Source organism: Rissa tridactyla, chromosome 4 (genome assembly GCF_028500815.1).
Source record: "Rissa tridactyla isolate bRisTri1 chromosome 4, bRisTri1.patW.cur.20221130, whole genome shotgun sequence".
Lineage (NCBI taxonomy): Eukaryota > Metazoa > Chordata > Aves > Charadriiformes > Laridae > Rissa > Rissa tridactyla.
The window spans coordinates 79,581,248-79,869,605 of NC_071469.1; the positions used below are offsets into that span (position 1 = coordinate 79,581,248).

At 37.2% G+C, this 288,358-nt stretch overlaps 3 protein-coding genes across 8 annotated transcripts; 2 read left to right on the forward strand and 1 right to left on the reverse strand.

The window, feature by feature from the left end:
• Nucleotides 1-82,394: 82,394 nt before the first annotated feature.
• N4BP1 (NEDD4 binding protein 1) lies at nucleotides 82,395-104,543 on the forward strand. The gene is made up of 7 exons (XM_054199851.1): nucleotides 82,395-82,765; nucleotides 85,547-87,300; nucleotides 94,625-94,755; nucleotides 95,166-95,262; nucleotides 97,703-97,810; nucleotides 101,036-101,143; nucleotides 103,220-104,543. The coding sequence occupies exons 1-7, from the start codon at nucleotides 82,520-82,522 to the stop codon at nucleotides 103,554-103,556; spliced, it is 2,781 nt and encodes a 926-aa protein (XP_054055826.1). The 5' UTR covers nucleotides 82,395-82,519; the 3' UTR covers nucleotides 103,557-104,543.
• A 2,713-nt stretch (nucleotides 104,544-107,256) lies between these two features.
• SIAH1 (siah E3 ubiquitin protein ligase 1) lies at nucleotides 107,257-181,646 on the forward strand. 5 transcript variants are annotated; one of them, XM_054199857.1, is made up of 2 exons: nucleotides 107,257-108,518; nucleotides 180,253-181,646. In XM_054199857.1, exon 2 carries the CDS (start codon nucleotides 180,255-180,257, stop codon nucleotides 181,101-181,103), a length of 849 nt encoding a protein of 282 aa, XP_054055832.1. In that variant the 5' UTR covers nucleotides 107,257-108,518; nucleotides 180,253-180,254; the 3' UTR covers nucleotides 181,104-181,646. The 5 variants fall into 5 exon arrangements, with proteins under 5 accessions (XP_054055832.1, XP_054055831.1, XP_054055833.1 ...); XM_054199856.1 differs by lacking the exon at nucleotides 107,257-108,518 and adding an exon at nucleotides 162,124-162,306; XM_054199858.1 differs by lacking the exon at nucleotides 107,257-108,518 and adding an exon at nucleotides 162,512-162,746.
• A 3,360-nt stretch (nucleotides 181,647-185,006) lies between these two features.
• Nucleotides 185,007-232,544, reverse strand: LONP2 (lon peptidase 2, peroxisomal). Of its 2 annotated transcripts, XM_054199852.1 has the most exons (15): nucleotides 232,245-232,543; nucleotides 231,055-231,289; nucleotides 229,763-229,894; nucleotides 228,365-228,487; nucleotides 227,324-227,487; nucleotides 226,523-226,617; nucleotides 224,222-224,480; nucleotides 215,589-215,730; nucleotides 209,395-209,545; nucleotides 207,652-207,778; nucleotides 206,423-206,556; nucleotides 197,177-197,319; nucleotides 189,855-190,062; nucleotides 188,382-188,572; nucleotides 185,007-186,619 (listed from the first exon to the last, which is right to left on the reverse strand). In XM_054199852.1, the coding sequence occupies exons 1-15, from the start codon at nucleotides 232,475-232,477 to the stop codon at nucleotides 186,398-186,400; spliced, it is 2,559 nt and encodes an 852-aa protein (XP_054055827.1). In that variant the 5' UTR covers nucleotides 232,478-232,543; the 3' UTR covers nucleotides 185,007-186,397. The 2 variants fall into 2 exon arrangements, with proteins under 2 accessions (XP_054055827.1, XP_054055828.1); XM_054199853.1 differs by lacking the exon at nucleotides 228,365-228,487 and having other exon boundaries at nucleotides 232,245-232,544.
• Between the last annotated feature and the right edge of the window lie 55,814 nt (nucleotides 232,545-288,358).

Sequence of the window (288,358 nt, forward strand, 5' to 3'; positions counted from 1 at the left end):
CAAAAATTGACTTAAGAATTTGAACTGTACGTTGCAGATATTGGACTAGTCTATTCACTCCATTCTTTTTGGTAATTTGATCAATAGGTCACCAGCTCCTGGACTTTTTGACTAACTGGCAACAATTATGATAAGCAAACTACAAAACAGCATAGGATCCAAACAGCTTAGGAATATATGTGTTAATTTCCTTCTTCGTTTCTTTCTTGCATACAATTATGGACAGAGAATACATACTATATTTATATGAATAAGAATCCAGAGGGTTCTTATTTAGTATATACAAGAACAACAAGTACAAAATAATATACACAGATATAAAATTACTGGTAAACATCCAGTAAGAGAAGAGATAACTGGACTGCTCATCTTCTGCCAACGGACAGTGGCTAACTTAACTGATTACAGTTTTCTCTAAGCCACATTTTTACTGCTTAATATTTGTGTCACAAATTGAGTAACAAAGGCAAGTTAGTTTGTGGCAACATACATGGAAATTAGCTTTGGCACTGATATATGAAAAACACTGGAGGAAAAAAATATAATATGAAAAATCAAATATTTACAGAAATACTCAGAAGGATTAATGATATTATTGCTTTTTCTATGGACTCCAGAACACCAAAGAGAAACACTACGGCTTTCTTCAGTTTTCACCTCATACCTCAGTCTCTTTAACAACTACTTTTTCCAGCTTATGTCCATTCCAAATTGTTACATCCTTCCTGTTTACTCCTTGAGCATTTTTCCCTGTACAAAACAGGGTGCAGGCAAAAGGCAAAATACTATGTCCTTATACTGAATATGACTAAAGTGACGGTTGTTGTACGTTACACTGACAATCACCCTCAGTGAACACGTTGCTACCACTGCATGAGACACAATCACACACTTATCTGCTTTTGATAATATGCATATAATGCTAGATTATATAACAAGGTAGTTCCAGCTGATTTAAGTTCTCACAATATCCCATTTTCTCAGGTAGGAAAAAAGTTAGCACATAAGAAAGCAAAGCAGCAAGCAGGAACTACTTCTTAAATGGCTGTTTTAAAACTGCAGCCCTCTTTGCCAAATTTCAGTGGCCACATTCAGAAAGCTATTGTGGAGAAAAATATCCCTATCAAAGCAAAGTCTAAACTTAGCAAGCAATAATAAACCACAAGGGAAGGTACACTAGTGGAGAAGCTGCTTATGTTTACATTAGAGGACTGGTCAGTCAGCTGTGTAAGAACAAACTATTTTTCTTTCCAAGATTTCCAAGAGAAGGGTGCGCTTTGTCACTCCGGTACACTCAATCTCAGTGGTTCAGGGTATGCAGAATTCATTGGCCACGCAGAGCGGTAAGGTGTCTGCATGCCTGGGGCAGGATTGTCATGCACATGTGCAGTACAATTTATCCAAAAATTTAACTAAACTGCCAAACAAATAGCCAAAGTCCTGAAACCCTGTTCTGGCAACATTTCTAGTCAGAAAAAGAAGAGGTCCAAATATAAGAAAACCTGTATCACGTGCTAAGGTGGAATGTCATTTACTTAAGTTTTTTCTGATGTGTTCAGATCGCCTTGATGTTTTCCAGAAAACATACATGTATGAGACAAGTTTTAAGTAATGTTAATCTTTCACTATTCTTCCATTTCTATGCAATAGACATGATGAAATAAATTGTTTTTAAAATACATCTTTTGACATGGTTAAATCAAGCCATAAGAGCTTATAACCTTGATACCAACTTAAAATATCTCTAATTATTAATATATTACATATAAGATAATTATATGAACATTATCAAACGCAGATTTCAGGATTCTGAAACTGGAATAGAGCTTTATAATACATACTGACATGCTTCTATACAGATGTACCTGCAAACATATATACATAATGAAAGGACTAATACAACTTGCTCATTTGAATTAGACTGTAAGCACTGGAAAGTTCTTTGAAGAAATATACTTAGCAAATTAGAAAATTAAAAAAAAATTCTCAGGCAATAAGAGGATTACTTGCCATTCTATCTAAAGGTCAATTCAAACAGGAATTAATGAATACTTGCTCCTTCAGATATCTGAAGTATATCAGTTACAACCCTTCCTCTTTCTGCATTGTACTTTTCTTACATTAGTCACCAAATCAGTCAGTAGTAAAGCTGTCAGAGAAGTCCAGAAACTGAATACAACTGAAAATAAAAGCTTGATTAATTTTATTTGTTTGAGCATTTTTGAATAAAGGTAAACTTGTTCAAAAAACTTGGAAAAAAGTCTTTTATGAAAGTCTGCCCCTAAGGCAAGATACAATAGTCTAGTACTATATTTGTAAATGCTCCCAAACAGCTTGAACAGCCCAGAGACCCTTTCAAATCCTGCAATTTATGGCTCTTCAATGTCATGAAGACTAACCAGTTTCAACTGTGTTTTTTGTAGTCCTTATATTGACTGAAATTCATGGCAGCTGAACCTGTTTCTTATTTTTCTTTATTCTGACCAGCAATGTTGCTCAACAAATCTTTGGATGAATCACAAGACAAGGTAGAAAAATCAATTCTAAAAACTCAGTTAGTTTTCAGGTCTATCTAGCTATTATACTCTGTAAGTATAGGCAGGATCCTACAAGTAATATTTAACACTGTATGATCTCAGAGAGGTCCTTTATTCTGCAAACATAAAAAAAAGTTTGAATCTGATAATGGTTGCCTTAATCTAAAACATGCGTGCGAATTAAACGGCCACAAGACAAACAAGAAATAAACCTTTTTATGATCCAGTGGACGCACATAGATGTTACAGTCACTTCAATACTCAGGTTTCCAGGTTCCTAAAACTAAAAAATTTTTCTTATTGTCAAACAGCTCAAACTGTCTTCTCTGGGGCAAATGGAAGATCTGGTAAAACCTCCATATCGCTCCAATATTCCTAGGATATGGCTTATAACTATGGGTGGTGGCAAGCACAGCAATACCAGAATAAGAAGATAACACTTATCAATACATTCTGAAATATTTAAAGAATAGTCTGTTGTGGCTGCAGACACACTGGTATAGAGCTGTATAACTTGGAGTAACTAGTTCTGGTGAATGTCATTCAGTTTTGCTGAAACTGGAAGAATTAATGAATGCTTATATAAAGATATGTGACAATGTATTATGGCTATTAAATCTGATTATTGTTGTTAAGAAGCTAGTTTTGAATTATGTCAACTCTTTATTTCTTAATGTCTTAGCAAAAAAAAAATATAAATAAATCAACAGAGTTTGTAAGTTACTAAGTGCAACACAGTAGCTTTATGAGATTTCCCTTCTTTAAAATTACGGAGGCAGATTCTACAATACTTCGCACTATGCAAAATGCTCCGCTGCAAAATGACTGCAATGACCACTTATGACTGGCATCAATTCAAGCCCTTTAAACTCTGGAGTAAGTAAATAAAAAGAGTAACAGAAAATTGAGCACAGTGTGGGTTACTGACAAGCCACAATAATTTCCTAGCAAAGCTCAAGCTTCTTAAACAAAAGAAAGAATCTGGTATCTCCTGAGGCCAGTGCAATCTCTCAATTTACACTGTGTTGTACTGGAACAGACTCAAAGTAAGCCGCAGAGATAAGCACTAAATCTACTGCTTTAAAACACTGCATTCTCTCATTCAAAGAGGTTCATTAAGTAAATCTGACATATAGCACTGAAAACATTTTACATGCTGCAAACACTTCCTTACAAATCGACAATAATAAAGAAACCCAAGACTGATCTTAAAGCTTTTATTTTGAAACTTCAGTGAGGAATTGAGATTTAATCTCATCCAAATCGAATTAAGTGCCTTAAATTAGCAATACAAATTCAGTATTCCTGAGCTCTCATGAATCTAAGTGACAGGTGAAGAAAGACCTCCAGCTCAGACACATAGAGTACTTGATCAAGACAGAATTGAACACAGCTCACTCATATTTAAAACATTCTTTCATATATTTTTAATAAAACAACTGATACAAATTCAAAACCAACTTCATAAATCAAACATTATTCAATGTATGAGGCTTCAAGGTTTCCCCTGTTATAGCTGTGAGCATGCCTGTCTCCGAGACAAGGGTTTGCACTTGAATGCTTGAGGTTTTATGAAAGGTTTATTGGATTTCATAGTCCCTTAAGGGGAAACCCTTTAAATGTCTTTGCAATTATAAGTCTAATAACAATTTCAGCTCTTGGACAGAGCCTTGACTTGACAAAGATAAGGAACTGGAAGTTGCTCAGTCAATACAAAGCTATTAATCTCTGTCACCCCGCTGTCATTGTGGCTCAGGGAAACAATGTAGTTTCTTGACCTACGTGAAGTCATGTAGTGATTTTATTCAGGATGTCAGCATTCATCAGTACAGATTTTGTCACACCCCGACTCACTTGAAGAGCTCCCAGTTCTTTATCTTGACTGCGTTGACACCCTTCAGATACCAGTAGTTTGTTTCAGTCTCTGCTTATTATTATTATTTAGCACTTACTCATGTGTAAAAGCCTCTAAGAATGAAGTTTTCAGGTGGAATATAGGCAGTTTCATGACTGCCTCCTGTGTCCTCGGAGAAGGACAGTTTTCAGTTGCCAAACGCTATGCATGCTTGCATATTCAAATGAAGGTTAATTTTGTTCATCTTCAGAAAATTAGATTATTATTTTTCCTTAGTGGTGTGCTTTTAAAGTCATCCTTCTCTGATCTTGAAACAGTGTGAGAAAGTTGATCAAACTCTTAGCAAATTATCCACCCAATGTTATTGTTCACGAGCTAGAAATATACAACTAGCGTGGATTTGTCTTAAATAAGCCAAATTTGTATTTCTTTATTTGTAAGTGTACCGATGCTATACAAGACACTACAATACAAATTAGTTAATGAACCTATTCTGAAGTTTTTGTGAGCAATGGAAAGACGTCTTATTTTCTTCCAAGAGACTTTGGAGTAGGCTACAGTTTCATAGCTTAATGGATGTATGCCAGTAATGTGCTTACAGATATTAACACCTCGTTAAATATCACATACAGACAGCAAACTGATGTAAAGCAAGTAATATAACCAGTTAATACAGAATGATAACTGCACTCAAACCTTTAATAAATATTTGCTAAAGGAATTATTACTGAGTAATGAAAATGTGTACCACAGCAAAAGCTAATTAAATTATGAGTAAAATAATGTATGAATGATGATTAGATGGGTTATATTAACTGCCCAACACTAATTTACAATATTATATTAAACAATGTATATAAATAATAGCAAACCCTAGCAAATATTAGTAATTTCCTTAACAGAATAGTATCCTTGTACTATAGTAAAGGTAGAATAACTTCACTGACTTCAGCAAAACTATTCTAGAATTTCTCTGAATAAGTAAGATTTTCAAAGTGAAATGCCATTCTAACAAATTTGCAGTGTTGATCATTTTATAATGAACATGGACAATACTGTAAAATTGCAAGGGTTTGTGGTTTTGTTTTTCTGGGGGGCTTGGGGGGTTTTCTTGGGGTTCTTTGGTGGTTGGGTCTTTTTTAGGTTCGTTTTCTTTTCTCTCCAGTGAGCAATTTGAATGCAAGGAACTAACAGAGAAAACAAACTTGATCTTGAAATAAGCCACTATGTAAGCTAACACTTAAGACAGGTAAGATGTATTGGCAGCAATAAACCCCAACTATTAAAGGCCTATTTACAAATGTTAGGACAAATGTTTCCAAAAATAATGAGTATACATCTATGCATTCACACCTGAATCTTTGTGTTGTTTAGGAAAATATGAAGTTCCCATTAAAGTCTAAAAAAAAATAAAAATAAATAATTACAGTAATCAATTACATTTCTTTCAGATAGTCTAGGAGTTTTCTATCAGTTTTCCCCGCTGCCCCCCCCTTCTTTTTTAAGTCTCCTCTTCCTCACTCTTCCATTTATGATGTTCCCCTCTTTGTCCTACTACTCCTGCATTCTTACTCCTTTTTGCCCTTGCATCTGTCTCTGCTCTCCATCTGTTTTGCTGAACAGGTTGCAGAGCAAGTTATCATATAACTTTCAAATCCTCCTGCTGAAATAGGCTGCAACCAGCCTGCTAGTCTTATACTTGCTGAGTCAACCTGCTCTTCTAGAGGTAGTCCTTCCAGTGTATGTGACCAACAGAGGCAGTGCTGGTTCAGCAAAGTCAACGTGACTAAAAGGTGATAGTAGGCAGCTACAAAAATAAGCTAAGAATTAGCTTCAAAGGAAACTTTTGGCCGTTTGTTCTCTATAGGTCTCAAAGTATGAAGGTTTTAAAGTTGTTTTTATAATGTAGGGTCAGCTGGTGGAGGGTAGTTCAATTACTTCCTCTTTTTGTACTGGACAACCCTAAAAATCAACTCAGAAAACATTCATTAAAGTGTCTTCTGGTAACTACAGAAATTGAAGTGAATGAGGAAACTGAATTGATGTTTTATTTGTCGTCTTCTAGATTTAGTCCTGTCAAGGCAAAAAATCTATGTGTGTTGAAGTCGATAGAGCTGTTTCTAGTAACAGGGTTAACACCTACAGGTATAGTTAGAATTGCTATTTTTCTCCTACTTTGTTTTACACCAATATATTCTATATCAAACAAATTGCCAGTATCTTTCAGTGTATTTTCTTCCTCAACTGTCACTCCCCTCTCCTTTTTTCAATCTTTCTGTTGTCTTTATCTTTTCCTCTTCAGTTCTACTAATCACTTTTTCTGGTATCACAGCCATTACTAAGAAGAAATACCACTCCTTACCTTGTGACACATCTTATAAATTGCATATTTGCTTCAAATTTTCATAACTCCTTAAGCCAAAGACCTTCTCACACGTGTCTGCATGTATATATGTGCATATAAGTATGTATGCATGCACATGTGCAGCATCTGTCATAGCAAGCCCGCAGGTACTCAGGGATCTTAATACACAATGGCAACAAAAGGAATACCACCACAGAGTCTGTTAGCAATTATAGAACCGATGATTTTATCATTCATTCTGTTCTCTCACACTATTTAATTAATATTTCTTATCAAAACAAGCCAGTACTTTTCATCCTCCTGGACCAGTGCCAGCGCTACATTGCATTTTGACCAAGTGTACTGAAAAGGTACACTCTCTCATGCCCTGATACGCTGTGCACAGCTGCCATCTTCTTTTAACCTCTCTCAATGCAAATTAGATGGGATTGGCAGGAGAGCACAAACTGATTTTAGGCAGTAATATATTAGTATAATAGGTGATCTCATTATGAATTTAGCATTTTCTCTTCCCGCCCCCCACCCCGTTTCAGTTTCCCCATTCTTGAGTTCCACTTGGTAGTTTCTTTCCAATACTTCACAAAATTAATTCTTGGATATGTTCAAACCTTGTTTCTCATTTTAACAACAAAACACCTAAGGTTTTGGGTTTGGCTTTTATTTCTGTCTTTGTTAATTCTGTTAATTTGTACTTATCTACATTCCATCTCACATGGTCAAAGCAGATTTGCCCACAGTCCTCTAGATTTCCTGAGAAAGTCATGGATGATATCACATGCAGTCCGTCAGGAACAACATACACATTTATGGCTACTTATCCTGCTAGAAGAGACTCAAGTTCATGGTAAGGACAGAATTCAGTATGTAATATAGACGTGCCTGTTACCAACTTCACGGCCAATTTCCTAGGCAGCCACAAATACTTCCTCCTGACTTGCTCCTTCTCTTTCCCATCACTATTATAAGAATGAAAGAGTTCATCCCATACCATAAATACATATGCTTTTTACCTCATTTGAGCCAGTCTAAACTTATAGGATCCAAAGATTCTAAAGCAGTTTATTCTTCCCAAGGTTTCACACCTCTTTCCAGTCCCAATTGTTCTTAAAACATCACTCGCGCATTTTTCCCTCATTATATAAGAAATTTGAAATAACAATACCTCAAATGTCATACATGGCAATTCTTGAATTCTGATACTTCTTCTTTCAGTGCCTTTATCTTAAAACCAAGGCCTTAATCCTTCTGCTTCAATTTTACCTTACTAGATGATAACGTGCATAGCGTCCAAGTAATTAGTGATTGTGAAACAGTTTTAGTACCTAGAATCAGTGTTCTGAATATCTAAAATACTACATAAAAGCTATATATTATCAGTACTCTTGTTTAGGTGTGGCAGTTTAAAAAACTCAACAGTATGTGACAATTTAAGTAAAAATAGGCCTATATGACAAGTGACCCAGCTCAGGAGCCATTCAAATATTCATACAATTAAAGATAAAGTTGGGGTTTTTTTTACATTTGGCACAAGGAAATTCTCCTTGTTTAAATGGATGTTTAATCTCTCATTCTCTCTGACTACATCATATTTAATAATTAAGTAAAAAATGCTTTAAGAGCATAGCGTCTGTAAAACTGCAATATCTGATCATTTAAATTTGAGTGTACGTTAGTGACTCTGGCACTATCATGTTTTACTGTGTAATTTTTTCATTTATAAGTTATGTCATAAACGTGAGATTGCGCTGAAAACCCTTCTCCCTTGCATTGAATAGAACAGAGGCATATCCAGAGATGCTTCCCAAGCTGCAGAAGCTGTAAATCAGTGGAGACGCAGCATGTGGAACAATGTATTTCTTTCAAACTGTTTTCAGAAAAAAAAAAAAAAATTGCTCCATCTGCTCACTACCTGGTAATAAATAAATAGGATCAGAATAAAATGGATTTTAAAATAATTGAGAATGTATTACCCAGAAAGATTTTGTAAGTCAAAGTATTTCCGCATTGTTTTGGCATGATTGTTACAAATCAGCATTTCCAGTAATGTTATCTTTTGTACACACATTCTGATGCAACATTGCTTGCCATTACAATTTAAATTTGCTTTAAGAGAGTTCAATAAGTTATTAGTGATTTATAGTGAAGTAAAGAAGAATCAAGCCAAACATTTCTCATTAAATCTACAGTTTACTTTGGCTGTGCCTCCCTTTGTCATTTTGAATAAGACTTCTCATAAGAACTTCCAAATCAGTACTTGTGCTAATTCTTTTCAAGGTTTGTAGAAAAATGTCTGTCAATGCAACTGAGTAATGAAAGAGGAACTGAAAGATGCAGTGCTTCATCTACAAGATAGCCTAGTAGGACAGTATCACAGCAAACCTTTGGCTGACACAGGGGCTAGAGGAGTTCCAGTGCTCAGAAGCATGGAGAGGACGAAAGTTTTGCTTCATGAAATCAGAATTAAAACCGAAAATTACTGAGTTCCCCATCTCAATTTATATCTAGAAAAAGAAAAAAAAAAAAAAAAAAAAACCACACTGCAAAAACCAAAAGCTTTTTCATTGTAATATAATACAAACCGGTAAAAACATTTTGAAAAGTAAATTTAAAACAAAATTGGAAAGTCCTGTGTCAACAATTTCAAAACGTAATTTACTTTTTCTTTGAAATGAAATTCTGGAACAAAAAAGACCTTAGTTTTATGAAGCGTTTCAAATGCAAAGAACCATGTAGCCTACAAAAGTATAATTTCGTGTTTTGGTTGTGTTTTTATTTTAAAACTCAGATAGTAGTTATAGCAGGCACTGCACATATGTATTTACAATATATGTACAAGTCAGCCCACACAGAGGCAGGAAAAAGTGTTTTAAGACTGACTTTTACAGATCAGGCAATAACTTCGTCATGTAAATAGATCAGAGCATACCAGAAACTGATCTCAGATGAGCAGATTCCCACTCCAGTGCTTTAAAGAAGCCTCTTGTTCTCTAGCACAATAATATCACAAATGCAAAATGGAATTGTATTTCTTAATATCTATCAGGATTTGGGGAAATAATATTAATGTTATAAATTCTGAAAAGCATTCTGTCTCACTGAAAGCAAATTTAAACATGTAGATTGGTAGGATTTTCCATTTATTGTGTAGCAGAAGCAAAACAGAAAAGTCAACCTAGGGATATTAATTTTTTCCCAGTATTTCTGGTAGGTTAGAATCTAAAAACTTCAGTTTAAAGGTAATTATGACTATTGTGCTAGGCAGTCTACTAACAAACATACACCACTTTGTTCCTTTCACCAGTGACACTGTAATTATTGCTCCTTACAAAATGCAGTAGCTAAGGGGAGAGTAATGAAGTAATGTGTGTTTTTGCACAAATCAGGGGCAGAGCTAGAGATTTTTTCCTACAAGAACAGACTGAAGATCAGTTTCTTGTTTCCATCAGGTCAAGATGGAATAATCTTGGTGGGATAAAAGTTTCAACATAAAATCCCCCCTCTCATTTCTGAATATAGCCACTAGTGAGTTCTTTAGAGGAAACTGTCAGCCTCGGTAAAAGACCTAAGTTTACAGTATCAGAATGTTCTTGGCTTTCCACAGCAAGCTGTTTACACTTCTTGTAGTTTACTTCATCCAAGTCTTATAGCCAGTAGAAAATTAATTGTATTTGGATTGGGCCAATAGTAATTTCTAATCAGTATTTAATATTTTGCTGATGAAATTGTATGAGATATTGCTATTACAAAGAGGGATTTACACAGTAGAAAAGAGGCCTTAAGTGAAGCAGTAACTTGGCAAGGTATAGTTGCAGCAAGAGTAAGTAGAATTCAACTATGTTTAAGCTTTGAGCTTCTAGTTTCACGGCTCTCATAAACGGGAGTGTATTTGGGTTTTTTTATTCACAAATCATGGTACGTTACAACATAGATTTGATCTCCTTCAGGGATAAACCATTCCAGAGTGAAAAATTATTATGCACTAACCACCTTTACATAGCTGCTGAAAGCATTTGCTTTTCATCTCATGTCTCATTATTCACCTTACTGCAGACCTGTGGATGTAAAAACGATAAAGTGATCCTAATGTCCTATTGTATACTATTACTGAAATGTAACATGACTGCTTATATTCAGTTTACTACTTGACCACTGTGGATCTGGAAGCTGTTGCCATGAACAGCAACGTGTTTTTGCATGAGAAATTCCAATACTCCTGAGTCCTTTATCATAGGAATTAAAAACAAGGTCTGAAAAATTAGTAAGGGTGGCCAGGCATGAAAATAGAATTCCTTCTTTCAAACAGAAGTTATCTACCCAATACCCCTACATCAGGAACACAAAATGTGTAATTAAAGTTCTGAACAGAAAAATAGCATGCCCTGATTATACATGGTCAATGAAAAATGAGAGCAGCTTTTGAAGTCTTTCAAGGAGACAAGGCAGTGATACTCCATAAAAAAGACAGGGGGGAAGGTCGCATTATGTTAACTCAAAAAAATGAGACAGGAGTTCAAAAACTACATTCTAACTTCAGCAGCGGACTACAGAGCTTGGAATTATTTTGCCTATTTTGATAGGGCTAACTCATATTGTTCTCTCAAAGTCTTTTTGATTGTTTTTAGAAGTACGATGGATTAATCTCTTTTCTCCTCTATCCGATTTCTTCACAATTGCCTTTGACCTCTGGGTAAATTGGATTTGATTTTAAGTTGCACATCTACTGCATCTTTTTATGGACTCCTACAGTGCACCTATTTTGAAATCGGATGTTTATACAAAGAAGTTTTACTCTTCAAAGAGACAAAGAAAATCTCTCACATTAGATACAAACCCATGACATAAGTCTACATTTTGAAGAATAGTAAAAGGGAGAAGAGAAAGCTGGCAACATTTTAAACACTAAAACCAGTCATTGGTGTCACCCAAAATGTCTTTCTGCCATTAACACAGAATTCATCAAAAAGATTTGTTTGAATGAAGACTGCAGGTTTCACCACTAAACCCAATGGGAAGCCTATCAGTATGATGTTAGTCTGCATACATTTTACTGTTATTCATAAGTGACAAAGGATATTTGAAATTAGTCTAGAGGCAATTGACTAGAACCATGCAACTACACTTACAGCAGCTCTACATCAGGTCCTGTTTCTATACAGGCACACACACAAAAAAATCATAATGAAGCACTTACTTAGGTTTGCTTTACAAACACTACGCACACAAAAAGCGAGGAAATGACAGCATGAGCCACTACATACTTTATTGCAAGAAGCACACACTTAAACCACACACATTACTACAAATTCTGCTAAAGACTAACTACAACTCTCAACATCACCTGTTCCCCTTAAAGAAACAGGTCTGTTCTACAAGATAACTTAATTATTGCTTTAATGAATTTGTAGCGTGTGTACAGTTTTTCTTTCCTCCTCCAGTGTATTTTTTTCCTAGGGTTAATTTACAATTATTAACAGGGGTAAAGTATAGATAAGAATAGGAAGAAGAGGTAAAAGTTTACAGGAGAACACCAGTGTAAGTGCTGAACGTAAACGAGAACAAAAGTATCCTAGCTAAGGCAGTCAGGAAAAAAAGTAATCTAAGACAGCAGAAAAGAGTTGCTATCAGTGGAAAAGACTTCAACTGAAAACAGTTCTCCCTGGTGGATATAGACAGTTTTATCTATCAATTATTTTATTATTTGTCAATTGTTTGCAGACATGTTTTTAGCTATTAGAGTAATTATGTTACCCAAGTCTACTTGATTTTCAAGAACACTCCCACACGTTGTGCCTAATCTAAAATACCCTCATTTAAGAGATGTAGCATATATATACACAACGCCTTTCAAAAATATTTGTCAATAAAGAAAAGCCAAAGTGCCAATGACAAATTTCAGCCAGAGGCAAAGTTACAGTAACTCCTATGAAGAATACCTAAACAAACAAAACCTCCACAGCCCTATGTAAAGAAATCAAAGAACTAGCACTGTAAACATTTCCTTCTGACAAGCTGAATCTGCTTAGAAAAAAACAAGGCTTTCCCACATGTACTATTGAATCTATTATGAAAGCTCCAACAATTCCAGTCTCTGGAACCATTACAAACATTAAGAATTATACTGAATTTCTGTAAGGAAAAAAAAAAAAATATTCCACACATCTTTCCTCTATGTTAAGTAAATAACTGAATTTAGTCAGTTCACAAAAGATCTTTTGTTATGGTAATTCCCAGGTTTGCTGTTCTGCCAACACAAAGGAGTCTTTCACTGAAGGTTCAAAGATAGTAATGGGAGTAATATAAATAACACGTATGAAAATGACAATCAGGAGGAATGGTACAAGCACTAAAGGGACTGTCAAACTCAAGTCAGGAAAGTAAAAACAGGTTCTAAAAGGAGTAATGTCTGTAACATTAGTGAACATGTTCTAACTAGTTCTAATTCAGACAGCTTAGCTGGGGCCACAGCTGTAAGAGAGGAAGGCAGAGAGCTGGGAGCAGCCCAGACAGAATCTCACATTTGATAGATTCTTTCATTTCAGTGTCATAATTAGCTAGCTTTTGGGTTAGCTTAGTTATGTTTACAGTCACACACCTCAACTGCCTGAAAGGATGCCTGTAAGTTTTAGTGTAACTATTGCTGACCACAGTGTCATAAGTGAAGGTAGCTGCCACAGGGTGGTAATGACCTCAGAGCACGAACACTGGCTAAGATCTAGATAGGGACCAAGGACCACTTCCTGACTAATAGATAAAAAACCCAAAAAATAACCCTATACTATGGCAATTACATCCTCTAAGATATGAGGATTTCAAACTCAGACTCTGAGATGAACATTCCTTTGCATTTACAAGTAGCTGTAGTCACATCACGCCCGTGTTTGGAGTCAGTACTATTTCAGATATACAGATAGATGTTTTCTAAGTACATGTAGCTACATATATGCATATATTATGTATAAATGTAAACAAGGTGCAACGACTTAGCTTGATAAACAATTGTCTTGAACTTCTGAACTCAACCTTAGATCTAAAAGAAAATTTTCTTCCAGCAAGGAGAATATGTTAGTGTTGATGACCTAAATTCACAAACAGCATAGGCAGGATCAACTTTACTGTTGTCAATATACCCAACTACTCAATATTGCTCATCTTTTTCTTAATTAAAAAAAAAAAGGGGGGGGGGAGTGGTTCTCAAAGATGTGTTAAAAGTTAAGGAGAAAAAACAGTGTTTCTCACTGGAAAAACGCATTAAAGTCACTCAGTTTACCCCCTGCAAAGTCAGTGGAACAAAGTTCTAACTCCATGCCTAGTAAATGCTTCTAAGAAAGTGAGCGATAATTAATAATATTATGGCACCTCCTTGCTTTAATATTTGTTCAAATTACTCACTTTGACTAATCTCTTCAGGGTTTATCTTACAATCACAGAAGTTAAACAGAAAACACTCAGAGAAATATTGAAATATCTCTTCCTTGTTCCTGCAGCTTGCTAAAGATGCGCAGCCCTGAATCTTGCAGAACAGCGTAAAAGACTTTCTCTGACCTCGAACATGGACTATTCAGTTAGGCTGTTATCTACTTAATTTTGGGAGCAATGTGACCTTCCATGGGAATTTTCATGTGAACAGTATACAAGCAGATGCCAGGGGGTAGCCAGAAAACCACCAGTGCTAAAAAGCTCCACTCTTTGTAGCGGTGAACTATAATTTAAACGGTCAAAAGCCTTCTGTTATTTTCTTATGGGGCTTTTCTCTTTTGATGACTATGCTAACAGACCCTGTTCTATTTATTCATTGAAATTTATGTTTATATTCCAGGGGAGATGCTCGTCTATCTGCCAACCTGTGTCAGCAGAAATATAAACCTGTCAGTGACACAGTATTTTAGTAGTAACCTATGCTGGCTGTAAAAAACAAATGCAAATGTTCAGACAATTACTTATATGCAATGAAAATGGCACTTTCTAACAAATAATACTGTCAAATAAAATAGTGACACTACTTATCTTTAAAACAATGAATTTATATCATCTACTGTGAATCATGTTAAGTTTTTTGAAAGGCTTTCTTTCATCTACTACCTTAAGAAAATTGCAGGCAATTTCAGATATGTCCAGAATGTGGTTAAACATGCAAGTGCCGAACAACCTTCCTGAGGCATTTTGCAAGGCTCTACTGAAATTAAACACAGTTGACTGAATTCAACCATAGAAAATTTTTCTCCCCTGGCCCATAGGTGTCAACACACTGGAAACTGCCATGTCAATATGTAGTTAGGTGTTTGCATATTCAACTATACAACTTATATTCAAGCAGCGTATTTGCTGTAAAGCATTAGTTCCGTTGCTTTTCATCTTCATGGGTGAGGTTATTTACGTCATAGAATTAATTCAGCTCAGTAACAATGTAATACTAGGCAGGGTGGGGGTGAACCACAGGTTCCTTACACAGCCACAGTGAATAAAGTTATCCGAGGACCTAACGTCTTTGCTTTAACCTTGTATGTACAGCTGGAGATGTACTAAAACTTATGACCTAATGCAACCAAAAGGTATGCAGCAGACTTATTTGGACAGTATATTTACCAATGCGTTTTACTGTTTGTTAAACCTTTACGATGCCTGTTGCTCATATTATCCCTAAATAACGAGTAAAAGAGACTGCAAGAGGTTATCTGGTGTATTTTCTTGCCCTAAGGTTTTCTGGAAGTGTGTTTTTTGCCAGTCCATTGTCTGTGTGCATGCACAATAACCAATTGGTGTCCAAGTCTTTAAATTAGTTATAAAATTAATCACAGCATATTAAAACTACAAAACAGCACTTGTAATATGTGCTCATTTTATAGATAAGCTAAATTACTGTAGCCATTGCAAATTAGCTCTATTTCAGGAGTTACAACAACAAACAGATCCCATCCTTCAATCTCTGTATGTACGAGGATTATGAAGGATTTGATTCATAATAGCCGGACTAATTATATTTACACACTGAGGGCATTCTTTCATACAAGTTCTAGTTTCCATTCAAGAGCCATATAAAATGTTTAAATGCAGAGAGTCATACCTCTTTTGTCTCTAAATATAATAAAGGAAATATAAAAATCATATTGGGTTTTAAAAAAAAAATTAAGATGATGTTAAATCCATGTACTTATTTTTTAATTAGTACGCCATTGAAAATGAAGATTTAACATCTTTTCTTACACTTAAGATACACCTTAACTAGGAGAATGTGAAGTATTTTATAATTTAAAAAAATACAGAAAGTTTTTCCCATTGAAAGTTTCTTCTCAACTCCACCCCTTCCCCCCCACCCCCCCGCCCATGCTGAAAAGTAAATAATTTTTGAGTCCTTTTATTTGATATTTCCTATGGGTAAGGAGGACATTATTAATAAGCCGGCTACTTCTGAGTTTCAAAGTTTTATTTAAAAACTTAAAGCTGTGGCTTCTATTGCAGTGAAACTTTAGAAGAAAAAATAAAAACACCACCACAAAACCACCAAACAAAACACACACACACAACCCCCCTAACAACTTTCCAATAAATGGCATTTGCATTGTCAACTAGCAGCTTCAGAAATGCACATTTTTAAATTTAACCATTAATAAATTAATATGTTTTTCCAGTAGAACTTCTACTGATGGTATCCTGGTCTCACTAATGACAAAGGAAGAGTATCTGAAAGTAATAGAAGCAACACAAAAACCTGAGTAGAAACTAGAGAAGGAGGTCCATAGTCTCCCTACTTTACCTGAAAATAGATAAATGCATAGTAATTCTTACCTAATCTCCTTGAATCTTATTTATCCCAGTACTCATGGAAGTTTCTCTGTAGTTTCAGGCATCCCCATGTGAGGGAGAGAATACCAGAAGAATGGGAGAATGAATTTCTCTCACTCAAAAAAATCTGAGGAAAGTACTTTAGGAGATTTCCCTCAGTCTTGGGTTTAGATATTTATACTTCAGAAAAAGAAGTTCTGCTACATCTACACAGCTGCAGACAAATTTTCCAAAGAACCAAGCATACTGAGGGGCAAAGTCTTTTAAAACTCCGGTCTTAGGTGTCACAATTGGGAACTGTGCTGATGAGTGTATTTGACTATCTGGTCCTGATATATGTGCCTTAATTGGAGAAAGAATTTTAAGAGATCTTAACTCCAGCTACAAATGTTTGAAAATTAGACTTTGGTCTCTTCAAGGTTTATTTTTATTTAATAGATCCTTTTCAGAGGTTCTGAGCATCTACAGTTCATGTTCAAGGTCACATGATCACTAAATACTCTGTATGTATGAATTACAGTCCCATACTCATTTCTAGATGTTCTAGCTATTCATTGCTGGAAAATTATGAAGTCCGCTTTTTCTATACCTTTCCCAGTCACATTCTTCGACAACATAGCTTCAAACTAATTTCTGTTCCTTGTGGTCCCTTTAGCTGTTAAACGTTGGTCAAATTAATTCAGCATACTCATTATAAAAGTGTTCTAAATGACATAATATGCTCCAGAAAAGCTTTTGACAAGGCAGACAGCCAAGGGACTGAAAGGTGGTAGTCTTTTGCCATTTCTGAGTGATGTGGCTGCCAGAACTCATGGACTTGAGGAGGTTTGACCTTGCACAGACAGTGATCTGTCTTCATGACTGTCACATGCACATGCCTTAATTTCACAGAGGAAGAACTGGAACAGTAAAACAAGAGAACCTTGGGCATCCCTAAAGAGAAAAAATGTGTAAAGCTTTCAGGGCCTCACCAACAGCTAAAATTAACTCCGAATCACTCATGTGGATATATTCTGATGCAAAAAAATTTGCCACAAGCCATAGTCATTACTATCTTCCATGGCCACCACAACTGCAAATGAAAGTTTCTTTCTCTTACTAGAGATAAAAAGCTACTAAGTCTTCATTAGCACAGAACCGTTTTTTGTCTACAAGGACAAAAAAAAAAGTTGCCACGCCAAACGTGGTTTGGAAGGATAAGCAAGCATTCAGCATAACAAAACACGCACTTTTAAAGAAGGTCAGTATCATTTAATGCCACTGTTCTGCGTTGGGCAAATCTGTTCATTTTCCCATCACCCTCAGAGAAAATGTAAACAGCCATTAGGAGCCAGAAGGGCTAAGGGAAATGCAATGTTTTAATTGCTTTGCCTTGGGAATGTTGCAGAAGCTGGTCTTGCACAATGCATATGCTGACAGCTCAAACAGAGATTTATCTATGGAATTTGAAACTGCTTTAAAAAGAACACACATGAACCTGACAGAAAGTACTGACTTTAAGACGCAGTATTAGCTTATTAAACAATATAAATGAAGGAAGGATGCATTCATAGCCTATTTGCTATGTCCATCTGGGATCCTTTTAGGTTGACAGGAGTAGCATATTATTAAGCAACAGAATTCAGGAGGAATTTGAAGGAATGCAAGGAGAATCATTATTGCTCTGTACAGAAAATAAATGTATTTATTGCCAGACTCTTTCATTTTCTAATGTTTTGAGAGCAAACAACAGCCACCATGCTGGAAACTTAGGTATTTTTATTTTGAGAAAATGCAAGTCTGATAATTTATTGTCCTGCTACAAGCAGTAATCTTAATATTGGAGTCAGAGCAGGATGGCAAGGCTTTTAATACTGTATGCACAGTGCCTAACACAATAGAGGATCACTGCTTGGACCTTAAGCAATTAATGCAAATCAATGCTAACTACCTGGTTTCTATTTTACGGGTTTTGAAATATAGGGGTGATTGCTATTCATACCACAGTGTATAAAACACTAAGTTATACACAGCTATATAAAAATACACATAAGCAAAGAAAAAAAAAATCTTTTCCCACTCTCTAAATAGCTCTGTAATCCTCATAAACATGTAAACAGATAAAATTAAAATAATTATATACAATGAAAACAGCAGGCTTCACAGTCCAAGTTAAAACAACAACTATTTTAATCACACCTCAGTTTTGCTAAGCTTCAGTATTTTATGGCAACTCACGAGTTATATTAAAAGACCTTCCTATTGAAATAAACTATTTGCATGAAATATTCTGATTTTAGTTTGAATTCAATAAAAGAATAGAAGTGATACAATCCTCAAGACCTCTCAGTGAGAAAGGTAGAAGAATTTTTTTTATAGGTTGTTGGTTTGGGTTTTTTTTAATAGGTTCATTATTTCAAACCAAGCTCATGATATTTACACATCAGAACTGTGCAATACTGCTTTTTAAGGGCTTCTTTTAGATCATAGCTTAGTAATGGGAGGATATGACCAAGCTACCAATAAAATCAAGGAAAAAGCTTGCATCCTAAATGAAATTTAAAATCTATTGATTTGGGGGGGTGGGGTGGCATGACACAACCAAAAGTTATCTTTCACTGTCTTTCGTCACACATTTGCTACCACTTATCATTCCTTTGATTTTAGTACAATTACGCATCAATACTGTAAACATACAGATTTCTTATATCATTGCAGCTAGGCACATCAGAAAAGTAACAGATTTTAAAATTAGAGAAACCTTCTAAAGTAAGAAGGAACTACTTTTATTTTGTAAAAGGAGAACTAAATAATAGAACCAAAGCTGTAGTGAGAACATGGCTAAAGGAACACTCACTTTTGTGAGGTGGTAGGAGCAGGCACAGGAACCCTGAGTATCACAAGCATTCAGCTCCAAAATATTGCACATGCAAACTGAATTATTTACTTGACATTAGAAACCAAATTGGGCATAGTGCTTGGATTATTCAAGTCCCTGACCATGTCTTAATCACAGATGATTCTCCCTTTTATAAATGCTGATGTCTGTTTAACGGAGGTGGTTACAGGAGATAAGTCATTATCATAAAAACTAGAAATGTATGAGTATCCAAAGCCCACCTCTACAAATATTTGTGTATACACTACCCACTCTTCACTAAGTACAACTATTACCTTGCTATGTAACAGCACTAGGTATTCAGTTATAGTCCACTCAAAAATACTCCAGTGCTCTGCTGCACTAAATATCTACCTGCCTACTTATTCCACCTCTGCAAATTAGGAAGGGAAATACATGCTGCTACAACCAGTTCCTCAGAGAAAGCAGCCACGTTCCCACCACATTTCCAAAACAAGCAAGTGAAATGTTATTATGATGATTACATAAAATTAACTTTATCAAGCCACAGCAGCAAATTCCATGCTTGCCTTTCAGAGATGCCCGCTATCTTTATTAACCTTTAATTATTTTTATTAGGACTAGAGGGAATGGATTAAAACTGGAGATGGGTCGATTCAGACTAGACGTTAGGAAGAAGTTCTTCACCATGAGGGTGGTGAGACACTGGAACAGGTTGCCCAGAGAGGTGGTGGAAGCCCCATCCCTGGAAGTTTTTAAAGCCAGGCTGGATGGGACTCTGAGCAACCTGATCTAGTGGGAGATGTCCCTGCCCATGGCAGGGGGTTGTAACTAGATGATCTTTAAGGTCCCTTCCAACCCTAACAATTCTATGATCCTATAATTTTCTATTTATGGCCACAGACTCTTTTAGAGGATGTCATATGATCTAAGTGAAAGGAAGCAAAAGTGTTTTTGACTGCCTATATTATGTTGACTCTAAAATAACCTTTGTTTTCCACTTGGTTTAAAGAGTTGGAGCTACAATAGATAGAACACAGATAGAATACATTATATTCATAGATACTCCTAGCTCACCACTATTAGGCTAAGGGAACAATGCAACAAATGCAAGAATTACTCATGCGTGCAAGTAGTCCCTATGGTTAAACTTGAAAATAAGGACAGTACCAAATTCTTACCATATCTGTTAAGCCTTTCATATAGGAAAGAAGCAACTTCACACCTAGTGGAATGAAATATATTTCAGAGATCATTGGTTTAGTCCTTTGGAGTACCTCATTTGCCTTTATCTCTCATTTTGAAATATTTTTTCAAGAGAGACTCAGGATTTATTCTGGCAACTTTGAATATCGGCAATGAAACCATCACCACATCTGTTACTCTTACACCCACCAAAAAAAGCAGAATCACAGAATAATTTAAATCAATCATTTTCTTAAAAGCAAGAAAATAACAGAAAAAGTTATCTTCAAGACAACTGCAATAAAAATGCCTCGATTTTAGTGGGAAAAATCCAGTCCAATAAAAAGTAAGTTCTTATTTGACCAAAGGTCTGAGGCTACGCTGCTTCTTATGTTTGAGAACAGAAAGACAAACAGAATACACACAAATTTTCTATTCTCATTATTTAGTTCTCTTAATCGATGTTATTTTGCCCAAGTTTTGAACTTCTGTGTCCCCACAAAAGGAAGACGCGGTCCTATTGTCTTTAATACCAGGATAGTGCACTAACTGATTGGGCCTGATGACACGATAGTCTTTCTGTCACTCTTCGGAGTACACATTATAGAGAGTTCTATGCCTGCTATACAGGGATCAAAGGAACTAACAGAGGGAAGTTATGCTGGATCAGGGCCTCATGTCGCTGCAGCACTTTCAGTCACACAGAAGAGTCCATGCAGAACCAGGGTCCGAATTTGCAGAACTGGAAACGTTTCCAGACCAAGTTTTAAATCTTCATTCCAAAAGAATTCAGCAATAGTGTTTACAGCCCATGAACACTTAGATCTGGTATAAGCTGTTGATGTTGCTAAAAGAATTAGTCTAGTCAGCTTACTCGTGATCATTTCTGTTTTGGTACCACTCTCTCTTATGCCACTTTCTTGGTTATTGTGCCACGAACCAGATCAGGAAAAGTATCCAGGGTAACCACCTTTTTGGTTGATTATTTCTTTGCCAGCTTAGTCACAATCCAGATCAGTTTCCCAATCCACATAGGTATGTTCATGCCACCATGAACTATCAGAGGGCAATAGGTACGTGGGACTGATCAGTAAAGACCAAGGGCACTGTTATTCTTAAGCAACAGTAACAGCTTATGCAGGACTACATGATTTGTAGAATCATCATATTAATCATGCCATTGTTTGAAATCAACTTTTGCCAAAAATTCAACTCAAAAGGGGTGCAGCCACTGCTCAGATATAGAAGAACAAAACTACAATTTTATCCAAATCTAATAATTCCTTGCACAGGAATCTTGGCAAAAAAGCTGCCCAGGTTCTTGCAAATTATTTCATGGGACCTTTTAGTGGACTCAAATTTCAAAAATTTTATTCAGTCTCATCTAAAAAACAGAACAAAAAAAACCACTGTCATAATGGAGAACCTCCTTGTAACTGGGTTATTAGCTCAGTGACTCAGGAGGAATAGTGCCATCTACTGAATTAACTATACTTTTTAAAACACAACCTAACAAAATAATTTCTCATCAGCTGGTTATTATACACGGACGAGTTGTTGTCCAGTTAATTTAATAAAAAAATAATTGTAGTACAGACACTTCAAATCACTTGGAGCCTGCTGTTTTTCCTTTGCCACTAGTGCATTTCAAAAGCTTATTCACAAAACAAAAGAAATAAGGTTATTTGCAATGATACTTTCAAGAACCTTACATGCGCACAGAGTACTTGGAACAGTCCAGAGGGCAACTAACTCTTGGCTGCTAAATGTTACAAGAAAATAGAAGCCTGGAACATGCACGCAATGAGATAAGTCAGGAAAAAATAAATCTATGTTTACTGTTTCTGCAAATACCCAAGGAAATCCAAAATCCAGCAGTGCAAGCATATGGCATTAAAAGAAACATGATGAAAGAGATTACCACGGGTTCACACTACCAACAAAACATATAGCATGCAAAAGGAATATATCTCAAACAATTGAAAAAACGAGTGAGATGGAACGAAGTTTTGGTGATATTAAAAGAACAGATTGAGGTAAACAAGATGACGTTTAGCCATCTGAATCTTTTACGTAATAACTGAAAAAGCTAAGTCCTTCTAGGCCTTCCACTGAAAATGCAGCCAATTATCTCCAGAGAAGTGAGCAGGGGTTAAAAATTCACCATCAAAATAGATGCTGTGCTTTGAGATGATGGGTGGATATGGAGAAAGTGCTGATAAGTTATTATGGACTTTGTAAACCAAAATAATATTGATAGATCAAATGATACTTATGCATATAAATGAAGTATATACAAATGCTTTATCATCAGTCATGTCAGGAGGGAATTCAAAGAATTGACTGCCATAAAAATTGCCAAGTGACTAACGAGATGTGCACATCACTGAATCTTTCACTTGGTTAAGCAACTAATATGATCAGAGGCTATTGTATGGCTAGTCACTGAATATAAAACAATGAAGCAAATTTTTTTCTAAGTTTATAAACAACTAAGTAAGGCCTAGTAATCATAAAATCAGATTCAGAAATACCCTTTAGGTATTTCTTAGATTTGACAGTACAGAAGCCAAATAAACACATGGTTCTTATAAATCATGAACAAAAAAAAATAAAACACCAACCATTAAGTATCTCAAGAGATTTTGCTGTAGATACAGTTTTCTGTATATTTTCATCTTCTAGGAAAAAATCAGATATTAAAGGAAATAATGCAGAAGTGTATTAACATTTTTGTTCTGTGAATCATACAATGCAAGTTTGCTCTCCTGTAGTTCTTATTCAGCCGCATTTCCCAATAGGACTTCTGACTATAAGAAATGAAATCCGGACTTTCTGAACTGCTAGCAATAAAACAGATATTTTCCTAAATATTTGAAACAATGCTACTGTGATAACTGTTTTGAAAGACTTTATTGCTATATATTGCAATTAGTAAACCTATTTCCAGATTAGATTTTTCCTTTTATATGATGCATAAACTCCTTTAAGTATGCTTTAAGCTGACTTTAAATTGGTAAATACTAAAAATATATTTAATGAATTGCAAGAAAGATAAGATATCATGAAGAAATGCATGTCTTTTGAGAGAACAGTCTCATGGTAATCTTTAGGAACTCTCTACGGATTTTCAAGTCACCTTGTCAAGCAGCAGCAATCCTACTGTATGAACTATCAGCCTAGTCACAGAGCTTGAGTAGCCAGCTGAGAACACAGCTTCATCCCATACTCACTGGAGTCAATGGAAAAAATATCTGTAGGATTTTGTAACTGAAATGTTCCAAATACTTCAACGAGCATTGAATCGGTCCCACCACCATCAGCAGAAGCTATAGTCACTGTGAGTAATATATGAGCTATCCTTAGGCTGCAGTGTATTTGCATAAACCTTTTGTTGAATAACTTGAAGAACAAAATAAATCAAAATTGAAATCTATTCGAAGTTAAATGGCAAGCCAGAAAAGAGATTTAGTGAGTTAAATTATTCACCATGCTCCAGTGAAAGCATATTTCACAGATTCACATTCCCAAGTGAACTCATGCTCTGCCACAGCCTAGCTAAATTTAGCATGAATAAGCATCTCTGGACAAATAACAGGCAAATAAAACAGGTGCCTTAATACATGCATGCAGCGCCTGTTATTTTGCAGAAAAACACAACCACACATACATGGTTCTCATTTGATTTACCAATATTTCCAGTGTGTACAAAGCTCTTCTGTACTGGCCACCCAAACAGGGCCTTGGGCTGATATGCATTTGTGATACTGTGCTAAGCACAAAATTAATGTCTGACTGATTTATAGTATCAAAAATATCAGTTGGTTATGTCTACTATAATTTCTGTGAACTACTTTTCTTTCCTTTATACTCTTTGTGAGATGGGGTGACCAGAACTGAAAATACAAATTCATATGATAGCATTTTATTATTCTTATATACATACAGCACTATGAGGGCTGCTATGGGGAAGTTAACTCCATCCCAGCCAGACCCAATACACATATATATCCTTGTGGTTCTATAAACGTGGAAATTGTATTTCACTAGATTATATGGACTCCTCCAGCATAGCGCTAATTTCTCCACTGAATTGTCCTTCCCAAATAATTTATATCTGGATTTTTCTCTAACACATTATTTTGTCATCCTCTTGCCTTTCATTAATGTTTTCTCTGTTAGAAGCACTCAAATTCAAAGGAGATGTTAAACACAACTCTCTCAAAGTTGCTGGTTTCTCTGTGTATGGAATGTAAACACTCCCACGGCACTTTTCAAAAATAGAGAGGAATAACCAGTCTCCTGGAATGACCTGGTCCTGCACAAATGTTCACAGGACTGCACCACAGCAGTCATACCTGTTTGCACAATCACTTTGCTATCAGAGGACACCGTAAACTTATCCGGAGAAACAACATCATACGAAATACAACAGAGAAGCATCATTACACTACCTACAGCTGTTTGGAGACTGTCGGAGAACACAGGTTTCAGGGGACCTCCGACACAGGAATCATGTGGCGAAAGACAAGGTGGGCCAGAGCAAGGCCCTGGGTACTGAAGTGTTCTGAAGCATACAGAAACAAAGTATACTGGCAAGTGAACAGAAAATGATACTGCTTGAAGAACAATAAAAATCAGTAACAAACATTGACACTAATAAGCTGAATGACTGGCAGTTTGATCAAAAACTGTTAGAAGAGCAATGAGCAATTCAGTCACATTTGCCAGGATTAATATTAATTTTATGTTGAAGTATCTCCTATGTTATTGTAGCTTCAGTATAAGACAAATGACTAAAATATAGGCATGTAAATGTGGAAATAAATGTAGATTCTCAAGAATTAAAGCTGCTAATAACAGTGTCAGAAGTCAATTGGGTGTCCATGCTGAACTCCGATGCTTAAGAAAATTTATAGGTTTCCACGACAGAAAAATGAATAAAGAGTCTGGAAACATACCCATTCCAAACTGAATAAACAGAGATGATCTAAGATAGGACACTTCTACCCAATAGAAAAAGCCATAAAGATAACAAAAATAATTGAAAACCAGAAAGATAGCATGCAGGAGGTAACAAGTAAGAAGATTATTTGAGTAGGCAGCTCAGAGCAAAGACAACTACAGAGAGAGAAAGCGGCAGATAATCAGAGTTGAAAACTCCGAACTTGGTTTATTTAAATTAGCCATACTGAAAGAGAAATAGAAAGATCGTTGAAGTGAAACTAACAATGGATGTGGGCCATAAAACGGAGGAGAGAAGGATCAATCTGCTAATGGTTCTGACCTCCCTACTCACGCTAACATGGTCAGGGCAAAATAAAACATTTATACTCAGACATGGTAAACAGCAAGGGAGCAGATAATTGCACAGGCACACTTTCTCAAGTCAGTGATATGTTTTCCTCATGGTTTATCTATGGTTATATAAAAGCAGAGGTAATGATCTACTTAGCTTATGTATTAATTTACAACCAAGGAAACAAAGCACAGTAAATAATAATTACCATCACTGTTTTGTTTTAAATCTTGCTACAAAATTCTCAGTGGCCAATAAGCACTCATTCATCTAGGACTTTCTTTTTTTTTCTCTCCCCTTTATAAACATTTCTGCATTTAATCCACTTTGCTTTCAGAAGACAATTTCACCACAGAACAGCTAAACAATAAATAATGTCAAAGGCTTCAACAGCATAAAGATAAAAGCAGTTTAACTCTATATACATAAATTCACTGACTTCAGTGAGACAGATAGAGACAAACAAGTGTCTACGTCTTTGCAAAATACAGGATTTAATTATTAAAATACATTTTTCAAAACAAGACTGTCAAACTCTACTTGTAGGAATGACTTTTAAAATTCTGTAACTGCTGTACTATATCAAACTTGCTTTTGATCTCCTTAAAGAAACACAAGTTCAACTGTCAAAAATAAGCCATTGCTCAAATCTTTTACAGTTCTGATCCAAGCAAGAATCTGCTGACTTCTAGCGTTTCTTTTTCTCCAGAAACGTACTTCTGAGTATAGCCATTCACAATATAAACTACAATCATCTGGTTAGATACTTTAAGTGAATTCATATCTTTTGCAAAGGCAACTGCTATCTTTTTGCATTTGTTAACACATTTTTCAGTCTAGCTGACAAGTGCGACTAAAATTATTTATTCCAAGCTCCTCCAAAATTCTTATTAATTGCATTTATTGTGAGCTTGCATTAATGCTAAATGTGCTATCCATTTTTGCTATTCATAATCTGTGCTTATATATATTCCTTTATACTACTTAATTCATTCAACTCACCTACAGAAACACCATATATGAAAGGCAACACATGGAGCTAAGCACCATGCCACTCACTACAGACCACTACCAAAGAAAATGGCACAACCTGCTCTTCCCCAACAGCTCCACTCTATTAAAGATGAGGTTTGTTATCACAGGTGATCTGTTGATGACACCTGCAGGAATATCACAAATGATATCAGGTGGCCTAGTCCCAAGGCATCCAGGACTTTACGGGTTAAAACCAACAACCTGGACTTAGCCTGCAGGTTGATTGGAAACTACTGGTAACTGCAGAGCCTCAACAAACTATGCTTATGTGAGGCAATATTTAAAAAGCAGGCAGTCATATTTTGTATTAAGTTAGGTAGCCTTATTTTCCATCTCCTGAAGACATACTGAGGTAAATTTTAATCAGAAATTTAGCTCCTAGACCAAAGCCATATGCATTCAACATGGAACATCTCCTGCTGAAACTGTCAACAAAGAAAGCCTGTATATATAGATCTAGAAATCACTCTAAGAGACTGCACAAAACATACACCAAGATAATTCCATTCCCTCCACATTCTAGTAATTACAAAATGTTAAACATAACATATTGCCAATTATATTGCTAATTCTCTTGAATTGATAGGCTCTGCCCTCAGCAGGTCCCCCACTTAGCTTGAGGATTACACCCCAGCAGCACAGCTGTTTGCTTCTGGTTCTGGAAATAGGGCAGCCCTGTTCTCTGCTATACTGCGTGAGGTCAGCATGCCTTTAAACGCTTAAATTTGAAACCACAAATCAATATATGTAGGAAGCTATAGTATCAATGTTGAGGAAATTCTCCCCCTTAAAATGTATCATCCTATTCCAGAAACTGTCCTTGACACCAGTAGTCTGAATATTTTTCCCAATTAGCATGATGAAGAAAGTGGAAGAATAAAGGTAAAAGCCTATGACAGGCAAGGGATCCTAGCAAGAATAAATTATTTTCCCCTATACCCCCTCATTTCGAGCTGCAGTATCATAAAAACAGGTTGGCAATTTTAAAAAAAATCCTATAAGGCAAATAAAACACAATAGGTACCAGTGCCAACCTGGCACCCACTGGGTCTTCTGCCTTGCCAAAATCTTTCATAGAGCTGCTAGTTGAAAGTGTGAGGAGCATGCTGATGCTGCAGCTGCTGCTGTGTTTGTTGTGTCCTATACTGGTGGAGCTTCTCCAAGGATTTCCTTCAGAACAGCTCATTTTCAGTTCAAATATAATAAACCTCCACTTCAAGTAAGTTCAAAAAAATCCTTCTCAGTAAGAGAGATCCTGATAGCACTAAGATGCAAGTCTAAGACAGGCTTAAGCGGAACATTAAACTACATGCTTGTTTCAAACAAATTAAGAATATGCTATGTGTTATTCGGTCACTTTCCACAACCTGCAGTCATTAACAGCCAAATTGCTGAATGCAAGACGAAAAGCATATTTTTTTTTAAATCTTTGTCAACTGCAGACTTTCTGTCATTAGCTGATATATGCTAAGTGAATGGATGTTACATGATTTTACACATCTGCACTACATCATCACAGGGGCACGCAGCAGTTCAGATTGCCAGGTAAATTCCCAAACTGCTTTTTACAATCTGAGCAAAACAAATACTGTTACAATACCAAACCTGAGAGAAAGAAGAGTGACAGAAGAACTGTGTCTTGGTGGAGGTAGAGAGGAGGAAAGGAATTGGATTTCCTTCCTATTTTTGGCATGCAGAACTGACAAAAAAGGAACTCTGTCCACAGGGATTACTAAGGAAATGCTGCTATGATGGAGTACTGAGGAAGAAGCACGATACCTCATGCATGTGTTGGGCAGGGTGTGAAAGGGTGTTGCCAGGTATTGGAAGAAACCTCGAATAAAGAACAGTGTAATTTCACTGTCCCCAAAGTAAACTGAAAGTCAAGCTGTGACTCTGGGTCACCAGCTTCATAGCAAGTCCAGATTGTTTCCCCCCTGCATTACAATATGTATATTCCATTCAAAAAACTTGTTTTGAGAGAGATGGACTGAAAACCTTGCAAGGCTTGACAAATGTTCGCAAAGTGTAAGCTGTCAAAAGTCAGCTGTTTAACACAGATCGTCCAATTGTACAATCAATGTCTGAAAATGTTTTGGTAGTCTTTTTTAATCTTGATTAACAAAGGAAAGGGAACTTATGTAATGGCTTTACTGTTCAGAGCATTACCAAATATTGTCATTGGAGAATAGCTTCCAGGGAAGCTTTTAAATGGCATAAATGATGATACTGGTAATATTTAAGTAACAGTAAGTAAATTGAAAGTCAAATATATGCTATGCCCACATAGGTTCATACGCTTTCTCAGACTCCTAAGCTGTAGCCTACTCTTTTCAGTCTGCTAACACAATTTTGGTATAAGGACCCATCCAGGGCTACAAAGCTGTGGACTGGAAGGGGACTCCAAGCTTGGTGGTGTGAGGCTGAGCTGTGAGGGCACACGTGATATAACACATGCTCCACATGTGTCACTGATACAACAGTGACCAGGATCAGGGAACAATTGAGAGCAAGGAGAATATGTACTTAAATACTGCCTAACAACGTAAAACAGAGGAATGACACCTCCAACTTGTAAAAAAAGCACAAATGTCTACAAAAAAAGATGCAGGAACAATGGGAATCTGCCCTATTGCTTATAGGGTTTGCTCTGAAAGTACCCTCTTTCATAATGCAGCTCAGATTATTGTGTGAAACCAGTCTCCAGAGATTCATATTTTAAAGTAGATGTCAGACAATCCTTACTGTACTTGTAACTTTTCAATTTACTATGATAGATCTATTTTAATGCAATATCCTCTAGTTTTGGAGAGGTTGAGCACCTTTACCTCCTACTGACTTCACTTGGAGTTATAAGTGCTCAGCAGCCATGACTAATGGGCCCAATATCTTTCCACAATGGGACCTAATGAAGATTTGCATTGTTTAATAATAGTAACTTGCCAAATGATCTTCATTTCCTCTGTGTAGGTTCCCATAAGAATCTGACAGGATTCAAAAAATAAACTGAAAAGATGGAATAACAGTCAAATTTGAAAAAAATATATTCAAAGACTTTTTCAGTTATAGAAATGATTTTCAGATAATAAGAAGAGAAAAAGAACTTGCAGAAAATGCTAACTAGAATGGAAAAAAGTTGTGCTTGTCTTCTATAGTGACATCTACGGAAAATCTTAAGAACTAGTGTCGTTCAGTTATCTAAACAAATAGATCAAAATTAATGGATTCTTAAATGGTGCGTGGAATTCATATGTTATTCATATGTTATACAAAATAGCTATCATTACTATCCTTTTGAACTAATCTTGTGGTCCTTCTTTGTCAAAGAAACAGACTGAAAGCCTGTAGTACAGTATTGTCTGATAGTACAATAATTTAGGTAAAAAACACCTAATCTAATTAGGATTAGGATCCTTTAAAGGATCCTTGTCAAACTGGAGTTCCATGAAAGGACATTAATTTTTATTAACTACAGATAGTTTTCTGGAGGATATTTCTCTGGCATCCATCTGTTTTACACATATTATATACGTATACATTAGTCAGTGTAAATGAGTTACAGCCCTTTTACCACATGAAACTCCTAACTATGCTGCAGATCAGAGATCAGCTGCATGAATGGATTCAGAAAGAGATGCCCATTTGGCTGATTTGAATTCAAAAGAAAACATTTTTTTGATCTGGGTTTGTTGTAGTATGAAACTGCTGCTTCCATAAAATTCAAAGCAAGTAACCACAGATAAGAATCTTTGTTTATTAAGAATAGTTAAAAAAATAAAAAATGCCATTTTAGGCCACAGTGAAATCAGCAGTTTCAGATAGCAGTACTTATATTTTACAGTGATTTTTTTTTAGAATAATACTCTTCGTAGCTTCTTACAGGCATGAAAATATGTTCCAGTTCATGAACTAACAGAATATCCTGAACAGTAAGTTTTATGTTGTTTCTACTGTTTTGTGAACAAGACAGGAGAAAAGAAAGACCACTTTATACTAGTATGATTCCCTACTGAGTATCAATATATTGTCCTGATATCTAGGGCTCAGAGTCTGTTAAATTTGCTGGTGCTAAATTTGCAGAGGTGAGTACAGTGAAGAGAGAGCATATGCTCCAGCCTTTCAACTCATACTGCAGCTGCTGGTGCAGTGTATCCTGCTGTGTAGCCCTTTAGGAGAAACCAGAAATGTTTCATCTGTGCCCTAATGTTAGAGCTGATGCAGGGATAAACAGTAGACAGTTTGCTTCCCCTCTGTACCTGCTTTGTACATGCTTTAAGAGCAACCCTTATGGGACGTCCATCTCCAAGGTGGCAGAAGTGAATATTGCAGTAATCATACGTTCTTGTGATTTTGCACTTCTGCAATTGAGATATTTCTGTTACAGATCACATCAGAGTTTTAAATTACAACATAAGTCAGAGGCTGTACAACCCAGCTACAAATACTGTACAGGAACAGAGAAAAGAACAGAGACAAGGGAGCAGCAGCAGCACATTGAGGCAGACGGGTCAAAGACCATGTCAAGAACCTGAAAAATCATAGAAAGACTCTAAAAAGACTGTCAGACATATTCTGCAACAGCGGTAAAACCACTGAGACTGTATAAGCAGAGGCTGGTTTGAAGAGCAGCACATTTGAAAGAATGTGAGGCATTGCAGGCCAAAATGACTTGGCATTAAAGGCATGTCTCTGTGTTGGGCGACATCGTTCTAATGCTACAGAAATAGGACAACAGATTCTCTATGGAAAAAGCTCAAATATCCAGGGATGGGCATCTCTCACCTTCCTACTCTGCTCCATGGAAGAAATCAGCCTCTCAACTAATTTTACAGGTGCTCAAATTATATATCTCTGAAATACTGGCTCTGAGGTGGATAATGCAAGCTCTTTATTACTTGTCTTAGCAATAACATCAAAAACCTTCCTTCTCCTTAGGCAACTACTGCTTTAGTCTCAGTCTTCATCTTGTAGAATAGGAATTGGAAAGGTTGGAGGCAGACTTTATGAAGTGAAGTAAATCAATGAATAATTACTATACTACATAGCAGAAGCAGCCAGCAGCACTTCTAAAAGAGTGAGACAGACAGACACTGCTAATTTGCTGTTGTAATCCTGTCACAGCAATCCAATTCCTCAACCTGTTTCTTTAAGCTGAGAATAAGATGCCACATCACTGATTTTGCAGATCAAAAGAAAAAAGCAGAAATATACTAGACAAATAAAAAGTCAAATGCAATCATTCAACGAAAAACACTCACAAGCCAACATTTGACAAAAGTGAATGAAGTTTGACAGTATCATATCTAAAATGGGAAAGTCTGAAGCAAATTAAATAATTAAAGCTTATTCCTTTTTATTCCAAACCATCTTTGTCAATTACTTAATTATCATAACAAAACGTTTTCATTTTCCCTAAGTGGAAAATGTGTTCAAAGTGCTTCACTGTCTAAAAACTGTGGATTCTCTAGTGCTTCTTCATCCACCAATCACTTCTGAAGTTATGAAAGAACTCAGAAGTCCTTTCCTCTATTGTAGATCACAGAGCCCTCACCTGTCTATCAAATACATAATATGGATATACCTTTGCCAAAAAGTTCATGCAGCTCATGTGACATGAGCCACATGAATTTTAGCCTAATACATATAGCAGGACAGGTGTATTTGTAGACCTGTTACTAAATTTTATATTATTTCAGAATTTGGGGAATGAAAAACTCTCATTTTACAATTATAAATTTCTGTGACTACCCCTAAACTGAAAGTCAGTGGAACAAAATACATCATCCAGAGGTATTAGGACATTCTGTTCTTATTGATCTGTGAACTGCTGGTCTCTTCTAATCAGAACATCTATCTTACCTTGTTACTTCCAAACCATCAGTGCAGCCTAAAAGAAATATGTAAGTACAGGCTTTTTTTAATTGCTTCGTATAAATTTAGAATTAGAAGTTCACAGATGTTTCAATCTGATTTGTACTTTGACCATGCTGCTTTTTTCATTATTGTGCAGCTAGCAACCCAGGAAAGACTAGAACTATTAATAATCATTCGATCCTGTGCATGCACAGCATATTCAGCCCAGTAACAACAGCCCAACTCAGACATGTAATTTACAATGTAGGCCTCTAAAGGGCCAAGGCATGTTAAATGATTTGCTATTAAGAAGAAGAGTTGCAAACAAGAACTGTTCAAAAATAGGTACATTTTAACATTAAGCAATACCTTCTCATGTGTCAAAATTGTCACTATGTACATATAATAGCCATTCAGAACTTCATGGTCACTGCTAATGTTTGGATTTCTCCGTTCCTGTATCTGCTAGTCATTACGCTAAACATCAGTCTCTAACACTTTGAGAATCCAGATGCTATACAGATACACAAATTACATTCCATTTTAATGTAATCATATAGGCTGTAGAAGCTTAGCGTTCAAAGTAGCAGATGAAGACCTCAAACTGACAACAATGATGATAAACTTACTATTTAATTATGCATTATCATGTAAACATTTGTACATCATAAAACTCCTTTAAGTATGTATTTCCTGGTTTTCAGAATTTTAGGCCTAAAATAGTCTGAATATTCTGCAACCTTGTACTCTTTAAAATATTCAAGCAATATAAACAACAATGAGCAATGCAGTAGTTTAAATTTTGTAATTTTGTGTACTAGGCAAATATGTGGATTAGCACTACAGAATTTGTGAAAATATATAAGAAGCATAGGAGCTATAGTATCTAAAAAACTAGCATAACAGTAAATTACCTTGCTTGTGAAGGGTTGCTTCAGCAAGTGGTTGTCTTAAGAAACAGTAATTAATTTTTAGTTATCCTTTTCTTGTGAGTCTGTTATACATTATATACCATAAATCACATTATTTCGTAAATGAGACATACAAGATGGAATAATGTAAAGTATCAAATCTACTTAAGAATGATGTCAAAATACTATGCTTTATCTGCTTTATTAGTTACTATTCCATCTTCTTTTTTGTTTATTCTTAGTATCACCTGCAGAAACTAGAAATTGAAGCCAATTGCATTGAAAGCAGGAGACAAAACTGTAAGTGATTTACCAGGTACAAGACTATGTTCTAAAGCCCATGGGAGGCAAAAATGAGCATGTCAGCTGAAGGCAATCTAGCAGAATTCAGATATACTAGAAACCTAATCTAGAATGTTGATGATATGGAGTCCATTGCTCCCTTCTGTCTTCCCAACAACAATTTTACACCTTTATTCCTTGTAAATATGGTGCAGCATGCAAGAACTTGCATACTCACAAGTTCTTCCCCTTCTTAGCAAAGTCTCTACTATACTTTTTGCCATGTCAAGGGTTTCATTAACAAACAAAATTAATTTCCTGGAAGTAATGATCAATTTAGACATTAAGCAATTCTAGGCTTGTGCTTTTCCTTAGCAAAAAGCTCACATCTCACCAAACAAAAACATGTGGTGTGTTTAAGAAAAATATTGTATTCACAGTAGAAATTCTGAACAGCCAATAATAATATTAAAAATTGAACTCCAATCTTGAGCTAAAATGTTCTTTAAGCTGTTTATCATCTTGATCAATGTTTAGAAATAAATTTAGGAAAAACATTCTCTAGATTAAAAACAATCAATGATAATTTCATTTACATGATTAATTTTCGCAGAAATAGTGGTATTTCTGAGAAGTAAGGCCAAAAATAAATAAAGTAATATAATTAAAATATCACTGTTATGAATCTGGAATCTATACAAATTTGTTTACCAATATTTATAACTTTAACATATTTACTATTATAATAATTCCCCAAGTTGCTATCATTCATTACAAAAACAAGCAAAATCAGAGATGTTTGTCTTTGAGACATTCTCTTTATTTGGGACCATTTCCCTGCATTAAACTTTGAAGGTAGCTAGAGATGCAGAATATGAGTGAAGCGCAACTTCCCCTGCATCCAGCATGTCAGAGATGAGTAATCAGAAGCTCTCATTTGAGACTCAAGTTACATGGAGTTACAAAATATAAAAACCTGAAGTTTGTGTCTAGCTTGTTGTTTGGGTTTTTTTCTCCTCCAGAGTGTAAACCTTTCTGGGAAAGTGAAATCAAGGAACAGACTCCACAGGGAACAGATCATTTTGAGCAAGTCAGGCATGATTCTGTGCAAACGAATGACAAAAAATAACCTATGCATATGGACTCCTTAACCTTCTGGCCCATAAAGAGTTGGTCTAACTGCAGGTTTCCTTCCTCGTGAAAGCTGGGAGCTGGCCAAGGACATCTATGGAGGACATGGTGGAGTCTATCCACCATGCAGTTTCTGCTGGTCCAGGCATTACTGTTTCTAGTTAACCATAGGCAATGTTACCAGGGCTGGAAACTTTACAAAATAGTTGCCCACCAAAAAATACAAGTGTGACAAACACTAGAAGTTTGCTCACAATATGCTTAGTCCAATAAAAATGTCAAAGAAAGTTGTCTATTTCCCTAATTTTTTCCTATCAAGACTTTAAGATGAGCTGCCCATGTTTCCTTAGGTCCCAGACTTTCAGTCCCCAGATCCTTTGAGTTACACGGCCAACTGATCATCTAGGCAGCTCCTAAAGAAATTCTATGTGAAGAATAGGTTGTTTTGGCAGTTTCTTTTCAGCAGAAAACTCTGTAGACTCCCTATCAATTGCTTTGGACCACTCAGTTTCTTAGTCTGCTTATCTCTCCGTGAAATCAGCTGTCTGGGTTGACCTATGCTCAGAAGACCAAGGAAGTAACCTATCTCAGAGAACAAGAATACAACAAGATTTTTTCAAAAACAGAATTTTACCTTTAAGAAAAATTGTGCATGGTTGGCATATCATCTTGATTCAAGACAAAAGTCTTACAGGACATGGGTACTTGGATGGGGCTTTGAGCAACCTGGTCTAGTGGAAGGTGTCCCTGCCCATGGCAGGGGGGTTGGAACAATATGATCTTTAAGGTCCCTTCCAACTCCAACTATTCTATGATTCTATGATAAAAGATCAACATTTTTTTTCTGAGGAAAAGACTAGCTCTAGCACTGCAACTGTAGCATAGCTTGTTGAAGTTAATGCTTCTGCCTCTCAGATGCTGGTCTCCTCCAGAGAAGCCAGATTGTTCAAAAAAGTATTTCAAGAACTTGTCCCAAATATATAACACATTTTTATCAGACAGACAATATTAAAAAAATAGAGACTTAATATAGTACTTTATGGAAAACGATGTAACCTGATGCAGTGCATCACATAACTGGATGAGAAGCAATTGATATGACATAATAACAAGAGAAGTTATAGTCAACTGTGTCAGATCAATAAGCAATAACAACTGAGGCAGAAAGTATTTCCATTAAGATTAATGGCCATTTATAGGAGTGTCCTAGTGCTACATCCAGATCCATTAAATCTGCCATGTCATTAGCATTTAAGCAAACCCCTCTGGTTTAGTCATTAATACAAGCATATGCTTGTTTTCAAAGAGAATATCACTAGGATATTTTGTTTTCACTTCCATTCTTAGTCATGCAAAACGTGGCTTCATGCTGCACTAAAACAACATGTTATAATTTATATCCAATTATTTTCTTATCAAGATATTTCAATAATAGCGTCAAACTGTGCATAACTCTTTAGAAAGTAATTTTGGTATGACTGAGTGCCAACCAAATCCAATTTTGACATTTTAAAGTGAATTTAGTGCTAAGGGTAAATTTATGGAAGTAGTTGATCAAGTTCTCCATTTATTCTCCAGACAGATACTGTACTGATAAGGGCTTGTAAGCTGTTTAAATCAGGACAGCCTCTAGACTTCTTATTTCCCAATATGAGTCCTAAGATGGACTAAAATGGCATCAACTTCCTTGACAAGTGTACACGCAGCCTAAGAAAGCAATTTTTTCCATTTCTTAATTTGGCCACATTGGAATTAGGACAAATTGGGATCAACAGTGAAGCACTATTTGAATGGAAGTAAACCTTTTTTTTTTTCCATCACAGGTATTATATGTCCTTTTACTCTCCTGTAATAAACTCCGAAATATCTTTATTTTAGATGGAGGGAACAACAAATCAACATCCTATTTCATTCTACAGACAGCACTCCTGCTCTTCCCTTGTGGCTCCTTTAATTAAAATTAAAACTAAAAACTAACTTAGGAACTCATGAAAATAATGGAAAGTCTTAGTGGATGCTGGATCAGCCTCTTAATTTATATATTCTTCTGTTACAGGGTAGTGGTCTCTTCTATATTACAGCCACTGAGTTTTCTTGTTGAGATTCGTAAGATGAGTAGAGAAGAGGTAAAGCTCTGGGACAGGCAGACCTAAGCAGAGGAAGAGCAGTAGTAACAGATATGAAATAGCAGGAAGGAGAACAGAGCATTATGGAAAACAAGGTAGGGTAAGCTGTCAAAAAAAGAGCAGGATAGGAAGGCTGACAGGAAGGGGATCATAGGTAGAGAAAGGTGTTAGGTAGTATGACAGAACAGCTTGCTCAGCAACGCTGGAGACAGAGACACAAGTCAACCAGGAACAGACACACACAAAGAGAGAAATGGTTAAAGGAGTTCCACTGCCTGTGGGACAGAATGAGTTCTACCAATGAGGCTGGAGGGTTGCTGAACAAGAGTGCTACATCTCTCATATTGATCCTCACCTGCTATTAGCTTGCAATATTCAAAGGATTATGGGGCTCCACTAACTTTCTTCGAACTACCTATTTATTACCAAAAAAAATGATGTTTCATTACCTATTCAGCAGACAGTGGTACTGATGTATATCAAACTAGAAGGTAAAATTTTAAGGTAGTTACTGTGGGCGTTCACTTTTGAATTTTCTATTGACTATTCATAAAAATATGACAGGATATTCAACTCCCCTAAGCACACACAACTTTCCTAGTGATTACACAAGCAGAATCTCACAGAGGGCAGGACTGGATATAAATAGAGGCAAACACACAGGTCCTCTGAAAATAGATAATCCTCAAAATTAACTGAAGAGGCAATATTACACCTAGTTTTGTTATGACACTACGAACAGACTTCACATAGATCACTACACAGCTATAAAATGGAAATAGCACAACTGATTTAGGCCATATTTGAACCAGAACACAAGCAGCACAAGCTCTTAATGCTGTCCAGTACACTGTTGGCCTTGTTTCTTATGGTACCAGCAGGCCATTGTAAAAACTAAAATTTCTCTATAATAATCAGAATCAGCTGTGTATTGGCAAGTTGAAAATACCCTCAGGCATGTAACATTTTCTTTAATAAGCTTAAATTAATCAACAAATACACTGTGCATACGTAAACAAGACAGCTAAAGGAAAGTATCATTGTAACAGTAGTATCATCACTATAATCTCTACAGTACTAAAAATGATGTAGAAGTGCTTTGTATATTTCAAACCCATAGTGCCCGGTGGCAAAATCATTCTGATTTTTAAAACAGAAATGTATTAAAATTGATACACTGTCTTTGAAACAATTAAACTCAATCCTCTGAAGCATTAAGGCCTACTATCATTCACTTTTTTCTCAAGCTAGATTGATAACATTTGCCAGCTGCTCAAATTCTAAACAATACTGCCATTGCAGGTACACTGTGAAGTTATCATATCTTTATCCAATTGGTGTATTCCTTTTTTACTACTAATGTAGAAACTAATGAAGGACAAAAAGAAAGAATTATAACAGACAAAACGAGAAAAAGTACATTCAAATGGCTTTTTTTTGATTTTTTAGTATACTCATTAGACTTAGGATGCATGGTCAGACTAGCGATACCAGCAAACCTTTTTTAATTGCACATTCTATTTGCCCCTATTCCATGCATTCAACCTGCAGAGAAGAAAGACATTTAAAGATTACCAAGGCGAGTTTGTAATGAAGCGGATACCTCTTTGTCTGTCCTTGCGCCAACAGCAGCAGAAGGGATACTAATTAGAGGGTGAATTATTAGCTTCCCATGGTGCACTGCAGGGGCATTAAAAATGAGTGTAGTTTGTTGCTTTCCTTTTAGATGGTTAGTACTGGCTTAATATATTCTTGTTTCTAGGTGAGCAGCAGGGGACAGTTTTTATGATTATAATTGTTGCATAATTACTGGCCTAAGGTTGCCTATTGTTAAATAAAAATGCTGAGATACTAATGTTTTATTGAACAGTACAAGTAGATAAAATTGTAATATATTTTCCTGAACAATATAAGCTTGTTATCTGGCAGTTTGGTGACAACTCTAAGCAGTCTTGTGGATAAGGACTCTGATTTTTTGCAAAGACTAAAAATAAAATGTGATTTTTTAAAAACTTGAAATACGTTCAACCTAAAAAAAAAGAAGTTTTATTTTAATTTATTCCAAAGAGAGGACCAACATCTGCATACATGACCTAACCTCCTGTCAGATTTTGCTTCATGAGGAATGTGAACTGCCCTCAAAATTGACTTGTAGATCTCCCTTTTCTGCAATCAGAAATACACAAATACATTCGAAATTGTCTGCCCATATTTTGCCTTTGCAATAATCCAAAACTGATTAACAATGTAAGAAATAAAAGACAAGAATAACTAAAATAAAAATAAAGAAAATTAAGAAACATTCACTATAAAGAAATTTACAATATCTTCTTTGGCTCCACCTTAGGTAGCAAAAGGCCTGCCTGAATTTGTAGCAAAAAGGTTTTCTTACTTCATCTCAATTTCCTGTCATGATTCCTGTATGTCAGTAGGTAACAGGCTACTTTGATGTCCTATGGTTTATCCAGGTGGAGCTCTATCTGCCAAGCCACCTGCTCTGCATCAAATCTCCCTTTACGGAAGCATTCTGAACATGAAGGATCAGCTTCTGTTACTTGTGCCTATGTCACATTTACAGAGTTCTTTACGAATTGTGCAAATTCTAAATGTACATCTTCAAACAACTATCCTAAGTAAACAAAATGCTATTTTAACCTCATCTGGTTCTTTCTACAAAGGAGGAGCAAGAGTACATAGGATAAAAGCAATTGTTTGAAATATTTTTTGAGAAAGAAACTATTTTCATCAAATTCTGACAAAAGCCAGTTAGAAATTTTCTCAGCGTTGCACTAAAGCATTACATTGCACTAAAGATTATTCTTATTAATTGTTTAATGGCAGGATCTCTTCATTTTTCTTACTTTCAGAAAAGTAAAACAACTAAGAAATAGTTAAAACTGAAGTGTAATTAGAGGACAGAAACTAATTAGACGTCTTTAAAAAGTGCTTAAATGGTCTTTCAATGTTCTTTTTCTTGTTGAGCCTGTTCTTCCTAATGACTTTTTCTTCAGACAACATAGGCCTTACTCATAAACTTCTAAACTGAAGAATACAGTCAGAGCTTTAAAGATCTGGACAGACCATCCTGTTGCCTTAGAAGTCATTCTTCCTCTTGATGCCTTCAGTGTCTTAAGTAGCATCCCTGAAAACCTCCTGTTCCACCAGCTCATTTGAGATATGCTATGGTTATGAGCAACATTCTGTAAAACAAGCAAATGCTTTAAAGCTTTTACTATACTACGTTTTTTCTCTAAATCATGACAGACATCTGAAATTCTTTAAAAGAAGTGACTACTTGTAGTTGGGCTCCTCTTGTGTATCCAGACACACAATATGTTTCAGGGGAAGAAAAGAAATGAAAAAAGAAAATCTCCAAGTAACGTCACCACTGTCTGGAGGTTTTCCTTCAAGCTGATTCCACCAGAGAGGAAGATGATGTCAACTCTGTCCACACTGATGCCTACTATTTCAGTATTATTGTATCTAAGAGACAAATAAGTGGAGAAAAGCATAGTACTACTTGCAATTTGCTAAAATCAGGGTTAGCATTATAGTGCTTGGGTCTTTAAATATTGTTATAGAGTGAAAGAAAAGAAGACTACACTGTCCATTTGCAGCTGGTGGAATACTACACCCAATAACCACCTTTCCCTACTCAATTCATCAGTGTCCTTATTTGACTTCTTCCACCTTGACCTAGAAATACATCAGTCATTTTCTATTTTTGTAATGAAATGCTGATCTATGCAAGCTTGTGCTGGCAGCTCTATATAGTACTTTCACTGCAACATTCTGCTGGCTGCCAATCTCAGAAAACCCCTTGGTCTTGTTGAACAATAAGAGATCACTGACCTTTTCTTCCTCTCCAATGAATGAACTATTTAAAAGCTAAGGCCACTGTAGAGATAACACAAACTAAGGAACTGATGGCAGGTGTCATCAGTGGAATGTTATGCTATTGTGATTAGAAGTATATGCCCATTTATATCACGCAAGCATTTCAAAGCAAAGACAAAGAAATAGCTGTGCAGTTTTGTAAACTTCATCTAAGACAGAAACTTGGTATTTCTATCAAATCTAGCTTTGCATTTCTGATGTGGAAACTTCGCTATCAGAAAATCTCAGTTTCCCACAAAAACCTTTGTGCAACTTATTGTTGCTTCATTATATTTTTTTAAAGATTTTTCAGTAAGTGCGGGAGGAAATCTACACAGTTTCTTCCATTGTAGGAATTCAGCATTCGTGTTAACAGATTATTTACTTTTTTCTTCCTACTTGTACGGATCTCATGTATTTCTTCAGGCTTCAAATTTCTTTTTTTCTTCTTTTTTTGGTGTCAATAACCCCATGGCAAAACCTAAAAATCTTCAGTGATTATGTTTATGTAGCCCTATGGAACCTTCCCTAAACAAAACCAACAGAAAAAAATCCATTGACTTAGGTCCATAAGCTCTGGTATCAAAGCATAAAAATTCACTAATCACTTAAAAGAATGTGCTAATTTCAATCACCTCTTCAGACTCCATTCCAATAAACAGATTTTAAGCACATAACTAAACCGAGTCAGACAGAGATACATTTCTGAAATACGATTATTTCTTTTAATTTCAAGCTTTCTGCTTTAGAAGTGCAAAAAGAATATTAAAGCTCTATGACCATTTTAAGTTCAGAAACTGATTACACAAGAGCTAGATTATGAGTAGGATCATATAGTTGCACAAAGAGACAAAGGAGTCAAGCATCCTCTCTCAAATACCTCTGGAAAGAACTTAGCATCTTTGATTTACTTGCACAAATGGGCAACACTCACCCTCTCCCTGCAACCGAGGTATAGCTCCTCATGAGCGTCTCTGCTGGCCAGGTGGGCACATCACAGGAGTGCTTTGATGTGAAGCAGTTGAAGATTTTGCAACCCCCATCCCAAAACCAAAGAAGATGCCAGAAGGAACTGTGGCTCTTTGTCCCAACTTGTGTCAAAAGTCAATCTGTTCCTGTTCATTACTTATAAAGGCATATAACAGAATATCAAAACAATTCACAATCTGTAATGCACATTTCAGAGGTATTTAGGTTTTTTAATCAAAGGCCCCAGAGAGGCACGCAACCACTATTGGCTTTTCTTGTGAGCTAGGTGTCAAAACGGTGGGTTTTTTCCCCCTGTTTCCACCACTAGTTAGTTATAAATCTAGCCTGAAGACCCCAGTACTGTAACAGGGTTCATACACATTGATTCACCTGAGGTACATGAACCAACCTGCCAAAGTGAATACTGAAAATCACGGGGTTTACCAATTTAAGTAAAATCCACTTAAAATTTTAATTCTTTTTTGCTTGTGTCTTAATTTCTGTTAAAATTGATCAAAAGAATTTTTAAGAGCCAATACAGTGTCTTGTCCAGAAAGGCTGCAATAATCCTCCCAGTTGAAATACTTTTATTCCCTGGAACTGACAAACATTTCTCCTAATAGTAAATCAATCAGCATCAGAAAGAATGATTCCAGTGCCTTGCACTGATACAGTGAATAATTATTTTCATGCATAGGCTGCTTTTTAGAAGAATAATAACAACTGTATTTGTGATCATGAATTCTATGAAAGGAAAGACCAATCTTTGTCTCAGCAAGACCAAACAGGATTGAACGGCACCTTAAAGGTCTCATTGTGTAAACCTGACTGGATTTGCTTTCATCATATTATTTAAAAGAGAAGGGATTGCCCAAAGCAAGGGTAATCAAGACCTAAAGAGTGACTGCTTAAGCAAAATGACAGATGAATACAGTCACTGTAAAAAAGAGAACGCAGCACTAAGGAAAAGCCCATTTAAAACAGGAAAGCAGAGCAAATACCCTCAAATGCTTTCTTTTTACAATGCTATGATTACTAGAGAGATTTCTTGGCTGAAATATGAGTGTCCCTTCACCTGAAGTTTGAGATACTGAGGAAGTAGAATCAAATCTTAGTATTAGGAGAATAGACTCCATTCCCTGAGCTGGATTTATCTTGTTCTCACCCTCTCCGCAAAAAGCTACGTAATGATTAGATGCACAGCATATTAGATAAATAGCTTGAACCTCTTTCCCAAATGTGCATATGGTGGAAATTTTTCCAACAAAAATATAGAAACTACATAATGATTTATAGGTGCTTTGAGTGATAGCAATGATATTTTTCAAAAAGTAGAATGTAAGATAAGTTGGGACAAGTTCCAAGCAGATAAATAGGTTTACCATAATGTAGGTGGTTGTTTTGCACCAGGTGAGAGAGAGAAAGATAGTGCAGGGTTCTTTATCTCAATAAGAAAGAACCAATAAAAAAATGGCTTAATAAAATCGTTGGTTTAATATGATAGAATAAAAAGAGGAATATAGATAGCAAGTCTTACAAGATGGCACCCCCATGTTTGTACAGTGTCAGGCAGAGCCCAGATGGATTTTCCCACAGCACGCTGCACAGAACTCATCCACAAAGAGAAGCTCCTCCCTTTGGGTCATCCAAGATATTGTTTACAAGAAAACAATTCTATTCATCATTTCTACTGCCAAATAAAAGAGAAGTTCACCTAAGAACTTCTTGCTGCACTTCTAGATAAAGATGAGGCACGCAGGTAGCGTAATTTCCAGTACAAAGTGGAGTTGCCTGCAGGCTCCTGTTACAATGAGGTGATCCTGGGACCAAGGACATTGTGCAGCCCAACGCAGGCCTGAAGGCGAAGCTGTTTCCACAGCGCAGCGCAGCACAGGTTTGGGCCTGCTCAGGTTAACTGTTTTGTGAATCACTAACTTATGTACAATGGTCTCCCAGTCAGGGTCACTACAGTGTTGTAGGAAAAATTAAGAGTATTGCTCTGCTGAAATGATATTTTTCATAGAAAATGCTAATGGAAAGAATCAATCAAATTTAATGGTGAATTTTGAGAAGGTTATTAGAAGGAAAGGACCAGCCCTCATTCTGTTATAAGAAATGTTCGGTAAAGGATAAACAAAAAAAGTGTTTATCTAACCACAGGTTTTCTGAATCACTGTTGTGGCAGACTACTAAACAACTAAGTATTTTCAGTGAAGAAACAACAGTAATTTCTGAAATATTCTTGCTTTTACAAAAAAAATAATCAAATTATACTTATTTCAGGTGAGAGAACAAAACCATAATCTTTAAAAAATGCTTTGATTATTTATTCTACATAAAAGAAAATAAGGTTATTTAGTATCTCTAAATTTATTTCCCAAGTATATCCTTCTGATAAGGAAAAGTGCTGAAAAAAAAATCTGCTGATATTCTTTCACATTTTACTTCTTCGTGATCAGTTTTAAGAACACCTGAAGCAAACAATTCCTAAATGCAAAATATTAATATATCGATTCTGCTGTGCTCTATGGCAGCAAACTCAAATCTCAACAGGACTAGTCAGGATATTGTGTAAAATAAAGGCAACGTCTCATCAGCTCCAATGGCGTATCTAAGATCCTCTATTGAAATGACAATGCAGGTCAGTTTCAACAAAGCTACTCTCATCCTAAACTGTTTTGAAGGATATGAGTCTGTACCAGAAAAATACCACATAGGAAAAATAATGCATTTAGGTCAAAACACATGTTATTACTATGACCCCAGTACTGGGCTACCATCATGTTAGTGGTGCCAAATCTGCCTGTTACAATGCAGAGAACCTAGTGATAAATCATCACAGATGAAGATGTAATAGACTTCACCACAGATCAATGGAATTTTAAAGGGAAAAAAGGAATTCACCCTTCCAAAACAAATAATGCAACAGGTGGTTTGTTGGGTTTTTTAAGCTTTACTTGTAATTTACACTTACTAGAATCTCTAAAACAGTGAATAGAAACATTCTCCAATGTAGCCACCTGCCCTCATTTTCATATAGAATAATTCATGTCAGAATAAACCCCATGTCATTTCACAACTCCGTGAAACACAGCTATAGGCCTTGCTGCCATTTAAACTATAAGAGTGGATGTTGCTGCAGTAGTATTGAGGGCTTGTAAAGTGGATGAAGAGTAACTCTGAAAGTGCTCTTTGGAAGTTTTAGTCCGTCTCTTGTATAGGAGTTGGAACTCAACACCATCTAGCAGCTACCATATACCTAAATGAGACCAATCGTACAAGCTGGGTACATCATATGTAGTAGAATACAGGGGTATAAAGACAGCCTAAATCCCTCAGCATGGGAACAACGTATCCTCCTGTCTGCAGTCTCTGTAGCACTTCACTGACTACTATGGTCTATGTAGCATGAAAGCTAGTTTTTTTATGACTCCATTCTGATCCTAATTTTAAGTCCCATTAGACTGCCAGAACTGTAAAGTGGTCTTAGTATAATTAACAAGAGAGTTTTAAAGTTAATTTTGTGCTAGATTAGAAAAAAATGGTTATTACACCATCACACACCTAGCTACTGGCTGAACATTGCAACATGTCAAAAAAGGTGCCAAAAGGTGAACTTCATTTACACTCAGAACTAAAGCATACATATCAAAGAGATAAGCAAGAAGGAAGCCGTGGCAGGCTGGCCCCTGCTAGCAGCCAAGCACCCCCACAGCTGACAGCTCCCTCCCCTCCCAGCAGTGGGATGGGGAGAAAACAGGAAAAACAGGGGAGCAAGAAAACTCGTGGGTCAAAATAAAGACAGGGAAATCACTCACCAGTAAGCGTTGCAGGCAAAACAGACTCATCTTGGGGAATTTAACTTAATTTACTGACATTTAACATAAATATTTAATTATTGATTTGGGTGTTGGAAATACAAAGATGCTAAACATTTACTTAGGTAAAGTACCAGGCTCAACTTGGATACTTCACTCCAGATATCTCTCCTCCCTCCCTTGTTATTGCAGCAGGTTACACTCAGACCCTACAGTGAGGCAACGAGTAGTGCAGGTGGTTGAGGCCAGTGTACAGTGGTTTCGCTCTGCCATTCCTTCTTTCTCACTCATCCATGAGCCACAGTCCCTTTAGGGGCATGCATGATCCACCATTGAGCAACTACTCCTCTGATCGTCTTGTTCACTCTCTTCCTTCCTTCCATGCATTCTTCTGTCCTTTCTTAAATATGTTTCCACAGGGGCACCACAAACTCCTTTGAATGGCTTGGCTTTGGCAAGTGGTGGGTCTATTACCAAGCTGGCTGGAAACAGCTGTGGCTGGCACAGGGCAGTCCCTGAACTGTTTCCACAGAGGCCACCCCTGCAGCCACCTCTGCTACTAGAACTTTGTCATTTACAGCCAATACAGAAGTTAGTAATTACTGGCCTGCTACTGATCTGTAAAGATCTAGAGAAAATGAAGACTTATCAGGAGGATTTTCTCTTAACAGAAAGAAAGAACATGTTTGAAAAATCAAAAGGGGATTTCTTAGCCCATTGGTTATGAATAGCAAATCAAAAATAAAAGGAAAGACAACAAAACTTTTAAGTCTCTTTGTCCACTTCATGCCACTAATATCCATCCAGGTGGGGTTTTTTTCAGAACTTAGAATAGTACAAAAAGGGGGGAGAAGAAAAAGAACAGCAGGTACTCCTGAGGTTAATTTCATTAATATGAAAAGGCTAACACTATCTCATTCACAATCTCCTTTTGTTCTTTCCTGTTTATTAAATCAGTGCAGTTGTAATTCCATTTGAAGACAATACATAAATGTATTTAACTATCAAGGAAAGAAAGGTGGCTTTGGAGGGTTCCCTTCAAAACCCCTTTGATAAAAACGGACTTCTTAAAATCATTTGGGGTGTTTATAAGACTGCAACTCATGGATCACTAATGATGGCATTTTCACCAAGCAGCAATGACATGCTAAATTAGTCTATATCCTTTTGGCAATTTAACAATGAGCATTAACTATTAAACTTTAAAACCAAACAATATCATTGATACAAAACTAGGAGTTTTTCAAAGGAAGATAATTAGAAAAAGAACAAAGAAGCTTTCATGCTGAATTTTTTAATAAAATGGATGCAAAACTAAACATGTAAAACATGACAGATGAAGAAGCCAAAAAGACATACAATTTAGTAAAGTATAAAATGCAAACTGTTCATTCCTATTTATCACTACAACAGGGAAATGTCAAGGAGTTTTAATGCTTAATGAGCCTATCAAGCTTAGAATGCACCAATTGTAACATTTTAGCTAATTGGCGACAACATTTTTGTCTTCAAAGTCCATCCTCTGTGGCCCCTTCCTCCTCTCCTCCCCCTCTAAAATGGCAGTGCAAAAACTTTGAGCATCTTGCCTGGACTAAATTACACCTTTTACACTGCATGGAGTAGTTTGTGAGTTATTTCTGAAGAAGGCAGTTCAGACAATATTTCAGAAAGGATTTTTTGCTTTTGGCATGGTTGACATTTGTTTTGATAAATAACAACATAGTTAATATAACCAATGGTGGAACAACAATCAGTTCAGCTTCGTGAGGATGTTGCTTCACCTTTTATACAACCTCACATTAAACAAAAAAAGCCTTGCTAAGCTACCTATATCAGACATATAGTATTGATATCAGATTTATAGTACAGACAAATAAATTATTGCCATTATATTAACCAATATTCTTAGAGATCTTTAATCTCAAAGCAATGTCTACTCTTGGGAGCATGGTGGCAAATTAAGCGTTCCTGACTTGCTTAAGCCAGAAGTTATTTTAGTCACCTATGTCTGTAGCTTTGGTACACATACCTCACATGACCTTGTGCTAGAAACAAGAACATAGGGGTACAGTGACACAAACTTTTTTTCACTGTGGCTCCAGAATGAGTGTTTGCCATAGAATACGTATTCTAGAATATATGCTAACTGATGAAGAACATGAATTACCACACAGACTTTCTGCTTTCCTTTTTATGTAGTTGTAATTTAAATGCAATGTAAATGTACCATCATCTTTCCAAGTTTTACATCATTCATTTAAGCAGATTTTATGTAACATTTTAAAAACATATCAACAGGTGGCTGTGATTCTTCTTTGGAGGTATCTGAAATCAGTATGTTTCTTTTGGAAGCTACCGAAGTAGCTCATGTAGAAGACCATCTAGCCTGGGCAATAGCTAATACAGGCTGATAAATTGTGATATCCAGAAAAGTCAAATAAGTCAGACATAGGTAAATGTCAAAGCTGTACAGAATGATTTTGAAGATATTTGATCCACAGGAGACTTCATCCAGAAAAACAATTGCTAGTAAAAGAAACCATAGGCACATCTTTCTAGATCCTTAGGTTTTTAAGATCAGGAAATCAGACAGCAATCTGCGCTCAAATCTTGAATCTGCAAGATTTAGATGAAACCACTGCTAGTTACTGCTTTTCTGGCTCTATTTTTTTCTCACAGATATTAAATAACTACTCTAGAACTTCACATTAAGATTATCTAGTTAATTTAACATCTCTCTTCTAAACAAAATCTTCCCTAAACAAAACAGAGGTAGTCTTCACCTAATGGGTGTCAGAACATTCCATTTGTGTTTGGTTGTGTTTTTTCTATTCAGTTATGGAATAATTACTGTTAGAAAACAAATGGTTTGCATACAGTAGTCAGATGAATAAACAGTTCTTTTAGAAATGCACATAAGCATGTGCATAAACCCCATGAAAGTCAATGGATTCGTACTACGCTTGAACACTTTCTTGTATATTCATATATTTAAGCATATATGCATGGGATTCTCTGGATCAAGAAATGTAAATTGGATTTGTAGCTTGAGTTTCTCTAGAACAAATGTAATGAATTAAATAGTTATTATTCAAAAACAAGATCAGAGAAAAATCTGATTAACTGATAATTCTGAGACAATGTTTTGGGCTTTTTTTAAATCAATTTTCTTACCTAAAGTTACATTGCTTAAATAAAATAAAAACAAAAAATTAAGAAAGCTCTTGTCCTTGTATAAACCATGCATTGGGTTCTCTGCAGAGATAAAGTTCTTGCACCAAACAAGAATCTCTTTTTCGTTCCATCAGTTTTCTTTGCATTATCTTCCTGACAGTAGTTGTATCAGATGGCAATGCTTATTTTGACTTTAGACTATCCATTCAGCACAAGCTTAATTTCAGACAGTAGGGAACATTTCGTCTCCTCCCTCTAAATAATGCTGCCCCTTTAAATCCCAGTAAACACGTTTTATTGGTATTAGACCTCAAAGATTAAAAAATCTCCCAAAAAAAACCACCATGCTGAGTGATTGATATATATTACCATTGTTAAGAGGCAGCTGACACCAGCTGGCCTCATGCTTCATCCAACTTGCCCATTAAACCTGCCTCACTGCTCTGAATGAGTTCGTATAGCAGTCTCTGGCAAAACCTTGGAATGCTGTCAAGCCACACAATCCTAACTATTCAATACAGTGTGCATAATTGTACCAGCAGGGAGACAAAAGATTATTATTATCACTGAACAACTAAAAGGTGCAGAGCTTTACTGAGTAACATTAGCATTTGAGCGTTATATAGTAACAGTGTCTTGCAGATCATCCTCATTGGGAAATGTTGATCCTTTCATCTCCACAGCTGTTAAGCTTTACTAGGTTGCAGAATGACAAGTGTTAAAAAGAAAAAAAATTAAAAATAAATAAATAGAAGTTGGAGGGGAAAAAGAGGCAGGAGGGGAACAAAACTGCAAAACATGTGCAGTTGATTAAGTGGCTGAAATCACCACTTTTGTGTTATGTATTGATTCTCACACTTTTTTTTATTTATTTGATTGATGACAATGGTGTTTCATGTCAGCTCAAGCCACAATAATATTTTACAACCATGTTTGTGAGAGCTGAACTAAATGAGAACAATTGGATCAGAAGGCCCTCAGTCACATTTCTTTGATTTAGTGAAGCAGGAGCCTATCTTTATTGTGCTGTTGCTAAAACCATCAGTAATTAAAGCTGAGTGCTTAAATCTTTGAAGTTCATCAAACAACATGCCCAACATGCTTGTTTATTGCTAGGGATGTGCTAAACCTTGAAGTCAACCTACCCAGCAAAAGCAGTCCTCCAAAGATTTGAAGAACCACAGGAAGTATTTGTTAGCTAGAATAATTTTAGAGGCAAAATATGCCCATTTTCTTTAAAATACTATTCAGCAAATAGTTCACAAATTGTTTAAGAAGTGCAGAAACGATATGGATTTTGGTGATGCCTCCCATGCTAATCTTCTGCAAAAATGGAAAAGTATTACATTCAGAAAGTAACACCAATTAAAAGAACAATGAGGTTCTGATTAGAAAAAAAAAAACAAAAACAAAAACAAAAACACAAAAATATTAGCCTACTTGTAGGTTCATTCCCATTCAGCAACACTTTTGAGAAATTTACTTAAGTTTGAAAAGGACCTTAAGAATATACTTAAAATAAAGCATGTGCTCAAAAGATTCATTGAACTAGAGTTCAAAATACTGCTTTTAAAAGAGAGTCCAGCACATTTCAAACTTTCTAATAATATCGTTTTCCCTTAGAAAGCCATGGCTGATGTTCCTTTCAAACTGTATAAAAAAATACTAACTCCTTGAGTTCTCTCCCTCTGCCTGAAACAATCTTCAGGAAGTAGCATCTCTTTAATATTGACTTGAATTATAAAAAATTTCACCTATGTCTGAAAAATATGCTACTTTTGAAGGTGTCTGTAACTCACCAGTACCTGTCACTATAAGGGACTTTGTGTTTTAATATTTTTATATATGTAAATTAGATGATTTTTTAAATAACAAACTGTGACACACAATCACACATCTTTTAGCAGGGAAGAGAAGTCCATGCTTGGAGAAAAAAATATACCTATGAACTCATAAGAAACTTGTCTTACGGAGAAGTTCCTATTAACAACTTACTTCCAAGAGGTAAGACTAAATTTCAACTGGGTTTTTTTTTCCTTGCTCCAACAAGAACAGCTTGTAGCTCAAAACCTAAAGCTCAGGAAAAAAGCAAGGTTTCTTGTGGCTTTTGCACCTTTCCTGTGCTACAAAGAACTTCTAGTTGACTGTGTTTTGGTCAGCATTACAGGTTTTCAAAAGACACCAACCAGAGAAACTAGTCTGTTCAGCTGTAAGCTTGTCATTTACATCATATGTCTCAGTGGTGTAGGACACCCCCTTCTCTTGGTGGTCATGATCTACATGAGAATCAAGTCTTAAGATCTACTGTAGGAATAGCTCAGATCACATTAACAAGGATATGAACAGCAATTACCTCCAACTGTTTGGTCATACTTTTTCAAATACATCTATGATCCAGTTGAATCTCAGAATTCTGATTTCTTACCAAATTTTAACATTTCACCTTTTTCCCTACCAATTTTTTCTTGCTTCTGGTGAAGTTACATTTTTAATGTTTTGAAAAAGTGTCAGTTTCGCAACTTTGCATATATTTACATATTACCTTTTTTCAAAAAATGTCAGTAATATAATGTCTGAATAATGAGTAATATAAACATTTTATTTTCTTGTGTTTACAAGTATTAAAATTATTTCAGTTATTTTATTTTTAATCAGCTATTATATTGTCTTCTTATGATGTGGCAGTAAGGACATACATTATCTATTATAAATCACACATAAAATTATGAAAGTATAAAGCAGAAAAAAGAAAATACTAATAGAAGAATAAATTTTCTTAAATATTGAATTTTCTGAAACTACTAAAATATTTTCTTTTCTTCAGGAATTCCAAAGAATCAGTACACTTTCACAAAAATAGTTTGTCAAAATAGCTTTTTTCCACCAAAAAAAAAGCAATGAGAATTTTCTGACCAACTCCAAGTTTTGCAGTTGATGATTTTAATGGCAGAATATCATTAGGATCAACAAATATGATGTCTCTGTAAGGAGGCAGTTTTAGCAGAGAAACAGTTCAAGGAGGGCCCAAACCCTCTTCTACTTAGAAGAAGCATCTGTTGCTTTCAGCAGCTGTATTTCAGTGGGACTCTGGGGTCTAAAGGTTTGACGTTTCCTTAGAGCTTGTTGAGGGACTCCAGTTCAATTTTTTAAACAAAAAACACCACCAAAACACAACAATAGCAGAAAGGTATCCTGTTTATGCTAACTAATCATTTAAAAGCAGACTATGGGATGCATTAAAAAATACACAACACAGTGTTGTCACAGTGTGCCTGTGAGCACACGACAATAGTCACAGGTCTTTTTTTCCACCGAGTACAATGACTACATAACAGTCCAAGAATTACTGTTCTTTCAAACAAACGGAATTCTTCTTTTATATTTATGGCAATGTACTATACACTACAAAAAAAGTCAGCACTGCAGGCTCACTTGTAATATTTCCTTCCACCTTTCATGACGGGACAACACTCAGACCAAAGAGAAGTCAGAAAGGCAGCCCTAGTGCACTGTTGTAGCAGTGGAGCTGCACTCTATACAAGCAAAATACTTCGTGCAGCAAAATTATTTTGTCAAACTCAGGGGCAGTTGTGCTTGAAGAAAAATTTTATTTTAATAAACTCACTGCTTAAAATATTTAATTGGATTAACATGAATTCAACTGTCCTAAATAGCTAAGATATAAGTAACTATATATCTAACAGCTTGAAACAATAAAAACAACCTTTATTGACCACGTTCGTTAACCACTGTTTTTTCACCATACCCAAGTCACTAAAAAGGCAATTTAATAGCAGCTGGTATCCACAAGAGATAGAATGAGGTAGTCAGATAATGAGAACACTGAGTTGTAGTTAACATTCATTAATTCATATGAAGAAACAAAAAGGAGTGCTTTTTTTGCCAGCAGTAGATTCTTTTGATGAGTAACAGACTGTGGAATTTTAATTTTCAGGACACCGCACACATATCTTTCAGTACAAGGACTCTCCAGCAGAGCATCCTGATCTGTTAGAAGTGATTTTTTTTAATCCTGATGACCAAAAGCCTTCTCCCTACATATGTTCATTCTACAATATATCATGGTCAGTTCTGTAATGGGAAGCATCTTTCTTAGTACAAACTGAAAACATTCAAGGTTTCTCTATCCCTTTCAGGGTAGTTGTGATGCTAATTCCCATTCCGTTCTCTTTACACAATAACTGTAAGAAATATATATTTCTATACATGTGTTGTCAGGCTTATTACTGTAAAACAACAGAAGGTAGAATTCGACCACCTGTCAGAGACTAAATCCCTAAGTTTTCCAAATATTAGCTGGGGATGAGCACGGAAGATGTAATGGAAAGCTGATCTTCTCACATCAAGTATTTAGTTGGTGGATCTGCAGGGCTGAGTGTTGGTTATGCAGAATATCTAGACACCACAATAAATATGCTATAGACTTTCAGATATTTCTAAAAAGAGAAATGACTGATACAGGCACCAATTTAGATGATGCAGATGCAAATTTTGTTTTGAGTTACAGAGGACTATGTACAAGTTAGAAGCCACTGCGGACATGTAGTAATTATGAAATGAAGTGCAGTCCCTGTGCTGCTGCCCTACACAAGAAGAAAGAGAGGCTTAAACAGTGGTCACTAATGCCAGTAAACCCTGCCTTTTAGCTCTCGTGTTTATACTGCCCTGGGTTCTGGCACAAGCTTAGCTGGTGTAAAGTCAGGACTCTACTCTGTGATGCATTTCTCTGCAGAGAGATGCCCTTAGTGTGCTTCCATTTCTCCTCTCTATCTGTAAAATAGTTTTCATTGTGATACAGCAAAGACTCATTCATATTATAAGGATGACTGTTGTCTTGATAGATAAATAACAATGTAGGTATCCCAGAGATCTATAAAAATCATTCTTCATAATTTCAGTGCAATAGCTCATACTGACATAATGTAGCAACTACATGGTCTTTTAGATGTGCGCTACAATAAAAAAAATAATTAGAAAACCCATTGTTAAAAGAAAGATGGAGCTTAGTAGGAGAGACTTAGAAATCTGGTAGAAATGTGATGGGGAATTCAATTATGGGTTTAATCCAATCAAGTATTAATAAGCTATGACTCACTGAATTGCTGTGGAACACCATGAGATCATACTGTTATGATTGTTATATTTCTTTTTTAACAATTAGGTGTAATCTTAATGTTTACCTTGCAGGTTCCCCAAATAAGACAGAAGTCATACCAAACACGTATTTAGGGGTTTCTGTATAGTAGATAATCTTTTAAAAGATACCATTCAATTTTACTTGTTAGACAGAAGTTATTAGTTTAAAAACATATTTTTGGTGTTTAAAATTAAAGTTCAGTAGTTGCAATAGCTAGCAAGACATACCACTTTGGTTGTTTTATCATACTAATGCCCTATGTGCTGAGTTACATAAATTTAATATCCTGGGAAAAATTAGTATATTATAAAATACTCTGCTTTATCTGGCAAAAAGGAGGAAAATGGATTGGAGAAAGAGGCTTAGCATGACCAAGAACCACTTGCAGTTCCCAGTCAATGTTAGGCTTTGCTGTTATCTCTACGAAGTGTCGACCAGTTGCTTAAAGAACCTCATTTTTTCACAGGCAGCATGGTAGCCTTGCTCAGCAGCAAGAGCAACAATTTTTCTTTCAGACATTGTCGGCGCGCCGCATCAGCATGATGTGGGTACGGAACCTGCCCTTCTGCACGATACAAACATTTCTTGCTCCTATTTTGCTGTGTGGGTGGAATTCTTCAGTTAACCTGATTTTAGATAAAGACCTGTATACCCTATGATCATCCCGATGTACTTGGGTCCTTATTCAAAACTGAATTCAAATCTACAGAATTGTTCTCATTGGCTCTGGCAGACTTCGGCTTAGGCCTTTGCTAAGCATTTATAGGAGCTATCCCCTTCCCTCACTTGGGTTACAAAACAGATCACATTTTATTATGATGCTAGATAGTCCGCAAATAAGATACAGAGCAAATACTTAGTATTTTAAGCTAACCATAGGGCTTGATAATCCTGTTCATGCTTCTCAGGTATTTTACCAGCTATGCTGATATAGCATAATTAAAATTCAGGATCACAAAATCCTAATTCAGTCACTAAAATTTCAACATCCTATTTTTAAGTTGGATAGTTGCTTTGAATTCCAAAAGTATCTAACTTAAATCTATTCTGGCAAATGGTAGTGTTACAAACCTGAAATGCAAACGTGATTAACAGACAAATCACCAGCTAGTGATCCGAGCACCTTTATCTACTTCATCTACACACCTGATGCGTACTTGCCTACTTTTAATTGTGGGGGTTTTCCTCTCTTTTTAAGAGGGTTTATAATGAAACTGTGATATCAGTATACGGGTTATATGAAATCTACTTATCACACACTACAGTAAGTAATCTGCCATAGTGCAGGATGGAAAAAACCTGGCTGAATTCTGATCCGTTCTTTTCCAGTTTTACATAAAAAGAATGGATATTTTGGCAACCGATGATGATTCATTTCAGAACTAAGCAATTGGTGGAATAATTTTTGTAAGTCAAGTTTGAGGTTCAGTTGTGCTTTTATTAACTGTGATTCAGAGCCAAATAAGTGCATAAGACCATACATGTTTAATTTAGCAGTAGGTGATGATAAGAACAATAGAGAAGCCAGCGTAGAACAGTACATGGCATAATCATTACTTCGGTTATATCAGGAATGGAATCACCCACCACTTCAAAATAACAAAAATATTTCCACACACTTTTGAACAAACAACATTAAGCATATTTTAACTAATATCTACTTCTGGGAAAATTCATAAGCTTCAGTTGTTAATACACTGCTAAGAGATGAAAACACTGTATTATACCAAATCATATACAATTATTCTAAAGGATATTTTATCATGGCACTTCATTTTAAAAAAATAGATACAAAAAAAAATATTCTATAGGATATTTTCACACAATATTCCATTTTTTTACATTGAAAAAGCACAATTTAAAAAATAAAAGCAACTTAAATATTCTATAGGCCTATTTTAAGAATTCAAAAACTTTGAACACATTTAACTTTATTCTATTTAATTAAATTTGAGTTCATCAATGTAATCCAAGCTATTAAGGAATCAAAGCTGCTTAGAGTTAAAAAGAGGAAAGTAGGAGAGTTTATTAAATCCTATATGGCATAAAAAGGTAAGACATTTCCAAGCAAGTGTAAATTTGTACTCAGCAAGATTTTTTTTCTTGAAATTGCACAAAGTTTAATTTCAGGTGCTGTGTGTTCCATATTCATCTGTTTATTTTGTGGTTATCTATGGGACTGAGACTCATTCACCTTCCAAAAATGTAAATGAAAACTCCAATGGAATAAATGTTAAATGAAAATTCATACATAAAATAGGTTTTTTCTGAAGTGTTAATAAAATAAAACTATTCCACTGGAATTTTCCTATCAACATTTTAAAATAAACATTACTCTACAGAAGGGAAAATAAATGATGTATTGATATCAAAGCAAACAGATTTTCCACCTGAAACATAAGCATACAGTATACACTGAGATTACTGAATTAATTTTACCATTGCATCCCAAAACAGCAAAAAATACAACCTCTTTCTACAAAATGTGGAAAACACTGTAAGCATGCAACAAAATCTACAAACATTATTCTCTTCAAGTTAGGAATGTGGATGGCTTGGCTGAAGACACTGACAATACTGATATATGTAAATGTTTGTAACACTGGAGACAAAATGACTCGACTGCTAGCTAGCACACGTCTTGCAAGTTCTTGTTAGATTTCGGTGGTTGGTAGATTTCTACTAATTTTTAGCAGTGTCGCTAAATTACATCATCAAGCTCAAATCTTTGTTTTGCTAGGTACAATAAAAATACATCGTAAAACATGCCCCTGCTCCAACAACTTTACATTAGTAATACATTATAGAGCTATGGGATTGATTTCCTGAAATACACAGGAAACCTTTTAAATGAAACAATCTTTTTAGAGACACTCATCTGGATCTTAATCCCATATAGCTGTCAAAAGCTGCTGAATAGAAACCCTGAAGTAGTGTTCTTGGAAGGCTGGTAAAAGAAGGGTTGTGAATGTCATGTGAAAGTGACCCTAGATTTAGTCAACGTAACTATCAGAGAGCTCTAACAATTGAGCAGCAGTAATGTTTGTCTGAAACGCTCCTGGCTGAGCCTCTTGACTACCTTATTTTTGCCCAACTTGATATAAGCAAAAATAGCTTTAAGGGAGAAAGGACACAGAGCCAAATATTTTTGAGCTAGAATCCTCATAAACAGCCATCCCTGTGAGGAACTAAGATGAACTCTGTCTACTTTATTGTTACAAATAAAACGAAACACCAAACAGGAGAGAGACTTTACATAGCATGTGGACTGGATTGGTGGAGCAGGTTGGGAAGGGTTTTGCTTATCATATCTCATAAAATAATGCAGGGGGAGATGGAAACTTTACCTATTTGATTCTTTAACGTAAATTAATTCTTTTACTTGTCAAAATGATATCAAAACCCCAGTGGAAAGAACAGGCTATTCTTTAAAAAAGTAAACAAACAAACAAGACAGCTTTGATTTGAAATGAAAACAAACCGCTACGAAAGGATAGGCTTTCATTATTTTGGAGACCTTGGCATTCTTGCAGATATATTCATGAATTAATCATTGAAAAACTTAAACTCAAATAAATCATACATTTTACAATGCCAATATTCTCTAAAGACTCCTGCAAATGGTTATTAAAGCATAGTCCTTTAAAATCCCTGCATCAGGAATCTCTTTCACACACAGCTAACTGAAAGAAATGTGTGACATTGAAGTCCCTGTAATCTTGCAAAACCAGAGAAAATTGTGAGTAGGCACTAGCAGTATGTCACCATGTATTAACAGTACTAAAATCTGTTAACAAAACTACTGTACATATAGTAAACAGCAGGAGTTTTGGAATGCCATGCAGCTTTTAAATTATTAGCACTAATTAGCCAAATCAAGAAAAGATCAGGAAACACATTAGAAGTGAAGACAAGTCTACCTGTATTGCTGTGTCAAAATTACATTTCCAAACAACCAATTAGTAAAGATGACCTTTCAGCCCAATAAGCCATATGTAAAGTGGGACGGCTTCATTACAGTGGCTCCCTAATTAAAACGTAAAGGCTGCTGATCATTGCATAATTAAACAACATGTCATGTGGTTTCATCTGGCAATTGCAAGCAGCTAGGCCTAAAATCATTAACGACTAAGACGTCGTCTATATGAGTCCAGAGACTGTAGAACTACATTCTGTCAGAGCGGAGAGCATCCTATGGTCATTATGGAGATAATATCCTCCAAAGGGACTGTTATGTACAAAATGTTGAAGTTCTTTCTCTCAAAATGACTTTGACTTTTTTATATCCAGTTTTCTTACTAATTAGCCTAAAAGAAAAAGGCTAGCAGGGCTAATTAACTTCCAGCTACTGTAATCTAAATATGAAGCTGCAGAACCAAAGATTTTCCCTGTGGATATTCTTAAAGTTTTTCATAAGTTAAATCTCTGCTATTGAGAAATTATTTGTTAGGTAACCTTATGTCTTGATTGAGAATCCCTTACGTGGCTTCTCACTTTACAGAATGCCTGAGGAGCAAAACCATTTGCAGCAATAGTTCTCTGTGTTCCCTGTACCACAGGCAGTCCATTCAGCCTTCACTGATGATGCACAGAAACACTAAGAACCAAACAGTGAATTTTTAGTACTGTGAATTTACTGCTGAATTTCGGGAGTGGTAATTGTTTTGCAAAATAATAATGTCACTCACAAGAAGAGCACATATTGTGAAAATATACACAGGTCTCCATTTATACTTTCAGAGTTTAAAAGTGTAATGGACAAAAGTAACATTAGTTCAAGTTCCTTTGAAAAGCAGAGTAGACAGGATCTTTTATAAGCAGCCAGAAACAGCATCTGTTCCACATCCCAATCAGTACTTTACAGTTCATCTTCTGCTCTCCTTGCATCTCCCATGTGTATCCTTCACACACACCTTTACTGCAATAGGGAATTCAGATGCCTTCTTTTGATCACTTTGATGCTAAAACATATTCAAGGGTTTTGCCATTTGGAAGTAAGTAACACTGGATCTAATTGAACTTGAAAGAAAACAACTCGGCAGAAAAATTAAGAAGTTTTTTATATTTGCCAGATTTGCAGATAATAACCAACTAAATGAATTTAGGGGAGAAAGAATAAAAAAAAAAATAGCAACAATAAATAGCTGAAAATAGTAAGTGGATAATGATCTGAACTAAGGGTGAACGTGATAAATGCAGTGCATTTTATTTTTCAGCACGCAATACCTATTTCAAGTCGTCAGCCTCTCACCAAGGCTCTGTGAATGGAAAAAGAATTCAGTTCAAGACTTCCACTTGAATTTCACTTTTGTTTCTTTCTGTTATATATACTATATGTATGTTTTTCTTGTTCCAAAACACCACAGAGACTAGTCACAAAGTAAACCACCAAGATGAACACTACAAGTGAGAGGACAACTCTGAAAAAAAACATATCTTCACAAACTTTGTAGTGGAAAACCACTTTAAGTGTTATTTCCAGCATTTTTCCTGCTCGCTCTCTCTCTCTAGCAATTCTGCAGACTTACACAGATGTGAAACTGATTCAGCTAAAATAATTCAACCAGTGTAAAGTATGTGAGAAAGACAAGAAATTGGCCAAATGTTTCTTACTGACTACCAGGCTTGTAATTCATACAAGCAATTTGACTCAAAAATGCAAACAAGAGTTATTTTCATTGTGATTAGAATCACAGATCCATAGAATCATAGAATTGGTTGGAACAGTTTGTGTTGGAAGGGACTTTTAAAGGTCATCTAATCCAACACCCCTGCAATGGGCAGGAACATCTTCAACTAGATCAGGTTGCTCAGAGCCCTGTCCACCCTGACCTTGAATGTTTTGAGGGACACAGCATATACCACCTCTCTGGGCAACCTGGGACAGTGACTCACCACACTCTTTGTAAAATATTTCTTCCTTATATCTAGTCTGAATCTACCCTCTTTTAGTTTAAAACCACTACTCCTTGTCCTTTCACAACAAGCCCTGCTAAAAAGTTTGTCCCCATCTTTCCTTTAGGCTCCCTTTAAGTACTGGAAGGCTGCAATAAGGTCTCCCTGGAGCCTTCTCTTCTCCAGGCTGAACAACCCCAACTCTCTCAGCCTGTCCTCACAGGAGAGGTGTTCCATCCCTCTGATCATTTTTGTGGCCCCCTTCTGGACTCCCTCCAACAGGTCCACATCCTTCCCGGTCTGAGGGCCCCAGAGCTGGATGTAGTGCTCCAGGTGGGGTCTCGCAAGAGCAAAGTAGAGGGGGAGAATCACCTCTTGATCTGCTGGCCACTGTTCTTTTGATGCAGCCCAGGATACAGTTAGCTTTCTGGGCTGCAAGTGCACATTGTCAGCTCATGTCCAGCTTTTCATCCATCAGTACCCCCAAGTCCCTTTCCGCGGGGCTTCTCTCAATCCCTTCATCCCCCAGCCTGTATTGATACCAGGGGTTGCCCCAACCCCAGTGCAGGACCCTGCACTTGGCCTTGTTGAACCTCATGAGGTTCACACAGGCCCACTTCTCAAGCCTGTCCAGGTCCCTCTGGACGGCATCCCATCCCTCAGGCATGCCCCCCAAACTGCAAACCTCAGCTTGGTGTTGTCCACCAACTTGCTACTTAAGTGATGCATTTCCTCTCTGAGGTTTCTGTATGTCTTGCAGTTTCAATTTTGTTTTGCTTCTATGGCACACTGTTATGATTGTTTTGATTATTCCTCTTCATTTCCAATCTAATAATTGCAATAAACACAATGCCAAGAAATCACCCTCAGTATTTCTTCTGTTGTGTCTAACATAAGCTAAGTTTTGCTCTAGATAGATACAGAACTCTCCTCTTTGAGCTTGCTAGTGAATAGTTATCAGCTGTGTGTTATTACTCTGCAGATCTTCTCTCTCGTAGAAACACAATTCAGAAAATTATTATAGTAGAAAATCCTACTGTTTCCTCATTCAACCTCTTGTTAACATTAACTTTTGGCCTTTTGTGTCTAACGGCTTTACTCCTTACAAAGACTAGCGGACACTTTACAATAACCCAGTTAAACAATGCTGCCAACTGAAAAATTTGCCACAAGACTTTTAAATATTCTGCTATTCCCAATGAAGTTTACATACAGTCAAATTTGCCTCTTCTGAAAGAGGAAGTTCATGAAGAAAGGTCTTACTGGATTTCTCTCCACTGAGAAACAATTACCTTCCCATGGATAAAATATAAAAGGATGACACATCTTTTTTATTTACATAAAATACAGCACTCAATAAAAGCATATATTCATACTTGATTCAAAGAGAATATGCTTACAGTGAAATTGCCTAATTATTAATGTACTTCTACAAAATAGCTAGTGAATGCTCATAAATTCTCGTTTGCATTCATGATCCATCATCAGGTCTGGACTTTCATTTTCTATTTTAAAATAAAGTAAAAAATAATGCCCTTTTCTGAGGAGTTAAGAGTATATAGTTCAAGTAGACTATGCACCTGAGAACTCTAAACAGCAAAGTTTTTTAAAGAGCAGACCACTGCTGACTTGTTTACTAAAAAAGACAACGGTTGCTGAATAGGGTTAACCTCACCATGGGGTTTACAAAGTATTCAGAATGACAGTTACTCTTTTTCCTCTAAAAAGACATTTTATGTTTTATATTCAAATTACTGTTTTACACACACTATAAATGTGAAGTGTCAAATGAGATTTTTATAGCTGTATTGAGATCTTAATTTTAGAAATATGAAATCATAAAATAAGGTTGATGTTCTCTATAGAACACAAACACACATCTTTCACACATCCATCTTTGCACAATGAGGAATAAGCAGAAAGTTATTCTCAGCCAAATTATTTTCCCTTGTTTTGACAAGGGTGATGACTTTGCCCCTTTCTGTGCCCTATCATAAAATAGACCATAAAGATGGTCCACAAACGTGAGTAATCTGACAGCCATCCTCCTCGCTGCTCCCCAGTTTCTCTGCTGAAATTTTTTTTCCTATGTTTTCTAATTAACAAGTAATGAAGACAATAGAGTTTCAGCAACTCCTGGAATTCCAACAGAGAGTATCAGATCTGTGTACACATTCTTTGTACAAACACTCTTCTATACCATACAGATTTTCAGAGAAGGCTCCGAAGTAGAGAAGGGGCAGGGCATGTCACATAGCCAATCAAATGTTTTATCTCCCCTCTGTATTGTATAAAAGAACAGAAATCTGCATGCACATGATCAAGGGATGGAAAATACACATCTTTTAAGTCTTACAGTTGAATGAAGAAAGTGTGAGGTAGGAGCATAAACTTCCTCAGTCTGAGGATGGAAAGCGATGTCAGAAAATCTCCAAATCTTTAAAATAGAAGGGAAGAAGTTCAGTAAAGGCCAGGAGCGTTCATGGTTCTGAGAGAGATTTTTAAATAAGTAGTCAATGGACAGCAGTTACAGAAAATAGCAGAGCTGCCAAATAATACCAGTATATTTATTTATTACCATATCACTGTTACCATCCCAATATTATGTCCATTACTAACCATAATACTTTTCAGATACATCTGTTACTATTTTCACTTCATGATGCTGATACATTCATGTTGTTCCTCTTATGAAAGATTCAAATGTTATTATCCATCATTCTTCATAAACAAATAAAATAATTCAAAGCTTTTCAAAGCAAAAGTTAAAAGGGGAAGAAAACAATAGCACTAAAGAAGAAAGAGAAGATATATCTATTGCAACAAGTACTGGGTACCATTTCTGATGAATAAATTTTCACAGGATAGCAACAGAATAGGAGTGAAGGAAGGAAGAGAAAGGGGGAGAGAGAGAGAGAGAAGAATGACAGAATATATGGGGAGGAAGAGAGGAAGACAAACTGTGAGAAGTTACACGGCAATTGCCGTGGTTCCAGATAACAAATAACTGGTCTGTGAGTTCAACAAACCATCAGATGTGCTTAGTTTGTAACAGACATATCCTATTATCACTCTCAGTCTCAGAGCACAGCTAAAGTCTGACTCTTAAAAAGTCTGACTCAGTTTTGGAATTCTTTAGGTCATTCCTAGAATCAACCAAGATAGCAGCTGTTATTTAACATGGAGTTAAATTCCAGACCAATAAAATAAATTTGCATTTAATTTTAAACATTAGAGGATGATCAGACATGCTTTTCTTCTTTATATTCACTTTTTTCCACCACGATTTACACTGAATTCTTCCTCTGCTAGGAACAATCTGAATGCTGGCAACATTTCAATGAAACCCTGGCAGACAAGCCTGTCCTTTCCTTGTTCCATGCAACTACTCTCAGTTTTGAATCCACCAATCATGCCACAGCTAATTAATGTTATCCTACAAATAGATTAAAATTTTTTAATATAGACCTATTGTGAACAGAGATATCTTTTCTATATAATGTATTATTTGCTATAAACCATATGATTTCTCATGCTTATTAAATGTACTTGAATAAAGTTTTCCTTCATTGATCTGCAGCAACTAGATATGCTTGTATGTACTGTGCATACCTGACTTTGAAAGCAAATGTGTGCGATGTGTCACTGAGTATATTTCATTAAACAAATACATGCCTTTTCTCATTCTCATTAAAACTATAGCAGTTCCATTAATGAACTTTTATAAGGAAAGGTAGCAGCCCTTCTTTTCCTAACTATGATGACAGTAGTGAACCACACCACTAACAGGGCGGCGAGACTTCACCTGATACGTGAAATCACTAAGCTGACTCGGAAGGGATTGTTTCAGATGGATTTCACTCAAAGCAGGAACCAACTACTTTGTGTTCCAAAAAAAGCTCAGATCGGCAGATGTGTTTCCGTATTTTTCTTCTGAATGTCAAATGTTTGTTTTCTTGCTGTTTGTTCTTTTTCCCATAGTACACTTGGTTCCCATGGTACACTAGAAAACCTGAAATTCTGGTATCCAAATAAGAATCTAAATTTTGTCTCTAATACATAGCTTTCTGGAGAGCTAAGGAAGTTAGCAGTAAAAGCTGCAAATAGTCTGTTATGTCCATTTCTTCCTCACTATCACTCTTGTACAAGCTAAGTCCACAGAACTGCTAAAACCCTAAACCAGGAAAGAACCAATGCAAAATACATACATATAATTAAAAGCAACTGCAATAGAATTTCACGTGCCCCTCAAGGGTGGAGCAACCATAAAGGTTCTGCATTTATATCTCCCCTATTTATATCTTTTCAGTCGGATTCCTAATAGCAGTCTGCATTTGTTGACTTTTCAGAAGGATTAGTAAACAAAGTGTACCAACCAACCAACCAACATGATGGCTCCAGGCAGTACCACTTTATGGGACTTTACATTAGCAGGGCAGAGTCATGAGGGATAAGAAGAAAAACTCTGAACTTTCAAAGAATGGCCAAATCATTATCTCTTATGGTGAAGGTTCAGACTCCCATAAGAAACTACCTGTTTCAGAATCTAAACCTTCACAAAGGCAGAGAAATCTACATGAAATCTTTCCATTACCGGGAAACTGTTAGCACTGGCAACGTTGCAAAATGTAAACAATAAATTACAGTACATAATTCCTCTATAAAACTAAGAATTCTTAAAGCATATTGAATATAAAAAACAGAGCCAGAAGGTAAACTTTCAAGAAATTTAGCAATAGCAATTCAAGCTTGTTCTGAAAAAGCTATATGTGCTGCAGGGCTGATAGCATATTTTCTTCTATCTACAGTCATTCTTTCTAAAAGGTCAGAGTTATTGGTCCAGAATCTGTTCTCAGTTAGACAAACTCATTGCTGTCCAAGCACAAGATACAGCAACCAAAGAAGATTTCCTTTATACCTAGATTCCAGACAACGTATTTAGGGTAAATATCCTAAGTACTCTGCATCTTTCCATCAACCTTTCTCAAACATTATCACAAAAAACAAATCTTATTATATGCAGTACATAAGAAAATAATTGACTGTTAGATGGTTAAGTAAATGGGCACTTCACAACATTGCAATATATTCATAAGAATTATTTTTCTGAAATCAGTCAAAAAGAATGCACAGCTACCAACTCTTGTGACATCACAGATGATATAGAGATGCTGATTCTGTGGATTTTGGTTAAGGAATAACAAGAATGAAAAATTAAAATTCTTTCTGCAGCATACCTAGCAGCCAATATCACAAAGTTGAAAGTTTTTAAGTAGATGGCAGCAGAAGATTTTGGCATGAAATATCTGCAACAAAAGGAATGTGAGTGGGGATAGTTGTTCATCCTGACATGTAATTCTTTGCCACCTCAATCATATATTGAATACTGGCTGAAAATATAAAAGATATGCACTTAATTGCAACCCATTAAAATATGAAACATTATGTTCACACAAAACTTCCAGCATTTCAACACATTAAAATATCAAGATAATTCTAATGAACATGCAGATTTTATACTACTGTAATCCCATTGGTTTTATGGGTTTGTAATTTTTTGCACAGCAAAAGTTGTAGTAAAAACATTTACTGACAACACTAGGGAGAGAGGACAAAGAAAATCCTGAAATTTACTATGTACAATGAATACCCTTTGCCCCTGAAAAGTACTCTTCATCATAGCATTTTCTGACCACTCCTACTAATGTAATGTCCTGTTATTTCCTTTTGGTATTCAGATTAGCTATTCAGAAGAGTGTTGTACTGACACTGTCAGATGCCTAAATGATGATTTCAGATCACTTTGGCAACAGTATTTACTAAAAAAAATAATCGCACCATTTCAGGGAATCAAATAAAACAGAATTTGGTTCTGTGTCATACCCCTTTATGGACAGAGTGTCCCAAAGCACTTTGTAACACGGTATCTTACTGACATCACAGCAAGTACAGGGAAATGTGGCAGCCAGAATGCTCTCAGCAAAACTCAGACGTATTCACAGGCAATAGAAATTCTTCTATTGAAAAGACTTGTTGGCCAGGAACCCGGGGTTTATTTCTGTTCTTTTTCACAAGAAAGACCCGAGACAAATTTTGCTTCAACAAGATAAGGATCCTCTTAAATTCTTCACATCAGATGCGTTAACTGGTTTCAGTTAGAAGACACATTATTTCACACCACCAAACAGAACATTGCAAATGGAAGGCTGAACAAAATTGTAATGAAAATAGTACTAAAATACAGGGATTCTGAAGAAAAAGTGTAACCTACACTGTTTTGCTGATACCATTATGTCTTCTGGAGTCTGAAAAAAACCACATAACCCTGCTGATGTTATTATAGGTGATAAAATTCCCAGTGCAGACTCAATTTAATTTACATCAGTCAGTAAAATGAGAAATGTGTGCTGACCAATATATTTATGTATATATACATATAGATACATTGCTAACATATGATACATCACAGTTATTATACGGGAAACACTGGAATGTACCTGGCAGAAGTGAAATAACAGAATTGCCCCTTACTGTCACACTGGAATCATTCATTCAAACTGTTGCACAGTTCTTGGGGAGACAAATATAGCCATAGATTTTTGGAAGGGGGAATGTTTTAGCTATGGTCACATATTTATCTTCCCTGTAAATATCAAGATCCACAAAGTTTTAGCCTCAGAGATGTGTACATAGCTGCCACTTCCTGTGGAATTAGGATCACGTGCCTGTTTTACCTAGCCCACAGAAGCAATTATTTCCAAGGCCAGTTTCACTCCTCCAGCTCACATTCCCCCTGTCTTCCACTCCCACTCCATTCACAGATCACTCAAATCGCTGTTTTTATTTCATCTGAAGTACTGCTCTTTATTGTCTGATCTTGCAGCAAGTTGGTTTTATTTGCGATTGGAGATGTTTTCATTGCCAGCTCCAGCCAGGTGCTTGAACATAGAGACATTACTTTTGTAGCACAGGATGGACAACTTAGAGAATGACCATGGTTTAACATTGTAATCTCTATGTAAAACATCCAACTCTAGCATATAATGAAACTAACATCACTTACTGCAGTGCATTCACTAAGGGTCACAAACAGTACTCTGAGATCTAACGGGAGCCTTCTGTTATGCCAGTACTGTCCAAATCATTATTTGGTTTTTTTGCTAGTACCATGTATCTTCACTTCAGTCCTGCATCTAACTTAATTACTTGGCTTCCCCCAGGGCTGCAAACTGAGGCAGCTTCAAAATGAGGGTGGTTTATATTAAATATATTTTAATTACTGTCTTTTGCATCCACGAGAGTAAAGGTGGTTCTGTTAATCAAGGGGAATGAATTTTCCTTCATTCAGATCAGTAATACCTGTTCATATATTTTTAAACAAAATATATAACTGCTTTCTTTAAAATGGTGAACATCCATGGAAACTAGGAATCACAGTTCTGTAAACACAAGTTGCACCCAGGTTTTCAACTCCCTCCTGGCTGGCTGCATTATTATTACAAAATAAGAGCTATTAATTCAATCTGATCTGCAGAAATTCAAGCTTCTGTGCATAAAAATATAGTTAAAAGCTGACAAAGGGCACTGTACATATTCTGTCAAGTTTTACTTTCAAACTTATTTTCACATTTATTTAAATTCTTCAGTGTACCTAAAGACATACCTATGACTTATTTGATTCCGAATGAAGAACGAGAACAATATCCCATCCTTTAGCTGAAGGAAACCTGTCAAGCTTGAGTTCAAATTCATCCCAGCTATCTCAACAAGTAAAATAATTCCTAAATAGCAAGTTTTTGCAGCTAAAAACCAAATCAAATGGACCTTCATAATGTCATGAAGGTACAGAAGAATGAGTACAAGAATCTGTGAAGTCCAGAACCCTTTAAATAGTGCTGTTTGCTATAAGGCATGACAACACCAGAGATTATTGAGAGTGTGATTCAACTGGTCACTCTTCAAACATGCCGGACTAGAGAAGACCAAAGCAGATTTTGCTGTGCTCAATTTAGTATTCAGTGTAAAGCAATTAGTAGTTTAACTGAACTTTCAAACTTCCTTTTTTTAGAAATGGAAAAATATTGTTTCAAAGGAAGACAATTGCTTAATTATTTGTGGGATTTTTTTAAACAAATACCTGCACTCATTGCACCTCTCAATACTGCTATGCAGCATTAGCACTATGTTTCTACCCCTATGTTTATGTTGGACTTAGGCCTGACCTTGAGGGAATTACAGGTCACACAGCACTGTCACTCAGAAATTGCTACCCCTAAGTAATACATTTTTTAAAAAAATAAAAGAGAGAAAACTGACTAATCCAAGGTTAAAAGTGTCAACCAAAAGGGAAAGAAGGTAGAGGAAGGACCAGTGGAGATGATTACTTAAAAATTAAAAGTAGTGTCTCCCCAGAGATGTTGAAAGTAGGAAGGACAGCATCATTTCACTTCTGTACATTTTAAAATAAAACAATCATCCTGTAGGCATATTTTGGGAACACTCCAACCCTCCATTGGCTAAAAAAGCTACTGTGCAGCTAATGGGTAAAATACTTAGGAAGTCTAAAACAATTCTGAAAATGATCACATACAGAGCTTAAATCACCTGGACTTTTTTTTATATACTTTAGCCAAATCTAAACTTCATTTTCTCCAACCCTGTATGACAACTACCTGGGGCATTTGAGGCTTGTATATTAACTATCTAAATAGTTTTGTTATTTCGGGATTAGATTAACTCATTTTTCCACAGTCAGTTGGGTGATTTTGATTTTCTTTTTTTTAAATAAGGCCTCAGCATTAAAATAAATACATTAAAAGCAGTAGGGAAAGACAGAAAATTCTTCTCAAACTATTCAGGTCATGGTCACTTTATGGAGCTTTCTGATTATATAACTCCATCTCTTTTGGTATACTAGAATCACTGTGGAAAAAAAGTATCAGGCCCAAAATATCCTACACCTTCTGACAATCAGCATTAGGACACTTACAATATGATTCAAAGCCCGCTGAAATCAATGGCAGTCTTCAAGTTGTAACGGTTGTCTTGATGCTTGCTACTCAGTTACTCATCCAATACAAACAAATTGAAGCGCAAAAGACAAACTTTGCAATCTTTATTTAGGAAGGTGCTGCCTGTACACTTATGCTATTTTCCAAGCCACCTTCCACCATGTTCACCAAACATTTAATTTGAAGGATCATATATACAGCTGATTCTTTCAGTTTTGAGCAAGCTGACTGTGACAAAAAGTCTTGCAGAAGTGTACGTATGCAGACTGGAAACTCTTCAGACAGCACTGAGACAAGATTAAACTTTGACATTTCAAATATTGGTACTAAAAATGTGTACTGAATTCAGTGGCTAAGTGGATTACATGTTTACTGACCACATTTAAACTACAATCCTAACTATGCAGTTACCCTAGATATCAGAAAGTTACCTAAAGTAAATACACAAACTACAGTGCTCCTGTTCTAATAATATGGTTAGAGGTCTCTGCACAGCACTTAGTAATAAAGAACTTTCTCTTACAGAAAATAGCTGCTGAACAATGACATCTGCTGATACTGCAGCCTGTTATACATCTTATTAAAACCCCACTATTTCTCCCACTTTCATATACCCATAGTATCCTGCAAAGTAACTTCAGTGCATCTAAGAAAGGGTAAAACCTTCGGGTTAATAATTCATTCTGAATAGTCTACATTTTCATGCAGTGTGTATCTGGGCAATACTATGCTTAGTATAAATTCAAAATGTCAGCTTAAAAAAAAAAAAAAAAGGAAGCATTTCTGCCTTTGTTTTAAGTATGAACCCTGGAATAATTTATTCATGGTACCACAATAAACTGTCAGCTATCTTGACAACTAAAAATGAAGTGTACTGCACTCCTTGGAAATTCCCAGAAATATTTTTTTGTGTTATAAAAAGAACAGAGACAAAAGACAATGCATTGAAACCCACAGCCAGACTCCACATGCACAGAAACTTCATTCAGATGCCACTGCATTAGGATCTGTAGAGCCCTTAAGTCATAACAACCTATCAGAAAAAATCACCTGAAGTGATCTTAGCATATCTAAAAATGTTCAACTGTCCTTTTGAAGCAGTAATTCAAGTATTTAAACTCAGAAAAAAATCTTGATGGAAAATACAATGAAAAAAGCATGTTAGTGGAAGAGAAACTGCCTTAATTGGGTAGTTAAGAGTATTTGATAGGATTATAAAAAGGCAAAACTGTCAGAATGCAATTCTTCTGCTGGCCACTGGCCAAAGCAGTGCAGATTTTATAGGAGAGAATAAACCAGCACGATTAGCACAGTGTCTCCCACACAAGATAATTTCAAAACAGTTTTCAGCATTTCACTTCTATTCGCATGAGAGGCAACTTTCACTCACTTTATAGTTTCCCACTGAATTTCTTCATCATTTCAGTCTTTCCCTATATAAGGGAATAGGCCCCAATGAAAAGCCACTGATAGCCAGCAGCACCAACACATTTTTCTAGTGTGGACAAGCAAATATAATTGCACCAGAAGAATTTATTCTTGTTTGAACCATTCCAGTCATGCAAAGTATCTGTACCAGAACTTGCATCAGTTCAGGTGCACCAATGACTCGGCTGCAGTTGGAGCAAACGTCCACCACAGAAAAGCTTTGGAATGATCAGAGGTAATGGGTCAGCAGCAGCTCCCTGCTGTAAGACTTTTATTCATCTTCAGCTACCAAAGCACTTCTCTTCTCCACATGAGCCACAACTTTCTTTTTCTCCAAACTTTAACCAGCAATTTTTAAAGGCTAACCATTCTTCTGACCTAAAAAAGCCTGCTGTAAGTAAGGAGAAACTCATCGGGAAGGGAAGATAGAATGAAAATCCCAATACCTGCCCAGCACTGCCAAGACTGGTTTTATTTTCAGAAAGAAAAAACTTACATTACTTGATATAAACCATTCAAAGCTGTCAGAATTACTATTCACCCAGTGGAAAAAGGATGTTTCCACTTAGTAAAATGAAGAGTCTCATTAAATACCTTTATGTCTGCTGCCTCTGACAAGTAAGGAAGCTTCTCCCCCCACCCCTGGCCCCCAGAGGTGACAAACTTATTTCTAAGTATTCTGTGATTACAACTTCTATATCAAAAGGGCACAAAGGAACACATGAGAAAAATTAGGTTGTATATTCACATATCAGGGCTCACAGCTATATTTCACTTGACCTTAGCCCTTAAATGGCTATGAATAGTTTGTTAATTTGTTGGTTTATATTTATATACTTAAATTTTATTTATATTATGTATGCATGTATTGTACATGTATATGTCTTATCCACAGCAGACATCACATATCATGCAGACAGTTTGCTCATTGTTCTCTCAACTTTTTTCATTTGATTAAAGAAAAAAATATTTTAATTAAGAAAGAGACTTCAGAGCTATATTTTTAATAGTACCTGCCATTTGTTACAATCCAACACATTCTGAGAAAGGACGTGAGGGACGAAAGCCCAGGAAACCAGCAATGGGTATGTATGATTAACATCTTCAGATCAGTATTCCTCTTCCCATTCCCTTCCCTCTTACTACCAATTTCTCAATCAACATGGGAAAGACACATTGACAGCAAAAGAAGCAGCAACTATGTTATAGCAGTATTTCTGTTGGGTCCACAGGGACAACTTCTTTCAAGCAGATGAAATACATGGCATTCCCGTATTTCTCTTGATCCTTGTAGTCAAGGCAGCACTTCTTTAGTAGAAGGAGGTATCCAAGACAGATGTTTCAGAAGAAATATTATCTGTCTTGTGAAGAGTCCCAGGACTTTGTCATGTATTTTTTTATCATAACCACACATTAAATATTAATACCTGCAAATACGACAGACAAAAAAAGCCTCTTCACTTATCCTGAGGATGGTTGCAAAGTAGGAACCATGGCATTTTGCAGTATATACCTCTCATCTGAACGACTTCCCATGGTAGACTAATGCTTTTAAGCAACATACAGTATCCTTGGATTTTGTGTACCTTATTGGAGAATTTCAGTTTCCAGATTGCGATTTCCAAACACAACAGTTCTGATAACATTATCAGATATCCAGAATTCTGTGGAAAATAGCTGCTGCACAAAACCGGATCATCTCTTTATTGTATGTTCATGAGTCAAATACACATGCTCATGGCACACAGAAACATTTCTATCTTTTCAAATTTCAGATTTTCATAGCTATTCTAACAACTGATCAATATGCAAAGTAACAGTTTATTATCATTAGCCGAAGAATTTGCCTTTGGTCCAAGTGGAAGTTACCATACTTTGACGCTCCAACACTGTGAGGACGATTACCATTCTTAGGATTTGGTATCTATTACAAACATTTAATTTGATATGGCGTATTACAGTATGAATAATAGCTTAGTACAATATATTTTCTTCGTTCACCAACAACCAGCACACCCTTCAATCTTCACACAGCTCTTCTGTTCTGAAATACAGCAACCCAGCCTATTAAAAAATAAATTAATCTTTTTAAATGTCACATGTGTGACATTAAAAAAAAAGAGTACTTCCTTTCTTTCCTTTTTCCGTAAGTATGAGTAGAATAATTTCTTCCTCCTTAACTCACATTTAAGCACATTCTACTCAGCATAGCTGTAGTGTATGAAACTAGCATAAATGATGGTATCTTCAATTCTTATATCTTCATTATCTAAAATAATTCAAACAAAGGAAATTACAAAGTATATCTATGCAGCACAGGCTGCAGAAAGATTTTCAAAATTATCCTTCTAAGACTGTAAGGAATTTAATTATTCTGATAGTCCTTCATTGTCTATTGTGAGTCATGACAGACAGCTAGTACTGTTGGATTCATAATATTCTACCCATCTCTTGCTATAACTAGCCAGCAAGGGCTACACTAATCCACTAACTGCTTTTTTGTTGTGAACAATCTCAGCCAAAAGACAACTTCTAGTAAAAGAACTAGTGGAGATTCAAATACCAGCACAAATTACAGATACTGGCAACCTCTTTAGTTGTTAAACAATTACTCTAAAATTAGAAGCAGGACTGAAACTACCATCAAGTAGCCCTTAGTGTTATGAAGACCAAATATAGTGATCATGGGCGGCCATGCAAATTATGTAATTACACATATATTTTCTACATAAGCTTTCTCGTGAAGGGCCTATAAATGGTTTGAGTTCCTACAGCTGCGTGACTTCACTTTTTTTTTTTCCTCCCAAAACATTACATCTAGACTGAAAAATGCATTTTAGAATCTTACCAAATGTTAGTACTCTTCCAAAATAGCATTACATAATTTTTACTTCTATTCAAGTTTTTCTGACTTTTAACTTGCTCATACTTCATAAATATTGACAAAAAATTTTATGTGATTATTGCTATAATAAAAATAGGTCCCAATATCAAAACATAATAATGCCTGAGATGGGGGAGAGAGAGATTCAATGTTCTAGTCTTACTGAGGGTCATGAGCCTGAATCATTCTACCTGAATAATCCTACCCTGAAACCAAAATGTACTTTCTGAAATCAGCATATACCTCAGAGCCCACGCCCCACCCAAACATATTTGATTAATCAGCACTTCCTCACCACAGAGAAAAAGACGAAGTACTCATAGTATACACAATTACAGTATATTCTTTTTCTTGCTCAGAGAGCATGGAGAGTAATAAAATTGCTATAAAATTGTTCTTCAATTACAAACCAAAAAGCAACATAAACATTTAATGCAAACTAAAAAACAGTGCTGTAAAGTAACAAACTTAAAATAAAACTGTTTCACTTACTAAAAATAATGAGGTTTTTATAAATAATATACATATATGTTCTAAGTTTATATAGTTATAAGTAAACATATAAGTATATATAAGCTATAAGTGAATGTCAGTGGCTACAAAACCAATTTATTTACATGCTGCTAGTTGTTTAATCACCTTTAAATTGTCTTTAAAATTTAATTTTAAAATGCTTTCCCAATCACAGTTACTTAGCAAATAAATACTATGAATATGAATACCTTGCTTACTTTGTTTCCAGGTTTTATAAAGTTTCTATGTATTTAGACATTCCAGGATTTATATTTACTGGTTTGAATTCTATGTGAAAGACCGAGCATTCTACGAATTGTAAAAATTGACTAAAATATCAAACAAACAAAAAATGTTTGTACTGTTTAAAAGACATAATCAGAGGGTAAAGTACTACGCGCACACAATAAGTAAATTACATTTATGTTTTGCATGTAAAGATCACTGATATCAAGTGCTCACTTGTCTCAATTTATCTTAAGCAGAAGTGAGGGTAATGGCACTTACAGGAGTCTAGAAATGATAAATTAGATCTTATTGTATGAAGTCAAAGGTTAAACTTATTATTGCTCACCATAGGCCAACCTCAACCCCAGGATTAATGCCATAAACAAAAAAGAAAATTCAGTTTGCACACATAATGCACTGGGATAACGTCTCTGAAGAATTACAAAAGTGAAACGATGCCCCCTACTGCTTCCAGAAAATGTTTCTATATAAATAGGGTCTTTTGGTTCAAAGGGAAATTATCATGTAAAACCAATGAACATGTATTTTCAAACTAACCGGTGCTCATTAGCACGACATATGCCAAGGACAATTTATTTCTTCTCTGGCTTTTAATTAAAATATATGAGGGGCATTGCCTTGTAGAGGAAACTCTCAAGAACATAAACAGCTAGAGTGAAAATATAATCTAAGTTTCTCAGAAGTTATGTATTTGGGTAAAGAAAGTACAAAGATTTAATTCAATATTTTTCTTGATGTATTTATGAATACATCAAATTTCAAATAATAACTGTTATATAGTAATGATATTTTTCAAATAGCAAAGTTGATAGGATTGATTTTGCTGTCAGCTAGCAGGTTGACACAATTCATTAACAGCTAACAGAGATCATACAATGCCTTTGAGTTGTTGGAGACCACAGTTCAATTCCCAACTCAGTTGTTTAGGTTTTGGTATCACAGCTACTGTTGTAATGAATTTCTTGCTGGGCAGGTAAAGCAACAGGGTTATAGTTTGAAATAGTTTTCAGGGAAAGAGAGCGCTCAAATACAGAAGAGCCATTACCAAAGTCTCTTTTATTTGTTCTGCTTTTAAGCCACATAGACTAAAGGATACCAGTACTGTTAACTCCTGATTTCCACCAGTGTAAGTGAAAAATAACCCCCAAATCCTTAAAGGTATTTGGACAGATTGAACTTCTCTAGTTCAAAGTAAAGTAGTTACATAAATATATATTTGGTACATTATTCCCTTTGATAATCGTCAGCACCCTTGAGACAATTGTTAAAAATATCAATCTTAAAATTGTTATCACCTAACTTTGTTCAAGGTTTGCAGAGTGAAATGGATACAGTTTACAAGTGTTTATGGCACAAAAATAAACAAAATTAAATCAGTAAGCAAAGTTAATGAGCTGACATCAATAGGCATAATTTTTTGTTACAAGGTCTTATTTTATCACAAATCCTACCACTGATTTGTGTTCTGATGTTATTTAGACAATACTACTATGACCTTACACTGGTCATTTTCAACTCAAAGCACAATGAAGCACTGATACAAGAGGACCAGATTTTATCTGATTCTTACGCAGATGTTCCTGCAGTGAGAAACCAAAAAACTTTTTCATTCATTGTCAAAGCAAAAGGAATTGAAATTGCAGCACCTGTATTTTGGAAAACACTTGGATAGAACAATTTCTTGTAATTTACAGGAAATTTACAAGTCATCAGAAAAAAAAATCATGATGGTTTACCCTTTGAAAATTAATCAGACTGAAGACTGGCTAGACTGAAGGTTTGGCAAAATACAAATTCTATTCAAACTTGAAAGATTGTATGTTTTACACATACATGTTTCTTCAAGTGCATATTTTCTTATCAAGATCAGAAATCAGAATTTGTCCCAGCTTAATTATTTTTTCTGTTGATGGTTTCCAGCAAACAGTTTCTGGCAAACAGTTTGGCCCTCATAGTGCTAGCCGAATAACACTAGTTTAAGAGATTGCAATGTAACTATCCTCTTCCATCCTCACCTAATATATATCGCTATGGGTTAAGTGGACTTAGAAGTATATACAGATTTAAATAAATATAAAATGGTTTAAGTCATAGGAGACTATTTTAAACCACTCAAGAGTAGATATTGACCAGGCAGGGAATTCTAATAATTATATTTTATTTCCTTGGCAAAATTGCATTTAACTGTGCTCAATTACAGCTCAAATGCAACTGAAGATAGCCCTGACTTGTATGTATTTCTACATGTATGATAAAAGTGTGTTGCTTTAGGATTTAATAGTCTGGAGATAACTGGAGACTGACAGGACATCAGTATGAAAAAGTGGATAACATGACTGACAGAAGTTTCAAAAATTTCATCTGTCATATAAAGCAAATTACCTGCAAGTTATTTTTCCTAGATTTTGATGTAGGTGTCTTCATCATAAAACAGAACTTAGAACTGATTTCTATTACTTCTAGTGGAATAGGTTGAAATGGGATGGTATCGTCCTGAAAATCTTTTATTGTTTTTCTACCACTGTGAAAGCAAGCACGTAAAAGAAGGCATCCCATTTGTCTAAATATGCTTTCTAAATGTTAAAGGGTTAAAGCAATTTCCCGAGGTCTCTGTCTAGAAAAAGCCCTCCATTGATATTTAACTGAACTGCCTTTGCTCTGAGGCATGCAGTAAAATACACGGGAATCAAATGTAAATGCATCATTGTCCTTTATGTAAAGAAAGTCAGCTTAATTTGGTTTTTTTCACCACGATTACAAAAGCCTAGCATGCCTAGTTGCTGTAAGTAAAATTTAATGGAAATTGGTGGAAATATTCTGATTTGTAACACCTGATGATTAACCCCACTGACTTTAGTACGATTATGTTAGACCCTATTCTCACAGAAAGTCTGTGAGCCTGATTTTTGACTGCAGTGTTTTCATATAGATCACTCAAGAGAGGATCAGTTACAATGTAAATATATCAGAAACATTTTCACACACTTCAACCCAGCAGAAGTCATTGCATGGAGTGAAATGTACTGAAAATCTGGCCCAGCCTACTGTCCATACATAGAAGTTTAAAAAGCATGGTATATTCAGAGGGAAAAAAATACTCTTATTTAACTGGAGAAAAAAAATTGTTCCATACAAGAAAATGTAAGCCAAACATCACAATTCTTTTTTAGATATTAAAATAAAATTAACATTTAGGACCAGATTCTAGAAAACCTTACTAAAGTAAATCAGCACCCGTGCAAAAGCCCAGCCAGTAGGAATAACTTTATTCACTTGAAGACTATATTGTATAGCCAGACAGGTACTTCTTTTTACACCTGTAATGTTAACTTAAGATCTAATATTCTTCTATGACAATTCATTCAATTAATTTTCCTCTCTTGTTCGTTGTTACAACTTGGCTTTTGGTATTCAATTTAACTAGGACTATTACAATTTTATCTGTTCCTGTACATCTGATTGTCCATATCGATTACTTATGTACCCAAAACACTATCCCATTTCACTGCTCTTCACTCATTCAGATGAAAAGCATTTAGTCAGTTTAGCGGTCTCACTGAAGTCAAGGGCATCATACATGAAGATGAATAATGCTAATTTCTATTGGTCTTAACCTTATAACAGTTGGATTTTGTGTAAGCTATCTGCAAACTGGTATCATTCAGACATGAAAGATTTTACACCTATTCTCATCCTGCTTTGCACAAATATAAATAGGAAAACAAAAAGCAAATCACCTACGGTTAGGCTTACTACATGCTGTATCTCTTAAAAGGATTAAAAAGCCGTTTTAAACACATCTTTCAAGCTTATCGCACCCCTTGTACCTTTCAACTATTGCTGCCACTTTCCACCAACGCTTTTACACTGTACTAAACCTCCCAGAACAAACAGAAATTAGTTGTAAGGTTCTATTCTATCAGCAGTCAGCAACCAAACAGGTACAGTACATACAAGAACATTGTAACTAGAGCTAGTGCTTTACAAAAAGGATTTAAATTCCCGTAGTCAGACTAGGAGCAAAATATTTGTTTATGAAAATTCAAAAAAAAAAAAAAGGACGGTCGACTGCAAAAGTCATAAAACCTTAATGGCGCTCAAGAATCTAAGTTTACCTTTTGATAAACTATAAAAAAATTACTTGAAAGAGCTTTATAAAATCCCTAGTTACAAGATTAGCAAGACTACTACTTTAATTTTTGCAGTTGCAGAAAATTTGATGAAGTACACCAACTTTAAACTAACTTACAGAGTGGTAATTGAGCATGGTACACTTTTTCCAGCGTTTCAGCTGAAGCTGGGCTATGTATTCCTCAGAGACAGCTGCCTGATGGTGACACCCCCTCAAATACCACTTGTCATTTCTGCAAGTAATTCAGTAATGTTCAATCCCCTCTCACAATAAAGATTACACTCTTATGTTATCATTTGTTTTGTCAGTCATTCAAGTGAAGCTACAATGTTTAAATACACAGCAGGCACACAGTGTGGAACCTTTGAAGTGACTGGTAATAATACAGCTAAATATTTACATTTTAAAAAACCACAAAACTGTCTTCTGGAATGTTTCCCAGGCTAAATAACAGTCTTTGCCAATACACCTGCAGCTTTTTGTAACTAATTAAGAAATTTGAGCAAACACACTCAAAAAGCCTCAAAAACCAAATGCAGACTCCATTACATAAAGAGAAAAATATTACCCACTCTCAACAACTGATGCATGTATAATTGCGATGCTTTTGTCTTTTCTTCCTTTTATAATGATTCAATTATTTACAACAGGTTCTTTTGAAAGGAATTTGGAATAAAGAAAAGTAATTAATTCTAAAATTAAGGGACAGAATAAGTTTCACTAATAGCAACTACTAGTTATAGAATCCATACCTTGGATTATTTTCAAAAAGTTTGCCTCTTGATACTAAAGAAATAAAACCAAAGCTTTGATCTATAAATTCATTAAGATGTCACCATTGCAATAAGGTCTCCAAATGGGAAACCTTCTTAATCACAAGTGTTACCAGGGCTTCAAGCATATATAAATGTCTGTCACTGCATACCTGGAGACTTGAATAAGATCTAGAAGTTTTCTTTATAAAGCATCGTGAAGTCATTTTATTTCAAACCATTTGGGGCTTTTTTGCTCTGTAGTTCTGTAAACAAAAGAATTTTAATTAAAACGTATACCAAAATCTCCTAATGAGAGCTTGACACAATCAGAGCCAGTCTTAAGTTTTAGGATTATATTACACACAAAAATTTGAGAGCTGTAGCCAAGGCTTCTTTTCCCTTCTGAAATATACAGAAATTGAGGTATCACTTTCAGAAAAAATATGCTACTAGTTGTGTTATGACTACAAATTAAAGTTTCTTCTATTCAAATTCATGCAGGATACTTCCTATACTCTAGCATTTTAGGTCCCCATCCTGCAAACAATCGAACATATATTTAAATTTATGCATGTGAATAACCCCACTGAAGACCATAATACTAATAATGAGGATCAGAGCACTATCTGTAAAGTGCATCATCATAGACTGCATAGCTCATTTAACCAATGCAGATCTGAAAGACAATTTTAAAATTCAGTTTCCATGTTGTTTCAACTAGCACAGCTCCCATTTCAAGTATGCAACTCAAGTCCAAACATTTCAGGAAGGTCCAGTTTCATAAAATCATTTATGCAACCGATTTCCAATTGCAGAAATTTTAATAAAAAGAAGTTGCACACGTCAGCTGAAGCAAGCTATTTTAAAACATCAAAGAAAAGGAAAAAAAACTATTTACACATTCCAGTATTTCTCCAACAATAAAACAAATAATGAACTTGGCAACAACTCACTTACATTCATATCCCACTGTAAAATATCCCACCAATGTTCCAAGTAGAAATGCATGACCAGGCATTGGGTGTAATCAATTTCTTTGACTGTTACCAGCTAAACTTTGCACTTTCCCTTCCCTAAAATAAGCCTACAAAATGCAACCAAAGATTCGGGAAACTGAAATTTCCCTCCAACTAACCAGGGCCTATCACTATGGATATTTTACTGTGAAAAGCCTGTCTTTCTTCCTTGACAAATCCTCTTTGTAAGCAGCCTATTATAAAAAGTAAGAGAATTTCTAGTGTCCTCAATCTAGCTTACACTTGGTTTTCATACACCTGAACGTGTACTTGTGACAAGAGGCTTGCAATTTCTCCCAAGTATGGGGAAGATTAAGTTTGGGCTGCAGTTTCAAATCACCACTAAAAAAAAAAAATTATTAAAAAAATTACTATAATCTAAATACATTTTCTAGTCTGAGTCACATCAATGCAGAGAGAAAGTTCCAACTTGTTTTAATAATTAACCCATGTTGCTAAACTTAAGTAAACCTTTTCAATAGCATTCGTCCTTACCACTTCAAAATGGGTTTAAGTTCGTCTTGAATGTTACAATGTCATGTACTACCTAACCTGAGCAGACTGGGCCGCAGCCTTACAGAACCACTCACACTCACAGGACCTCCCTGAGACCATTATAATGCTGGAAATGACCTCTGAATGCAGACTTATAGAGAATGCATACAGAATTACACAGATTACAATAAATTCAGCACTGAGACCAAGTTTTATAACATACAGTATGTCAAAACAGACCAGAAGAAAATATACACAGTACCAAGCATTATCCACTTTATTTAGAAACCAGTAAGCTTTCAGTTATCCTGAGATATTCCAAAAGGCTGTGTTGACATGGTAGATAGAAATAAAAGCATTTTCTTTCAGCTTTCTTATGATACTTTGTACCCCATAATGCCAGTAATTTCATTTTTAATATAAAGTTTCTTGCTTACAATTTCAGTTGTAATTAATAATTACCATAATGCAACAATGACTGCAGTGACTACATTTTAACAGTTGATGGCACCAATCACCTCAAGAAATTGCCTAGCTAAATGTTAGATTACAATCTAATATGTGAATGTTATAGAAGAATTTGATGGGAAAGCAAAACACAAATGTCTAAACCACAAAACCAGAAAAATTTTTTCTTCAGGGAAGTACAGCATCTTTCTCAAATATAACACATCATCAAAACCCTATCCTGTTTAGAATGTGTGTATGTGTGTAAACGCAGTGTGTGTGTGTACACAGATGTAAATTTTTCCATTTTACCATGCCACAGACAAAAATTATATTGGAATCAAAGACATAACACTTCAAATTCAGACAGGAAAACATATATAGCTATACCTGGCATTTAGGGTGATTTTCCAATGTGCTAAGAACTGCAACCTCGTTTGGTTAAAAAGTTTCTATCAGGGATACAAGTGCCTTTATCAAAATGATAGTTTATCTTTTTATACTAATCCTTTCCTGGTGTAACATATAAGTAGATTAAAACAAAATATGTACACTTAGATAACACAACCATAAAATGTTCATCCTCTCTTAGGAGGCTATATTTAATGAACAGCTACTAAAAACTACCTTCACAGTGATGCTAAAGAGATGGACAAAACAAGTGGGAATCAAATAGTCTAGGGGGAACTTGGCAGATACTGACTTGGGTCTGGGATGGGAGGAGATGAAAGAAACTAAGATATTTACTCCTTTGTGCAACAATTGGCAAGTACTGTCAAATCCAGGCATTCAAAAGTCTAGTGAAGCCCCAGAGCTACTTTTTAAGATCTAATCTTATGCTTCACATCTCATCTTAAGACTTGTAAAAGTGCGTCCTGTGTCTTCTGAGCTATCAGAGCTAAGGATTTGGGGATGGGGGCTACACTTCTGTCCCCTGCGACCACAAGGGATAAAACTTACATTTCTTTTCAAATGAAATCCAAGACGACGATACCAGGACATGGCTGTGCCAACAGTGTCTTAAAACCAAACTTCTGGGCTGTGAAATCGTTAAAGAGGAAGGTTTCTTTCCTAGGCAGCTGGGCGTGAGCCTCTTTCCCAACCCGTCAGGCGGGGAGAGGCCGCTGTGTGCGGACCGCGCCTGGCGCCACCGGCTGTAGGGAACCGCCCGCCTCTTCTCCGGGCACGCCTGCAGGCACCCGAGCAAAAGAAGGAGGCGGACGGCTCAGCCTCTGGCACAGTTCCAAGCTTCGCCACACACCGCCCGGCCGCCGGGGAGGCGGGACGGGGCCCGCCCGAGGGAGGAGCGCTTCCCCCGCCCTCGCCAAAGATGGCGCCGTGGCTGAGGCGAGGCGCTCTCCACCTCCCAGCGCGGGGCGGCACCGTCGCGAGCCGATGACGCGCGCGGGCGGTGCGGAGGGTGCCCGGGGATTCCCCGTGTTGTTGTCCTGGGGCCCGGCGGGATGGGCGGCTGCAGCGCGGGGCGGCGCGGCCGGCCCTGATGGCGGCTCACTGGGCGGCCCACGGCTCCGAGCCGGGGCTGGATGAGTTCACCGTCCCGGCGGAGAAGAGCCGCCTTCTGGAGGGGAGCCTGGGCCGCATCGAGGGCTTGTTCGAGGTGCGGCTGGCCGTGTTGGGGGCGCAGGGGGACTGGCGGCCCGCCATCCTGCCGCCGGGCCCGCCGTCCGCCGCCGCCCGCATCTGGGTGCAGCTGACGGGCGGTGGGAAGGCCGTACGCAGCGCCAAGGTACGGGGCGAGGGGAACTGGGGGCAGGGCGGGAAGTGGCGCCCAGGGGTGTCGTGGGGGCTGGGCCGGCCGGAGGGAGGCCGGGGGCCGCGTCTGCCGGCGGGACGGGCCCCTCCGTCCCGGGGCAGGGCTGGAGGCTGCTTGGCGCGGGTGGGAGGCAGAAAGGGTGGGGGAAGGAGTCAGTGGTGCACGGGGAAACAGGAACGGTCCTGCCTTGGCAAATAGGTGTGTTCCTGGTGCCAGGGTGTCTCCGGTGGTGTTGACATGAGTGCAGGGAACAAAGAGAAACCATTCAGCTGAGAAGTGCAAAGTTCGTCGGCGTGGCGGAGCGCCCGGCCGCCGCCGCCTGGTGGGACGCAGCTGCCGGCTGCCCCGGGGGCTCCGGCACCCTCCGAGCCGGCCAAGTCGTGCGCTCAGACGCGGTTACAGTGTGTCGCTCGCCTTTTGCTTCCCCCGGTCAAGAAACTCTTCAGGGTTGGCTGGGTGTCACCGTGTTTCACAGTCGCTTCACAGACTTCACTTGTTCTGTGGCATTTAGTAGCTTATTAGCAGAGCTGACAGCTTAACAGAGCTAACGTTTCCTTCGTGTAAAAGTTGGCAGTCCAGACTGCTTCACCAGCAGATAACTTTTTTAGCTTTCTTTTTAGCCAAACACCAAACGAGAGAGCCATCTGTGTGTGGCTCTGACTGTGACGCTAGTTGCTATGAAGTGTCTTTACAGAATTATTTTGTTAAATCTCTTGTACAGCTAACCTTTTGGGGGGGTTCAGCAGTAGTGACAAAATTAATATTATTCATAGTGGGCTTGGCACCTAAAGCTGTTTGAATCATGTGGTGAGAACGATAGTGTGAGCACTACCCAGGCTGGAGGTACCTTTCAAAAGCAAAATCTCAATATGCGAGCATTTGTGTCTGTCTATTTGTTTAAATACACATATATATCCTCTAAACCAATCTGCTAGTATATTTGGGCTCAGAAACTCCAGAAGCCATTACAGGTAGCATAAACAGCTATTCTTCGCTGGGCAGCTGCAGTACAACTTTCTCTTTTCCAGAAAATTAAAGTCTGAAACAAACAGCACAACATTTCCATTTTCTAATTGCTGCTTTTCCTAATAATATACAAGATGTTTTCTACTCCAAATATTTAAAGGGTATGAGAGACATGACTTCCCTTATCTGTAGAGTACTTTTCAGACCCTATGTGGAGGGATTATTGACTAGAAAGTATGAACAATTGCATGGCTTTATTGCCTCCCTTTAAAAGGTTTTTTGATAGTAATTTGTATTTTAATTCATCAGTCACATGCAATATATTTTTCAGTGCTGTTTAGTAAATATCAAAAAATAAAAGTTCACAGATTTTTAATATCCTTTTTTCTAATTATGTTATTGTCCTGTTGCTCTGAAAAAGCAGTCATATCACGACTAAGGCATGAAAAGTAATCCTGTGGATTTTATTGCAGAAGCAGTTTGTGCTAATATGGTCTTGGAGCAGCCTGTGGCGATGTAACTCGAGAGACGATAGGAAGTGGTGTTATGTTGTCCATTACCTTGTATTGGTTTTCAGTTCCACTTAAAAGAGAAGTTTAATTTCTGAAAGTAAAGATAATAAAATGTGGTATACTTGAGAGTCTGTGACTGCAGCTTAGAAACTGGTTTCACTACATTACATAATTTTAAGCACAGAAAGAGACAGTTTGGGGAAAAATAATGCTACCTGAAAGAAGAAATAATGTACTGTGTTGACAGAGTTCTGAACTCTGACACATTTAAAACAAGGTAGTATAGTGAATTTGCCTATAGCAACTTCTAGGTGGCAGAAATAGCAATGGGAGGTGTTTTTTTTTTTAAAAAAAAAAAAAAAAAAACAAAAAACCAAAAAAACAAAAAACACACACAAAAGGCAACCACCACAGCATATTTAAAACCTGAACTTCTAGAACACAGAACTAGCTGGAGCCTGGAGTTTTCTCAGTTACTTGTCAGTATCATCTGCTTTTTCAAAATACTGAGTTTCAAAGCCTCATGTGGAAAGCTGGCTTGCTGTTGAGCTTTTTGGGTGTGATTTTCTTTGGTGTTACATATCTGTTGTAAGTAGGTGCTCTGGCAGTTGTAGTTTTAAAATACAAATGTTTTATTTGGTTACTAAGGGAATCTGTGAGAGTCCTGATAGTGGTTTTGTCATTTGTTTGGTTTTAGCTCTTTTAATGGATACTACTCTGGCTACTAGTTATGTTATGCCATGCTACATGATCAGTGTCCTTGATTCACTAGTAGTAAGTATAGAATAAGTAACATGTAATAACTACTTAAAAATACAGGAGAGAGCTACTGCTGTGATGAGCCTTTGGAAATTTTCTTTAGAAACTGTTTTTAGAAGTTCAGTTTTATGGACTAGGTAGAATTCTCTAGTGCAAGGCATTTGTTCGTGAAGTGTATGTTCTCTTTGACCAAAGAATGAGAATGGGAGAATAAATTTCTTTAAACTTGTCTTTTAAACTGTTTGGGCTACAACTTAAATACTCTGTTACTATCCTTTTTATTTAAACAGCAGGTTATAAAAGAGAGTTAGCCTTCTGAGATCTATTTAAAAATCATTTCAGATATCTGTATTTTATCTCTATTATCTGGTTTACTGGCAGTATTTACTTTGTCGCATTTGTTATGCTAAGTTGGCTTTATTTTCTAGTGTACTTGTCCATTACAGACCTAATCAAAACTAATTTTATATATTAGCTGTTTACGAATATTCATTCTCCTGTCTCTTTCTCCTTCTAGGAGTATATTAAGGGACTTTGTGAACCTGAACTAGAAGAAAAGGAGTACTACCCAAAGGACATGCACTGCATCTTTGTTGGTGCACAGAGTCTGTTCCTCAACAGTCTTATTCAGGATACCTGTGCTGATATAACAGTGCTGGAAATAGGATTGCTCAGTATTAAAGGGGGTGCAGAAGCTGTTGTTATGGCTCAAAGTCACATTCAGCAGTTTGTGAAGCTTTTTAAGAGTAATGAAAGCTTATTAAGCGACAATGAGTCAGGGATTAAAAAGCAATTCAGACAATTTGTGGAAGCACATGCAGATAAATATACAATGGATTTACTGATTTTGCCTAGCTCACTAAAAAGAGAACTCCTAGCTCTCACACGAACTGAATGTTGTGAAGTGGAGAGCGATATCATAGATCTTACGGGTTCTGAAAGCCCAACAGAGTTTTTACAGAACAAAGCCTTCAAAGTAATTGCTACAAACAGAGATGGAAGAGCAGATGGTGAGGAAGCAAGAAACAATGCTGGGACACCTGTAACTGAGCTTACAAAGCAAATGGACACTGTGTTTTCTGATGCTCCTGAAACAAGTTTTGTTCCCATAAATGTTGTGCCTCTGTTAGAAGTAGAGGTGTCTAAAGAAAGACAGTCATGTAAACGAAGATCCTCTGATGATGAGGAAAGGCTCCCTAAAAAGCATTTCTCTTTGGAAAATGATCAGGAAGTAAAATCCGCTTCAGACAGCAACACAGTTATTGATCTGCTTTCGGATGGCTGCAGTGAATCAGATGATCCCAGTTACTGCCTTAAAGAAGGTGATGATATCAGTGAGGAAATGGAATATAAGATTCTTGTGAACTTTTTCAGAACAATGGGATATTCCCAAAATATTGTAGAAAAAGTTATTGGTATCCTAGGACAATCTGTGGAACCGTTAACATTGCTAGAAGAAATTGAAAAGGAAAACTTAAAATTTCAAAAAGAAAGTGAACAGTCATCTCAAAAGCCCAGAACTATCAATCCTCCTTTAGGAAGTAATGCAGAAAATTCACAAAAGCTAGAAGACAAAGGCATTTCTAGGAATAAAAGTCCACTTAAATCCAATCATACTACAAAGGAGACAAAAAAGGAGTATCACAAAGTAAGAGATTCACCAGGCATGCAAGTTGATGCAGAAGACAAAATGCATATGTTGGTATGCAAACCTCCTTCTCCTTCCAGAAAAAATTCAGCTATATGCTGTAAACAGAGAGACATTTATTGCCCTGGTAAGAATCACAGTTCAAGGTCAAGTGATATAGAAACCGATGGTGGTGTAACTTTCAGCACTATACAAGCTGGAGCTCTAAAAGAAGTTGATTTTGTAGCCAGAGGGAGCTCAGATGTGCAGCGTATTTCAAGTAAGACTAAAACTGCAGTTCAGCAAAAATCTGCAAGGCCCTCAACTGTACAGAATAGTCATCATGGTTTTGAGGACCAATTAGGACACTGCAGCTCTTCTTCTCAAGTGAGATCTCTCAACCAATGCCAAACCTCAAATTCTGAAAATCCTATCCCAGACCAGGTGTTGTCTTCACAAATACATCTTTCAAATACTGATAGAGAGACAGTGGGACCACACAGACGTCATCCTGATCCTTCAGTTACTGGAGTTCAAAGATTTTTGGAATCTCTGAAAAAGCCATACAAACTGGAGTTGAAAAATGAACCTGGGAAACCCTATTTAAAACATATCATTATAGATGGAAGCAATGTTGCAATTTCGTAAGTATTGTTCTTTTCAGATATCTCTTCAGTAAAAGTTCAATGAGCTTTCAAATGAGATAGGGACTAAGAGGTTGCTGTGGCATGTGTAAAGTTTTTGCTAGCTAGCTTTTTGGTGCCCAACAGTCCATGTACACACAAGGTTTTTCAGCTACTGGTAATGGCTGCATTGGTAACTTATGGTGAGGCTTGATAATGAAAAATTACATGAGATTGACAGTAGCCATTTTAATTTCCAACGCATAGCAATTTTGATAGTTTTTATTCTCTGTTTAGTGACAGCATTCATTTTATAACTGACTTCTTTTGGAGTAGTTGTTATTCTCACAGCATGAGATACCGTGCATGGAAGGAAATTCAGAAGTTTTTAGCAGGTGCACTATATGACACTGCAGTACACAAATCCAGCTAGAACAGTGTAGTTGTGGGATATTCTATCATGAAACAACTCTTGTAGTATTTACTTTTGGTTTAAAAAAATTACTTAGCCTGAAGTTGAACAGGTGCAATAACTGGTTAAAATAGAATAAGGAAAATCCTTGATTTTGACTTAAATTGTTTGGTAATTGCAATATACTGGAAAATATTTTCTGTAAAGCCTTTTAAGACTTAGCTTTCTTGTTCTGGTAGAAACTTGCAAATTTGTAAAAACAGGTAGCTCAGATTTATGAAGCCCAAATACAAAAACAATCCGAAATGAACTTAAACTGAATAGGCAATGGAAACTAAAACTAGGTATACGTTAGAGGCAGATAACATCATTTTCGATAACAAGATGTTTCAAAATGAAAAGTGAACTAATTCTACGGCATTTCTTACTAGGCAGTGGTCAAATTTGAAGCCTGATTTGTGCCATTTCAGAGCAACCTACTTTGAACTATCAGTGCTCCAGCTCAATGTACCACTTCAGTCAGAAGTAATTTCAGTGAGCTCAGCTCTGTTGCAAGCAATTTTATGCATGAAACTTAATTTGCACTGCACACTCCTAACACAGGAGTTGAGTTACCATCAACTTAAGTATTTTGGTTTTATTACTTTTGGTCTTAGTGTCTTGTGGTTTTTAAAGTGGTGGTTCTTATACGGTAATAAGGTATTTGTCCTTTAACAACATTACACATTAGTGCTTGAGTCCTGCTAATTTTTGCAGGTGTAGGCATGCAACAAAAATATTCCATCCCCCTCCATAAAATGTGCAGAATAGAACAGGGAACTGTGTCTATGTGTGCCCACACTTCTTTTATTCCTCCTGATACCTGAAAGAATGTACGCAGACAATAGTAAACCATTACAGGGCTGTTGGATAACTGTAGGTTGTTGGCTGATAAGGCACTATGCAAACAAACCCTATGAAATGGGCACAGTTAATACTGAAAAGATCAAGAAATCCCTTTCACTGACTATAATGCAGGGATTTTGCATTATTGTAAATATCTTCTCATTCCTCTCTTTTTTTTTTTTCCTTCTTCCCCCCAACTGTTTCTATTGTAGACAACTTTGGAAGGCATTGCCAATTACAATTTTCTTTTTTTATTTTCTCTTTTTTAAAGTTTGTTATAAATAACTGGAATAGCAAAAATCACTTAGAACCTATATCTCTCTAAAATTTTGTGCTTTGCTTTATTAATTTTAACATTTGTCTCATCAAAAACTATCCTTGAATTGGTTGCTGTGCTCTATTCAGGAGGAGACTTGGATTTGTTCTTTTTATATTAAGTCACTTTGGCCAGCACGCATGTCAAAAGGTTTTGTCAGCATTTGTGTTGTGGTTTCAGTTGGGATAGAGTTAACTTTATTAGCAACTGGTATAGTGCTGTGTTTTGGATTTGGAATGAGAAATACTTTTGATAGCACACTGGTGTTTTCGGTTGTTGATAAGCGCTCAAGGCCTTTTCTGCTCCTTACGCCGCCCCACCAGTGAGCGGGCTGGGGGGCACAAGAAGTTGGGAGGGGACACAGCTGGGACAGCTGACCCCAGCTGACCAAAGGGATATTCCATACCATGTGATGTCATGCTCGGTATGTAAAGGTGGGGGAAGAAGAAGGAAGGGGGGGACATTTGGAGTTATGGTATTTATCTTCCTGAATAACTGTTATGTGTGATGGAGCCTGGCTTTCCTGGAGATGGCTGAACACCTGTCTGCCCATGGGAAGTAGTGAATGAATTCCTTGCTTTGCTTGCGTGCGTGGCTTTTGCTTTACTTATTAAAATGCCTTTATCTCAACCCACAGGTATTTTTTGTCACTTTTGCTCTTCCGATTCTCTCCCCCATCCACACTGTGGGTAGTGAGTGAGCGACTGCATGGTTCTATCAGCCAGCTGGGGTTAAACCACAACAGTTTGCTGTGGGGCTTCTTGTTTTTTTGTTTTTTTTTTAGTTTTGGAATACAAAAGTGAGCAATGACAAATGCAATATTTCTTCTTAATGAGGAAGTGGTAGTTTTTAAGAATAAACTGACTCGCTGTTCTCCTGCTCCACTCACCAATGTAACAATAAGTAAGAGTAAACTTACTATGAGAATTAGCGATTTAAGATTTTTTTGGTGCATTCAAAGTTCCTCTGCTGAACTTGCCTAAGCCCTTCCAAGTGCAGAAATTAGTTTTCGTTCTGGAACTATGCTGCCAGAACTAAAATGGAGTACTTTAAGCAAAATAGTAGTAATTCTGAGAAAGATCATCTGTATCCCCAGACAAGTGGGAAAAGTTCAGGCTATTTCTTAAAATAGGCTATATTTTAAAATATGGATTTCAAACTTGGAAGCTGGAAATCCTGAAGAGCCTCATATTAGCTCTATTATCTTGTATTTAGTTGTAACTAATTCTTGAATAGGATATTTTCAAAGAATAGGCCAGAGTACTACCAGTAATCCCATGAATTCTGGAGGATGCTCTTAGACTGAGAAAAACACATCTGACTGGCTAAGATACATGTATCATAGGTCATCTACTTCCAGCTATTAGATGAAAGAGGCTTCCCAAAAGAATAGGCTTAAGTGCTCTGGGGAAGAAAATAAGCTTTTTTTTTGGGGGGGGGGGTGGGGGTGGGGTGGGGTATGTTCTTTACTTACGTAGAGTACCAGATGATACCTGGAAATTCCTAGACATATAGTTCATTCAGAAAAAAATTCTGCTGATGTTTTAAACTTAATTCATGTAAAAATGTATCTCACTTAGCCTGTTTTTTTGACAGGCCTCTTATGTGTTTGCACATGTTTCTGCTAGATCACTATTTTTCCCCATTCAAAACAAAACATACATTTTTCAAGATGATTAGCTTCAAATGCAGTTTAAGGACCAAGGACCTACTAATATAGAAATGCTTGCAGTTAGTCCAGAAAGTCTCCATAGCACAGATGAGGTGTCAAAAGTAAATCTAAGTAACTTCCTCTGTTTATGAGAAAGAATGTCTGAAGATTTAACATGTAACCTTTCCTACCAAGTGATCATTAATTGAAGATGATGATGATCATCCTTATAAATTGATTTCCCCAGGTTAAAGAGCCCAGAGCTAGACCTTCATGACTGGCAACTGTTAAACCTTTCGGGTCAATCACTGCAGAATTAATTGAATTAATACATTAAGATTTTCTGTCATTTTATAGTCTTGCTAACTTCAAAGGGGAGGTCTGACATGGTCCAGAACTCTTGACACTGCTTTAATTAAAGTACAATGTTTTGTTACAGTAAATTGTTTTGAAAGTAACCTTATTTCCTCATGTTCCAACTCTGGTATTTAGAACACGGTGATGTAAAAAAGCAAGTCACAACTGAGTCAGGCTACCTTGAACTTTTTAAAATGATTTCCCAAACATGTATTAGTGGAAGAGAAATGCAAATTGTTGGGATCATGTAGAAAATAACAAACACACCACATCCTGTTTGTCTAGGTATTTATTTATTTAATATGGAGAGATTTTTTCATCTGTGGGGTTTTCTGTTGGGTTTTGGTGGTGATGTTTTTCTTAAGAACAGCCAAATACATCTGAAACCAATGAATTAAAAGATGGTGAATAAACATCTGCCGATCTCCCTGATGGCTGTGAGATTACTGTAGGCAGTGCTCTCCTAACTTTGATTTAGCAGCCCTATCAGTAAAAAAATCTTCGAGCATGCACCCCCAATATATGTGTATTTATCAACTATATATGTGCATTACTGAAGTTCCAATACCTCCTTCATGCACCCCAATGGATTGTCTTACACAGCAAGGGTGCCCCCACATTAGAACGGGGCATAGTAGCTGAGTACCATTGACATGCAGTCCCCACATACTGTTATAGAACATCTGCTGCCTGCCGCTCAACCAAATAAAAACTCTGCTTATGAAAAGCAAAGGACAGAGAACTGCCTCAAAATAGCAGAACCACCAAGATATTTAAATGTCCTACTAAATAATCAATGCATGGGACCTGGGTTTTTTTTAATGTAGGTATTCTGCAGCTTCCTTCTGGCTAAACAAAGCCTCATTATTTTCTTACATCTTAGAAACTGAAGAATTGATTTCAATTTTGATTTGAATTGTTTTCAGTTTTACTTCTCAGTACCTTGAGGTTATGGACATCTGCTTCCATGCCTGTGTTGGTTTGGGGGTTTTTGACGCCCGAGTGTCATGTGTTTGGGGGATGGGGTGGAATGAATGCATTGTCTGCCTGCTTGGACTAAAGCTGAATGGGCTTCCACATCACTACTTGTGTCTTAACTCTTGAAGACTTCAGGAAGCTGAAGAATTTTCCCTCTTGACATGTGCAGCCTAGTAAAAATTGCACATTGATCTCTAAATGCTAGCTGTTCTTTCAGTGTGCTTGTTGAATAAGAGAAAGTCCAGGTATTACTCTAACCACTAACAAGTATTTTAAAAAATTGCCTTTGTTTATGTGCTGAAAACAGGCCTTTCAGGACAGACCAAAACATCCAGATAGTTGTCAGGAAATTTTAAATTAAATTTTATTAAAATGTGGAAGAAACTCAGAATGAAAGAATAATTGAATGGAATTATTTCTTGCTCAAATTGTTTGTAAATAATATGTGCTTTCCTTAATTAGTTACAAAACCAAAAGGAAGATGTTACATGTCCCAGAAAGCAACCTGCTGTTTGGTGCTTTGTGCTGCTTATGATCATCTCTCGTTTAACTTCAGAAATACCTTTGTAGGGTCTTTATGGGTTTTTTTTAAAGAACTTGGACAGCCAAACCTGGTATTTACAATGGCAGTAGGGGAACAGATGTAGTCTTTGAGATGGGTGTCTTGAAAAGACCACCTTGCTGTGGTAATTTGCTGTCCTTCAGATGTTTACCTAGCTCAAATAAAGCATTTCATATCTCTGTTCATCTAGCAGTGACATATTTATAGCTCACCTTAATTCTACATGTTATTTGATAAATATATCACTGATATTTACAACCTCTTTTCTTTTTTCTTGAAGTTGCTACAGAGCAGGAGTGTTTGATCATACAGGACGAATCAAGAGCTGCTGTTCTAGGCTTTAAAATGTTTAAAAACTAGAGAGTACTCTGTGTAGTTTAGCAGGTGTAAAGCTCTAAAACAGGAGAATGGACAAGTAGAGAAGATGTAATTTTCAACATGAACGTGGAGACCTCTGCATCTCTTGAAGTCCAGTTGAGAGCCATTAATACAGTGAAAGTGTTTAACGGAAGTTTTCCAGTTTATTGAATAGGACATCTAACTTAAAGTGGGGTGTGATGACTGTGTTTTAAGTTTATAACCTCGAAGGCTTACAAGGGATAACTCTTCTGTGACAATTGCATTCCTTTATTTGACTGCTCTTGAAATCAAGAACACCTGATTTTATTAGGGCAAGTGTGGTGAAGGATCTATTTTTTTTCTCCAGAAACTCTGTTAATAACTCAGATTCTTGCCTCTTGTAGTTCAGATGTAGCTTACTCATTTTTCTGCTCTTCTACATAAAAACATTCCTCTCCAAATTCAGAGAGCCTTAATAGATTTATATTTTGATAAATTTATTTTAAAATGAGTCTACAAAATTGGAAAAGGATACATGAATGCTAATAAAGGCTGAGTTTCACAGTAAAATATTTCCATGGTGGTGTTTTAAAGAACTCTGTTTAGAAGACTTCCTGCTACGTTTAAGTAGGGGTTTAAAGGTAAAATTCTATTCAAAACTAGTAAGGCTTACTATTAGGCTTATAATGTACGATTGCGTGTTAATTAGGAAACCAGTTTAAAATACAAATACCTCTTGATCACTTATTGTTATGAGAAGCACTTCGTAGTGTTTTAACATCTAACTTGAAACATAGAGTATGTACTACTTTGTAAGAAGTCTTTTGCTGGTTCATGCCATCAGTTCTGAATCAGTGTAAGTGTCTTTTCTAACTAAATATGTCTTTGTTTTGTCTAAGTGTGGCCTCTAATCTATGAAAGTATGAGGGGAAAAGTTCCTGAATGAAAACTGGATTTAGCCCGTGTAAGGTGCTAGTAGGTGTTCTGTAGGAATTTATTCTAGAGGTATTTTTGATTCTGTCTTCTGTACTTTGAGATTCTTCTTCCATTGTTCTCCTGAAGTTCAGTTTCCAGAATCTGGTTAGACAGTTAATTGCTAAAGGAGGACTTCCTGCCACGTGTTAAATGGGCACATAGGATCATTGGGATAATTCAGATTGAGAGGGACCTCACAAGGTCCTCAACTCCAATCTCTGTATTACTCATATTGGGCAGTTGCCATTTTTTCTGGCAAGTCACTTAACTGCGTTGCAAAAACAGGTAATGAACATCTTACATTTTTAAATGGGGGAGAGGGGAAGATTGGCACTAAAATACAGTGTTTTGAAGATCTTTCTTCCAAGATATTTCATTATTTTGCATGAAAATGGTAGCTCAGATTGTTGAAATGACGGTAGAGGAGGCCCAAATATCTTAGATTATCAGAAAACTTCAGATGTAATCCTTGGGAACTAGCTGAACCGAAAGTGTTATATTTTGCAGTGGGACTGTATTTAGAACTACTACGTTATTGGATTATGATAATTTTAATCTATAATCAATAGATTTTGGAAACCATCACTATTGGCCTCTCTTTAAAGCTAATTACCCAAATATTGTTGTGCCCACAAAACTGAAAGGAGACCGAGCTTTAAAGTTGCAAAGTGATGTTTCCATTCTCTTCTTTTGATGAAGATCTCTTTCCATTTATGAGATTCCTCATCTATAACATCCATGTACCTCTTATTTTGGTGACGCAATATGTGTAAGTTAAAGCTTCATTTCGCAAGGTATTGTTCTCTTTTCTTTGTATTCATGGTAGTAAAACTCTAGTGAATTTAATCTTTTTCTTTCTTTCACTCCTAGTCATGGTCTAAGGAAATTCTTCTCCTGTCGAGGAATTGCAATATCTGTTGATTACTTTTGGAAACGTGGCCACAGAAATATTACCGTATTCGTTCCACAGTGGAGAACAAGACGTGATCCTTACATTACAGGTGAGGGAAATAGTTTCCTAATGTTTTCTTTAACTGAATTGTAACTATTTTTTTGGATACTTCTGTGAAGGATGAAGGGGGGAGGAATACTTCATAAAACATTAAACATGAGTAACTGGGTTTCCGTGTACAACCTGAGACACTCTAAAGTGCTGTTTAGGCTAACTGATGTGCCATAAGTGGAGGCCTTCTTGTTTTGTTTGGGTTTTCTTTGCTCCTTAACTTCTAGTTTCAGCCTCTTCCTCCCCATTTATTAGCAATTCTTCAGCTATCAATATGTCATTTCTGAAGATTAATATGTACAAAAATACCGAGCTTCTCTGCTAATTATATCTCAGACTAATTGTCAAATCTAAATAGCTTAGAAGAAAGCTTTTGTTTTTAAGAACAGTTGTTTCATGTTTTAACAGAGCAGGATTTCTTAACACAGCTCCAGGATGTTGGAATATTGTCTTTAACCCCTGCAAGGATGGTTTTAGGAGCAAGAATTGCTGCTCATGATGACAGGTATGGAATGTATGTAGTTTTAAAGTCTCTTTGAACATCTGACTAATGGTTGTAAAAGCTTAATACTTCATAAATGGTAGTATTAGCTAGTTCTTCAACCTGTCCAGACAGAGCGCTGTGCATCTAATTTAAGACTGAGCTCTAAATCTGTTACGTTATTTTACTGTCCTAAGAAACATTTTTATACATAATTCTCTAATAATATTGTACATACTATTTCCAGAAATTCATGGAAAATATCAAATTTTCATGGCAATTTAAAAAAAAAAAAGTTAATCCATTTCAAATGTTATCACTTGCATTGAGGAAGAAATTAGTCTTTTAGTAATGTCTTTATGCTTTCCTGATCATCATTCTACCCCTGAGTTGTCTTTTATGTTTGGGGAGCACTATCATAAATCTGATCAGGTGCTATTTTGGTTTGGGTTTGTTTTTTGGGTTGTTTTTTTTTCTGTATGCCATTGTGGCATACTGACATAGATGTGTATTTGGAGCAGTGTATTTGTAACAGCATGTAGGCTAGTAAATTTCCAAATTAATTTAACCACCAAGTTCAACTTCAAAATGTGGAGGATCATCTTTCAGTGAACAACACTAAGCTTTAGGGTTTTTTGTTGAGTGTTGGGGGGTTTCCTTACATTTTTATTGCCAGATTTTCTCAGTCTTAACATGCTTAAAAGCAGTTTGCAGCTTCGAAATTGTGTTCTGCAGCTAGCTACAGTTCGCTGGACTTTGGTTTCTTCCTTCCTACTAATAATCATCCAGACTATATTTTTCTGACCGCAAAATTGTCAGGTTTTTGCATCGTGGGCATGCCTGTTTTTTGTTAGGTTGCGCAGTCACGTACCTGATTGCAGAACTTGATACGCAAAAGATATGTAGAGTGCATTTAATTTATCTTCCTTGTTAAGATGTAGCAACTCTGATCTCTTAAATCATAATGTTGTAGCAAAAAAAAAAATGTAGAAGGCAGCGAAGTTGGAGTTGCTCACACACTAATATCTTATATACACCCAGCATTTCATATAAAATGCTATGTAGGTGCGGTATTTACAGTTGATATTACTGTGGAAATGAGTGTTGTGATAATATATTGGCACTTTCATCAAAAGCGTACTGTAAAAGAACACAATCTGTTACCTCTTTGCTAAAATAGTTTCAAATGGCAAAAAGTTTTTTTTCTGACAGGTTAAAAAAAAAAAAAAAGAAATTCATGATATTTTCTTAATAGATGAAGTAGATACTTTTTGTCCTGGTTTGAGATAGAACAGAAACAATTTTCTTTTCCGTAATTTTGCTTTTCAGTTAAGTCTCTTCTAATTGACTGCACCGTCTGAAATTAATAACTTATTTTTCAGACAGTGTCTGCTTCTAGCAGTGATAAGGTCTGATGTTTACAGTTAACACTAAGGAATGGTATGCAGAGAGCCTCTTGCTTGTACTTGTTGCTGTAACAAGCAAGGTCAGCTAACTTTATGTGCCAAGTTGGAGGGTCGGAAGTGGAAGTGTAAAGGGTTTGCACGTGTGGGTAGGAGTGGACAGGACAGGTGACCCCCAAAAGTGGCCAACCGGATATTTCATCCCATCTGCATCATGCTCAGTATAAAAGCTGAGGGATCAAAGGGTCAGTGGTTGGCATCCAAGGAGGACTCTCTCTGTTCTTTTGCTTTTGATCCCAATCCGTATGTTCCTGAATCCAATTCTTAAATCCAGCTCCCGTCTGCTGTTGAGTCTAGTGCCAGGGCTTGCCAGTGACGTGATTGTCATCCTGGGAGCTCGATATTGGTTTTGTATATATTTGTAGATATTTCATTATTTTCTGAATAATATTTTTATCTTTTCTTTTTATTGTTAATATTTCATTAAAGCTATTTTAAGGTTTTTCTCAATCTATAAGTGTCTCTCCCTTATCCTCTCTCCCTTCCCCTTCTGGGAAGGCATCTGTCATTCATTTAGTGGCCAGCCCAGCCTAAACCATGACACCTTTTGTCATAATTTATTTAGCAACAAAATGGTTACAGCACTCTTTGTCAACAAGTGTTGACGGGCTAACATGCATAACAATATCTTGCAGAAGACAGATGTTAATGCTAAGCAAAAAAGTATATGTGTTGGAATGTGTAATAAATACTATACTCTTTTGTAAAGGAAACCATTTACCTCTACAAATATTTCAGAATCTGATAATCCCGTGGGTTTGGGGGGCTTTTATGGAAAAAAAGCCTCCCGAGAAGACTCTTCTGCGCTAAATAAATGCATGCTACCTAAAACGTTGTTTAAAGTTACATGGTGGGTCAAAACAGTAATTTCCTGGTAATCGAAGTGCTTGTTTTCATGCAAATAGATTACTCTTGTGTTGTTTAACATTTAGTTTTCTAGATCTTTAGACAATTTTCAGTAAAGCAGACTATCTTAATGGTCTTTGAAATGAATTTTACAGGTTTTTATTACACCTTGCTGATAAAACTGGAGGTGTTATTGTGACTAATGATAACTTCAGAGAATTTGTGACAGAATCACGTGCCTGGAGAGAAATTATTCAAAAAAGGTAATTACTCAATTTCTGTGAAAGCTTAAAAGGATGTCTGTCCTTACAGTTGTTCATGTGGGACTTTTTATTTTTAGTTAATCTATCATACAGTTCTGGTAGAGCCCAACAAAGTACTGTGTTTGTTTCACCACTTTGATTCAAGGCCTTAGAATCATGTGTTGAGTAGTCTAATGTCCCTATTATTTATATATTCTCTGATGTAAACCTGTTAATCGTTCACATAAGTAGGATCTTGGTGTAACAGCAAAGCTATATCACTTCTGAAGCTCAGTGTTAGACCCTGTTAGAGTATACACTTTGTTGTCCATTCTCATAGGCTTTCTTGTTGTACATTTCACTTCTTCAAGGAGGCGTGATAGCTGATGCAGACATACAGTATCACTTTCAAGGTTTCAGAATTGTCGCAGATGGAAATGTTTGACACTGTTATGATTTAGCAGTGATTCAAAACTTACTGACGATGTGAGGTAGATTAAGAGGTTGAATTTTAGTAGCACTTAATCATTAACCGATTTAAAGATTTACAAAGTGATTTAACAAAATAATTAAACACAACTTATGTACAGATTTGAAGATGACAAGATTCACACTAACTTACCATAAGGTATCCCAAATCAATACATACACATATGAGCAAGAGCATATATCCCAAATTATATGCTTTTGCTTAGATGTATATATATTAAGCACACACACGGGTCTCTAACTGTTGGCATCAAAGATCCCTTAGTAGTGGGCGACTCTAACGAGCTGACAGGTACCCCTTTTGACTCCTATGTGTGCACAGACAAACAGAAGAACAACCACATCTGTAAAAGCTAATGGGTATATCAGAAACACATAGACTGAGAGGTGGATGAAAGGGAGCCTAGCCTACAGATAAAAATTTCCCTTTTCCCAAGTTTAGAGTAAATACTCACAATACTGCTGATACTTATATCGGCATTCCTCAATGGGTGGAAATTGAGACTCGGGAGGTATTGACTTGCCCTGGCCTTCTAATCCTCAGGGTGTCAGCCTGAGTGACATCCCAACTCAGGGGAGGTGCTGGCCACAGCCCACTGCGATCCATAAGAGTTCAAAGGGTCTTACTAGAATCACTACTTGTAGGATCCAAGATAACTGTCTTCTGTCAGGTACTTTTCCACTCTGGCCCAGGTAGGACAATGGGATGTTTTGGTACTTTCCACCAGTTATACCAGCCCAGAACCTGCTAGATCTTGGGGTCCCGGTATCCTCCCCTCTGTGGACATGATCCATATATTGTCAGGAGTGATCGATTATAGTTATTATTTTCAAACAGTAGGAGTTACGGGAGTCAGGCGCGCTAAGGGGTTGCGATAGTGTTCTGGTCCATTGCTCTCCACCGTTTCTTTCTTTCATGTTAGACTATTATGTATCTTTCTGGTTTGTTGTATTATTCTGTGGCTCAGGTGGGGAGGAAATTGCACCAAGTACCAAGAGGCCTAAAGGAGGGGGAGTTGCACCACCGCAATCCGCCCTGTGACTAAAGTCAATATAACTTATCGATAGACTGGCAGTGTGGTTGCTTCTTGCCTCTATGCCTATAAACAGGGAATGCTGCAATCCAATTATAATTTGAGGGAAACTTTGTGTTTGGCTAATCTCTGAGTTTCATTAAATGTGGTTAAGTGACATTATATATGCAGGGAAATTTTTGCAAAAATGTAACTTGTTTAGCCATCCTCCAAACTCTAATGTATAAAGCAATTTTTAACAACAAGCATAATATAACAGCAATCAGTAAGATCACAATAGGGTGCAACACCAGGTTTAGTATTCCAGTTGCTGTAGGAGACCATCCAAACAGGACTTCCCACCATCGATATTCTCCATCTCCTTTGACTCTTTTTGACACTTGATGTATTTCTTCAGCATTTCAGTTGACTGTGATAAGGGTCTTTTTGTCTGGTTTCTCGTGCTTGTTGTAGGAGGCTGATTAAATCAGGGTGGTGAAGGAGTTGTTTGATTATAGTGGTATTCATTCTGATAGGTGTGAGTTGTAGCTGGTAATATAACATGTCATGTAACCAATCATTCTTTACTGTGGTACAACAAATTGGCATAGTTAAACAAAATAATAAACACTTGCAATATATCCCTGTAGCCATTTCCCTGTGATTGTTGAGTGCCCTTTGGGTTTAGAGGAGTTCACTTAGCTATAAAGTATCCGTGCTTCAGCTTGTGGACTCTTTGTGAAGTAGGGTTTCTCCTGTGCAACTGGTTTCTTTTTTTAGTTCACTTAGGTTTTTGTTTTGGTTTGGCTTTTCCCTCTCCAGTTGAATCCAGCAGTGTCATTTTACTATTAAAGTATGATCTTCTGTTGCCCAAATTTCCCACTAATCCCTCAGAGTCTCCCTGACATCTTCCGAGGCTACATCTCCTGCAGTGACTGGGGTCTGTATAAGTCTAAACAAGTAAACGAAAACTGTCTTGGATTCTGACAATGTAGCTGGGAGGACATGGAACTGATGTTGGCTAATCATGTAGGTATTTATGCTATTTCTTGAGTGAGTTCTACCCAAGTCAGGTTATGTTTTCCTACAGAACTTCGTCAAGAATACTTAGCATGTCATTCAGAGTCTGTGGTTTTTTAAGAGCTTGTGTTAACATCTGCTATTAGTTTTACTTCTGGGGAAATTCCACTGTACCAAATTCTCTTCTCACAAACAAATTTTAGTTGAACTGATTTCCTTTAATGCAGATTTCCATCTGTCCCAGAATGATTCCAGAAAAAAAGCTTATCATCTTAACTGTAAACAGCTAATGCTATGTTTGCTAGTTATGTGGCTTTCTGATAAGATACACATTTTAGCTGTGTGGTTGAAGATTCTTACAAGGAAGGGGAGTTTGAACAATCAGAAAATCTTCTCTAATCACCAAGAGAATTCCACCCTGGACTCGTTGCAAAAGATTTGCAGTCATCCAACACTTGCTGTCAAAAAAAAAAAAAATTAAAAAAAAAAAAATCTGTGTTCTGCAGTGCAGTGGGAACAGTTCACGTAAGCTCCCATTAAATTATTTTGGCAGTGAATGCTTGTTGTATCTAAAATGGGTTGCTAGTGAAGTTTCAGTGACCCCTCATGTGGGGTGAAGTGTCTGCTCAGCAACTTGTCCTATGCTACAGAGGTGAAGGGCAGCAAGGGCGTAAATTGTAGTAAATAATTGTTAGTAAATAATATTGAAATAACTGTCTTGCAGGTTGCTCCAGTACACTTTTGCTGGTGACATATTTATGGTTCCTGATGACCCTTTGGGAAGAAATGGACCCAGGCTAGATGACTTCCTTCGAAGTGAAGGCTGTTCTAGGTACAAGCACTGTTTTCACTTCTGTTTGAGACAGTTACAATTTCAAATGCAAGATAAACCATTTTCCATGTTCGCTTGAACAATTCTTTAGATCTATACAGTAAAGGTACAGTGAAATTAAGCAAGAACACTGTAGGATGTAGTAGCTTAACAAAAACATGTTTTTCCTATTACTTCAGTCTGTTCAGAGACTGCTGATGACATTTGCACCTAATCAGGATCTCTCTCAGAACTCAGATAAGACAATAACTTCCTCTGAAATTGGTTGTGGTGGCTTTCGTACAAGGGTGGTCCAAACTGTGTTAACATGGCACAAATCTGCCAGTGGTTTGGGTATCTATTAATCTGGTATCCTGTTAATTACAGTGATGTTATTTAAAACATCACTTAGTCATAGTGGGTCAACAGGTGCTACAAAAGGAATACATGTTCTTTGTCATGGGAGAGGCATTTCACTTCACACTTGAGGGTATTGTACTGTTAAAAAGATTTTTTTTTTTGAGGCATTGTTATTGAATGCATTTGTATTTGAGTCATAATTTTAAATATTAATAAACATCTATTGTTCTGTTAAGATCATTGTACTTTTTAAATATGCATATATTCAAAGTATGAACTTGGCTTTGCATTAACTGCCAAGACTTGAGAATGGGTTTGCTCTTCAGCACAAGAAAATAAGCTGCTCTTCTTTCACCAGCTTAGGAATTATAAATGCTAATTTATACTCCTAATGAGAAGTATTGAGAGAGCTTTTAGTCTTACAAGCAAGATGAATAAAATTAGCAATACAAATGACAAGCTATACTTAAGGATTAATACTAAGAATAAGGAAGAATCTCAGCTATTTGAAACAATTGAGGAAAGTGAGACGTATATACCAGCAGGTCACAAGTTGTTTTAAAAGTAGGCATGTAATATCAGTTCTAGAACTCCAATAAGAAATGCTAAGAAAGTGTCCAAGCTCTAATATAAAACCCTTACAAGATGTCAGTTGGAACACTGTGTTTCAGCCTCCTGTGTCTGAGAAAAATAAAGTGAAAACAGTGTGTTCTGAGAGATGGTTGTAGAAATGGAAAGAGGCTCTTATGAGAAGATTCTAGAAGAGCTTGATTTCCTGTCTGTAAACTTGGAACTGGAACTAGGCTTTGGTTTTTGGGGTGTGCGTTGGGGTTTTTTAAGATTGAGGAAAGGTAAAGACTTAATTTTGTTAGAGACTTTTCTACTGAATTAAATGATTCAGAAAGCATAAATGGCACTAGGCATAAGATCAGAAACTAGAAGGTTCTCGAGCAGTTAGAGAGCCTTTTCATGTTGAGTAGTAGGAGATGTTGTAACCTAAATGCTTTTAAAATGGAGCTCTGTAATTTAGCTACTCTTTCCCTTGGTGGTAGGAGAATGTAACGTGAGTTCCAGTTCACACTTCTGTGTTATCTGGTGGCATCTGAAGTAGACTTGACCCTAAATTTCGTAGTGCTAGCAGCTTAGAGTAGCAACAGCTTTGCAAAGTCTGAAATGAAATCTCGGCAATTGAGGAAGAACATTCAGATCCTGAAATTACTGAAAAACTTCATTGCCCCATTAAGGATATCATATGAGGGAAGCAAGACCTTGATCTAAATGTGAGCATAGCTGACAGTCATGAGTAAGTGTATGTGAGGAATAGCCTTGTGGAGCATTTGGAAGCCTCTTTAGCCTGTCAGTATTTTCACATGTTCTGAGTCAGTGTACATCTGTTACATGTGTCTTTTTATCCCTTTATCTCAATAATACTGATGTTGATACTTCCATGAAATAAGCTTTGACTGTTGCTGTATTCTGCCAAGTAAAGTACTCACAGCATATTGGAACTAGTCGTAGATAATGTTAGTTAATGCTGCTACTCATGCCAGATTCAAATTGAAAACTGTTACACCTACGGTTTCGTTTCACTTTGAAAAAATGCTTATCATTTGGTTCCAATCAGTAACTAGCCAAGCAGCAGTGAAGTATAGGAGTTATACACATTTTTCTTTTCTGCCTTTGTACAGACACTAGCATGTCCTTTACCTTAATCAAAATTTTTATTTTGTTCCATAGAGATTTTCGGTCAGCACAAAAGGCTTTACAGAGCAGTGGACAATATTCTTCTGAGACGCCTTTCTTCATGCCAGTCTCCAGACCAACCAGTAGCAGTCAACAGCCTAAAAACAGAGTACATGGTGATCGTTCATCAACGTGGCTTCCTCTGGAAACAGACATACAGGCTTGTCTAGCAACTCCACCACAGAGATCTGCCTCAGAAACAGTACAGCTAAGAGAAGCCCTGATAAAAATTTTTCCTGATTATGAGCAAAGACAGAAGATTGATCAAATACTAGCTGATCATCCATTCATGAGAGATCTTAATGCACTGTCTGCCATGTTGCTTGACTGAATATTTTACAGTGTTTTTATATCACAACTGATAGTGACTAACTTTGAATATGAACGTGAAGAAAAATGTTGCTCTATTATGTTACTCTGTGAATATTCAGAACCTAATTTTACTTGTATAAACAAAGATATTTTTTGTGTATGTTCTGTTGCTAATAGATGCCAGTTTTTGGTAAATTAAAAACTGCTGCTACTACTGATTTGTAATAATACTTTCTATGAAAAAAAAAACAACAAATCTTCTGCTTCACTTGAATTGCTTATTAGAGCAGTAGCAGTTCTAAAGAACTGTTACCACTTTAAACAGCATGTTAGCACTTTTTAAAAACCCCTTTCCTCAAAAGGTAAAAATCACGTCAGAGGCTTAAAATTTACTCTTACAGCTTCAGATATATTTTCCAGATGCATGCATAACATACTATAACATAAGCCATGCACCTGTCAGATATCATTGTTGGTGTTTGTATCTAGAGTATAGATGTTCTTAGAAAACCTATACTCTACTAGTACCACCTTCACTTACGAACTTTGAAATATTTCTCCATGGAAATAAAACAGACCCGTTTAATATTTTCAGATATGAAGATTTCTACATAGTGTATATATGAACCTGCTTTCCTTAAGCCTGCATTGTGGATTTTGGAAATAGGCTATAGTTTTCCAACTGGACATCAGTTTCAAGATCGGTGTATAGGAGCAGTGGATGTTCGGTGTATCATTGAAGTACAGTCACAAGGTGGCGTTATGCATCTGTTGGTTGGTAGTGATCAGCAGGAAGGCTTCTGACATTCTGAAGTGCTTGTTCTTATATAAAGAAAGATTAAATGCAAGATGGATAAAAGTAATTGTAAGAGTGTTGTGGATAAAATTGTGTATTATATGAATAACTTACGGATACTAAGCAGCCTTCTGATATTACAGGCAGCTGAGAAGCTTTGTATATATGGGTGAAAGTGCCCATGGAATGAAAATAAACCAAGAAAATCCATTTGCCTGTTCATTCAGGTTGAGAGATACTATGCTAGAGTAGTTGAGAGGGAAGGTTTCAGTTAGAAAGTGTAAATTCACAACTTTCCTTAATAGAAGATATTTATAATGCTTTAAAAGATCCGTGATACCTACCTTGCTTTTTAAATTGGAAATTCTTCTGACCATCTAGAATAATTTTAGTATTTTTAACAACCTGTGCTGTTACCTGTTTGTCTTTGCCCTACCTGTTCTAAATCTCAGTGCTGTGATAAGCTATGAACAGAATGTGATGCTGTTTATATAGAAATGGCATACTGTCTCGTGCAGAGCTAATACGCTGCAGTTAACTGCCAGCTCCACCCCTTTAAATCTGTTCTGGGATCTATCCCAAAAGTAAGGTGCAAAAAAAACCATAATTTATGAAAGCTGACCAATAGGAACACTTTCAAGAGCAGGAGCAAAGTGAAGATTACTGTGGGTGTATGTCTCTGTACACGCTTAAGTCTGTTATACCTTCCTTTTAACAGGTTTTTGGTGCCAAGTGTTCACATCAGTAAAATCAAATCAGACTGTAAAGAAAAAATGTGGGCTACAGAGCCCATGTTAAACTTCTGACGTATTGAGCCTTGCCCTGAAGCGTAAGTATAGTGGCTTTCTCTCCAGTTCCCTGCATTCTGAAATCAGTCTTTGCTTAAATGCAAAAGAGCTGAAATATGCTGAGGAAATAAGAGTGTTGAAAGTCTGTCATCTTGCGTGACCCTTTCACATGTATTGTGAAGTCAGAAACAGAAGGCAAAGTCTTGATCTTCCCTCAACAGGAGAAAACTGAAAGATGATTACAGCAAGAGCAAAAGAAAAGCATTAGGAACAGTTATTACAGCATTTCAAAAACATGAGGATAAAGAAAGGTTTTAAATATGTTTCTACATCCAAATAGACAAATCTTAATTATTTTTTTCTATAAAAATGAGTGGGAAATTAGATAGGCAGAGTCATTCTGACCACCGTGTGTTTGCCAAGAAGCAGTGCTTGCCTACTAAGTGCTACGTGAGCACCAGGTTCTGTCCTCATAAAAACTTTGTTACGTTCCTAAAGCCTGTTGTCACTGACTGGAGTTGGTATCACTTTAATAAGTAGTAAGAGAATAAATTACCGCCAGTGAAGGGCTTTTCCTTAACAGGGATAGGATCCCACGGAGGACAGTGGTGGTGAATTGGATAATTGTGCTTAGTTGTACATTGGAGTGAGACATAGGAACTTTGGGTCTGTTTTTTAATTCCTAATAAGCTCCTCTAGAGGCAATCAGGAGAATCAAGGAAATGGAAAATGTCTCCTTTGCACATTAGTATACTCAAACTGAAACCAGCTGTGCAGTACAGAAGTGCAGATAAATAAATGTGGTTTTGTTCTCGTTTGTCACAAGGAAGGAAGATGATAAAAATTGGAGTATGACACTGCAGGAGCTGCAAAAGATAAGTACCACGTTGATTACTATCTAGTGTGGGAGACATGGTGAAGTATGTAAACATTACTAGCTAGCAGTGGATGGGGGAACTGTATTAATGCTAGTAGATTTCACTTCTGTGCTAAACATCCGATTTGGAAGGAATTAAAGAGGAATGTAGCATCAAATGTTCAGCAGAGTAGTAGCTGATCATGTTTTCATGACACAAGAAGCCTAGCTGGGAATAGTAGCTATCTAAAACCTGTAAATTTACCAAGTTTTCCCAGATAGAGGACAGACTTGACAAATCAACTGATTTTGGTGGCAGAAGCTTATTGCGGGATGTTAAAGCAAGCTGTCAACAGCTGAAGTTCCTGTAAAATGATACCAATTGAGGCCAAAGGTTCTTTGTTTTCTGTTTCTCTTTTTTTAGGTTCTATTGTCCCTTCAGCTTTGAGTTTTAAACACTGCATCTCTGTTAACGAGGAAGATGAAAAACATAACCAGTATGGTCTGAATTTTCCTTGAGGGAAGTGGGTGGAGCTGTTGGCAATGCTATGCTATGGTAGAGGAACACCCAGGGTGGCATCTCAACTGCACTTAGAACAAAACCATCAGTGTCTTTCAGTTTTGTTTTCACTTGTTCTTAGTTCCCTGTTAGCCTACTTACTGCAAGTATGGCTGTTCATAAAATCTGTAAACAGCCTCTCTCAGTGCACAAGAGAACTAGCACTACATGAAACACAGCAACCAAGAAAGCTTTCATGGGCCCAACAGAACAAGTTTTTTGTTTTGATTTTTTTTTTTTAATCACAAAATATGCTTTTTTATGCAAGAAAGTTGGTCTGTGATTCTCCTTTATCAACTGTACAAAGTGCTGAGTGGAATGAGTAGAGGGAAATGTCAAGTTGAAGTCCAAATGTAGCTAGAATGTTCCTGATCCCTAGAAAAAACTAATTTTCTGTGATATGGTATGTATCACTAAAACAGCTTTCAATTTCTTGGTATTTCCACTGAAATGGGACGATAAAGGAATATATTTTTGATCTTGCTCAGAACTTCCCTGTTGTCTAGGGAAGATGTTCATAATTCCAAGTAGATACAACTACTTTTACCTGAACAGCCCTGAGTTTACTCATGATAGTGAAAAAGTGCCAAGACCCGGTAATAAGCAACAAAAAACCCCAATTCCTGGATATATGTATAATCTCCTAGCTCCATACAAAAGCAATAAAGTGTCATTATCACCTGAGTGCATTCAAGTAGTTGTCTGTGTGATAACAAATGCGTAACTGTGGTTTAGTTCTGCTGTGATCCTTGTGTAGCAAACGGTGTAGTTAAGTACCCAAGGCACTCTGCATTTGTCAGTTTGGGACCAGCATGATTGAGCTCTAAGTGGTGATCTTAGAGCTCTCTACGCTGCTTCCTGCATTGCTGCCAATCCCAGACAGCTCATGCTTCAGATATATTGTTGGGTTCTGTGCTGGCAAAAGAAGCATACAGTGAGTGACGTGGTTTTGCAAGCAAGTCCTGCACTGATGATGAGCCTGAACTTGTCATTCCTGCTGGACATGAGCTAACACCATAAAGCGTCTTCATGCTGTGTTTCCCAGTGTCCCATGATGTGGTATTTGGGCTTTTTTTTTCCTACCAGCGTTAATGTCTTGTGTGTTCCAGGCACCTTCATCTGGGAAGACAGAGTTGACTGAACCTAAGAGAAAAAGCATATCGGTTTAAAAGTATGAAATGTATTGTTGAATTTCTTGCAAAATGGTATTTCCTAATGCTAACTTGTGTGAAGAAAGAAAAATATGAGAAACTGTCAAAATACTGTGATATGTGGGAAAGCTGTTCCTCACCGAAAAAAGTTAAGATGAAAACCTTAACATGAATAGGTAAAAATCTCTAGGAAGAGACTGTTACAAAACTGAAAAAGTTTTTTTCCACGCACACAGGAGCATTATGTAGGTCCATTCACAAGTTTGCTAAGGACAATAGAGTGCCTGTGGGCAACAGGTAACCCACTGGGTATACGGCCAGTGCGCACATGTTCTTTTTGCCTACAAAAAAACCTAGTCTATTAATGATAAGCTATCAACATAATTGTAAATTGCCTTTTGTTTAACACAGAGAATGAGCACGCAGAGGGTCAATTTGTAGTGCAAATACTACTACATAATTCCCATTCTTTTTATAGACAGATCTGAGACAGCGCTTAGATATTAACGGCTGGAAAACATGAAAGAAAAGGGCTTTGACATGAGGAACTACAGAATTGCCGAAGAGAGGATTTGACAATTATCTTTTTTCTTATCAAACAAAATATTCCACACAGATGGCCAGCATAATCATTCCCATTTTTCGAACAGAGACACTGAGGCACAAGAAAGAACCAACTTGCCTAAAACTGCTCAGGATGGCGGATGGAAGTGGTGACCAAACTCCCAAGCCTCCCCACAGCAATGAGGTCCTTGGTAAATGCTTCCTCATCCCAGCCCTGCTACTGTGGAAAATGAGGCCTCTGAGGGCGTCCATCTTGTTTCACCTCAGGTGAGCTCTGGCAGGGAGGGAAATGGGGCATGAGGAAGCAGGAAGGCCGTGACAGTGGCTGGTGACTGACACAGTGCTTAAGTGAAGGCTTTGCGAGCTTGTATGGCAGCCTGGGTAGCAGCTGGGCCAGTTTTCTGTGCCTTGGCCCAATTTTGTAGTTGAAGCAGGCAGGTTGAGAGTGAACGCTATGCGAGATGCTGAGGGGAGAGAGGCTGGTGGGAAAGCGACGGTGGATGAGGGAGCACAAGCCAAGCCCAGTGGTGGAACGTGTGGTAACAGCAAAGGCCTCAGCTGCGTACAGGGCAGCTCCCCAGTAGGTATGTGTTTTAGGTGAGCTTAAATCTCACTGCTCTATCTGCACTGGTGGGGTTGACAAAATGTAGTAATGTCAGTATTAAAATGAGGTGGCAAACTGCAGGTAGCTCACTGTGCTGAACATATGAAGTGAGGGGTGTTAGAGAGGTCAAGACTGTACTTCTGTTTTTAAATAACTGCTAAAAGATACAATCAAATGTGTTCCCTGTTGGGGCTATGATTTAATGGTGTAAATGCTGTGTAAACTCTGTAGCTATCAGTAGTAAAGAAGATGGGCTTCAGTCTTTTTACCTCAGTATATAGCAGGGCTTCTGTTCACATGAATTGGTTTGCTGCAACTGAGGCAGAGATTTTGGGGGTTTGTTTTTCTTGTCCTGAGTGATTGAGCTATGCCTGAAAAATGTTAAGTATCGTGGTCTTATGCCAAAATAAATATTCATGCTTGGACTTAATCAGGAATAGATGAATCACTTTGAAGTCACACAATTACTTAATCAAGCGAAGACAGAACCCCAGTGTGATTTTTTGGGCCTTGTTTGTTAATTTTAATGGGAAATGGCCTTCTCTCTTTGCACTTGGTCTGATATTAGCTATAGGCTCCCTTAAACTGCCTGGAGCCCGCCTGCATGTGCAAACATGCCTCTTGAAGAACTTGTCTTCTTTCACTTATGTGTATCCTGGTTGTGTACGTGTTAATTTTTTAAGGTGTTGATGTGAGAATATACGTATGTTGTAATCTTTATTTCTTTCTCTAAAGTCTGTTCCTAAAGTATGTTTTGTGCTATTCAACCTTTCGTTGCTGGGAAAAAAAGCACAACTAGAAGCAGTATTTTGAGTGGAAAATAACAGGGATCAACCCTTATGAGCTGTGTTTGATATGAATGCCTTTCTTGCTGGAATTTTTTGTAGCTACATCCAACGCTATTTTTAGATCTGGGCCTGATTTTTGTTCTGGATGGCTCTGTTTTATTGGTAAGCTTGTAGCTCTGCTATAATTCATGTATAGGACCTGTTATTCTCATAAATATGGTTTAAAATAATAATTACTCTGCAGATGCAAAGACTACCAAATCTGCTGCGTGAAGCAGTATAAACTATGTTAGTGTATTCTGGTATTTGGAGGTTACAAAATTAGGTGTCTCTGATACATTCAGTTCCTCTCCTCTATCACAGAATGTAAACCCAAGGGCCTTACAGCAGCACAACTAATCACAAAGTATTTTTAGTGCCCCTGACTGCTACTGTGTGTGGTCAATTTTATACCTATATGTTGGTATGTAATTCCATATATACAGTGGAAATACTGCAATGCTCAAGTAAAAGGGATGAAAAAAATTGATGAATTTTAAAAAACAGATGGATTGTAGGTATATACACTTTTCACCTGTGTGTATATGCATTCCATTGTACCGTTTAAACTATGCAGCTGTGTATGAAAAAGCAAGTTTTGCTGTCTGCCTTATGTCTAGCTAAATTCTGTAAGATTGCATTATATCCTTTTAAACGGCAGATTCAAAGGAAGCATTTTTTAAGAGGAAACTGGTTTTGAATAAGTTGGTTCCCCTTTTGAGTCTCCACTTCAGTACGTTTTTAACTGTTTCAGGAATTATACTTTCAATGTACATAAAAGAACTAAAATATTACGTATTTTTAATAAAAAAATAGAAACTATGCTCCAAAGATGTCATAGTTCTGTTGAAATACGCCAATTAAGTTTTATTTTCTTATCATTTGTTGCTAAGTATAGGAATCATTGTGATTCAAATCCAAAGTAATGTATAAATTTTCCACTTGGCTTTTGAATGAGCATACAACATTCAAAGTATTGAGTCTTAGTATTATTAATTTTAAGAAAAAATTTTTGAGCAAAATATTGTTCAGAGGCTATTAGTATAAAATACAAGGAAAAAATAAAAGGCTGGCTTGCATGTATGTTGGTATAGACACACACACACCCTTTTAAAAACAAATGTTAAAGATTAATCCAGACTGTGAGCCTTTCGGTTCTTTAATTTTATATAATGGTTTTGATGGTCACGAAACAATTTAAAAGTTTCTCGGAGGAAATACCAGTACTGACATTCTTGTTACAGTAGAGGGAGCCACTTGTTAACTCTTCAGTATAAAGGTAAACCGTTTCAAGCTTGGCCTCCGAAGGAAAGGTAGAATGTAATGGGATGATGTATGAACATAACAAATATTGGCACAGTTACTCAGACTTAGGGCAGAAGTTCACTGGTATGGGTTATTGTACCGTTTTAGACCTTTACTGGTATCCTTACTGCTATATGCTAGGTTTCATTTGCTTCTTGGCTCAGGGACTGTACTTTTCTTCTGTTTGCTATTAGTTTAGGTTTGAGATGTGAATAAAATTGGTAGCAATATATTTACCTTTGATACAAGTTCTTTGAACTCAAAATTGCCACCAGGAATCTGCTTGTTGGACACTTCTTGATTGCAAAAAGTTGATATCAGTGCATGAGAAATTATATTTTAAAATAAAAAATAAATAAAAAAAATAAATTCAGAGGGATTACATTAAAAATCAGAGAAGATATCACAGCCAGTGATGATGCTGAAGCCAGTCTGAGTCTGACTTCTTTGTGCGAGAAGCATTACTGCACCTTGAATCCAACTGAACCCGGGTAAATTGTGTGTCTTGCAAAGACAGAAGAAATTTGGAAATATCTAAAAGGCAGAGCATGAAGGTCTGGCAATATTTTCCAAGAGGAGGAGGAGATACATTGTGGTTTATAAATACTTTTCTGTGGGAGATCTTTGCAGCAGAGGGCCTTGAATTAAAAAGAGCACATCAGAGTCCTTTGCCAGATCTCCTACTGGCAGAACACCAAGAATATGGACAAGGACATTCTTGACATTCTGAAGTGAAGGGGCATTAAAATAGTAATATTTGATGTCCACTGGAAACAAATTAATGTTTTCTGTTGCATTTGTAGCTACCCAAGGATTCTTTATGCTAGGGAAACAGAATTTGCTATATTTTAGCTTTTAACGAAATTTTTATTCTCTTGGCATGCATGTCTATCAGCTGCTAGTACCTAATCTAAAGAGAAATTTCCAAGGGTGATTGTAACTTAATGTGAAACACATAACATCAACACTCAGCTTCCCAACGTTCAAACTTGTTTCCTTTACAGAGCTGAGCCAGAACTGACTTTTGAGTAAATGAGTAAGGAAATAGCACTAAAAATTCAAGACGATGTTAGTGTGATCATGAAATTAATTTGCAGAGTCTCTACTGATTCAGTGTGTGCATACAATTATTTTTATTTTAAACAATTCATTATATTAATTTTGACTAAAAATTATTTTGGGCTCTGATTCATAAGCAGTATATGTTGTAGCGGCCTAAAATGTTACTGATGTTACTTGTGGGACATTCACTTCAGCTGCCCTTGCTACTGCAAGGGCTGCTGTGTGTTGGTTTCTCAGTTGTCACAGCTGGCATATTGGTTTAAACTGCTGTAGGTCGTGAGTCAGGGCACTCAGTTCTCTGCTGTCAACAAAAATGCAGAGAAGATAAAGATATAGTAGCTAGATGGTTATCCTTTGTTTTACAGCATCCATCAAAGCCCTACTTTATAAATGGAAATCAAATTAAGCTTTCCAGTATTACAGCAGTTATGAGTCTTCCAAATTATGATGGATTGAAATAATTCATGCAAAAGCCCAGAACATCTCATCTATCCCATCTGGTGGGTTTAGTCTCAGAGCCTTTCAGGGACATTATTCAAATGTTTCTGGTAGGAGGTGAATGTAATTGCTGCTTGAGGAGCTATTTGGGAGGGGAGGTTATGATTTCTTTTAATATGATATTTAATTATATACAAATAATAAAGCAGCTTAAATGAGTTTGTAATGTTCCTGTAAAAATGTTATGGCTTTTTATTTCTTTCCTCACTGATAGGCTCTTGCTTGTCTTTTGTTTGTATCATAATGCACTAATGGTGAGAGATACATAGTAAGAAGGGTGTAATGGGAGTCTGTCTTAAATTGTGTGTATCTGTTCATAAGCCGTTATCTGTGAGGAGAAGAAGTGGTGGGGAGTTAGCAGAGTTACCAATGATTAGCCAGTGCTGTAGTGGCAGAGACAGAAGTAGAATCTAGATCTTTTTTTTCCCACTAAAAGTATATGTGACACCTTCTCATTACTAGGACTGCTATTTAGTTGTGGTGGTTATGGATTAAATACTAGGGCTGCGTGCACCTATTCTCTCCCTCCTATAAAATACAGGGGAGGTGTACTTTGAAAAAGTTTCATTACAATAATATCTCCTGATGCTGTAAACATACAGAAACACGCATACATAAGATGAATTCAGCTAAATTAAAGGCAAGCTGTTGGGCAATGAGGTACTTTGTTTGGTATCCAAACAAACAGTAAAGGTTGTATGCTGTTCTATCTAGAAAGGTCTTTCCAGTCCAAAGGATGACATCCTTACACAATAAAGTGAATAGTTCTACACTCTGCTACAAAACTATTTAAAAAAAAAAAAGCATAAAAATTTCAAGTAATGAAGGTTTCTTTCCAGTTTCTTGCTGGGTGAAACAAGAACAAAGTGTGTCCGTTAGAATCTTGTTTAAGGCTATCTTGTGGTAAGTGAATGCAGCCATGGAGCAGAAGGTCTGATCAGATATCACTGTGTAGAAGGGTGGGAAATACCATAAGCAGTGTTCAGCAAAAGTCTCTGAAACACACTGAGTGGGTATATGGAGCAAGTTCTATTCCAGAAGTGAAAATATGACAGTATATTTCAAACCGTGTTTCTATTTCAGAATAGATTATGTTTGTGTGTTTTAACAACTTAATAAACTGCCACAGTCAATGCTATTATCTCACTCTGTCTCTGTACAGACTGTAATTGTGGAAGGAGCTGGATGTTAAATCATATCCTACTGTACAAATTTAACAGGCTTAAAATTTTACACTTCCTAATATTTGATCTGCCTTTCTGAGAATTGTCTGTTCTACTAATTGATTTGACGCTCTATGCTACTGAACAATGTAGGAAATAGGTGCATATTTTCTGTTGTGCACAGGTTGCCCAGAAAGGTGGTGGAGGCCCCATCCCTGGAGACATTCAAGGCTAGGCTTGATGAGGCTCTGAGCAACCTGATCTAGTTGCAGGGGGGTTGGACTAGATGACCTTTAAAGGTCCCTTCCAACCCAACACATTCTATGATTCTATGATACATTCTGTGTGTTTCTTATGTTATGCAGGTATTGGCTTTAGAGGGTGTGCAGGTTTGTATCAGGACGTATCATCATGCAGCTCATCAGGGCAACACTTGCAATCCCTGCACTTGCAAAAAGGCAAAGCTGCTTCCAAGACTTGCCTGCTAAGGCAGAAAAAAGAACAGGAAGGATTTCACCATCTCTTAACAGAGTTGAGGGGGAGAAAACATAGCACCTGTTGTGATAGGCTGCAACCTTAGCTGTGTTCTCTCTTCAACCACGTTGTTCCCTGAAGATTTCTACAAGCATTATATTGAAGACACCTGTGATACTCCACTCCCCTATGACTCTTAAAGCAAGGCTACGCACTGACAAGGTAATTTAGCTCACAGGTGAACAGAATATATACTGGAATGATTGGTAACTGGTGTTGTGGAAGTACCTGAGAGACCCAGCTGAATTAAGGTTCTGCTGGGCCATGTGACCTGCAAATTCAGAGTAAAAGATAGGCCGTATCATAAAGACTGCATTCTGAATCGAAAACTTTGAGAAGGTGATGCAGGTGTATGAAGAGTTTGATAGCTGTTTTCTCATGTAAGGTTTGGGGTTTTTTCCTCTGAATTTTCTAGTTATTTTATAATTTTTATTGTTGTTTTAGCAGTCTGCATAAGTTATTGCTTTGGTATAAACCTATGATGTTTTATATTTGATTCTAATGCGTTGATGGGTGACTGAGGTGGAAGAAACTGAACCAGCAATAGAGAGCCAGAATTTTGAATTTGAAAAAACATATGACCAACTTTTAATTTATAAGGACAATTTTTAATGTGATGTTTTTGTATGTCTGTGCAAGTCCATTTGTATGTTGGCTTTAGTCATCTTGCCGCATCTTAAATAGTAGGGTATATCATAAAGTTTTAGTGGAAAAAAAAATGTAGATATTTATGGTTTATTTGTAAATAAGCTAGCAGGTGGTTGGGTAGACCTGTTTTTATATTGTGTTGGTTTGATTCCCCATGAGAACTCTGTTTCAGAGTAGAATTTGAAAGTAAAAATAAGTACTGAAAATCTTGCTATGATTCTCGTTGATGTTTTCAGGTGCCTAAATACCATATGAGCTAGTTACATGTAATATTTCTCTCCGAGCTAGTTAAACCTATCAGCCCTGATATAATTTAGCACGCTTACTTGAATGAACTTTCGTCTGTGTATGTTTTTCCCAAAGAAATCCATTTAAAGGTGCTGCAGAACAAAGTATTTACAGACTAATGATAATTCTTGGGATATACAGAGGACCTTCCACCTGTAATTTCTGTAGAATTATTACTAAGAAGTACATATTGTTACTTCTGTTGATGGAGAGAGAAATTAAAGTGAAAAAAAGTTAAGGTTTTTGCAAAAAGAGGCAATTTGGAAAACCTGTAGTTTGAATCGATAACAAAATAATAGGAAAAAAAATCTAGTAGAGAAAATACAGTTTATACTGTTTGGGCTGTTGTCTTCATAATATTTCCAAAGTTTTGCAAAAAGGAAAAAAAAAGTAAATGTAATATTTGCATCACTAAATGTAGCATATATATTTCTATATACAGTTTTTGCTTCTTAATATGTATATAGGCACTTTTAAAGTGATAGTAATACACTATAAATTTTCTTTCCCTGTTGTGATTTGGTGTTTAATGTAATAAACCTGTTTAATAATTTTAAGAAAGAACACTATGTGCATTTGAGGAAATCAAACCAGCTGACCTCATTTTTCTTATCCTTCTATTTTCTACTTTTCAGTAGGGATGATACTTATCTAGCTATCAGTCAGGGGTTTTGTGGTTTTTCCAGTTGCTTTTTTTTTTTAATTCTAGAATAATTCTGTGGACAACGTGAATGTATACACAAATATTTCCTTATCTCCAACTCATCCATTTGTAATGGATAGTGCTCCAGGAGTTTCAGCTTCTCTCTCTCTCTCTTGTTGTGGTGTTTTTTTGGTTTGTTTTTGTTTTTGTTTTGTTTTTTTTTTTTAACTGGGCAGGTTTTGTTCCAGAAGGTACTCGAGAGCTTTACAGGGCACTTAAGGATCTAAAGATACAGATAGGAGCTCTACAGAATTTTCAGAAGTTTATAGGTACATAAATACCTCTGAAAGATCACAGTGATTCCGGTACTTGAGGAAGTGTGGCTTTAGCACCTAAGCACTTACAATTTTGAAAAGCCCATCTTTTGCATACATATAGTATCACCAAAATGTGACTACCTTAGGAAAGGAAGATCAGATGTGGATTTACAGTGGGAGGTAAATGTACTTTAGGTCCCACGCCATTGGTACCATCTGGAGCAGCATGTCATATGCCACAGGAATGCACAACTGCAGCCATGTGGCTGTGCGGCGTTTCCATGTAAACTGCCCCAAATGTGGCTACAGGTTGTTGCAAGATCAACTGTACCCTTGGGAGTCTTGAGACTGATTTCACACTAATGAAACTGTGGACTCGTTAAACTTACTGGATGTAGCTCCAGTTCTGATCATTATTAAACTTGCTGTCATAAAAATAGAAGGGATCTAAGAAAACAGACTCAAAGCAGGAGGCATAAATGTGAAGCAGGTTGTACTATAGTGGCTGCACAGGAACAAGCAGTCTGAACTTTGAGGTATGTTGGGAATGCTGCGCTGGTTTCATTGCAATTGTTGGTGGAGGCCAAGATTGTTTTTAGAGGGTTCATCATTTGTTTGGTGCTTAAATAAATGAGCCCGTAAGAAAGTTATGAGCGCTAAGATACTGAGCGTCAGGCTCAGTTGTTGCTTGCTGGCATTAAAGGTAGCGAGTTCAGTATCTTGTTGCAGAGGCCAAAGTTGAAATGCTTTCACAGAAGCTTCAGTGTACTTCAGAGTGTCTGGTTTTGTCTAAACCTGGCACAGGATAATACTTTTCCAAAGCAGAATGAGCATTTCCAATGTGTGAAGTATACCATAGAGCCATTCTGAATGCATTTGGCACATTAAATGTACCAATTCTTTGACCTTAGGTTGATATGAAATCAGAGCCCTCTTGGCCTGAAAGAGCTTCTTGACAAACTCCCCATCTCCTTCATGAGCTTTTGTTCTGCTAGTGGTTTCCAGGCCCTTAGTTTGTCCTCTACCATAACTCCTTTTGTGACTGCTGTTGAATACAAAAGTAAGCATAAAAGTTTACTTGAAACTTTGATACACACTTTTTTTTGTTTTAAAATACAAAACTAGCAAGTAACAGAATGCTGGCATAAAAGTGAAGTAACAGTCATGGTGATTTGGTGTGACTGACAATGCTGTTAATCTGCCTAGCCTGGCAGTTGGGAGGTAAGCTTCTTACAAGTGTTTGTCTCCTTAGGAATTCCCCACTGCTTAACCAGTGATAAAGCGATGATGTCCTGTTTAACCATAAAGGCTTCTCTGCCAGCTGCCTCTCTATTTATTAGCACAGTTTCTATTACACAAAAATAATACATAGTACAATGGCATATCTGATTACTGAAGTGTTTTGTGGTAATTTCTGTTTCTTGTGAATTGTTCAATATGAAGCAACCATGCAGAAATGCTTGGATGTGTGAAGTTAGTGAGGCATTTAATTAAGCTGCAAGAGCCAATGCACTTGCAAATGGAATTTTGAATGTACCAATTATTTCATTTGTGAAACAAAACTGGTTGTGTGTTTAAAGAAGAGACTTGCAGACAAGCATGTTCTTCTAAATTCTAGAGATGTCATAACTGGTCTGCAGTTTAGGTTTAATTTGGAAGAGCCCTAATTTGGGGGTTTATGTTTTAACTAGTTTAATAAAGCAAATCCTTTTAGTATTACCACCCTTGGTTCTGCTTCACCTGGACCAGGAAAAAAAAAAAAAAACAAACCCCAACCAAAAACCTTTTCCTTTCTCTATGTAATGAAAGTCTATAATGCTTTAAAGAAAAAAAAAATGTTTTCTATGATTGTTTGTTTTTAGGAGGGGTGTCTTGTTTTGTGGGGGGGGTGCATTTCAGGGGGTGAGTAGGTTTGGGTTTTTTGGAGGGGTTGTTTTTTGGTTAGGGGCTTTTGAGAGAGAAAGGGGCTCTGAGTTATTCCTGTGGCCTATAAAAGTGCCATGTGCGGGTTTTGAGTTCACACAAACTGGGTTAATCTGGGACTGTCACAAAGGGCATATGGTCTTGGAAGGAGCATATGGTCTGGAAGAGGTCATTCATTGTAGTGCTGCAGAACCTTCCCCTGGTTTATCTATAGGGTAAAGTTAAGAGTTTGCTGGGGAAGACTCCATGTGTACCTGGGCACTCGGTATAGGGTTTCATTATTTGAGCCAGGATGCTTAGATCCCATTGTAATCTATTTACTGGAACTGTTTTCTCTCAAAAAAAATAGTTTAGAGATTAAAGAAAAACCTTGCCCACAAAGGCAACCTTTGGAAATAATCCACATGATGGTGAAATTGCTATTTGTTAATGAAACTCACAAGGCTATGTGCTTCCCAATATCTATTAAATACTCTAAAATTTGACTTTAATATCATAGATCAGCTGCCCAGTCCTACGTGCTTGTTTGGCTGTTTTCAATTTTGGAAAAAATTGTCTCAATGACTGAATTTTTTCCAATAACTGTGTTATTGGAGAGGCTGATGATGGTTTGTGATGATTCTGTACATTAGTTCTATTTGGCCCACTGATTGTGTATTCAATGGCAAACGTAAGATCTTGAATTAGAAAATAAAAAAGAATAGAATGTCACTTATAGAATCAAGGCATCCATCTAAAGATGTATGGTTGTTCACTGCTTATAAAGTACTAAGCATAAAAAAAGTCCCATTACTCTTAGACAATATTTTTTTTCAGCCTCTAGAAACTTCTGCTTAACTTCAAATACTTATGTAGAGTCCTTGAATATTCGTATATCTAAGTAAATAAAACACAGTGGAGCTTTAGGGATCCTTCTGCATTGGTAGATTTTATAGCTGTATATATGCAAATTGGCATTCAAGATTTCCCATAAACACAGTAACTGCAAAATCTTACTGTTATTGAAGGAAAAATAAAGAGAATTCCTCATTTTCAGAATAGCAAAGCCAGCATCTAGTACGCTTATTCCTCCATTTAAAACAAAAAAAAAAAAAAAAAAAAGAAAAAATAATGCCTTTTTTCATTTTTTGGCTTTATCAGAACTTATGTTCCTTATGTTCTCTGTAGTGAATGCTTTTGTGAAGTCTAAGCATCTTTGGTGAAAGATCTTAACTGTCTTTTATTCTCCCTGCTGTTGACTTTGGTTAACAATTAGTGCAAGATAGGGCCCAATTTTGCTTACTATAAGTCTTGTATATTGCTTACTAATTGTATATTAATTCAGGTTGGAAAGGACCTCAGGACACCACCTAGTCCAAACTTTTACTGAAAGCAGGGTCAGCTACAAGATCAGGCTGCTCAGTGCCTTATGCTGTTGGGTCTTGAAAACCTCTAAGAACTGAGAGTAGGCAACTTGTTCCACTGCTTGGCTGTCCTCGTGCTCAAAAGATATTTTTGTTTGTTTGTTTTTCCTTGTATCCATCTGACCCTCTCGATTAAATTTTTCTTTTATCTTGCATCCTTCCACTATATATTACTGTGAGGAGCCTGCTTCTGTCTCCTTGATAACCTCCTTGTAGGTACTGGGGGACTGCTATCAGGTCCCCCCAAAGCCTTCCCTTCTCCAGGCTGTATCAGCACCCTCTCCTCTGCCTCTCCTCACAGGATGAGTGCACCAGGCCCTGGTTGTCTTGGTGGTCCTCTGCTGAACTCTCTCTCTCTCCAGTTTGTCAATGTCTTGCTTGATTGGAGAACCCAAAATGCATCACAGTATTTTGGATGCAGCCTAACAAGTGCCAAATACAGGGGGGACAGTCACTTCCTTCAATCTATGGGCCTGTTCCTGTTAATACAGCCAAGGATGCTATTGGCCATCTTGGCTGCTAGTGCACCCTGTAGGGTTATGTTCAGCCATTAACCAGGATCTCCAGCTCCTTTTCAGCACAACTGCTCACAGACAGTCCTCAGCTTGCAGTCTTGCACAGGGTTATCCCATCCCAAATGTAGGGTGCTGCACTTGTTGAATTTTATAAGGTTCCTGCTGACCCAAGCCCCCAGCCTGAATCCCTCTGGATGGGAGTATTACACTTAAGCCTGTTGACTGGTTTCCCACAACTTAAAGACACCAACCAAGCTGCAGGTTTGCTAGGGGTTCAAGTTGAAATTTTTTAAGCTAAGCTTACAGTAAAGTTAAAAATATTGAAGAGCTTTCTCATTATTATTTTAGTCTATGCAGCTGCATGTTTGGATGTGATTGTGGAAATATTCTCTGAAACTCTTCGAGGAAGTTTCTTGTGGAGTAAAATTTAGGTTGAGAAGCATGACATTGATCTGTCCAGAAACAACTAAAACATAGCTTTTTTTTATTAGTAGAATCTTGTTGGCATGTTGGTTTTATGTATGTACGCTAGTCAGTAGACACTGTTGCGACACAACAAAACTATCATATATTTTACGGAAAGGAAATAATTTTCATCTGCAGCATTTCCATTTGATTTGGCATTTTCAGAATGGCCAGGGCATGTAAACAGGGAGATCACACACGCAGAAAACCTGCATGTCAATGTAAAAGCTTCAACATTCCAGTCCTTTGGCAACAGAAAATCCTGCCAATGAAAACTAGCTAGATACCTAAGTAGAAAAAATCAACAGGAAATAACCCATGAAAAAGTTTCCAACAGAAAGCCACTGGGGCTTTTTTAGCACAGTGAGTATAAATTTCACAGATTATATGCCTGTTTAGTCACCAAGGTAAATTTGGGGAAGACAAGATCTGCTTAATGGTGACAGAATTAGCAAATGGTATGGAATTGATCAATGTTCCATGTATTACTGTTTTGCTTTTAACTCTGATTTTTTGAGACATTCTTTGCCTGCTTGGTGTGCTACATTTGTTAATTAACTCCATCTGTTGAAAGTCTGGTCTGGCAGTTTAATAATATAACAAGTTCCTTTATTAAAAAATTGTGCCTGAAAGTGCTACTGTTGATCATAACAAAGGGAACTTAAGGCAAATACATCTTGGAAATATCCTTATTTTGCTGGGGATGTCGCTAAATCTTAACCTATTGTGGGTATAGTTCTCCACATTTGAGGTTTATAGGAAATGGTATACCATGCATTTCACTATGCAAAATAATACATTTTAACAGAATAATCTTAATCACACTAGCATTGTTCTGTAGATCATGTTACAAAATGTAAAGAAATACACCGAAAGCATGAAAGGGCTTGAATTTTGCAGCTTTGAAACTACAAGTGGAAGAGAAAAGTACTAATAATGAACTTCACAACTTCTTGGTGAATTCTGTTTGAATATGATAATAGAGACATTGGTGTTCTATTTATTAGGCCTTATTCAATATGCATATTCTTTATCACTAAATGTAGAAGATTTGCCTGGTGGAGTCATGGCCATACTGTTACACTCTTAATGAATATGGGGAAGAAAAGGATGTAACGTTCCTGTTCATTGGATCCATATGTTGTAAGTTGATTTAGGGTATATATTTCTATTGTATGTATGAATACATACTATTACTTGGCATGCATCCTGAGGCAAAATGATACCTTGATGTAACAGCTTAATTATTGAATATCAAGCAAACTTCTGACTTGCTTTTTAACTCTGGCTTCTTTGTTATGTGCAGTTAATTGTAATCAAGTAATATATTTTTAAATACTTAATGTTTACTATTCAAGGAATCACTGTGTCTGGTTCTCCAGAAGCCACTAGCATTTTGCTGTGTTTATAATTAGTCTGAATGCTGTTATGTAGTTTGTAAAGGTAGTTATATTGTACTTTCATAGAGTTTATAGGCAAACATACAGTAGATTATATAGCCTGACATGTAGATGACAGACAATTGTAGTTCACTTAATAATTTTTGTGGTTGTCCTTGGGTCCAACTTCTTGCATTCTGGGAGATTAAATGCTGCAAGCAGAGAATTAGGAGAGACCATGCCTTTCAGACCCATCTATTAATAAGTAAATGGCTAGGTGAGAGATCCTTCTTTACCTATGTTCATAAAAATGTTTATCAAAAATAGTGGAACCTCATTGGTAGGAAAGAGTAACGTAGACTTTGTCTTGCATCCATTTCTTTTTATCTGCAAAACTGAAAAGTTTTTTTAATGCGTAAATACCCATGCTTAGTGACTGTCACCTATCAATATTTTCCTTGACAAACTTGAGCTTTGTTAACCTCCTGTCTCCTGTGTTACTGTTAAGGCTTTAAGCATTCCAAAATATTTTCATTCTTTAAGTATGGATATCATGATTAAAGAGAAGCTGTCTTTCCAAAAATGTGCAGAGTATTATGTTTCTACTTGATACTTTTGTTTACAAATATGCAAAAAATCCATTGTAAAGAACTACTGCAGTAATAAAATAATTAATGTAGGTATTGCTGACCCTTTTTATCACAAGGTTGCACAAAGAGCTGAATCATGTTAGTTACGATGATCCTCAGGTCTTCTGTGAATAGTTGCTTTTCAGGATGGCTTCTATATCAAACATACATTTGTGTGTCCTGCCTTCTTCCTTCCTAGATATATTGTAGTACACTCAATTATATTAATATTCAATATGACCGTAGAACCATGTGTTTAACATTATTAACGTAACTTGCCATCCTATAAAGATTTTGCCAGTAAAGACTTTGTGCAACTGTCTAGATCACATATAAAAGTATAAATGGCACCATCCAAGAATGGATCATATGGTAATCTGCAAGTGTTGATAATCATGTTTAAAGATCTATTGTCAGCCTGCTTTTAGTCCTTTTAGTATTCTCCCTGTTCCAAATCGAATTATTATATATATATAAAAATAATATACACATATATTTATATATGATAATAAATGAAATGCTCTGGTACATGCAGGGTAAAATACAGTTGCCTTAGCTGCTGATCTTTTACCCCATAAATTACACAGAATTATTTGTCAAGGTCTACTCTGTAGGTGACTGGATGGATAACTGACACTTTGTCAGGGTTTTGTGAAGACTAGCAACCCTTGCAACAAAGTAGTAGTTGATGAGATGCATCCTGGATGCCCTCCCCCACAGATTCTTGCTCTTACTTACTCTTAGGTTATAGATTACTCATAGTTATAAGCTCCTAATTCAAACTGCTCCTTAATTGCTGCCAGAAAACACTTTGTTACCAACATACTTAAGCTTAAAAAATATATTTGCACTCATTTAATAATATATATTTAATAATAAAATAACTACATCTTAGGAAGTTGACCTGGAGTAGAATCATTAAGCAAATCCTGCCTGTAAGTAGATGCAGCTGTAACTTCTTTTGTTTCACTGAAAGTGCTTTAGGTGGAAACTAAACTTGGCCTATGTAATTGAGTTTGTGGAGACAATTAGGTTGAGAATTATATTGCAGATTAAAAATAAAAGTTCACAGGTTGCTTATTTATGACATAGCCCAAATGTATTGTATCTTTGGATACCTGCCCTAATGTCTTTTTTCCTGGTAATATAATATTTTGTCTCAAAATCATAATTTATATGTTACAGTATGATATAATCTCTATTGACTTCTTTAAAATTATACCAAGGATACATTTGGATATCCTTTGCTCCAGAATATACATGTCTCAAAATATAATGCATGTCGTTAGCAACAATGGATTGTAAATAAGCAATTTATCCAGAGCACTATAGTTCATTGAAAATTCTGGCTTTAATGATATTTTTTTAAACTGAATATTCAGATATACAACTAATGGAATTTTCAGAACTGCCTATTTGACTCCATTCCATATATTTCAAGGGAAAATAAGTGCTTTTGAAACACTACCCTTCTGCCAAAGGTTGTTTTTTTTTTTTTTTTTAATTGAAAACAGTTCAGGTTTATATATTATGAACACGTTTTACTTTGGTTACTCAAAGTGTCTCAATAATGTCAAGGTGATATTTATTTGAAAGAGTTAAAAGGGATTGCACAACTTGACTAATTTACTGACTAAAGTTTTAACAGATGCTTAGCTAAGGGTGTGTTGTTTGGCATAGATTCAAACACAGTAACTAATTAGAAAACAATGTGAAGGCTCAGGTGATAGCTGAAAAAGCCTTCATTTGCTAAACTCTGTTCAATCGATCGTGCATTACTTAATTTCACCAGTGTTTAAAGTGACTTTTAGGATGCTACAGGAACATGTATGGCCAAAATGATCTTTCAGGGAGATTTTAACATCTCAAAGCAAAGCAGCTGGATATTTAAGCAATCGGGAAGAAATGAAAGTGAAGTAGTCATCTTAATAAAGCAGCAAAGGGAATCCTCTGTATGCTCACAGTAGGAGCATCAGGCTCTGATTAATGATTATTAATATAATAGGAAAATTAATTGTGAGGGGGGTAAAGTTACCTACTCAGCTGGTTTGCGTGTAGATGCTCGGTAATGATATTTGGTAGTTCTTGTAGCTAGCTCGTGCATTGTGTATCATGGAATAATGCTCCTGTTAATGTATCTCATGTTATAATTTTTATCTTTTCATTTGGTTATCTATTTATTATAAAGTTCACATTAAGCCATGGCCAGGATAATTGACTGTATCTTAAAGGTAGCTAGGATATGTTGCTCAATCACTTGTGTTGTGCAACCCGATTCAAGGGAAAGGGGGGGATTTGTGCTCTCTGTGAACTTCATCAGTTTAATCTTTTGAATCATATCTAAGGAATCCTAGAAACTGAAATCTCAAAAGGCCATTCTTCGAGTGTTTCCTGTTAGTGCGCAGGTCTTTAATTGCTGGGTTCTATATTACAAACCGTAACATTACTTTGCTTTTTACAGTTAATTGCTTATAGATCCTTAGAAATATTGGGCTAGATTTTTAGCATGGTGGCTAATTTTTTCAAGTCAAATGTGACACATAATGTTGTAAGAATTGTGGGTAAATTTTTCTTTTAGGTGACTCTGCAGCTGCTTTCTTCAAACATGGGCATTATTTCAGTCTTTTTTCAGGTCTTTCAGTTCTGCTGAATGCTTTACAAGAAAATGATTGACTGACAAAACAATATATTTTATGAAGAACAAAATTTTATTTTTCCAAGAGTTATTGTTTGAAAAGCTGCCGCTGTAGGGAAATTGATGTAAATTTACATGCTGTTCTACAAAAATTCTTTACCCTAAACAGTAATTAACAAAAGTGGTATTTATAAAAATGTAACACCAGCCATAAGAATTCTGTTTTTAAAATCAAGGGTGAAACAAGATTACATGCAAAACTAAATCTAAACAAACTTTACCTGTCTGTTCCAACATTCAGCCTGGTGTCTGAGTGAAACCTCTAGTTATCCTTTCCAAGCTGAATGAGATTGGAAGGACAAGGGAAGACGAAATAAGGAGGAGGGGGGAAGTGCTTATAAACTACCATATTCATATGAGTCCTGCATGTGGTTTGGTTATGGAAAATGTTATCTGTTGACCAGACTTGCCCAACGGGCTATCAAGACTCAGATAGACTTTGTATCTTTCTTTTCTCCTTTTGCCTGTTACTGTAATGGAAAAGTAACAATGCAGCATCCTGCATGTTAAATCATTTCATAGACCAGTAAAGATGAGGAAAATATGCATGCAAAGGCTTTAGTAATGCAGTACTAACAATAGAGGAAGAATAATATTAATATGGATCAAGACTCAGTGCAGATGTACATGGGAAACAAAAGTTGTGCTGTTATTTTCACCTATATTTTTACCTGTACAAACCTGGCAAAACAGTTTGTCATGCCCTGTAACAGGACTGAGCACTACAGTCTAAAAAGAATAGTATAGCAAAAACATAGTAACTGAACAGTTAAGGTGTCTCTTGTCCATAGTGAAGCATGCCATTTTTTTAAATGTCTATGTAAAGCAGCCTTATGGTTTTTGTAGTGTTTTCAGTTGTTAAGGATGAGATCAGTAGGTCTTGTTGTCCCACACTTGAGGAATTTAAATATTGGTTGAACTATTTGGTTTTCTTTAGTGCATTCCATTGCAGAGCATCTTGTTTTGCTTTTGCCTCTTCCACTTCCTTTCAGAATTGTACCAGCAGCCTACAGGCTTGTTCAGCGTTTCAAAGGGGCAATATGATTCCCAGATCAGAATAGTGTCAACAGGAGACAGTCTGCCTAGTGTTATTTTTTTGAAAGTTGTTTCTTTGTTTACACTGTGAAATGAGAAGCGGGGGGGGGGGGGGATCAAATTGTGCACAATTGGCTCCAGTAAATGCCAAGTGACAGTAAATGCCTTGTTTATTGCTGGGGGAAGGCTGGTAACTTGCTGAATTTCCATCAAGGCTCCTTCGTTAAGGAGCCGGGCTCAGATCTCCCTTGGAGCTAGTTATGCAATTGATGGGGCAGGGTTTTGGCTTCTGGAGCAGCAGGCTTGCATAACATGGTTTATAATCCAGCACTCCCTTTCCAGCCTGAAAGGACTTTTTTCATAAGACATTTTCTATAACAAAAACTGCTTCCAAATTTCTACACAATTACTGAAATAATGGTACCCTAACTCTTAAAAAAAAAAAAATCTTGTACAAGAGATTCTTGACCTTATCTTTCTGTATGTGGGGCATGTCTTTTTTTTATCAAATAATGAATCATTTATAAGCTTAATTTTTTTTTCATACCACAAAGGCAATTTTGTCTTTTATTAGCAGAATTCTTGTTGATACAATGCTGAAGAAATTTAATTACACCAACTAAGCATTTATTGGAAGCCTTAACACAGATAAGCTCATTTCTGAGAGTTTGATTTTTCTTATATGGCCTATATATATGAAAGCATAGGTGACCAAACCTGCAACTAGAAGGTTTAGTCTGTGTACTTGGGAGAGGAAGGCCTGAATAATAGCATGATATTAATGCCACAAAGATGTTGTCTGTGGAGATGGCTGCAGTGGTTACTTAAGGACAATGGAAATTGGGATGTCTTGTTCTTTATTGCAGCCTAGAGGCACGCATTCTTCTTGCTTTAACAAGAAACTTCCATCTATTATTCTTCAACTCCCTTCATAACATATGCTACCCATCTCCAGATGCTTGATTACTCTCTGCATGTTTCTGTCCTTACAGAAATGTACGCTTCTCCCTGTTAGCTTGGTTGAAAATTCTAGAGCAGCTGATGGGGGTGGTATTTTTGTGTTGCAATCCAGGTCCTACATTGCTTTGTGGCCTGTTTGTGCAAGTTTATATTTAGGGTCCTTAGGGTCAATATGAGGACTCATGTAGCATAAGGTGGCATAAATGTTTATATTATTATTTTATGTTTCAGTTGATAGAACAAAAGACAGGACTGTAGCAAAGAGTGTAGATTAAGTCTCCTTGGGAGTTGGAAGTAGGCAATCTAACATTCTTTCCCCTCTGGTCCCTGAACTGCCCCACTGATTCTTCACACCCAGCAAGAAAAGTGTTCCCAGCTTGTTACAAATGTGGGGTCTCTCTGGGTACTCATCAGTTAGGAGCTGGTGATTTGGAAAGAGCTGAAGTTGCATGTGCATCTCCCATCATTGTCAGCTGTAACCACAGAGAGTAACTTTGGTGGTGAAGAGGTGACGCTCTACTATTTCAGAAGGCAGCAATCAGAATGGCTTAGGTGAGATCACTTAAGCCTGCTATTATGATGTCTGTAGCAGTCATTAGTTGCTTTCCTTTCATGAAAGCAGATATGAAAGGTGAAACAAAGAAATGTATGTATTTAAATATTACTTCCTTGAATTGTTGGAGAAAATGATTAATTCTAAATGTGATTGTGAAAGTCCTCTTCTCATTCACAAAAGAAGCAGTATGGACAGCAGGTCCGAAAGCTTCATAACTGTTGCACAAATATGAGTTGTCATATGTTTATGCATTGTTAGCCCACTAGCTTCAGGAATGGGACCCTGTGCCAGCAATATTAACAAGAAAAGGATTCTACTGGAAAGTGCTCATTACAGGAAAATTCTCAAGTTTTACTCTTTCCATTGTTTCTCTGCTGACACTAGCATTTTCACCATCATCTCTGCTGTTTCCTTACACAAAGTATAGATTGCTTTTTGACTCCTTTCCCAATATCTAGATTGTGGCCAAATCTTGAGGTGGTAATCAGAAGGACTGTTGTTGTTTTTATCTAGTGGATTCTCTGACACCCAAGGAGATGATTATCAGATTAAGCACAGTATCGTAATAATTTAATTTATGTCTCTCAGATTCACTAAGTGATGATGTTCGGTTTGGATTTGAATGACCAGAAAATGACTGTCTTTCTGAAGCAACTTCCTTCAATTCCCAAAGGGGTTGACAAAAATAGCATTAAACCTCTGGCAGGAATTGTTCAGATTCATATCTTGAAAAGTCAATAGTTTTGTTGTAGCAAACAAAATCTGAGATGTGGGATCAGTAATTGCAGTGAATGCTCAGATTCTTCTTGATTTTATTATTGAAATGCAAATGCATTCTTAATATCAGCTGAATATCATCTGAAATTGGGAGGTATGTTTAGAGGTTATTAACAACAGTTAAATCTTTTATGAGAAACTGCACATCTTTGATTTGTGGCTACCTAAAAGGCAAAATATGTATCATTGCACACATTCTGGCTAATCTCCACTAAGCAGCCCTAGTGTTTCATCTATGAGAAACTGGAACCCAACCAAACATTCTGTTTATGCAGTCTATGTTATTTAATGAGCTACTAACTCTAGGGTTATTTGATCTTTGACGGCTTGGGGGCAGGGATGGGAGGTAAAATTGCACCCTTACTAGCAAAATCCCCATTAATTGCAGAGCTTTTAATTGAAAGAAGTGTAGGGTCAAGTCTGTTATATAGCAGTGCCTTCACTAAATTGTGGATGATTGCTAGTCCAGCTCTTACAGTAAAAACCACTGTAAGTAAAGGTATGTGAATTCAATTTTAAATTCAGTCTTTCTTGTTTTTAAAGAGTTTGCCATTATTAATAATGAAACCAAAACCTAAATCTGAAATTTTGAATTGCCAAATAAGTTTCCATGTACTCGCTGGACAAGAGAATTCTCCTTTTTTTTACCCCTATAAAAGCCCTCAGCTCTGTTTGACTGTCTCTTTAAGCATAAAATGAAAAAAGTTTCCCCCTATCTCTCCTTGAAACTGTTCCATGGAGCTCAGAAGCAAGTCCAGGATGGGACAGAATGTGTACAGCTCTAGTGTTATCTTAAAGTTGTGACTTAAGCTAGAAGCACATTATTGATATAAGAATATTTACATGCTGTGCTAGCATGCAATGTTTTTATGGACATTATAATATTGATGACTGCGAAGTCTGTATTTTTTTCTTCCTTAGATGTGGGGGAAAAGTCTTCATGTAGACCAAGTAAATATATCTAAAGAGTGATGTTAATATAGAACAACTACACCCGCCCAAGCTTGCATCAGTGTCCCTGAGCGTTCAGCTGCCCAGCTACCAATGTGCCATTTCTGTGCTATAGATTTGTGTTAGTTCAGCCCCCTGAGCATACACACCTCCTCTTTTGATACCTAAAATACATTACTGTCATATAAATCAGTAAAAAATATAAGGTATGTTTATTAAAAAATCATTATGTCCTCACTTTTCATTCATCATTGTATGTAGTGGATGCTTTGAATGAAGGTTATTTGAAACAAACAAAATTTGTCTTATCAGATTATCTAGTTATGTAGCAATCTGGGATAATTCATTGCAAGCAGAAAAGCCACATAATGGTATATATAATGGGGAAAGTTTTCTGTTTATTGGAAAAAAATCAAATTAGCAGCTTCAGAAATAGCCCTGAGTCAGACAGCTAGCTCTATTATTATGTTACTTAGAAGCTAATGTATTATGAACAAGTGCCAAATATTTCTGTGTAATGCAGAGGAGATTAAATGGAAGCTTCTATTTTTGAGATCTGCTTTGTAGCGTGCATGTAATCAACAGAAAGTCCTAGATAACAACTAGAACACAGATAGCTCTGCTAATTATGAATAATTATGTAAATGGCTATAATCTGAGCATTGTACTTATTTGAGGGATTAAGAACACATACAAATCAACAGAAAAGTTTTGAAAATAAATTTACAAAAAGTCAATTGTAAGTTTATTTTTAAATGATGATGTGGGAACATAGCTCAGCTATGTAGTTTTGTTTAAAGTCACATTCCTAGCATGAGGAAAGGGAAAATTCACTGACAGGGCGAGACTGCCCTATAAGGATATCAGGCTTTGAATCTGGTCAAGTAACTTGCACAGCATTTGCTTGTCAGAGATGACAAAAAATGTGAGTTTCTGAATACGTTTCTGTGCAATTCTTGGGTAGTTCAGTATGGTTTTATACTTTCTGTATTATTTCTTTACTGGAAAGGTCAGTGTGTAGGGTTGCAGAGCTGGACATGATCAGAGTAGTTTTTCCAGTCAATACATTGCAGTGGCAGCTCCAAAACTATTGTTCATGTAAATATTCTCATTTCTGAGACAAATGACAAAATTGATGTCAAAGATCTGTGTTCTATGAAAGTTCAGATCTAGTTAGCATTATCCATAGCATTGTTGCTGCAGGTATTTAAACTCATTTGCTTTATTTTGAAATAGGATTTAGCATGTGCTTCTTACTGTTCAGAAATGTTTAGGGCTTAACAGAAGTATCTAGGATAAATATCACAGGAATGGGTTTATTTAAAATATTCTCATCCAGAGCAAGTAGATGGCCTAGTTTTGACTGAGAGAAAGATGCAGCAAGAGTTGATTCACCCAAAATTGACCTACTGTCTTTCTAATTCTGTGCTTGTAGACCAGGGCATAGTGAATTTACATTTCTGGCATGGACTTACAGGCTCTGAATATATTTATATTTTCTGAATAGTTATTAATTTTTTAGTTTGGGGTATGTGAAAATATTGCTAAATTTACAGGTGATTGTTTAAGCTTTTGTGGGTAGCAGTAGTTATTATCTTGCACGTTTTAAAGTGCCCATTGAAGGCTCCAAAGAACTCACTTAACTTAGAGTTAACATTTTAGTTCCATATGGCACTGTCTGTAGAAGAGGCTCCCACTCCACAACAATGTCTAGTGAAAATTAGAATGGATCGTTGTGTCCACTGGAGGAAGTAATAATTAAGACCCTGGGAGGGAAGGAAGGGTGCACTTCACAGCTACGTGGCAGAGCAGCAAGTGGGTTAAGGACATTGCTGATTGGAAGAGAACCCTAAAGGCTATTACTGCTACCTCATTAAAGGGATTAAAAACATTGTCTCTAATACTTAGAACTTTTCTGTGTTGGCTCTGCAGACTTTCTGAAAGTGGCTGAACAAGAAACCAAGTTTTGTTTTGGTTTTTCTTTTATAACAGTACCATTTAAAAGAACCCTTACTTCTAAATCAGAAACAAACTGCCTTTTCAACAGGTATTTGTTGCTTATTCTTAGTAAGTAAAACTTATAGACACCTCGTTCCTCTTGCTCTCAAATATTTACATGCTATTTAAAAAAATACTTGTAAGCCTAAGCAAGCTCAGTGAGGGAGCCTTTGAAAGATGTATTTAATTATTGGGAAATTCTTTTCCCTTATGCTACCAAATAAGTTGCTCTTTACAGAGCATTTTTCATACATAAAGACAGTTCTTTATGGATTAAATCTTAAAACTTTCACTTGGGCAAATTCAGTTTTGATTTTAATGATGAAGTAGCTCCAGTTTAGCTTTTTAAGTTTTGAAATTCAAAACACAACATATTAAATGATGAGGTGGTAGCACATACAAGATGATAATTCTGCTATTTCTAAAAATTTTGATTTTTTGAAAGATGAAAGTTCTGGAGTTTTTCTTCTACCACATAATCTCAATATTAGATATTTGTTCTCACTCAATATGCATTTACACTGTTTTCTTCAAGCAGTACTCACTTGAGTAGTCACTAGCTCATTGGAATGATACATAAGAATTGCATAATCTGTCCCTATGAAATTTTGTAAAGGCCAATATTCATTTGAATTTTACTCTAAAATTCTTACCAGATAGCTGGATAAAGTTGATATTTATTTCCAGTCTGTTCACAACTAGGGAATACTCATGTGATCACTATTTGGTGAGTTTCTAGCGTGTTTCTAGAGTAAATTTATCCCAGGCATCCTACTGGGAGCTAAATAGTGTGTGATAGGAACAGAACATGCCTTAGAGGAGCTTATGAGTTAACACAAAATTAATGCAATGAGAAGTGGTAATAGGCAGAAGAGGAGAATCTGAGGAAAGTCAGAGGTCACAGAAATTGAAATTTAATACTAAGGAATTTTTTTTATACCCATTTCAAGTGCTTTGTTTAGGCAAATAGAGTGTTATTTATTGGTCAAAGTTTAGGAGGATTTTTGTTTCTTGTCTGAATCTAGTAGTTCTAGAGTGTGTTTCTTAAGCTATTCTCATACTGAATGAGTCTTTGTTTCTGGTTATGAGGCTTTATTTATAAATGACCACTAATAAAGATGCATATTCTGAAAATAAAGCTTTTTCTGTAACCTCCTCTTACTCATTTGTTTGGGGTTCTGGGATGAGTTCCATTTCCTATGTCTCCCAGGAAATCCCTACGCTCATCCCAGTGCATCTGCAAGAGGGTGTGCTGGTCTCTTTTAAACACTGATAATATCTGACATTTAACTGGCTCATTGAAATTCTCCAGGGAATTTCCAAATGGCGATATACTCCCTTAGCTGCCTAGTTATCTTAACACAATGACTGAGTTTTATCACTCCTGTCATTGAGGCAGCTACTGTGGTGTCAAGCCAAGACAGACCATCTGGGATAACTTTGCAGATAAGTTCCAGTGATTTGCTCAGAGTCTTGTATCGACCTTAAAGCAACATTCTTTGTTTAGGCTGTGAAGCACTGTGTTGGAGGTATTTGCATCTGAACTTGTTTCCTCTTCTGTTTAACATAATTTATTATTTTAAGTTCAAACTGCTTGTGACATTGATTCCTCCCTTGTGACAGCTATACTATTACAAAGAGAAAGTTTGCCTCTTCTGTGGTTCCTATTTACCAGCATAATTTCCTTCTCAAGAGGACTGTACATACTAAACATGTTCTCTAGGTGTGGCTCCTGTCATCAGTCCTGTGCTTGAATTTTTCATTATCATGTCTCTAACTCTTGTCTTATATAACTGTTGGGGCTGTTCAGGTTGTTTCTAAACAAAGTTCAGAACGTTGTATATTGTGGCAGTCACACTTAGTGAAATTAGATTTATCCAGTGGTAATGTTTGGCAGAATGATGCTGCTGTTACACAGATTAAATTTACATAACATGTTGTCTTCCAAGGTTTTTTCATTAATTTCATGACGAGACACAGTGGTTAATAGATCAAACCACAGCTACACTGAAGATGGAATTTCAGTCTCTCAAATGCTAAGACAACAGCTGTGATTCCATAGGACAATGTAGATCATAAAGTCCTGGATAAAATTTTTTTCATTTAAGTGGTTCTGGCTTAGAAACATGCTTCTAGGGCAGATTAAACCCAGACACTGAACATCTTTGGGAACTTCAGCAAAATTTTCATGGAAAAAATGTCCTTACTGTTGGAATTACATATATAATCTGGATACAAGCTTCATCCCAAGAAAACCCAGACAGCACAAAGTAATTATTTTGACAAAAATTAATTTTAAGTTTTTTAAGTAAAGGTCTCAAATATTTGACTTCACAAGAAAGAAACATGAAAAAGATTTTATGAAATACACTTTGGACTTTACTAATTTGTATATAGAAAGTTTTCAGACACTATAATGGTAGGTGAAAGCATAAGCATATATGCTGATAGGTCCTAAGCAGATCATAGCCGTTCGGTTGTTTCAGGATGTGGCGCAGCAAAGACTGCAAACTATTGTGGAAATCAGAATTTCAAGTTTTACAATACAGCCAAATCAACCTAATATTCTTAATTTTTATCTAAGGCTAAGGGTCCTTCTGAGTGAGCTGATTTTCTGGTGGTATCAGCATTTTTTATGTAATTTGTAATGTATGCTCGAATCTGTCATCTCTTTTTTTGATAACTTCTTTGCTTTGCTTTTCTGGTTTCTGTGTATTAAGAAAAACAGTGCTGATGGCCTAACTTACCGATATTTTTCCTTAGTGACAGCTGGATGCTCACCAAGAAGTACTAGGCAAAACAATAACCCCAGAAGAGCTCCAGCTAAAAGGAATGTAGAAACATACAGCTACAAGCATGTTTTCAAATACAGTCTAAGTAGGAAGCTACCAACTGTTGCTTTCTGAGTGGTGCTATGACTTTTCCCAGACATTTCACAGAAGTAAAATTCCATCGCAGGAGGGGAATGTCTGGTCTGACTGCAAATTTCCTAACATATGGAAAGGAAAAGATGGGCTACAGGGGGGAAAGAAAAAGAGGGGTTTTTTTCTACTTTGTACCAGCAAACTAAGCTGGACTGGGGCACAGATTCGCGTGCTGACCCTTAGTCATCCATGCTGTTCAATAGTTAGCATGCTCCCTGAGGTAGAGCGTTTCCCCAGGCAGTGTAAAGGTGTGGCTGGGGGGGTAGCGCAGGGCTGGGCTTGGGGGAAGGAGGGACCCCTGTGTGTGTTAGTGTGTGTGTGTGCAAAAGATGGGAGTTCAGCCCCCCTAGATGTAGGCTGCGCTGTGTACCACTTGTCCTCATGGTCATAGACTAGGTTCTGGCTAATCTTATTTATTTGTATGTACATAGCCACGGAGCCCAAGAAGGGAAGAAAGGATTGTGAAGATCCTAAAAGAGAAATAAAATTAAGCTAGAGGGAGAAGAAAGGTATGAACAAATAAAACTTTTAAATTTTTTTTTATTTAGAGGGACCAAGAACCTCTGAAGTGGTTAGGTATTTGGTTTACTGCCTGATCCTCATTAAAATGACTTGACCGTTTGTTTTGCTTGTTTTGTTCAATGACTTGCCTATACCGAAAAGCTAAACCATGAGGTCTTTTTTTCTTGGCTCCCTCAAGATAAAAGGTACCGTGAATTAATGGTCAGGATAAGATATTTTGGCCTAAAAACATTAAGCTCTCTTTCCTACTAAAGCACCTGCATAAATATAGACAAATCCAGAATCAACAGAAGATACAGATGTTATATAATGTAACTCAGAAAAAGCACAGATTTCAGATCATCAGTGAATATTTTAACTTCAACTACTTTTTGTCTTTCATATGGAGATGAGTGTCATTACTAGCGAAGTCAAAAATTGCCCACTTTCCCCTTCTTATTATTTATTTTCAGTTCAGTTTTGGGTAGCTGTAGAAATTTTTCATATGTGAAAGTGCAGGTCTGTTTATGTTACAACCCTGTTACTTTTATTCTTTAGCACTTGCACACCATAAATATAGTCAGTATCCTACTCCTTTGCAACTCTCAGCCCATTATCTAAGTTCTAAAGTGAAACATTTCAAAGATGCTATAAATAAATTTCTGGAACTAAATATGAATGAAGATTAATTAAACACCAAGCCTTGGCATGGACACCTCGTTCTCTAAGGTTTAAGCACACCCTTCCTTTGATTGCATTACAATGTGAAATGATCAAGGGAAAATGATAGGCCAGATCCTGATACTTTATTTAAAAGATATGGCATTTGAAACAAAGAGTTGATAATTGGGAAAGGGGGAATAGCTGCAATTTAAAAGGAGTGGTACTATCTGTTTCTGACTACAGTTTTGCAACAAGTCTAAAAGAACTAGAAGCTCCCAGGGAAATATATTGGGAACCTGAGTGCATAACCCCCTTAAACTAATAGGCTAGGATCCTCAAGGGGAGGAGAAGGGCCTGAAGGAGTGAACTGTAATCCAGTTTTTATAGATTTGTGCACTACTGCGCTACAGTTATCTCTGTAGCGTCTGAGTACATTCCTGGAAGCTACTGCTTCTCTGTCAGCTAGTAAGTATCAAGAGTCTGTCTTCAAAAGAAAATGTAGGCCCAAATCTTGTTATCCAAATGATATAAATACAGAATATTTTCAGCAACACCACCCAGTCTATGTAAAGGATCCACTCTGTGACATCTCTTCCATATGTCAGTGTAACATGGGACTTTTTTTTTATTGACATGCTTAGTATCTCATTTCAGTAACTGATACGAAATTCAAGTAAAGTAGAAGAGAAGGTAGTAGCCATGTGTATATCTATGGGTAAGCAGGCTTGTGAGTCTGTTATCCTGATACAAGTTCTGAAAGAGGTCCTCGGTAGCAAACTGAAAAGCAAGACCAGAAAGTCTACTTCTTGCATCGCTGGCTGGTTTAGTGTACTCAACTGTTGTTGCAAAGCAGATCGAGGAATTTGGATTCCTCACGTACTTTTAGGTTGCAAAATTCATTTGATACCTTCTCCTGCCTTTGACACCAGATAGGGTCTGAAAAGGGATTCACCATCTGTGTTTGCGTTGGCTTGGTCTTTGCATGTCTAGTGGGTAAGTGCCACAAGTATTTCTCTGTGCATAGTACTTGAGTCTTAGCTGATGCATTTTTGCATGTTCCATTGTCTCTTCGCATGACAAATGCACTGAAAGCTTTTAACATGTTCCACATATTTCCATCTCTTGTTTTAGGGAAGTATGAAATAGAATGGTTAAACTCTCCAGTGTACCTGATGTTTTTGAGCATTCTTTGAACTTAGTAGTAATTCCTCTGAGCATTTATGTATCAAGATGCTCTAGAAATGTCTATGCCTTATGTAGAATTTCAGCTTTTCTATCCATATATTGCATTTTAACAGACATGTAATGTAAACCATTTTCCTGGTGACAAAAATACTTGCTCTTGAAGTCTCTGGGACATGTTTTTCTACTCATGAGACAGCCATGTTTTACCACTCTGATGGTGTAAATATGTCTGGTAAATCAGGAGGCTAAAATTTATTGCATGCAAAATGGTTGCAACAGGTGGGACAGGGAAGGGGGACAAGCTTTGCCAGAGAGCAGTTTTGAGGAAGAAAGAAATTTGTGCCTGGAGAATCTTAGTAATGAAGGAATTTTCCTGACTAAACTAGTGGCACTTCAGGATAAGACTTCTGCATATGAGAGGAATGGGCATCCTTAATCTCCAAGGACAGAAAGCTGTCTTGTATTTGGACTGGGGGGATATAAGTTAGTAAGCGCATATAAGAGTGTAAGAAAAATAAATTTTAAAAACATAAGAAAATTTAGTATACACTTTTAATTATCAAAATACTTTTTTGAACTAACATGGACTGTAACTTTGCCTCTTGCATATTGCAAGTTTGTAATAAAGCAAATTAGGCCCGACTACTCAAGAAGGAAGTTGAAATGTAAATGAAAAATCTCACACTACCTTGCTGTATGCTTGAACATACTGAAAATACATATTAGTTTCTTGACATGGTATCAAGTCCTCGCAGGTCAGCTTCACACTGACTTCTATGAAATCTAGAATTTAGATTTGTATGTGTACAAGCTGCAGACACAAATAAACTATATGTTTGTTTAGACAGTATCAAGTATTTTTCCCAAGAAATGTAAAGATGAAATGTCTTTCCATGAAATTGCTGTTAAGTAGTAGCGTCTCTATGAATTTAATCTTCAAGAGCTGGAATGCTATTAAATAGTACTATATTGTTATAGGGACAAAATGGTGGGCTATTGAAGCAGTTATAAAATGTAAATACAGCTTTTCTTTTATGTCTAAATCTCTTTCTCAAAGATACCTGATTTGTGTTTCAAAAATAAAACTACAAGTAACTTATGTATATAGGAAAAAAAAAACCAAAACAAAACCCAAAATTGGAACCATCTGTTTAGAAATAAGTTATTACTGCTTTCACAAATGGTTTGTTGTACAGCTTTTTCAGAATTATCCCAGATAAGTATTTTGTTGATGACAAGCTGGAATTAAATTAGGATAATACACCCTGCATTATTAAAAATATAAAGTAAAACAAGGAAAAGTATCTTTCTGGCTAAAGGCTAGTTGTCACCTTAAAGAATTTTTGGTTTAGGTTATTAAAGCACTCAATAATGATTGGCTGCCCTTGGGAGACATTTGTTAATATTTTATTCCGTGTAAACATCTGGATTCAATTTAGTCAAAGAACATTGTGAGTGAAAACTGGCCTCTCTCCAACGCACTGCAATAGGTGTCTGGAGGTTTGAACACTTCGTTCGCATTACTCTTCTGAGATAAAATTTACCATCAATCCAAGTAACTGAGACCCAGTAAGTACCCTTTAATACTAAGTATCTTTAGAGAAAAATAGAAAATTAAATTCAAGTTCAGGTGCAGAATGCTGTTGCAGTGTAATAATCATAGGATTTATAATAGAGGTGTACAAAAATATTCCAGGAATCACTTCGCAAAGGTGTAACAGTAAAATAATTTCTAATCCTCAGTAATGGAAATTTTCCCTCTGAATTGATTTTTGTTGTTTGCCATTTGATGTCGTAACAGAAATAAGGTAAGCTGCTTTGCTAGCCTTTGGCAAACTTCAAATTTATTTCCTCCAAGAGTAAATTAATTTGGACCTTTATGACCAAATCAGAGAAGTACCAAGCACCTCCCTTCAAGGTGCTGAATACTACATGAAACAGCAACACTGTCATGAATCCATGAAGAAAATAACCCTTGATGATCATAATACTTATGATTTTGTCTATGAGTATTAGAAACCACGAAGGACATTGGTATAGTTGATTAGTTAGTGAACAAATTTCATTCCTTAACACTATAATGTAGCTGTAACTTCAAAGTGATTGATTCTTGATTGAATTTAAGTTGCATGGTCAAGTCGTGTTAATTTTGCAATTTATAAACATGAGAAACTGTTCCCATACATAATAAAAGCCTTTTGGGGAGTAAGGAGATGGGGAGACGTCTAGCTGAACATATGCATTCCAGCCTATATTAAGCTTCTCTGGCTTTGAGCATAAACCACTGTAGTGAATTTTTTGTCCTGATTCCTTGCAATTTTGTAGTACTTTCTATCCAGGAAATCAAATAGCTGCATTTCAATTTGTAAAATTATGATGTGCCAATATCTTACAGGTTATAAAGATTAACTTTGCAAAGTTTTCTGATTGCAGAAAGTTTAATTTTTTAAAATTTATATTTTTATTTAATAAAGCACTGTAACATTCTCATAAGGTATGCATTAGTGTTATGCAGCTACTTAGACACAGCAGATTGGGCACAAATCCTGCATGCTCTATCTAGATAGAACATGGACCTAATGCAATGTAGATGGAGCACGAGGGACTTACAGAAGTCCCCAGGTTTTGGGACTTCGTTATTGGGGCATGCATCAGTTGCAAAAACATAAGTGTCTGTTGCCATTGTGATGATCCTAAGATATTCCACTTCTACTCTGGCTGCCCATTCATAAGGGAACAGATATCCTTTATGTATGACCCTGTACCCTATCCCTGAAGGCCAGAGGGATTTTTCAGAGCCAGCTGGTGAATTGGGCCAACCTCTAATATATTTGCTCAGATGTGCTGTCTCACTTTCACTTAAAGAAGTTCCAGTGCTAGGGGAAACTGTTAGAAATATTTAGTAACTGTAATATTTACTAAGGAAAAAGTAAATTAAAAATGATAATGCTCAGAAATCAAAGAGTTGATATTAATGCAAAGGACTCCATATTAGGTTTTCTACAATATCTTTAACGATTGTATGGTATAGCGATATGGGCATGCAGATACTCACTATGTGAGTATTGCTTGTCAGGGATCTTATGATGGTTTTTCTTTGAGATTTTCTTTACAAAAAATAATCAGTCCAGATTTTTGAAGCATAGAAATGCATTCACTTTTTGAGTATCCTGCAATTTTCCTTGGCTTGATAGAAAACATAGCCATCAAAGGCCAGCGGAAAGGTTGTTCTTGGCCGCCTTCCCAGTTTGTAGTAGGTGAAGGTCCATGTGACATTGGTATCCAGATCCCTGTAGGGGGATGTGGGTGCGTACACGGACTATATAAACCATAATAAATCACTTGTTTCAAACATAGTTGATCCTTTTTCTTGGCATCTCAGTGATTGAGATTGTGCTGTATTTACTTTGCCTCTTCCTAAATGTTGTATTGAAAAGGAACAGATTCTTCCCTGCCCATTTCCTCCTATAATTCGTTTGAATTCATCTTAGTATTTTTATTTCTAAGCCTTTCTCAGGTTATTCAGTGGTATAATGGACTAAGGTTCCAAAGTGGTGTGGTGAGCCAGGCAAGACTAGAGATCCATTTTAACAGTATTGTATCAAGATGGCTGATACTTGTGTGCCCCTCAGATATTTAATTAAAAAATAAGAACAGGACAGTTCAAAACAGTGCATTCTTTCTCTATTAGTAGCTCTTTAAAAAAAAAAAAAAAAAGGCAAAATCCACAAACAAAAAAAAACACACACAAAAAAACCCGCAACAAAAATCCCCAACAATAAAACCAAACTAAACCAACCTCAACCCCCCCTTTCTGTGCTCTCATTTTGGTTGCTTTTACTAGTTGGCTGCTTATGGAGTTTCAGGTTTTACATTGTCCATCAGAAAACTATTAATAATATTGGCACTGACAATATTTCAGAGATAAAAGTAGTTTCTTATGAAGTTTATGCATAGGTTGTAATTTCCTTCACTTACTGAATTGCAGAGGTGTGGTTTTTTTCCCCCATGGTATCTTAAAGTCTTTCAGATGAAAGCCCTTTTTCAATAGTTTTCCCATAATTATATAATGTAAAAGCTCCACCAATTTTATCTATCAGCATCCAAAAGCATAGCATTGGCATAGCAAAAGTCTAAAATACTAGATGTGCCACTAACACCTTATTTCCCAAAAGATAACGGTAGAAAATGACACTGCAAACAAGCAACAAATGTGAGCTGAAGAAAACAACACCAACTGTCACACTAAGTGAGATTTGAATGTCAGAGGCTAAGACTGGCAATACCACAGTAAAAAAGAAAAAAACCAACAACAACAAAAAAAACCAACCCCAAAACACCTCTTTTGGTGAGAAAGAAAATCAGGAGGGATGGTTGATGTTCTTGAACCATTACACATAACAGTGGAAGTGACAACCTTTCTGATTATTTCCTTGAGTATAAATGAAAGCAGAATAGACAGACAGAGATTCTTTGTGAGTCAGGTCATTTCCAGCTATAGTCTTGCTTCCCTGTATTTTGTAAAGGTACTTGAATTCGTCTGTTCAGGGGATTACCCTAGTTATGCAAGTACTTGTTATGGAAAGACAACACTTCTGTTTACACTGGTATGACTTTCAACAAAGGTCAGATGCTTCCATGCAAGCTGTAGCGTTTTATGCAAGGAGTTTGCAGGAGGTCTCTAACTCTTGTCCCTGTTAACTATCAGCCTTATGTATCTGCCAGGGGCTCATAGCTAACACATTTGGGGTTAAACTCTTTGGAGAATCATACAAAACAAACATAAAGAATTTCGTTGCCTATAGACAGACTGAGGAGCTAGCTGGATTAGTTCTCACTTCCTTCTCACTACACGAGCCACTGTCATTTTCAGTTTTTATGGAACTTCCCAATTCCAGCACTCCCTCCCTGACAGTGAATAAAACAGCATTTAGCACATGCTGTCTGAATATCTCAGTGTCTAATTTTAAATATGTTTTTCTCTGCCATCTTTGTGTCTCTGTTTTTGCAGTAGCTTAAATGAGGTCAAAGATTTTATGCATACGATCTAGGCTAATATATCTGAGTAATCTAGTCATCAATTTAATATGGGATTTAGGGGTCTTGAATCCCCATTTTGCCTCCAGGTGTCCATTGGTGGTTTTTTTTTTTTTTAAAAAAAAAAAAAAGGCAAAACTGAAAGCTATATTATTGGCTGACTGCACATTTTAGTAGGTTCCTGATTTATTTATTGTATGTGACCTGGCTGACTGTTGGAGCTATGGAGATCCTCTGAGTGCTTCAGAAAACCAACTGGAGAAAATGTGAGGCATTCTGCTAGTATTAGCAGTGCAGATGCAGTATTATGCAGGGATCTACACAGTGTTTTCTTAGAAAGAAGCAATATTTGCTCCAGCACAGCAGCTCACATGAGGTCGTTGCTTTGCCTGGGCTCCCTCCATTTGCACAGACTCCGTTGAACCATGCTTTGCAACATATAGTGTGACCAAGAGAAAGTTTGTTTCCTTTGGCTTTTGTCAATATTAACAAAGGGAAGGCTGGTGTTTGCACCACCTTTCTTTTTGAAGCACAGAATCCATGATTATCCTTCCATGTATTATTGAGGTGACGTAATCCCTGTACTTTTATTTTTCTATATAGAAATAGCACATTAAGAGAAATTATTGTTTCTAAAAGTGGGATAAGGTTTCGCTTTAAGGTCTTTGCAAGATCTCTCTATTTGGAGGTTTAAATTTAGAAAGTTGCTTTTCATCTGCTTTCCCGCTGGCTCCCAGGAGTCAGTCTCAGTGTAGCAGACACTGCATTGCTATTTCCTTTTTAAATCTAGGACAGCAAAGCTATGACACTTTTCAAAGTCCTGATGTCCTTGTTAATATGTCTCTATGTCTCTTTTACTGTGAGTGAAGGAAGGGCTTACGCAGACTGTGTCCTAGTTTCCAGTTAATAATTCCAGCAGAAAAACTTTAGAAAACAGAAATTTGACAGCTTCTTGTATTTATATATATACTAAATCATGTATATTGTAGCGTGTAAAAGCTTTGTGCAAGATGGAGGAGATAAAATGCAGAAGTATGACAGTTTATGATCCACTTGTAAAATATTCCACTGCTACTTTTGAAAGAATTTCAAACCTTTTACAGTCAGTTAACTGAGATGCATCTGTCTGCTACATGAGTGCTTAGAAACCTTTTAATGGCTCTCCAGTAGCAGAGAGACATTGATATACTGGAGTTAATTCAGCAAAAGGCCACTAAGATAACCAGGGGGTTGAAGTACGTGATATACAAGGAGAGGCTGAGAGAACTGGGTTATTTGGACCTGAAGAAGGGGAAACCTTACTGCTCTCTATATCTCTTTAATGGGAAGGTATAGAAAAGATAGAGAGTGACTCTTCCCAGGGGGTATACAGCTACAGGATGAGAGACAATGGATGCAAACTAGAACACAGGAAACTACAATTACATATGAAGAGAATGTAATCACTGTTTGAGGGTGATCAAACACTGGAACAGATGCCCAGAGAAGTCATGGGATCTTCATCCTCGGAGAACTGGACAGGACAAAGCCCTGTTCCACCAGATCTACTTGCACTTGCTTTGAGCAAGGGGGTTGGACCTAAGTTGTTTTGTGTTTCTGTGACTGAGCAAAGCTACTACATTTGATGCTGGGTGAGTCACAAGAATAGGGCAGTATGTCTTTCATATAAAAAGCTTAATTATTTTTATAGTTTCTCTGAAAATAGAGGAATCCAGATGTACCAGCTACGGATCACACTTCCTTTTCCTCTACCTTCTCTGTACTCCTGCAGCATTAATAGAATTGGACAAATAACATGGGAACAAATGACAGGCTAATACCATAATGCTTTTGCAAAGGGATTGACCTGGCCAGCAGAGCATGTTAAAACCCTATTTGTGTGTGACTTTTGGTCCATGGTGAGGAACAGTGGGGTCATCAATGGCAGTGCTTTGAATTCAGCAAAGGAAAGCCCCAATGAGATTTGATTTTTTGGCCACTGATGACAGGAATGTGTGCCTCTCACAGAAATTCCTACTTTCAGCTGTTTTGTATCACCCGATGAAAATGTCTCACAAATATAAATATACACATACACACTTTTTTCCTAAATTTAATCTCAACAATGTTTTTAATTGCTGTTGCTGCAGCAGAGACTTAATTCAAAAAATGAAAGTGAATACAAAGGAAACTAAATTCTACACTCTGATCCCTGTGCTCCTAGTTTTATTCACTGTCCAGTAAAACCCAGTTACCCCCACTATGGCTGTGAGAAGCAAAGCTAGGATAGTGGTAGTCCTTCCCCACTGACTGCAGTTCTTAGTATATTTTACAACTCATGCTAGAGGGGAAAAAGTTTTGCAAGAGTCTATAGCATTTATAGCAATTGCATTCTGAAATGAAAGATTAATGGCTCCTTCCCATAAATAACTCTTCTCTAGTATCATAGAATATGATATAATAGTTTTCTTCACCTTTTCTACCACTGAGCAGTAGGAAAAATTTTGGACAGTATCTGCAAGCCCTCTGGACAATGAGCAAATCCTACAAATAGTGTTTTTACTGGAAACTGAAAGTATAAAATGAACTTCTAAAGGTCATCCACAAAAACATACACATAACTGCCATGTATCTAAAAATGCCCCCCAAAAAAAAGAGCTAGTGTTGTAATAAGTATCAGTGCTACATTTGAAGAGGGTAATTTTCAACTCAATTTTTTTTTTTATTAGATTGGGATAGCATTTTCAAAACTGTTTTAGTAACACAGGATATTAAATCTGGAAATAGGAACTAAGTAATTGGGAGACTCAATTTCACTGTTTTTAAAAAAAAAAAAAAAAAAAAAGAAAGTTTATTTGAAGAAAATGGAGTGGGTCTTGAAAGAAAGTTTGTTTATGTGTAGTGGGGACATTTTTATTATGGGACAAATGCTGTTTTCCTACGTGTTCACTGACCTTGTGCGACTGCAAGAGTGCTACTGAGTTCCTCAGGAGATTTTTTTATTGTTATATTGATATTATCCATAAGTGCTGTATATATAAAAGGTTAGATTCTAACGTCTGTAGTGTGATTATACTTTGTCCTTATCTATGTATGTTAGGAAGTCAATATGGGGGTAGAAACAGAAAGAGGATGAAAGGGTTGTCATTTCAGACTATAGCAGGTATTTAGAAGATGGCAATAGTATTAAAAACAAGAGTGCAGGAAGCAGAGCAGAATGCCTACTTTCGAACGAATACTATCCACATGGCATGCTGCAGTTTTTCATTTTTTAAAGCTAACATCTGTCATAGTACTAGCAGTGGGAGCTAATTGGGCAGTCTGCAGGGGAGTTGTCTTTCTCCGGTACACTTCCAAAATAGAGATGAAAACATTGCTGAGTTCCACAAACCGAATGCACCTCTATGCAATCCTACTAAATCAGCAGAATTGCATCACGATCTAGTCATCCCTGCAATTTGGACTACATAACATTGAGTTCAAGGTGCTCATATATCAGGGGAGTAGATATGTCACCCTTGGAAGATACTGGCATGTCAGCTAGTTTGCTTCAGAGTCACAAGTTGACATGGAACACTATTTGGAAGGCCTTCCTTTGGGAAACTCCTCCCCGATTATGGGAGTTCAAGAGGAAATATAAATAAATGCATATACTAGAAAGGGCAAGGCATACTCTGCTGTTCCACAAAATGAGAAATAAGGGAGATCTATCCGTCGCTGAGAAAGCATGTTTTGTGAGACTTCGATTTTGATGGTTTTATTTCTGCACGTACAAGGATACGAAGATTAATTCTAGATATCTTGCCAACATTGCATATATGTGCTTTAGAAAGCACTTAATATCTATGGATATTATATACCACTTATTAGACGTCATATAAATAACCCTTCTTTGCTTAAAAAACTTCACTGATATTTCTTGGAACATATGCCAAGGAGAAAGGATGTGGCTGAAATAAAAATGTTAAGGTTCTGAAGGTAAAATGTATAGAGTAGGGTCTATTCAGACAAGATGGTAAGTGGGATGGACTGAATGTTTGCTGTGACTTGGGGTAGAATTTAGCTTAAAGCAGGATGCAGCTTGGAGTATGTGGCCATGCTCACGTAAGAGTGATCCCAATACCCAGATTATGTGTTGCTATGCTATGTTGCTTTTGAAAGCAAAGTGGAGGAAGAAAGTAGAATATGGTTCCACCATCTTTTAATCAGTTTATTTCTTAGGATCAACCAAACCAATGGCAGGGACCTCTGCTGTGTGACCTTTCTCTGATACAGATGCTGCAATTGCAACTTCCTGTGCAAACTTTCATCCTGGTGCGTCTACATAACATTGCCATCTGTGTCAATGGGCTTTGACTCACCCACACTCTGCATACTGACCTTTTTCACAAGCTCACTATAAGGAAATTAAAATAGCCTGTCTATTCAGTTCTTCTGGCCCCTTGCATGGGTCAAGATAAGTTTAATGGCTGCAGCATGCTAAACTCAGGTTCTGTGAAGGGAGTGTTGTGCCAGTAGGGGAAGAATGGTGGAAAACATTTAGCAGCAACTGAGGCGCAGTTGGCCTATGCATTTCAAGATAAAGGTGTTCTGACAGCATCTGGAGGTCCTCTTAGGAGCTCCTAGAATCTCTGAAAAATAAATCTAAGTAAACTTTATGCCTTAAGCTTTCTCTGCAGTGGACTGGAAAAGCATAGCATGTTAAAGATAGCAGGCATTTTCATAGTTCTCTCTTATTCTGTGCGTATCACATATACAGCTGTCTCCAGTTGGTGATATAAACAGAATATATTGAGTATGTTTTCTTAAAAAGCATTTTATGTTAATGTCTTTATCTTATCACTAACTTTTAAGTTATCTTGTTTTCATACTTGCTAGAAAGCATTTAATACTAATTTAATATGCAGATTTCTAAATATCATCACTCTCTCAAATCCCGATTCACACTACAATATCGTGATGGTGTAATAATCTAAATTAGGACCTGATATTTACTCTGCTTGGCTTTCCAGTTAAATGACTTCTATGAGATTCTACCCTCTTTCAGCTGCTTTTCAAGTTGTCAGTTTTCACACCACTGTCCAGTTTCTACCAAAGTGATGAAGATGGGGGTGGGGTGGGGTGTGTGTTCTTACTGTATTTGTGACAGTAAGTGATCAAATGCCACAAGTGCTTGAATTCCAGAGCAGTCCAAAGGCTAGACTTGACTAGTTTAACTGCTTACAGAGTGAATGTTTGTTAGTAATTATGTTTTCCTCTCATGCCAACAAAATAGCTAATATAAACACAGTTGTACTAAGTGTGGAAGTATAGCTAATATAACTTGCAAAACTACTATATGGTTTAACAGCTTGGCCTTTCTTTCTAACAGACCAAGCCTTGCCAGGACTAAGCCTTCACTAATGACGTAACCTTTGCTAATGAGCTTTCAAAAATATCTAGCCAAATAGTACAAGATCATACATTAATAACAGTGAATAATCTGAGGTAGCTAACAGTTCATTATGCTGTGGCAGAAGCTTGATGGAGTGCTGACAAATGGGTAGCAAAAAAGGCAGACAATGTTTCCACAAAATGTGAAGTGGTGACATTGTTTTCTATTGTGGATTTGACTCAGAAGATTGGAACTTGACTTCTGGCCTTCATATCCAACACTTGTTGGCAGCATATCACTGTGTAAATAAATCTATTTAGTTCTTTTATTCTGGGTAGTTTCCCAGATCTTGTCAAAGTACATAAAATACATGTTAAAAGGAAAATACCTTTTATCTTAATAGTAACAATAAAAAATGCTTTAAATATTCTTCTGTCTGACATATATAAAGTGAAGAAATATGCATTTGATAGAGTTATATTTAGTTTAAACAAACACTCCTACTTTCTGTGGGAAATAATGGGAAAGGTTATCTGTATCATAATACAGCTGAATATTTCTGCTTTGTATGATGCTGTGAGATTAGGTGTTCTTGAATTTATCCTGGCTTACGTTTTGAACCCTTGACACCCCCTCTTCCTGGTAAAAAGAATGCTGGAAAAAGACAGAATAAATACAAGTCGTATTTTTGGGGAAAATCAGAATGATGAGATGTGATTCAGAGATTTCGATGGCAGATGGGCAGATAAAGTTCACTTGTAGGCATTTTCTAGCACTGTAAATTGTAATACAAACATTGGCAATCTCATAAATTTCCACTAGAGAGAGATATTAATTACAGGATATGAGCATGTTCACTTGTAACTTCACCGATGACACAGAGAGAGAGAGAAGGGTGATGATCATAACAAATCAATACAGAGAGTTAAAATAAGATGATAGCAAGGAATATAATGCTCACAAAGTCTTTGTCTTGATGGAACATGGGGGCAGCCTCTGCATTCCCTTGAAAGCTTAAGAGAGTATGCCTTTTGCTCCTGTACATTCAAACTCTGACTTACGTTTGAAGATTTACATTATGGCCATCGTGTGGGGGAGGAACTTGTTAGTATGACAAACATGTTCTTTAAACATCACTGCGTTGTTTCCCAAAAAGTTACTATTTTGTATTGTGAGCTGTTCCTTTTGGTAGGGGCTGTAAGTGCAATGTTGCCAGAAAACTCTGTATCTGTTAAACTGGAAAACACTATTCAATAGAGTGGGAAGTGATTACATTTATCATAATCTCATCTTCCTGTGTGAGCTATATGAAAACATTCCATCCATCCCTCATGATTAACTTACAGATGTGCAGTATATTTTACCTCTCTAGTAATGAAATTATTTCAGATCTTACTGTGGATGAAATTAGATTGCTGTCACTGGAAAGGAGACCACATTCCGGTTATATGAAGTTCAAACCCTTATTATTTAATCACTTATAAGTTCTCCAATTGTGTTTTTAAAAAGATTATTACTTTCCTATTTAAATTATGCGCTAGACAAGAGGTGCAGATGCTACCACTGTTCTCTGTTTCTCGAGTGATGAACCTAATGCAGATTTGCACCACCTTGAACTGAAGTCTTAGAATATAGAGAGATCATATGTGGTCTATCCTGTACAATGTCTTGCTCTAGCTTAGAAAGTCTCTTCTCGCTGTGTAGACTCTTCTATGCTATTCTCCAAATTGGAACCTGCCTGCAAAATCCCCATATAAAGGTTAATAGGGTAAAGTGAAAACCTAGATGTTGACGATGTTTTTAATTTCCTGCTGTGCGTATCCAGATATAGGTGTCAGTGGTTCTCTTTATTTCTTCACAAGTCCTTTGTGTTTCCCTTTTATCTATTCAGGCTTTTCAGTAATATGTAGAGGAAAAGAGAAGCAAAGTATGATGGATTATGCAGTAACTGAGGGAGTTAATTCATAGCCACTTAAATGTATGGCTTTAAGATATATTATTTCCCTTCTTATCCTTTACCTCATTCCTGTAGAGAATTAAGGGTATGTGCACAGTTAATAAATTAAATTACAGGTAGCAATTTCTTTCCAGTTCAGAGATTCAGACTTGAGCAATTAGTCTGCCTGTTAGGCTTAAATTACTAAAGCCATGGAGATTCTAACACAGGCTTTGTTAGAAATTCTCCTGAAAATGGAAAAGCAGTTCTCTTGCCCATGTTTCAGTAAAGGAGTATAATAAAATAGAACTTTTCCTGAGAACTATCAACAAGAACCAGGGGAGCTCCCTGAAGGTCTGATGCCTGACAAATTGCATCTGTGTTGATGGAGATCAAACAGGGTTAATGCCCAAAACTACTGATGAAAATTGTAAAATAGCTTAACACTTCCAGCCTTTCTCTACCACCTATTGAAACCTGTGGGAGACTTTCCATGAATTATAGCTCAGAATGTTGGCAGTTATGTACAGGAGAATTATGGCAGCAGTTTCCATTCTTTCCGTGAAACTGGAATTAGGATGCAGAGTATCCACATGGCTTTTTCTTCACTACTGCACCATCATCTGAGGGACAGAAATATTAATTTTAATGCAATGTATGAATTGGCCTGGGAGATGCATTTAGCTATAGCTCAGCTGTTCATGCTTGGCGCCCAAATCTTTCTGCATGTCTGCTGCATAGACAGTGAATTGTTGTGCTCCCACAGCTCGAATGGGGTACGAAGCATAAGAATATGAAGATCTGCTTCTTTGGAAGATGAAACTCAGGCTAGACTTTCAGCAAACAGGGAAGGCCTAACAAAGTTTCTTTATGAGGCCAGAGATACAACAGAAGAAATAACCCAGTCTTTTCCCAAACCAGAGAAAGGTCTTCTGCCTAAAATGGGTCTCTCATAATGAAGGTCTTACACACACGAAGCATGAAAATTACTCCTCACAGCCAGCAGAGGAATACAATGAAAGGCAGCAGCTGCTCTTCTGTGCCTCAGGATATAAAGTAACGAAGAGGAAATGGTAGGACCCAGAGGAAACAGGAACCTTGTCTTACTGAAAAACAGTGGAGGAAAATCAGTAAGGCTTCTCTGTAAGTAATGGTCTATGGCTGATGGGGGCACCTCATGAAAAATGGAGTGTGTATAAGTGAATCTGTGTGTAAGCCAGTGGTGGCGCAAGGGGATTCTTCTGTTTAAACGTGTAACTGGTGACTGTGAAATGCTTTGCAAAACCACATTGTGAGGATTGATTCACAGTACCATAATTCACTAGTTCTCAACAAATACAGTTATGTCAGCCAGAAAAAAAAAAAAAGCTGTATTTCTAAGATTCTGTATCTGTGTTTCATAGTAAACGAACGTATTCTGGCACTTCTCTCTGCTGAGGTCTATCTTGCTAAATTTCTTTTTTTTTCTAGACCACGACTTTGAGAATATGATCCCTTTCTGGGGTCATATGCTTCTGGTTTGCGTATTGCATCAAGCAAACAAACCATCCTCCTCTCCAGATCCATTCACAGCCTCTCCGTTACTGTCTGTCACCTCTGAATGGTATTGAATGGTTAAATCCTTCCTCCAATAGCCTCAAAACAGTAGGATCCATGCCTTTGTATTTAATTACTCAATTCAAATATTCACATTTTTCTATGCCAATCCTCATGCTTCAGAAGAGGGTTTTGCGCACCTGCAAAACACTGTTATTTTCCTTCAAATCGCGGTAAACCCTCTCCCCCCCACTCCCCTTTTTTTTTTTTGGTCATGCCTACAAAACAGAGGATAAATATCAGGATGTCAACGTACTGTAACTACTTCCTATATTGCTAGCTTTTATTGTCTTACCACTTTCTTTTGTCTGCATTCTCTTTTCCCTCTCCCATCCTATACGAAAGTCTGTGGGGCAGGAAGTGTCCTTCTAACTTTATGTTCATTGAACAACTGGCATACTGAAGCCCTGGCATACGATTAGGATTTATAGGCATGGGTGCATTTATTAAAAGAAGCATTACCTATGTAACTTTGCCTAGTGAAAAACTAGACTTGATACTATTAAGGCTATGTAAAGGGATCTACGATCAAACAAAGATCTCTGAGAATCCAGTTGGTATGTTTTTACCTAATACACTTTAGTGTCTTGTAATTTGAAGAGATAGTCAGTTGCAGTTTCTATAGAAGAAAGAACTAAATTCAGTCCTCCATACAGAAACTGAGCCAACTGTGTGTGGGCTGTGTAGGTATGCCTTAGCCAGGAGGCTTGCTTGTAGGTAACTTCTGTCACATCAAAAGGATAAGAAGTTGTCCATCAGCATTCTAATGTCCTGGTTGCTCGGGAGGGTTACTCCATGAATTGCAATTGTGAAGAGCTGGATTTTTCCTAGTCCTCTTGTAGGTACTGTGAGGATAGTGACTCAAATATATCAGTCTTGGTTTTTATGCCCACATGAACACAAGGAAAAATTTGCAATTGGGAAAGTGCAGTGACTATTCAGTCTTCCCCAGGACAGGGGGGAATAGAGACAGAGGATTTCAGGTCCTGTTTTACTTTTCTTGTAAATTGTCGGGGTATCCTAGAATATGGAAGATTGGTACAGTTTGTATTAAATACGTACAAAAGGAGACATATTAGAAAGGCTTTTCCCAGATTATGCTTGTCTAGGTGAATCTTGGTGGATTATTAACACAGTATAATGTATACATGACTCATAGTTTGTGTTGTAGATAATATAATCCTTTTGATGTAGGAAATAACATCTGTCAGATCTCCAAAACAGTAAATGATATTTTGCCATTAGCCTTGTAACTTAACTATAGTGGGTATTAGTACGTAATTATAGAACTTAGTCTAAACTAATATCTGCTGGTGCACCAAAAAAAATAAATGCATGCAGCAACTGATCTGAAAGGCAAAGAAACTAGCATTTCTTAGCCTACTGGCTGAAATTACTTAGTTGTATAGTGTTTTAACATGCTTAAAACAGATCACGATATTTACATCCTGCTGTCTTGTAACTGCAGTTCAAAACTCAAGGTAAAAACATAATAAACTGGGAATCGCTTAAGAAGTGCCTCACTTAGACCAAGAATTTTAGGGGCAAGATTCACTTTTTGCTTGCTTTTTTCCTTCATCAGCACAAGGGATTGCAATTTATAACCTCCCTGCTTAATTTGTACTGATAATCTGTAGAGATTTATCTCCTTTCTAGGATATGGTCTCTTCGCTATCCTTTGGGGTAAGTCGGTTTTGGGGGTAGTATTTTAAATATGTTTACAGGTTTGACACATGCAAATTTAGACTGCTGAGGCCATGTATTTAGCAGTACTGACATAAACAGATATCCCCCTGTTTTATCTATCCCCTATCTTATTTATATTGCTTGTCAGCTTGCACAAAATGTATAAAATCATGTTTTAAAAAGTTTTGTATAGTAAAATGATTTTGTTATGGTTTTGTTAAGCACCATTTATAAAAAAGTTACAAAACTAGAAAGCTATAAAGATAAATGAAATTTAAAATAGTTTGTGAGGATTTACGATAAGCATGTATATGCTTCAGAAGGCCGCTGGCACTAATAAGCCCCAATGTCTATCCTCTAACTAGATTAGATTAATTTCCACTAGAATTCAGCAGATGCAGCAGCCCTGCATTGTTTTTCATTCCCAGGGGGTACTTTCTCCCTGATAGAAACTCCAGATACCTTTTTTCAATGTCTAAATGTTGGACAGCAATCAGGAAGGTGACAATAAAATTGGTAGCTTATGGCAAGCACCAGTTAAAAAAAGAAGGAAAAAGTTAAAGTGGCCATGGCTTGAAGTAGTTTCTTAGTGGTCTTCCTAACTAAGGAGAAAAAGGAAGATATGCAACCCTGGAAAACGCAATGCACAATTTGAAAAGCTGAACCTGAATAGTGGAATAAAACTTTTCAAGAGAGAGCAGTCACTGTAAAAGGAAGCTAAATTGTCAAAATGGAATTGGAGAGGCGGCAGATGTAGTAGTTTGAATCAAGAGGTTCTTTTCTGTTTTCCAAGAATAGGTTAAAATTTATCTCTGCCTCAAAAAAAACCCTCCACAACAAAAACCCAAAACTTGGGATTCAACACTACAGGAATTCTACAGTCAACAATGAGGAGAATTTTGATAGGGTAAATTAGTTGGATTTTTTTGTATGAACTCTAATTCCTGGCTAAAAGCAGTTTTACAGCTGCTTTGATGTGCAGCTGGGGAAGATTCTGCTTTGGTTAGTTACCAGGATAGGTCGCATTCCAGGGCTCCCCATTGTAATACGCTTCTAAGGACTGTTTATTGGAAGCTTATGGAAGAAACGTATCGATTGTGAAAACTATTGTCTGTAATGTGATGACTAAAGGGACAGACATGTTTGTTGAAACTATTGGAGTCAATTTATTTGAAATTGGTCCCCGAATACTGTAGTTTAGGATACATACAGAGATGATTGATTTTATTGCTATGGCAGTAGCTTTCCCTACCACCCGTCCAAACTTTCTAAATGTGTAGGATGCCCATCAGCAAGAATAGTTCTGCAGCAAGAAATTCCCATGTTCTAGAGATTATGTTCTTCTGAACAAAGTTCAGATTTTTTTTCATTACGACTTTTTTCATAAATTTTAAAGGAAGCATGTGTTACAATAATACATTAAGAAATAGCAAGACTGAGACTGTGGCAGGCAGCTGCTTAGTGTGATATACCTTCAGTTGTATATTATTTAAAATAAGAAGATGCTGATATCGTAGGTTTCCCTACTACCATATATGAGGCCATGCAGGCAGACAGGGCTATAATATTTTATCATGTCTTGAAGTGCCTCCCTGGGGTGTGCCTGTTGGAATCCAATCCTAGCCTACAGGATCCCTGTGGTAATGGATGCACTATGCAATGCTTCTCCTTAACCCCGCTGGGCCAGCCAGGGCAGGGTTTGCTCCTTAATTATGAAAAAGGCTGTATATTTCACTGTGCAGATGTTCAAAAGATATGTTTGCTTTCTTTCCTTTAGAGAGAAATAAACTTTTTAGCAGTATCACAGTGAACATAGACACAGCTTGCAAAGGATTTCTGTTTAACATATTATTGAATGCTGTTACCATGTCACCCAAAAATACTTTGGAAGATGATATCTTTATCCAGCTGACAAGCTATAAATTTTCTCTCAGGCAGCTCTGTAAATGTGTGATCTTCCCAAGAGCTTTTCATTTTAAGCAAATGGACAAAATAATCAAAACAAGTATGGATTTATTTATAAGTACCCGAGAGATTTTATATTTAATTTTGGGCTTGTTTTGGTGTATGTGCTTATTTTTTTAATGAATCAAGCCTACTAATTTAAAAAAAAAAAAAAAATCTTTCACCTTAGCCAGGGAGCAGTCCTCTCCACACAACTGAAAGAAATGAAGAAAAAAAAAAAACACAAAACAACCCCCAAAACCAAACCAGCAAACAATAACAGGAATTAAAACCCCAACATCTTTAGTAGGCAAAATTATGGTGATATTACTGATGGTCAGTGTCACTATGCCAATTGGGATGGCCAACCTATTCTTGTCATATCGCATTCTTTGAATTATCCTACTGCAAACCAGACTGTGTTTTAAAATTTTTTCCCTCTTGAGACCAGGGATAATACTGTGGTAATTACCTCACTGAATAAAAGGAAGCCTGTGACTCAAAAGCTTTCCTGTGCAGCCCTGGCAATCTAGGGGAAGGGCTGGAAACAAAAGGTGCTACAATGGTAAATGATATTACAGTAAGAAGGAAAAAAGATGTGCAGTATGAAATAGGTATTCCTATCAAAGAACATCATAATGCCTCAAGCTTTCTCTGTACTCAGGTGTGAAAAACAGAATGTTGCCTTTTGTGATTTTCCCTCCTCTCTGGTAAATCAGAAGTGTCAGGGATAATGCATGTAATCAGATTTCTTTGTGGCTGACAGCTTCTTCAGTGAGGCGCCCCCTCCAATTTTATAATCCTCGTTACACTCTGTGGTGTCTTCTCACTCTAACTCCCAGCAAAATTAACAGGAATGTGGCATGACAAAGGATACCTGATAATAAATATCCTTACTTTGTGCTGCTAACAGAACGCCTGATATAAGGTGTTATATTTAGCCAGTATGTGATTTGCTGATTTATTTCTGGTGACAAGATTTTGTTGACAATAATAATGATTTTTAAATGCATTTTAAACATAAACAGGAATGTGAATAAAGTGGACCCTTACTATATTGTATGATCTTGCTGAATTTATTCTTGGTGACCACCAGAACTCTTCCGAAAAGTTACTAACAAGAGGAAAAAATCACAACTCCCCAGTCGTCTTTCATTTAAAGCTGAATGCAAGCCTTGCTCCTTTGTCCAAACTTCCCCGGAGTAGTGCTCTCATTCTTACTGATTCATGCAGAAAATGAAAAGCAGGAGACTTTTTGTCTCTGTTTGTATGGATAGAGGAAGAAGAGAGGAAAGAAAAGGGTGGAAGCATGACCCTCTTCTTTGGAGGTGTTCTCAAAATGCTCTTTTTCTGGCAAATGTTTGTGACTGTGCTCAGTCACGGGCCTGAGTACAGTCAATAAGTAAAGGCTGAACAGGGGAACAATGAAACATTCATGTGTACTGAGAGAGCTAGAACAGTAGGAACTGGTAGACGTGGCAGGATCTGAGCAAGGTGTTAATCATGTGCCTCAAGACTGGTTGCAAGTACAGAAATGGGGATTAGTCTGTGTTTTCTCATCAGAGAACCTGAGGAGCAGCCATGAGCCTCTGTTAGAGGTACATCACAAAAGCAAAAAAAGGAATTTGTAAGCAAGGAAAGTGATGCCAGTCTCCTCTTCCCTCCAATATATTCAAGACAACTATTTCATAAATAAACAGGCTTATACCAAAGACATACCTAAATCCTATACAGGTCTCCTCCTGATTCAAACGTTTTAGGAAGGCTTAAAATGTTGGCTATTTTGCCTGAAACGTGAGTAACAATATAACAAAACAAACTTGTCTAAGAATTTAGATAGGAGCTACTTATAATGTGCTTGGTATGGGACTATGTATACATCTTGGAAAACTAACTTATTTGTGCCAGTTACAGGTGTTTGCATATACTGTTTGCTCGGGTCTTTTTCTGCATTAAACTAAAGATGTGTTGAGTTTGGTTCAGAACTTTTTATATAACACTTAGGCTTTAGCTGGCACCTGACTATTTGTGCATACAGGTTCTGTCAAACTAATTCAGATCTGGTAATAGTTTCTGACTTTAAAAAAAAAAAAAAAAAGAAAGAAAAAACCTGTTTAATGAATGACTTATTACTTGATATTGCTTCTAATTACATATCACTGTCCAGTTACATTGTTCTTAATTTCTTCCACCTAGACATAACCTCCCAAGAACCTTGCCAAAAGAAAACCCTCAACACCACCCTCTTATCTTATTGAACCTTAGACATGCACATTTCAAAACTGGAAGTTACTATGTATGTTTCACACTATTTTTAAATCAGTTTTTCATCTCGTAATTGACCTACTGAATTGCCAAATAGTTATGAATTTATTTCTGTATAGTATCATGTGCTACGTGTCTACAGGATTTCTCTAGTGTTATACATTTAAAATGTTATATAATTACACATTTCATTTTTGACTCACAAGGAGTTAAATGAAGACCGCATATTTACATAGTAAGAAGACTTTAATTGGTTTTAAAGGTTTTTAAATTTAGTTAGTTGGAATCTAAAACAGGTTAGGGCTGACTGGAATTGTATTTTTGTCTAATGACTAGTTATGAATTCTTGCAAGTTAACTTGATGGTCTTAAGCCTCTCCTTGGATTCATACTGATCCTCAGGAGGACAGTGCTTGTGCTGGCTCTTTCTGTTGCTAATAGCGTACCACTTCTGTCTTGAAAATCAGAACTTGTTGTTCTGAAACAGAATTTGGATTAATTACTGCACCCACATTGGCAGACAGCCACTTGCTTCCCTCCTAAAATGGCGAGGTAATAATTGTCTAGAAATAGGCTAATCATAAATATTTCTGTGGAGGCCCATGACCTCCATGACCAGATTTGCTGGATAGCCTACAATTGGTTGATAGATTATTAAAATGTATTTTCTAAATAGCTGCTACATAAAGAAAAAATATGTGCAACCTAATCCTATGATTCCTATATGCTAGGATATCTACAAAATGTCAAGATGCTGGCCGTTATCAGGAGGGATGAAGCTGGGGAAGAAGGCAAGTCTTATATTAATTTATAGAGAGTTTCTGACCAGTTAGTTAGATTTGGTATTGCCTAAAATCTGTAGTTGCTTCTGTAATATACTTTATTAAATTTATATGATTTAAGGGGTAACAAGGCACCTTTTCCCACCCAGAATAACTTTTTAAAGTAACTTAGTATCTTTTTCACTTTAAAAAGATTCTTTTTGTCTCCCTAACGCTTTGTCCATTGCTAAACTAAAAATCCTTCTGTCTTCCTAATCTTTCTATAAAACCTGTTTTCTGCCTCTTCTTTCAGTTTCAACTTCTTATAAATCTTGAAAAAGGACATAAATGGTAAATAAATCAAATACATGAAGTTCAAACAAAAACGGAAAATGTTTCTTTATAAAATAACTGAGATCACTTAAATTAATCAATTATGATAATTATTAAATACAGAATATCAGCCTGATATTTTTTGAGGCTATCTGTCTCTTAAGTGCTTGAAGACTTTGTACATAGCTGCACTATAATTAATAGTAGAGTATAATATATGGTTTCTATGAGTATATCCAGTGAAGTCAACTGGTACATCAGGACTATCAAATCCAACCAGTCTAACATAACATTAGCTTCAAAATGAAATATGTATTATCTTAAATATTAAGTTTTGGATTCTATTTATTTGCCTTCTGAAACTTTAGTTTTTACTTTTGAAGGTTTTGTTTGTTCACTTTTTTTTTTTTTACTGGACACCAAATTTGAGGGAATCACTTGAATACTGCAGATGTTAGAGGTAGCATTGCAGGAAAAAACCCCCAAGCCTTTTGTCATGTGAAGCATTTATCAATAAAATTACTGGACTCAGCAATCCTATATATGTATGTGGCTTTGCAGGTTGGGAGTGGGATATCACACATGTTTCGGAGAATGTCATTGCTTAGAAATTATGTTTAGTTCAACAGTTTGTATAAGGTCTTCAGTGTATCACAAAATTGCTTTCTTGTTGAGTTCTTATTAGCTCAGAATTTTTGTTACTATATAAATTGTGTGGTCCAAACATATGAAATAGCTATCAATGTTTACCTGAAAAAATAAGATTATTTTTTTAATGAACTGCTTTAAGTAGTTGTTCTATTCTTTCACTTTCTTGTTGTTAGAAAGTCCTTAAATAAACTGTTTGGGAATAGAGATGTTTAGCAGCCTAGGCAGTGAAGAATATAAATTAAAAAAAGGATGAAGAGATCAGTAGAGATCAGCAACCGATATTCCATCTTTTTAAGAGTTTTCCTGGTTGTTTGAGACAAACTTTGAAAGTTTGTCATCCTCCTTCCTGTGATACTGGGAAATTGTGGACAGCAAAAATCATTAGCAATGCATCCAAGGTGCTAATATGTATGGGAAAGATATTAACTGGCTAGAAAAAATAAGGTTAAAAATATTTTATTTGTATTCTTATAAATAGAATTTATAATTTTGCGTATGAAGAATAGCCTTTTTCTTGTAAAGCCATACTGTATTTAGTACTTTGAGGAACAATTATCTTAGATGTCCTTTTGCAATTTGTGGAATCACTAATTTTTAATTAGCGTACTATGTTACCTTCGGATACTTTGTTTACACAAGTCTCAAAATAAGTGAGTTTTATTAGACACTAGGTACTCATTTTTTCTTAAGGGCTTAAGGTTCTCATTTCAATACGAAAAATTAGTTAGGATACAATACTTAAAACTGGGTAAAAATTAATTCTTCATTAGTTTTAGAGACCTTAAAATGCTGTAAGTAGAAAATTCACTTAAGCATGTGTATTTTTGCTAGCTTCAGTGTTGTTAGAGACAAGCTAAGAAGTGAGTTTTTGTTTGGGTGATGTGCTTAGGAGGTAGGCACTTAGCTACCAGGATCAAGTGTTACTATGAATGATCAGAAGCAGTGTTTCTGCCCAAGAAACCAGATCAAGCCACCAAATTTTGAGTATCCAGTTTATCTATTGGTAATGATATTTCTACACCTGAAAAGAATGCTGCCATGTGTTGCTAATGCTCTCTTAATTCTTGAAACAAAGAATGTGTTTTACAGAAACATAAAATATCACTAATGACTTTTCACTTAAAATCTCATGTATACCATAATAATATATATGAACTTTTAAAAATATTATAGCAACTCACATAAATAGTGTGAACTAGTTTATCCCTTTTACTAAATGAATATAAAATAATAGTACTTTTAAGAATGAGAATACTGTTGAAAGTTTAGAGGAGAAAAAAGTATTTTATTACATCTTAATATGAAACTGAAGACTTACAGACATTATTGTCTAGTAAGGAAACACAGTAATCCCATTAAAGTACTCAGGACTACATACATATATAACTTTAGCAATCACAGTGGTATTATATGCGTCCATAGTGACAGTAGGTACTTTTCCTTCTAAACAATGCGTACAAAAGTAATGTCAATAAATTAATAATTACTAAAACTTGTTGTTAAAACAACTAGCTTCAGTTTGCAATTATTATATTGACTGATACTGCTAATTTAGTGTCATCCCCATAGAGTCAGCCTTTATTACTCAGCATTTAAAAGGGCCTCAGTTGGAGTGCTGTGGCCGGTTCCCAGAATTATAGTCAAAATAGAATAAAAGGAGCAGTTGCAGAGTGTGCAGAGAGAAAAGACAAGAATGATCAGAGGCCCTGCAGTGGTGACCCATAGATGGAAGGGAACTGATGTAATTTACTGAAGATTAAAGCCTTCAAAAACAGAAGGAAAAAAATGTTTCTGTGTTCATTGAAATGTTTCAAGAATGGGCTAATAATGGGAGACTTAGGTTATGTATCATGGGGAGAAACAATGTAATGGTATGGACAGCCAAACACTAGACTAGGTTTCAGAGGATGGTTTAAAACTTTCTACTGCAGGAGGATTTTTATGAGCTGTTCAGGCAAACACCCGTCCGACATGACGAAGGCATAGCTGATTCTACCTTGGAGCAGGAAGAGGGATTAGATGACCTCTTAATGTGTCTTTGAGAGTGTTTTACCCTCATTTCCTAGAGTAACGAAGCTTGTGCAATCTAGCTATGGGGTCTATTCCACTCAGCCTTCTCTACTAACTTTTGAACCTATGGGCTAATTTCACTCTGGTTTGAGGGAGGAAGGAGTCTCAGAGACACTGAAGTTCTTGTAACTTTCTCAGGAAGTGTAATGATGGACAGTGGAGGAAAACTGATAAGTGGTTCTATTGAGGGAAGGAGGGAAGTGTGAAGTCTTTGGTCTGCCAGCTGGAGAGCTGGAAGAGGTGAGGTGGGTGACGGAGCCACAGGTGCATGCACACAGCTGGGAAGCAGCTGTGTTGGGTGCTCCCTCCAGGCAGCGGTCAGAGGCGTGAGCATGCTGGGCTGCCACAAAGGGTTAGGTAAGGCCTGTGGACAAGCTGGAGGCATTTCAGAGGTGAAGTTAGCAGGAATGGGGGAATGAAGTGCAAGGTTCCTGTGGTGAGGAGAGAGATAGGAGAAAAATCCATTAGAAACTAGGCTTAATTACTTTCGCTGCTCAAGGAACTAGTTTCTATTCAGTGAAAGGCAAATGCTTAGTAATACTGACCAACTAGCAATGTATTGATCTATACAGGACTGTGAGACTCCATCAATTTGCCTTTTTCAGCAAAAAGTTTGTGTGTGTTTGCAGGATCAAAGCCTTAACCACAGAGATACTTCGTAAGAAACCACACAGACTACTGGAACTGATAAGCATTCTGATTCTCGTATCTAAAAATACTAACTGCTACTATTAGAGAAGCTTTTTCTCTTGTTCTCTATAGGCGACTACCTTTTTTGAAGTTTCTACTACTGAATAGACTTCCATATGTTTAAAAATACATCAAATAATTGGCTCTACTCGTACTAAAATCAAAGGTGGAAAAAACCCCTCTAATATTGATAACATGTTAGTTCAGGAATGTGTCCTTCCTATCCAGGACAAAAGTAATACTTTATTTAATCATAATGTATTTCCTTCAGTATTCAATAGGTAACCCAACTATGGGTTGGCAATCACTGCTATGTGTATCGCTCCTCATGAATAGTTAAAGGAAAAGGCTCAATAACCACTGCATAGATACAAGATGTGCAGGGAAAAATCATGTGCAAAGAAGCTTTACTCCTGTAGTTGTCACCCTTTGATGATAAATAATTGATATTATCTGTACTTGCGAGGATTCTAGTTGGTTTGGTACATGTTGTACTGCATCACTACAGTGATGTATTTTTGAGAGGCTGCTTTAAAACTAATCCCAAAAATTTCTGAATAAGAGCAGACTTGGCAGATTCAACATAAAAACATTATACAAAAAGAAGTGCTTTCTGGTCATCAAAAGAAATGAGGAGGATATTGAAAACCATCTGGATAACCAATTAAACTAGCCAAGAAAATGCTTCAGTCATTCAAAAATTGAAATAAGATAGCAAATACATATTTTTTAAATATTTTACTGAAAATAAAATAAACAGTGGCTCTCCTCTGGCAAAACTCTGAATAACTTCAGTAGATGAACGGGGTCCTAATCCAACAAAGCATATGTACGCACACTAGGAATTACATTAATTTCATCCAGTTTATGTGCTGAAAGTTACGTATGTATTTAGGGCACTGCTGGACTGGGGCTTAACCTGAACTATGCAAAGCCTTTGAAGAGGGCGAGAGGGGAGGAGGCGTTTGTTGTTAGCAGTCCCTTAAAATCGCCATAATGCTGCTGTGCTGGTCGCTGCCGGCCTCGCTAAGAACGGCCACTTTCTGTTTTTACAGTAGAATTAACAGCCCTCGTGACAGACCCCGGCTGGGCCTCTGACCCCGCAAATGCTGGTGTGCGACAAAACTTGCTTCCAGGGCCGGGAAGGCGGCCTACCGGGCGCAGGAGGGCGACGGCCGTGCCCGCGGCCTCTTCCCTGCCCCAGAACGCGGCGCCGCCCCGGCCTCGCCGGCTCTCGGGGCCGCGGGGGAGCCAAGTAACCCTGGGGGGGCTCGGAGGGGGCGCAGGTAAGAGACAGCCTCTCTCCGGGCGCGGGCAACGGGGGTGAAAAGCACGGGGGGGCCGCCGTCAGCCGGGCTGCGGCCGCGCAGCTTCCCCGCGGAGCCCAGCGGCCTTTGTTCCCCGGCGCCGCGCCGGGAGCGGGGCGGCCCGGCCCGCGCGCCGCTGCCGGGTGCGCGTGCGCGCCGCCGGCCGCGCGCTGCCGCCCGCCCGCCCGCCCGCCTCGGGAGCGCGCCTGGCAGGCAGGAGAACTCCGCCGCCGCAGCTGGCGCGCCCCCGTGGCGGTGTCTCCTCGGCCGGCAGCGAGAGGGAGGAGGAGGAGGGAGCGCGCGGTCGGGCCGGGCACCGAGCGTCTCGGCGAGAGCGGCGCAGCCAGTCGCCCCGCAGCCCGCACCACCGGGGGAGCCAGGCCGCCTCAGCGGGGTCCCGCCCTGCCCAGCGCCCACAGGTGAGCGCGTCGCGGGGGGAGGCCGAGCGGCCTCGGAGGGGCGAGAAGCGGCTCGCCCGGCGGGACGCTCTCCCCGCCCGGCCCCTGCGCCTGGACGGCGCCCGCGGAAGGCCCCGGCGCGGCCGTGGGGCCGGCGCGGCGGCCACGGAGGAGAGTCGGGACAAGGCCCCGCCGCGGCCTAAGCGCAGCCCGGGCGTCCGGTTTCCTGCTGGCGTCCGGGCCCCGCGCCGCCGCCCGCAACAGGGGCTCGGGCAGCCTCGGCCCCGTGGGAGCGAGGCGCGGCGGGCCCGTCTCCTCCTCCCTGGCCGGGCCTGCGGATCCTGAGGGGAGGAGGGAAGCGGCCTCGCGGTGGCGGGCGGCTCCGAGCCCTTCTGCTGGGCTATTGTGCGGAGGGCTGAGGCGGCGGCCCGGCCCGGCTTCTGCGGAGGGCCCGCCGCGCTTGGGCCTGCGCCGCCTGGGCCGCGGGGCTGCCCCTTTGTGGGCTCGGGCCCGGCCTCGCCGCGCGGAGCGCTTTGTGCTGGTGGGAGCCGAGCGGGGCCCGGCGAAGGTCAGCTGGGCCGCGGGGAGGCGGGGACGGCCCGCCGCTGCGGGGCCCCGGCGGCGGCCCTCGCTGCCTGCGTCCCGGCGGGCCCAGCCGCCGCGGGAAACAGGTTGCCGGAGTAAAAGGGCCGCTGGGTGCCCCTCTGTGACATTTCCCGGGAAGGCTGCTGTCTCCCTCTTCTCTCATCCGGTGAGAGCAAAGAGTAGGGGAGATTCGCACATCCCATGGGTTCCCCTGCAAAATTATAAGGCTGGAGACCATCGTTCTTTTCCCTTCTCCGCGGTTTTAAAAGGACAGGAAACAATAGCGTTTGTAGTGAAAGGCAAAGCATCCTAAGTATTTATTCAGAAGAACCAGGTTTCTTTTCTAGTGGTGATAGTTTTATTATAAGCTCGTGTTTCTTTTGTAACTGTAAATGTACAATATTTCTCAAATATTCTCTCTTCAGTCTCTATTTTGAGCAGTCTGGGTGCATACTACATTTCCTCTGTAACAAGCAGTTTACTTGCATGCTAAATAAATAGATAAAATGACTTAATTTGTTTAACGTGGCAGATGAGTGGATGTTAGGAAGCTCATGGCTAATTGAACTAGGTCGTGAAGAACATGAGATATTCCACACGTGGGACATAGTTTCAGTTGTCTGTTTATCTCCCTTCTAAAATCTGAGGCTAGCACAGTGCATTCCAGAGGGGGAGAAAAAAATGGAAGGGACCCTTCTCAACCCTGAGTTATTCAAGCTGGTCTTCAAGAAGATTTGAGGTATTGGAATACCAGTAGACTAAGACAGAGGCTCTTAGGATAAAAGTTGTATCTCTGGCCTAGTCATCTGTTGCAGAAAATAACTCTGGGGACTATACCTAAAGAATAAATCGATTAGTTGTTCTTCTATCATTTGTTCTGTGCTGTAATATTGATGTAAAAATTGAGTGCTAGAAATGATTGCATTAACTTCAGTGGAAACTAATATTCTTAAATACCTTCAGCACTTTTCACAGCAGTGAAAAATTATACAGGAAAGCACAAGGATAAGAGTCATCCATCAGTGGTATAGTTTTAGCAATCTGTTGTGACCCAAGAATTCTGAAACTGATGAAATGATGATCATTTTGTCCCTGAAAGTGCATGTCATGACAGAGTGTCTTGTCCATTAATCTGTCATTTCTGTTGGTAAGGTTTTAACGCTATAGTCTGATTAGAATGTACTAGAGGAGTTAGCTCAGAAATTCAGTGGCTCCAGCTAAGTAGGTGTGAACTAAGGAGAGTAAATATTTCAAATAACACAAGTACTTTCCATGCTTACGTTTGGGTATAGTTGCTGCTGTCTGCTTAGTGTGAATTGAGAAAGAGGTACTGCTCCGATGTCAAAGACACCTGCCTCTAATGCGGAAGAGGTGGCAACATAAGCATGTTCACCTAAAAAGTAACTCTTTTTGTACTGAAAATGCAAATTCAAGTAGGATAGTTTTATGAACTCTGGTCTTCACATGAAACGTTCGGGAAAACTATGCATGCACTCCTATGAGAAACATGGTGTTCTTAATCTTAAATTAGAATTGCTTTTCTTTATTTTTCTTCTTGTAATACTGTTGGTAGTCTTGTAACTGTCAGCTTTAAAAACTGGACTGAGTTTTGCCAAATAGATGTTCTGCTTGTGACGGTTGTTTTGTACCATGCTGTAGTTAGTTCAGCTTGTTAACTAGACTAGGTAAAGAAAGACGACAAAACCTAGCATTAATGCCCCATTAATACTCTTAGGTTTTATGCCACACTTCATACATGTATATATTTTCTAGATCTAATCCAGATTACATACTATGTTTCTGTAATGGCCAGGACAATTGTTTTAAATATATGCCTGTTGAGTTAATCTGTAAAATGGTGATTCTTTGTGTTATCACAGGAATAATGAGAGATTTGGTTACTAATTCCACAGTACTTTAATCAGATAAAGTGCTAGATAATTACAGTTAACCAAATGGTGCACTTCTGATTTTGACTTGTTTCCCTTTGTAGAAGCTGAATATGGAACTGAGGTTGCCTGTGTTGTCAGTGGGGAAGTAAAATACTATTTGAACGGTGAAGACTATTTGTCCCTTTGCATCTGGAAATGCATTTTTTTAAAATTGCTGTGGATGTATTCCTACAGGGAAATTGATTTTAAAAGTGCAACAAATTCATCTACAGACAGTTTTTGTTGACCATTTCCTTTTTGTTTTGCTTATCTAGAAACAGGTTTGTATCTTTTCTTGTAACAATTGATGACCTTGCTGAGACACGAAGAAAAGAAGGAGAGTGTAGTGATAACTTCTGCTGCTTAAAGAATTAGTCATCGGTTGCTTTAAAGTGAAACAGCAGTTCTTTGAACTTTGGTTTGTGTGGCATGAAGTCTTTAAGTTTATTCTTTCCTATAGTTCCTGCATATAGTACTAAACGGAGCAAAAATTCATTTAGTCTTTGATAAAAGACCCCAGTGACTTTTCAGTGTTTGTGTTTGGTTTTTTGAATGCTGTCAAGGAGGAGCATTTGGAATGCCACACTTTTTAAGAGTTATTTTCAAGTAAGTGTTCAGATGAAATATGTCAAAAGAAAACTATATACAAAGGAAAACTGTATATTAAATTTTGCTAATGTACAGATTGTCAAAAGGTTGAAAAGGTTTTAACTGGAGCAGGAGTATTTTAAAACAATTTAGTATTAAATTAGAGGAAGAAAAGCTTGAAAATAAATTCCTTTACGTAAAAATTGCTAGAGCTGGTGTCTAGCTTAGAAGGGTGGGCATATTAAAAGGCTTATCTTTGTTGTTTCTGTTTACTCTATTAGAGGTCTTTCATGGGGGAAGGTTCTATGTCTTCTATATTTTGTGAGGGGATGACAACTGAAATATTTGGTTGCTAAGTTCTGTTTTGTAAATCTTGGTACATGTTGCTTTATGCTGAAATCTGATGTAGGTACTAGTTTGAAGTGGGTTTTAAAAGTTAATCTTTCCTATGATTTTTCTGAAAGTCACTTAGAATTATTTCTGAAATATGTGGTCAGTTGCGCTTAGCACATCAGTGTTAGGAAAGAAGAAATAATAGAAGACGCAGCACTGAACAAGCTGTGGCACATCCAGGGCACAGTTCTGCAGCAGCTGAAGGCAGTTTCTGTTCAGGCTGCCAGTGGTAACTTGCAATGTTGCTGTCACCAATGTGAATGTGAAATGGGCCAGGTTTAGTCACAAGTTAAGTTGAAAACTAGTTGCCTATGGGGAATGGGTACCTATCAACTGGTTCGCTTCTCAGAGTGGCTTGCTGCATGGTAACGTAAGAGCCAGTGCTGCTGCAATAGATGTCATCCTCTGTCATTGTGGGTGTGCTCCGCATCAGTTGAAGTGCAGGCTTACAGCTAAGAAAGAATGGTCTCGCCCTCCATTGCCAACTTGTTTTTGGTGTCTTCCTGGTGTGCCAGTGTAAGCACTCACCTAGTTGTGCAAGACTGACCTTGCCAAATATGTTACCTTAAAGAGAAAGAAAACTAATAGGTGAAAAGCAGGAGCACAGCCATTCCTTTTGGTGGCAGCTTGCTTTAGTTTGTTGTAGAAATGGTGGAATTACACTCCAACATACTGTGCGTGTGTGCGTGCCTGGAGTTGTGGAGCATGTATCTGGTGGATCATTCTTTGTGTTATAGATGAACCGTTTTCTTCAGTTAATTGTAATAGTATCTGAAAGTTCTTAAGAAATACTGTAACTGAGCAGTTCTTAAAAATGCTATTAAAACATTTAAGAACCTTTAAAACATGTAATGTTGCTGCTTTTCTCTTTGAAAGATAACGACTATAACTCCGTGTATCAGCTTAGAACCAAGACCTTAATCCTCCCCTCAGATCTGTGAAAATGGACTCTATGATTTTTTTATTTTTTTATTTTTTTTTAATTTCTGAAACCTCACTAGCTCCTGTCATTTTTTTGACTGGACATAGGTCTCAGATTTTTGCTATCATTGCTATCTTTGATCAGATATTTTAATCTTCTTTAATCTTCAGTATTCATTTGTGCATTGACACATATATAACAACACTTTAAGGTGTACAAAATAAAATTTGCATGTTTAACTAAAGCTAGCTTTTAAATTTATGTAAAATTGTTCACTTTTGCTTATGTGTGAGCTTTAAGTCATGTTCCTTTCCTGCTTCTTATGTGCATGTGCAGTTGTCTTGGAAAAGCTGTGAAAATGCTGTGTTTAACTAATCTTTTGATTTCTGAATGACTGTTTATTTTGAAATATATATGCTTACTATAGATATTTTGTGATTAATGATTTTTATATATGACTTTCATTTTGTGAATTCAAAGGGGAATTTTTTGCCCTTTTTTGAGCGTGAAGGTGTCACCCCAGTTGAGAGTTAATTTGTATAGGGTTCATCTCTACATAGCTGATATCTGTGTGATTACGCAAGTACATTAAGGATGTAATTTGAAGACTGGTTGCACAGGTGTGACTAGGGAATAATTTGGCTGGCAGATGTTGATGGCGTACTATAAAATTTTAGTCTGGCTTTGTGCTAGGTCAAGTATAATCATTAGAAAGGAAATTTTACAAATAAAAAGTATGCATTCCATAATAGAAGTCGAGACAGACATTCTTCTAAAACAGCACCTGTAAAGCAGTAATTTTAAGAGGACTTTTATGCATATTAGAACCAGCTGCTGCCCGAAACAGCTTTATTTTAAAATCAGGTGTTCCATTTAAGGAAAAGTTGTTGTTCCTTGTGCAATCATAATGTTTCCATGGATGTACAGGTGCTCATCTACTAAAGGAGTTGAGTGTGGGGAAAAAATTATTTCATGAAGGCTGTTCCTTAATACGCATATAAGGAAGTAGACTTAGGGTTGCCTGTGAAACTGTAAATCTATCATTTCCTAGTTTTTGGATGCTTGATCTTCCAAACTAACGTGTTTTTGTAACACTCCTGTAAAAGAAAAAGGGTAAAAAGTACTGAAGTTCACAGTTATACTGTAGATAGTGAGTTATTGTTAGGATTTGATGTTTGAGATTCAGCACTGCAACATAGACTCAAGTTTTGATTTAACTACATAACAGCAGAGAGGACAATATTTTGCGGAGAAGGATTTTGTGATAGGTGTTGAATTTCCAAAGTGCTGATAAAGAGAGCATGAAGTAGCAGGAAGATACACCTACTCCTGTCGTTTCTGAACCATTTATAATACCTTGTGTTTTATTTTCTGATGCAGACTCAGGCCTGACTTCAGAGTGATTATGTTTGAATTTTAATTTTGTATGCCACGAAGCATTTCCCAAGCAATACAAATAAGTGAAATAGTGAGTGCGTTTTACTTAGCATTTGAAATATACCCAATCAGAATTCAATAGCAATAAAAGAACATGTAATTCCCTTGCCTGAGAGCTCTTTTTCTGCTGGATTTGAATCACTTCCTTCAAAGCTTGGTAGCTGGATTTTCGCAAAGAAAGTTGAGGGAATTTTTTTTTTTTTTGTAATACAAGTATCCCTCTAAAGAGAGGTTACTTTATTTGTTTTACATAAAATGTCAGTATGGACTTGATGGCTCAGAAGGAGGCCTTCAGATTAGATACAACAGAATCAGTGAGAAGGGTGTTGCCAATGTCTTCCTAATTTGTCTCTTTGATGTACAAAATACTGGAACGAATAGAGGGATAGAGGGCAGTTACCCATATGTGAGCAGGAGTTGGAAAGTAAACAGTGATTGAAGTTTGACTACTACTGACTGTAGAAACTGAAATGTTAAATAATTTAACATAGGGTCCTTTAGTGAATAATGATATTTAGTTATTACTAACCTGAAGTGAAATTGAATAGGGTCTACAGAGTTAATTTAGTAGCCTTATCAAGTTAATTCATTCCCTTTTGCATTTATGTCTGAGACTTGCAGCTCCTTTTCGTATTTTAAAACCTGTAAAAGGCAGGGAAGTACTTGCTTGTGGTGACTCAGAAACTTGTGACAGAGCAGCAACTAAACCTAGGTCTCCCATGCCACAGACTACAGCTCTAGTACCACTAATATATTTATTTATTTATTAAGGTTTCAAGGAATGTTCAATCTTTTCATGTAATGTGGTGGTCTGTGGAGTCAGCAGTTCGACCTGTTTCTATTTGCTGTGCCTCAGGTTAATAATACTTGCTGGAAGAGTGCTCTTATTTGTGAGATAAAGCCACATTCTAAAACTGATGTTTTCCATGAAAAGCAGTAGAGCTGTTGCTCTGCGCAGGAGTGTGACCATGGTAGACTTGTCAATAGCCAAGTTTGAGAATTTGAGTAACGTTGTAATAACGATTAAAAAAAATATTTTTAACAGTGGCGGTTGAATCCTTGTGTAATAATGCTACAGAAACAATTGATTCAGAACTGATGAGCAGGAAAAACTTAAGTCTCTTACGTAAACTGTATTGGTTTTAATGGAGGCACATATACTTCAAAGAATGGATGCTAGAAACACAAGGCATGTAGAAGATGGGAGTTTAAAGAAATGAAGTACTGAAAGTTTGGAACCATCAGAAATGTGAAAATGCCACTGTGTTTTTTGCATTTCTTTTACTAAGGTCTTATGTTTGTTACAATGTAGATAATTTTAGTGCTCTTTATTTTCTAGCTGCCGTAGATGGACGAGATGCAAAAGCCTGTGTCCCATCTTAGATTTCCATAGCTTTCCTTTTGAATTAGGTATCCATAGTAGGAAGATCTTACTTCCAAAATGTAGAAATGTCCGTTTTAAAAATATGGACTTGACCCTTTACGTTTACAATGTTGTGCATTTTATTCTTTGTGTTGTGTGCGTGATAAAATAAAGACATTACCTTTATCTGACATTGATCTAAATGTTCTTCCTTCTGAAGAAAAAATATCTGGGTTAAAAAAAGATAAAACCAGCTTGTAAAAACCCTTCCTCAAAGCAACTAGAGATTGTCTAGGTTAGTACTAGAAGTTCTGAAAAATTAGTAATTTTTGATGAGTTAAAAATTAGGCTTCCAGTGTCACTACTGTGTGCTCTGTGGTGCTGGATGTACTTGTGTGTAGATTTTATGTTTGGCATACCTGGGGGCACTGTACTCTGGAATCAGTAGCTCAGTTCTCCGAGCCTTCCCCTATGTGTTCACCCTCCATGGGTCAGATTGCCATTCTTCCTGGGGCTCCATTCTCATCAGGACTGCACACAGGAATACAGGGCAAATGAGGATCGCAAGAATAAAATATTATTTAAGGTGGAAATATGTATGAACATAAGTAATGCACAAGATGGAGAAGTCTTTATAAAAATAGTCAACATACGTAATCCTGTCCTGACTCCTCCTACAGAGCGGCTTTCTGTGTCATGATCAATCTGTTTTATAGGCCAGCTCCTCCTTCGTCAGGTCTGGTTATTTTGATGGTCTGCTCCCTAGTACTATTTAGTTATTCAGGAAAAATATAGAGCATAAAATAGGTCTTTAATTTGAATTGGAATAGTTATCGCAGGAAGACTTTGTATATGAAGGTGCATCCAAGTACAGGTACTTTGTTTAGTTTAGCCTTATTGAATTAAGGTAGGTATTTCCATGCCACACCCTCCTCCCTGTGTCTGCCACAGACACAGGAATGGTGATGCAATATTGCGTGGCAGTTACAGTATGCAGTGAAGAATATAGTTTTTGCAAAATCAGACTGAGGAAAGAAACACAGCCCCCAAATTGTCACACTCGGTAGGATTTACTGTTACCATTTACAGAGGGTTGTGTTGTTTGTTTTTCTTTTTTTACTAATAGAGTGTAATTGTATACAGAGCCCATCTATGGTATCTTGTAGAACAGAATTAAGTGCTTCCTGCTTTAGATACTTCTGAATGGTAGTATATGTTACAGCATGAAAAAGAACTTTTTTTTTTTTCCTGATGCTGTTATTAATTCACTTTGTGGCTGATCCTCCTGTATGCCTGCCTTACTTTTTATTGCAACATGCTATGTCTGGAACTTTTTAAGAGGTAACTGTCTACCCGTGTTTGATAGAAATTACTGGGCTGAGTTATTGTTGGAAGATGATCCTGATGCAGCCCCATTCATTGTGCTCTATGGACAGTGAAAGGAAATTAGATATTACTAAAAAATAAAATAAAAATTGTTTTCCCTGTTATTTATTGTTTGCATAGAGTTGTCTGTATTTTCATATGAAGTTTTTTTTTTTTTATTTTGTTAGATTCTGTGGGTTCTGCCATCTTTATTTTGAAACCTGTACTTCTGCTTTATCTCATTTAGCTTTCCTGTCCTCAAACTATAGCAGGCTGCAGGAAGGCATGTTCAGTTTGGTATCTGAGAAGGCTGGTGTGGGACAGCTGCTGGTCTGAGCTCACACTGCATGCTAGAGGTGCAGGTGTCCCGTGTCAAAGAAGGCTCTGGCCATTGACTGCTGATATTGGCACTGAGGATACCCAGCTAGTGCATGGAGAAAAGAGAAGGCTTTTGTTGCAGAGCACCACTTCAGGTAGAGTGCAAGAGTGTGCAGTATTCAGCTTTGAACAGTATTTCTGTATCACCATCTTCACGCCTCTGTAGTAGGTGGCATTCGGAAGTGTCAGTGAGATAAGTCATTTGCTTGTTTTTAAAAAGGAAGAATATGGTCAAGTCCAATTTGGAAGTGTCCATGATCCTTTTAATGCAAGTGTTTGGTTTGATTTTTATTTAAAGAATGATTCTTTTTGGCTGTATTTTTGTTTAACTGTATATAATGGAAAAGGTTGTTTCACTAGCTATTTTAAGGCTTAATTTTCTTTTATTACAACAGATCACTAAATATCATTAATTTTTGCTGTTGTTGCTCATACTGATTTATTCAATGTATTGCTGCATTTTCTTTTTCTAGTGGTGGCATTTAATAAATTGTTTATAGTATAGCTTGAATTTTTGGGAATCTTCTTCATAGTTCCCCTAACTTTTGCTTTCTGTCTTGCTTACTCTCCTTCCAAGCTCAAAACATGGGGATATAAACATTCTATTTTGCTTTATGGTTGGTTGATGGTCTGAATTTACAAAGAAACCTGTTTTCTTATTTAATGCTACATGTAATTCTAAGACATGTGAAATCTGGGATGTTCTCTGATTATATAGTACAGAGTGGTCTAAACTCAGGTTTTTGCTATTGATCAGACAGTTTTAGTTTGCATTCTAGGATGAAATTTGGGGTTTTGTCAGTTAGTAATTTTTTTCTCTGAATTTTGTTCCTCAGCTTGTCTTTTCTTTGCAAGACTGCAGTATCATAGCAGTGTAGTCTCTGATATTCCATGCAAACTTGGATCTTGATTCTCTAGAATATGGAAAATTCTGGTTGCCTAGAGTATGGGTTATTCACTTTTTAAATTGATGAAATTCTTTGTTGCATTAAAAAATGAATGCTATAGTCACGGTACTAGTTGCTTGCTACTATGATTTCTATGTGGTTGTTGTATATCTTCTATAGGACACTGTTCCTTCTTAATTTTGCATTATAAAGTTGTTGGTAAGAAAATCTTTGTCAGTTAGAAGAAAACACCCCCTGGGTTGATGTTTAATATTCTGACATAGATAGGCAGGAGAAATAGTTAATATGACAGCGATGAAGCAGAAGTCAAACAGTGACGTCCAGGGCACAGGTTTTTGTAGTGGATTAGAAACAAGTCACTGCAATTTGGTGGGCGTAATAATACTGTTTGTGTTTATGTAGTGCTGTTGTATCTGCGTTTGCCACACAGTATGTGTTGAATCTGGAGATCTAGATTGCCCACTAGCAATGACTCAATTGGTGATCGTATTGTGTACAAGAGAACATATGTGATAGCATCGGAAACATGGAGCGTTAAGGTCTGGTGGTTTAGTGCAGAGGTAGCCACGAAGAGGATGACTGATTCCATGATTATATAAATCCATTGGGATTTCCTTTCCTGATGATTGGAAAGAGGGGTTGGTAGGGAGTGTCTTGAGGTGCAAGAAAAAAAACTACCTGCAATTTCAGACAGGCTGGGTCACTCTAAGGTAGTGGAAATTGTTGTAATTTTGTATGAAAAGGGGATGAACTGGACAGGTGACATTTTGGAAAAGGAAATAATCATGAGACTTGCCTCAATTTTGTACATTTTTTTTGTCTTGTTTTATAATATTCTGTTACAGTGGATTGCTCTGGCTTTTGGTTATTATGCAGGAAAAGAGAAGCCCTGAGGTGTCTGAAATAACAAATAGCATATAGTTAAGGGCACTAAAGAAAACTGTGTCTGGAAGGGTTGAAAAAAATTCATAATTCGTGAATCAAGAACAGAGTGTATAGAGACTAAATTGTGTTATGTAGTTGATTAATAATTTTTGTCATGAACTGTGTTCTAAAAGTTTTGAAGTAGGCCAGTATGTACAGAGGCTGTGTATAAGCAGGCATACACATTTGTGTATCCCATGTTGTCAGATTTGCAGGAGGCAGCATGCGTTTGATATTAACTGTGCCAGGCCTTTGTGGGCTAACATCTCCCACAAGCAGGGAGAGGTAAACTGATAGGCTTCAAAATGGAAAGACCCTGGGCCCTAAAATGTCCTTTAAAATTTAAATAGAAATGAAAAATATTTATTTTAAAAAAAATATTCACAAGCTTTTCTGAGACAGTTGTGCATAATACACTTGATGTTATATACGTTTGATCGATGAACTGTGGTTTTGATGGTGGTGAGGGCAATATATAATATTTTCACCAGAGCCTCCTAAAACCTTTTTCCCTTCTGTTGTGCTGTACAGTGACAATTATGAGTGCAAGAGGGGACAGAAGAAAGGTAGATTCCTTGGAAAATTATTTTCAGAAATAGTAGGTACATGTAGTCCAAAAGCTGGCTTTTCCGTAGTGCTATAGATGATGTCCTTGGCAGTTTAAGACTTCATAACTGAGCAGCTTTGGTACCCTAAACATTTTTCATATAAAATTAACCTAATGCTACTTTAAAAATGTTGAGAAAGTTCCCTACTTAAAATACACTGGTGCCCTTTTTTAATTGGAATGAGGTGTGCTTTTTAATTACCTTCATTCTTAAGATAGTACTCACATGGGACTTCTGTATCAGTAACACTGGCAGTTTCTTGGGCATGATATTATGTACTTTGTGTGTACACACACCTCCCCCTTCTTGTTTCTAAATATATGCACACTTTTCTGTTGCATTCATGAAACCTTCCTTCTGCTGCCAAAGAAATATTGGTGACTCTTTAATCTCTTCAATTTATTCTATATAATATTTTACAAATACTTATTGTTTATAATAAAGAATGTTATAATAATATTCTTTATAATAAAGAATAATAAAAAGAAGCTACCAATAATGAATTGTACAAATATCTGATGATACTACCTAATCTCTATCTTACTTTCAGTTCTTATTTATACCTGTTTAATGAGTATTTTCAACAGTTCATTTAGCTTTTGGGTTGTGACATTCTTTGGCTTATATCACATATTGAAAAAGGTAACCTGCCAGTGTTTTTCACAACTTCAAACACTGTCATGAAATGTTCTCATTTCCAGTGCTCTGTAACAGAGCATTGTTTTTAAAACAGTCTCATTTTCAAATATGATCGTACAGTTGAAAAAGTTGAAAGATTTTGTATTACTTTGGTGGCTGTGATGCATTAAGAATGCGTTTTGACTGGACGTCTCTGAATCCAATTAGTTCTGAAATGTGATCGCAAAAAGATCTTATTGCATCACATATAGACATTTGTGATAAGGCTTTTTTTTCTGTCCTTGCGTCACTCCTCAGCATTATATAATGAGATTTTTTTTCCCCTTTCAGCCATTAAGATGACTATACAGAAGTTTTGTGTTGGTTTTTTTTTTTCCCCAAACTATTATTCAGTTACCCTCTCAAAGGCAAATGAAAATATTAAACCCAAGTCTTTATCTCTTTGATAGGAGTGAAGATTTTGGAGAAGTGGATAATGTTAACTTAAATTTGTGCCCCATATTTCAGTGAAATGCAGGAGATGTGATTTCTGGAGTGGTGTCTGAAGCGAACACCTCTGCAAGAAGCTGAAAAGCTTTCAGTCTGTTCCTGTGTACTGTTGTTAATTCCATGGCATGTGAAGTACATCATCTTTCTGAACTTCTCTTGAAACGGCTTTCCTTCAGTCTGCACCTCAGCGGAGCTTTTAAAATGGTGAAGTGGTTGCGTCTTCCCGTTCTCACTGTGGTTATTTTTACCTATCTGGGGTTCCAAAGGCCCTCTCTCTTGGGGCGATGGGCATTGTATCACAGCGTAGTGAAGGACACACAGCGTTAGCTGACCTGTTGGGGGGCTCCCGGGTTTGCTCTGGGGACAGCTGCTTTGTTGCAGGAGAGAAAGCCCAGGGCAAGTTTCAGACACTTCAGAACATGCCCTGCATTTCTCGAAAGCCATTTCTGTGCTCATTTTCTTCAGCGTTTCAGTTTTGCTTGCAAACTTCCTTGACTCTTAAACGGTGGGGATGTTGTATATTGGGAGCAAAGCTGAAGCATACCTTGTATCAAGTTGGTAGTTTTTGTTAATAGTAACTGGGTGTTACTTGCACATGTTGTAGTCCTGGCACAAGCTGCCGCAGTCTTCCTTGAGCAGGACTTCAATTTCAAGTAGTCGGAAAGCATTTTTAAAGAGAATTTTCTTTACTCAGATACTGTAGCCTTACTTCTTCTGTGACCAAAATAATTTATTGCAGTGGGTTCTTCTGTTGCCTCCACTGAAACTTGTGCTTCCATGATCTTATCATCATTACATCTGTATCCCATAATGCCTAAGCTATTCTGAGCCCAGCATGTGCATCACACAAGCACGTTGACTTGGTTTCCAGCTCCTTTATCCTTAAGCTGTTTTAATTTTTTTTTTATAGTCTATGTGGATATTCGAATATGCCACATTGTTCCAAATCTGCTGGTCTTTTCTTTTCCTTGAGATTATTATGTTTTTGCTTGGGTGAATAATCTTTATACAAATGGAGAGCCCTGTTGAATGGGTACTTTATAGATCCACAGTGGAAAACGCTAGTTTGAGCAGTCGTCTGGAAATAGCAGGAACAGGAAGTGAAATTTATGCGTTAGAAGTGTTTTGAATGGAATCTGTAGCTTTTAAAAACAATTATTTAGGGGAGGTGATCAGATCGGTCGGTCTGTAAGTGTCTGTAAAAGCCGTGACACGTGTGAGGCGGACACTTGCTGTTCCGCGGGACGGCAGCTGTACGCGCGGAGCGGAGAGGAGGCGTCGGAGGCCGGAACGGGCTCTGCGGGGGGGCTGTGCCGGGGGAGAGGCGGCGGGGGTGGGCTGCCCCGGTTCCGGGGCCGGGCCGCTCCGTCCCCTCGGGTGCGGATGTGCCGCGGGGCCGCCCTCCCCTGCGCGCCCGCGGGCGGAACCTGCGCCGGGGCGCGGCGGCCGGTGGCGCGGCCGCTGCCCGGCAGCGGGGCGAGGGGCGGCGCCGGCGGGGAGGAGCCGGCCAGGCCCGGCGCGGCGCGGCGGGGGAAGTTTGGGGAACCATTTTGGGGCGCAGGGCCGGAGCCCGGTGGATGTAGCCGGTGGATGCGGGGTGTGGGCGGCCGTAAATGGCGGGGGCCGGGGCCGGGCCCGCAGCGGTGAGAAGGTGGCGCGGGGTCCCGCGGGTCGTTGGCCGGGAGCATCGGCCGCCCCGCGCCCAGTCCGGGGTCGCTGCCCCCGGCCCTTCTCCTCCGGGCCGAAACGCCATGAACGCCCTGGCCCCCCATGAGCGGGAGATCGGCCTGCGGCTTTCTGCACTGGTGGAAGGGAGCCCTGTGCGCCTGCTTGCCGGGGAGTAAAGCCTGCCAGGGGCAAGGTACCGACGGGTAAACGGCGTTACGTGCGGTTTGTTAAGCTGGTTTTGTAGGGGCCGTGAAGTCGCGTCCCTCGGGAGATCTCGGTAGTGTGTGTATTTCACCCTGCCCCAGAACCGTGTTGAGAATAGTTTCATCAACAGGTCGGTGCGTTCTGACGTCATCGAGGACAGTTTTTCTTGCTCTAGAACTAGGAAATCTTAAAATGAATTTTTCCCTTTTAACTCTTGCTGTTGGTTAAACTTTTTCAAATTTGCACAATCTTTTGAACAATTTGCGTTGTAGGAGCTAATACTTTTGAGGATGATACCTAGTGTACCTTAGAGACTTATTCCCCACTGTGTGTAAACAAAGATAAGGTAACAAATATTGCATATAGGGGGTTTTGTAGTAAAGTTTTTGTAACTAAAAAGATCTTTAAACTTTATTTCCAGCTCTGTAGTTGTTTTTACTTGGTTTGTAATTGTATGTTTTTGATAGTTTGGTTTACTAAATGTATTACACTGTTAAAACTTTTACTTGTGATTAACTTGTAGTTTTTAAGATGGCTATAAAAAATTAACTTCTCTGATTTTTCTGTCGTGATGTATATTTATTAATCTTTGGGTTAACAAGAGTGATGAAGATGTAAGCTTTGGGCAGGTTTAGGCTTGGTAAATTACAGTTTATAGCTTTATCCAGTTTTTTCCTTGCATGCTAATCTCAGTGGTCTGGTTCACAGATTCCTGCTTATTTTCATTCTCTGCTCATTTGGGTGGTCCACGGTTGCGGAAGGTGTGTGTGAAGGCTGGTCACATACAGAAACGGTGATAACGCAGGGCTGTACGGTTCTTTTCCCTAGTGCTTCCATAGCTTAGAAAGCCTCAGTGGGAAGTGCATCTGTGCGTAAGGTCTTTTGCAAAGTCTGTAGGTTGCTTAATTTAACTGTTGAATGGGCTCCGAGAGGTGTAATTAAAGAAACCAGAGCTCACCCAGCTTGTCAGACTGCCTAGAGAACTGGTCTAACGCAGTGGTTTTCACCAGTGTTATCTGTGGGTTACTGGGGATCCCTGGATCAGGATGTATATATAGGTTCAGGTAAGATGAAATGTGCACAAACTTTTCTGAAATGTGTGTGTTTACAATATTTGAAGGGAAACACTTTTCAAATTTTACATATGAATATACATGTGATTTCTAAGCTCTTTGCAGGCAAACAGCGTGATCAGAATTCATTTGCCCGTGTACAATTATTCTCTGTGTATAATTTGTTCTAGAGCGTAGAACTGCAGTGTGCCATCATGAGCCTCTCGCCTACGGGTGTTGGGGAAAAATAGCAGCAGTGCTCGGTTGTCACATCTCCTCACAACAAGCTGGTGTGGCATCACTTCCCCAGAACACGTATTTGATTAGTCACAGATACCTTTACCTTTTCACGTAAGCTGGAATGCCTTACAGTAGGAAATTAAGGCCAAAAGATAGAAAACATTCCTGTTACACCTCTACAGTATCAGTTAAGGCCCAGCATTGGAAACCACTGTCTGTTGTTTTTTGTCCCAAAGATGGGAACTGGGTATTTCTAGTCCAACGAGCCTGAGACGAAGGAAGAGACTGTGGAGGGGTGAGATGATGCTGTTACTGGGCATGTGAGACTCATAAAATCAGAGACTGAATACCGAATCTTTGACACCCATGTTTTTCTAGCTCTGGACTGGGGAGAGGTGCTTTTGCAGAGGAATTTGAATCTGCCTGTCTACGGTTACTTTTTGAATGTCAGGGGATGAGTTGTGTGTTGGAATCTCTCAGTTCCTTTGCTTTGTGCCCTGAACAGTGCATGTCTTGCAAAAGCATGCACACTATGCTGCTTCGAGGTATCTAGTCCAAGGATGAGTAAGTTTGTGGGTGAAATGATGCTAAATATGGGAAGCTTGCCTATTGCCTAATTTTCCCATGTCAAATAGCAAGATTAAAGATGAGGTTTATTTTGAGAGCTTTCTACATACATGTGACATACAGAGAAGCAGTTAAGGTGGTTGAGAATCTTTGTGTGTAACAGAAGCCAATTTTGGATAGCATTTTACTTAACTTTCCTTAACCTACGAAGGTAAGGTTTGTTTTTTCAAAATGGAGTGTTTATTTTTTTCTGGTAGTACTAGTAATTCCTTTTGCACAAGAAGGAGGAGAGTTAGGGGGTGCAGGGCAAAGTGTAACGTCTGTAACATGTTAAGAAATACGGTACTTCTGCTGCATCTTTTGAATCGTTCGGTCACACAGCTGTTAGCCTTTGTCTGGGGACATTTAAAAGCTCAAAACTTCAGTGTAAACGCCACTGAACGTAAACCTTCATCAACAGTGCCGTTTTGAGTCACTGCAAGTGCTTGAGTACCTGTATGTTAAAATTAATTCTCAAATTTAATCTTTTCAATTTCTTATTTGGGACATTCATTAAAATAATTGCTTTGTTTTTCTTTTCTGGTATCCTCACAAATGGCTTAGTTCAGGAAGCTGAAGCAATGGACGCGCTTTACAAGCTCATGGGCCTTAGTAACAGGGTAATGAAAATGGAGAGCCCTGGGAAAAAAACAGTGTAGTAATCGTCTTAGCTATGTTTTTCCTTGGTATACTGTTTTTCAATTTTTAAAAAAACCTATACTGTAAACACGATTACTGAGAAGGTCAGATCCGGAAATTCATTTCTCCATTAAAAATGGCTAGTTTCTTATCTCACTGAATACACAGCTACATAAAATTCAGCCTTAGAATTGTACTGTAGTGCTCCTAGTTGTTACACGCAAGTGAGCTGCGTGGGGTATATCGTAAAATGCAATATTAAAAAAACCCCAAACCACCACCAAACTTCTTTGAGGATTTCAGTTGCATTTTTAGCACATCTTTACTCATCTCTTTTGCAGCTTCCAATAGGTAAATTCCACTTCAGAACACTTAGCAGAACTTCTCCCCTTGTTTAACTTGCACGTCATGTAAGCGTCTGTATTGTGTGTAGCGCAATTGATATTCTACAGTTTGCATTACGTGGGTTTTATGCTTTCATTGATATCTATTTTCTTTTGAAGCTTCTCTGTAAATCAAGAAATACTGTGTGCAGAGGAAAATAAAATGTGTTCAGATACTCATTCCTTTTTCTCTTTTGTGTTGCAGACATGAGCCGTCAGACTGCTACAGCACTACCTACAGGCACTTCCAAGTGTACGCCGTCGCAGAGGGTGCCTGCGCTGACGGGCACTACAGCTTCCAATAATGACTTGGCCAGTCTCTTTGAGTGTCCTGTCTGTTTTGACTATGTGCTGCCACCAATTCTTCAGTGTCAGAGCGGCCATCTTGTTTGTAGCAACTGTCGCCCCAAACTTACGTGCTGTCCAACTTGCCGAGGCCCGCTGGGCTCCATCCGTAACCTGGCTATGGAGAAAGTTGCCAATTCTGTACTATTCCCATGTAAATATGCCTCTTCCGGATGCGAGATAACTCTGCCACACACCGAAAAAGCAGACCACGAGGAGCTGTGTGAGTTTAGGCCTTACTCCTGTCCCTGTCCCGGTGCGTCATGTAAATGGCAAGGTTCTCTGGATGCCGTCATGCCACATCTGATGCATCAACATAAGTCAATTACAACACTTCAGGGAGAAGATATAGTGTTCCTTGCTACAGACATTAATCTTCCTGGTGCTGTTGACTGGGTCATGATGCAGTCTTGTTTTGGCTTTCATTTCATGTTAGTATTGGAGAAACAGGAAAAATATGATGGTCACCAGCAGTTCTTTGCAATTGTACAGCTGATAGGAACACGCAAGCAAGCAGAAAACTTTGCTTATCGACTGGAGTTAAATGGTCATAGGCGGCGATTGACTTGGGAAGCAACTCCTCGATCCATTCATGAGGGAATTGCAACAGCCATTATGAATAGTGACTGTCTAGTCTTTGACACCAGCATTGCACAGCTCTTTGCAGAAAATGGCAATTTAGGCATCAACGTAACTATATCCATGTGTTGAAATGGCAATCAAACCTCTTCAGGCCAGTGTTTAAAACCGTTGCATTTAATTTAGCAGAAACTAGGGTAACCATCTTTGACTGTCAGACAAATTATTTGGTAGACAGAGGGTAGACATATATGAAGGTAAATAAAAGGAAAGGCCGTTAAATTACAGGAAGCAGTTGCATGTAGTAACACTAATATATTTAAATAAGTCAACAGTAAACCACTGAAAATATATATACACCCAAAATGGGCATCTTTTGTATTAAGAATTGATTCTACAGGAAATGTTGTAAAATAATTCTAAAAACTTGTTTGTAGATTGATTGTACTGTTGAAAAGGATACTGTTTCGTGTTTTCGTTTGTGTTTTTTTCCTCCCCCTTTGACTGACAAGCCATGTTGAGCGGCCCGGTCTCTGGCCGCTGCTTCCCCTCCTGCCCCCCCCTTTGTAAGTCACTACATAGTATTGCTGCTGTTTGTGTATATTTTTTGTGTATTTGCTAATTTTTATTAACTTCTAGTTTTTCATTAAATAAATATGACTTTCTTTTCTGTAATTCAGGTTTTTCTCTTTTTTGTATCTTTTTAAAATTAATTACAGGTGTCATCTTTTGATATGCATAATTGCTATGGTAAAACTTATATTTCTGTATGTTTGGTAAATTTTGTCTCTTTCCAGTAGTCAATTCATTGGTGATGCTGTTCTTAATTGAGCTATTTTGTGAATGTACTGAACTCAAAAGGAGTAATTATGTTCAAAGATGTATCAGGAAAGAAAGCTCCTTTAAAAACAGGTCTAGATGTTGTTGTACTTTGAGTTACCTTCTAACAAAAATGAACAATTATTAAGAATTTTCCGAATTAAAAAAAAACCTCACGTTTCAAATTTAGAGATGCTTAGAAACTTGATTGCATCCTTGTATTTGTTGGTTTTGCAGTACAAAGAAGGTATTGTCTTACACAGTATTTGTAATTATAAAAACAGACCATTTGTTTAAAAAAAAAAAAAAGGCAGTCAGAATGAGATGTTTTCAGTCTTTTTATATTTGTCATTAAAAGAATACCTGGCAAATTGAAAAAAACCCAACTTTTGCTTTTTGCTTTAGCTCAAAGTTTGACACATTGATATTCTTGCTGTTTCTTGCCTTCATGTCTTTTGGTTGTTCCTAAAGTCACTGTCTGGAACTGATGTTTGTATCTCATTTTAGTGACGTCGTTCACATCGCGGTGCAGCCGGTCTCTTGCAGGTGGGACTCAGCAGCCATAGAGGCTTCCGAGGGCTGTGGGGCTGGCGGCAGACCCTGCCCCGCTGGGGAGAACTTAACTGTGAACGTCCATGGTATTTGTGTTACAAAACATGGAGACACAAAAAAAGAGTAAGGTGAAAAGCTGTTTCCTCTCAAGCTATTTGAAAGAAACCTTTGTCAAACCCAGTCGCAGTGGGCGTCTGCTTGGGGAGGTAGCCTGGCTATTAACTACTTTTGTAACACATTAAAATACAGTTTATTTACTGTGCACTGTCTTAACTTTCTTACTGGAAGTTGATCTATTAAGACAACTCCTGTTCATGTTTTTTTGATGCGTGATGAGGTAAGTAGTTCTACAGGTAAGGAACATAAATTCCATCAGGTTGGATTAATAAAATGCTACAGAAACGTTTGGCTTCATGTAGTGAAAGTAAAAAGTTTCACTTCTTAAAAGTTGCTATTTAGGCTGTTCAAACTGTGCACAGATTTCATTTAAAAGATGTACCGTGGTACCTTGTGACAGCAGGTAAATGCTTCAAAAACTCCTGCAGTCTAGCATTTTTTCCTTATGAATATACAACTAATTGCAGTCTTTTAAATTCAATAATTATTCTCACCTGATGAAGCTTGTCTACATTCACCTCAGGTTTGTCTTCTGCTCTATTGACAGAAACATGGCTAATACCTGAAATATTTTTAGAGGAACCCACTGACTCACCGTCTCCCTGGCGAGTGGCTTGGACTGACGTTGGCCTGCCCAGGTTATCCGATTGTCGGCTCCAGGTGTGTTCCAGCAATAGATTGCAGAGAGTTGGTAAAACCCCTCTGCAGGCTGATACTTGCCATTAGAGAGCAGCAGGGGCTGCGTAAGCACGAGTTGCGTAAGAGACTTCTCTGCTGCTGCTTGTACTTGTGTCCCCAAGAGAACCTTAAAACCTCGTTGGGCTGATCTGCAGCCATTTTATTTAGGCTAGAACCAGCTGAAGCTCAAGACTATACTTTGAAGGGGACTTTAAAAATTGCATTTGCAGTGAGCTGTGGAAGCCAGCTGCTGTGGGCGGACAGTTTTTTTATGTTTTACAGATGACAAATGCTATAGCATAACTACCGTATGCTCACTTGCTGTAATGGCAACTAGTATTACTCCATTTGGTGTTTAAAACAGTATCTGTATAAAAAATTTGACATCCATCATCAGATGGAATGAGCAAACAAATTATGCTTAGGCCGAGATCCTCAAAAGTATTAGAAGCCTAATTCAGTGGATCTCCTCTAAAGAGTTTGAGGATCTGGTAAGTCAGCTACAATCTGTTATATCTAGAAAAGAAAACATACTAGAAATCTGTACAGTTTACTACTTTAGCTAAAATAAACGGTGTATTAAAGCCTGGCATTGTCTTAACACTAGCTGTTTATTTTAGAAAGTACTATTTTACTCTCCTGTACTGGGAAAGAGTATTCAAATGGGTCTTTAGTAGATGAAATGCAGTAGAGCTTACATTTGTCCACTAGCATTACCTCCACTGTTTTTCACTGCCCTTAAAAAAAAAAAAAAAAAAAAACCAAACAAAGCTTTAAAAGGAAAGTGTTTGACAAATGTCATGTTAATATTTGGGTTCTGGTTTGACATTTCTTGCTAGTTCTTGTTTGCAGTAGTGCTTTAAAATTAAAGCAGGTGAACTGTTTTGTATTGCTGCCTATACTGTTGTATTATCCCGGATCTTTTCAAAGCTACTATGATTAAAGCATGAATTGCACTAGTGGGATAGTTGTTATCTGTAGCGATTTATAGTGTGGATAGAGGAAAGGAGCCACCACTGCTGTTTACCTTTGGTAAGCTTACTTCTGGTATATTCTGAGGGACACCTTTAATATCAGGTACCATTTAACTGGCAGTTGCAGAGCAGAATAATCCGTACTGTATTGGAATTATTTTAAAAGTTCTTCACTGTTCTGGCTTGCTGCTGCACAGTGTTTTTCTTACAGCGTTCAGTGAAAGCAAAAGAAAAGGCACTATAATGTGTCTGTCTATATCTATCTGATATAATGGGTAACACATAAGTTTTATTTTAAAATCCTCAACAACGTAACATAACCAGTCAGCTCTGCAAGCAGGAACATGAAAAGCTGTAAGTAAATGCCTATTAATACCTTCAGAGTAGCATTAAACCCTCACCTTTCAGATAAAGCCCATGGGGACAAGGCTTGTGAGTTGGAGTGATGTGGCAGACAGAAAGTCACTGCTTAACTTTTCTTGGGAGCGACTCCCTGTTCTGCAGTGAAATCCCTGTGGAAACTTTTTTTTTTACAGTAGTTACTATCTCAAAAAAATGCCTTTTTTTTTTTTATGTGTATAAGCCGACTGCACTGGAATGCCATGCACGTCTTGTTTTCTCACTAGTGCAAAGTAGTGCAGAACTGTTATTTGATCTGCATTAAGTTTGGTAAAGAATTTTTTTCCCCCTACTGGTTTTGATTAAAGGCAAAGCAGCACGTTAGTTACCCTACCTTTCTGGTCTTTTACTGATTGTCTAGTTTCTTTGCACTTTTTGTGTTCAAGTATTTTGTAAGGCAGAAAGTATTCCCAGTCTCCCTGTTGCCTCTTATCCTCGGAACTCGGCTAGTGAATGGCTAAGAGTAGAATTCTTAAAATACTGAAACAAAAGGGGGTTTTATTTGTATCACTTTATTAGATGAAGAAATCATTAGTAACACAGGTGCAGAAATACCCACTGAATTTATCGCTATCATCAGTGCTATTCTGTTGCTGGTAAATCAGCTCTCCGTCTATGGAGATGAAGGCAAAACACACCATTACTATTGATGTATAGTCTGCTCCTATAACAGGCTTTTGCCACTGGTACAGTTTGCATTTCATAAGCACACTTGGCTTTGTTTCAGAATTAATGAGCAAGAGGAGAATGTAACATTCTGGGTTTTCGCTTGTGGTTCACCTTAGTATAAAACAATGAAAGCCTCAAGGATCTTACATAAGTTTACATTTCTATCTTCACTAACATTCAAGGGAAGGTGAGAGACAAAGCTATCAACTGCGATGGGATACTGACAGACTTTTTTAAAGTATTCACAGTATGCAGTACTAATGCAATGTAGTGATCCAATATTTTCTTGGCATTGTTTAAATGGATTTAATTTTTATAGGCTAAATGCTGAATGTAGGCATCCCAGAGTCACATTGATTTGTGTCAGGTAAGAACGAAGGACACGTACTTTGTACCTCCAAAACGTTACCAGGCTTTTTCATAAAGTCTCCAAGTGTGCTCCGCCTGCTTCTGGTGCTGCGAGTACCACTCTGCATACGTGAGCGTCGGTGCCTTATCTCCCTTCCGACACAAGAATCCGTACCTGTCAGTTCTTGAGTTGCCTCCTGTATTCAGGTTTGGAAAATGACGTCTGCATTGACCTTGCTACAAACTAGAGGTGCGTGTCGAAAGGACCTACTAACTTAATTTAGCCAATGTTGCTTCTGTTCAAATCCCTTAAGCATATTTTTTAGATTTCAAAACCCTCACTTTTCCTGGGGTGCTACTTACTGCTCCTTAGTACATTATCTCCTAAACAAGTAAACTCTTGCGCTAAATGAGTTTGCTTTTCGGTAACAAGCCCGTCTATTAGACTCTTGCTGTGCTGCATTTGCTGCAATTTGCGTTCTTTGAATATCGCTCACAGAATTGCGTTATTATTCCGTTTGTGGGTGTGTCCTCTTTAAAGATGTAATCAGCCCCTGACATTTACATACATACATACATGCCAGATAAGCTAAGCAATTGGTTCTCAACAGTTTCAGCTTTCTCAGGCTTCAATCTACCAGGAAAGGGGTAGTTTTTTCAAGATTCTTTGCTGATAATAGTAAAAAGCAGCAAATGCCCATAAGGTGTGGTTTCAGGGTGTTAACTGCTGAAGTAATGTTTTTATTTTGATTGCATTTACACCCACATTTAAACAATCAAGTTCAGCTCATAGTTGTACTTGATTCATACATAATAGAGATCAATTAATATCAGCTAAGTTTGATACAGTCCTAATCTTGGCCTGTCTGCTTAAAGTTTACTATTCAAGCGCTCAACTCTGGGCTTAACGGCAAATCCTCCATCGAAAGCTGCATTAAGAACTTCATCGAGACAGCTTGCCAGAACAAACGTCAAGTCTTGCCGCACGTTCACTGCAATTTCCTCAAGATCTTTTTCATTTCTTTGAGGAATGATAATTCTCTTCAGTCCAGCTCGGTGTGCTGCCAGGACTTTGTCTTTAATTCCCCCAACCTAATCAGGAGAAAAAAATATATGTAAAAAAAACCCACGACACTAATCTAATAGAGTAATTAGTGTAACAAATCACATCAGGAGTTAAATTTTAATGAAAGGTTCTCCTTTCCCCAGTCATTTAGGAAAGCAATTAAAAATGCAGCAGTAGTTTTATCTTATTACATGCTTAATGAGGGAAATATGTTAATATACTACACTACCCTTTCTGTAACAGTTAATAACGAGGAAAAAAATAACAAATATAGGAATGCAAATACAAGAGTATCAATATCGGAAAAGTAATTAATTTTCAGGAATTTTTTTCTTAAGAAAGATCGCCTTAACTCAGATTTTTCATATGGCATGCTGAAATCCTGCACCTACCTTAGAGCAGAGGATTTTCAAGATAAAGGCAGTATTAGGTTTAGGGGGAAAACAGTCTTAAGGATGCAATGCCACACGATAAATAGAATTGCGCAACAGAAAGCGCACAGAAAAGCAGACCTGTGCTCCAGAACTGCCCCGTGGCTTTGTGCTAGACAAACAGGCATCGTTTCAAGTTTGTAATGAGATGTAAAGAGGGGGTTTAAATTATTCGTTTTTCTTTGTCACAGCTGTAGCTTCTTCCCCTTGAACTCTTTTCTAATCCTATTTAAAGACCGTCTCACAGAAGAAACCTGTAATTTGGGATGCTTTAGAGGAAAGGAAAGCCTTGTATTACAGCACAGAGGGCACCATTGAAGCTGCTCTAAAGGGAGGCAGTAGCGAACCCTGAGTCCTCACGGTGATCGCTCCAGTCTGGACAACGCTACGGACCCATTGCTTGCTTTCAGGCAGCAGAGGCAGTTGATGGCACACTCCTATGAAGTTACTAATAGTAAGATTCTAGACACCATTCAGAAAGAAGGTCAACCTGGTTTAGCATTTACAGATACCTAATCTTTGCACTCACCTTAAACAATAAGCAAAATTTGGTCACTGGTGCAATAAAGGCAATTTATTTGGCAGGCTAAGCAAACGCGCACTAGATCAGGGTTAATGCAGTGTTTATTTTTTCACTAGAGCCTTGAACAAGAGGCAATCTTCTCAGTCCAACTGCGGCCAGAGCACCAGTTCAGAGAGCCTTCTGGTCTGCTACCTGAGCGTCTCGTCTCTGCTTTACTCTCTATGGCACGAAACAAAATACTCTTTTCCAGCTTCATCCTTACTTTGTCCATCATTTGTCATGAGACGATAAAACCGTATCTGCTTAATCACTGTTTGAAAACTTCCCTTTGCCCTCATGCTTTGAAAAGGCTTTATGGGACACCATTCAGCTGAACTGTATACACAGAACAAAATTTAAGAATCTAAAATTACATGTATAGAGATGGCTTCAGGAGTCACCTATACGCAATTACTGTCAGAGCTTTATGAAACAACTTTTCAAAGAAACTGGAGATACTTCTGTAGGAATAGTTTGAGGAAGGACATTTAGAAATTGCAATACGTATTTTGGAATCATCTTGAATTTTAAGATTTCTAGGTTTCCTTTCTAACTACGTATCTTAATGTGCTTTCCCTGAAGCCAGTATCAAGGCCAGCTTTATTATTAAATGCAAAGCAGACAGAGGAGCGGTGCAGCGCTACAGCAGCCTCTTACACCTGCCACAGAAGAGCCTGGACTGCTGCTCAGGAATGATCCTGCAAGGCTTTGCTTTTGTAAATGCCTATAAACAGATTTCATATCCAGAATATAGAGAATTAATACAACTTAGCTCTTTTCTCAAATGATACTTACTGGAAGAACAAGGCCTCTTAGTGTAATTTCTCCTGTCATGGCTACATCTGAACACACCAGCCGCCCACTGAAGAGTGAAGCAAGACAGGTTACTATGGTAACGCCAGCAGATGGTCCATCTTTTGTGACAGCTCCAGCTGGGAAGTGCAGATGGATGTCAGTGTTGTCAAGGAGATCAAAACTTCCAGAAGCTTAAGGAAAAAAAGAATGGTTTGAATGTGAAAAACCTAAACCCATTTTGTTCCTGGTCTTTATGCTAAAAACCCACCAGAGAACTAAATCTTAGCGAATTTTTTAACAGTAGGCTGAAAAAACACCACTATGTTGCAGAGGCCCTAAAAAAACCCAAAGAAAAATAAAACCCAACAGGCTTTCCTACAACCAGTTTCCAGGCAAAACCATAACAAGTTAACCGATAAGCTCCACATTTGCACATGCTGGGAAATCCAGAGTTGGGATAATGTAGAAAGCAAGGGATTCCTACATAGAATTTTTAGGGTTTTTTATGTCCCAAACCATAATGTCAATTTTCAATGAACATACACAAAATCAGCACTGCACAGAAACACAGGATTAGCCTGTATTATAAAGTAAATCCATCATTTATATCTTTTCACCGTACTTAACCTGTAGGATGTAACAGTGTAAGCCAGAGAGGGAAATGTATATACAGTTAATGCCAGTTGCATTTCATACATTGATCCAATTTAGGGTTTTTAACCTATCTAAGCTTCCATAAATAAGGATATGGACAATTATTTGACTGTTCAGTGAATGATCAACCTAGAAAGCACATTTCCAGAACTCTTGGGAGGTTCAAACAAAAAAGAACAGTTAAAAATTTCTTGGCTGAATCCTGTTGCGCTGCAGTTCACCAGCTGCCATACAAACCCAACTAATTCTCAAAATACTAAGACTATGGAAACCTACATTTAACAGAAACTGTGTCAGTTTTAGAAGAAAACTACAGACTTGTGTATCTATATCCACATCACAAAGGGACGGCTGGAAAGCTTGAAGGTAAAAATGAGTGAGAGGCAGCGTCTGCCCCAACTAAGGAGAAGCACCTTGGCGCAGGGGCTGCCCGCAGCCTTCCAGGCTTTGCAGGGAGGGCCAATGTGCAGTGACAACTCAGGTTCTGCCTGGACTCCCCTGTTTGCCAGGCCACTAACACCTCAGCTGGGCAGGAATCGGGAAAAGAACTACAAAAAGGAACTCCAGAGCTGATTTCATCCTCAGTGTAGCACTGATTGCTGGAAAAGCCTTTCTCTGTTAACACAATACATTTCCATAATGAGCATGAGTAACTTCCACTGTTACTCAGCAATGTTAAAATGTCAAGGTTTAGGACATTTAATTTCCATGCAATATTAATGCTTCTTGCATAATGCATCCCAGCAGGAAGAGGCGAATGGATGCATACAATCTCTGTGATACAATACAGCTACGCGTTGTCACTTTTTCCCAACCTACCGTTGGTTAACTGGTATCTCTTCGCATTGCTGCGCAACCAGCTGATTGCAAGATGCGCCGACTCCTTCATAACGTCTCCCAGTTGACCAGTCAAAGTAAGCTGACCTTCTCCATCCATGCGACTGGCTTCCACAAACATGATCTCTCCCCCTAAGGGAGTCCAGGCCAAGCCTATGGCTACTCCTGGCTGGCTTAAGCGTTCAGACACCTGAAGGAAAATAACACAAGAAACAGTTTAGGGAACAGTCATAACAACGCTATCACAAAAAAAATTTGATAGTTGCCTTCAAAACAACCATACCCATTAAAACACCACAGTTAAGCTCAAGTGTCTCATCTCCTTTTTTTTTTTTTTTCTTTTTTCTCTTAATGCAGCAGTAATTCTACATTATGTGTAAACATTAATTACAGACTAGGATGTGGCTGCTCAGCTTAAAGCAATGGCAAACATCTGGGGTATCATTCTTGAAACCTTCCCCATCCCCAAAAGCTCAATGAGAATCTTTCTCCTCACTTCAAAGGACTTCAAGTATTTAGTCAATCCTGACTGAATGCTTGTATGACTTAGTCCATCTGCTAGAGGTATATTTGCCCTGACTCTCTTACTTGTATAAAAAAAGCCAATATTGCTCCCAAATATTACCTAAAAGCCTCTTAAAGGTGGTTTCATTGCCTGAACTACTGTCAGACAACACACGGATCTTCTTCATTGCAAACATTTATAAATAATTTTGAATAATGAAAACAGGAGTCTACCGACAGGGCTGCTGGCAGGCTAGATATGAAAGACATGGGAAGTCGGACTGACTCTATTAGTAACTACACGCAGTTAAGCAACCTCTACCCCACACAAGACTCTGACCTGCCAACCTACAAGTCTGCCTGTGCCCCGGCACTGATGAGAACAATGGGGGTCTGAACCCCAGCCTCCTGTGTTAAGAGAAGGAAAGAGACGCAGCGTGTATTCCATGAAAGTTCCAGTTTGTTGGTTTTTTTTTTTCCTTCGTCTGAGAGATTCTTTTAGAATATACAGAAAGTCCTTTTGTTTTCCTGAGCTTCAAGGAGTTGAAGAAACCCTGACGAGAGATCATCCACCTAATCAGCACCTTCTGAACTACCAAGTTATGTATTTATTACAAGGCAGAAAAGAAACTGGATGAATTTTTACTGTGTCAGGCAGTGCCTAGAGCAAAAGACAAATATTCCTTTGTAAAATAAAGGAATAGGCCCCTTTTAAAATAATTTTGTCTTTTACTGAAATGCAGAATTGAGTCTGAAAGGGATGAATTCTTCATTAAATTGTTTAGAGAATTTAAAGAAATGTTTCATTTCTTGGGTAGAAAACAAGCCAAAGGAACCTCAAAACAGAACTATAGTAAAAGAATTCCAATTCTGATATCTGCAGTTCTAGTTAGGTTAAAATTTCTCAAACTATTTTTGTCACTTCTAAGCACATTTAACAGTCCATTTTATACTAATTGCAAATCCAGAGCAATAAACTGTTTTTTTTTCCCCGCTAGCATCAACTCATTCTGCACTACACAACTCGCCATAATCTGAATGCTTTCGTTTTGCTGCCTTCCAAGAGCCAGCAGCGAAGTGAACTGCTCAGACTTTGTACAGACGCTGAAAAGGCAAAGCTCTGTATACACAAAGTTGACTTGCTTTTAACCACCAGCCCAGCTGCAAGGTCAGAGGAATCTGTGCAGCAGCCTGTCCAGCCGCACACCTTTGGTCCAGAGGCAGAAATACCCGTACGGCCCCGCTGTGAGCTGGCTGTACTAGAAATACTGCCATTTGTGAGCTCCAGAGATAGTAAGGTATTATGTATCCTAGTCCCTTACTAAAATGCCTCTTTATAAGTCCACCAGAAACGCTGCTGCAAGTCCCCAGGTAGTACCTGGGGCTAAAGCTTTCTAAGCCAAACCGCAGCAGTGGACTACCTGAGCAGAACAATCTCGCCTTCCATCAAGTTACCAGAACAAGAGCTCTCCTTCTCAATAGGAGCCAAACATTAATATTTTAGTATTAGGCTTAAATCCATCCCCATCATAAAAGAATCAAAATCAAGACCATAAAACTATTAATGTTCAGGTTTCTCTTTCCTGTTTCACAAATAGAAAACAGCTTCCTTTATGCAGTAAGAGTGAACAGCTATTCACTCTACAGCTGGTACCTCTGATTACTGGCCAAAAGAGATGCATATTTAAAAAAAAATAAGCTCATTTACAAATACACAAGTTGCGCTACTTGTAGCTGTAGGCAACTCAGATATATGACAGGAACAACTTGGTCATGCAGGAGAATTGGTGAAGAAAAAAAAAAAGAAGGCATTTGAAGTCCTACAAGAATAAATTAAACATACATGCTTCTTGTTATAATTTCTGATTTTGTATTATATGCTTTGCCAAATGCTATACTGAACTATCAAGTGCGGTCTTCTAAGTTTGATGACTAAGATTTGAAATGTGACCTTCCCTCAGGATCACTATTTCTTGGTTTGAGGGAAATTAGCCCAAGTCTGACTGTAGCAAAGCCACACTGACCCAGGGACTGCTGGTGCAAACCAGACCCCGGGTGTCAGGCGAGAGAAGCAGCAGAGCCGGTGGGAGGGAGGCAGCCAGTGACTGCACTTATCTCCCGGTACAGCAAAGGCAGCCACGCAGCCCCTCTGCTTCGTTCTCTTGTGGCTCACAGTTACTTACATATTTTGAACAACATCATGCCATTTGCTTTTATTAGCATTATTTAGCTACAATGGCTGTTTCTTCTCCTAGCATTTAAGAAAATTGTATGTAATAGATATTTTATCTTATCAAGCATTTTACCTTATCAAACATTTTCATTTTTGTTAAGTTTCTATATCCATTCCCTGTATTTTATTAGTTACAGTGACTTACTCTGATTAGCTTTGTAATTGCTTAGTAACTCAGGTTGACAAAAATCAATTCATCTTGGTTAAACTGCAATCCAACAACACTGAAGCATTCTCCTTTACACTTGAGACAATCATGCATTTTGGCAGGCTGTCATGGTTTTACGCATTTCAGGTAGAACGAACAAAAGTAACTGTTCGTACCCTCGCCCATCCCAAAGCAGATATCAACAGGGTTGCTGGCTCCGGTTTTTTTGTTTTCTTTTCCTTTTTTTGGACTGAATGTTAGCACTGTTTCTAACTGTATATCAACTCAAAACAGTTTACAGACTAATTCCACTGTTTGAGAGCTCAGGGGCAGAAAACAGCAAACATGACTGAAGATCAAACATCAAATGGTTCTAAACACTCATCATTTATCTGGCATCAGTACAAACTCCTTGCTCTAGCCTCAGACTAGGTAGGAACCTCCTCCTACTTTCACAAGTGAGTTGAGATCTGGTAAGAGAAACTAGGTGTGTAGTAAGCATTAATCACCTTTCAGCCACCGTTCTTCACAGTAAACTGGCAGCCTCAGAGGCCAGCAACTTCTCTCGCTGCACTACTAGAGAGTGTACCACCTCTACTGCAACCTCCTCTCCTGCACCTTAACCGATGCGTGGTGACAGGCATGATACGTGTCTTCAGAAAAGACCCTTGAAAATCCCTGAAAACACACACACACAAAACCCCATACAACACTTGGAGGAGCAGTTCCTTATATTACATTAAATGTACCTATGAAGTGTTAGTGTGAGCTCCACAAGACTCTGGCACCTCTGAATATTTTATTCTCACAAAAAGTTAGAGGAATTTAAATTAGAAAAAATCCTAGCTTACACTTTTTAAACAATTTCAATTAAAAATGACCATTAGAATCAGCTGATGACCGGTCATGTCTGTCAGATAATGGAAGAAGAGGCCACTGACCTACATAAACAGTCTTGGTTTTCGAAAATTTTTGTAGATGAGACCTACCCAGCTACAGTTTAATCTCAAAAGATGAACATATTGCCAGATATATTTTAGCTGCCTGGACACCGCAAAATTAAAGTCTTAACATTTAGAGCAGTTATTTATTTTCAAATATTTAAGGTTATTCCAAGATAAAGGAAAAGAGACATCATCCACAAGTCTGCAGTTTTGGAGTTACTTTATAAGTCAGCATAATTGACAAAAGGCTATTAAGTCACTGATTTGTAATGGGCAGATGAGAACCAGCCCTAAGTTACTTGCTGGCCTTTAGGATCTTTGTTATCCTTCCACAAGTTCTCCCAGCCTGACGGTATAAACCTTGTTTCGTATAAACCTTCCCCAGCAAACCACTGCAGCTCCCCTCTAAGGGAAGAGGATTTCACAGAAATACCACCACAAGACTGATATTTCTTAGATAAAAATGCCTATCTAAACCTGTGCTTTGTACAGGTTTTGCTTCCTTCGTTAGAATTGCGTATGTCCCACGAAACAGAGTTATTCTTTTATGGCATCTGCACTTTGATTTCCTAGTCTAGGTAATTTCACTGACCTAGAACTTCTGTCACTTCAGCTTAACTCACATTATGAGGATACAGACTAATTCCGATGGGCTCGCTTGTGGTGCCAATAATGTTTTGTTAACTGATCAGAATTAAGGGTTGAAAGAAAGAAAGAAAGAAAAGCTAAAATCCAAGTCAAAAGAGAAATACTTCATTATAAACACTCTGGATATGTCATAAACCCTTTCTCCCAAAAGCGTGCTATGCTGAAACATTTCATTAAATCTTTTACAGTTCAAACTACTGTCAAGATTATTCTTCCAAAGCCTTACTATGTGATTTATTCCAACATTTGTTCTGTAGGGTGACACACAAGATTATTTATTTGTGATAAATGAATTAATCCTGCAAGTACGAGCCAAGTATTCTGTCATGCCTTTCTGTTGGGAGACCTGCAGAAAATATACAAGCAATGCACTGGAAAGCTGAAAGATGGATCACTTATTTTAAGGTATTCCCTGAAGGACCACAGATCAATTAAGTCATGCCATGTTTTCAGTTCTATTTGCTCAGTGTCATCCAAGTACTGACACGGTGGCTGCCTCCATTGTATCTTTATTTCAACTAATTGTAAATGGCAAAATGCAGGTCAAAGGTGAAGCTTTAAAGGCTAGAGAGAGAGACACGCTGCAGACTACAAAACCAGAAAAAAACACCAGCAGCCAATCTGAAACGCCTGTCACTGAGACAGGAGCTATACTCTTCATCTGAAAGAATCTTGGGGGCACTTGAGAAAATTCAAAGGAATAATAGGTCAGCTGGGAAAATCCATTAAGCAGGAGTTACGTGGCTATCTGGGCAATTTACATGGGAAGAACCATAAAGCATGTACTGAGAAATATTTACTCATTAATAAATACAGCAAATAGTACATGAAAATAAATCCTGAGCTGCTCAGGGAATTGATGCTGTGTGGATTCATCTCTAGTTCTATTTATGCACTGCTTAATTTGCCTGCTAAATATGGAAGCATTTAAAAAACCTTTGATACGCAGGTCAAAAGCTTCAGTCAGTCTTATTTCAGCTTACAGAGGCCAGCGGATCCATGCAATGCTTATATGCATATTCATGGCAACTCTTCATGCAAAAAAAACCCCCAACCTAGCACTCATGTATTTGTATACTTGGAATTAAGAACCACACTTGCACTACTTACTCCTGCAGAAAAAGGCCAAAATAGCAGAAAAATTCAGTTCAATTTACTACAATGGGTTTACGTGCCTCTGTAATTCAAGCACTAAAAAGCCAAATGATCCTGTAGTGCTTTAGTGCCAAAGACCAGGTGTCTGAAGTATTTAACATATTTCGAAATGAAAATTCAGGTAGAATGTTATTTCTCTGAAAAAAATCCACACGCTATTTTTCAGTAATTGTTTCTAAAAGTCAGGTAGTGAGAAAGAGATAGACAGACTAGTAGAAATTTCCACTGGAGTATTACAAATGGTCTGGTGGCTGGTCATTCCAAATCAAGCTAAAGTATATCCACACCACCTTCTTAATTAAAATGGCCTTAAACTGTCTTATGTGATTTTATTATTGGGCATAGAGGCTTCTGAGGGATGAAAAGAAAGAACTTAAGTTGCTTAAAATAAAGTGATTTGCCTGAGGAGCAATCTCTTCTAATTTCTGAAAGTAAAAAGAAATAAATCAGAACACAAATGACCAATGTGAAAAACTTCAGCCAAGAGAGTCATAAGGTACTGGTCTCTTGATCACCTCCCTCTTCCTTGCCTCCCATTCCCCCCAGCTTCCACTGCTACCATCATCATCCCCTACACAATCAGTAGAATGCTGTCTTCTTGCAACTTGTTTCCTCATTTCCGTTTCTTCATTAAGAATGTCTTCCATGATAAAAATTTTCATATCCAAAAACCTCAGTTCAGGTCTAAAAACTCATTTATTTCTTCCTGCTTTGCCTGCACATCTTGTTCCCTTTTTATCTTCCAAATCTCATTGGAGTCTCGTTCTCTCATCTAGGAGAGAAGAATTATCTCAGGAAAGTTCTTAAAAGTTTGAATTTTCTCTCTTCTGCAAGTTTTCCCTTCATTTCTATTTTCTCCATAACTTACTGGTTTACAGATCTTTTCTCCAGGATAAAGACGGAAGCATTTAGCGTTCCATCAGCAACTGGTTTCCTGTCATAGTGATATATACTACTTACACTCGGTCACTTCACCTGGACCTGAAGTAAAGCAGAGAGAATAACTGCCATGTAAATGCTGAAAAGAGAAACCCAAACTAACAAACTACTTTAATTGATGGCATTTTCATAGAATGTAGCAAAACACAGCTGAGAGAAAGAGAAAATTCTGGAATATGCCTACTGAGGAGCAGAGCTGGTACTGGGAAGCTGGAGGTGACTGACTGAGCATAAAACATTTTTAATAGCTAAGAGTCATGTTAATCTAAAGAATGTCTCAGAACTTCTGGTGCAAACTGAAATGGTTTTAATACTCAAAAATGCTGACTGGCTTTAAGGAGCTACATGGGACAGTCCTTAACACACCTGCCTCCGAGACAGGATTCCTGGGTTCTACTTCTGGCTTCTTTCCCAAGTCCACCCCAAACATCCACCAAACAAAAGCAAAGTTGTTATACACTGAAAAAACATCACCACATTCTTAAGCATTGCTGCAGGCATCTTTGCTAACAGTAAGTCATGCCATTATGTTATTTATGTACCCTGAATGAAAACAAACCAAAAACTTCTTCAGGTGAAAAAACGCCTGGTGGAACACAAGGAAACACAATCCTGTTACCAATACATTTTTTTAAAAGTTAATATTGTATAAATTCAGTGAATAGCAATACAATAGACAACCAGTCAAACCAGACAGAAACAGCAGTCAAGCAGAAACAAATGAGGATGTTACCTCCATTTCATACATGGGTGGCCCCAGGATATCTTTTAAAGCATGGAAATCAATTAAAATCGGCATTTCAGGTGGCAGAGCCAGGTCAGCTGTGTCACTGATGGATTCTGTTTTTGTGTCTTCTGTGACATGCTCTTTGCAATCTAAGAGAAGAAAATCTCATTTAGGATTTGTATCAGTCTTTCTCGACACAGGAATTTTAAAAAATCGTAACAAAGAAAAATAAAATATTCAAAGAAATGCTCAGAAAGTTCATAAAAGTGTACTTACACCACCTTTCACAAAAATCATGTCAAATTGAAGATAATATGTCATCAAATTTAATTATTAAGCCTAAACACATTCTAATTGTTCAGCAAAGATATTAAATTCAGAGCACTGATAATAGAGATGCGACTCACTTGCTTAAATGCATTTTAAACTAGGTCAAATAGAAAAACAAATTAAGTTCATTTAGAACTTTGCACTTTTCATCAGATTTGTGCATAGTATATAACAGTATTTGTAGGAGATGATCATGTTTAACGTAGTATTATATAGAATATGGAGCTGAATGTGGAAAGGCTGAAAGTTCAGTAACTACTGTTCTTTTTACTTACGCTTACAACTGCACGGTCTGTGGTCTCCTTCTGCAAGGATTTAAATGCTTAACTTCTGACGCTAATAATTAAGTTCTGTCAAATAAAGTATTGGCCAGATTTACATAAATTGCTTTACCACACAGCTGCATTACTTAGAGCTAGCCTGCATTACAGGCAGTAACATCTCATTTCCCAGTATCCAACAAGGCCAGCATAACTGACTGCTCTGTAACTCTGCCCTCCCCTCTCCACACCCCAATCCTCGCACACATACCCACCCTCAATACCAGCTGACCAGGAACAGGAGAAGCTGCTACATGGAAATCACGTGGAAACCAGCTCCACTGGATGCCTAACGCATCCAGCCTGGTGTGCCACCTCCTTCCAGGCTGTCAGATGGAACCGCTGCCCCAACACAGCACAGCCCACCTTCACTGCAGCCTATGCAGCTCATATTCTGACATTACACTTCATACTTTTATTTTTTGTCTCTTATGGCTATTATGGCTTTACTTAATCATAGAATGGTTTAGGTTGGAAGGGATCTTTAAAAATCATTTGGTCTAATCCCCACCACAGGCAGGGGACACCCTTCTCTAGGATCAGGTGGTTAATTCACATCAAAACTGATGTCCCTTGTTTGTTCAACAGCCAGTTTGACACACGGCACATACAGTCCTTGTTCAGCAAAAAACCAAAACAAACCACCTCAATTCCAGTATAACAACTTCCTCTATGGCTTTTGTCCTGAAATACTATCCTTACACAGGGCTCTGCTCTTTTTGTTGGATGAGGTAATTCAAAGATCAAATTGTTAAGCGTTTTCTGAAACACCTACAGATGTGATACACTCATCAGGAAGGGCTATAAAACCCAATTAAGCCTGACACTTTTGATACTGCAATATACTCAAGCATCATCAAGAAGGGACCACATAGGTAAAGCAATAGCTATGGATTCAAAAGCTCTTTCCTTCCTCTGTTTATAGTATGATTGTATTTCTTACCTATACAATTGTTTCCTTAGCAGGATTTCCTTAAAATTTCTGTTTTCTCTACAAGTGTATGTTCTATACAAAAGTGAATTGTAATGGGGACCATATAAATATCAAAGCCTCAAAACTGTTTTAAATCGGACTACGCTGCCAGTTGTTTGCATGAATAAACTCAAGAACTTAAACGCCATTTGTACTAGGCCTAGACTGCACATTTACTTTAGCGACTGTATACAGAAGGAGAATGTAAGCAGGGAGTCATTTCCCCACAGAATTTGATCCAGATGCAAAAGGCTCATTACCATTTTCCCCGAGAGCCCTAAGCAATATTTTAGTGAAACATATCAGAGAAATGAATAATACTTGAACAATCCAGATGTTTCTAAGGTTCTGTGGCAGTTTTATGGCAGCGCCTCCCTGCCCTGAGGCTGCCATTAAGAAAAGCATCGTACACACAGATACAGTGAAGATATTTCTGCCCACCCCAAAACCACAAGCCTAGAGTACATTTAAAGTGATAGTCTGTATTACGTAGGAACGTATACTGAACTTCAGAACTTCTGCACCATATTTTGTGAAATTTCCCACTGTTGCTTCCTTTCTTTGAATTCTAATTTACTTTCAATGAAGAAACTGTCTTCCTTTGCATATTAATGCATGCATAATAATTGAAGATCCAGGAATTTAAACAATTACAGAACAACACAAATCACTGATCTAATCTATTTAATATAACATTAATAGTGTTCTGTGCTGCAACAGTAATTCTCAGAATGGATGAAGAGAGAATGTTTCCTTTCACAAGACATAACCGCTCCTTTTATTAATCCTGACATATAAAGGCCTCCTTACAGTTAATTTTGTTGCAGTGCAATTCTCACTAATGGCTTCATACAGTACCAAGGAAAACATTCTACATCACCGTTACCACAATAACACCAACTCAGCTTTCATTCAGGACTCAAATCTAATAGTTATTATCCAACAGCCACTAATCTTTCCATTGTACAACTCATTGCTCCATGCATAAATCCCATTCCTTTACTGTAAACACCGCCTTTGTCAGACAGCCCCTCCTGTTGTTCCAGCAGGTCTCTATATTTTTGTTGACTACGACTTCTGTACATAACAAATACAAATACATAAATACCAGCAAGTCTAGGAAACATTACCCTGCATGCTATTCTTGCAACTCAGACTGCAATTTCAACACTACGGATCTTCAAAACCTGAGTAATTTGATATGATGATTTATACTTTAGAACAAAACTGAGTTTGAAAACAACTGCTTTTACCACCTAACACACTCAATTGTCCATTTCCGCTTGCTCTTTTTTCACCTAATTCCACATATACAGCTGAAGGAGACAGATTTCTCGTAAACAAATCAGTAGGTAATTTTTGAGGACACCTGACCTATTAAAAGAATCAGAAACTCTTTCTTGAGTTTGTATAATGTAATTAGTAGATGCCATTTTATAATCTGTAACAATAACAAACTACAGACTTTTTCTAAAAATATTAACCTAAAATCAGACATTATCTATATTTCTATAAAAGCATATAGTGATGTTCCAAAATATAATTATGAACACTTTCCTTTGAAGGAAAAAATATCTTCTTTCATCGCCTTGATAGAAGTGCTGACTATGAAGAATGTATAAAGACGTAAGTAATTAAGATTTCCATTAATGGTGACAAATACGTGTTCCCTATCTATCCCAGACGAATAGCCACAAAACATAGCACAAGTTAAATGATACGTTTATGCAAAACAAGACAATAAATTCAAGTTTCCAGAAACAGAACTTTTGGTTAGGATAACAGCTTAATCATCTTACATTTTGAATTAAGTTGGAGAAATAAACTAAAAAGTCAAAGAAGTGCCCTTAACAGCTCCACACTGCACTGGAGGAACCACCTGCTGATCTACTATTACATTACTGCTTAAACAAAAGCAGCATGGTACTGAGTAGTTTTAACATTTAAAAATTGGAAAAACTAAAAAACAAAACAAAAAAACAAAACCCAAAACCCCCCAAACAAACAGCTCTCTCCAAAAAAAAAACAAACAAAAAATATCTCCAAAACAACCAACCATCCAAAAAAGATTATGTTTCTAAAATTTTCAGAGCAGAATCAGCAAAGATTATGACAATATTCTTCAGGAATCTGGCTTTGTAAGTTCTCAAAACAAAACAAAATCTTTCATGTAAATACTGGATTTGTAAGAAAATGGACTCCTAATAGAACATACTGACAACGAACTACTATACATAATACAGGATTTAATCTAAAAAGGAATTCCATGGCACAAAGACTTCAGAATTTAAGACTGCTACTTTCTTCTAGAGTTGTAAAGGAAATGAGTGAATAGAAGAGCCTAAAACTTCCTCAACATGTTGCAATTTCTCAACTCCTCATAAAACACATTTAAATTAAGCATTAGTAATACTTAAGTCTAAAATCCAAAGATTTCTAGCCATACTTACTGGCCAAGATAGAAGAATATAACAAAAACCTAAAATTTTTTAACAGCTTTTAACATAAGATATTCTGATTTGCTGAATTGCTATGAAGAGGTATAAGAAAGAACATAAGCATGAAAGAAAAGGTTTCAAGTCTGTGGGCAATTAACAGGAAAACAGCATGTTCTTTTTTCTCAGCTGATTTACTAGCAGATGCTTTAGCACATGACAGACCAACCCAGAATTCTTTTAGGCCCTCCAAACTAACTAACAAACTCCACAAAACTACATTTAGGTAGGAAAGGTTGGGATTGCCCTTGTTGACAACAGTCCACATTCAAAGCCAGGCACAACATGAAACTGTATCTTAAAAGCAATTTTCCATTGTCCAACTTAAATCTTATGTGCTACATACTTGGGAAGTGTGGGAAGGAACTCCTTCCTGGGCCCCAATCCTACTAACACTGACTTGTATACTTAAATTTAATGCTATGTGTATTTTTCCCCACAGGATCAGAAAACTTATCTTTTCACAAAATAATTACATTCTACCAATTTTGATCTAGAATAACAACGTGTACTTGAAGCACTTGAATGTGAGGTTTTCATGTAGGAACATTTAGATAAATTAACATGTCATTAAAATTGCACATAAACCCGACTTTTCCTAACATTTATGCCTCTTTGGCCTAAAATAGAAAAGACATTCCAAGCAATTTTCAGAAAGAACCACATATTCCAGTTTGCAGAGCTGGTAAGCATACTAATGCTGGCACAGCTGAGCTCAAACTTGAGTTCCTATGGTGATCCCACCCTGGGATTTATGCTGATCAGATTTCATAAACCCATTTCCCAGTGCTACGGGAGATCCCGTGCTGCTGGAAGTGCTGAGTTTTGGCTAGAACATAGAACAGGTCACCTTTTGGAAGAGCAGTGATGTTAGCCCAACTGGATTAAGGCCATTATATATATTAGAAACAAGCGAAAAACCCACACAGTCATGCATAACAATGTTTTGCGAATAAAATGCATTATACACAAGTTGAGGGAGAATAAAGACTACATGTTTCAGTTCATGTTGACCACTTCAGTCAAACTTGCATTTAAACTCAAAACCAAGTGTTGTTTCATCCATAAGGAGTAGAACAAACTGTATTGTATTATTGGGTTATGGAAATATTTAAGTAGTTTCAAAGCCTTGGTTTCAACATAGACAGAATCCTCATTTAACCACTTTTAGTTATTAAATATTACCTGTCCTAAACCTCCTTTCAAGTCTGAATTAGACAAATCATTTTTCACTCTGAGTTTCAACTGCTGTATCATGATACAATGCCTTAGTGCACAGTTGCTGCATTGTATTCTCCAAGCAGTTGCACTAAAATGGGAAGGAGAGTTTCACATATTTTTGTGACTCCTAGAACTTCTTCTAGTGTCAAAGACTAGATGAGTGTCTCATAAATCTTAGATAGTGTTTCAGTAAAGTATCAGATAGTGTTACTGTACACAAGGATGACTCCCCGGAGAGGTCTGAAGAATGACTCCATTTGCTTTTGCTGAAGTTCACTGTACAAATTCAACGACTGATGCAAACTAACACTCCTCCACTTGCCAACTTCATCATAAAGCTCAGGAGTCAAAGGAGTGAGGAAAGGAATACAAAGCTGCCAGTGTATTTCAGTCATGCATTTTTGGAAAGTGCTAAACACAGCTTGACAGCATATCTCCTACCATCAGTTCTGCTATGGCAGGTATCCTCCATTTTTAGAGCCTACTATCAAACAGTGTCAAAGGCCTGATGTTTACAAAGCCTGGAAAACAGATGCTCCACTGAGTTAATAATCTGATTTAAGTAATGTAACGATGGAATTTTTGTGCTTCTACCACCTAGTGTCTTTTAAGTTTTATTACAAACCCACAAGCCAGAGGTGACTCAGCTGAATAAGCACAATAGGTACCATGTTACTATTCTGATATGCTACAAATCACATACAAATTATGTTTTAGCAAGTTAGAAAATACAAGGCAAGGCTGCAGCTTGCCCCCTCATATTCACAACTCATGACATGTGTGAATGCACTAACTGTAGAGTCTCAATCCCACATCAGTAACTGACAAATATGTAATGCAAAAATGATTTATAGGTCTTTCTATACAGATAAAGAAATAAAATATCAATAAATAATTATAAATGAAACTATTAAGAGACAACTTGATTAACTATTCTTCCAGAGTCATTCATTATATGAAATAAAAATTCACCATCGCTATGCACAGCTGCACAAATGTCCACTAATCAACAGGAAGAAAAAATTGCCAAAGAAATAAATTTAGGCTACAAATCCCATTATTTGCATCAACTTGCAAGTATTCAGGGCTATTTCTGAGTTTTAAATACTTGGCTGTTTCCAACAGACTGAATGAAAACTAAACACAAATATTTTTAAAAAGTGTGCCACTCTTAAGACACTTCCAACAAGTGACATATTCTGCCAAAAATACAGCAGGGTATAAGCACAAAATAAATTAGTACAAAATAAAACACATTTTGCAAACTACACCATTCTATGTATGTCTTCATAATACCAAAGTTTAACTATAGAGCCACCTGTCCCCTGCACTCCCTTTGATTAATACAGCTTTTTCTTATGGAAAGTTTTAATTCCAGAAGTACAAAGGCAACCCTTCACAGCTCATTTCTTCTGGGCTTACTCCAAATTATGTCAACCAAAAATGCTAGCGTTTTGCCCTCTTTTGAAGCACTTAGCTGGCTGTTTTCACTTAGCTTTGGTAAAGTGCAAGTCCAGTACTAATTTTAACAGTGTATAATTTTAACAGTGTAAATACCTAAGTTGCAAGTACAGTGCTAATTTTAACATTGTAAATACCTCTTTCACTGGATCGAGATGTCTAATACAGTTCCTTTTTGTTCTTTGCTTTAATAGTAAAATGTTTCTTCCTTTAGTATAAGGAGTTGTGCTCTGAACCTACTTTTTGCTTATTTTATCAGAAGGCTTGAAGAGCAGAACGACACCTTTTTTTATTCATCAATCACATTAAACCTTTTAAGCACATTTTAGACGTAGATACATTTCAGGGCAAAGAAATACTTTAAAAATATGACTTGTCAAAATTACTACAAGAAAAGTGACAGTAGCAAAGACACCTGATGTTGCTTGGTGGTGACACACCACCACAGCCCAAAGGCTCAGTGTTCTGGTTCAAGAGCAAGTTCAGGTATCACAGAAGCATCGACAAACTCAGGGTCTGACTTCTGGAAAAATCCAGCACAGAGGAGAGAAGGTAGACAAGATACACATAATATAAATGGAAAGCATTAATAAATCTGTCTTAAAAGCTCTTCCTTTTAACGTAGATGGGACAATTTAAACTACACAGTCACTCACGCATGCACAGACACTGCTACTGTGACAGTTCACTTTAAGCCAAACATTCAGAGAAAAAAGAACTGAACCCATTTAAGCAAACACTGATTTGTAGATCAAATTCAACCTTCTGATATTACCATTTCCACAGACGTTATGATGATCTTAGAAACTCAACAAGCTAAAAGAATAGTTAATTTTCAGAAAGGAAATGCTGAGTTAGGGAAAAAAGGCATGGTAAAGCTGAAAGACTGTCAATAAACAGATTTCCAGAGAAACTGCAAGTTTTTACTATGGGTAAAAATACTCTTCATATACTCTTCTAATTAATACCACTGTTTGTACAAATATCAGTTTCATTTCCTCCCCCAGGATTTACTCTCTCAAAGGAGTGGGGGAGCACCATTCAGACTTGTAAGCTGCCTTATTTCAAAGGAGCACATAATGAGTCAGCTTATTTGTTCTCCTCTAAACCAGTCCAGAACTATTCTACCTGTACTAGCTGATGTTAAAATTTAAAGACTTTTTCCACCATCAGCTTAGTTGTGAAATCTTTCACAACAACAAACCAACAGGGGTCTGTTTACTATTTAAGTTTGTGAGTATTCTGGAGCAAAAGTAAGCAGCCATTCTGCAGTTTTTGCTTTCCAATGCCCTCTTCCACACAGTCTCTGACAGGCTGGCAGTATTTCTTGTCAGAAAGTGTCAACCGGACTCATTGCAGTCTTTAAAAAACAAACAAACAAAACACCCAACACCCTTCTTGCTAGATTTATTGAGACTAAGGACTACCCACATTTTAGATGTTCAACTTCAGGTTTGAATTCTGTCCTTCCACATTTCTCAGCCACCTTCAACTGTGGGCTCCTGCAGTGCAATGAGCACTCCCAAACTTTCAACAGAAAACTGCTGGTACAGTGAGATCCTCCATCACCAATTGGCTGGTATAAAAGCACAACCATTTATGCTCTGCATGGTATGTTTCACCAAACACAGTATGGATGTTCAGTTTCATTTTTATTAAAGAAAACATTAATCTGGGGATGAAAACAGGAGCAGTCACCAGTTGCGTGTTGTCCTGACTTCTTCCTTCCTGCCTTTTATTTGAAGACAAGAAAGAGGTTTACCTTTACTGATGAAGCAGTTACCTGAGTATTTTTGTTGTTTGTGAATTTTATGTTTAGTTTTCATTCAGTCTGTTGGATGACTAGGAATGATAAATCGCTATTGTCTGTATACATGGGAAACAAGAACAGACTTACTGAAGTTGACAAGATACCAAAGCTTCAAGAGACTTAGAATAAGTGCAGTCTTAAAGGCACACAAAAAGAGCCCCTAAACTTTTCTATATTTCAAAGCTTTTCAGGCAGACATTTATTTTAGGGTACAACAAAATAACCAGATTGAGTTCTGAGGTGGTAGAGCATTCATAGCACAGTTAAAGAACCTCTTTAAGCACAGTAACTAAAGCCATGCTTAGTCTTTTATTAAAGAAAAAAAAAAAAGTGAAAGATTGGCATTAAAAAGCCTAGGAAGACATAAAAACATACACAAATCATAATTGCATACCTAAGATATGAAACAGATCCCCCGTGCTTCTCAATTACCAACCTGGCAGGCTGAAATTACTCTACTTAAGACCCAAGCCATAATTCAGCACTACTTGAACCATGCATAATAAGAATGTCACTCTATTTGCAAAGCTTTTAAAAACAGAGCTCTTAAAGAAGCTTAAAAAAGGAGAAAAAGTTGATAAATCAGTTCCTCGTGACTATGTTAGAAGCTTCCTTCTAATAAAACATGCAAAAGATACACACCTTCTCCTTCACCCACTTCGGCACGATCTGGCTTTGTTTCTTTGTGCTGTCCTTCTGCCACTTTCACTGCCACTGCTCTGCAAATAGCTCCCAGCTTCCGATCCAGAGAGCGGACTCCTGCCTCTCTAGTGTATCTAGCAGAGAGACAATTGCTTTACTAGTAGATGTTCTTTGTAACTGAGATTTCTTTTGAAGGCAAACACACTTTCTTTTTAAAAATACATCCAAAATAAAATGAGATGTAAAAGGTGAGAGGACCTTGGGCTACTGTAATAAACAGAAAAAAAATGTTACGTGCTTTTATCAAAAAATTGTGGTTTTCTGATAAAATTGTAAAGAAAGACAAACTACTGAGTGGGAAGAAGACATAACTAACACCTGGTATCACACCTTAGTGAAATGTTAAGCAATACTCCAATAGCACTGAGCTCTTCTCAGATGCATAAAAATTAAAGGAAGAACTATTTTAAAACTCAAACTAAAGTTTACTGGAAGTTGAGGAACTGACTGTAAAAGAATATTTTCTTTTAGTCTATGAAATAAACAGAAACACCAGACAATAACAGTCACTAAATGCCAAAATGCTTTTCCTGGTCACAATAAACCTCAATTCATTGAATCCTGATACACTTTTTCCATTGGAAATGAGCTAGTTTCAAGTCCAAAAGATGTTCTGATCAGTATCTTTGCTCTCACGTCTAACAAAATGTAGTTCTAATTAATACAAACTATTTAAAAAAACCATATCTTAATTTTTTTAACCTAAGTCCAATTTTTAGACAACTGTGGCCCATCAAGTCACAAGAAACAAAATGGTAATTTCCATTTTTTCTATGACAATGTCAGAAATAAAACTTAATTCTTTGAAACAAAGGTTGTCTGCTGACAAGACCACTGCTTCACACACTGAACGGCACAGCAATACCAGCTTCAAGTGTTCCTGTCTATTCATAGCGCCTTGCCAATTGTGTCAACACAACTGATTGTGAGCCACGCTCTGAGAGCCAGAGCAAGGAATTCTCTAGAGAAGGAAGGATGATTTGGTTTACACAGCAGAGTCAGACAGAGCTCAGGAAAGACCAATTCCATAAATTACCAGTTGTTGAACTTCTGAAGCTATTAAGGACAACAGATCTTCAAAGATGTTTTGTGTTATCACTTTATAAATAATTTACTAGTTATCAGAAAAAGAAGTTATTTAAACTGAAAGCAATGAATAACAGATTTACCTGGTAATTATGTCCAAAGTGGTTACTTGTGGAATCTGTATTTGCTGTGGAGTCAGGCCATGTTGTTCAAGCTGTTTAGGAATCAAGTGTCTATGTGCAATTTCAATTTTTTCTTCCTGTGTGTATCCTTCAAAAGAAGAAGCATGTTTACCAATCTTTTTGCATATACACTACAATATAATCAAATTTCTTACCATTTATAGTTGTTTCTGATTGAATTTAAAATTAAAAAAACCCCAGCTATAATTTAAAATGCTGTTGGTATGATGCTTTGTGGTTATTCATAACTTCATGTGAACAAGAAGAATAGAATTTTAGTGTTTCAAAGATCCCTTTCTTCATTGGAATCTTAAAAAGATGCATCAGCCAACAGTCAGCTAAAATACAAAGACATCAATTAGTGAAAATATTGTTATAGAATATGTCAGTGTTTCTCCATATACCTGGAACTGAATTGTCCTAAGCGCAATGCTAAATTTCATTCTCATGACAGAGGCCACAGCAGATTAAAGGCCGACTAATCTCTTTTAATGATTCTGGCCATTCAGTCTAGATTTCCAGCAGGCCTACCTTAAGGAACTACTTTTTATTTCAGGGAAAACACCCCAACATCGTTTAAAGACTTGCAATGGCCACTTTAGTGAAAACATTGTAATCACGGAATCACGGAATCTTCAGAGTTGGAAGGGACCTCTAGAGATCATCTAGTCCAACTCCCCTGCTAGAGCAGGGTTGCCTAAAGCACATCCCTCAGGGCTGCATCCAGGCGGGTCTTGAAAATCTCCAGAGAAGGGGACTCCACAACCTCCCTGGGCAGCCTGTTCCAGTGCTCTGTCACCCTCACTGTAAAGAAGTTTTTCCGTGTATTTGAACGGAACTTCCTATGTTCTAGCTTGTGCCCACTGCCCCTTGTCCTGTCGCTGGGAACCGTTGAAAAGAGCCTGGCTCCGTCCTCCTTAAACCCACCCTTTAGATACTTGTAAACATTAATCAGGTCCCCCCTCAACCTTCTCTTCTCCAGGCTAAAGAGTCCCAGCTCTTTCAGCCTTTCCTCATAAGGGAGGTGCTCCAGTCCCACAATCATCTTGGTTGCCCTACGCTGGACTCGCTCCAGTAGTTCCCTGTCCCTCTTGAACTGGGGAGCCCAAAACTGGACACAGTACTCCAGTTGTGGCCTCACCAGTGCAGAGTAGAGGGGGAGAATGACCTCCCTCGACCTACTGGCCACAGTCTTCCCTATGCAGCCCAGGATGCCATTGGCCTTCTTGGCGACAAGGGCACACTTGCTGGCTCATGGATAATTTGCTGTCTACCAGGACCCCCAGGTCCTTCTCCTCAGAGCTGCTTCCCAGCATGTCCGCCCCTAACATATACTGGTGTTTGGCATTCTTCCTTCCCAGGTGCAGGACCCTACACTTGCTTTTGTTGAACCTCATTAGGTTCTTCTCTGCCCAGCTCTCCAGCCTGTCCAGGTCACGCTGGATGGCAGCACGGCCCTCTGGAGTGTCGGCCACCCCTCCCAGCTTGGTATCATCAGCAAACTTGCTGAGGATACACTCTGTCCCCTCATCTAGGTCATTAATGAATATATTGAACAAAATTGGTCCAAGTATTGACCCCTGAGGGACACCACTCGTTACAGGCCTCCAACTGGACTCTGTGCCGCTGATCACAACCCTCTGAGTTCTGTCACTCAGCCAGCTCTCGATCCACCTCACTGTCACCTCGTCTAGCCCATGTTACCTGGAACTTGAATAATTTCCATTCTGTCCAGCAGCGCAGGTGGGATAGTAGCTGTAGTGTTGGCCGTAGCTATAAAAAGGACTTGGGACAGATCAAAGGCTACATTTAAGTAGTGATCGGTGAAACTGTGATTTTGTTCTGGATCCAAGACCTGAAAACAAGAGTGTAGACAAACCTGATGCAGTTGGTCAATTATAAGTAAATAAAATATACCCATTTTTATTATATTCCATTTGGATCTGTCAGATCTGACTTTAAATTCATAAAATATGTTATGAATATTGCTAAAGCCTGACCCTCCATATCCTGCCTCACTCTGATTACTCTGTAACTACATTGCACACCACAGGCAAAACAAAAGGTCATGTCCCCATTAGTTCTTTTTACCCTTTTCTAAAGATGGCTGCAGCATTTCTCCAATCATCAAATAAGCTATCTCCAAGACCTTTCACAGATGGTGGAGAGTGGCCTTTCAGGGTCTCTCAACACCTTTGAAAAAGCAGCCCATGTGGTCCCATGGACTTGTACGAGTAGAATTCTCTCAAGTAATCCCTGACTCCAATCCTCATCTGCTGCTGGTAGCTCTTCTTACTCTAAGCACACCAACCTGAGAGATCGCACTGTGAAAACCAAGGGGAAGAACACAGGTTATCTCAGCCTTATCTGCTATCACTAAATCACCTACCCCACTCATTCAGCTTTGTCCAGCCTTTTGCTAACATAGTAGTAGTAGCTCTTCTTATTGCCCATGACATCCCATATGAGTCTTGATTCTAAGTGAACCCTGGCTTTCCTAACACAATCTTTGCATTTTCTTTTCCCCCAAAATTTTGTGATAAGAAACCAGTGACAAAATTGAACAAGCACTGAAGAATAACAACACACAGTCTGACAAACGTCAGAAATTTACTGCACAAGTAGAACTATGGCTTAAATAACAATGTGGTCTTCCTATTGCTTTTAGCACTACTTATGTGTGTCAATGCAACACTTGCATATATTTAAGCTATTACTTGAATAAGCTGTTTTTCTGCATTAGGTGACAAATATTCTATACATGTGGATCACTAGTGTACAAAGGTGCGGTCTTATAGTTTTTTTTAAACAGTGCTGAAAATTGGAAGTTCATTGTATATAGCGATCTACACTTGGCTTTGATATCACCACCTATGAACTACCTTCATTCCACCTGCCTTAAAGTACTGCCATGCTTTTCCTTCCCAAATGATGAATTATCAATGCTATGCCAACATGAATAATTCTCATGTTACAAATAATGGGACCTATGCATCTCCTGAGAAATAGCACACTGCTGTCAAAATAATTTATCTGCCTATACCCAAATGAATGCACCCCTTGTCTTAGCAACTTGAATTATAGCCAAGGATGGTGTTGATAATTCTAAAAAAACCTGAATTTCAGCATTTCTTAGCTAGTTATGAAAGAAACAATTCTAAATTTTCATTACTCTTAAATTCTGTTCAGTCTTTGAAAAGTTAAAAATCTTTAGCATAAGAACGTCTTATGATCACAACAAGCTAGGAAAATACTTTTTTACAGAATGCCAGAAACACAGCAGAACTTTTTTAAAAACAGAACAATTCCTGATTTTATTTTGAAGTACTGCACAGATTTAAGACCAATATTTGGAAATGGATTGCCACTGTAATAAAATACAAGTTGTACGTTCCCCTTAACAGTGAAATCTTAAAATATACTGCAGCATATGCCTGAATTCTAAAACTAAGGTTGGAACTCAGTGAATGTTATTGTTCATTGCCTATAAGCCACTCATAAGCTTCTTTTCTTACCCTCCTCAGCAGGCAGCTGCTATCATTTACTCCCTTCTTTACTGATGAAGGCCTTGAAGCATCCTGACTAGCCAAACACACCTATGCATAATTCAGAGTTATAGATGTCTCTTACCTCAACTAGTCCTACAATCTGGCCCTAAAATGTAGAGGCATGCAACAACAGGCGGCGTATCCAAGCACAGCACCTACAGACTGTCTTCAAAGAAAGTAGATCTATAGCAAATATGAGTCTCCCATTCGAAGTCTACTTTGGCAAATCTTTCAAAACTGATTTAAACAACAAACCCTAACTCAATTTACTTTTCTTTTTTGACTGATAACACAGTATTTCCACAAAATTCCGTCTATTAGCTGAATAATTTGCAACTACTTACACAGATATTGAAAAACAACATATTCTGACAGACCAAGTTGTTTTTTTATAACATTTATCTATGCACATGTTTATCTTTCTCCTTCTAGTCTGCAACTAGAAATCCTTACGAATCCTACTAAGTGATAAGCTGGTGATTATAATAATAATATTATTTACAAAGATATACAAAATAGTGACGCTGTACTCATGCGCAAACAATACTATCCAATAAAGTTAAAGGAAACTGTAATCAAAACCAACTCAGATTATATCTGAAAATGTGAATTATCTGAGGCTTTCTACAAGGGCTAGAGTTTCTCTGGACTAACAATTCTTTGTCATGGTAACCATTTCTTAGAACAAGACATAAACCAATATCACGCCTATGCATTTGAAACAGATTTTCCAAAGCAAATAGAATTGTTATTCAGCTAGGTATCTGTGCTAAAGTTCAAGTTCGAAAGTTTTCAAAAATATTCAACTAATACAAAAAATATTAAGTACAAAAAGAACATTCAGTGAACAAAACATCTTCGTTAATTTATGGCTGACAGCTCACATGCACACAAAGGCTTCTCTGTATCAAGCTTTTTATTACCACAAAATCCAGAATAAATTCCATGAACATTTAATTGCCTGGCTATGCTCCTGGTTGAATTTCCATGCATCCAAATACTCAGTATCAGGCACTTGGATCCATTTCTGTTTTCTTCTGTTTTAAACAGAGGTCATCTAAATTTAGACTAAAACATTCCCTTGTTGATGAACAGTAACTGGAAATAGGAAGACATTCTGTTTTGCTTAAGCAACAACTCTGCAGAAGCACTAGAACTAAACACATATCCAGCAATTATAAAACATCAAGCTTTGTTTCCAAGCTTACAGGGTATGGCAATTTTCTTCTTGAATATATCCCATTGTAGACAGTCAGGGAGAATTTAACACACCTACACATTATGGAAAAAAGCATGTGCCTTTTACACTTAATGATGGCACTTACCTAACAAAAAGCAGCAGTCTGAAAAACAAACGTGCCAGTTAGGTGACCACTTACTATTGTTTGTTCTCCTACATAATAGTCACCTTTGCTCATTCCAGATGGACTTTCCAACAATGTAAACCACAAAAAGCAGATGAAAATTAAGCTGTTATGTCCAGGCATGAGTTCTCCATTACAAGAGGTAAAGCACCTGCTTCAGGATGTTTAGACAGCAGTAGAGGGGTATACAGATCTCACATGGGAGCAGCCCAGACACGGTTAATAGAGCAATTACTTCTCCAGATGCAACTAATGGTCAATTAGCAATGACTTACATAAAGACTGCAGCCCAAGCAGACAGTTGGAAGCTAACCTGACAAGCCTCAGCTGGAATAATCCATGGTAGGAGCTGAGCCGACTATCACCGAGAATGTGGCTTTAAAATATGGAAAAACAGAAACACCCCCAAGCAGCAACAAAGTATCAAAAATTCAAACACAAATAATTAAAAAATAGATTAATTTTGTTTGCCCTCACACACTTGACATGATAGATGAAGAACAGAAATGCTAATTCTCTACTGCAAGACAGGGAATGAAAAATAAATTAAAAGAAACAGCAGAGGTTGAATAAAACTAACAATATTAACGTACAGATCTGGATTCATGATTGGAACACTTCCAAAAAAAGTTATTCTCTTTCCAAGAAATGACAAATCATTGCTTCATTACTGATTCTGGCTGCCTAGCAAACAACAGTCAGCTAGCTAACAACGTTTGATTTTCAGGTATTTTTTTATCCATGCACTGACTAGATTTAGGCCAGCTTAGTTCAATATCTAAAGGAGAAATGGCAGAAATATCAGAAAACTCAGAAACAGAGCTCATTACCATTAGCAGCATGGTAACGTAAATAAAATCCCACGAGTAAAAAGTACAAAGAAAATGCATTTGAACATTTGTTATGCTCCCCTGCTTGTTTTCCTTGCACTTATAGGCTTTTCATACACCCTAGAAATGTGTACTACATGCTTGAGAAATACACAGGTAAAGGATCATAACTGTCATTTTAAAAAGCTAAAAGAGTGAAGCCATGGTATTTTCTAGCACATTTAAATTATTACTAGTTCATGTTAACATGCAAAGATCAAAACAGAGCTCTCAAACCATAGCCTGTTCATACGCTGATTTTCAAAGAACTAGTTGGCCTTGTCAAAACAGTAATTTTACACTATCTAGCAGGAAGAAAATAATGACATTTGTAAAATGCCAATTGACATTTCATTTGCAGAAAAGTCATACAGCATACAGATGAGCTCATGACACCTTAATTTAAGTAGCATTTTTCATATTCAAATCACTGTATTAAGCACTGTCAGTCAAAAAGAGTCATTAGAACAACTCTGTAGGCAAATATTACCAGAACCACTTTCATCCCCACCTACAACCGCCCAGCTACAGAAGTTACCATACCTTAAGTTTGACAACTGAGATGCTTCTAGGATTATGCCCTAAATCATTTCAGTGAAAGTGAGCCAGGCTAGCTCAAAAAAATTGGATAAATATATTTTGCTAACCCAACTCCTTTTGACCGAAACAGGTAAAGAACAATCACAGTAGTAGTTCAGGTACAACAGCGATAGGACGGTAGCCCCTATAGCCAGACAGAACATAAAAGAGAGGCAGACAGTGTAAAAATACAGCAGTATAAGGAAATTCTGTATGTGCACAATACCAAAACCTTTAAGTGCACCAGTGCTACATCTGCTCTGGACAGCCTCAAGCATTTCATCCTAGCCCAGCCTTGCTGTGTCATTACTTTCCTCATTCCCTCCTTTCCTCATCATCTGTGCTAGCACAGAAAAGGCACACAGCCCTCTGCACTAAGATACTGGGGAAGGGCAATCCTCTTTGTCTCTTCCCCATACCTGAGGAGACCTTCCTTCCTCTCTCCAGCAAACTGATGGAATAAAACCACTGAATATGCAAGTCAGTGGAAGAAGGTATTGTACTAGGATAGCAGCGTGCATCCTACTCTAGGGAAAAAGAAGGTTCTAGCAACTCATTACTGGTCTCTGCTAACAGATTCCTCTGATACATGAAGCCTGCAAGGCATAGGTCTCAATTCATCTTCGTAATCAGTCAAATTTTAGCCTCCTGAAATCCCAACAACTAACCTAATCAATAATATCTCAACAGTTGATGGATTTATGAAATATTCCAACAGTATCTCATTCACCAAAGTCCTTATTTGTGCCTCCTCGATTTCACTTGTGTCTTTAAGCAAGTCAACTTTAACACCTCTAAACTCTTTGCGATAAAATAACTACATGCATACTCCAAAATTAGATGGATTTATACCTTGGTCTGAGTCCCAGAATTTCAGAAAAAACACACTTGATAGCTAACTCTCATGGAAAGCAAACCCTTACCACACCATAATCAGTCAAAGAGTAGGGATCTGTGACTTAAATGAAAAACTGAAGTTTAGAAAGTTAATTACAACACTAATTAAAGAAGTGCTGCTAAAAGAACATGCAGCTAGTCCATATTACATGCCACGTAAATGCTCAGCTGCCATATAAACTTTTACCATCAAAAACATATCAGAATTGTTCCATGAAAGAAAGGGAAAACTTGAAAAAGTCCAGCTACCATCTGTCTGTTGTACAGTTCTTTCTTATAGCTAACAGCATTTGGTCGTTAAAAATCAATGTCTTGAACTCCCCCCAATAAGTAAACGTTTAAGGCTTGAACAGTCTTTAAATAGACGAAACACTTAGCACAAAATACATCCTTGTGTTTAAGTACAGATCGCCGAGATTAAAGATACCTTACTTAGCATACTATATAAAGCATTTGCATTGCATGCAAGTAATCGACAGAAATCCAACAACGTCAAAACATAGTAGCTGATATTTGAATAAAAAAATCTGACGCTGTCATGCTATCTTTTGTCCAGTGAATCTTTCCGAGTCCAGTCTTTTAATTCTTTTTAATTACAAATGAAACAAATGAAACAATGCTTGTAATTTAATATCTCTTACCTCAAGCAAGGCTGCTGCAGGATCTCCCTGCAAGCTCTTCCCCAGTTTATCAACCTCATCCAACAGGAATACTGGATTGTTAACGCCAACAGTCTTTAGTCCATTGATTATCCTGCCAGGCATACTGCCAACATAGGTGCGCCTGTGAGAAATAAATGTATATGGGGAAAGAGGGACCGGACACATGTAACAGAAGTAGAAACATCAAAAATAAAACTCAAAGGAAAATATAAGAATAAGCAGCATTGTAACACTTCTTGCTTTTTTGCAAAACTTCTTGGAACTAATTGATAAAAATATAGGATATGTGTATGAACTAATATAAGCAATTATATCAGCAGATGAAAATTCCATTTCCATGGTGCACTAGTTGGTCTGGAAAGATAAAGGTATGTATTAAAATATATCCAAACTTTACAGCTTGCAGGCATTTTACACGATTCAGTACAAGCATCCTTGTACTGTATGAACAAGCAGAAGCAGATTTGGGAACCCCATTAATAGTAACATTTTAATAATGACAATACCAGGGTTTTTTGATCACAAGAGTTCACACAGCATGTTGCAAATCAGGGCAAAATTCCAAATATGCTGAACTGTTGATGTCCCCTGTATATACACCATGCTTTCTTTAATACTCACAAAAAATAATTGTATTTACTATGTCATTTCAACATGAAATAAAAAACTAGAACAGTGCAACACAACAAAAAAGTTCTGAGTCTGAAGTTATTCAGCAAAGGTGGTAAAACGTTTTTTTTCACAATGCACAGAGACAACTACATTTTACATGCACCCCCTGTTTGCTGCATTTCTCACAGCCTTTTCTGCTTGTGCCACATATAGTTAAGATATGAAATGCTGGTCATTTAAGAAGAAAGAGACACCCAAAGTGCTGAATTACAGTACCTATCTCATGACCCTCACCAAGCAGATATGCAGAACAGGCCTGCTTTGCCATATGATCTGTTTTAATACAGTCCAAAATAAACAGGATGACATTTAGAAAGACGAAACCAAAAATACCATGGGAATAATTTCAAAAGATGCTAGAGAAGACTTTAAATATTAAAAAATCCAGCCGAAACCACGCAGCAATAGCGTTAGTTCCACGTAATATTTAATCACTGAGGGAACAAATTGCAGTTACTATATTTAATTCAAGGTCTGAGCAAAAATCAAAGTTTTTAAGATCTTATGAACAGCCAGAAATGCAACAGAATTTCAGTTTGCCTATTTACCCCCTTCATGAGCCAGCTGCTAAAGACTGGAGCAGCCAGCATGCAATAGTTTATCACCTCACCGCTTTTGTGTAGAGTCTTACTCTGCAGTGAGTGGATTCCTCTCCAGTGAGGACTGCATTATAGAACATTTATTACAGATCAAGAATCTGCATGGGGGAGCTATTATAGGAGCCTGCCACTTCATTCTCCAGCTGCACACAGACAACCTTGCCAAAAGAATGAAAGGGTTCTATAAAACGCAATCAGAAAATTACAGGACTGAAGCAGAACTGAAGTTCACAGAAATGAATCATTTATCAGCGCAACCAAATTAATCATTGCAGCAATTTTAGGGTTTCTCTGGGGGTTTTTGTTCATAGGTTTTTTTTGCTTGTGTTTTTGGGTTTTGGTTAGTTGGTTGTTGTTGTTGGTTTTGTTGTTGATCTTGCGTTTGTTTTTTTTGTTTTAACAAGGGGCGCTTACTGCACTAGTAAATGATTTTATATGCTTTAGAGACAATGGAGCCTGACTGGTTTTAATATTCTATTTATGCCAGTAATAGGATAACATAATTAGGTAAACATCAAACCTTCTTTCCTGCTTGGTAGATTATTCTCAAGTGCATGTTTAAAGACATTACTCTTTTTTAATGCATGTTTGTGTTTTTATATACACAAAGTTTTATCAGATCCATTTAAACTCTATAAAATTTTGAGATATCTATGTTCCATCTGGTTTTAAGAAAGAGCTTTGGTTTATAAACTAAAGGAAGGTAAACTGAGTTTCTTTAGCCAAGGGAAAGCGCTGTGAACTTTTTCGCTTCCTGCACCATCCAACTGCAACAACACAGGTCAAAGGATAATAAGTGTTAGGTACCAAAAGGTTTTCTGAATAATAAGTCAGTCTGTTTACACCCACGCACACACCACTTTTTAAAACTTATCTAAAGTTTTTTCAAATAGAAGCACTCAAACAAACAAACAAAAAAGAACTGGAAGAAATTTTTCTTTCTTGAGATACAAAAAGTTGTTGTTATTAATAGATTGAAACACTTTTTTTCCCCCTCAAACAACCCTGAAAATAGAATTCAAGTCACAGCCATTTCAGATTCCAGTAGATTTGGGTACTTAATGACATATTTACACTTGTGGAAGATCCTCACAGATACAGCATCCTTCAGTAAGACTTAACTGTTGTATACAATCAAGTTTCAGAAGAGCGTGGCAAGTAGGGCTAGGGAAGCGATCGTCCCTCTGTACTCAGCACTGGTGAGGCCCCACCTCAAGTACTGCGTCCAGTTTTGGGCCCCTCACTACAGGAAAGGCGTTGAAATTCTGGAGCGAGCCCAGAGAAGGGTAATGAAGCTGTTGAGTGTTCTGAAGCACAAGTGTTATGAGGAGCGGCTGAAGGAGCTGGAGTTGTTCAGCCTGGAGAAAAGGAGGCTGAGGGGAGACATTATTGCTCTCTACAACTGCCTGAAAGGAGGCTGTAGTGAGGTGGGGGTCGGTCTCTTCTCCCAAGTAACAGGCGATAGGACAAGAAGAAGCAGCCTCAAGTTGTGCCAGGGGAGGTTTAAGATGGATATTAGGAAAAATTTCTACACTGAAAGGTTTGTCAAACACTGGAACAGGCTGCCCAGGGAAGTGGTGGAATCACCATCCCTGGAGGTATCTGAAAGATGGGTAGACGTGGTGCTGAGGAACGTGGTTTAGTGGTGGTTTGGGCAGTGTTAGGTTAATGGTTGGACTCGATGATCTTAAAGGTCCTTTCCAACATAGACAATTCTACGATTCAAAGTTTCTTAACATTTTAAAATAAACCATACACTAGGTAGGCTGAAGCACACTGTGTCAAGATCTGTGGTGAAGAAAAAGTAGAAAAAAGCAAATATAATCAAGACAACTTATGACAAGTCAAGTGAGATCAATACCTTGGAGAAATACAATTTTAAGAGTACAAAAATTAAGTGGCTTCTAAAACAAGCAATAAGAAAAACATTCTAAGAATGACAGAAAATCATTAATTTTTTTTTTATTTTTTTTTAATTCACCCTGTCCAAAGCAAGCTTTGGGTCACGTACTACCGTATAAAAAACTTAAATAGAAACCACAGTCCAAGTGAAATGTATCCAATGTTGCGAAAAGAACTGGTTCCCTATAGAAACCAAGAGTTCTTCAAGAGACTCACAGGTCAAAATACTCGCTGTCCACAGCATTAAGATTAACGGATGAGAAAAGCACATAGTGGCTAGAAACATTCTGCTCTTCCTTTCATTACTGACAAGTGACTATTCTCGCTCTTCCTCTCTCGTACTGTCTTCTCATTTGTATTTTCAATCATCTCTAGACGTGGTAAATCTAAACAACTGATTCCAACATAAGTGTTTAATCGATGCACTAAATTTGAAATAAAAGCATGCTTAAATTTATGTCATTTAATCAGGTATGCCAAAGTAGAAACTCAGACTACAAATTTTAGGATAACAAATACCTAAGTATCAATTCGCTCTTCCCATTTGTAACAGTATAGTTCCCATTAGAGATGAACCAATACCTATTTTTATTATACTATTAATCAAAGACTCAAGATCTCCAAGGCAATTAAAGAATGCCAATGCAAATGTCATATGTAGAATGATAAAGAACAATAAGGTAGTATTTTACCTTGGAAAATACAAACATAAGTAGCCCGTTTTCATTCCTAAAAGGTTGTTACGGAACATATCTCAAGACAAGGGTCCTCCCTAAGACAGACCCCGCAGGTATTTACATATAAAACCACTAGAATACATGAAAATTACAAGCATATATGGCCATATATCTGTCTGGACATGAACCTTTGCCTTGTAACTTGCGAAACTGAATGCTGCTATTTGTGAACACTAGCCACTGAATGTGATGTTATTCTTTATTTTCATTGTTTTAGCTAGGGTTGAAAGGAGGAAAAACAATACTCTATATTAGCATTTTTGATGACATAATGTGGCTTTGTGCATTTTTTTGATGCACTGTTTCTCTCCATGCATTAAACCTAGAAAGAGAGTCAAGCTGCTTTCCATTCAAAACAGGAAGTACAGATCAAGTTTCCTGGTTATCTCACTTGCGTAGTAACAATTAAAAAAAACCTTTAGAAGCTCGTGCCACAGGTCTGTAATTTAGTAATCTTTTTATTTATTTTTAAATTAGTGAAAAGGTACCTTTAAGAAAACACTAGAGTTGCACAGCATGTCATTAAGAGCTACGTATCCCAGAAAATGCAAGACAGACAGCTGAGAAATCTAACTTTGTCAGCTCTCACAATGTAAACTGGGAACGTCTGTGAATTGGAACCACTAAAGCAGTACTAGTATTATTGATAAAAACACGACCCACTTTCTTCATGCTGTTCCAAAGACAAAAAGTTTTAAATTGCTTTTAACTACAGTGGTTTTCAAACTGCAGAGGTAGGAAAAGATAACAAAGTTAATGCCACCAAAGAAACTATTTCTGAACTCACCCGCACAAGGTCACAGCTTACTTTTTGCAAGGACAGGAGGTTGTCTCTACTCAAGTCCTTTACAAATATATCTATGCTTTATACTTGTATAACAAAGCTATTCCTCACAGGTGAAACTGTTTGAGGTTTGGTTTTTTCTAGTGCAACAAGGTCTGTGCTGTGAAATTCTGCTAGCATGGCTGTACTGGTGAGGAATCACACCTTTTCTCACACAGGTCCACCTGAATGAGTCTTTAGCACAGGCCTAAGCCAGAAATAAACTATCCAAACCTCTAGAAACTGAAAAGCAATGGTAATATATGAAAGAGTGCTTCACACAGAGGTGAGAGAGAGAAAAGAGAGCTTGTCAGTGATCTCACCAGCATGACTATAAATAAACGGCGCGATTACATCTTTCCTTTTTAAAAATAGAAAGCCACACACACATGCAAGAGAGAAGATCGTCTAATTCCTGTATAAAGCAAATTATCAGTACTGAGGAGATCTTAAATGTAGTGAGCTGCTTGGAAAAAAGTTCTAAGTCATCCGTCCGGACGGTTTGGTTTTTAATATTTTTTTTTAATACAAATTAACAACGAATGTAAACCAGCAAACTTTACCATATGGTATAGATGAGTGGTAAACAGCTGGAGGATGTCTGATAAAGCATTCTGGTTTTCTACCAAGATGACGATTTCATTTTGGGAATGCACAACAGTAGTTGCTACTCTTCACCCAATCAAAAAAAGGATTCCCAAAGCCCAGCTGCAGGCACATGATCTACAGTGAAACTGCAAAAAATGGGCGTTTCCAATTCCCTCTGTTACACATCACATGAAAGAGCACACTTACTGAAACCACAACTCCCCACCCTGCTGCCATCTAATAGATTTCATTTTGCTTGCTGAATCTATTGGTCCGCATCTTTCACTTAAAACAGTAACAAGCAGCCAAAGTGAATGCTATTTCGGGCAACGTTTGCTTGCAAGTGAAACTGAACCATAGTTTCCTTTTTAACCTTCTAGTACATTCAGTACATTTTTTTAAATGTTTAGTACATTTGAAGGTACGTCTAGTATCGTTCTCCTGCAATGTTAATGGAATCCTTAACTTAAGTCTTAAAGCCTGATATGGAGCTTTTAGGAGAAAAAGAATGGCTCCTAACACGTAATATTAGAAAAATCAGCCTATGTTAACAGTAAAACTCAGAGAACAGCAGCCCATGTCTCCTCCACTTCTAGACCACCTCTGTAATTCCTCTCTGTGACTGTCACCAGATGCACAATATCGATTCACTTGACTGGGAATAACTTGAAGGATTTATTCACACAAAAGGACAATAAAGAGAGAGGTCTACAGAAAAGCTGTAGTTTTAACTTGATCTTATTCTGAGAAGCAGAGAAGTGGAAAAAAAAATGAAGCAGAATTAAAAAAACAGTATGCAACAGTCGGTTTAGATTTTACCTACAAAAAAACTGGCAAAAGCAGTCAGTTACAAGGGACTCCTGGTATTAACTGCTCTAAAGTTTGTTTTTAAACTATACACTTGTTTGTTGAAGAGTAACCGCGTGATACTCTTGCTAATTCTAGAAAGTATTGTCCTTTGCTGATGAAAAATAAACTGTTTTATCAAATACTCCCCATCAGCGAATTTCAAATAAATTTTTTAATACAAAATTTATAATTTTTAGCTCCTAACATGCATTAATAATTTAATAATGCCCTCAAAAATACTACAGTTGACAGCCACAAACACCTGAATTCAAAAGTTTTTAAAAGCCTCTTTATCACACGACTCTAGCTGTCTTTATTCTTTACTAGGTCTAGGCACAAGATTGAAAGCCAAAAAAAAGAAAAAAAAAGGAAACCAGTAAGAAATTACTGGCAATTGAGTAAGAGTTGATGACAGTTTTACAGTTTTACTTTTACTCATAATGTCAGTTTCACAGATGTGGTTTCCCTGTAACAAAGGCTTCAGTCCCGCTCTGAAGTGGAAAAGTTACTTGTATCTGTAATACTTAGTATTCAACAGCCTCTAGTGGTTTCAGCCGGAATAGCAACATGTTGTTGAGTCACATTTTAAATTGTTTTTAGGATCCATACCATAAGTAATCTGAAACACCAGAATTCTAATTTATTAAACAGTGATTAACAATACAGTTTATGAATTACAGGAATAATACATAGAAGGACAGAGTTTCACTTCTTTTCCATTAGTGTGTAAGTAAATTGGTAAAAAGGCCAGCTATTACAAAGGCTTACAAAACAATCATACACACATGCACAGAGCGCTGCTATGCAGTAAAAAACAATGCATTAAAACAAATGTATCTGCAAAGCCACAGTGGCTGCTGGTTATGTTGGGTAAGTGTCAAACACTCTGGAAAACAAAACTCCTGCAAATTTGCCACAGAAGAATGTGCACAGGAATAAACACATGTTGCTCATTTTATCAAGGGTGCTGAGCTAAAGGTTTACAAAACAACAGCAAATTTTCAAGCTGTCATCAAGTACAAAATCACTGTTTTGTCAGTTTTTCATCTCTCATTTTCTGGTCTAAGAAATGATCAGTAGTATATTATACTCTAGATTCCTAGAATTACATTCTATTCCAGATTGCTAGAAGTTTATGCATATGTTCAGCACAAGATTTCCCAGTGAGCTTCCCACATTCCTTGAACTTGGGGCTGTGAGCTTCCACCACTGTAAAACATTCACATATGCAACTACCTTACACAGTCAGATGTTTGCAGTCTGATACCAAAAAACAAACTTTGATTAGGGCATTTCTTTTAATTTTTCATTAAAATTCATAGGGAAGCGATAATATTAGCAAAGTCCATTTTATGCCTCAAAAACAAAAAGAAATTGCAGAATAACCTGGAACTGAAGAAAGAATAATGGTGTATTCCAATGATTGAAAGTAGCAGCATAGCCATTGGGCAAAATTAACTGCTACACAGCATCAAAGAAATAACTGATAGCTTTAATTCACAGTAATTTACCTACTGTTTTAAGGAGAAATTTTATTCAATAATGTGACTTTAAAAAAAAAGAAACCCACGTGGTTTTACAGATCTTTAGAACACTAACACATTAATTATTCCAAATTTCCTACACTGCATGCAACAAGCATAAAATATGTTTAACGGAACGAAAAATGCTGCACTGATGTTTAGCAGTAACTTATTTACATTACGTATTCATTATGCTTCCGTTGCAAGGAATGGGAAATCTAATGTAAACTAATGGTTTAAAAGACTAAGAAGTAGATATACAGAGATGCAAGATCAAAAAAAAGTCGTAAGGAAAGTCACCCAAATAGTCTCCTTTGAAAACTTCCAGCTTAGGTGTCCTTGTACGAACTTCCTTTCGAAATGGGAAAATAGTACACTAACAAGTTTGAGATACTAAGTAACTCAGTTGCTATCCTCTGGCAACTTTTAAGTATCACACTCAGTTTCTCCCCCTGTTTTAGCAACAATGGTTATAAAGTAATGCACTGCTATTCATAGGCTATTTTGTATATGTAAATCTTTACCTCCCTCTTAAAAAGTAGAAAAATCAGATGCAACATGTAAGATTCTGCATTACATTTTCTAATGAATTTTACCTTAAAGTGCCAAAATGACTGAAGATGAAATTCCATTCTCCCCTGTGACAATAAAGGGCAGCAGCAGAAGGAAAGAATAAAGGCTGTATCTCAACACTAAACAACCATTCCCATTACTGAAATTCTCTCCTGAATTTCAGGAGAATATCATTGAATATCAAGAAAAATCAATGAATAACTACCATTGTTTGAAATAAGCAAAATTTCTATGGATTAGCTAAACAATAAAAATAATCAATACATTCTGTAACAAACAGAACATTCTGTTTGTTACATTCTGTAACAAATAAAAAATTGCAATTAGGAAAGGAAGTAGTAGTTACCTGTGGCCTCGAATATCAGACTGATCACAGACTCCTCCTAAAGCAATTCTGTGGAATTCTCGACCCAAAGTCTTTGCAATTGATCTTCCAACACTAGTTTTACCAACTCCTGGGGGCCCCACAAAACAAAGAATGGGTCCCTTGAGGTTGTTTTTAAGCTGTCGGACAGCTAAGTACTCCAAAACTCTCTTCTTCAACTTCTCCATAGCATAATGATCATTATCCAAAAGAATTCGAGCTGCACGAATTTCAAGGCGATCTATCAATCATTGACAACAGAAAAGATATCAGCACATTTACATTTAAAAATGGGAACAATTCCTTCTACAATACAACAGAAACAAACACATTCTCAAACATGTTCATCAATGCAATCCCCTTGACACATGCACATATTTCAGACATCTTCCTAAAACAAAAGTATTATAATTCTCCTTTAATAAGGAAATTAGACATAAGCTAGACAGTAGTGCTAAGGAAATGGAAAAAACCCCCCACTTTTTCACTGCGTTACAGATTGAAATCTGGTTCAAATGAGCTTGGTGTCTATTCTAAAACAACAATTCAATAATAAGCAAATTTTTCAGCATTTGCTTTCTCCCAGAAGTATGTCTGATCCTGTAAAGTCTTCTCAAAAGACAAATTCGTCGCTTTGTCTTCATCATCTACTTATGATAAGAGTCTATAACGATCTCGCAAACAGAGCAAGATCTTAGTGCCTTGAAGGGCAGGCTTTACTTGCTATGCAACACTTAAGGGATTTGGCACTGTAAAAAATACCCACGTGATAGTAGGACCAGAGAAATTTGGTTTTGCAATTGCCATAATTTGAGATAAATGGTCAGGCCTCACCAATGGACATTAATTAATGCTTTACACAGAGCAGGAACTTCTGGCACAAAGCAGCTGTCTTCTCCTTTGCTCTACAACATAAAGAGAGCAGACAGGAAGCAGTGAAGTCTGTCAACTCTGCAAACACCCACCCTTCAAATTCCATGCATTCCAGATGCAGACCCTCAGACTGGGAAGTGTGTGTATTTCACATACAGAAAATTGCGATTAAATTCTCATCAACCATGTAAATTTTTGTAATGAACCACTAACAAAAAATTTACTAATGATCATGATTTTCTATTATATTTTCTATTTTTATATTCATGTATATTTTTATTCACTGTATCTACGGAGTTCAAAGCATCACTCACATGAATGTGAATACAAACTTTGCAACTTTGCTTAAAGTAAAAACTTCAAACTACACGTTACATGGCATAATTTTACAAGATTAAAGAGCAACTTTCACCAAAGGAACATTCTGCTAGGACATGAGCATCAACATATACTTTACTCATTTGGGGATCCTTTGAATAATACCGTAGAGATCTCCAAAGATCTGCGGGCAGACTTTTTACAATTTAACGATTAAAGAAAATATTTACAAGAAGATTTGTAAACAGCAAAGGCTCTAGTTCAAAGCAGCCAAAATTCATCACCACACATACTAAGGCGGCAAAAGATAGACAGACGTTTTTGCTGGTGTGGTATGTTAAATTTCTTTCTAAAATCATATTGTTTTAAATGCCACTCAAAAGCCTCATTCTTTAGTAGCTGCTAGAAGGAATTAACAACCCTTTTCTCCAGCAGTACGCCTTCTGGAACATCATTTTGCCCACTTAATCTACTTGTGCTGGTCAGTAAGAAAAGTCATGTTTGGTTTTCTACTCTTTTCTTGCTCTCCATTTTTGCATACTGCTCCCATATTAATAATATCACTCTCTACTCACAACTTTCTAACATGATACTCAAAATTTTCTATTGCGCCTGAAGCTGTAATTATTAAAATTAACTACAATTGTGCTTTTCCATCCTTTTGTTCCTTACTTGATTAACTTAAGACATATCAGAACCTTCTTCAGGAAGACTAGAGCTACAGAAATGTACAAAAGCTTTTTTGTTGGACATATAAGTAGTAATTAGATGCTCTTTTCTTCATTATTTCAGATACATGCTAGCACAGATTGTAAGTAATAACACCTTCATTTTTCTGTGTAGATATTACTTTTTTTTATTTTTTAGAATTTCAAAACTTACATTCTTAGATGTGCAACTGAGCTACACAGGCTATTCAATATGCAGATCTTACATTAAGCCAGGTAGACCATAAGACTTCAGTAATACATTAATGACGTTTTTATGATCAGACAATGAGACAAACATTTGCAAGACAGAACTAAGTACATGGCGTTTACATGATGGTTACTTGTCCTAAAATGTCTGTGCAAGAACAATAGAAGGGTTTACCTTTTGTACTCTTGTTCCATGGCAATTCTACCATGAGTTCCAAGTAATTTCTTGTCAAAGCATATTCCGGCATTGACTGAGGCATCTTCTTTAATCTGGAAATATATGCTCAGAATTCATAAGGCTAACCACGAATTAACTGCGAAGTAAGACTTTGCTGCACCACAAGATAGCTCTTTAGCAAACTTGAGGTCATCAGCATACCCTCTTACTTTCTGACAACTGTAACACTAAAAAAGCAGGTCACTAATCCATCAATTAGGAGATTGTCTTTGCATAGTAATAGATTATTTACAGGATAGAAACAGAAATGAAAAAGAGTCAGTTTCCTATGCATCCACTATGCATCCACCAGTATATCCTCACTGAAAAAGTGGTTGTTAACCATCATATCACCATGGGTAGCACAGTTATCCTCTCACTAAAGAAACAGAGGAAAATAGACTCAATAATGGGGTCCATTTATTCATTAATTATTAACAACTAGGGTATTATTTAGCTTCTTTTTTGGGTTTTTTTAGATCTTAACTTCATAACATAGAGGCTTAGAGCTTAGTTTAATGCTCTATTAATGTATAAACCGCATCTAGAAGACTCCGTATTTCTTTGTCACCACCTCTGGTGCTCCAAAAAGATGAAATGGTGACGTTTACAAGCAAAAACCAGCACTCTATTAAATTTTTAAAAATTATTTCCAGAACACAACCAACACAAACATATCATGAAATAAGAAAAGGCTAATGCAATATTTGTTTTAAAAAATTAAATAAGAGAAGAAACCACCATTGGAAAGTATCCTACCTCTTTATTTCTTTAAGACAAACTTTAAGAGCTTGTTCTGACATACTGGACGTTCTAATCTTTTTTTCCAGCATCACAACATCATCATGATCTTCTTCTTCCTCCTCATCTTCTGTAGTGCTTGGAATGTGATTGATTCTTCTATTAGGACGAATAGCTACAACCTATGAAATAGAAAACAGAGCCAGACATCAGCTTTTGATGTGTACTTTGGCTTTGAATGGAAACCATGACAAAATCATACAGGGTGCCAGGAGAGCCTCCTTCATACAAAAATTCAGAAGATTTTTATTCAATAAATAACTTCACAAAATGTTATTGGTACTACTTTAAAAAGTTACAGTTCTTATTTTACTGTACATATTTCCTAAGTGCATTTATCATCTACTCTAAAGTAGCAGACAATAGAACATAAAAACAAAACTGAAAAGAGTTGTGATATTTTTTTATCGGGCACTGCAGTCCATCATATTAAGCAGAATAAGCCTAATCTTTACGAAATGGGTAAGGCTTCTCTCTTACCTTTTTTCATTTCTGAATTACTTTCTGTTTACTGAACTGCATAAGTAGAGCTAGATGCAGCAAAAGTCTAAGCTGCCCTAGTTTAGCAAGCTGCATTTTACAACACACATTCTTTACCTGTATTTCTAAAGCTATCATTCACCTGCAAGGCCATTAGTAAAAGGTACACGTTTCATTGCACAGGCTAAAACTCAGTGTGTGCACACCATGCAAGTAAACCAGGCATCACATGACTCTTCAAAGGAACCTGAGCATTTATTCAATGTCAGAAAGCGCTCAAATTAAAATAAATAAATAAAAAGCATAGAAAGTTTTAAAAGAATATTTTCTTTTTTAGGTATCTAAACAGCCAAATTGCCTGCTGGGTGTTTTCTGCAGCTCCAGACTGACCATGAAACAGTATGGCTAAAGATTAAACCTTTGTACATATTAACACTGTCCATGTTCATTAGCCTGTTTAAAAGTGCATCTTTGTACTTCTTTAGGATGTTTAAGTATCCCACATTTAAAGGTCCATACCCTTTTATCATCATCCTGTTTGGGCTTTCTTGTTTTCTGAAGCAGCTTCAGGCCTTCAATCTGTCTAACAAGCAACGGTATAGTCATCTTGAACCGTTCTTCCAGCCTAACAGCATCTAAAATCTAAGAGCAAGGAGTTATAAGTAGCCAACAAGTTCACGCTGATGGATCATCACTTTGGGAGATGGGAACAAGGATGGTACTGTTACTGTCTTTTGACCAGAGTTATAGAATAGATGGTTTAGGAAAAAAGGTAACAAGAAATGCAATGAGAATACAGCACACAAAATCTAACCTCAAGGATCTGGATGCCAAAACTAAAAAGCACTCCAAAATAGAAAAAAAAAAGTATTTTATCCTGGTCTGTTTTTAAAGTGTCTTAATATTTCAGTTGCATTTTCTGTGGCAAACATCTATCAGCATTCTATTTTTGAATTACTGAATCAGGAAAGAGCTAGCCTTCTAAGAAAGTTACAGCATGATATCCTTAGTTAACTCAGAAAAAAGTCACCTTATGCCTTAAGGTTTTTTTGTTTGGAGTTTTCTGTTTATTTTGTCTTTCAAAAATTTTATACACTATTCCATTTTTATGTTTAACAAAACTGATCTGTGGAAATGGGTAGAATTTGTCTCTCCTGTATTTCCACAGCTTCCACTGGCTGCTCTTTTCTTTAGCACTTCTAATAAAAAATTTAAAAAAAGGACAAGGTAAAAATTTAACTACTAATGCACCTTCCTCAAGCAGGATATTCAGCTACAGTACACGCATTCACTTCAAATTACTGCATTAATTTCTATTTGTTGTGCTTTGAAAGAACCTAACTTATACTTTCAATTCAAGGTTGAGCATGCAGCATTGCCAGTGAGAAAAGACAAGGAAAACCAAAACTTCCGAATACAGCAAGCAAATACAGAAATCAGACAGGTAAGCATCAAGCCATAAACACCAGTTCTGCACAGTTATTTTGACATATGATGCAAGTTTAACCAGTGTCTCACTATTTCAAAAGCCCCACGCTTCAAGATGTTTTTTAAAAGATTAAAAAAATATTATTCTGAAGCTGTTGGTATTAAGAGATGTTGGTATTAAGAGATCTGTCGACTGTGATAAGTATGCAAGATTTCAACACAATTTGAAAAAAGATTTATCATCTTTACCATGGGAAAGGGAAGTCCACATTGTATTTATTGTTCTGACACGTGTGTGTCTATATATATATATAAAGACTTTAAACAACAGCATAAAAACTTTTTACAAGCATTCATGCTCAGTTGTAACACTACCTTTATCACTGTACATTTGTAAGTGTAAGCAATTTCAAAATTATCTAAAAGTGATTAACCATAAAAAAATAGCAAACACTTAACTTCCCTTAAAAAAGTTTAAGAGCGTTATACCTGAAGCTTCTCTTGGTTGGATGTACGGATGATAGAAGTCAGTATATCTGGCAAAGCTTCTCTAGGCAGATTGTCCAAAAGACGTCTCAACTTTGCGACTGCAGGAACGGACATATCCAGCATCTCAACCAACTGTAAGGAACACACAATAATATTCACAGTTGCCATGTTTCTTTCTAAATTATTTAAATGAGTATCTGACCTAAAAAGGATTGCATCTTGCAGTATGAAATGTACTTTGCCAAAAAGCTACTGAAATAAATAAAAAAAAGTTCACTAAGGAGGCACTAACTCAGCACAGGGCAATCAAGACCTTGTTTGGGAACTTAAAAAATACCATCGTTGTTTGCAGCACTTTTTTTCAATGCCTACATGTCTTATTTCCCCCACACACCCTGATTAAAAACTTTCCCAGTTATCTTAACACTATGAAGACTGACAGGCTGAGAATTAGGGTTGTTCAGCCTGGAGAAGAGAAGGCTCCGAGGAGACCTTACAGTGGCCTTTCAGTACCTAAAGGGAGCCTACAGGAGAGATAGGGAGAAACTCTCCACGAGGAAGTGTAGCGATAGGACAAGGGGTACCGGTTTTAAACTGAAAGAGGGGAAATTTAGATTAGATATTAGGAGGAAATTCTTTACTAGGGGTGGTGAGACACTGGAACAGGTTGCCAAGAGAGTTGTGGATGCCCCATCCCTGGAGGTGTTCAAGGCCAGGTTAATGGGACTTTGAACAAGATGATCTTTAAGGTCCCTTCCAACCATTCTATGATTCTATGACTCTTTTTCTATATGTCCTTTAACTCAATTTCATTATACGCAGGGACATCTATTTATAATCAAGGCTCTAGAGGGTTTTTTTCCCTTTAATAATTCAAGAAACCCTCACAAAAAGCAATCCATTGTATATATTTTTACATATATATATGTGTGTGTGTGTGTGTGTGTGTACGTGTGTGTATATAACCCTGGAAAAACCCCAAAAGTATTCCTTTTACTAGAGTGTGTTTATAGTATTGTTATAATATTATCAAATTATTGAAATAACACCAATTTATCATAGCACCAACATACAGTTAAGACTCATCCTGCAATAAGCTGTATAGACACCCTGGAACTCAGAAACCTCCGTGTATAACAAAAATATTCATTTTGTAGCAGAAGTACTGAAATTCTACTAGCCATTGAAAAACATAAGATTATAGAAAGAGAAAAGCAGATAGGAAACACAAAAAACTTCAAATACATGCACAAATATATCAATATGTGATACATAGGATTAAAACAATTTACCTGCACTGCATACTTGTAGAATTGTTCTGACAGCTCTCCAAGTTCCTCTTCAGATTTATGCTGATTAGTAAACTGTTCAAGTCGATCTAACTGTTCAACTTCAGCAACAGGATACGGCTTCTCTTTCAGCAACTGCAGGATCTGGAATCGGCAGAGGCCTGTAACCAGCAACGTATAATGTGGCTTGGGCCAGTTGCTACCAACCACCTGAACTGCCAAGGCAGCAGTGCCAATCCTGAAAACAGATGAAATATTCGTATTATTTGTCACCCTCCACAGAACACTTTTTGTGTCCCTTATCAAGAAGCAATCGAGCTATAGCTTGCAAGAACCTTGTAGGTCATAGTTCCTTATCATGAAAGGCAACCAAATTATATAATTTCCTTTGTAACACAGATTACAAAACCAAACCCTAAAAACTGAAAACAAACGAGCTAACTTAAAAACTAAGATAATGCAATATGGTCACCCAATTTAGAAACGTATGTAATTTTTTAATAAATAATTTAATGGATCTTGCTGTGGACAGGAATGCTGACATTTCTGCTTAAGCTATACGCATTGAAAAAATGAGTGTTTGCAAATTAAAGTTCTTCAGCGATTCCTCAGGGAAATTGTCAGTCTCATTCTGAACAAATGTTTTAGATCACATGTACCTGTTTGAGCAGATTTGAGAGAAGTTATCTTCTTGCAAAACCTTACTAAATCCACTGATGTAATAAAGTTTTGAGAGTAAGGGTTACAGCATGTTAATTTTACGCGTGCTTTAGCCCACAGAAATGCAATTTGGTTTCATTATACACGAACTAGGAACTAGGTCACTATCCACGCTACTTATTAGGTGAAAAGACAGCCTTAACGCTCCTGGCCTGCGTTGACTGTATTTTTCTCTTCCACCTCGGCCTCCTTTTTCAAACTTTTCTTCCGGACGTCGGTCACACAGAGCCCCCGTCACAAGGCGCCCCCCCCAACGACCGCCCGGGTCCAGGGAAGCGAGAAAAGTTTCTCCGAAGGGAGAAGCGTTTCCCACGCGGCGGTGGAGCAGAGAAGACTCCCCCCGCGGAGGTGACAACATGGCGAGCTCGCCTCAGGGCTGCGCCGTCCCGGCCGGGGAGGCAGGGTCGGGTTCAGTGGCAGCTCGGACGAGCGTCCGAGGCCGCGAGGGAGAGGAGAGCCGGACCGGGCGGCACCTGTGCAGGGAGGGCAGGTCGTCGCAGTCGGAGGTGGGGTCACTGGTGTTGGGGATGACGCCGATGATGGTGCTCCGCAGCGAGGTGCCCTTCAGGAGCCGGCTGCGCACCAGCTGCATGTTGCGGGGCGAGTCCACGCTGGTCCGCATGGTCGAGCCGGGCAGCAGGACGCCCTCGTGGGTGAGCAGCAGCGGCAGCCGGCTGGGGATCTGGATAGCGCTGCCCGCCGCCATGGCCGCCCGCTCCGCTCCCCACCGCCGCGCACCGCCCACACACCGCCGCCACCGGGCGGCCTCGCCGCAAGGCTCCGCCCCGCTACGGGCGCTCGGGAGGGACAGTGGGTGCTGCGGCCGCCCCCCCACCTGCCTCCGCCGGGACGGGACGGGCCTCCAAGGGCGCGCCGCCCCGTCATGTCCTTCGCCGAGGGGGACGCCTCCGCCCCCCCGCCCTGCAGGGGGACCTTTGTCTGCCCGACCTCGCCAGCCTCGTACAGTGCAGGAACTGCTCACTAGTTTTTTCTCTTGACATTGTTTTTTTCCCCCCTCTTCTAAAAGCCGAAGGGCGCTGCGGGTCACGGCCCGAGGGGCGCGCTGGGTCCCGGCCGCCCCGAGCGCCGCTCTGGCCGCCTGAGCCGCCAGGTGTCGGGCTGGCCCTTACACCGTCTGCAGGCTCCGACTTATCTGTGAAAAAGAGAAAATGCTGCCGAGTCTGACATACGAGAGGCAGCGTGTAACATTTATCATTTGTTAAACGCGATGGTTACTAAGTAACATCCATTTTTCGTTTGTTTTTACAAGAATCTGTTCTCCTGCGCCTGTGTTCCTGGCAAAGAGTTCAGCACCCTGTTAGTCCGGGTGCTCTTCCAAGCGCTCCGGGCAGCCCTAAACCCAAGGAAGGACACGCAGGATACATCATCTCTTCTGCGCCTTCCCCGAGGGCTGGGGGCGGAGCGGAGCGGCCCCGGGCAGGCCCCTGCACAGCAGGGTTGTTTCCAGCAGAGCGGGAGGCAGCTCACTATGTCAGTAACACTCCTTCGCCCAGTCCTGCAAGTCTGCCCAGGTGAAAGAGCTCTGAGCGTCCAGGCCCTATAGAGTTCACATGAACAAGCATGTTTTAGACACTTTCCCTTTTTTTTTTTTCCCCCCACTGGTGAAAAGAGGTGCAATATCAAAATTGCGTAACTTAACAAACTACATTAGCCCATCCTTTGTTAATCACTGACTTGCATGATATGTTTTGAACAAAGGTAATCCTGTACAGAAGGGAAATCGCAGTAGCAACAAACTGACAGCTTGAAATTTACAAATATAGCTACAGTAAATCTTGCTTAATCATGCAGTTTATTAATACCTTAACCTGTTGGCCTATTGGAAAAAGTCAAGGTAACAGGCTATATGAAAGTACTAACGATATATTTAAATATAAGAAGTTGCTATAGCTGAGAAAAATATCTGCTAAAGCAGCCACCTCTGGTACCTTAGAAAGAAGATAGAATTTAATATACTATTCAACGTAACATTTAGAAAACAGAAAGGCATATGACACAGGAATATGTAAATTGTTTTGTGAACTTCCTGATGTTAAATATAATTACTCTGTAAACATAGGTTCACCACTCACAAATGTTTAAGTGTCTCTACCCATATTAGTTTGGAATGTGAACACAAACCAAACCCAATGGTTAAACATTCGCTCATCACATTTATTGATGAATTTTCTCAGTTTGAGTCTTTTAATTAAAAAGAATCTACCAATCTCATCACATTTATTCTCCAGGCTACCATTTTTTCCCTCCCTCAGAGATGACTAGTTCCTGTGGTCATTAAAAAATGGTTTCTTAATTCTTTCTGGAGATGGAGATCAAAAAATCTCAATACTTGCTTTAAAATTCCTTTCAATTTCTACTGAACAACTCTTAATACCCAGGGCTATATTTTACTGCATGTACTAAGCGCGTGATACAATAGGGCCACATCCTCATTACGATGTCTAGATAGTACTTGATCCCCGAAATTGTGGGGGTTTTTTGCTTAAATACAACCAGATCACATTTGAGCAACAGCCTTTCAGATTTTTTTTCTGGAGTAGCTGAACATTTCTTGATACATGGAGAAACAGCCTAGCATTTAGCATTAGGAGAATTCTGTGCCTCCAACTCAGAGGATTTAAGATCAGAAGGGACAATTGCCACCTGGTCTGACCTCTGCTGACTCTTACCAGTAACTTCTGCATCAAGTCCACAGTGTCTGAGTTACAGTCTATCTCCTAAAGGCACACACCCCTGATTTAAAGACTGGCTGTAAGGGAGACTCTACCACCTCTACAAGTATGTTTTACAACAGTTGATTATGTTGATAAAATTTGCACCTTTCTTGTAATCTCAGTTTCCTGAGACTGACTTCTGTTGTATCTAATAGGTTAAAGAGTTGCCTTCTATAAGAAAAACCCTTCCTTTGTGAATATGACCAGTACTCCACGACCAAGTCACCGCTTAACTTTGACCTTCTCTGTTAGCCATATTTCTCATTTTTTAATAAAATCTTATCCTCCTTAAAATGTGGGTAGCCTATAACTAGTATTCCAGTATAGGTCTTGCAAACGTCATATAAAGGAGGTAATATTCTCTTTGTGTTTCCATTTAATATTCCCTTCTTACAAAGCTAAGCCTGAAGTTTGTAGTCCTGGGCCTAGCACCACTTTGGACAACTTAAGTACTAATACTTTGGTATGGACGCAGCACAAACCTGACTGATGGAGACAGGCATCGATGTGGTCCGGTAGAAGACAGTGAATACTGTACCAGATGGTATAGTGCACCTGTGATTCCCACCAAATAAATCTCTGCCCTGCAGAGTCTCCTGCTTCCACTGTCTGAAGCTGGACTTACACAACAACTGGATCTCACAGAATTCCCAGACTCCCCACTCAGTCCTTACCTAGGTTGTTGACACCAGGCAGCCAAGCAATAGACAGAAGTACAGAGAGCAGCTCCGCTGGAGCATCAAGCAGGCTAATTCAGTAGCTGGTTGATGTCAAATACAACCGATAAGGGCTCAGTTTTCCCTACTTTTTCCCAGTGGGAGAATCAACAGGATTGATCTCTGCTGTCTGTCCACTGCCGGGGCAACGCCCATATTCATATTGGTGTCATGCTTTTGAAATCTTCAACTCTGTTAAATGTCGTAGAAGAGCTTCAAAATTTATTAGGATATGAGGGTTGGAAATATCTGACAAATAACATACGCTAAATAGTTTTCCTTTAAAAAGCTGATAGTTTCTTTCTTCTTGTTAATCCACTTGATACTTCTGGAAATTTGCATTGTAAAGTTCTAAAAACTTTCAGTTGAAACAAATCATATACTTGCTGTACATCTACCTATTTTCATTTGAAATATATTCCTATTACTTCACACCCACTGTTACTGTTTGGAAATAATAGTATCATTACTTCAAAGTGGAAATAATTTAATACAATGACAGAAAATACAATTATAGCAAATACTATTCTTACAGGTGCACAGGAATTTTAAACCATTTTGCAGTTTGATTGGTTTAATTAAGACTGTGCACCTTTGATGTGCTACAGGTTTTAGAGTTGCTAGATCCTTAACTAGCTCTCATTAATCCTAATGCGATAAATTTATTTTTTACATACTGGACATCAATTATTACTACTGATTTTTTTTAGTCTTTCTATTCCAGATCATAGTTTTATGACCTTGAAGTTCCCCTAATACAAATGCTTTGACTCTAGCTACATAAAAAATGAAGGCTTTATTTACATGGAATTAGCCTTTCCCAGAAGCTCATGATCTGAGGGCAGACTGGAGCGATCCTGTCTTTTTTAAAGTTGGTAGAAGAGGTTTAAGTAATTTTTGCAACTGCCAATTGACATATACTGAAGATACATTTCTTTCTTGGAGGGTTGTCATAGAAGTTTCAAACATATAAAAAGTTCTGCAGAGGTTAATCCCAGTACCTGTTTGAACTCACAAAACTGAGTTGTAAAATGGTACAGTTTACCATTTTAGCGCCTAGAGAGTGGGATATTTTGAATATTAAAAACACAGATCTAAACCCAGAACATCCTGTTATGTTTCCATGCAATATAAACTCCTACCTTATGTTTCATCCCCCTCTCTAAAATTAATTATATTCTCCTGAGTAAGATGCGCATACACTTCTGCCCCCTCACTGGCACTCCCTCGGATTCTCAAGTCCTTGCTCCACCTTCCGCAGCTATTTTATAAGACAAGACATTCAATCTGTCATCAGACCTTCCCTTTCTCATACTGCTTTATTTTATACTTACAGATTCTTTGATGCAATGGTGTTCTTTAGGAACTATTTCTCACCAGTTTTAACTGCTATGTCTGTAAATGAAAAAGTTTACCCATTTTCTTTTCAAATTCTATCTCTACTGTGTCAAAATTTAAGAGCCTCTCATAACAAACGCATCATCTGGCTCCAAATCCAACAAAGCACTTGTGCTTAAAGATGCTATTAAAAGATGCTTTGAATTGATTCAAAGTGTATTTCTATATATCAGCTAATATGAGACACATCCAATAAAGAATATAGAAGACTGGTATAATATAAAGGACTTGCTGTCAGGATTTTACAATACATGTGATTATAAAACACACATTTTGCAGTCTTCCCAGGTGAGAGAGTATATGGAAGCATAGTCAATCCCCTGTGCAAAAGATGGACTAAATAACTTGTCTGTTCATTGGATTATTTTCCTCAATATCATTTCCTCTTCCTCAACTGCTGAATGTACTCTGCTGCTTCCTACCATCTTGGCATGCATCACAAATGCCTCAAAAGTCTTTAACATACCGTAACTAGGAAGAAAGTCTATGTAAAGCTATTCAAAGGATGTCACAATATAACTGAACTGCATTTTAAAGTTCATTTATTTTAATGTCAACTTTTTCTACTCACTGTAAGGTTGCAGTGGAAATTTTAAAATCTGTTTTTTAATGTAGGCTTTGTGTTACATATCCTCATCATTCTTTCTTCACACAAAAGAATCTCTATTTTTTCCCATCCAGCTTGATTAAAAAGCTACCAGCTGTAAGCGCAGCACATGGAACACAAGCCAAGAATTGCTGGCAGCACGTTACTGACTAAAAAAGTGTGAGACCTTTCAGAAATTTCTAAAGCTGTGTGTAGGATTCTTTCATGGCAATTGTAAAATGCATTTTAGGGGTAAGCGTTAACAGACCTCACAAGAAAACTGAACTTAAAGACTTAATCTTACACTCAAAAGTGTGAGAGAGCTCCAAGGAAAGGGGGGAGGTAAGGGGAAGGTATACAAAAAAGAAATTCACACTTACTGTTCAAATTTGAAACTTGAGAGAGAATAGTGTGCGGGAGAGAGAGTTCTTGCCCGTCTTGCCTCACCAGACAGGATTTTCACACCACATACCACAAAAATAATAAGGATTCAGAGGAAATTCTGAAGGACAGAAAACATCCATGGGAAATTAAAGAAATGCCATCAGTAGAGCTGTGATGATTAACGCTCAGATGAGGATACGGCTGTAAGGAATTGAAAGAGAATCTCGCTCAAACTTAAGTTTTGCTGCACACAATGTCATACTACCTGGAATATGATTTTCTTTTCTCTTTTTAATCTGCATACTGCCAAATCAGCCTTTTTAATTGAACTGCTAGTCAGAGATAAAAAAATTGTTTCCTAACTATAACGTAACTGTATAAAAAAGCCGAATGGACCAGGCTTGAGGCTCTTATATCTTTGGTATGGTTTTATAAGCTTTGCCCTTTTTTTTTTTTTTACCTCATAAAGGAGGAAAAACTGGGCTTGTAACTAAGAGGAGTAAATTTTCTCCTGAAACCAAGAACATAGCCACCAAAGAATAGAAACATGTGGAAAATAATGGAGTTACTGCCATGGCTTATTGAAGTAACTACTCTCCTTAGTCAAACTCAATCATACTTGTAGTCTGTGTTTTAATGAAACAACAGTTTGAAGGAGCTGCAGAATCATATTTTATGTTCCTCTTATCTGAAGGAGCATTTTCTTTTCCATAGTTCAAATAAAATTTGCTGACTGCAACCTAACAATGGTATGCTAATGTTCCGGATTAATTCTGGGCTTTGACCTTAAAGAAAGTCCACACAGTCTGTGGGAGAAAGTCCTCAGGCCTGTTTTCAAGTTTATTATGTAGACAAAATTGCAGTTAAATTCTGTGATGAATGAATTTTCCCTTTGCTTCTTAGCAAGTACTTAACACTCTACTATGGAAGAAGATCTGAACATCTCCCTGGCTCACAGAACATCAGCTAAAATACATACTCTCAGGCTAGGTTTGCTACCTTCTCTTCTAAGATGTCAGGAATCAATTTCGTTGATATAGGATGCTACGAACAAAGTTGTCTTTCTGTATTTTTGCATGTGTTGTCTCTGGAGGAGCTCAGCATAGATCAAGGAACTGTATCTTCCCAAATAGATGTGTCCTACCATAAAAGAGGGTGTTTGGCTGTGTCATGTAGCTGATTTGCTTTTTCAGCATAAAAATCAAGTTCTCTCTGGCTTTTGCTTCCAGTAACTGGGATAGTGCTTCTTTAACAGGGTAGAAGGGAATACGGTTCCAAGTTTCATGCAAGTTGAAAGTGGCAGTTGACTAGGCTGCTAGAGAGTAAGAGGACAGTATAATCCACAGCAAAAAAAAGCAGAAATGGAAAGTGCCAGGCAATAAGGGAAATGATCACCAGGAGAAAGAAGCAGAGAAACAGAGTAAATATTAAGCCAAGGATGAAAAGACAATATTAAAAGAGAATTAACACATAGGAAACAGAAGTGCCTTGTATTGCACCTCTTACAGACTGTCAAATTCTGCTGCTGTTTTCTGAGCACCTGCTTATTCTGCTGTCTCAGACTGGGAGTATCCAGCAATTCTGAAGCCGGACTATTACATTTTTACATGTCTATAATGAGAGCAGAAATGGTCTCTTTTAACTGATTTAACATTAATCTAAAAACATTTTAATTCATTTTTAATACCAAAAAAATATATACGTGCAACTTCTAATTTTGATGATACTGAAGAGCGAGTAAAAAGACTGTGATTAAAGCTAGCTGCTAGAATAAAAAGAAACCATTAATGCTCCATTTCTCTAGTCTCATTTAATGACGAATGTAAAGCAGGCCCCATTGGTTGTGGGGTAGGCTCCTAGAGATCCTGTAAACCTTGGAATCATGTTCCTTTTAAATAACATGAGAAAAAAATGAGATTACAACTCTCCTAATTGTAACATTATTATTATTATGTAACAGTTATAATCACAAAGCACCGTTCTAACAATTTGGGATTATCTATGCGCTAGGGGACATTTTGTTTTTCATAGGAAGCACGGAAGTAATGCACAACCTCTATGCTTGTGTTGGACAACTTGGTTTGGCTCTTCATGGCAGTAGCACAGAGTAAGGCAGCCTTGACTTTACACATTCAGCTAGCCTGTCCTTGTTTTGCTAAGGCTTCCAAGTTCACATTTTCAAATTCAAGTCAAATAACAAGAACATTTTTTATTGCTATTTTTTGTATATAGTCCATTTTATTAACTTAATTCAGTGTAGTATCACAGTGGTTGCATCAATACTAAAGCAACGTTAACTTGGTGCTTACATGAAATTCACTGTGATAAACTACTAGTATAGCATTTTCTTGATTTGCAGCCTTATTTCAGTATAAAATCTCCTTCAATTTCAGTTATTATTACTCCTTAAGCCTCTCTCGCAGTATTTTTGTTCAAATTTTACTCCACTCACATTTATTGCCTAGATTTTCTTTTACCCTAATCATTTCGTTGCAGTGGTACTGCTGTATACCTACAACTTCCAAGAAAGAAGTTTAGATATCCTTATTCAAGACTTGTTCAGTCCTTCCTTGTATTTTGCCTTGATCATTTACCTCCCTTTCCTCTTTGGCTCACATTGTATTTTTGCTCTTTCTCCCTCTGTATTTCCTTCACTTCACATTTTTCAACATAATGTACTTTCTATCATAACCGTCCAGACAAGAACTCTGAATAGACTGCCTGGTCTGGATTTAGTCACTCTTCTCTGTTTTCAACTGCACACTGTAGGTCAATCAACTCAGGAATGTTTCCCTACCTGATCCTCTTCAAATCTGCAGGATAATGATTCCCTACATGAAGCATGACCTACTCTGCTTTCAGTTATTCAACCAAATTTTACCTACATTATTCAATTTTCCAGAGGCAAAACCCTTCAAAAATAAAGTTGAATAGAAGCAGTTACCTATCTCTGAATTAGCGAAATAATCCTTTCACACTGCAAACTGCCATGTGGCAGAATGCGCTACATAAACATGCAGCTCTTAATTACTGGTTTTGATCACGATACAAACTGAATGGAGTCATTAGCTAAAACGTTATCCATAATTTCATGTTTAAATATATTTTTAAGCTGCCAAATATTACAAATATTGTTCCAGATGCATTGATTTAAAGCCACTAAGTAACCATAACTGTGTACTCCCTGAGGATGTTTCAGGAAATTATGTACTAGAACCAATTTCCTCTCTAATATGGTTGTCTAAATTCAGGTCAGGTAGCCACTGACCTTGTTGTTTGAAATTCTGAAATCTCAACAGCAGAAACATACCACTTGTATATGGCCACAACACTCCTATTTCATGCTGATTTTTCTTACATTCAAAAATTAAGTTAAAACCATGTTGTTTTTCATAGAAATTATCGTATTACCTAAGTACAACAGCATCTACATTTTTACTATTTTATCCAGTTGGCCCTCTGGTAGAATATTGTCATAGAATCATTTAGGTTGGAAAAGACCCTTGGGATCATCGAGTCCAACCATCAACTCCACTCTACAAAGTTCTCCCTTACACCATATGGCTTAACACCACCTCTAAATAAGTCTTAAACACATCCAGGGATGGTGACTCCACCACCTCCCTGGGCAGCCTATTCCAGTGTCTAACCATTCTTTCTGTGAAGAATTTTTTCATAATGTCCAGCCTAAACCTACCCTGCTGCAGCTTGAACCCATTCCCTCTTGTTCTATCGCTAATTACCTGTGAGAAGAGACCAGCACCAACCTCTCTACAATGGCCTTTCAAGTAAACAGTCCCAGCTCCTTCAATCGCTCCTCATAAGATTTATTCTCCAGGCCCTTCACCAGCTTCGTTGCCCTCCTCTGCATTATGATGCAGAATATACAAAACACGGCAGATGTAGGCACATTTCTTTTTACTTATCACCTCTTTGTAAAACTTTGTGTACAAACTTTTTTTCAGTATCTATAATAAAACCCTAAAATGCGTATCAGTGTTGAAAAATTCCTGGGAGTACAGCAGTTTTTTGCGCGAAATAGGGATGCGTAGAAAACAAAGAGTGTACTACTAGATGTGATAAAGTACACATTAAATAGCTGAGTATTGCCTGAGATTTACAAATACGAGATTAACCAAGTCCCTGTGATATGTATCAATTTCTTAAATTGGACATACGTTGCACTATTAAGCTTCATGATTAAATACGAAGGGTACAATACGCTTACCAGAACCATGCTGAGTAAACAGTCTTCCGCTTAGCAGCTTCTCTGATAACATCCAAGACAGCAAGTCATGTTACCAAAATTACTTCTACCTACAATTCAGTCACCCATTTTGGGATTAATTTGTCCGGCCAGGAAGAAAAAACACTATCCTGAACCAGTGCGAAAATGGACTACAAATTAGTAGAAGCAAAAGCAAGCTTGGTTTCCCAAACACCTCTGCATACATCTTGAAATTTTACTCCATTCTCCTCACATTCCTTTATTTTTATGCCCTCTTTTACCAGAGAGGCAAACAATTTTTACAATATAGTAAAAACATGTAATATAGGTTCTTTTTCACACAAGCTATTTTCTCCTAAATTACGGAAATGTAGAACAGGAGAAGAAAGAAGCTGGATTTTTCAATGTTCATTTATATGCTATTTAGAAAGGGAGGACCATATTTCCCTGACAACTATGTTAGAGAAAGCCCACTAGGTTCAATTCTGGCATGCAAGTATTAACGTCAGCAATGTTTTTGTTCTTACCCATTAATTAAATCTAGGGAATATTAAATTGCTGTGCACTGGAAGGTTCTGGAGTAATCCTTGAGCACAGCTCTAAGAGATAGCCCAGTGAGTAGTGTCCCATTGAGCACTTTGCTTGGTCTGCAGCTGTATGCAAACTCACTGGCTACTAATAGCCAAGAGTCTCTTCCTAAACAAAATGTATAACAACAGAATTCTGCTTATCTTTCTTTTAATGTAGACAATTAAGAGCTCTTTTTACTACTTAACTGTTGTTTTTTCCATAAAATGTGTAAAATTTTTATTTGAATTTTTTAAAATTAGTTTCCATGTAGAAACAGATGGTAATCCTGATTGCTTTACTCCAAATGCATGGAGTATTCTCCTTTAGCCACATCTGTTTCAACATAAAATATTTATAAATAATACCTATACTAGATTAATAAAGGTTGAGCCTATACAATGTAGTTTAATACAGCTTTAATATCAATCAAAATGTCCAACAGTAGGTGGCGCATGTATTATTTGCAGCATCTAACCATCTTCCTTTCTGATTTAATTCCATAGTAGTTTTAAAACCATTTTTAGTACAATTGTTGAAAAGCAAGTATCTTGACATAATTTAAAGGGATAATTATTTTTCATTCTTAATTGCTACATTAAAAAAGAAGGGAAGAAACAGCAAGCTAGCTTTTCAGGAAATATTAGGCTATAGGAAATTAACTGACAAAACATGGCGACAGCAGATAAATTACAAAAGCACCATTTAAAGATTAACAGAAACTTACATGTTTGGATTCTTTTTAGCCTCATTTTTGTTAGATCAGCTATTTCAAATAGGTAGCTGTGCTAGGCTGATGATTATTATCTCAGCCTCCACAGTTTCAAGTGGAATAGAATTTTCATATGGGAACAAAAATGTGGCCAGAAGTAAAAGCTAATAAAACCAGGTCCTATGAACACTAAATACAGAAAAAAAAGCAGAGTTTCCCTATTTCCTTCAAGATACGCTTTATTCGGGATATTGAGGACTCGGGATAGGATATTCAAGTATCTTTTGGTATTTGAAAGTCTCAGACCCAGTTCACCAAAAAAAAATAGCTCACATTTATTTATTGCATATTCAGTATTCAGCCTGTTGTATCAAGTGCTCTGTTCAAATTTGCCTGTGACATCTAGTCTGTTCCATGAAAAATAAATAGTTTCAGACACACTAGACTTCTATGTTTCAGGTACACTTTATCACTTTCAACTTGGAAGAAAACGATAAGAGGCAGAATTTTGTATCAGACACTATGCTTCTAATGCTTCCAGGAGCTATGCCAGTTCTTTATACCTTTCTTCCGAATGACGTTTTAGTGAAAATAATCTAAGACAGGTTTCTTGAATATTTGAAAATTGGTTAAATATGTGAAAATTATAAACAGTTCAAACCAAATTAAGCACTATAAACAGAGGAAAAAGTATACAGTATAGGCATTAATAACCTGACTTTTTCCACGCTATCATCATTTACATGTTTTAGTAAATTAGTGTCAATTTTGCACTAAAAATACCAACTCCTGTGACTATTCCAACCACAGAATAGTTGAGGTTGGAAAGGACCCCTGGAGACCACCTAGTCAAACCTGCAGCTGAAAGCAGAGTCAGCTAGAGTAGGCTGCAATGTCCATTTGGGTTCAGAATACCTCCAAGGTTGGAGACTCTGCAACCTCTCTAGGCAACCTGTTCCAGTGTTTGATGAACCTCACAGTAATTTATTTATTTTTTCTCTTTTCTTCCTTCTGCTTAAACAGAATCTCTGTTATCTCAGTTTTGCCCACTGTCTCTCTTCCTTTCATGTGATATCACCATGAAGAGCCTGGCTCCACCTTTCTATCCTCCCATAAAGTATTTATACATACTGCTAACATCCCCCCCAAGCCTCCTCTTCTCCAGGCTGAACAACCTCTCCTTGTATGTCAGGTAACCCTTCCTAACCTTTGTGTCCTGTCCATTTGCTAGACTCAATCCAGTATGTCCATGTCTGTCTTGTACTGGTGAGGCCAGAACTAGGACACAGAACTACAGAGATGTGCTCTCACCAGTGCTGAGTAAAAGGGGAGGATCACCTCCCTTGATCTGATTGAAATGCTCCTTCTATTGGAGCCCAGTCTTCCTAGTGCAACCTTACTATAGGATATGGTCAAAGTGAGAAACATTAAAATCTTTGGGGTATTGAATGCTCTCCCTTCTCCTAGTTAGCAGCTATTTTTCCTTACTGATGAAATGATGAATGAGAGATCCCCACAGAAAAAACAGATTGACAGGTGGGAGGCTGGAACCTGGGAACAACTTGGAAACAGGAATTTCTTCTGCCCCAATTGGTTTACAGCTCAAATTCCCCCAGCAGTCAACCTTTTGCAGAAAAAATACAGAAAATACTGTTACAGAAAACATGCAGCAAATGCAAGGAACCTAGCTGTAGCATATCTCTTTGTGGTTTTGGTTGTTTGTTTGTTTGTTTTAACTCGTGAAGTTGTATTTTAAATCCATGTCAATACATGCTACAAGTTTAGCTTTAATGATGATTTAGTAAGATAACAGAACTGTCAAGATATTGGCAATTTAATTGAACATACAGGACTAGGTGATACACCTCCAGGATTTTTTCAGTAGAAAACAGAGAAAGATCAGTAGTCCGTTTTACGACACTGAATACAGATTAGAGCAAGAGTTGTAAGGTTGGATATGTTAATAACATAATATCCACTAGTTAAATAAAATGACAAATGTCCATCACAAATTGACTTTTCCACTGTGAGAATTCCAAGAGTAGAAAGCAAATTCAGGAAAAAGTGTAAAGACTTTTTTTCATCCCAGTGATGATTAGGTTTCAAGTATAGCATTCCTTCACTATGTTCTAAACTACTCAAAGACCAAGTTACAAGGCCAGCAGCCTTTGAATCAGGGAGCAAGTGTCAACTTTGATCAGCATACTTCTCAGGTCTTGTACTATAATCATTGTCCCCAAACTGGAAATTTACTGCTAAAATTTTATCAGTGGTTTCATTATAGCTCAAAAACCTATTTTAAGTAGAAAGAATGATATGACTTGAACATGAATATAGCAGTCTGAAATACATAATTGGCTGCTGGACCATTATCATAACAATTATAAATGGCACAACATTAACTAGGAGATTAATTTCTGCTCTCAGTCACCAACACTAGATCTCTTTCAATAAATATTTCATATTTTAATTTTAATTATGATTTACTATTTGATTTAATATTTAATTAACATAATTAATATTTATGAAGACTGGAAAGAGCTGTATTGTGCCTTGATCAAATATGCAGGTGATCTAGAACTCTGCAGAGGAAAAAGATATGGCACTTGATACAACAGAATTACAGTGACAGAGAAACACTAAGAACCAAGTAGGAAACAGCAGGATTTCTGCAGTGTTTGTAAATGTATGTGTGTGTGTACATGTAGATATATATTATAAAAATATGATCTGTGTGCATATATATACACATATGTACACATGCACATACCTGTATGACTACACATTTTGGCTGTTAAAATACAGCTTTGGCACAAGCTTACTCTAGTTACAGTTTGAAGACTCTTGAGCAGAAAAAAAATCACACAAAGAAATCCAAACAAATAAATGAGATAATGCAACCCAAATAAAAAGACTGTGGGCTTAATTCTAAAGCACTACTGGGAAAAAAATCCCACTGATTCCAATTAAAGTCTACACAATTCAGACATTGAGGTGATGTTTTTGGGCATGATTTGGGTGTAGCAACACGCAGAAAGACAACATAGACAAGCAATAAACATTCTAACTGAGCAGCAAGAAAAAAAAGGGTGTAGCATTTTTTTTATATTTAGTAAATATTGAATAACAAAGTATAAAGACTAACAAAGCACAGAAGAAACCAAAAAGCAGACTTTTCAGAATTTTTTTTTTCATTTTTATAAGACCAATGAGACATTGGATGAAGGTCAACAACATCACTGGAAATGGTAACCACACAGACTAAATTTTCTCAAATTAAAAGTTACTAAATTTAAACTCATCTATGCTCAGTTGGACACCATCTGTGGCAAGTTTTCAAGAAAAACTGTGATAGTAATGAGAAGTATATTATAGCTCAGTTGAGAAAAAAATAATTGTAATGAAGATCAAAATGCAAAGGGAAAGCATACCCTCTATATCCCCTTTACGTGCTTTTCTGATTTTTATCACTGTGATACTATCATAATGGCATATTCTAAGTAGGGAGAAAACAAAAGCGATGATGGAGAGACTTTTGCAGCCAAGGCAGAGGCCTGATGCACCCCTATAGCAGAAACAGACTAAGATATAATTAATACTTGTTTGTCTTAAACTTAGACCTAAGAACACTAAAACAGCCTAACCACTGAGAGCACATAAGGATTTTGTAACATTTTAACAACACGAATAACAAAGCCAAGCAAAAAGCACTTTTATAACACAGCTAAGCACACATATATTTATATACATACTTACCGCAAAGGGGCATACAGAGATTTGTGGTACAGTTGCACAAATAGGGTAGAGAAAAACATCTGCAAGCAGTAAAATCTGCAGAGAAGACAAAGCATGTAGCACAGGCAGGAAAGATGTCCAGGGAAACCAAAATTATCCTGCAGAAAAAGCAGAAAGCGTCTCATAAAACCAGAGTAATCCTGCAGAATAAGCAAGAAACATGCCTGGCAAAAGCCATAATTTCAGGACCCCAAAATAAGAAGAACTATGACAGGATGGTGTGAGAAGCATAAAAAAACCCTAAGGACAGGTGAAGAACTGCAGGGGAAAAACGCCTTCTGCAGTTCCAGCTTTCCTTGTTGAAGAGCTCGCAACTGCGATCACCTTAATTTCTGCGACTAAGACTACCAAGGACTACAGCCATCAGTGCTAACCATACAGTATCAGGTCCATGGGGGTTTTTATACTCAGCTAGTTCACAAGATTGATAACGAGTAATACTTTGAACCTGTGTTGATAATGACTGACAGTGATTAGGAACTAACTATTGGCAATGCATATTGTTACTGAATATTTATCTAATTAAACGTGGCTTTGCAGCTGGCCTTATTTATTAACTCTCTAAAAATGTTCCCATCACTGGGATTTCTAATTCTCCAATACATGCAAAGATACACAGATGTAACATACACACACACACGTAATATATTCAGTTGGAACACTTCCCATGTTCGTCTCCAATGTTAACACTCTGTCATGACTGGAAAAATCCCAGGGATTTTGCCACCATGTTTAAACAGTTACTTAAAAATTGTTAAAGCTAATGATAAGCTTTTCAAATTTTTGCTCCAAATGGAAGTCTGAACAGGGATAATAAGCTCTGGAAATTGAATATTGGCATAATGACTAATTCAGCAAAACATGAGGCAGATGGACAAGTAAATAAAGCTCTGTTCTTCAGAAATACGAACCCAGTTTAAAAATAATGATTCCTATCCACATCAAAGCAAAGTAAAAGCAAGTCATATCTGTTTGTAACTGAAAACTTAAACGCAGAAACATACAGGACAGTTGAAATTTCATTAGCTACATTATTATGAAACAGTGTCTTTCTTTAGTTTGTTTGGGGTTTTTTTGTGGTTTTTTTTTTTGTTTTGTTTTTTGGTTTTTTTTTTTTTTTTTAACTGGGTCAATATGTTGTCAAGAAAATATTTAGCCCCAACCTAAGCTGAGTTAAACTCACAGAATATGACATTTCAGTATTGTTGAAAGGTAACATGAACATATGCCCTAATACTGTGTGCATGCCCTGTAGCAGTATGAGGAGGATACTGGTTACATGTAGCAAATGACAGTTTTCCTCAAGGAGGAGAGTCTCCTTTGGCTCAGAAACAGAGCAGACAGCATTCACTGGAAAGAAGGGCTTCACTCTTAGCCCACAAATATGACCTTATCATTAATTAGTAAGTGGTATACTCAGGTTGTCTTCCATGTTTCTAAAAAATGCAAGGTAATCTCTGTCTAGAAGTGTCAAGAGATCTTTATATGCCTCAGAACACATAATTTTTCTACAGTTAACATTTGTAAGGGTCAGTTCAACAACCATAAAATGAACTTGGTGAATACACGATGAAAGGATACAGACATACCTCTTAGCTGCAAAAAGTTTTGTGCTGTTTCTATTGTTTAACTTATGATTCTCAGACAATAATAAAAGAAAAAGATGGGAGGAGCATAACACATTTAACATATAAAAGAAAAGGACAAGTAGGAGTTGTATATAACACAGAAAAACAGAAACAAACATAAAAGTAAAAACATAAAAGGCTTGCTGCATCTCTCCTTAAACATTATGCGAGAAGACCTAGTCCCTAACCCATCAAATGAAAAAGGCTGTGAAGAATTATTCTCAAAATTCACCAATCTGCATGTGTCCGCAGCCAAATTAGCGTATGGTCCTAACCAAACACCAGCAGAAGCTGCAAACATTTTTTTGTGTAAGTTGAATCTGATCTAAATATCCTGGCTCATGATTGGCATGAACATTTAAAAATACTGTAAAATTTATTTATAACCTTAAATTCATGTTCATAGCACCAGGGGTGGCGTCAGAATGCTTATAATTTTATAGTATCAAGTACAAAGCTTTGTGAAAAGAAATGAGTGAGTTTTACATTTAACAACCCCGTGAAACTTCAGTTTCTAGTGCTAGAAGCTAACATTCATTTCAACTTAACATTAGCACTCTGTGACTTCACCCCAGGGGTTGAAAAAACCAATTATTTCATCCTATTCCCCTGTGGTCTACATTTAGCACAAAAATTAAGACCGTCTGTCCTCATGAAACAAATTCTCAATTAATGCTTCATTTTAATAATTTCCTAGAGGAGTTTCATGAGATGCTGCTCTGTGGAAATGTGCTCTGTATGTTACTTCTAAAGATGTCGTCAAATAAACTGACTGACAGAGCAAGAAGATTAATATTATTACTTCAGCAGTTTCCTACAGAAGTGTCTTACAAATTTTTTTGGATTGGAAAAAATTCCATTAAATACTTCACTTTTTAAATCAGGGAAATGTAATTATTTATTTACAGATTTCAAAACCTTTGGAAAGTACAGTTTGTAAGTGCTGGGCCTGAAAATGGCTTCCTTGGGCAAAGTAGTAAGGAAATTCCAAAGAATGAGACTTTTAGTGGATATCATAACACATTTAGTTGGCATTATATTTGCTGCTTTAATACCTGCAAGTTCTACTTCATATTTATGAGCATTTTTACTAATATTATACTTCATTACCACATAAACACTTAAAATGAAAATATTTTAAACATTTAAAATACAGTCTGTTTTTTGAAAGGTAAACCACATGGTCTAGGAATGAATATTAATATATTTTCAATATATTAATATGAATGTTCTCCTCGGCTACAACTCAGGGTTTGCTTATGCAATAGCGAGACGAACTACACAAGAGATGAATATAATGCACCTACAATGAATAAGTAACAGCACAATGGGAAAAATGGGAAACGTCCCAAAGTGTCCTCCGGTGTCTGTTCTTTTTTGAATCTATTCATTTTGCCTTCATTTTTCTACAGATGTATTTGCAGAATTGTTACAGAAAACCGTAAGCCTCACATAAAAATGGAGTTAATTTACTGTATTTTCATGCTCTTAGTATCTCACCAATTAACATAACCTCAAACCACTAAATACAAAAACATCTGCTCTACAGAAGCTTCTCTTATCCATATGCCCATCTCCTCTCACACGTGAACAGAGAGCACAACAAAGACTACAGAAGACTGTGTATACTCCAATTACCTCAAGTATATGAGCACAAAATACTCATGGTCCACAAAGGAACAGTGCACCTCTGAGCCTGCCTGCTTTACACCACTTCATACCACCATAACTAAATAGATACAAAAAAACCCCAATGTATTTAAATTGATGCAAAGGCCCCAATGTTCAATCTCTAGCTCGCTTCACCTGAGCGTTTCCTTAAGTCCCATTGAATGGTGGAAAGCAGATGCTGAGAGTATATTTGTCTCTACATGAGATCTGTTTTGACACTCTGTTTCTGTAATGGTGAGAAGATGTCAGAGAATAACAGCAGCAGACCTTTTTTCTTCATTTTTCCTTTTCAAAAGCATCATTCTCCATTTGCATGTTACAATTTACATGTACGTTAGCCCACAGATCTGATCTTTGAAAGCAAAGATATGCTGTTCCTGCATTCTCTCTTCTTTGACCACAATTTGTTCCATTGGAAGATGCCATGATCAAGAGAAGAGCAGGTTTTGCTGCTACAGTGGAATAATTTCAGTATGACGAAACCAACTATATCATTTGAATAAAAAAAACCCAGATGACTTTTGCTCCATGCTCATTGAAAAACTCAAAAATTTAAGAAGGCTTAAAGACTATTCTCTCTACCTTTATTGTATGCATATAGACATCTAATATATCATCATATATATATATTCCTAATCAAGCAGTTACTAATATGGACCTCTTTCGTTAAAGAAGTTGGATTTTTTTTTCTAAAGCTTTTTTCCTATGTTCATTTGCTAGCATCCAGCAATAAGCATAAAAAGGGAACCTTGACTAATGCTCTTAGTGAGCAACAGATTACTGTAATAAGAAATAAAATGTAATAGTCATCATAGGAATAAATGAATATTCAGTAGGGAATGTGGAAGGCATATATGCTTGAAAAACTAAACATAAAAAGAGATAACAAATATAACTTTAAGTGTGGCACATGATTTGTAACATTTCTACTTTATAACACTCATGTTCAATTACCTCCACTTACGTTAATACTAAAATATCTGGCAAAAAATTAAGGAAATGTTTTAACAAGAATTTTACAGCTTGATTACAGATGAAGGTGGGTAAATTCACAACTGAATTCGAACAAGCAGCAATTTCAGTAACTGATAAGTGTATGCAAATAAAGAATGAGATTTTAACATGCATAAAATTGACTATAATGTACTATTGGGAAATAGCTTTTGCAACAACCACCTAAGGTACAGAAGACTGATTTCAAAGTAGCAAACACAATTGTAGTTGTAGTTTTCTTTCCAATATCAGTTCACAGAAACAATATGCATTATTGTAGTTTCTAAAACATTTTATCTGGAAGGATCTTTATATATTCCTCTTCTGAGCTCGCTCTCCTAATAAAAGAAAAAGAGAACAAACTATCAGAAATCATCTCGAGAGAGTAGTATTTTTTTGCTCTATCACAGAGGAACAGAAGTCCTCTGCATCAGTAGGAAAGAATCTCCTACTACGTGTGTCATGGCTTCAGCTGGGATAGAGTTAACTTTTTTTACCAGCAGCTGGTATAGTGCTATGTTTTGGATTTGGGATGAGAAATACTTTTGATAGCGCACTTGTCCTTTTAGTTGTTGCAAGGCATTCAAGGCCTTTTCTGCTCCTCCTATCACCGTGCCAGCAAGCAGGCTGGGAGGGCACAAGACGCTGGGAGGGGACACAGCTGGGACAGCTGATCCCAACTGACCAAAGGGCTATTCCATACCACGTGACACCATGCTCAGTATATAAAGCTGGGGGAAGAAGAAGGAAGGAGGGTACATTTGAAGTTATGGCATCTGCCTTCCCAAGTAACCGTTATGCGTGACGGAGCCCAGCCTTCCTGGAAATGGCTGAACACTTGCCTGCCCATGGGAAGCAGTGAATGAATACCTTGTTTTGCTTTGCTTGTACGCACAGCTTTCACTCTACCTATTTAAACTGTCTTTATCTCAAGCCTCAAGTTTTTTCTCTTTTACTCTTCTGATTCTCTCCTTCACCCAAACTAGGGCAGCTAGGGGGGAGGCAAGTGTCTGCGTGGTTCAAGTTGCCACCTGGCATTAAACCATGACAATGTGAAAAGCCAATAGTAACAGATCTGGAGATTCAGGTACTATAGATTTCTCTTCACAGTTAATTCCTCTGAATCTAGTTTTCTAAATCACTGGAGGCTTTTTACAATTAACAATTTTACAAAACAAAAAAAAAAAAACCACCCCAAAACCAAAAAACAACCCCCACGCCAAAACATCAAATTCATTTATACTAATGCTTTCCCAATGCATGCTTTTTCCTAGTTTATGTTATCTAGTACTTGATTCACATCCAATTCAAATGTCCAAGCACTTAAACTAATTATACTTGTAATTCCAACCATTTTAAAATCAAAACTGTCTTAAAAACCACAATAGATAACTGAAATGTGGTAACAGTCTTAAACTGCCATAATTCTTCAGAGACTTATTTTTATTTTGTGACTCTGATCTCAGAGCATGCTAAAGGTTACGTGTGCTAGCCCCAAGATTTATTTTTTTATATAATTAATTTTCCCCTAATTTTCAGATGACATTTGAAAAAAACTACTTCATTTCCTTATTCTAGTCAGATGACTGACAGTCCCTTAATAATTCCACTCACACTCTCCCTGCTGTTCTATCCGTTAAATATCTGTGGACATTTACAAGCGACATAGGTGTTTCTTTAACTAAGGCATGCATATTTAACTCGCTTCATCTTTTCTCATAAATTATTCCTTTACTCTCCAAATAACTTTTCATGCACTTTTCTAAACTGACTTCCATTTCTCTAATAAGCACCGATCTTGAAACGTTGATAGATAAGGAGCAACTAAGTCTTGTTGGAATTGACTTCTCGTAAATTACAGGAAGATGGCAAGTATCAAATGTATGGTTCTTAAGGAGTAAATCCAATGCTTCAAAATTTTGGTCACAAGATCAATCTATATTAATTTGTATTCAGTTACGAATGTGAACACTTACATTGAAATTGGATGGAGTGCCAAATACTCAGTGGAATGACATATGCAGGAAAGGATGGTATTAACACTTTTCTCATTTTTAAGAGATTCTCATTCATTCACAAAGCAGAACTAGTATATATACAGAGAGAACAGAATATTCATATACGTGTACTTAGAAATTTAAAAATATGACAGAAAATAATGGAGAGGGATTCACCTTGGAATAAAAATTGAGCATGCCATATGCAACAAAATAAAGGGAAATTTGTAGAACGGGCTACCATACTCGTATGGGCTTAAGAAACTAGCAAAGGTAACAGCGTCTTTGAAAATGCGATGGAACAGGCAAATAATCAACCTGGTAAATTTGTACCCTGACCATTAAGGGAAACTGCTCTATTACAGGAGAAAATCCTGTGCATTGTATATCCTCAATAAAATCTTATGTCAAGTCCATAACTTGTTGGTTTGTAAGCGCTCACAGTTTCAAATAGATTCATTACTTCTTGCCTAAAATGTAAGCTAAGAAGCGCAAGAATTTATTTCGTCTCATAAAAAAAATATAAGAACTAAAGAGAATACCACAAGTCTCACAGCATGAAACAGCTGCAATTTTACAGAGAGGAAAAATGAGAGCTAGATGAAGGACTGAATTTTAGTCATATATCTGTATGGTTCAAAGCACTGTTTTAGAGCACAGATGTCACAATTAATAAAAATGCATGAGATTTTATTCAGATGAAAAATAAGAAATGCTGAACTCTTACTTTCAGATACAATTATGCAGTCAATGTATGCAGCCTGGAGTCGAGTACGGAAATTCTTCCTCATGGAGATACGTCTGAAGTAAGTATTACAATTCATGCTAAGATGTAAGCAGCTACAGTGCCATTTAAGAAAAAAGGAGAAAGACTAGATTTTAAAATGCTTATCATTTTTAAGTGAAGAAAACTCAAAACTGTGTTGTAAGAGTACTCTTACTATAGCAAGCTTATTTATACAATTAACCCTAAGAACTGTTACCCGGAAGAAAAGGCTTTAAATATAGTCGCTTTGTACCCCAGGATTTCTTTTATACAATTAAGTTTCTCAAAAATTCTGCACAGCAGCACATGTTCAATTGCACCAAAGTCTATGTTAGACACAACCAACTCAAGCTTGTCAGGCATCTTGCCGTCTTAGTAAGCCTTAGGATTCATCATGCCATTTGCGCATATGCACATATTCTCCTAAGCACACATGCCATTTGCGCATATGCACATATTCTCCTAAGCACACATCATCTTTGTGATATATTTTCCTTATATTGCTGTGTTTGCCTCTAAGAACCTCAAATAAACTATTCAGTATCTATGCCTTTTGGAGGCAATCCTGCATATAGAGAGCTAAAAGTTTTACCATCTTTTAATATTTTTCTTATACTCTTGTCAATAAAGTTACATCACACCCAATCAGATCAAGAAATCACGATGGTAAAACAATGAAATATGGAGAGGTTCACTGAGTGTCTTTATAACAAAAAAGTCTCATTAGCAGACAAGGAGAATGATGGCATTTCTCTTCTGCCATTTCAGTGTGGTTACTGTCTGCGAGTCATTTATAGTCCATTAACAAGGGCCAGTGTCTCAGCAGGGGTAAACCGTAGTGAATGAAGCTATGAGATAGTGTAGCTGTTAAGCATCTGTTACTCAATGTTTAAGTCGGTTATTTCCAAATGGTGAAGTAACTACTGAATTTTGTCTTTTTTTTTTCCCCTCTGATCATGCATGTAGGAACGAACATTCTCAAAGGTACTGAAGTTTGTAATAATTTTTTTAAAGTGACTAAACCCTGATCTGCATTTAGGGATTCAAAATGCAGATGAAAAAATTTACAGTAGAAAATTATGCTGTAACTGATTAGGCTAATTCAACTACTCCAGAGGCATGCATTTCAAATTATGTAGTTGTTCTAATAATCAGAGCAAATGCTAATGTGATCAGTCACAAAAGTGATGCAATCAGAGCACCCTGTTACAGTCACTTTGTTCCCCTTAAGATTTCATGCTCCTCTTTCAAAGATCTTGGAATGAGAGTGACCCACTTCCAAACTTCAGAAGTGGAGACACCTCTGTGCCAGCTTATAATAGATCAGTTATTCACCAACTTGACCTGTTCTGAGAAAGGTCTTTTTCTCTTTCTTGGCTAGAGAAGTAGCTGACAGAAGGATATATTTTAACAGAAGTTTTATAAATTTATACCGCTTTCAACTCCTCATTGAAGCTCATATACTAATTTCTTCAGGTATGCATTGTGGTTAAACAGTTGATAGCTGCAATTCTTATTTCAGATTTGGGAAAGATAGGATTAAATTCTTCAGAAAGATTTGGGATCAAATGCTGTAGTGTAGACAGAAAAATGTTAAATTTGGGGGGCAGATGAAATCATGAAGAACCTTTCTACCCAGTTTGTTTCTGCCCCTCATCTCTGAGAAGTACTGATTAACTTACACATTTTGAAAACTAAAATAAAATTCGTGATTTGGCTGAAACAGGTCAAGAACAACATGCAGAATTTTAATAAATCTGTAACAGTTTGCCTGAGCAATAGCCATTTTGTAGAATGCTTTGAAGTAATTTTAAATGCAAGTTACTACTGTACAAGATTCTATATAACCTTTTTTTTTCTCCTATTAAGATAGTCCTTTAGTAGCTTTAGACAGCCACGCTACCTTTTTCAGAATTCATTGCAGTGAAGAGATGTGTGCTGTTCTGTTAAAAATTTTCATTTCAGTAACTCTTGGACTTAAACGATGCAACAGCTGAAGTTACAAAAGATGGAAAATAGAGGTATAAATTTGCTACAAACTCCCTTAAGGTTCAGGGACACGTCTATCAGGTTATGTCTGTCTCTGTGAGGGAGTACTTTCCCATAACCATAATATTACCAAAATTATCAAAGATCAAGAGACAGGTGATAGTGCTCTTCTATCAACATGTGAAAGCCAGCAACTGCAACACTAACACAAAAAAGACTGAGTCACAGAATCAAGCCTCACAAAATCTGTGTGTCATTTGATGTATTTGCTCCACAGAAGGCTAAAACTATATTAGGTACATAAATCTTCATCTGATTAAGAACAAAGCCTTATAAATCATGGATCAACTGTAATTATGAATGCAGAGCTATCTTCTATAATGCTGTGTTTTTTCTAGGTGTCTGTCCTCTAATTTATGTAGTTTTCTCTTCCTCTTAGATAGATGAAAGAGGCCTAAACCTTTCTGGTGATCAGAAACAAACGATCATCTTTATGCATGTTATTTATGCCAACAGAGATATTTATTTGTGAGATGATCCCCTACCAGCAGTTAATGCACATGTTGGAAAGTGTATTTTTGAACAACACATAAAAGAGGCCCTTGAAGGAAAAAAACCAATACTGTTGGTAATGCATCAACTACAGGAGGTAAATAGAGGTTTTTTTTCTTTCACTTATGAATATTGTGGTATTCATAAGTGAAATGTGTATATAGGTTTTTACAAAATAGTAATAATTCTTCAAACAATATATGCAAATAAGTACCAGAGGGACACCACTTTCTTTTTTAGAAATAGAACAGAAAACAAGCAATACATCTGAAGATTACTGTAGGTGGATTTGGGGTAGAAAATAGGAAACAACAGGTAAATACAAAGTGATTAAGTTTTCAAGGTAAGAGAGACATATTTTTGTGTCAAATCCACTATGAAGATCAGCAACAAGATAATGTTGATACTAAAAAGTAATTTTTAACTTCACGGTTAGAATCTATTGAGATGAACAGAGTTTACAAGTTTTGTCAGTTTCACCTCAAAAAAAAAAGACCAACCTGTACAGCTTTACATTTGTTTCTTTTGATTTTGAGTTTTGTTTTCTTTCTGGCCTTAAGATGGGAAAAACGTTGTTGGTTGGTTGTTAAGAGCAAGTGCCTTTCAGGAAATAAAAGGAATGGCCATAAAAACCAATCAGCTGATGTATAAATGTCTAAGTGCCCAACTCTTTTGAAAGGTAAACCATTAAATAAAAAGAACTTTTTTTTTTTTTGGCAAACTAACTAATTATCTTGTTTCAACAAGGTAAAATAAGGATCAGTGGGTTCTGCCCACTGATCATTCCAGAAGAGGTTAAGCAAAGGCTTAAGCTAGTTGTCTTCACTGACAGCTGTTTTCTTTTGAACTTGTATACTAGTTTGACACAATTCCTCCTTTGTCCCCAACACAGTCCTGGATTCTGAAATTCCTACAGCCTCAATGGACAGGTAGAACAATACTTCTACTTTATCTACTTCACTTCTTCCACAGCAAAAAAACCTACAAGTCTTTATCTGGGACTGATAATATTTTAACATTTCCATTAAAGGCACACGTAGTGGGATTGAGCTTGGCTATTTAAATGCCATGTTACACAATTCCTGAACTAACTGTAGTTTCTGAATATTTAGGAATGGATCAAATCAATGGATTTCCTCCTCATGAACTTGTCCAGTCTACCTTTGAAACCATGTAAAGCATCCACACTAAGTTTTACAGATCTACTGCATATGGTATGAAGAACCATCACCCTTAGCTCAGTGTGCTTCATCTTGGGCATCCCAGTAATCATATTAGACACTGACCACTTAATTCCTACCCATCCTCTTAATTTCACTCTCATCTTTGCAGATGTCTATTACATCATCCCGCAGTCATTTTCTTTATAGCTTGAAGGTTCATTTCACAGATGACAAATCACTTCTTAATCTATAAAAATTCTGCCCTATTAGTTCAATTCAGAAAAAAAAAGCATGGGGAGGGGGGAATGGATTTATAACTACTTTTTCATGGAAAAAAACCTGCGTTTTGCATTTCTTTCTATTGACATTTTTTTTTGTCAAGGACGAGAAGGGAAAAATGGAATATCAATACAGTTTTGTAGGCAGACCTAAAAGCTACTCATCATTCTTAGTCAGTACATATAATTTACCACAATTGGTTAGTCATTCAGTAACTGCTACAAAACTGGAAGGAGTACTTGCCATGCAGCAGCATTTAGCAAAATCAAGGATTTAGAAACAAATAAGTACGTTTGCCAAAACATTCCTATGAAGTAACTAACACAAAGGTTCTTTTATCTGGTTATTGTGATGAAACATGCTTAATATTGGCTGATGCTAGCACAAAAATGACCACAACTAGTCCTACAAAGAAATTTGTATTGCAGCTCCTATAAACCAATTTGTTCAAGAAGAGGAGAAACGGGAGTTCTCCTTTCATTCAAAACTAACGTGCACAGTACTAAACTGAGTTATTCTTTGTTTCAGCTAAATATTCCTGCTTTAACTTCACTGAAATGCAACAATGCACTACGTTAAAGAATGTATTTTTCAAAAAAAATAAAACTTAATAAACTTTCAAAAAATTTATAAGCCAAAACTACAGATCGACTCTTTGTTTTCCTCTTCAAAAATAAATATTTTAGTAGAGGAAAGCATTGAAAGAAATAAAACAAACAAAAAAACAACAGCGTATATCGAGAGTGAAGATAAAACAGATAACACTTGGATCTCACTAGGATTTTAGATTTACCAAAATCTGGAACATCTTGGTCTTTGCTGTTAAGTGCAGCAAAGTGCTGTTAAGTCGTAAGAAATCAGCAGCTGAACTTAGACATGGTGGGGACATTTCCAGGCTATTTAAATAAAAGATTAGGTTTACTGGCAACTGCAATCTAAAATGATTAATTTTTTTTGTTGTTGTTTTATAAGTTTATCAATGAAGTTTTATTCTGTTCATCACTCTAGAAAAAGGACAGAGGCCCACTGAAATTTTTATGTGTATTACAAATTTTTAGATTCATCTTTGGATTTATGCCCAGTCTCTGGTGCTGACTTGATTGAATACTAGTTATTTTTACAAGGTTCAGATTCTTTATGCGACATCCAGTCATTCCTCTTTATAAACACACAAAACATCTCTCAGTCACTAATTTAATGATCTGTGAGTGACTTTTCATGAGACACATACGCACAGGAATAATTTTGTTTGATATGAATCTGCCCCTTTGACATGCTTCTGATAAGTGTCAAGCTAGATATTCCCCTGTATATGAACTAAGTTTTGATGTTCTTATTCAAATTTGGTTTGGGCAGAATCTACATTAATGTCACTGAGTAAAAAATAATTATACTCTCTATTCTCATTTTTGTAGATAGAAGCTCTGCACATATGAAGAATGAAGAACAGGATTAAGTAATTCACGGAATCACGGAATCTTCAGAGTTGGAAGGGACCTCTAGAGATCATCTAGTCCAACTCCCCTGCTAGAGCAGGGTTGCCTAAAGCACATCCCTCAGGGCTGCATCCAGGCGGGTCTTGAAAATCTCCAGAGAAGGGGACTCCACAACCTCCCTGGGCAGCCTGTTCCAGTGCTCTGTCACCCTCACTGTAAAGAAGTTTTTCCGTGTATTTGAACGGAACTTCCTATGTTCTAGCTTGTGCCCACTGCCCCTTGTCCTGTCGCTGGGAACCGTTGAAAAGAGCCTGGCTCCGTCCTCCTTAAACCCACCCTTTAGATACTTGTAAACATTAATCAGGTCCCCCCTCAACCTTCTCTTCTCCAGGCTAAAGAGTCCCAGCTCTTTCAGCCTTTCCTCATAAGGGAGGTGCTCCAGTCCCACAATCATCTTGGTTGCCCTACGCTGGACTCGCTCCAGTAGTTCCCTGTCCCTCTTGAACTGGGGAGCCCAAAACTGGACACAGTACTCCAGTTGTGGCCTCACCAGTGCAGAGTAGAGGGGGAGAATGACCTCCCTCGACCTACTGGCCACAGTCTTCCCTATGCAGCCCAGGATGCCATTGGCCTTCTTGGCGACAAGGGCACACTTGCTGGCTCATGGATAATTTGCTGTCTACCAGGACCCCCAGGTCCTTCTCCTCAGAGCTGCTTCCCAGCATGTCCGCCCCTAACATATACTGGTGTTTGGCATTCTTCCTTCCCAGGTGCAGGACCCTACACTTGCTTTTGTTGAACCTCATTAGGTTCTTCTCTGCCCAGCTCTCCAGCCTGTCCAGGTAACGCTGGATGGCAGCACGGCCCTCTGGAGTGTCGGCCACCCCTCCCAGCTTGGTATCATCAGCAAACTTGCTGAGGATACACTCTGTCCCCTCATCTAGGTCATTAATGAATATATTGAACAAAATTGGTCCAAGTATTGACCCCTGAGGGACACCACTCGTTACAGGCCTCCAACTGGACTCTGTGCCGCTGATCACAACCCTCTGGGTTCTGTCACTCAGCCAGCTCTCGATCCACCTCACTGTCACCTCATCTAGCCCATACTTCCTCAGCTTCCTAATGAGGATGTTATGGGAGACAGTGTCAAAAGCCTTGCTAAGGTCAAGGTAGATGACATCTACGGCTCTCCCCTCATCCAGCCAACCCGTTATAACATCATAGAAAGCTATCAGATTGGTCAGGCATGATTTGCCCTTGGTAAATCCATGCTGACCACTTCCAATAACTTCCTGTTCCTCTATGTGTTTGGAGACGACATCCAGAATGAGTCGCTCCATTACCTTCCCAGGGACAGAAGTGAGACTAACCGGCCTGTAGTTCCCTGGGTCCTCCTTCTTGCCTTTTTTGAAGATTGGAGTGACGTTAGCCTTCCTCCAGTCCTCAGGCACCTCTCCTGTTCCCCATGACTTTTCAAAGACGATGGAGAGCGGTCTTTGCTTTATGTCTTTGCTGAGAAACTACCCAGCACATTAAATAAATTTCACGTGTTAAATGACTTCTACTCCCTCAATGTGGTCTTATGTTCCATTTCTAGGTTTCACTTTGTGTTTCACAGTACTCCTTTTGTATGCTGATGATGGGCTCTTCAGCCTTCAGTAACTGGTGGCTGAGTTCCTAGGTAGAGCAAGACTCAGAGGTGTGTGCACAAGTGTATCAATAATACTCTAGTTAATTTCTGATTCTTACAGGAATACTTATAGATATCTGAAGTATATGAGCAATAAAGCTCAAATTTAACATATTTGAAATATATTGACTGTTAGAGAATTATGACATACTACCCTGTTGCTCTTCTCAAATCCTACTGCAGATTAACCTTTTATTCATCTTACCTCCACCTCAGTAATTGCATATCCCTCTTCTATTGTCTTTATCAACCTCATTTCACAATAACTGGTATTATCACTATAGTCACTAAATTGATCAAACCAAAATTAGAATTATAAACCACTAGTTTTAAGAAATATTTCATGCACTTTGCAACATTTTCACCCCTTTTTCCAAAGAACGTATCTAAGAATTCTGAATTCTATCTTAACTGTAAATACTTTGAATTGAACAAGTGTGAGTTTTAGAAAACACCTACAGCTTAAACTATGCAAAATTATTAACTAAAAGTATTTATAGGGTATCCTGGGCTGCATCAAAAGAAGCATGGCCAGCAGGTAGAGGGAGGTGATCGTGCCCCTCTACTCTGCTCTCATGAGACCCCACCTGGAGCACTACATCCAGCTCTGGAGCCCTCAGCACAGGAAAAGCATGGACCTGTTGGAGGGGGTCCAGAAGGGGGCCACAAAAACGATCAGAGGGATGGAACCCTTCTCCTATGAGGACAGGCTGAGACAGTTGGGATTGTTCAGCCTGGAGAAGAGAAGGCTCCAGGGAGACCTTATTGCAGACTTTCAGTACTTAAAGGGGGCTTATAAGAAAGATGGGGACAAACTTTTTAGTAGGGCCTCTTGCAATAGGACAAGGGTTAATGGTTTTAAACTAAAAGAGGGTAGATTCAAACCAGATACAAGGAAGAAATTTTTTACAATGGGGTTAAACACTGGAACAGGTTGCCCAGAGAGGTGGTAGTTGCCCCATCTCTGGAAACGTTCAACATCAGGTTGGACGGAGTTCTGAGCAACTTGATCTAGTTGAAGATGTCCCTACTCATTGCAGAGGAAGCTGACTAGATGACCCCCCCCCCGCCCCCCCAAACCCAAACTATTCTATGATTCTATATAGATTGACTGATACACAGGGGGCACATGAAACTTTAAATATATTGTTTCTAGAGGAAGAGACGTAGCAACAAGAAATATATCACAGCCATCTGAATCTGGTTACAAGAACATGGAGCTCAGACATATCTTCAAAAACTTAAGAGGACTATCCTCTAGTAACTTAACTTTATACTGCCTGTGAAAAAACTTTACTCTGTTTAGTGGTGGAAATACTACAGATTTCCAAGCTATCCAGAAACCTGAAACAAAAGTCTGAAAGCATAAAAAAAAGGAAGTTGACAGTTATAGCAAATGGAAAGTGAGGTATTAAGAGAGTATGATTTTGGTCAAAATGCAGTTTTTAGATGATGACACGAAACACTGTAAAAAATTATAGAGAGTACTTAACTAATACATCAGGAAAATTATTACAAATGTTTCATATCTCAAAACAATAAAAATGTGGCATCTGTGTGATACAAGAGCTTCATAGAAGGCTTATAGATCCAAGGCTTTTTCTACATAAAGTAGAAGGATTTACCATGCATGAGATGTCCTAAAATTGCTTTACACAACACCAGTCTTCCTCAGACCCATTTTCCAATTTAAAAACAAAAATGAAGAAAAAAAAAAAAAAGATAAAGCAGTGTAGAAGAGATGCCTTCTAGTTCAGCTGCCCCGTCTTTCTCCACTCCTATCTATCATCGAACATCAGTGAAGATTTAGATCATGGATCTATTTATGTATTTTTTTTAAAGGAAAACTGCAACATTTTGGATAACAAAACAAAAACTGCTGTGCTGGAAAGTATCTCAGACAACCTTAGAACATACTTTTGCCTACTAGTCTATGGAATCAGCATAGTGACCATGATCATACGAAGAATCATTTAAGGGTTTAATTTTTCTGAAGGCAATACTAAAGGTTCCTGCTATGTTACCTGATAATTTATTTTATAAGGTAAAGCAACTACCTTGTTCTTTACAGTCAGTAGAAAATACTTATTTATCTAGGCTTCCTTAACAATTGAAGGAGAAAAGTAGCAACTTAAGTGATATTTATCCTTTCTTGAGATAAAATGCCTGAAACATGTCAGATGAACAATCTCTAGAAGCGTGTATTTACTTCCACTTACTGTAAAAAGAGCTTAGGTAACAGGCTTGGATGCAGACATCTACATTAGAGGTACCTGAAGCAGATGATCTGAATCGCAGTCTTTTGCATCAGGTTTTATATCATATTATAAAAAGTACTACCTATAAAAAACTCTTAATCAGTTATTCTTCATAAAATGTCTAAAACCCTCTGACAAGTTTTCCAAGTAAAAACTATCATTCTGTGTAACCTAAGTCTATAACAGCACCTCTAATCTGCTTTAAGTTAAGTTGCTATTATTCGTGTACAGGTCACAGAGCTGAGTGGAGGTAGTAGGTTTTGCCATGAAATCATCATACCCTTGATATGCTGACTCTCATGCATTTATTTTGGTTTTTTGCTTTACTTATGAAAACAGAAAGACTTCAAGACTGGAAGAAATTTATTTTACTTGCAAAACCTGCTTTATAAATGCTGATGTTGTAAAAGCTGTAATAGAATTGTTTGCTACTCCTATAATTTTAATCTTAGCCAAGATTAAAGCTATTGTATGCATTACTACATAAATTCTAACTATAGTAAAAGACAAAGACTATCATCTGATACTGCTCTTTCCCTTTATCCACAGATCTTACAGAGTCCAATGAATTTCTTTGATACAACTCCCACTGGCAGGCTAATGAACCTTTTTTTCTAATAATATGGATGAATTGCATGTGAGCGTTCCATTTCATGCTGAGAATTTTTTGCAGCGGTTTCAAGTCTTCTTTATTTGAGTCAAAATAGCTTTTGTTTTTCCTTTTCCGCTAATTGCAGCTGCTATCACAGCTATTATTTTGGAGTTTTTTCTTTTTAAGTAAGTTGATATACTATTCCTTCAAGATATTTTAAGTGATTTGAATTATCCTTTTTGTTTGACTTACAGAAGTTTACAGCGTATGCTTTTATATTTTATTCTTAAACTTCAGTTCTGCAGATTCTTTTGTAAAGGCTTATCAGAAGCTGAGAACCAAGTATCTTAAATAGCAAGCACATCCAGCATGGCAAGCTGTCAATTATTCTCTGCTTTTCGTATAAAGGGCTGCATTCAGGCTTTGGTTAAACCATTTTTTCCGAATATAGCCAAGTCTCTTCATCTGTGCAAAGTGTTACCGCAGAGGTACACGTCAATCACTACTGCCTGTTCACCCAGAGTCCTACAGCTAGCAACAAAGATCCAGAAACAGGCCAGGCTAGCAGGAATGGCAAATTGAAGTGGCTGGAAATTCTCTGCTGTAGCACATGATAGAGAACATCCAGCAATGTAAGAATTTAGAACATTCAAAGACGCTTTCTCACATTCAACCACGACTCCAGAAACCCCAGAGTGTTTTGTTTGTTTTTTTTTTTTTTCAAAGGCATATGCTTGATTAAATGTCAAGCTCCTCTGCCCTTCTGACAATATCAATTAAAGCATTTTCATTGTTTTTCTTGTATGTTTTGTCATACTTCAATATTAATAATATATCACTAATGAAAGGACACAAAATAACATAAGAGAGATTTTGCAAGGGTGAGGATCTTGCATTATTTTGTTACTAATGCATTATGATTACTGAAACATGACGGGAGATTCTGAATATGAAAAGTGTATTAGAAACATTTTTCTATGATAAAAACTTCAGGGAGGAGAAAGTAGGTACAGAAATAGCAAGTGTGGCCACAGTTTTCAACTGATTAGTGACCCAAGACAACCTGAAGGGGAACTAATTCAAATACTGGTAGGTACTCCCTCAAACAGGCTTTTACAGGTGTCTTAAGCTAGACTCCCTAAAATGGTTATTTGTTAACTGCAAGTCAGAAGGCTGACCTAACTTTCTACTACTATGCCAAACCTAGATAAAATTGACATGACTCTGGTCAGGACATACAAGGACTACTTTCTTGTAGGTTTCAGGGGGGGCAAAATATTTTAAAAGTTAAAAGGAAGAGATAAGGCCATAGTCTCAATTTTCTCTAAATTGAAAGCAGGACTCAGCTAAGAAAAAGCAAAACAGAGGCTGCAAGAATATATGGAGTTCTGCATTCTAGGAACACTCAGGCAAAATCATATAGCACAAATCATCTCAGAGCTGTCAGTGCACACACATTGCAAAGTTTCAGTTCATATCACCCGCATGAGCCAGCATCATTACCAAATTATCAGCTGTGATTTACACCCAGTGGTTTTACTGGCATGTGGAATTAGTACATTTTGTTTCTATTGCGTTGCAGGTTTTTTCTGAGAACTATCAAGAACTAAAAAGAATGAAAAATATTAGCAGGTCTCGTCTACCATCTCATATAGCCTCCTCTGTGCAAGGTCTCTGTGTAATTCATGCTAATGACAGAAAAGATGACTGTATCAACCAGTGAGACAAACGCAACTCAACATTCTGTGTTTCATTTTTGCTTTAATTTAGATAGGGAACACTGCCTTTAAATTCAGCTGATTGTGGATATTGTAGGCTGATATCCCCACTGACTTTGATGAAACCTCGGCAGGGTGATAAAAGAATGTTTCCATCAAAGTTACCATGCTGCACAAGCAGCAAAGATCCTACAGCTTTTTATATTTAGGAAATGAGCAGCCACAGGAATGTTACCATTTCCCACTACAAACCCTCAAAAGAATTTAACAAACACCATTAAATCCAATCTCACTGTCCCAATTTTTAAACATAGCAAATACATTTACTTTTGAGTTTTAAGCAATCTCTAGAACCCTTTTAAAGAGATATGGATCAATGACTCCCAGTAGTGGCTTCTGAAAGCAACAGATATTGCTATACCTATCCTCAGGGAAGCTGTCTCAAAGAGAGTGAGCAGGTTTGTCCATCCAGGACCCAGCACACAGGGGAGAAGAGAATGCATTGCATGGCATTTGCTTAAACTAGTAACCAGTGATCCACTAGGCTAATTAAAACATACTGATCTAACAGGATTCTAAACAGTGAGCTATCAATATAGTCAAGGTATGCTGTGCAGACCAGAGACACTCTCATTGCTGGACAGAAATGTTAAGTCGGATAGTTCATATCCACACAAAGGTCTGACTGAGGATCAGTGAAAGGGCCCTAAACTGCATGATTACAATTAGCTGTAGTCCCTTTATACTTGTAAAATCTCAAATTTGTACATACTATGCCCCTTTGAGGACTGTGGATCCTATCCAAATACAATGAAGAAATCGCATATCCTTTTGCCAATATAAGTGAAATTTATAGATGCCTATCCATTTCAGCAAGACAGGATTGTTCTCAAATTTACAATCTCCAGAGTTCCTTGGCTAAACTCTTGTCTAATCTGTATACAGAAATGGAAATAAATTACATACAAAATTATCTTTTCTACATTTGAACAGATTTTAACTTTGATTTCCATGCTTGCACAGAGTTTATCTTTCAATATGTGTACTGAAGTAAAGTTTACCCACCAATCTGTTAGACTTTGTAAACAATGGGTTTATTACCATATCAAATATTAGTCCTTTCACATATGCATGTTCAGTAAGAAGAGAAAAGATCAAGTATGCCAAAGAAGAGTGCTTCTCAAACGGACAGGGTTTAGCTGGAAACACAAAGCATCTTTTAGAAAAAAAATATTCCCCAAGCGGCAAATACCAATCCAAATACTTTCATCACACAGGAGCATAGTAGCAAGAACACCTGACCTGCCAGATTCTCTTCAGAACATAGTACTTCCCTAAAAAAAAATGCAGCAATCTAATCTGATTCTTCAGAAGTTCATAATCAATATGCCTGCTTCAGTAAATGGCGCTTGCACGGGACTTCAACATTTGACATGAAACTTCTACTTAAGGTAAAAACTGTTTTATATGAAACTGAATGTTCATTTTTGCTTTGACTTCAGGTTAAAAGAAGTTAACTAATGAAAATGCCAAACATGCTGTTATTCAACTGTGCATTATTCTGGTTGGCAGTTAGAACGCGTATCCTCATGAGCTTTGTGACTTTGACTGTAGCATTATTGGTTGTTTTGACCTCTCCTTTCCTAAATGCTGCATCAAAATATTTGACATTACCTTACACCATCCAGCTAGAACAAATTATTCACAGGTTAACCTTGTTAAACTATGATGTTATATGTAATTTTCTTATTCTACTGTTTATACTATGCTGTTTAGTATACTGTTTAGCCACTGTTCATACTACACTGTCCAAGACTTAAATTTTCTTGGGCCACATTCTATCTTACTTATATTCAGACAGCATTTTGCAGGCATCCCAAGGTAGAGCAACAAAAAGGAGAGAGGTAAAAATCTATACTTTAGAAAGAGCTCTTGAACAATACAATATTATACATGTAGCTAATCTGTATGCCATTGTTACTGAATATGTATTTCATTTCACATTAATGCCCTTCTATAGCTTGTTAAACTCACTTGTACTATCTTTTTGAAATGAGATTGGGAGTATTTTACTAAGGGTAAAGCAGAGACTCTATTTTCTTTTTTTATCTGTATCATGTTTAGTACAGCATGCCCCAAATCTGATTACTTTCTTTGTGTATTGTTAAATAATAATAATAAAAAAAGTATCTGTTCTAAACATAGGTGTTTAGACTATGTAAACATAACGCAGGGTTTTTTGAATGCGTAAGAAAAAAATGAATCTCAGTTTGCTTCACTGCATAAAAGGAATTAGAATTGCTTCCTCCATGATAAATACAAGTGTGTTATTTTTATCTTAAAAATCATAATTGTACAATCTCAGGTTAGTGCTTCAGTTGGTGGGGTTTTTTTAAAATAATTTTTCAGTCTGAAAATATTTCAAGTCATAATAAAACCCTGATATGCAAGAAGCATTCTTTCCACTTAGCCATTTTACACCTCAGCCTTATTTCTATTTAAATATGTATATAAAAATATATTTTTATATATAATATTATATATATATAAAATTTTAAATATATATTTAAAATTCAAACACCTACTAAAAATTAGCACAGAGAAATAAACACACTATAGTAGCATTATTACTTGATTGTTGGTGCAGTTACAATATATACATTTAGTTAAAATTTCACACTAAATGTACTGTTTATTGCATTTTATTAACTACACAATATCTCCTAAAAGTAAGATGAGAGGCTAGAAAAACACAGGACTTCACATCAAACTGTGAAAGATATTCTTGTAGCTACTGCAGCTTGGCAGTCTCCACAGGCAGTTCTAATAGCTTGGAAATTGCCTCGGGGCCTATCACTGAATTCTGTTGTTGATGAGCTTTTATATTGCTTCATTCTTAAGCAGCCTTTTACTTTGATGAGTCGCTTTTCTTTCCTCAACAGAGCTATTACAGATAAAAGTGAACAAAAGGTGATTTTCCAATAATTATATCAGATTTTTTTTCCGGTTAAATTACAGCTGAGTGGACTTCTCATGGTGAGTGTGAGAACAGGAACTGAGTCAGACTCAAAATTTACTTCAGTTGAAGAGATAACGGAGCATGCCTTGGTAAGAACTACCTATGAACATGGCAGCAAGACTACAGTTTCTATGGATATTTTAAATTCTGTTAAAAAATTATAGCATTATCAAAGACACTGTGCATGCATTAAATAATATACTCCACCCCCCACTTCTGAAATGCATTCCTGAGACCCCAAAACACTGAGTCACTGAAATCTCCCAAATGCTGGCTGAGTCAAAGAGAAATTATAATTAAAAATTATCAAATGAAATACAGAGAAAAAGTTCTACAGTTCTCACAGGCCTAAATATTAAGTTTAATGGTCAAGAAACTATTGGTATTGTCAATAACAGTCATAACCGCACGTACAATATTATTCTTAAACTGAATGAATTACGAGGATCAAAATTACACAGCACAAGTTGCCTAAATACAGAAATTGTTTAAACAAACTGAAATTCACTGCTGATTGCTCCAAATCCACTTAATGCTTCCAGATGCCAATATTTGCCCTGTTTCCTTTATGGCAGGGATACATGGACTACCAGCCAAGCCGCTGTCAGCTGCACAGACAGTAATAGTCACGCTCTGAGCAGCTAGCAAGAGAACTCACAGGAGGACCAGGTTTAGCAAAGGCTCTCTAGGGCTTCCTCGTTTATTTACAGGACATTTGTTCAACCAAACTGATACACACAGACCAGCAAAGCCGCCACACAGACCAGCAAAGCCGCCAACTATATTCCCTTTGTGCAGCTTGCAAACTCCATGCAAACGAAACCATTATTACATTTATTCTTCTGATTTTTGCTTATCCTCCCTCAGGGCTTGCAGGTCCTTTTCAATTTTTGAGCCTCAGCAGACATAGCCAGAACAGCCTGCTTCAGATCAGGGAGGCCCTCTCCACTGAAAACCTTCTCCTGACAGTTAGCACTTCAGTCTAAAAAGGAGCCCGGCTTTACCCTGTGGGGTTGGCTGGTGAACAGTGTACAGTACAATCATCTCCAGGAAACAGCAAGTGACTCATATATTCATCAAAGCAGCACCATTTCTAGTCTGGTACAGATACTGTTGAAGCAAATTTCTGTTGCTGGATACTCAGCAGGAGGTGGAGTGCAAGGAATAGAGAATTTTTACATTTTTTTATTTATTTAATCTATATACTTTTCTAATTTTGTCTCTGAAGTGTTATAAGGCCATGGAGGCAGTCTTTTTAGAAGTACAATTTATCTTTTAAGTCTCAAAAGGCAGCAGTATCGTTTTAATGCAGTTCTGTTTAACACTGTATTTTTATTTTTGGTTTTCTACTCATACTAATCACCTGAAAGATATGCTACATGTTACTTACTTAATAATTTACTTTATCTATCCATTAGGAGCTACGGGAGGAAAAGTCCAACTTCAACAAAATGAAAATTCCTCAATTATAAATCAAACACCCAAAGTCAAACATAAGTGCTAGAAACCTACTGCATGTATCAGATCAGTTCTCAGCCTTAGTTTCTTCATGTCCAGAATTTGACAAACAGCACAGACCAGATTTACTTAACTTAAACTCCAAATATCCAGAATACTGAGTCCTTTGCTTTCCCATGGAAGACCATCCTCCACACTTCAGTTTTTCTACAATTCCTGTGGGCAGAGATTCTCAAAAACTAAATTTGAGGCAACATCTCATGACAAAACACTAACACAGCAACTCTGAACATCCAAGCCTCTCCCACTGTTCCAGCAAGCAGACATTGTTCTTTTAGCTTCCCTCTGCTTCCAATCAAAATTAACAACTACACCTACTCCATATTCTCAGGCTTTTACAGAGATTACCAGACTTCTACTCACAGAGAGCCAACAGGAATACACTAGCCATTAAAAAGACCTGCTCCCATTAATTTATAAAGCAGGTTTGTTGCCTTATCCCTGTTTCCCCCCAGGATTCCAGATACAGAAAACTTTGCTACTGTTTAGCGCTTTCCTATGTTTGTAATCAGTATTGTATACTCTTACAGTGACACAAGGGGCTGGAACAGCGTGAAACTTGTTTTTTTTAATAAACCAATACCCAATTCCTTTATGACTTAAATAGTCTTTCATTAGCTAACCTCACTTGACCAGGCTAATTGGCATAAAAGTTACACATCTCTGTGTTTAGGTCTATATGAATAAATGTCAACAATGTCAGTGCTAATTAAGTGCATATCAAGAGCTATCGTTCCACTACTCAAAATGTAAATTTCCCCTCAAAAGGAATTGTAAATAAGTGGTTACTGCTTTACACTGCAAAGAATTGTAATTGGGCAAACCTTTGGAATCAAAGAGCCTAAGTCAAAGAGCCTTTAGCAAGTCACAGTTGGGCTGAAGAAGAAAATAAATATGGATACGCTGATTTTTTCCTTATTAATAGTCAATATGATAGATTACACTTCATTAGCAAATTCATTTCAAAAAGGAATCTAATGCAGCCCACAAATCCTGTCTCGGTTCTAGTTTTTTTTCCACATGTGCCCAGATTTTGAAAATCACTGACACCTGTGTTTGTGTATATACAACTGGAATCAATTAAGAGAGTAAAAACCCTCAGTTCCAACTTCAGCATTTAAATGAAGTCCAACTTTCATAACTAAACTCAGCAGCTGCCATTGTGACAGTCAATGCCAGGTTTTTAAGAGTTCAGAATATGATTTTTCTGAGTTCTTTTGAAAAGAAGCTATTCTTAGCCATCTGTCTTGCTACAGTGCTAGAAGCTTCCAAGATAAAATACAGACTGAAATGGTCTTGCTTTACCCTTGTAAGTTGTTACACTAAAATCTGCAGGACTCTCTACAACCTCAAGCAGATAAAGGCTCCATCAATATCAGATAAAAGCAGCAAATAAAGGACTAGGATATGAATGACATTTTTGACTCTTCCTCCTGTATAACCACTTGAATCATCCTCAGTTTGTGTGACTGCATCCCAGCACAGAACTGATGCATAACAATCTACAAATTATTTTTTTTTAATGTAAACAAACCACATCTAGATAAGCAGATAAGCAACAGGATTTTAATGTCACCTTAACTGAATGAGAGAAGGAAGCTGTTCCAGGATCAAAGTGAATACTGGTTTCAAACTCTAAACAAAATTGTCTATTTTTCACCAAGGTCAAAGGCAGCATACAAACAATACTATTTAATATTAAACATCACTTTTCAAACCTAATCTTTTCACACAGAATAGGTGTAAACCCTAAAACATGTTGAGCATCTGCAATTTTATTATTTTTTTTTTTTAAATATCACTGACTTCAAAGTGATTATTAGCTGCATCAGGTTTGTCCAAATATGTTTTGAGAGTTTAAGCCAAAAATTCTATGAGACTTATTTTGGTATTTGCAATCAAAAATATTTAAGATACTTCAGCAGAAAATATTACGTAAATTTCTGTAGCATTTAACTGAGCCGTAGTAATCGTACAGTCACTGCTATGGAATTGTTCTGTGCATGATCAGAAAGTCTCTCTCTCTCTCTATTCACCAAACACCAGGATCCTGCTCTACTTCCAGAGCTGGGTATTTTTCAGCCACTAGGTGCTGCTCTCGTTAGAGGAAACACAACATTCTAATCAAGAAAAAGAAAACTCGGTGACCATTTCATGACATGAATGTGTAGTTCCAGTATTTCAGCTATTTCCTTTGTAAACCGGCTTCTTTTAAAACTCTAACCCAGGTTAGCATGAAGATTGTTTCTTTTAGTCTGTGCTGTGGCAGATTTTTCATGAGATGCTAAGAACAATGACATGAAAACTGATTGTGCTCTCACACTTTCTTGCTTGCATTACAACATGCTGAAAACCTTTATCTTTATATGGAATTCCGATATCTTAAAAGGAGTTAGCAACTTTGTATGCACTGAGTTTTTAAGCAAAAAAATTACCCAATCTACATTTTTAGAGACTATATAACTTTATTAGAAAAAGTCGTCTAAAGCAGTTTCTTATCTCTTGCCAGTTTCAATTTTTATGTAAATTCAATGGAAGTCCTTAATGTCATTCCAGCTTTTTCATTTTCTCATCAAAAATTCTTCCCTGTTAGAATTCAGTGTACATAAAAAGAAGCATATCCTAGCTTAATCAGATAGCTTAAGGAATGACAGATTTAATAACTGGCAAAGAGCATGGGTAATGTAACATTGTCTTCTGGGATAAAACCACGACACAATTAAAAAAGGAGCAGACCATCTTCCTAACATGGTCAAATAAGAATGATTTCTCACTTTTGAAAAAGAATCTTCACACACTTGTCCCATCCAAACTGTACAGTAAAAAGTTAGATAAGTGATTTTTTTTTTTTTTTTTTCAGATGCAGTTATTGGCATCCATCCGTCAAAAATCAAACTCCACATTTGGCACTGAGAACAAAATCATCTGTCCCAATAATCATCTCAGAGAAAGTATTTATCACTCCATAAACAAAAAATAAATATATTTTAATAAAGTAAAACGAACCCGTGACTCTGTCATGGAACCAAATATACTATTTCTGGGTTTTTTTTTTTATAAATGCTCATAATATCCCATCTCTGTGTGTCCCCAGATTTGGGACACTTCTCCTGTTTATATATAAAACTAAGTTCTAACATAATTTTAAATTACTGGCCATAACTTAAATCTGAGATCCAAACAGGGATGCATCAGTATATACATACATCTATATATATATATATATCTGCACAGATCCATATATTAATGTGTGTGTACATATATATATATAGAGCTAGATCATATATATCAGAATAGACTTATCAGGTATATGAACTAAGATGTGAATTAGAATTCCACAGTCTCTGCATTTAGAGTAAATGTTCCTTGGGGCTCAGACTGCATTTTACTATGTATACATTTAGTGTGTGGAAAACCAAAACAAAATACACCACAAAGTGCAAAAATTCTTTATTAATATTTGGTTAATAGCACTCTGAATCCAAATCATAACCCAGAATTGTCTCCAGTCTGTGCTAGCTCCTCTAAATCTAATTTGTACAAAATGGAAGACCCTAGTTCTTGACTGAGGTGACACAGTATGGCAGGGCTTGACAGTAAATGGGACTGTTCTTGCCCAAAGAACTATGGTCTAAACTAAAGACAGATAATGGGTAAGAAATAAAAGAAAACAGAGAGGTAAATAACTGGCCACAAATCACCTTAAGAGACTAGCCATCAAACTCTATATGCCGTGTATTATTTCATTGTTTTTTCCACTGGTTTTGCCTCACCTTACATATTCATGGGAGTTATAATCCAGATATTTTGTATATTATCTAAATATAACCCCACTGTAATATTCTAGGATAACAGAGTTTTAAACACAGTAACTTTGTCCACTGTTACTCAGTCTAAAACTATATTACAGTTTGTTGGCTCCCGAAGAGCTTGTGCGTGTCACCAGTTTATTTTAAGACTGCATTTTGGGCTCAGGAGAAGAAAATGTCAGATTGTAACCAGACAAGCATCAGGAGTAAGTACAAGTAACAGCAACAGTAGGAGTGTTAAATGGGGACACAGTGTAATTCTTTTTGTATAGCAACTGCATTCAGTACCATCCCTGCTACTTCAGAGAAACAAGGGGAGCACAGTGCAGAAAACAATCAAACTCATTTCATTTAGTCACTTGAAATGCACAGTATCTTCCAAAATGGAGATTAACATTTCATTTTATAAAGGTGGGCAAACAAATAGTAATGCTACGCCTGCAAGCTATATGCTGATAAAATTGTATAGTTACAGTACCTGTAATCTATATAATAAGCTGTAACATGATAACTGAATGCTTTGGGGTTAGCATCCACAACACCTGGCCTAGAGCCCCTAAGCAATAGCAAAAACAAGCAACCCCATCCCCAAATTGTAACAAAGCCATGAAAAATCTGTACTGTGCCAGCTAGATATTTTTCTGCAATGCATATCCGTGCTAGTAGAACTCCCTAATGATCATACATTTATATATTAATAAAGGTGAGCTTTCACTGATCTATTTCACTACATCAACATAAAATGCAACTTTGCTGGTGTGTTAAATCCACGTAAGAGGTTCTATGGGATCTAGTACACCAGCAACCCAGTAGCAGGGACACAACTTTAGATTAAAAAGTCATAATCACATACTAGAAAACTGTAAATGTTTTTTCAGCATATAAATTACCTGGAGTGTTTGTTTCCGGAAGCCAAACAAAGTACTTTCTGAACAGAACTTCAACTAATTCTGTGTGTTTCTCTCAACAATAAACAGGTCTCTACCAGGCAAGAACAATTTAAAGCATTTCAGGATATCCAAGGCAGCTGCTTCAAGCCCTCACCTGAATTCAGATTACCATCATTCCTGAGTAAACTAGAAGCAGCAGCGTATACACCTGTGCTGTTTCTGCACAACCTTCCAGAAGGAAAATTATCTGATGGTCAGATAAATAAATCACTGCTAAGATAGTTTTGTGCACTAGAAATCCATGAGAATGTCACACCAAAGGCTGAAGTTAGAGGACTGTGAATAACTTAAATAATTTGATTACCAAAATTTGTCTTTCAATCATCCCGGAAGCACCCTGTGTCCCCCACTGTCTCCTACTACAAGGGGAACAGCTGTGCACATTCTCATGTTACACACATTTAATCCAGGACACACAGCAAACAGTTTTGAGGTACACTGTTACCAGGGTTTTGCCTCATTTCAAACTTCTAAAATGAATTTACATTTGGTAACGCCTGAACAGCTATCTGATATGCAACAGAAGTAAAACGTGTCTCTCTAATTCACTTTTGATTGATGTTGCTGAGCCTATGGGAATAGGAACCATATGGCTGTGGATGCAAACAGCTTTATTACTGTATTTATCCCTGTTTACTATGTTGAAGTGGCAGCTATACCCCATTTGGACAAGAAAACTGGAAAGCGCTGTTTGGGACTCCTTGAAGTGCTTCCTTTCCTAGCCTCTACGTTCTAGTCTGCAAAGAACTCCTCAGAGGGATCTGTCCTGTTCTCATATCCATACAGTATTAAATGTGTTTGAGAGCATGGTAATAAAATAAAATGAGCATGTCAAAGTCCTGTTGGTAAAAAGCCTCATTCTCACATACTTCACCAAAATACAGAACAACATGGCTTTTGAGATTTAATCTCATCACCTCTCTGGGACTTTTGTTTGTTTGTTTTAAATATACCCGAATTTGAGAAGGATGGCCTCCTTCCTTATCCCTTGTACTCTACCCTCAAGCCCCTGTACCCGTCTTATTTGAAGCAGTTCATTCTACCCTCAATCTTTGAAAGAACCATTTGCTGCTTCCAGGATCCTCTTATACAAAATAATAAAAGTCACACCTATAAAACAGAGCTTTTGTCATGACCAGCCTCACCCATTTAATGACTTCACTGGTGCCCACAATTGAAATGGTCTGTATTTCCCAGCCACCGTGTACTATCACCTGAAGTTTATAAGTGTTTTGTTTTGTTTTTTTTAAAATAAGGTTTGTTTTTATTTTAGCTGGGATTGTTTTGTTGCTTTTGAGTGCAAGAACATTTGCATGAAGAGAATGGAGCAACAACGAGCTGATTCAGTAACTAACTGGAGACCCTTCCAAAGGCTCATTATCAAGTAAGAAAGCCTAATTATCACTGGAAGTAACTGCTGATTGCAACTCGTAACTCAAGATTTTCACCTCATCTATTCACGTTTTCCAACATTTGCCTTCAAGCCTGTGATGAGCTCACAAAAAAAAAAAACATGGAAGACAGCAGGTAGCAGAGACATAGGAGCAGAGTGTTTTTTTGTTTGTTTGTTTGTTTTTTTTATAAACAGTGACACCATTCATGGACATGAGACAAGTTATTTCATCCAACTCTAGATGGCTTAGATTTTCAAATTAAAAGTTATGTACTAATATAAAGCCTTCTTAATTAATAATCTAACAAAATTAGTATATCTAACATCCATAAATCCTACTATTTCAGAAGTTTTTTACTCTGCTCTTTTGATCAGATAATCAAAATTGTGCAAATTATCAGAACTAGGAAACACTTGGGGCTTCAGGCATTCATTTTATATCCATTAAATGTAGTATTAGTCCTTCAGTCACATTGCGTCTGTAACACTCCATGAAACATAAAAAAGGTGGTTTTCTTGCGCTCCACTGGCAAAAGAAAAGGTCAGGCAAAGAGGGAGAAAGGTGTTTTACACTTCTTTCTTGCAAAGACAAGCACACAAACAGAATGCAAACTCATGTTTTTTACCCTAAGGTAAAAGAATATATATATATAAAATGCAGATTGTCAGCAGTTGAAATTTAAGCAGCTAGTACCTCTACAAACACTTTTGGGGCAGTGAGGTGGGGGGTGTGTGGATATGAGAATCTCTATGCCCTGCACATTATTACTCGATGAATTTATTATGATCACTGTTATTGTCAGTGAAGCACAATGTATTCCAAATGAATTAATGATGCAATGGGATAACTCAAAATGTTCTGTCAACCCCAATGTTGTTCATTTCAGATAGGAAGGACCAATTCTTCTGCACTCCAGAACGCTGTTTGTAGCTCAACTTAAATGACATACTCAGAGCCAGCTCTCTTGTTATAATTATCTTTTCCTTTTAAATTATTTTGACCTCCATAAAAGTCGGTGCACATCTCAGGAAGCTGCCCAGCTGGAGGCAAGAGGATTGTTTAGAAAAGGTAAAAACTGTGTAAAAAGGCAAGCAATTTAAAGGAGCTGTTTCCCCTAATCTCCCATTTTCTATTGGAAAGATACAATAAGCAACAGCCTGAGGTTAGTTTTGAGTGATGTGTCCCACTCACTGTTGCCAATGGAATTCCTTGGTTCCTATTTTTAATCACACGAAGAAAATTAAAATTCCCCCCAGACTTTCCTCACTGGTCAGCCCTAACCAAAGAAAAACTATTAACCTGACACATAGCTCATGCCTTTTTTTGATGTAACTAAACAATCCATTTTTTAAATTCTACATAACGTTGAAAACATCTTATTAAAATACTACTGGAGAATTCTATTTAAAAACCAGGCGCTTTGATATTAGGAATAGACAAGCTAGATCTTCAGCTTTATAATTTTTTTGGGAATCTCTTGTCCTTAGTCTCTATGGCAAGCCATATTACATTAGAAGTCTGCTTAAGCGATTATTTGGAAGGTAAAGCTCTGCTTAGTGGTAGGATGTATAGCAGAATCTAATTTCTGGTAACTTGAACTGCGTGGTGCTTTATTTTTTAAAGCAGCCACCACAAAGTAACGAGACATCACGATACATTCTATATCCTTCAGAACTAGGTAAATAGTAAACATTTTACAAACAAATGGAGAGAGCTGCTATGCGATACGTCAAGAGTATCAGACAGAAGCATGTTCCAAAATAAATAAATAAATAGGATCGAATTCTGAGAACTTCCTTGCATCAAGTCATGATTCTACAGCGTAAGTTTTCGGATTGGACATTCAAGAAGGTGAAGATACTGTGATACAGAGATGTGTAAAAGCTTAACTTCCTTCCCTTTTACAATACAGTTGAGAAACGATAGGCACAGACAAAGAGGATGTAGCAGCAGACTAGGAGAGAAAGCTCAGACAGAATTACAGAAAGAAAAAGTGAGAGAATCTGTAAATTGGACTGGAATAAAACAACAGAGTTCCAGTCACAAGAAGTATAATTTTGAACTGTATCCAAAAACGAATAGGGTGACAGTGTCAATGTTGGACATAGGCTATAGTACAGCTGTTGAGTTGGAAGAAGCCACAAATGCATTACCACTGTCTGGAGTAGTAAAAGAATGAAAGACGACAGAAGGAATAAAAGGCTCTGAAGATACATCTTGGTTAGAAACAGCACAATTTACTGCAGCTACCAATGATTTGAGAGAGACATGCAGCAATATGACCTTGTTATAAAAGACTTTCCTCCATAAAATAGAAAGTGAGACCAGTGGCTGGGACCCTGTACAACAACCCCTCTTTTCAAGCATTACTACGTTCACTCTAATAATTTATTAAATACATAAAGACAGGCAGTTGACTGCAGATGGAGAAATTGAGGCACTGGTCAAACTGATTTGTTCACAGTTTCCTCCTTCCTCTTACTGTTGGATGGTTAAAGATCACCTTGATTAAACATTTGTCAGAGATAGTACAGACATACACAAACTCTCTCAAAGCATATGACCACATAAGATCTCCTCCAACTTTATATTTCTAGGGTGCTAAACTACGACAGGTAAGAGGCATCTCCTTCCTCAAGATTTTTTTTTTTTTTTTTTTTTTTTTTTTTTTTTTTTTAAAGCTTCACAACTGCAATAAGATTCACAGTCCGCGTTGCTAAGTACAACAGTTGGTTGTTGTATATATTCAAGTTACCATGCTTTTTCAGAGGCGGAGATGGGTACAGCAGAAACAGAATTGCCATTTGTAAATCTGTCTAGGAAATTTTTAGGCAAAAATGTTTATGCATGTGTAAATAGTATATAGAGGTCTGACTAGATCAGTTAAGAATTTAGTGTGTGGAAAGAATGAAGAAAAAGCCACCTTTTAAAACAGAAAGTACTATCTTTCAAAATGTTGTAAGCTTCAGCTAGAACACATACCATCAAATTCATTTTTCCGCTCTGTGGAAAATTCTGTCAAGGGCATAGAACTTTGCCTATAAAGTGCTCTGTTTTAAGATGACTGAATCCTCCACACTGATTATTTTTTTCTCAGACACTTTAATCTTTTGACCACCAGATAAGGACATGTGCTGGAAGACCGTATCAACATTGCTGAATGTTTTTTTCTGCTTCTTTTTGAGGCACAGTGAATGATCCCTTCACAGAACTAAAGGGAAAAATATCTGTATTTCTATTTTTCCTGATGTTACTTTATAGCTTAAAAATATAGTATCACTGAAAATAAATTCAAAACACTTATTGAGCAATAATCTTACTGTATTGGATGGGTTTCCTGATGGACTTAAAATCACAACAGGCAAAGCAACACAATAAAGGAAAAAAAGCGTGTATTTCCAGGATTATTTATACAGACTGTCCCAGCCTAGCACAAGGAGATCCACATTAAATACAAATGTACAACTCATGATCCCCCCCACAAACTGCCTGCAAGTGTAGCTGGACTAACCTGCAGCTACAGAAATTTCTGACACCTGCAACAGACAGCTGAAGTCACTATCCACCACTGAAAACTTGCATCTTCAGTAGCTGGTATGTAGTACCAGAATCCAGTATCTGTGGTTTAGCTTTCTCTTCAATACAGGTCCCAAATTAGACTTTATCATAAATGCAATTATCTAGCAGAAATAGTCTCCTAGAATATATCATAAATACTTACTGGCTTTAATTTACACCAGGCTGTCATTTACATACTTCATACACTACTTTAACAGCTTTTTTTAGCCTTTGGGAATACAAACCCAAGAGGTAAATATACAAGCATACTCCCAGAACAGACCCATTCATTGGCAACATTCACAAAACACATTGAAGAAATAAGAAAAATGTAACAGGTCCAGATTTTGCCTTCAAGTGCATGCAGATAATTCCCATAAAGCCATCAAATATTATATGCGAGCAGACAGAAACAAGCTATGTCTAACAGAAAGATATCAGGCAATAATTAACCAGTTTAATTCTTGAGAATTTAACAGTCATATATTTCCGTAAAATATATAGGCACCTTTGAAACAAACACACACAACATCACTGTCTTCTGTTCATCAGCAGCACATCCTAAAGAAAATCCATTGCCTACTGGGATTCAAGGTTCTTCGTGAATAACTCAGTCGCTACACTAAGAAGTGCCAGCAAGAGAAATAATAACTAGGAATTCATATTCCATTTTATATCACTGAATCATCATTTTGAGTAATTGGCAGAATCAGAGAGCTATCAATCAGGGAACACTGATCACTCTACCATTGGTGCAGTGTCCTTTCTCATCCAGAGTCACCACATAGGATAGAATAAATCAAAAAAACCCAAACACACTAAACAACACTATTTCAACCAGCCTTTGTACATGTACACAGACATTTTAGAGAGTGAAGGAAAAAATATCTGAGACTGAAATCTTAGTATTTAGATGCACTGTAGTATAAAGAGGGGCCTTCTATGGCTCTGAAAATAGAGAGCCTGGGGTAGACTGTATTTCTTTCATCTCCACCACCTTATCTGCTAGTTGCTATATGAGAAATTTCTGCCTTCCTACGCTATCCCCACCTTGTCCTCCTGCAAGGTGGCAAGTCATAGTAATATATCCCTTACATAGCAACACAAGTGTACAAGGCACAGGAAATGAAATGGTCCATGCTCTGAAAACTGTACAGTCTTTTCAAGCCACAGAAGAAGGCCGGACAATTTGAAACATGCAAAGAGCTTATTTAAAAGGACATGGACAGTAATTTGGTGGAGAATAGATTCTAGACATACACACAGTTTACAAGGAAAACATGACCCTTTCCCAGTAGTCTTCACTTTTTAAATGTAATTCTGTTTGAGGGAAGATGGGGGATGACACATAAAATACTACTTGCATGAATCTGAAGGCTGTAAAGAATAAAATTGAATCCAGGTTTGTTTGCAAAGCGAACACCTGACTGGATTTTGTGTTCATCTGCAGTAAATTTTTGCTACGGCTGCATATGTGCATTTCACCACATTGCCTGATACATAATTATTTCTTCAGTTCTGTGTTCAAAAAGAAGAATGACAGGTGTACTCTGAAAGTAAGATGTATTTCCCGCATGAAGAAAGGAAAGAATGAATCACAATCATGAAACAGGATCCTACAGTGAAAACCACGGGTCCAGAAACAGGTTTTTTTCCTGCATTCTTAAAAAGGAGAGACATGAAAGCAATGAAACCCTTAACAATTACTTCTACATACCCACTGCAAAGACTTTTAGTGTAATCTAAAATTTGACAGAGGTGCCAGCATAATTCAATTTAAAATGCAGTTCCAAGAAAAGGACTTTTTAAAAAAATACCTTTTTAGAAATATTTAAGAAGGAACTCCTGATGTTTTTCAGCATTTACCATTTATTCTCTCTTTACCCTCCACCATGCCTCATCTCTGTTTGACACTCTTATTTCCTTCATCTTGTTTCAGTTTATTTACCCCTTCTCACAATATCCATAACTTTTATGTGGTAAACCAATGTTAACACTACTGACGCCCACAAGATTAATTATATTTTGGCCCAAATATATAATATACACATCTCTTGTAGCAGATAAAGAAAAAATACCATGCATATATCATAATATAGGCAGAAACAAAAATCTATATAGAATCTATGACCTATGATTCTATATGATCCTTTCACAGTAGAACGGAGAACATTTCTTACATTCTAAGCAATTTAAGTTGAGCATAATTTAATCTCTTTTAGGTGTTAACTCAAATTTTTAAGAGTGCAAAATATATTAATGCATCTTTTGAAGAGGGGGATTTTACTGTAAAATTTTGGGGTTTGACTATTAGACACATTTAAAACAAGAATTCTGTGAATGAAACTTTTATCTTTTCAAGACCTTTACTATGTCTTGAGATTCCTCCCTTTAAACACTACACTCTTATTTGCCATTATGGAAGTGAAAGAGGATGCATCAGACAAAATCGCAAATTCAGAACCTCTTACAATAAACACTGCTTCACATGTACATTTCTTTCATTTATATATATTCTTAACAATGATTTTTATTAGAAGCTTTGCTACTTTCCTTTCCTTCATGATGGGACAGAACATGTCCTTGCCCACAGCAAAGGAGTGGGATCTAGATGATCTTTAAAGGTCCCTTCCAATGATTCCATTCTATGATTAAGTAAAACAAACAAGAACACTTGATTTAATAAGCCTTTGCATGGCAGGACATATCTAACTTTTTTTTTTTAAGTGCAATTCTAGTATTTAGTGTGATACTAGAGATCCTAAGTATTCCTCTTAAACTGAGAAAGACAAGTGAGATAGTAAGATACTAAGTGAAATTTTAATACCTATTGAAATCCTTTTGCAGCTTTTGAAGCTGTTTTCAATCTGGACAGAGTGCTACTGAATAACCAATGAACACACAAAATGCTGAAGTGTTAAAAGCTGTGACTTTCCCATATGAGTAGCTAAGATCAAATAAAAACTCTGAAGTGTGCATAAATTACTTTGCAATAAAACATACTAGTCTGAGAGGAAGCTCTACATTTCACAAGCAACAAAGAGATGGAAAACTGGCAAACGCTTTATCAGCTACCACCAATATTTTTAATGTAGCCAACAAAGGAAATTTATGCAACACCAACTGCATTTGATTTTACCTGAGTACCCAATAATAGCCTCAATTTAGATTGCAGGTGAATTTTGGGGCTAAGAGTTTTCACAATGAGTTGTGCAATTTTAAGAACCAGCCAGAAATAGCACCTATTTGAATAAAACATTGGAATTACAGGACAATATTCTCACATTTTTTCACTCACTATCATTTTAAATGCAATGAACAATCTACAGTTAAAAAAAAACAAACAAACAACAAAAAAGCTCCACCCAATTCATATACCTCCATTCATGCTCAGAGAACAAGAGCTCCATAAAGTCAAATCCATCATATACAAATCAAAACAAAATTGAAAGCAAGTAAGAAACAAATAAGAAAATTGTGTATGTGACTTAAAAACATGTTTTGTCTTTTTAATAGGGACCTTTTTCAGATACAAGGTATATAAATAGGAGAAAGACGAAACTCAACCGACTGTCAACAGGTCCAACATGTATGTTCTGAGAACAAAACTGGTACCATTTATAATTCACAAGAAAACTAATGAGTTGGAAGACAGTGGAAAGATCCCATTCTGTTGATACTCAAGCCTACACCACAGTGAGAGTAGATCAGAGTAAGAGAATAGAATGCAGAACTTTGACCCAAGTGCTCCACCAGCCAGCACTAAGTCTGGCCTTAATTCTACTCTGAGCTAGGTTAAGGCTAAAACTCTGTTAGATTCTTAACAATATGCAGACCTGTTAATATTGAATGTTTTATATTTTAGGGATTGTCTTCATGGAAAAAGAGCTTTTGCAGAAGCAGTCTAAATCAGATAAAAGAATTCAGTTCAAAATAAGGTTACCTACAAAATGTTTGCTCTTTCAGTTAGCAACCCCTCCCATACACACTTATTTCTTAGCAGTTTGCTTTAGGCTGGAATAGGACGTGCTTGACTCATTATCATGGGACTGAAAAATCAGGCTTATATTCTTAAAAGAGTAAGATAGAAGGTAGTCTAACAGATCAAATAAACAGGAATACGCATCCTTTATTCTGGCATAAGAAATCATGTATACAGTTTATCAGGAAAAATCCATTAGGAATACCCCACAGCTAGAAAAAAAAAACTCAACCTAGTGTCAGCTTTTGGTTACAGAGGAGCAGAGCAGTTGTTTACAGAAGGGAAAAGAGCTATTTTCCTATTCCAGTCTTTTAATTTTGCCAATAATATAGCTGCATTTTTACCTTCAGATAGGTAAATAAAAAATGACTAGCAGGTCAATAATTAACTTTTTGGTTTTTAATTTAACAAAAAAGCTTGCTGATATTCTGCCCAGCCATCTCAAGCTCTCATTTGTCATTGTACCAATGTACTTGATCCATTCAAATGTCACATTTTCATCTCAAAGCACACAGAGAACACTAAATTAGGTCAAGTAAACCAACCAACCAAAGTGTCTGTACTTGCCTCTTCTTTCCTTTCCTTCCTAGAACCACAGGAGTTATTTTAGAAGAAAAAACAAAAGCATATCTGAGCTTGTCAAACTGGACATTTTTTCCAATTTAATTATTTTCACTTATTTACTTCTCACTATTGTGAGGTTTAAGTTTCCCAAATCCACGAATTACCAATGGCTGGAGGTTTGGCAGGGAGGACTCAAGAGAAAAGCACTTCCAGGTGTTAATGAAGAAAGGCTACCGTTGGGGATTAGAGTCTCCACAGATGTTTTAATTATAAATTCACATTGCTTGCTAGAGAAAACATCTCTTCCAGTGAGTGCTCCACTGCTCTCCTTATAGCAGCTCTCATCGTTCACATACCTTCTTAGATTTGCTATATGCCCCATCCCCTGCTTCTCCTGCTAGTTTCAGCCTTGGTTTTCAGAAATCTCTACTCTCCTCCAGGCTTGCTTTGCCAGAATGTCTTTGGAGAAAGCTTACTTCACTGTTATTCAGCGTTTCTCAGTTTGCAGACCCCTAAAAATATTTTCTTAAAGAAAAACAGGGTCCTACCAAGTGAACCAAAGCCTAAGAGGAATACGCTTTGTTTTCTTGTTTACCAGTTACAGTCTGTTTTGAAACAGGGCACTACTACTGCTTTCTTCCGCGGTCTCCAAATACATGCTTAAAGCTACTGGGCTAGTTCTTAACGAAGAGTAGGTGTAAAAGACTTATTTCTGGCTTGGTCAGCAGCTCTCTGGGTTACTTTGTTAACCTTTCTCTCCTTTGGTTTCTTCCCTACAAAATGCAGTAGTAGTACTGCACTTGCAGTTCACACAGATATTACAAAAATTAATTAAAGTTTAAAATGCTCGGTGCCTCTTGGATTAAAGGTGCTAATGAGCTGAGAAGTGTGATTATCATTTCAGGCCTGACCTGTTGCATTTTCACTGTGCGTACTGGCATGGCATCTGCTTCACACCCCATTACACAAAGCTTTACCAAGGAAGCTTTCGACCAACTGTAGCACCACTTTAGAGAACATATTTAGAGAGCACACTGCACATCAAGTGTCTGATTTTTAAAATGCATGTCTAATTTTCACAGGCCAAAGACTCCCCATGAACTATTTCATACAGCTGCCTAAACAATGCATACAAGTTGGGCAGATAGGAATGCCAGTCAAATGTGCAACAATTTAAAAAATCAGCTGTTATATGCAGAACATATAAAAGACTCTCCATCTTAGATTGTACAGCTGTCACACCACAGCTTTAATTACTCTCAATATAACAACATGAATTTACCCAGCTGAAATCTAAATCAGTCTGGAAAAATTTCCCTAAAGATCAAGCGATCAATGAGAACAGGCTGCTACCCTTGCCTTAATTGTTCTAAGGGATTGTTTGTATCTCTGCTTGTGACATTCTTGCCATGGCCAACTTCCAGGATACATTCTCTGGCAAGCAGCCCCTTCTTGTCTGCATTCAACTTCAACCCACTCACAGACAGATTATTTTAGATGATTACAAACACTTCAGACCATTTATCCCAAAACTCTAATGCTAGTCACTTAATGGGCCTGTAACACTGAATTTCTTTATAGTGATGTTAGTCTCTTAATAGTAATTCCTTGTCACAAAGTAATATAGGCTATGCCAACCCACCAAAAGGCTGGGTTCTCTACAGTTTCCCGTATCACTCATCCCTCTTTTTTTGTAATTCTGCAAAACTCTGCTATCCTACATAACTGCTATTCTACAAAGCTTTCCTCACTATGGGGATACGGGAGAAACACTCTCTATTCCCAGGTCTGACCTGTCTTTTTGGGAGACTTGCAGTCATCTCATTTATTTTATATATGCTTTGACTTATTCACATAAAAAATATATGAATCTTAAATACTTATGTATGTAAGAATTTGTTACTGCTCTTGTAATTTTTGCCTGTAAAGTTCTAAACAGGTCATCTATTAGGTATTTTTTTTTAAACTAAATTTTATTTTGTTTACTGCAACATGCTTTTTTCTAACATAACATAATTTAAGGGCAGTTACTGATCCAATGTCAATTTTGCCTCTTTTTTTTTCTACATATATAAATGACTACCAATTGAGTTAGTATCCTAAAACAAGATATATAAACAGCACAAACGTAACCAGCACATAACTATGATGATTGCATCACCTTCTGTGAAGTGCTCTGAAAACCCTCTCTATGATGCTATTACAAACTGATCCTATGCGTGTCAGTCAGCTGCATCAGTTACAGCCAAAAAGTAGCCCTTTAATCAGTTGGTGCAGTTCTGTACTCACGGAGAGAAATGAGCTCATACTCTATGACAGATTATCAGTAGGCTTTCAAATAAAGTAAAAAGATTAATGGAAAAAAAAAAAAAAGTAAAACCAGAATACGCAGTTGCCAAACCTGCAGAGGAATAAGGAGATTATCTCAAGCAGCCAAAACCCAGACTTAAGTATAGAAGGCAAAAATATAACAGGATCGTGGGACCAAACATTAAATTAAATAGAAGTCAGAGCTTCTCTTGATTAAATTTTTAAATGGGATATCATGTCAATCAAGCAAACTAGATTTACATAAACAGCGATGATCTTCAGTCTTCATATATCATTAATCTACTATCCACAGCACAGCCATACACTCCCATTACAAAGGTAAACAGTGACTTCCATATACAACAAGAACTTCCATGCTTACAATTCCAGAAATGCCCCCTAAATGTGGTTAACATATCTATCACAGTCAATACATAATTCTTCAAGTTTACTAATGCCACCCATTCTAACTAAAAATCAGCAACTCGGGAGAAACAGTGGATATTTATTGCGATATTCAGAACACATACTCGGTGTTTTCTGATTTTTGTTTTGTTTTGTTTTTTTTAACATAACACACACAAACCTTCTCCCTAACTATTCTTCCATGCAAAGCCTGCATTTCCCACAGGCACAGTATGTGTTAGCATTTCATTAGATGGACAACACTGAGCTTATTTAAAAATAGGCAAGCAGTGTCACAGCTCATTTGCTCTGATGCAATTGTGAGAAGGCAGTTAGAGCCTGTGTGCCCAACCACAGGGAACATTTGGTATAAAAAGACACAGCAGGAACAATGTTTTTTATACAACAAAGCACAATGGTTTGGCAGGAGGGGGCTTTCATGCTGTAGGCAAATGGCAAACCTTTTGCTTCTTGCATTGGAGCCTTCAATGAAATTCAGGAGGTGATGTGGCACTTAGCCCACTTCAGGAGCTTTCATGAAGTCACAGTCACCCAAAATACGCTCGTTTTTGACATGCAGAAACATCCTGCATGAGATGGTACAAACTTAAGTGAATCCCAGCAGTGTCAAGAATTATCCTGAGTTACTTCAAGTGGGTATTGTGGGTCTATCCACAGACCCATGGAACAGTAGCCAAGTAACGTGGCAAACATTTAAATGTGAAACATCAGCGTTTTGAGTGACATCTGTAATGGCATATATACTATTTTTCTACTTGTGTTTCATACCTTCTTCCTTGCTTTCATTATAATGCTCTGTTGCACAGAACTGACACGATCATGTAACGGAACCAGGTATTTGAAGGGTCGCTGCATTTTGAAGGTATCACACATACAATAACAGAAAATACATAAATGTAAACCCCAAATACAACCTGTTTCAACAAAGAAGCTTTGATGAGAAACTTTGCTTCACTGAGACCGCAACAGGTTCCCTTGAAGTAACTCAGCTTCTATTAACTTTTAATATAACCATGGCAGACTTCTGACAGAGCTCTACCAACTTTGTCCAGGAATTAGAGTATTTGGGAAGATACATGATCCACCTTCTGTGGGAAGAAGGCCTGCCCCCAGACACAGCCTCTAAAATCTAGTGCAATCAATTAGCAAGTATGCCCAAGATAATATGACTACTTACATGTTATTGACATTCTCTTAATGA

Excerpts from the sequence above, each read along its gene's own strand:
- N4BP1 (XM_054199851.1), top strand. The coding sequence starts at position 82,520 with ATGGCGGCTCACTGGGCGGCCCACGGCTCCGAGCCGGGGCTGGATGAG. Across the intron at positions 87,301-94,624 it reads GGAAGCAATGTTGCAATTTC|TCATGGTCTAAGGAAATTCT; the intron begins GTAAGTATTGTT and ends TTTCACTCCTAG. Across the intron at positions 95,263-97,702 it reads ATTGCTGCTCATGATGACAG|GTTTTTATTACACCTTGCTG; the intron begins GTATGGAATGTA and ends TGAATTTTACAG.
- LONP2 (XM_054199852.1), bottom strand. The coding sequence starts at position 232,477 with ATGGCGGCGGGCAGCGCTATCCAGATCCCCAGCCGGCTGCCGCTGCTG. Across the intron at positions 231,290-232,244 it reads GACCTGCCCTCCCTGCACAG|GATTGGCACTGCTGCCTTGG; the intron begins GTGCCGCCCGGT and ends ATCTGTTTTCAG. Across the intron at positions 186,620-188,381 it reads TAAGAGGCCTTGTTCTTCCA|GTTGGGGGAATTAAAGACAA; the intron begins GTAAGTATCATT and ends TCTCCTGATTAG.
- SIAH1 (XM_054199854.1), top strand. The coding sequence starts at position 177,026 with ATGAGCGGGAGATCGGCCTGCGGCTTTCTGCACTGGTGGAAGGGAGCC. Across the intron at positions 177,117-180,252 it reads TAAAGCCTGCCAGGGGCAAG|ACATGAGCCGTCAGACTGCT; the intron begins GTACCGACGGGT and ends TTTGTGTTGCAG.